General features: G+C 55.5%; 6 protein-coding genes across 23 annotated transcripts; 5 read left to right on the top strand and 1 right to left on the bottom strand.

The window, feature by feature from the left end:
• Window positions 1–66637: 66637 nt before the first annotated feature.
• Window positions 66638–162873, top strand: TCF3 (transcription factor 3). Of its 17 annotated transcripts, none has more exons than XM_071578372.1 (21): window positions 66638–66909; window positions 68860–68961; window positions 76169–76241; window positions 114736–114809; window positions 115806–115899; window positions 124517–124584; window positions 127787–127916; window positions 129575–129624; window positions 135639–135741; window positions 136290–136429; window positions 136571–136697; window positions 137565–137623; window positions 138326–138404; window positions 139266–139339; window positions 139952–140155; window positions 140464–140547; window positions 141242–141365; window positions 149392–149554; window positions 150397–150635; window positions 154513–154657; window positions 155552–162873. In XM_071578372.1, the coding sequence occupies exons 2-20, from the start codon at window positions 68887–68889 to the stop codon at window positions 154653–154655; spliced, it is 2103 nt and encodes a 700-aa protein (XP_071434473.1). In that variant the 5' UTR covers window positions 66638–66909; window positions 68860–68886; the 3' UTR covers window positions 154656–154657; window positions 155552–162873. The 17 variants fall into 17 exon arrangements, with proteins under 17 accessions (XP_071434473.1, XP_071434456.1, XP_071434461.1 ...); XM_071578355.1 differs by having other exon boundaries at window positions 149371–149554; XM_071578360.1 differs by having other exon boundaries at window positions 115803–115899.
• A 6022-nt stretch (window positions 162874–168895) lies between these two features.
• On the top strand, window positions 168896–171965 carry UQCR11 (ubiquinol-cytochrome c reductase, complex III subunit XI). Its single transcript, XM_071578023.1, has 3 exons — window positions 168896–169004; window positions 170004–170138; window positions 171731–171965. The coding sequence occupies exons 1-2, from the start codon at window positions 168955–168957 to the stop codon at window positions 170122–170124; spliced, it is 171 nt and encodes a 56-aa protein (XP_071434124.1). The 5' UTR covers window positions 168896–168954; the 3' UTR covers window positions 170125–170138; window positions 171731–171965.
• A 6186-nt stretch (window positions 171966–178151) lies between these two features.
• Window positions 178152–194651, top strand: MBD3 (methyl-CpG binding domain protein 3). 2 transcript variants are annotated; one of them, XM_071578171.1, is made up of 8 exons: window positions 178153–178359; window positions 182645–182701; window positions 184639–184798; window positions 186891–187028; window positions 189195–189285; window positions 190167–190344; window positions 191490–191687; window positions 192859–194651. In XM_071578171.1, exons 1-7 carry the CDS (start codon window positions 178346–178348, stop codon window positions 191680–191682), a joined length of 831 nt encoding a protein of 276 aa, XP_071434272.1. In that variant the 5' UTR covers window positions 178153–178345; the 3' UTR covers window positions 191683–191687; window positions 192859–194651. The 2 variants fall into 2 exon arrangements, with proteins under 2 accessions (XP_071434273.1, XP_071434272.1); XM_071578172.1 differs by lacking the exon at window positions 182645–182701 and having other exon boundaries at window positions 178152–178359.
• Window positions 194652–204009: 9358 nt separating this feature from the next.
• MEX3D (mex-3 RNA binding family member D) lies at window positions 204010–216540 on the top strand. The gene is made up of 2 exons (XM_071578233.1): window positions 204010–204557; window positions 214252–216540. The coding sequence occupies exons 1-2, from the start codon at window positions 204119–204121 to the stop codon at window positions 215508–215510; spliced, it is 1698 nt and encodes a 565-aa protein (XP_071434334.1). The 5' UTR covers window positions 204010–204118; the 3' UTR covers window positions 215511–216540.
• Window positions 216541–218100: 1560 nt separating this feature from the next.
• On the top strand, window positions 218101–233920 carry LOC139683085 (unconventional myosin-Vb-like). Its single transcript, XM_071577838.1, has 38 exons — window positions 218101–218244; window positions 219702–219812; window positions 220232–220394; window positions 220469–220613; window positions 220714–220870; window positions 221060–221200; window positions 221396–221477; window positions 221911–222018; window positions 222222–222334; window positions 222422–222687; window positions 222853–222934; window positions 223218–223358; window positions 223442–223561; window positions 223900–223983; window positions 224449–224460; window positions 224706–224843; window positions 224936–225033; window positions 225167–225253; window positions 225329–225440; window positions 225609–225820; window positions 226934–227090; window positions 227174–227413; window positions 228112–228330; window positions 228480–228561; window positions 229047–229192; window positions 229406–229522; window positions 229670–229864; window positions 229956–230053; window positions 230593–230779; window positions 230976–231069; window positions 231247–231387; window positions 231551–231702; window positions 231935–232024; window positions 232217–232367; window positions 232771–233041; window positions 233122–233296; window positions 233456–233536; window positions 233615–233920. The coding sequence occupies exons 1-38, from the start codon at window positions 218101–218103 to the stop codon at window positions 233771–233773; spliced, it is 5271 nt and encodes a 1756-aa protein (XP_071433939.1). The 3' UTR covers window positions 233774–233920.
• A 1966-nt stretch (window positions 233921–235886) lies between these two features.
• Window positions 235887–273476, bottom strand: UNC13A (unc-13 homolog A). The gene is made up of 42 exons (XM_071578052.1): window positions 273368–273476; window positions 268472–268501; window positions 268025–268124; window positions 267677–267794; window positions 267372–267495; window positions 267127–267200; window positions 266988–267042; window positions 266093–266128; window positions 265378–265588; window positions 264760–264885; window positions 262731–263357; window positions 261003–261096; window positions 259953–260002; window positions 258796–258874; window positions 257142–257213; window positions 256622–256841; window positions 255883–256110; window positions 255493–255634; window positions 254970–255139; window positions 254455–254570; window positions 254188–254351; window positions 253304–253454; window positions 251086–251154; window positions 250870–250959; window positions 250576–250710; window positions 250240–250373; window positions 249713–249798; window positions 249349–249475; window positions 249171–249267; window positions 248904–249047; window positions 248320–248403; window positions 247963–248040; window positions 247674–247762; window positions 247412–247564; window positions 247152–247275; window positions 241362–241418; window positions 241071–241151; window positions 240802–240949; window positions 239689–239745; window positions 238251–238343; window positions 238014–238173; window positions 235887–237753 (listed from the first exon to the last, which is right to left on the bottom strand). The coding sequence occupies exons 1-42, from the start codon at window positions 273387–273389 to the stop codon at window positions 237465–237467; spliced, it is 5304 nt and encodes a 1767-aa protein (XP_071434153.1). The 5' UTR covers window positions 273390–273476; the 3' UTR covers window positions 235887–237464.
• Between the last annotated feature and the right edge of the window lie 4888 nt (window positions 273477–278364).

Below are 278364 nucleotides of genomic sequence, written 5' to 3'. Positions count from 1 at the left end.
GCATCAGCTCCATTCAGGCAGCAATTCCATCCAGCCATCAGCTCCATCCAGCCACCAGTTCCATCCAGCCACCAATTCAATCCAGCATCAGCTCCATCCAGCCACCAATTCCATCCAGCATCAGCTCCATCCAGGCAGCAATGCCATCCAGCCCTCGGAACCAGCCACCCTCCTGTGCACCAACTCTCCTTCCTGTGCATCAACTCCTGGTGCAAGGTCTCAGCCCACCGAGCAGAGACAGCTGTAGATCAAGACAGGCCGCAACACATTTCAGCTAGACAAGGTTAAGAACTCTGCACTGTCCCTGAACAACAGTGTTCTAATTAAAGAGGAATATGGAAAGCAGGTTATTTCCCTGCCTAGACCAGCTGAAAATGAAAGCTTCCTCCCTCCCCACCCCGTTTTTGGGAGGACTAGTTTCCAGCCAAACCATTTATTCAAAGTGTCTCAAAGGCATAAATTCTAATGCCTTTCTGGAGGAAGGGGTGGCAACACGTGGCTTGGGACAGGAGGAAGACAACACTGTAAATTGGTGGCCTCAGTGCAGAGGAAGTTAAGCTGCTGTAGAGACACAGACTTGAACAGTTTCAAGCAGCTTTATTTCAGTTATTGTGGTTTTTTGGCTGTTTTTTGGCTTGAGCTGCTCAGACCTCCGAGGCAAACAAACAAAATCTCCTCCCTCTGCCCTGCACCCATCGGGCCCTGTCCATGCCCACCCACCCTGACACTGCCATGTGCCCACCTCCGCCTTGGCCGATACCCGGAGGATGTGTGGGCAGGACCCGCAAACCCACCCAAGCAACAAACAGAGAAAGAGATGCAAGGATGGAAAATTCCCCTTCATAATTAATAAATGAAGAATATTGTTGTTAATCGATGTAGCTGTGAAGAGAGTATCGATCCCAGCCTCATGCTATTTTTTGTGCGGCTTAGATTTTTACACTTCATTTAGAGGCAGGTCTCTCTGGGGACCTCTTAACACCAAAAGATATTTGCAAGAGTCCAAAATAGAAGGGAAGAAAAGGGGAGAAAAAGATTAATTATTACCAGAGCTGGAGAATTATGTGTGTGTCCCATTGTGGCCAACTGCAGTAGTGATTTGAATATTTGATTAATAGCAATTATGGCCGCAGTTGATAACTTATCTCCTTGCTGGATATTTAATAAACAAGTGGGAAGCATTACAAACATTTTTAATGCTAATCCCAGGAAATTATGGTTATAAAGGTAGTGACTAACCCTTTGCCTGCTGGGGCTGTGTGAGGATGTGAGGAGGACGCTCTATGCTCTTGCTTCATCCTGTCCTTTGGTGGTTAAAATCTCTCCATGCCTCAGCTTTCCTTTTCCAAGGTGATTACATCCAGAGTTGGAAGTGGCACTGATTAAGGCACTGAAAGACAAGCTCTGCTTGGCACCAAACCTTTAATGAACAGCCAAGGAGATAGTTGGGATAAGCTTTGGGAGCAGCTCAGAGAGACTACGTGAGGGAGGTTCTACAAGATCCCAGTGAAAGGGTGGGTTTGCTCCAGGAGGGATTTCATTCCAGTTGCTTCTTTGTGGCTCTGGAATGATGCAGAGCAGGAGCTGTGTGCCAAACTACGTGTGGTGGGGAAGATGGGCACAGCCTTTGGTGCACCTGAAGTGTTGAGAATAGGTTGAAGAGCTGCAGAGAGCGGTGGCACTCCTGACAACCATGGCAGAAACCACACAGAAGGCAGGAAGAATTCCTGGAATACAGTGAGTGGTTGCTGGTGGGGACATGATAGCTGTGGACCTTCTTGTCCTCGCTTCCAGGACATGCTCCTCCAGCAAATCATGCTGGGTGTGTGCAGCCCACCCACCTTGGCATCAGGGCACAGTTGGAGGGGCAGAGCTGGTATCCAGGGCCAGTCAGAGCACGGGATGTGCAGAGTGCTGGGAAATGAGAAAACAAGCCATGAAACTTCCATCGTGGAGTCAGCAGTCCCTCCCACTGCAGGGCTTCAGGAGAGAGCTGGGGAGAGGAGAAACTCATCCCTAAATAGGTGGGTGGTGCTGGATCCTACTCCATGTGGGTCCTGCTGGTGCCGTCCCCCAGGGAGGGCACAGAGGAGTTTGGGTTTGGGGGATGTTCAGGGCTATTTTGTGAATTTGGGTCAAATTTCAGCCAGGGAAGGAGGGAAAATTGTGTGTGAGAAAAAAAATAAAATTAGAAAACCCCAAAAGTTTGTTTTCCACTGTCACAAAACATGCACCAGAATAAACACAGGGAGAAATGTCTCCTAAAAAGGAAGGCTGAGCCTGCCTGAGGTGGATTAACCCTCATGTTTAGGCACAATGCAAAGGGGAAATCAGCAGGAAGAGTGGGATTCTCCTTCCCAAGACAAGGGGAGATCTTTAAGGTCCCTCCAAACCCAAACCATTGTATGATTCTATGAAAGCAGCAGTCCCAGGGCTGTTATGGGTGGGTACCTGTGCCCCACGGGGTTTGCTGGATGGGAGATGACAAAGGGTACCCTTGCTCCAAAAACCCTCCAAGATCCTGCATAGGAGATGGGGAAACCTGCCAGGGATGAAGGAATGTATGGAGGGGGTGGAAGGGGATGGGACAGGAGCCACCAGGATGTCCCACCCCTGCCAGGGAGCTCCCAAAATGACTCACTGCCACTGCCCCAGCCATGCTATGGGGACAGCTCTGTCACCTCTGTGTGGGAGCCCTGGGACAGGGGGCACCAGGACGAGCCATGGATGCCAGGCTGTGTGCCCAGGATGAGCCATGAATGCCAGGCTGTGTGCCCGGGCTGAGATGTGGATGCCAGGCTGTGTGCCCAGGATGAGCCGTGGATGCCAGGCTGTGTGCCCGGGCTGAGCCATGGATGCCAGGCTGTGTGCCCAGGATGTGCTGTGGATGCCAGGCTGTGTGCCTGGGATGAGCCATGGATGCCAGGCTGTGTGCCCAGGATGTGCTGTGGATGCCAGGCTGTGTGCCTGGGATGAGCCGTGGATGCCAGGCTGTGTGCCCAGGATGAGCCATGGATGCCAGGCTGTGTGCCCGGACTGAGCTGTGGATGCCAGGCTGTGTGCCCAGGATGTGCCATGGATGCCAGGCTGTGTGCCCGGACTGAGCTGTGGATGCCAGGCTGTGTGCCCAGGATGAGCCATGGATGCCAGGCTGTGTGCCCAGGATGTGCTGTGGATGCCAGGCTGTGTGCCCGGACTGAGTTGTGGATGCCAGGCTGTGTGCCCGGGATGAGCTGTGGATGCCAGGCTGTGTGCCCGGGATGTGCCATGGATGCCAGGCTGTGTGCCCGGGATGAGCTGTGGATGCCAGGCTGTGTGCCCGGGATGAGCTGTGGATGCCAGGCGGTGTGCCCGGGATGAGCTGTGGATGCCAGGCTGTGTGCCCAGGATGTGCCGTGGATGCCAGGCTGTGTGCCCGGGATGAGCTGTGGATGCCAGGCTGTGTGCCCAGGATCAGCTGTGGATGCCAGGCTGTGTGCCCGGGCTGAGCTCCCTCCTCCATACCTCGGCAGGGCTCTCGCATCCATCTCCCCGTTCGCCCATGATAGGCCCTGGTGCTGCAGATCCATGCAGATCAATGCAAAATTAATTAGAGTAATCAACTCAGCTGTACCACAGAGATCATACAGGCAGGGTTTTAGGTGACTAATTGGTGGAAGCTGACAGCCAGTGTCCCCGGTGTCTTAGAGGTATTAACACTTTTTTCTCTGTAGATTAATTACCTTTTTCCACCTTCCACTTGATGGGTCTGTCTGTGCCGTGCTCTTTGGGGGGAGCAGAGATGGAGCCCAGGCCTGAGGAGCATCGCATGGAATGCAGAGCCTGGATTTGGGGGCAGGCAAGCCCAAGGTTGCATTGGAGGGGACAGTTTTTACCCAGCAGGATGATTAGGGGCAGGATGGGTGTCCCTGCCCCTCTGCTGAGCCTCCAGCCCTGTGCCATGGCAAAGCCCCCCTCATGCACGTGAACAGCACAGGCCACTCTCCTTTGTGCTCTTCCCAGCTGATCCATGGACCCTCCAAGGCTGCATCCCCCCTTTTCTACCCGGGATCAGGGTTTGCCACTGCTGAACTATCTTTTGGCAAGGGCTGATGCCCACTCTGCCTGTCTGAGGCTGTTTCTGAGGTCCATGAGGACATTAAAAGGTGAGTTTGTTCAAACACCAACATAGGGACTCTGTGACAGAGACCTAATGAGGTCCTGGTGCTGCTGGAATCCAAGCTGGGAGCTGGGCAGGTGCTCTTAATAGCCAGGGTAATTAATCACCACCAGTTATCAACTGCTGGAGATGGGTCCTCCATCACCTGCACTCTAAGTTGCCACTGGGCATCTTCCTGCTGAGTGTCCCCTGGTTCAGACAGAAATTACAGAGAGAGAGAAAGGGACATACATTCAGCACTGGTGGAGCCCCACCTCTAATCCTGGGGTCAGTTCTGAGCCCCTCATGACCAGAAAGATGTTGAGGGGCTGGAGCATGTCCAGAGAAGGGAACGGAGCTGGGGAAGGGGCTGAAGCAGCAGGAGTGGCTGAGGAAGCTGGGGGGGCTCAGCCTGGAGAAAAGGAGGCTCAGGGGGCACCTTCCCCTCTGCAACTCCCTGCCAGGAGGGGGGAGTCGGGCTCTGCTTCCAGGGAACAGGGACAGGACAAGAGGAAAGAGCCTCAAATTGTGTCAGGGGAGGTTGAGTTTGGACATTGGGAAAATGTCTTCACTGGAAGTGTAGTCAGGCATTGGAACAGGCTGCCCAGGGCAATGGTGGAGTCACCACACCCCAGTAGGTGTGGCACTTTGTGATATGGTTTAGTGGGTATGGGAGTATTCGGTGGAAGTTTGGATTTAATGATTTGGAAGACTTTTCTGACCCAAATGATTCCATGATTCTCTGATTCTGACTATCACAAGGACCCCTGCACTGCCTCTCCCAAGATTAGGCCTTGCCACCATCCCTGCTCTGTTATTCAGGGAGGTGAATAATTTTCTTGCTAATTTCTCTCCTCTCTTGCTGGGAGGTTTCTCTGGAAGAGTTTTTGGGCAGTTTTCTGGGGGTTTGGGTGGTTGGAATCTGTATTATTAGGCTGGGCGACTTGGTGAAGGTGTTATTATTTCTTTTCACATTTGTATATATATGTGTTATATTCTGTTTCAAATTTTCTTTTTTTCTGTGTAAATATAAAAACCTTTCCATTTCAAAGTTCCCTTTCCAGTTTTTTTTTCTTCCCTCCCTTTCCCTTGGTGGTGGGGGGGGTCTGACAGGCAATTGAGCACTTGGCATTTTGCCAAGCTAAACCAAAACATAAACTTTGGTAGTGGTTTTTTGTAGTGGTTCCTTGTGATGGTCCAGGTGGCCTTCACACCACTGAGCCCGGGGAGCGATGGGGAATATGCCCTTGGTTTTGACAGAAGATGAGCCAAACCACAAGTGAGTAACCAAAGATTTCTGCTGCCTCAGTGAAACGTGTCAAAGGCATTGGTTGGACATGGAGGAAGGCAGCAGAGTCCTCTTGCTGTCCAGGACACTCATGGCTGAAACCCAAAGAGCTGAACCCTTGGGTGTCACTTGTCCCCTCAAATCATGGGAGTTGTGGTGAAGGGAACCTCCACTGGACCAAAGGAGCAGCTTTCCCACCCATCTTGGTCTTTGGCTGCCCAAAGGGAAGGTGTTAAATCCAGAGCAGTCACCATATTGAGGCCACCAAAGAAGGCTCTCCACCCTCAGAGAGCCATTTGTCCCCTCTGACGGCTGGTGTCCAATAGCCAGGATGAATTGTCCTCTCGAGGAGGGGCCCTCTCCAATCCAGCTGCCATGGCCACTGCACTCAGGTGATGGGAGATGGATCCTGCCATCATTGATCCAGGGCTCAATCTCTGGAGCAGCTTTTATTGACAGAGATAACAGAGAGGAGAGCAGGGAATGCAAGTCAGGGAAGCAAAAGCCTCCCAGCCCAGGCAGTTCATGGGCACAGCAAGACCAGTGCTGGTGAAATGGAGCTGCTTATTTGGGCAAACAGGTAAGCTGAGTCACCAGAAGGTGTTATTTCTTACAGGAACCTCCAGAGAGGAGGTTGTGCCCAAAGACAATCAGTACCTGCTCCAAGGAGCTCAGGAGCATGGACAAGCAATGGATTTAAACTGAAAGAAAATGGGGTTAGATTGGATATTGGGAAGGAATTCTTCTCTGTGAGGGTGGGCAGGGTCTGGAACAGGTTGCCTCGAGAAGCTGGGGCTGCCCCTGGATCCCTGGAAGTGTCCAAGGGCAGGCTGGACAGGGCTTGGAGCAACCTGGGACAGTGGAAGGTGTCCCTGCCCATGGCAGGGGGTGGCACTGGATGGGCTCTCAGGTCCCTTCCAGCCCAAATCATTCCATGATTTCATGATGGCAGATGGCCACTGGTGGTGATCTGTGGAGCCAGTGGCCAGTTAGTGACTCTGTGGTCGAGCTGGGACCCAACTCCAAATCTCAGCAGCATTGGACACACATCAAAACCTCAATATCCCTTTGTATTTACTTAAAAAAGCAAACCCCTGTATCTTTCCTACAAGGGAAAAGACAACTTTTCCAGGAAAAGTGTTTCTCTTTCGATGTGGTTTCAGGAAATCCTCTCCAAAATTCAAACTGTCAGGTGTTGTGGCATCACTGGGGATGGGTTAAGGGTGATGAGGGGTCATTCAGAGGGTGGCACTGCAAAGCTGTGTTCCACAGCATGATGCCTGGTCCCCTCAGCCTGGCAGGACGTGGTGGACACCACTGCCCCAAGATGGGGTGGGGAGAAGATGCTCGTGTCTGGTCGAGTTCCCTGTGTTGGTATCCAGTTCCTGGTGGCACCAGGTAAGTCACAGCACCCCACTGGGCTCAATACCTTTTGTTTCTGTGTGCAGTTTTGTTCCCCACAATATAAGGAAGATATTAAGCCATTAGAAAGAGTCCAAAGGAGGGCACAAAGATGGGGAAGGGCCTTGAGGGGAAGTGTGTGTGGAGCAGCTGAGGGCAATTGGTGTGTTCAGCTGGAGAAGAGGAGACTGAGGGGAGACCTCATTGACCTCTGGAGCAGGGCCAGAGAAGAGCAACGAGGCTGGAGAAGGGACTGGAGCACAAGTGCTGTGGGGAGAGGCTGAGGGAGCTGGGGGTGTTTAGCCTGGAGAAGAGGAGGCTCAGAGGTGACCTCAGCACTGTCTGGAACTCCCTGAAGGGAAGTTCTGGCCAGGTGGGGGTTGGTCTCTTCTCCCAGGCACTCAGCAATAGGACAAGGGGGCATGATGGGCTCAAGCTCTGCCGGGGGAAATTGAAGTTGGAGAGCAGAAAGAAATTCTTTTCAGAGAGAGTGCTCAGGCATTGGAATGGGCTGCCCAGAGAGGGGGTGGATTCCCCATCCCTGGAGGTTTTTAAACTGAGCTTGGCCGTGGCACTGAGTGCCATGATCTGGTAAAGGGACTGGAGTTGAACCAAAGGTTGGACTTGATGATCTCAGAGGTCTTTTGCAACTCAATCGATTCTATGATTCTATGCAGCTACAACTTCCTCAGCAGGGGCAGAGGAGGGGCAGACACTGACCTCTGCTCTGTGAGGACCAAGGGACAGGACTCAAGGAATGGCCTGAAGTGGTGTCAGGATAGGTTTATGTTGGATGTTAGAGAAAAGCTCTTCCCCCAGAGGGTGGTGGGCACTGTAGGCTCCCCAGGGCAGTGGGCACGGCCCCAAGGCTGCCAGAGCTCCAGGAGGGTTTGGACAATGGGACAGGGACATGGTGGAATTGCTGGAATGTCTGTGCAGGGCTGAGGGTTGGACTTGATGATCCTTGTGGTCCCTTCCAACTCAGTATATTCTGTGATTCTGTGAGAGGCACCGACCCACACCCCACACTGTCCCCAGCGCACCAAGGAGTGACAATTCCCTCCCGTGCCGCAACGCCTGGTGCGAACACGGTGACCCAACCGCCACCTCCCAGGCAGGCAGAGCCTGAAGCAGAGGGATTATTCAACACTCAGCTCCCCACACCAGAGCCAGCACTTTAGAGTGCTTTCATCCCTGAAAGCTTCGGCGGGGAAGGAAGGAGAATGGTCTGATCCCCAACAGCACCATAAGTGCTTTCTTTTTTTAACAAAGCATCAGCGAGGCAGGAGGGTGCGGGCGAGGGCTGAGCAGCTCCACAGCCCCTGAGCAGACCCTGCTCCAGCACAAGAGGCAGGAGGGTGCGGGCGAGGGCTGAGCAGCTCCACAGCCCCTGAGCAGACCCTGCTCCAGCACAAGAGGCAGGAGGGTGCGGGCGAGGGCTGAGCAGCTCCACAGCCCCTGAGCAGATCCTGCTCCAGCACAAGAGGCAGGAGGGTGTGATTGAGGGCTGAGCAGCTCCACAGCCCCTGAGCAGACCCTGCTCCAGCACAAGAGGCAGGAGGGTGTGATTGAGGGCTGAGCAGCTCCACAGCCCCTGAGCAGACCCTGCTCCAGCACAAGAGGCAGGAGGGTGTGATTGAGGGCTGAGCAGCTCCACAGCCCCTGAGCAGATCCTGCTCCAGCACAAGACATGACCCCTCCCACCATGGGTTATCAGGATTTGCCCAACCTTAAATATAAATCTTGCCCAGTTTCCTTTTCCAGGGCCTTTCAAGCTCTATCCCCCAGGTCCTCGTGGAAGGTAATGAACCTCCAACGCATGGCTCAGAGCGGCTTGAATTATTCATCAGGAATAATATTTGTTGCCCTTTTCTTCTGGTGGTGAATCAATGGAGAATTTATGGGTGATGATCCCCGTTATTGGGGGGCCATTGGTTGTGTGGGCAGCAGCATTTGCAAAAATGTAGGGCATTCACCATCCTCTACCTCTGGGCACAGAGATCCTCAGCCCAGGTACAGCTGCAGGAATTTCACTCATTGCTGGCTGAAGTCAAGGCTGGCCTTGCCTGGGGCAGGCACAGAAGCAGAACAGGAGGGTGGTCCATGTGGGAGGGATGACTTCAGATCCCCCCACAACACCAGAACAGCTGGGGGCAGCACCCTGTGCACAGGGGCATTACACACACATGTGCTCAGAGGTCACAGCTCCACGTTACCTGAGATGTTCCATGACATCCTCACTGCCTTATTGGGGAAGTTGGGGTTCCCAGCCTGAAGAAGGGACTTAATTTGGTGAAAAAGTTCTTCTGGAGGCATTTAAAGCAGAGTGATGCTCCCAGGGAAGCTCCATAGATGGTGCAGCTACTCTAGTGCTTTAGGGCACTGCTGAGCAGGAGTCCAAGGAAACCTCTAGGAGAAGACCTGGACTGTCTTCCCATTCCTATTGCTGGCTCTGAGTTCTCAGTTTATGTATCCTTCAGCCTGGAGCAGGGCAAGGGGAAATCTCATTTCTGCCTCTGTGTGGGTAGTTAGTGCTGCAATGATCTCTGCATCCCCTTGCCTTGCCTTCACATCCCCTCCCTTCCCTTCCCCTCCTCTCCCATCCCACCCCACCCATCCCATTCCAGCCCATCGCACCCCACCCCAGCCCAGCCCAGCCCACTCCATCCCATCCCACCCCATCCCACTCCATCCCACCCCAGTACAGCCCACTCCATCCTATCCCATCCCATCCCATCCCACCCCACCCCACCCGACCCCATCCCATCCCATCCCATCCCATCCCATCCCATCCCATCCCATCCCATTGCATCCCAGGAGCTGGAGACGTGTTTCTGAGAGCATCTTTTTGAGGGATTTGCAGTTTTAACCCAGGTGCCCACTGAGCTGAGCAGTTTTGCAGGAGTTCATCCCACCTTTCTGCTCTTCCCCCTGCCAAGGACAAGACTCCCACCAGCAGCTCTCTGGACCAACAGCAGAGCAGTGGGGTGAAAGCCCCAGGGACAGTTCTCCTTGCAGAGCCACTGAGAAGTTTTGGGCAGAGGCCCTTTCTCAGCCCCTTTTGGGATGGGAAGGAGCCTTACTTGGAACCAAGGAACCTCACAAGGCCATTGACTTTAGGTGGCTCAGAGCCAGAAACAACATCCTGGTTTTGGGTTTAAAGAAATGATCACAGATTCACAGAATAATCTGTGTTAGAAGAGACCTTAAAGCCCATCTCATTCCACCCCCTGTCATGGACAGAGACACTTTCCACCAGCCCAGGTTGCTCCCAGTCCCATCCAACCTGGCCTTGGACACCCAGGACTGGGGCAAGATCTCACAGTAGGCTCAGCCTCCTGCAAGCTACACTGAAGACAGGGGATTTCAGATAAGCTTTTCCTTCTGGAATGTTTCCTGACATGTAAAACTTTCCTTTTGGATCTGACATTTGGACCTGAATTGTCTCCATCCAAAATAAATCCAGGAGGGCTTCACAAACCTCCATCCCCCGAGCCCTGGTTCAGATCCCCAAACTCCCGACACTCAGCAGTGGTGGGGCCGGCCCTGGGGTCTCCTCCTTCATCACCCACCACCTTAAAGTGACAGCGAGGAGGTGGTTCTGGCTTGTCAAGGTGGCACAGTGTCATCCCAGCGCTGGCCCGGGGGAAGAAGAGCCCTAATGCAGTTTTGACCACGGGGCCATCAGTTAAGTGCTCCGTGAGGGTATTTTTCCTCTCTCTATTGTTTATTATTGGAAGTTACAAGTAGCTAAAGACCTCCCCAATTATCTGGGAGCCACTTAAGAGCAATTGAGCACCTGTCACCCAGTGAATGGGCTGCCTCGCCCTAATGACAGGAGAGGAGAAAAGATGCAGGTCAGCAGGGAGGGGGATGCCGCCAATTTACAGCCGCGCAGAGCAGCTCCCAGCGCCGGGAAGGGCGGAAAAAACTCCCCAGTCGCAACAGGACGAAAGGAGCCTGGAAGAGTTTCCCTCGTGGGATGGGTGGGAGACTCGATGGCCACAGCCTGAGGGTCATCACTTGGGCCACTGCAGCTCCCAGAATCCCAGGGGAGGTGCAGCAGCTCATGCCATTAACTGCTCAGTCCCGTGAATAGGGAAGAAAAAATCCAAGGAATCGTTCACTGACCGTCAGCCAGCATGAAAAAAAATCACCTGTGCTCTTCTCCCTGCTTGTGATGAATGGATGCACATCCCACAGCAGGGACTTTTTTTGGCTGCTGGAAGGGTTGGAGGTGTTAAAATACCCCAGTGCAGAGCCTGGACCTGCGGGATTGTGGTTGCATTTCCCACATAAGGACACTTGAGGCAGCTTCAGGTGTGGGATCATGAAAGCATTTGCTTTCAAGGCATAATTTTGATTAGATTAATTACAATTTCCGTGTAATATAAATGTATCAAGTGGGTCAAATGTATAGAACAGCATGAAAAAAAACCCCTACAGCCGAATACCAGCTAGACCTGAGGTGATGTATCCCCGTCATGGAGGCAAAAATGCAGGAGTAAAACATCCTAAAAATCATGTTGTAGGAGGTTTCACTCAGTTCTCTGATACAAGACTAGTTCCATTCCCAGGAAACCAAGCCTGAATCCACCCTCTTCCCTCCAGCTGTGCCTTGGGAGCAACTGGGAATGACTTTCCCAGGAAGAGCAGAGCTTTTCCTCCCAAGTGAAGAAACCTGTCCATGCACAAACACCATCTCCTGCAGACTGCTCTGGCTTTGAAGATGGCTTTTTGGAGCAAAGAATGTGAGAAGAGGCTGGTGGAGCCTCCAGCAGTGATTGCCCAAGCTGGGAATGTGCCCGGGAAGTGGGGGCTGGGAGGAGCGGGAGTGGGGGAGAAAGTGCCAACCTGGAAAAGTTCATCAATAGAAACATAAAATTAAAATAATTTGTGTCAATTCTGCTGAGTGGCTGTTAGGCCTAATTGTTATTGACTCATCACTGTAATTATTAAGGCTTAGGCAGAACTCGGCTGGCAAAGGAGGTGGGTTTGGGACCCCCCACACAACATGTCCCCCCACAGCCTGGACAGGGCTGGGAGGGGATGGAAGGGATTGTTACCTCCTTGGTTCTTGGAAACAGCCCTCAGGACGTCTCCAACAGAGCAAAGCAGGGAGTTTGGGCCGGTTTTGGTGAGCAGGAGCAAGAGGGAAGGCGGAGAAGGGATGAATGAGGGGGAAACTGAGGGCAGATGAGAGGAATGGGAATGGGAGGAATAAGGAGGCAGCTCCAGAGAGAGCCCATAGACGCTGCCAGTGCTGTTTGCTCGGTGTGGTGCTGGGTAATTTTCTCCCCTCCTTCCCCCAGCCTTTGTTTCTGCTGCCAGCACAGACCCCAAGCAGCACAGGAGGCTGATCAATAGGAACACGGTGTTTGCATGGATCATACATGCGAAGAGCACGTTCCCGGATCAATGCCGAGGGCTCGCAGAAGGAGAGGGAGGGAGGGGAAAAAACCCCACCGTGGCAGGATGCACAGCGCCACAGGATGGAGCGTTTCCATGGCGATGGGCTGCTCTCCCTGTCCTCTGCAGCCACGGGCACCCTGCTCAGCACCCCAAGGCGAGGATCCCACCGGGATCTCCACCTGCTGATGGGGGTCCTGCTGCCCTCAGGGGTCCCAACACCCCCAAGTCAGCCCTGCCCACAGACTGGGTGAGGCTCCTCACACGAAGTGAGGTGGGGTGTCACCATCCTGCGTCCAGCAGTGGAGGAGATCCTCGTCCTGTTTTCCTCCCTCCCACAGGTCGCAGCTGGAATCGCAGCTCCCAACCGCTGGTGAGCCCGTGCAGGATCCCTGACTCCACCTCCCTACCTTGCCTCCTTCCCCCGGGGGCTCCGAGGAATTAATTAGATCATGTCTTTAAAGCGCTCTGGAAATGAAAAGCACTTGAGAAAAGTGGTCAGAAACCTGAACGGAGCCAGAGGTTGGCCAGCCAAGGATGGACATCCCTGGTTTTGTTTCCATGCAAGGAAGGGCACCCTGAGCTACAAATCCCACCCAAGCCTCCCAGACCAATCCTCAAGGCTTGCCCAGCCCGTGGGCTCCTGGGGTTTTCTCGCCCACCTTCCAGGCTGGGCATCACCTGTGGCTGGACAGAGAGGAGGCAGGTTGGCTCTGCAGCAGAGCCGGCCAATAATTCCCAGCCAATAAAGTTTTCTAAGGGTGATCATTAAGCCCTCACGAGCAGTGCAGCTCATGTGGAGCTGGGGGAGACAGTGAGAGAGGCACTGCTGCACATGTCCTTGCAGAGAGTGGCTGACCTTGGCCAGGCAGAACCAGGCACTGGCTCCACACCTGTCCCAGTCTGGGGATGGAAGACAGGTCTCCTTTGCAAGGAGTCAAAAGGCTCGTGGTGGCAACCTTGGCCAAGTCCTGCTTCAAGCTGTCAGGGCCCTCCTGCAGCAAGGAAAGGGCACGGGGCAGGGGGAGCAGGACAGGGAGGAGCTGGGCTGGACTGGGACAGGCTGGAAGCACACGGGGTCATGACTGGACCTTTGAGAAGTGCTCCTATCCCTGAAGTTGGGCAGTTGTCATCCATGAGGACAAACTGTGGATGATTGGACATGCCCTGGCCATGTGCTCTGGCACCCAGAAACCCCCTGTGCCCTGGGCTGATCCCACAGCAGGGACAGCAGGGGAGGGGAAGGTTCTGCCCCTCTGCCCTGCTCAGGTGAGACCCCACCTGCACAGCTGCCTGCAGGAGAAGGTCATGGAGCTGTTGGAGTCAGTCCAGAGGAAGCCACAGAGATGCTCCCAGGGCTGGAGCCCCTCTGCTCTGGAGCCAGGCTGGGAGAGCTGGGGGTGTTCAGCTGGAGAAGGGAAGGCTCCAGGGAGACCTGAGAGCCCCTTCCAGTGCCTAAAGGGGCTCCAGGAGAGCTGGAGTGGGACTGGGGACAAGAGATGGAGGGACAGGACAAGGGGGAATGGCTTCCCACTGCCAGAGGGCAGGGTTAGATGGGATATTGGGAAGGATTGTTGGCTGTGAGGGTGGGCAGGCCCTGGCACAGGTTGTCCAGAGCAGCTGTGGCTGCCCCATCCCTGGGAGTGTCCAAGGCCAGGTTGGACAGGGCTTGGAGCAACCTGGGCTGGTGGAAGGTGTCCCTGCCCATGGCAGGGGATGGGATGGGATGGGGTGGGATGAGCTTTAAGGTCCCTTCCAACTGAAACCATTTCGTGAGTCTATGAAGCCCCATCCTTGGAACACCAGACCTGCCTCCCAATGCAGCTGCCCTGTGTGCTGCCAGCCTGTGGGCAGAGCTGCTTCCAAAGGGTCTCTGGCAGGGTCTATTTTTGCACTACCTTTGCCCCTGCTGTAGCATAAAACTTTACTTTAAACAGCCAGGAAGTAAATTAAAAAAGTTGGCTGTGCAGGAATTAGGCCTTTTGGCTGATAGTTTGGGAAGCATCTGTCTCCATTGGCTGCAAATTGGTCTTCCACAGGAGAGTAATCAGATGGTTAATGTGGTCACAAATGAAATCACCCATCATTAACTATCCAGACCAAGAGGTCTGTAAAGGATCAGCCCAATCCCCCCCCCCTCCCCCAGAGTGAGGGCAGGGGGAGCTGGGAAGGGGTTGGTGTCACCTCTTCAGTGTCATGAGATGGGTGGGGGCACTGGGACCACCTGAGAGCTGTGCTCTGAGGAGAAGGTTTCACCTGCCTGAAAAGCCTGTGGAGGGGCTGGATTTGATGAACCAAAGCTCAGCTGGTACATTTGGAGCAGAACCAGATACCTGTCAAAAAAATCCTGGTTTGGGAAGGATGACAGGTCAGTGAGGGCAGACCCAGAGCCTGCTGGTCCCTCAGGAACTGGCTTTCAGTTTGCTAAAGCAGCAACTCCTCAGCCCTTCAAATGCTGTGCCCCCTCACCTCAGTCTTGGCTAAGAGAATCACACCAACCAGGCAGCAACAACCTCCTCCTGCTCGTCCTCACAATCCCCTGCCCACCCAGCACCCTGTCCTGGAGCTCCAGGGTGGCCTCACTGCATCCACAGGCACAGGTGGGACAGGAGATGCCCTGGGATGTTCTAGGAGACACAGCCCCTGCAGTGACATCCCACCTGGTGTAGCAGGAGGATCACTGAGATTTGAAGTTTGGGTGACAGACTGGTGGTTTGGAGATGGGAAAAACAAGGCTCAAAGGGCCTTCTCTCTTATTTTGGTCCCTCTAAACTCCTGGCCTGTGAACTCATGGGAAAGAGGGGGGAAAGAGAAACCAAACTAAGCAGCAAACCCCTCAGCAGTCATAGGAAAGGGGAAGATGCAGATTTTGCCAGCTGTGCCCTACCTTGCCAGTGGCCCTGAGGAGACCCCTGCACCCACAGGTGCCTCTTCCACAGCACCTGTTTGGGCTGAAAGTTCATCACCATGATACAGAAAAATCAAAAAAGGGGAAATTCAGTCTCACAAACACACGACAAACAGGGGGAGTGAGGGAGACATTTACCTCTGTGAGAGGTCAGCACAGAGGTTATGAAGCATCTGAGCCCTGGGGAGCAGCCTCCATCCACGTGGCTGTGTTTTGCCCTTAAAGAGTAATCCCTGAAAGATGACTTTCTGCTGGAGAAGGGGAGGAGATGGAGGGAGTGTGAGAGTCTGCGTGCAGCAGGACTAAGTTCTTTGTTGCCTAGAGCTTGTTAAATCCATACATTGAGGAGAAGAATAAATAAAAAATCAAATCTCTACTTCTGAAAAACGTTTCTGTGGGGAGCTGCTTCCCTGAATCTTCCAGCCCCAGCCTGTGTCAATAAATCAATAGCTGATGCAGGTCGGCTGCAATCGGCTGCAGGAGAGCAGGCATGTGATGGATGGACAGGAGGGAGGCGAAGCTCTGAGATAGGGCAGAGGTGATGCTCACCTTGAGCTTTATTGTTTGCCACTGAAAGGCAAGGTAGTGTGGAGGCATTAACTGGAGTGGTGATGGCAGGAGCAGGAGCACAAACACCCCCTGCCCAAAGGCCACCTCTCCAGAACAGCCTCTCTGCAGCAGTGCCTCTCCTCTGGCTTTTATCCCAAGTCCTGTGGTCTTCCTTGCCACACAAATGGATAAACTGAGGTGATGAGAGAAGTTTAAGGATGCCCCAAATGGCTGGGAAAGGAGGGATGGCCTTCAGGTCCCTGCTCAGGTGTTCCTTGTGCATTTAACTCTTCAGTGTTGGCTGCAAGGGGACCTTGCTGTTCCTGCATGATGAGGAGGGGAGAATGGGAGAAAATGGAGGGGTTTCACAGCTGATTTCTGAGTGTTTCAGCTCAGCATCAGGAAGGGGACAACTACACCAGGGAAGGAGGGAGTAGATCTGGTTTAGAGGTTGCCTCAAGCAGCATAGAGCAAACCCAGCCCTGCTCCCAGCACAGACTGAGGTCAGCCTGGAGCAGTGATGGCCTTCCATGAGTCTGACACATGAGGGGACATTTGTCCTTCTGCCACTCCCTTCCTGCCCCACAGGTTTGCTTTTCCCTCCCTTGGATTCCAATAGACCTTTGGGACCCTCCCTGTCCCCTGGGACTGATGTTTGAGGAAAGCTGGTGAGAAATAAGGTGACATTTGTCATGCTAAACCCCTTCTCCTTCTCTTCAGCTTAATGAGTTGCTCAGCTGAGGCTGCACTGGCCACCTCCTGTAACTGCCTTCAAGGGGTCATTCCAGCCCCTTCACACACATTTACGCTTTGGGCCCAGACACAGGGAGTTCTAAACACAAGGCAATACAGAGGGAAGGAGGTTCTCTTTTGGTTTGGTCTGAGTCTTCTTATCAGAGAGATTTGGGAGTTTGAAAAGCTCTCAGTTCTGTTAGGAAAATAAGAAAATAACCATTTCCCCTCTTTTCCAGGCTGACCACAGTCTGGGGCTCCTCATATTCCCATGAGTGCCCCCACCAACCAATCCCACCTCTAGTGCCTCTCCTTGCTCAGCTCCCAAAGCAGGAGGGGACGGGATAATGAACATGGATTGACACAGGACTATAATGATGTTTTCTGATTTCTCCTCTGCTCTTCTCTTAATCATTGCTAACACCTGATTTGCCTTTTTGTCTGCAGCTGAACATTGAGCTGACATTTCCAGAGAACTCCCCACATTAACTTCAAGAGCTCTTCCCTGAGCAGCAACAGCTAATTTGGAGCCCATCACGGTATAGAGGTAGTTAAGGTTGTTTTCCTCATGTGCATGACTTTGCATTTATCAACATTATATTTTATCTGCCCTTTTATTGCCCAGTCCCCTCCAACCTTTAGATCCTGCTGCGAACTTTCCCAGTCACTTTGTGGCAACTTTCCTGAAAATTCCTGCCTCCCCACTAAGCCTTATTGCTGTATTTTCTGCTTTTCTCCCAGATTATTCAAAACCATGTGGATCTGAGGGGGTCTTAGCACTGATCCCTGTGAACCCCACATGGAAAGTCCTTCATGAGGGTCAGTCTCAGGCTGAGGGAATATTGTCCAGGCACCACCTGGTCACATTCCTGGCCCCAGGTTCTCCAGGAGAAGCAAACATGGAAGTGAGCAGCAACAGGTGCTGTAAGATAACCAGGAATGTTGAGGAAGGTCCTTCACCCAAGGAAGAGGCTTCTGTTCATGTAGATGTGTCTTCAAGCCCTTGTTGCAGTCCTGCGTGTGGTTGCCCATCCTGAGGTCTGTCTGGTCAGTCTGTCCATTCCCTGGGCTGGGATCCCACATGAAGCAATCCTGGTCTGGGAACCTGCAAAGCAGGATTTTCATGGAATCACAGAATGGTTTGGTTTGGAAGGGGCCTTAAGAGTCATCTGGTTCCAACCCCCTGTCACAGGTAGGGATGGCACCCACCAGACACCACCATTTCCTCCTGGGATATCTGCAGGATCCTGGGCATCTCCAGCAGCCTGTGAAGGCAACACAGCCCTGACCCCTGGCACCAGGAAAGGGAGAGAACAGGAGAGGGCACTGACCCCACGAAAGGCGCTCAGAGAAAGGCTGTCCTTGGGCAGGGGATGCAGAGCTGCCCTCTCCCCCAGACCTGCCCTGTCCTCCCTGGCACAAGCCTTTGAGCTCCCTGTTGTGTGGGCAGGGTGAAGCAGCCAGGCTGACAGCCCTGTTTGGGAGGGGAAGGCAAAACCCTTCCTAAACTCGGCAGTGTTTCCCCAGAGGGGGCTCCAGTTGCTCTCTCAGGGTCTGTATAAAGAGGATGGAACTGAGGTTTGGACCCTGCCCCATCCCATGAATAAAGGCAACCTGTTTCATGTCCATAAGGGAGGTTCAGAATATCAGGAAAAGGTTCTTCCCCCAGAGGGTGGTGGGCACTGGCCAGGCTCCCCAGGGCAGTGGGCACTGCCCCAAGGCTGCCAGAGCTCCAGGAACACTTGGACAATGGAACAGGGACAGGGTGGGATTGCTGGGGTGTCTGTGAAGGACCAGGGGTTGGACTGATGATCCCTGGTGGTCTCTGCCCACTCAGGATATTCAATGATTCTGTGACTCCCAACCAAGCCCTGGAGATGCTGCATCATCTCCCCCCATCATTCAGCCTCTCTGTGTCCCAAAAGTTGCAGCAGCCCCACAACCACTCCAGTTTGCCCAGTACCCTTTGCATTACACCTCCCTATGCACCTCTTGGCACAGGGAGAACCAGGGGAATCCAACTTTCCTTTGCTTCTCCCTCCAATTCATTCTTGGCTTCATTCAAAACAGCTTGGAAAATAATAGCCAAAAATAACCAGGCTGGCAGGGAGGGCTGGAGGGAGAGGACTGTGCACACTGCTATGGCAACTGTGTTCAATCCCTGCCCTGCTGTGGAGGCAGAGCTGCCCATTTGGCTTTATTTCTGTGCAGATTGGCTCAGCCCCAGCCCAAGGCATGCACCAAGCCAGCCTCTCCTTGGGTGGGCAGACTGGTATCTCACCCACCAGCAGAACAGCAAGCCCTGGGCACCACTGGCAGGGCAAGGGGGAGCCAGAAACAAGTCAGTCTGGGGGCTGGAAGTGTTTGGAGGTTGGTGGAAAGGAGCAGAGTTGTAGTTTCAGTGCTGGGTCAGCCCCTGCATCCATGCAAAGGGGACAACGAGACAGAGATGCTCAAAAATAAACCAGGCAAAGGCAGACATAGAGTGCTCTCAGGGCAAAGGAAGGGGTTGGATGTGAGAGGATGAGCTGTTTAAAGGGTTTGAAAGCAAACCTAAAGCCAGATCAAAAAGGCAGTCACTGCAAGGTGTTAAAACAGGCCAGGCTTCTCCAGATCACTTCAGACTCCTCAAGGAGCTTGTTGGTTGAGGTTGAAGTGGATGACATGGGTGAGGTTTCGTCTGCCCAGCCACCCCTCCTCACACACCCTTTGGGTGCTTGGCCAGCCCAGCCCCATCTCCTTCACACCCTGGGGGAGCCCAGACCTCACTCACAGAGCTGGATAGGGAGATTTTTTGGTGCTGTTTGTGGGGTTTGTGCTGTGGATGCCTCACCAGGGTCATCTCGATGTCTACCCAAACTCTTTCCCTTTGAGTGCATCTGAAATGCCCCTGCAAAGCAGCACCTGCACTTGAGGGCTCTGTTGGCTCTTTCCAACCTGCCATTCATTGCTGGAGACAGAATTTCAATACGTTTTAAAATCCACCCCAAGGTCTGCAGAGGGGCCACATTTTTGAGTCACACTTTGCTTTCGTTCAGGGTCCTTTGGAGCAGACAAGCCAAGTGCAACCCTTCTGTGAGGACCAGGGTCAGCAGGGCTGAGTGGGAGCAGTGAGCCTGCACTGGTCTGGCCCAGAGTCATGACAAAAATCATCTTCAGTCTTTACTTTTTTTTCTCTAAACAACAACTTGTCAACATCTCCCATGAAATAAAACCAGGGAAGATAAAATTCAATTAAAATCCAGTAACTTCTTCAGAAGCATTACAAGCACCTTAAACATGGAAATTAAGTACCATTTGAAACATTCTGCATTGGCAGGTCAAAGTATTTAATTTTGGCTTTTAAAGAGCATTTCCTTCTGCTGCTTTCTCTCACCCACCTCATTCAGCTGAAACCAACACTCTTCCTGGGGTTTGTGTGATGAAGGAGTTGTCACTGTACACGTTCCTGAGCCATTTCTGCTCATCTTCTCTTTGATTTCCACATCAGCTCTCCCCAAACTGAGCAGCCAAACTCCTGCCTCAGTTGCTGTTTAAAGCAGGAGGACCTGAGAGCCTGACACACATTCCCAGCTGGATCCCTCCCCTGCCCATCACCTGGGCCCTGGCACTGCCCAAGCACTGGGGCTCTAATTAAGAGCCAAGCAGGAGGACAGATGTTCCCAATTTGGGGACTGGGAGCTAATTCAGGACAACAGACTATTTCACCCCGAACTCTGTGGCCTCAGGAAGGGAGTGGGGCTGAACTGCAGAGCCAGGACTCAGAGATTCACACAATCCTCATGGAATCACAGAATCACTAAGGCTGGAGAATCCTCTGAGATCATCAGTTCCTACCTTTAACTATGATCACCACTAAACCATGTCCATAAGTACCCAATCACAAGTTTTTTGGACACTCCCTGGATAGTGACTCCAGCACAGCCCTGGGCAGCCTGTTCCTATGTCTGACCACCCTTTCCATGAAGAAATTTTTGACTAATATCCAGTCTAAACCTCCCCTGGGGCAACTTGCAGTCATTTCTTGTCTTCATGTCACTTGCCACCTGGGAGAAAAGATCCAAATCTTGATTCACAGAATGCTCCCTTTGCAGCCCCAAAGCAGCTCCAGGAGGTCTTTTCCAGCCTAAAGGATTCTGTGATTCTGCAGTCACTGAGTCCACCCAACAGCCCAACTCTGCCACATCCACCACTAAACCATGTCCCCAGGTGCTACATCAACACCTCTTTTAAATCCCTCTGGGGATGGAGGCTGACCTGGAACTGGGAATTGTGTCCTGGTGTCCCTCCATGGCCTTGTCTGGTGTCCAGTGCTGTCTGGAGACCCAGTTGTGTCTGAGAACCCACCAATAACTGGTTTGACTGGAGGAAGGGGATGACTTAAAGAATTTAAATGGCATCTGATTTCCTGCCTTGGGCAAAGACAACACACCTCACCTGGCACAGGTGGAGACAGGGAGATGTTTCCAACTGTGGCAAACTTGGAGCTGCAACATGAGGCTCATGGCAGGACTGACAGCCATGTGGGCACAGAACCATTAGGGTTGCAGAAGACCTTTAAGGTCATTGAGTCCAACCTGCATCTCTGCAGGCACCTCAGCACCAGCTGTCTTGGGCCTCGCAGGAGAAGGATCTCCCAAAGGATAACCCAGGGGGCGCTGGTGATGTCCCAGGCACGACTGTCCCATGTTGCTCAGCACCCCCAGGCCTGGGCAAGCCCATGTGCCACGGGATGGGCAGCCCTGGAATGCCAGCCAGGAGCAGGGAACACAGTTTATTCCTTGCAACTGCAATAGCAAAGCAGTGACAAGTAATTGAGGGGGAAGAATGGGCTTTTTTGTCCTCTTTTTATCCTTGTGTCGTTATACCCTGGGTCAAGACTGGCTCTTCCATGGGACCAACATAGTCCCAGTCCTCCAGAGCCGTGCCCTGGACCCAGATGAAGTGCCCAGCACAGTCTCCTCCTCGCAGCTGCCGCAGCAAACCCGCTGTGTCCCTGCTCTGGCCGGGCTCTGCCGCCCTCCCTGGCGCTCAGTACAGTATCTCCCGGCCCCCTCCCTGCTCCTTGGGCTTTGTCAAAGCACATTTCCCAATTAGAGGATAAAAATATTCCATTCCTGACTCGGCACACTATCGATTTTGCCTGTAGCTGTGGAGGGGCCGAGGGCGGCTGAGTGCGGGGTAGGGAGAGGTGAAGGGCTGTGGGCACCAAGAGCAGCTGCCTCCCCCCTACCCCTTTATTATTATTGTTATTATTCATGCCTGTGAAAAGCAGAGAGCAGGACTGGTTAGCTCAGCTGACCACTGATAGAGAACAGGGGATCGATACTTAATTGACACAGCCTGGGCAGCAGGAGCAGGGATTGGAGATGGGGGAAGGATTCTGAGAGGAGGGAGGGGAAAAGGAGAGAAGGAACAAAAGCCAGGGAAAGGAGGAGAGGCAGGGAGAGGGTGGGAGGAGCAGAGAAATAATGAAGGAAGAGGCAGAGAAGACGGAAGAGGAGGTGGGAGGACAAAGCCCCACGGAGCCCATCATGCCCTGTAGGAGCTCTGTGGTGGGTGCTGAGCCACACACAGGGTGTGATGGGACAGGAGAGGTGGTGGTGGGGCAGAGACCTCCTCCAGTGGGTATCTACAGCCTCTTTAGAGTGCAAGGTGTGGGCTCCCTCACTGCTGCAGGTGTGTGGGCAATCCCCAGCATACAGCAAGAGCAAAGTGCTCAGGGCCAGCACTGCCAACTGTCCCTCCTTCCCCACTGTGAGAAGTACTGAATGTTCCTCAAAAATAGCCCAGTGAGACCTGAACAGCTCACAGGAAATAACCTGCTGATCTCAGCTCTTCTCTTCCACCACCTCAGAGTGTAACTCTACCTCCTTCTGCAGGTGGAGCCGCCCCTCCCTCAGCAGCACAGCCTGTCCCAGGTGGCTGGTGGTGTATCTGCCCCTGGACATGGCCCAGACACCCCAAACCTCACTTTTCCTACCTCCAAATAATTCTGCCAGAGATGCTGGAAGACTAAGTTTGAGTGAAGATCATCTACCAAGGCTGATCCAGTGAGTGACATCCCTGGCCAAGGTGGGGATTGGAACAGGATGATCTTTAAGGTCCCTTCCAGCCCAAGGCAGTCTGGGATTTTATGATTCTATGACATGTTTTCTGTCACATTGGTCATCCAGGCCCTCTCTCTGCCCAGCAAAGTCCTGCCATGGAGCTGACAGCTCACAGAGTGGGGTCTCCCTGAGGTCTGATGTGTCACCTGATGGCCCTGGTCATTCCAGTCCCTTAAGAAGAGCTAAAACTGAGTGCCCAGTGGAGCCCACAATGTTCTGCTTTTTTTGGAAAATCCCTGAGCAGATTGGGGAGTGCACATGGACCAGGTGAGGCACCAGCCATGCTCTTGTTAGACTCGGCTTTGGTGAGGGTCCCTCTGGAGCCTCAGCTGGGCTGGGCACCAGATTTAGAAGGAAAATGTGGACAACCTGGAGAACCATGAAGGGAAGGAACAGGAGTAAGATGTTTGGAAGACGTGGCCTTTGACAAGAGTAGAAGGCAGTGGAGTTCATGTACTCCAGAAGGGAGAAGACACCAGCAGCAAGTGCAGTAGGACATGACACTGGGTGATTTCTTCTCCATCTCTGCTGAGGGGAGGACAGAAGAAGCCATGACAGGTTGAAGGTGGGCTTCCAGGCAGGAACCAGTTTCTCTCTGAGGATTTTGGCGGCCTACGGTGACACTGAACATGATTTTTACAGAGCTCTGGGGCAGAATGAGGTGGGCCTTCCTGCACAACTCCAAGAGACACTGCCTGTGGTATGGAGGTCTCCCAAGGGCACTTTGACCAGGTGCAGTGTACATTGCTGGACTTCTCTGGGACTGGGCTGCTCCAAAGCACTGGGCAGGACACGCTTGGGGCCTTTTGCTGGGCCAGGAAGGGAAAAGCTGAGATGTGCCTTGACCTTCAAAGTCCTTGAGCTGCCAACAGCATGGGCTGCTCTTCACTGTGAGCTCAGCTGGGCCCTCGCCACAACACAGAGAGGCAGCAGGACTCCTTCCTTGAGCAGAGAGCTCCCCACCCCTGTTTGTGGAATAAGAGGGATGACCTTTCCTAAGCCAGAAGGTGACTTTTCTTTCTCTTTCATTTTACTGTGGGCCCTCCCAGTTCTCCCACTCGACATCTTCAAGAAGACACCCACACAGAGAAAACCTTCAAGGCTCTGCCTTCTGCAGACCTTCACCATCACCTCCTGCCACACAACTCAGCCATCCAGGGAGAGGCCAGTTGGCCTTGACCAGAGCCCAGTGGAGCCTTTGGCTTCTTCCCAGTCAATGTGAAGAAGAAGGACCTTCCAGGCACCTTGTCCTGCTCCAGAGGTTTCAACCTACACAGAATGTACCAACCTGTAGACACGCACCTGGAGATGCCTGGATGGGAAACACTCAGACTCTATTCCCATCCACAAAACCCATTATTCATGGATGAGAAAGGTAGATATATTTAACTTTTCCTGGCACTAGCCAAAAAGAGCTTTGAAAAGAGGGATGGGGTGGTGGGAAAACAGCACTTCGATTTTAGTTGTTCTTTTTATGGACTCTTAGAGGCACAGGCTGGCAGTGGCTCCTTGTCAAGGCATGGGGCCCAACAGGCCATGGCAACCCCAACCCAGGGCCCATCTCGTCACTCTTGATCTATAATATGTCAGCCTTAAAAGGATCCTCTCCATCTCCTTAAACAATATATTGCCGCTGTCCGTGGCTCACATTAATGCATAAAAAATCATTAGGGATTTCTATGGAGACCCATGGCCATAAACAGCTTCCCAAATGCACTGCAGCATTAAGGGCCAAAGTCAACTGAGGGCGATTTCTGCGGTAAAACCCTCTCATCACATCCCCATCTCAGCCCTCCCCCGGCCCTCACTGTCTCTCTTCCCTCGATCAATTTTATGGTGCTTGCCTGGGGTTCATTAATGTTTCCGGAATCTCTCTCTGCCCTGTTTAAAAATTCTTAATTAAGCAAGGTTTTTTTGTTTACACTTGAACTAATTACACTTTTAAACCCGACAATAAAACATCAGCTCTGGGCCATTAGAGCCCGCCACGGCCAGGCAATTCAGGAACTGCCATGCTCTGCAAGGAGATAGGAAGGCTGGAGATGCAGCCACTCTGCCTGGTTTCAGTCAAGAGGACGCCACGATCTTCACCTGGGCCGTGGAGATGGGGGCCAAGGGTTCCAGCAGCCAGATGTCCCCTGCAGCTCTTCCTCGTTCCCTCCGGATGCACCTTCCCAGATAAGGCCTGGCAGAGAGGATTGATGGGGATGTGTCGTCTCCCGGGGCTCATCCTTGTTTGCCACGCTTGGGTTCTCCACACAACCACCCTGTTTATTCAGAGGCACATTTTGGAACGGCGGGGCCCAAGGGTGGTGGATGGTGGAGGAAATGGAGACCTGGAGAATGGGCCTCATGGAGGATGTAGGCCTGGGATGGTGGTGGTTGGGTTGTCTCCAACAGGCCAGGCTTGAGGTCTTGTCTGTACTGAAAGAGATGCTCTCCCAGGTGGCCAGTGAGTAGAAGGGATGGGGCAGAACCTCTGGGATGCATCTACATCCACAAAGGAATGTGTCTCAGCCAAGAGTGGGAGCACATCTCAGGAGCTTGGACTCAGCTTCTCACCATTGCAGGAAACTCTTCCTGTCCCCTTCGTGCCTTGGGCTTTGTGTGTCCATCTCTGGGGACAGGAGCTGAGTTGAGGTGCTGAGTTCTTGGGGTGGTGGCACCAGCCTGATGCTGGTGGAGTCCCTTTAAGCAGGAGATGGTGCAGCTGGTGGTGGGCACAGCATCACCCTGACAGGGAGCTGCCCACCACCACAATCATGTGACTGCTCAAAAATCCCCATGCGCAGAACAATACGGGCCACCCAGAAGCTGCTCTGCTCCATTCAGGACCAGCACATGCTGATCATTAGTTCATCTCCCACCATAGTGGTGGCTCTCCAGATACCAAGAACAAACTGGTATTTCCTGCTTTCTTTCTATCCCATCTAAAAATAACCTTCCTGACATCAGGAAAGTACATGGGGCATGATGCAGATGGGACACGATGAAGATGGGATGGGATGAGGATGGGATTTGGGCCAGGGTGGTTGGGAGCCTTTGGGTTGTGTCTGTGTTAGCGTGGAGGGGGAAAGGCAGGACAAGGCAAAGTGTTGGTACCTGCATGTTGGCAGCTCTTGGTGGCCTTGGGTTTCTGTGTGATGCTCTTGACACCCAACAGCAGAGTGGAGGCCACCTTCCATATCCCACCTAGCCAAACAGCCTCTCCCAGGTTCTCAAGGGTCCTACCAAGAGGAGAGAGGGGAAGCAGGTCCTGATGGCCCAGCCTTTGCTCAGATGCTTTCCTGAAATCCTCACCAGAGGGGAAAACCAAAGATCCAGGGCTCCCTCTGCAAAAGAGAACGTGGTCTTTGAGCCACTGAGACATTCTCCCAGCAGGGGAAATTTGGATACCAGGAAAAATTTCTTCAACTTCCCAGGGCAGTGGTGGAGCCTCTATCCCTGAAGTGTTCAAAAAATGTGTGGATGTGTCACATGGGGACATGGTTTAGTGCTGGGCTCAACAGTGCTGGGGTAATGGTTGGACTCAATTATCTTAGGGGTCTTTTCCACCATTAATGATTCCATGATTCTGTGACTTTCTCTTCTGCATCCACGTCTCACCCAGCCAGGAGCAGAGGAGGCTTTTGCAATGCAATGAGTACCCTGAGCAAGACCAAACGTTCCCATCCAGTCCTACAGCTCCTCCCCACACTGCTCCATCCCCAAAGCCTGCCCACCTCACCCTTTGGAAACCCCTTTCCCTGCCAATTATGAGCAAGGAGCTTGGGAAAAATATCTCTCCCTGTTGCTTCTTCTCTGCAGCCTCCCCTGGTCAATCAGAGCAGTGCCCAGGCCATCCCCAACACCCTTTGCCATCCCTTCCTCTCCAAGACAGGTGGGAGGTGGGGTGAGCTCCTCCCTGGAGCAGAGTTTGTGGGTAGAAATGTCTTTGTGCAGACCTGGGATGTGCTCAGACCTGCACATGTCTAAGGGGCAGCACCAGCATCAGGACCAGGGCACTGCCAGAACCCACACGACGATCCCTGCCAACCAACCTGCTTAATAAACTCCCTCACATGGTGAGAGATGAGGATAGAAATCCGATATTTTAATAGATAATTATTTTAATGTAAAAAAACCCCAACAAAAATATGCACAAACTCTTTGGGAGTCAAACTCCGAAAGATCCCAGTGGATTTTCTAGGAAAGGCAGGAAGAAGAGAGGACCGGAATTGTCTTCCAAACACACTGATCTTTCTTTTGTCCTCTCCTGTTTGGTGCAGAAAATTTCATATTTTGTGAGAAAACCTGAAGCAAAACCTGAGCAAAGAGTTGATTCCTTGAAGCCAAAACCCGAGCAAAGAGCTGCTTCCTTGCCCAGCCTGATGCTGCCCAGGTGAGTGCTCAGCCCTCCTCCTGCCCAGGAGCCGGAGCGAGGAGGCAGCAGTGAGTCAGTCACCACCCTGCCCATAAATCCCTCTGATTCCTGGGTTATTTTATTCATCCCGGGCTGGACCTGCCTGGTGCCAGCTGCTGTTTGGGGAGAACCTGCCTGGAGCTCCCTGAGCCACCCAGGCAGCCCCAGGGGAACTGAACTTCAGCTTCAGGAGGTTCCTGTGTGCCCCCCAACCAGGAATCCCTGAGGATTCTCCTGGAGGGATTTTATCTGCACAGCTTTGCCCCAAGGCAGGTTCTAAGGAAGGAGAGTGTGTTGTCCATAGGAGAAGCTGAGGTGCAGAGCAGGAGAGAAGCTCCCTGGGATTCCCAGGCCCTTGGCAGCCCTGGGGAGAAGGACTTAGGGGTGTTCCATGAGAAGCTGGACATGCCTGGCACACCCTGTGCCCTGGGCTGATCCCACAGCAGGGGCAGCAGGGGAGGGGGTCATTCTGCCCCTCTGCCCCTCTCAGGTGAGACCCCACCTGCAGAGCTGCCTCCAGCTCTGGGGAACAACAGCAGGAGGACATGGAGCTGCTGGAGAGAGTCCAGAGGAGGCCACGGAGATGCTCCCAGGGCTGGAGCCCCCTCTGCTCTGGAGCCAGGCCGGGAGAGCTGGGGGGGCTTACCTGGAGAAGAGAAGGCTCCAGGGACACCTGAGTCCCTTCCTGTGCCTAAGGATTCTCCAGAAGAGCTGGAGAGGGATGTGGGACAAGGGCTTGGAGGGATAGAACAAGGGGAAATGCTTTCCAACTGCCAGAGCGCAGGGTTAGATGGGATGTTGGGAAGAAATTCTTCCCTGGGAGGGTGGTGAGGGCTTGGGATGGAATTCCCAGAGAAGCTGTGACTGCCCCATCCCTGGAAGTGTCCAAGGCCAGGTTGGATGGGGCTTGGAGCAACCTGGGCTGGTGGGAGGTGTCCCTGTCCATGGCAGGGGGTGGAATGAGATGGGCTTTAAGGTCCCTCCCAACCCAAACCATCCTGGGATTCTGGGACTCTTCTGAAAACCAGGAAAGCCACAACACCCTGATCTGCAGCAGCACAAGAACAGGTGGCAGAGCTGGAAGATGCCAAGCCCCAGGGCACAGTGCCAGGTCCCACTCAGGGGCTGTTACACAAACTGTGTGTCTCTTAAAGGCCAGGAAGTTTTATGGTCTACAACAGCCCCTCAAAAACACAGGGAGAGGTCATGCTTTTACACCCCCACCAAATTCTCTTGACTTTCATCCCTGTTGGATGTTGTTTTTTGAACTCTGCTTGGAGCAACCTGGTCTAGTGGAAGGTGCCCCTGCCCATGGCAGGGGCTGGGACTGGATGAGCTTTAGGGTCCCTTCCAACTGAAACCATTCCATGAGTCTGTGATATGGCAGCACCCTGGGGGTGCACCCCACCCTCATCCCACCATCCCCCTGCACTCAGCAGCTGGAGCTCAGTCCTGGCAAACAATCCCTGCAACAGCAGCAAGAGGAGTCCCTGCTCTGTCCCACAGCCACAGCTGGTGGTGGAGCATGAAAACACCTCAGGTTGCTGCCAGTCCCAGTGGGAGGGACCAGGAGGGATCAGGAGCAGTGTGAGTCTGTGAAGGGAGGATGAGGAGGCAAAGGAGGAAGCAGCAGTGGGAGACAGGTATGGGTTTCCAGCAGGTTCCTCTCAGGGTGATTGACTCATGTTGCATCAATCCCAGTGTTAGTGGGACATGGTGTTTTCTGCACAGGGGAGGAGGAAAATATAAAGAAGAGAGGGAAATCCGGGGGTGGCAGTTTTCCTGTCCCTTCTGTTTCTCTAAGGAGAGGCAAAATAATGGGTCCCACTCACTCCTGGCAGACCCACCCCAGTCTGGAGTATCCCCAAAATGCCAACTGCAAGTCACAAGAAGGACCTGGTGCAAAGACCACTTCTGAGGGTTATCAGGCTCAGCTACAAGAGGGACACAGCTCCAAAATCTACCCCTGTTCATGTTCACATCCTCCCTCAGCACCTTCTCCTCCTCTTCTCAAGCCTTCCCTCACAGACCCTGTTGCAGAGGGCTCAAGCTGAGACCAGCAAACTCATCACACCCATAACACAGGGGCATGGTGGGGTCCAGGCAGTTTGGTTACTGCTCCATGAGGGGACAGAATAAATCATCAGGACACTCCATGTCCAGGGTTTGCTTTTCCTTGAGTGCCCATGGGAGTCTGCAGGGACTGGGGAGCCACAGGGAGGATGGAGAGGTGCTCACCTCCCCCTGCTCCCACCTGCCAACCTCCTGGGAGGGATCTTTGGGAGGGAAAATCTCCCTGTGTAACTGGGAGCAGAATTTGGGGGAGGATTTACAGCAGAGAAAGTGCCAAGAGGTGTGGAGAAGGAGAACAGCACAGGACTGTGGGGGGTTTGAAACTGGAGGAAGGAGATGAGGAAAGGGGATGAAGAAGCAAATCAGGACAGGGGAAGCACATGGGGACCATCATCCTTCACACCTCTCCTGGCATGAGGGGTCACCTCTGGGTGTCCTGACTGGGACAGAGGAGAGGGGACAAATATTTTTGGGGCACAGACGATCTGATGCCTCTGCACAAGCCCACCTGCCCCTCTTTATTTTTTCCCCCAATTCTTCCCATAAATATCTTTCCTCATCAAGGCCTGGAGGAAAACTGGGAAAACTGGAGCTCCTGGCAATTCTTGGGGGATGGAGGGAGGAGGGACAGGATGGAGCAAGAGGGGAGCAGGGATGAGCTGCTGCAGAGCTCACCTGCCCTGGGGACAATAAGGGGGGACGGTGCCTTCCCCATGTGTGTCCCCCAAAAATAGGTGAGGCCCCCTCTGCAGGGTTTGGGTGGGCCCCAGAGCTCTCCCCCTCATCAGCCCTGGGGTGTGTGGCTGAGTGGAGCTTGCACAGGACTGGGGGGCAGGGGTTTGCTGGGGTAACACCTCAAAACCCCTACAAGCACAGCTGTGTGTCCTCCCTTGTCCCTTGGACTCCACCCAGGACATCATTTGGTGCTTTCCTGCCCCATGGGCTGGGTCTACACCCCACAGCCCCTCCAGCACTGAATCCCAACCCTTGGCCAGCTCCCCAGGGTGGGCAGCTCCCCACATCCCTTTCCCCTTCCCATGGGCAGCGTGATGGCCAGAGCGGGGCCGGGCTGCCGCCTCCTCCTGTTCTCTGCCCTGTTTCCATTTGATGAGCTTTTTCTTGCTATAAATATGGTTTTGAGAGCCCATTTGTCAGGTCCTGCAGCTCTGGAGTCAGCCTGCCATGCTGCCCATGATAGGTCACCACTGACTCGTATGATATTAGAATTGCTTTTGATCCCTTCGGCTCCTGGCAGCCCCCCTGTCCTGGCAGCATCCTGCCCTGGCAGCCCCCCTGCCCTGGCAGCCCTCCTGTCCTGGCAGCATCCTGCCCTGGCAGCCCCCCTGCCCTGGCAGCCCTCCTGTCCGGACAACATGCTGCCTGGGCAGCCCCCCTGTCCTGGCAGGCCCCCTGTCCTGGCAGTCCCTGCCCCATCAGCCACTCTGCCCTGACAGCCTCCCTGCCCTGGCACCCTCTGCCCTGCCAGCCCCCCTGTCCTCCCAGCCCCCTGTCCTGCCAGGCCGCTGCCCCAGCAGCCCCCCCGCCTCGGCAGCCCCCCTGTCCTGGCAGCCCCCCTGCCTCCTGCCTGCTTGCATCCCTCTGTCCCTCCCTGTGCTGAGATGAGGTCCCTCTCTCCCCGTGTGCTGTACCCTTTGGGGACCCCACCCCCATGTGCTCCCAAGGGCTGTTTATCCCCCCCATTGCCTCCCCCCTCCTGCTTCCCGGGGAGATGCTGAGCAGGATGTGCCCCCGTAGCTGCTCTGTGGGTGGCACTGGGTGAAACCCAGAAGGAAATCCCACTCTGGTCTGGGTGACTTTCAAGGCTCTGAGTCCATTGCACAATGATTTGGGGGCTGAGATGGGTGTGGCACCCAAAAATGCCTTCAAAACCTCCACACCTCAGTTTCCCTGCCTGCAAAGGAAGCATCTTCCCCATCCTTTTCCTACAGGATTGTAGAATGGTGGCACTGGAGGCCACTGAAGGCTCAAGCAGCTCTGGGTGTTGCCTTTATCCAAACAAGCAAGTGCCACCACCAGTTCAAGCTGAATTAACCTTGTTTCTTCCATCCCTGTTTTCTGGGCAATCCATGCCTGTTCCTCCTCCACTAGAAGCTCTTCAGCAGCATCCTAAAATATGGTGATTTTCACCCTCAGGTTCCTTTGGCCTTCTATCAAACCTTCATCCTTCTTTTCCCTGTTCTCCCCTGGAGAAGGAGCCAAGGGAAAGACTACTTGCTGGTCCTTCTCATATAGGATGAAGGGCACCAAGGGAAAAGAGCAAGCAGTAGGATCCAACCATGCAGGAGAAGGTCCTTTTCCACTGAAAAGGCACCTGGAACAGCAAGATGCTGCAGGTACTGTGAGGGTGGTCAGGAACAAGGACCACTTTTCACAGGAGACAAACCATCCATGGCCATGTATGGCCAAGACAACAACATTGCCCCGGGGGGCCAAGGGAACAACTGGAGCTGCCTGTGTGGTCATGTGTGGTCATACCATCTCCACATGTGGTCATGTGTGGTTGTGTGTTGTCATGGATGGTGGCGAGTGGCCACGTGTCGTGGTCCACAGTTGTGCGTGGCAATATAGGGTTGTACATAGTCATGTGTGGTTGTGTGTGGTCATGGGTGGTGGTGAGTGGTCATGCATGGTCCTGTGGGGTTGTAGATGGTGGTGAGTGGTTGTGCAGGGTCATCCATGGTTGTGCGTGGTCCTACATTGTCCTGGGTGGTGGTGAGTGGTCATGCGTGGTTGTGTGTCATCAGGGGTGATGGTGAACGGTCATTTGTGGTCATCCATGGTTGTCCGTGGTCATGAGTGGTGGTGAGTGGTCATGTGTGGTCACACGTGGTAATATAGTGTTGAATGTGGTCATGTGTGGTCATGTGTGGCCATGCACAGTTCTCAATGGCAATACAGGATTGTACATGGTCATGTGTGGTCATGGATGGTGGTGAGTGGTCATGCGTGGCTGTACAGACTTGTGAATGGTAATACAGGGTTGTTTGTGGTCATGTGTGGTTCTTGTGGTCATGGGTGACGGTGAACGGTCATGTGTGTTCATCCATGATAACACAGGGCTGGATTTGGTCATGTGTGATTGTGTGTGGTCATGGGCAGTGGGGAATGCTTGTGAATGGTCCTCTGTGTGTGTGCATGGCCATACACTGTCCTGTGTGACACTGAATGCTCACACATGGCCATGCATGGCCATGGTGACATCCAGAGCCACGTCCCTGTGCCCACAGCCTGGAACAGGGCACAAGGATGGCACCAGCTCACCAGCCCCCGTGTGCAACTTCACGGATGCTGGAACATCAAACCCAGCTTTCCAAGGAGTTTATCTGGAGCCAGGACTGGCAATCAGTCAAGGGGAAACTCCACATCCTCCACAGCAACCCAGGATTAATTTATGTTTGTCTGAAGGACGCTAATTAAGCCTGTTTAAGAGAATGTTAACTTTAATACTGTGATCTAGTTGATATTAAGAAGCTGCCAAGGAGAGCTGGAAGCAGCTGATCCATTGTCTGGCCAGAGGCGCCATTTCAGGATCTGCTCAGCACAGCCCCAGAGCAGGACCTGCCTGCCCCAGGATGCTCCCTAGGACAGGCCATTCCCTGATCCTGCATCCCACCATCCCACCTGCTGCAGCACCCCAAGGGCACAGAGGAAGGACCAACTCTGACCCAACCTGGGCTTATCAAACAGGATCAAAAATATTTCCTTTTTTTTTTCTAGTTCATTGGCAATTTCCCACTCCCCACCAAAACAAAAAAAAAAGGTAATTTAATTTGAAATGAAAACCAGTTTGAAATCATTAACAAATTGAAAGTCAAGCAAAACCTGATTGTTCTGGGTCTGGCAGCACGTTTGGGTTTGATTTCAGGTTTGAGGCACAGCTTGAACATTTTAAGGTTAAACCAAGGCAAATTTCTCCAAAGTTTCTCTGATGGCAGAGCTGGATCTGGTTGGCCCTGGAGCTGCTCCAGTGTGAGAGGGCACAATGGGCTGTGCCACAGCCTGGCACCCCCTGGGGTGCTCCCACCACCCTGGGGACAGGGAGTGAGCCCCCCAGTTACACCAACAGCAGCTCCCCAGTCACACCCCTGGCAGCTCCCCAGTTACACCCCCAGGCTGTGGGAGAGGACCCAGTCCAGCAGTGGCTCCTCACTCCCACCCAGCCCCATCACCAGGGCACGGCGACACATCGAGTCAACAAAAAAATCTCCTGGCAGCTTCATCTCTTTTTTTTCCCCCCCTTAAAGCAAACATCTTCATTACAGCTCGGAGTTGTTTAAATAAATGAATTAATATTGACAAACCATCAACGAGGCTAATAAATGATTAGTTAAAGGCATACATACATCACATTACGGTTAGCATTAGCCGAAGCTTAATTACTTGTGGAGAGGATCCCATTAGAGTAGGTGCTATGGTGCCGTCACCCTCCACAGCCCTCTGATCCCCCAGGGCTCCCCCAGCCCTGCCAGGACCCCTGAGCCACCGTGGGGCCATGCCAGGGTGGGCAGCAGGACCTGCAGAGGAATCCCCACCCTGGCACTTGCTCCAGGCAGCAGGATGGTCTCAGCAGGCAGAGCTGGCAGTTCCTGGGCTGGGAGTGTTGAACCCTGGCCTGGCACAAGGTGATCAAACCCCCAGATCCATTCAGCCTTAGAAGAGGGACAGCGACAAATAAAATAGGCAATAAATAATAATAACAATATCATAAAATTTTCAAATTTATTGAAAACCGGTCCACTCGCCGAATATTGGATTTTTCTATTATTTACACAGCTGCTGATTTTTTGTAAATATTTAATGCCCCATGGATTTTTTTTTTTCAAAGTACAAATCTGAACAATTTCTAAATTTAAAATCCACTGCACGGTGCAACATGGAGAGGGCCCAGTCCTGCCACTCTCCTTTGCTGGGAACCAACCCTGGAGCTGGGGCAGGACCCAGAGTTGTCCATGGAAGCTCCTTCTGCTGGGTATGTTTTGGGTCATCCTCTCAGTCCTAAGATATAAGGGGACAGATGAGCAAAGCAAGCCCCCTAAAACCTTCTCATACCTTCCCAACACGTCCAGCACCCTATGCCATCCATCCCAGGGTCCCCTGTGCTGGTCACACACCTGGTGTCACTGGGATGTTTCTGCAGGGGCAAAAGCCAAACAGCCCAAAAGGTGAAAATTGAGATGAAAGGCAGAGAGCTCCAGGCTGACATCCATATGCATTCGGCTTCGAGAGGTTTGTTAAGGACTAAAGAGGCGCTTTCATCCCTTCCCAAGGTGTTGTAATGTATCCCCAGCTGGCTTTCATCTCCCCCTGATTGATACTCAGGGCTCTAATGAGCGTGACGGGAAAAGTGGCCAGGCTGGGGGAGGAGGGGGGACAGACCCCTTTGCAAAGGTTTCAAAACACTTTCCATGTTGCAGCTAATGAGGGGATCAGGGGAGCTGGAGCTGGAGCTGGTGCTGAGGAGTGTGATGGGAGGACGAGGCCCTCTGAAGGCTCACGGGGGGCAGGTCTGTGACCACCTTGGGGTCATCCAACCCCTGAGGCCGTGGGTGACCCCAGACGCATTTGAAGAAGGAATCAAACCCCATTTTGCTCTTGGTGCCCTGCCTGTTTTGTCCTCAAACTGCAGAGCAGCAGGAGAATAGCCCCAGTGCCCCTCTCCCCCGAGAGGGGAAGGTTTGTAACCCTTTCCCTGGGGTGGGTGAGTGAGGAAGAAGCCCCAGGACACAGTGCCCCCCTCCTGGGAGGGTCGGATGATCAGTAGGCATCACCTGTCTCCTCCCCCATCCTCCTCCTCGCTGCTGGGCTGCAAATCACAGAATCCCAGAATGGTTTGGGTTGGAAGGGATCTTGAAGACACCTTTCACTAAACCAGGTTGCTCAGAGCTCCATCCAGCCTGGCCTTGAACACTTCCAAGGATGGAAAAATCTGTACAAACACTGCTGGGACACCCCTGCACCCCCACAACACTGCCCTGCTCCTGCTCCCTTCCCATTCATGCCACCAAAATCAGCTCAGAGGCAGCATTGGCAGCAGGACTGTCACCTCCCTCCCGTGCTGGCACCTGGGGAACAGCCCTGCTGCCTCCTGCTGTGTGTCTCCAGCTGCCTCCCAGCACCAGCACCCCAGTGCCACCAGCTCTGGGTGCAGGGAAGGGCTGCCATGTCCCCATCGCTGCAGAAACAGCCTCAGTTCCAACCTCACCAGCCCAGAAGGGCCCCAGGCAGGGCCCACACTGGTCCTGGTGTGTCAGGAGCCCTCTAGGATGTGGGATGGATGGAGGCTGCTCTGCTGTGTTGGCACTGCTTTGTTTGAGAGCCAAGGGGGTGTCCTTGGAACCCCCCAGCACACAGCTCTGCTGCCAGGGGACAGATCCTGCCCTCCCTGTGGCAGCTCAGCCCCACAGCACCACCACAGGGATGCTCCTGCCTCTCCTTCCCCCTCCTCTTCCTCACCCCTCTCCTCCCACTAGGAGATTTCTCTTCCCGGGTCTAACAGGCTGTGAGGGATGAGCCTCATACCAATATGGATCTGACAGACACAGCCTGAGAAGGGCTTCTCCCTCTTCCCAACAGCCCATTTGTTTTCCCTAATGTCCAGCTGGGTCTGGAACTGTCATCTCCTTTCAACAAGGCCAGTGATTAAAAAAAAAGAGAAAAAGGAAAAAAAAAAGATTGGAAAGGAAAAAAATGAGAGGGAAAAAAAAAGAGGGAAGAGAAAAAAGGGGGGGAAAGTAAAAATGGGGGAAAAGGAAATAAGGGAAAGAGAAAAAAACAAAGAGAGGTGCAATGGCAGCTTCTCCAGAAGTGTCTAAATCTGGGTAGTTTCAGAGCCTCCTCATCTGCCTGTAGCCACTGCCCAGCTGGATCCAGAGCTGCCCTTAGACCACCATCCCTGGCATCCCTTAGGCCACCACATGAACTCCACCAGTGGCCAGTGAGGTCTGTGTGTGACTCTGTGCCCCCAGTTCAGACCTGGCTGTCCCCAGGCTCCTCTACCTTCCAGAAGACCCTCAGGCAGGATGAGTCCCAGGTCTTGCCCCCCTCTTCCACGGAGAGTGTCACCAGCAGGACCCCTCCTGTCCCTGCCAGTGAGTCCCATCAGCCAGAGTGAGTCCCCCCCTGCGCCCAGAGCTGTGACCACGGCATTGAGTGGGTGGACCCTCCACACCCACTGGGCACCCAAACAGGGGCACTCCCCTGTCCCAGTTCAGCAACTGGAGTTAAGGGAGGACATGGCTGTTGTCACTGGCCCAAGAGGGCCTGAGCAGAGGGCTCTTGGGGACATCAGGGAAAGGCTGGCACATTCCCACAGCAGGCCCAGGTGACCCTGGGGGGGTCCTTCCCTCCTGCTGGTTCCAAGAGGGAGAGGGAGGGGGAGAGGGAGGGGGAGGGGGAGGGTGAGGGAGGGGAAGGGGAAGGGGAAGGGGGAGGGGGAGGGAAGGGAAGGGAAGGGAAGGGAAGGGAAGGGAAGGGAAGGGAAGGGAAGGGAAGGGAAGGGAAGGGAAGGGAAGGGAAGGGAAGGGAAGGGAAGGGAAGGGAAGGGAAGGGAAGGGAAGGGAAGGGAAGGGAAGGGAAGGGAAGGGAAGGGAAGGGAGGAGGGGGGAGGGGAGGAGGGGGGAGGAGAGGGGAGGAGGGGGGAGGGGAGGGGTGGAGGGGGGGGAAGGGAAGGGGGGAAGGGAGGGAAAAGGGGAGGGGAGGGAAAAGGGGAGGGGAGGGAAGGGGAAGGGAACGGGGGAGGGGAGGGGAGGGAAAAGGGGAGGGGAATGAAAAGGGAAGGGGCGTGAAAAGGGAAGGGGAGGGAAAAGGGGGTTATAGCAGCTTCTCCCAGGCTGTCAGACTCCTTAAACAGATCTGATGGAGTCCTGGCCCGTGTGCTCCATTGATTGGCAAGTGCTCCAAGCTGTGTACTGGAGATGTGCTGGGGAGCCAAGTGCTGTCGCCTCCCTCCATCCATCACCCTCCTTCTTCTCCTCCATCCCAAGAGGTACCTGCTGCCTCCAGACAGGCTCAGACACTGCCAGCCCACTCCTGGCTCTGGGTGTCCTTTGCTGTGGCAACTCCAGCCAGGGAAGGGAAAACCAAAACAACAAAACCAAAAAACTCCAACCCAAACCACATACTGTTTCCCAGGACCTGCAAGTATTTGGGGCAGAGCATCCATGTGCACCCACAGCTGTGTCTGCATGTGGCCAGAATTACCCTTATTGAAGGGGAACAGAGATTGGCTTTTCTTACTGTTTTTTGTTTTCTATTTTCATGGGATCATGGAATGGTTTCAGTTGGAAAAGACCTTAAAGCTCGTCCACTCTCACGCCCTGCCAGGGGCAGGGACACTTTCCACTAGACCACATTGCTCCAAGCCCTGTCCAACCTGGCCTTGGACACTTCCAGGGATGGGGCAGTCACAGCTTCCCTGGGAAACCTGTGCCAGGGCCTGCCCACTCTCACAGGGAGGAATTCCTTCCCAATATCTCATCTAATCCTTCCCTCTGGCAGTGGGAAGCCATTCTCCCTTGTCCTGTCCCTTCAGGTCCTTGTCCAAAGTCCTTCCCCAGCTCTCTTGGAGCCCCTTTAGGCACTGGAAGGGGCTCTCAGGTCTCCCCAGAGCCTTCTCTTCTCCAGGTGAGCCCCCCCAGCTCTCCCAGCCTGGCTCCAGAGCAGAGGTGCAAGCATTTATTTTAAGTCTCTTCCAGCCCTCAAAGCCAGTGGGATGCAGGAACAAGAATTAACACAAGAGAAAGAATGGGGGACAAGCAGGGATCCCCACATTGCACAAGCATCTGGAGGTCAGAGAGACTTGCCCAGAGCCTCTGGAGCCAGCAGACCCATGAGGAGCTGGGAACTGGGGGTTTTGCACACCCAGCTGTGCTGTGGCTGTGGTAGCCAGGGCCTATCCCAGCTCACAAAACCCTTGGAGGGGCTTTTCCAGAGTTTCCAGCCCTTCATGCAACTACTTGGGCAGTGTCCTGTGCTTGGAAAAAACAGAAATGCACTTCAAACCCTCCCAAAATTCAGAGCCCGAGGCTTTAAAATCCAACCCCCAAGCTGGCCATAGGCAATCTATTTTCAAGCAACTTCAGCTCCCGAAGCAGCTCAGGACTCCCATGACCTCAGCCTGGAGCTCTAGCCCTGTGGCTGCTGGGCCAACACTCTGGCTCATGGCTCTGACCCAAAACCATCCCTGCCTGGCCACAGAGAGCTGCGAGATGCTGGTGGGCATCCCAGGTGGAGGTGAGGCAGGTGCTTCAGCCTCTGGCATGGACTGGATCCATCCCTCTCCCATCACATGCTCAGAGTACCCTGCTCAGGGATCGATACAATTTGCTGTTACACTGGGAGGAAGAAGATAAAAATAAAAGGGGAAGTGAGGGAGGAGAAGATGGGGGAGCAGACGGTGTGTTAAGCACTGGAACAGTCGCTGGTAAGTGCCTGGAGTGCAGCATCTTCAGCCCCAGGGGCTGCTGCTCACAGAGATCACGTCCCACCCCCGAATCTCCAACTGTGAGCACTGAGGCCTCTTGCAAAGGCAGTCCTACAAGATGCAACAAATAACCTTGTTTCTTCCCTCAAATTCCTTTGTCCTGTCTCCAGCCAGTCTCCCACTGCCCCACCACCGAGGGTTCCCTTTGCTCCCTGCCTCCAGTGCCTCCCAGTGACTGTCTGGGTTTTCTGGTCCTACCCCGGACAGGGCAATGTCTGTCACAGAGGGGATGGTTGGGGATCCCCCACACTGACAGGGTCCCTCGTGTGGCAGCTGCTCCCCTGGGCACAGGAGCACCAGGATCCGGGATGGCCCCGGGCTAAGGACAGCTGAGGGTGGAAATAGAGGGGAGCAGGGCACAGCTCCCACCCAAGAACCAAGGCTGTGGGGGACACCCCAAAACACATTCCGCCCTCACTCCGGCAGCTCCACAACCTTCCCTGGGCTGAGCCCTCCTTCCCTCAGCTCCTCCAGCAGCTGCCTCTCCCCACCACCTTCACCTCTTCCCCACTTGTAAATGACAGCGAAAGTCTCGCATTTTCCAAGCCCAGTTACTCCGGCACAATCTCCCTGGGCGCACTCCGAGTGCGTGGCACGCTCTGGTGCCTCCCTGGGTTGCTCCAGTGCCTCCCTTGGCTACTCCAGTACCTTCCCGGACTCATCCAGTACCTCCCCAGGCTGCTCCAGTGGCTCCCTGGGCTGCTCTGGTGCCTCCTCGGGCTGCTCCGGTACTTCCCCAGGTTGCTCCAGTACCTCTCCAGGCTGCCTCGGTACCACCCCAGGCTGGCCCGGTAGCTCCCCAGGCTCCTCTGGTACCTCCCCAGGCTCCTCTGGTACCTTCCTGGGCTGCCCCAGTACCTTCTCGGGCCCCTCCAGTACCTCTCCAGACTCCTCTGGTGCTTTCCGGGCTGTCCCAGTACCTCCCCGGGCTGCTCCAGTACTGCTCTGGGCTGCCCCACAGCTGCCGCAGCCAGCACTGAAACATTGGGATCCATAGAGAGCCTTCATCTCCCAGGTGTGTGTGAGGGTCCACACACCTCCAGACTCCTGGAGAGGACCATCCAGCAGGAGCAGGATGAGCCGTGTTCTATCCTACCAACTTGCTGGCAAGGGAATGGGCATGGAAAGTTTTGGCAGGGATTTGGGAGCTTTATCCACCTAAACAGGAGCTGCTGGTCATGATCAGCACCAGAAGGTGATGGCCAGAGTCTGGGATCCATATGGAGCCTTCATCTCCCATCCCTGTGCCAGGGCACACAAAGCTCTGGGTTCTCCTGGAGGGGAGCACCAGCAGGAGCAGGATGAGCCCTATCTTGTCCTATCAACTTGTCATTGAGGGAAAGGGCACAGAGGATTTTGACTGGGCTTTGGAAGCTTTAGCCACCCAAACAGGGGTTGCTCCCTCCTGGCACTCCTGGGAAGGGGTTTTGGTTAACTCCAGCTCCTCACTTTGTTCCTGGGGGTCTGTGCAAACGCAGGAGTGGGACTGGAAGGAGCCTCCCCTGCAATCCAGGAGCACACACAGAGCTGCAGAGCTGGGACCCACCAAGTGACCTGGCTCAGAGCAGCAGTTGGCTGGCAAAGCATTTTGGCAAACCTGTCCTGCTACAGTCCCCCTGCCCTCCCTGTGCCACAGCAATAGGGGAAAACTCTTTATCCAGCTCCAAAGGCAAAGCCTTGGCAGGTGGAGACACTGGAGAGAATCCAGACACTTCAACCTGCTCATTTCTTGGGACTGGGTCCTTCCCTGGGTGTTTCTTCTTTCCAAGGAAGACGGGAGGTGGGAGTCGCTCTGGCTGCTCTGGGAGCGAAGCATTGGCTGTGGCCTTTTGCCACTCGTGACCAATACCACAGGTATTCCCATATATCTGATAACACCCTCTTGAACCCCAACCCTTTGGCCCATCCCTTTGCCCCAGGAGTGGGCCCAGAGGGTGGATCCCACAGTCTCCCATGTGCACCGAGCGCTGCCCGTGCTCAGCTCTGGTGGAGCTGCCACGCCACAGACCCTGCTCAGCCCAAACCTCTGCGGGGAGCTGGTTTACAAGAAGAGGAGTGCCGGCTTCCCAAACAAGCCTCCCAGTCCACAACACATTTCCAGCCATACATAATCTAATATACGTTACCATAGCGCCAATCAATAACTCAGTAGGCCAGCTCCGAAATTATTCTCTTAAAGGGCCAGCACAGCTCTTCCTCCCCCTCCCCAGGTCTATCTGGCTCTGTTATGGCCCAGAGGACCTGTGTGCCCTCAGGTCTCACCTGCCAGGCACTGCCAGACAGGACACAACGCCGGGCTGGCAATGCCACCCTTCACGTGCCCTCCGTGACACGTCCCTGTGGCACAGTGTGATGGACACGTGGGTGTCCATGGCCAGGGCACTGCTTTGCCTTCACCTGCAGATTCCTCCCTGCTCAGCAGCTCCACCATGGACACAGCATCCCCTTCTCAGCATCCCTGGCACAGCCCCATGCTCCCTCATCCCATCTGCTCAACAGGATTTTCCAGGTTCTCCGGGAACTGCAGTGGGAGCAGAAGATCAGGCAGCACCTGAGGCCATTCCAGGCCCTGCCAGCAGCTCCCTACACCTGTCACCATGTGCTTGGGGACAGGGACAGCAGTGCCCAGCCAGCTCCAGAAAACCCCTGGGCTGCTGCCCCTCTGGTACCAAAGCTCCTGAGACAGCCTGGAACGTGTTTCCAGCCTGTCTTCCGAAGTTCCACTGGCAATAGCTTCTTCTTCTGCTTCAAATCCAAGAGGAAAAAAGCTCCAAAAGCCCCTGAAATGGTAATAGCCTCCCTGAGGCCCTCCCTGGATTTCATCCCTTCCCAGGAAATACCTCCTGCTCCTGCTCCACACTCCGGGCATCCCATACAGTCCCATCCTGCACCGCAGATTTCCAGCCCCAGTGCTGTGCCCTCAGGGCACCATCCTTTCCCTCGAATACTCACAGTCCCTGGCTGGGCAGGTTCAGATGGATCCTGAGCTCAGCTCACCTGCTTTAGTCCCCTTACAAAAGCCAAAAAGAAGTGGCAGGACCTGGAGCCACTTTCTGAGGTGGCTGTGGTGGCTCTCTGAGCCACTCAGTGTTGCCCAAGCAAAACAAGCCCCACAAGCCTTACCTGGGTCCTACTGGGGAGCTCTTCCATTCCACAAGTCCATTAACACTGAAACCTAATGATGCCAGGCAAGGCTGCCTCCTCTATTTCTCAATCCCAGCAAAGACAAGCAAGAAAGAGAAAGAGTAAATACAAAGAAGCCAGAAGAGGACTATTCAGTGACAGGACAAGTGGGAAATGGCTTCAAACTGAAAGATAATAGGTTTAGATTGGACACGGGGAGGAAATTGTTCTCTGTGAGGGTGGGCAGGCCCTGGCACAGGTTGCCCAGAGAAGCTCTGGCTGCCCCATCCCTGGAAATGTCCAAGGCCAGGTTGGACAGGGTTTGAAGCAACCTGGGCTGGTGGAAGGTGTCCCTTCCCATGGCAGGGGATGGAACGAGATGAGCGTTGAGGTCCCTTCCAACCCAAACCATTCCATGATTCTGTGAAATTAATAAGACTAATGATCTTCAGCAAGTGGCATGGGCTGCAAGGTGTCTCATTTTGGGTGGAGTTTGGGAGGTTTCTGCACTGACCACGTGCTCTGCAGGTGTTTCTGTTTGACTTGCACTGCCAGAATTTGGAATTGTCCATCTGCACTCAGGACTGAGCAGCAAATGGCCACAGCCTGGGAAAGAGGAATTCTGCTGGTGCTAGTGGCTGTCCCAGGCTGCTCCTGGCCCCTCAGCAATGTGGGAAAGGCTTCTAGGGGGATTTTCAAGGCTCTGCTTTTTTCCAGGCTCACCACAAAACGCTCTGCAAAGCCAAAAGAGATGTGGGAGCTCTGAGGCAGAAGTAGGCAGAGTCCTGGTGGCATCTGCTCCGCTGGGCACAGGGAAAGAGAAGCCAACAGATTTCAATAGAAAACTGGGGATTTTTCTCTCCTTTTATTGTAACACCTCCCCCAAAAGGTCTTCATGAAAATCCTGCCCAAACAGCCTCCCTGAGAGCCCCTTGAGAAAATATTCTTTAAACTCGACACGCCTGGGTGTGGGTACAGATGATCACTCCGAGCTGGGATCCCACAGTGGGATCCATGGGTACAACGGGCTGTCTCGGGAACCAAGGGATCCCAAGTCTCCTGTCTGGGAGAAGCTCTAGAGCCACAGGGTCCCTGTGTCCGCCCCCTGGGCCAGCGGCATCCCCCGGCCCCCGGGGCAGGGTTGGAGGGAGGGTCCCCGGGGAGCCCTCGCGGCATCGCCAGCTGCCTTCCAGCAGCCCCCGAAGGGCAGCGCGGCCCCGGCAGCGCTGTCAGCCAGGCTCTACGTCTTCCATTAATTCACTTCACACTGTCCATATTGATCGGCTGTGCTCTCTGCGCGGTGCCCCCCCGCGCTGCCCTCCCCCCCGCCGGCTGCTGCACCGCTGGGCAGCCCAGCCTGCACGCTGCATGATCCATACAAACTCACTTACTCAGGGAAATCAATGGGCTCGAAAGAGCACACGCAGCAAGGCGAGGAGTCTGTCTGGGGATCGACCGCCCAACAAGGAGACACAGAGAGCAGCAGCCCGTGCCCCGCCGCAGCCCGGCGCCCCGCGGGGGCACCGAGGGGGCCGGGGGGTCCTGCTGCCACCCTGCCACGGCCCCTCCGTGCCCCCGACCCCGAGGGGTCCCCCGGCCTGGAGGGCTTCCTCCTGCTCCTCCCGGGAAACGGATTTGCACCGAGGGCAGGTGGAGGGGAGGGTCCCCACAAAGACAAGCTGCCTCCCCCCAAATCTAGGAGGAAGCACATCCCCCTTTTATGCTCTCTCCAGCACAGGCTCCAGCATCCCCCCTTTGGTTCTCTTTGGCTCCAGACAAGTCACACTGCAGCCGTGCCTCAGTTTCCCAATGTTCAACCAGCAGGACAGATCGTAGTCCCAAAATGGTTTGGGTTGGAAAGGACTTTAAAGTCCATCTCATGCCACCCCCTGCCATGAGCAGGGACACCTTCCACCAGCCCAAGTCACTCCAAGCCCTGTCCAGCCTGGTCTTGGACACTCCCAAGGATGGGGCAGCCACAGCTGCTCTGGGCGACCTGTGCCAGGGCCTGCCCACCCTCACAGGGAAGAATTTCTTCCCAATATCCAATCTAATTCCACTCTCCTTCAGCATAAAATCTTTTCCCCTTGTCTTGTCACTGCACGTCCAAGGAAGCTGGAAGTAGTTTCCCCTTCCAGCCAGTTTCAGGTGAGGGAGAGGGTGTTCTACCAGGCTTGTCCATGGCAGCAATAACTGGTTCTGGACTGAGAAGCTAAAATTGAGGACTTTTTGCCCCTCTCAGGGGGTCTTATTTGCCCCGGGAAACAGTTGCCACTGCACAGACAGCACCGTGGTGATTAATAAATCCTGCCAGAAGAGCTGCTGCTGTGCTGAGTTTGCCCATCAAGGAAGGAAATCTTTATTTATATATATTCTATAAACTAATTTTTGCATCATTGCAATAAATCCATCTTCCAGCTGTCAGCTACAATCTGCCATCGGTGCCGCTCACGTGTGGCTCTGGTCGGGATGCTGAGGGGGGGAGGAGCAGGCACAGGAGCATCTTGGCACTGCTGACCCTCGGGGGTCCCCAGGGCCCCAAAATGGGAACCAGGAGCCAGGTCAGAGATGGTATGGAGCTGGCACCCAGCTCCGAAAGCTGGCACACAGCTCCCACCCTGTGGGTCCATCAGATGGATGGAGGGGTCCCCTGGAGCACTGAGGGACTGGGGTGTCACCACACTGAAAGACATGGGACCCCCAGCAGGGCCAGACTTGCTGCCTCCCTGGGGAGGAACTGGGGAAACTGGGGAGGCCCCAGGATGGTGCTGTTGGCCCAGTACCGGTAAATCCTGGCAACCCACTGCGCGGAGGGGGGAGCATTTTCCCAGCAGCCCCCCCTCCCCGAGGCCAATGTGGTTGTGAGCTGGAGACACCATGTCTGTGCTCCACAGGCTCCAGCCCCAGAGCAGAGCCAGGGCAGGCTGGGGAGGCACAGGGAGAAGCCACAGAGTTAAGGGCATGGCTGCTGCCGCCTCCTCAGACTACCCCCAGCGGTGGGGTGTCCCTTGAGGGTGCAGTCTGGGGGACAGGAGGTGACAGTGTGGGTCAGGACTGCCCTGAGAATCCTCTGCTGGGACCTGGTGGCCCTTTGGGCAGAAACATTGTCTGGGGGTGGCTGCACCCCAAGGCAGCTGCACCTTTCACCACAGAGCATCCCAGCATGGATGTTGCATGAGAAGTTGGGGTTTCCATCCCACTGACCTTCTGGACAGCCTGAGTAATGCCCTTCTCTGCCCTGCCAGGCTGGGGTGTTCCCCAGGAGCAGGATCCCTTTTGGGGGAAGATTTTGATGCCCCATCCCATGCCCTTGCCTGGGAGAGGGCTCTGCTGCTCGGCCTCATCCCAGCACAGCCCGGAGCCAAGTGGCAGGATTGAACCCAGCTGAGTGCCCAGCAGGGCAGGCAGGAGGGAAGGGCAGAGAGCCACTGGGTAGATGAGTCTGCTGGGCCTCAGCCAGGCCAGGAGACCCCACAGCCACAGTTCCCAACCCTGGAATGGATGAGGATGGCAGGAGGATGAGGAAGGCTCAGAGCAATGAGGGTGGAGGAAGGCTGCCATCAGCTTCCCTGCTTGGCAAGCAGAGCCCTCTGAGCCTTCCCCAGGGGGTTTCCCCATTTCTGGGGGGCACAGGGCTTCTTGACCCCCTCCCCCCCAGGATGTGGGTCAGGTGTAGCAAAGCCCTCAGTTCCCCCATCCCTTCCTGACACTGTCTGTCAGGATGCAGGAAGGATGGTGGGAGTGGGGGGTCACCTCCATGGGCAAGGGGGTTCAGGAACTAGAACCCTGAGCACCCAGACCCCCATCCTGCCCAGGAACACCCACCCTGGCACATCCATCTGCCCTGAGGGACCTATCTCAGGGGTCCCTGGAGGGGCTGGGGGACACTGGAACAGAGTTTGAAAACAGAAGTCTCTGAGTTGCTTTCCTGCCATTTCACCCCCATTTTGTTCCTTCCCCCCCCTTTCCTGTGCCTGCCAGCCCTGGCACTCGTTCTGGAGGTAACGAAGGGCCCTGTGCATAGCAATGAGATTGATTGACCCCGCTGACCCCAGCCAGGGCCAGGGCTCCCTCCAGGGCACCCAGGTCACCGGCTGCTGACCATCACCGGTTGCCACGGTGACACCAGTGGTCCCGAGGGATGGATGGGGGCTCTGGGATGCAGGGAGGTGCCGGGGCAGGTCAGAGTGTCAAGGCTGCTGTGTTAGTGGGATGCTACTGGTTTGGGGATGGCCAGGGATCAATTCCCAGCCAGGGACAGGTCCCTTCCAAAGGGAGCAGGGCCGGGGGTGCCAGGGAGTGCCAGATCACCAGTGAGGGTTGGTGTGGTGTGTTCCCTGGGAAAACTGAGGCACAGAGGGATGTCAGGGTGGCACAGCAGGAACCCAGGAGTGATGGGAGGCAGTGGGGAGTGGGAAGGAAGATGGGAGAAGTTGGGGGAAAGGGGGGAAGAAGAGGGGTGGGGAGAAGGGGGAAGGGTGCAGAGGTGTAGGTTGGAGGTTTGGGAGGTGAGGTGTGGGATGAGGGTGTGGGATGGGGGAGTGCAGGAGGAAGGGAGGAGGAGTGTAGGACAGGATGGATGGGGTTCTGCAGAAGGAAGGGTGTAGGGCTGCAGGGTGAGGGGTGATGGTGTACAGGGTGAAGGCTGAAGGCTGAAGGGTAATGGGGTGCAGGGTGAGGGGTGTGCAGTGAGGGGTGATGAGGGGCAGGGTGAGGGGTGATGAGGGGCAAGGTGAGGGGTGATGAGGTGCAGGGTGAGGGGTGATGGGGTACAGGATGAGGGGTGCACGGTGAGGGGTGATGAGGTGCGGGATGAGGGGTGCAGGATGCGAGTCCCTCCCGGGGACCCCAATTCTTGGGCTCCGGTGCCCTCTAGCGGGCAGGTTCGGCCTCTCCTGGTTCCGCTGCCCCCGCGCCCCGTCCCCCTGTCCTGGGGGTCCCGGAGCTGCCCCCGCCCCGTTTCCCGGAATCCACACGGGGCCATTGTCAGCCCTTGGGGGGACACGTCCCGGGGTGAAGAGGACGGTGAGGGAGCTGCGAGTAGGTCTGGGGTTAAAGCCGCCCAACCCACCTTTGGGGGATTCCCCGGGCGGGACCCACGAGCCACCGCTGGGGTTCCCACTGTCCCCCCGGGTGTCCCACCGCACCCTTCTGGTGCCACCGACCCCCGGCCCCGCCGACCTGCAGAGCCCCCGGCGGCCGCCGGGTGGCAACACGAGCCCTCCCGGGCCGCGGCTCGACCAGCGCCAACCGCGTCCCGGTCCCGTCCCTGTGTCTGTCCTGCCCCGTGACTGTCCTGTCCCCGTGTTTGTCCCGTCCCTGTATATGTCCTCTCTCTATGTTTGTCCTGTCCCTGTGTCTGCCCTGTCCCTGTGTCTGCCCTGTCCCTGTGTCTGTCGTCTGCCTGTGCCAGTCCTGTCCCTGTGCCCAGCCCCGACCTGTCTCTGTCCCTGTTTCTTTGTCTGCTTTCTGTGCCGATCCTGTTCCTGTGTCTGTCCTCTCCCTGTACTGTCCCTGTCCTGTCCCTGTCCCAGTCCTGTCCCTGTCCCGGTCCTGTCCCAGTTCCAGCCTCATCTCCAGCCCTGTCCCTGTGATGGTTTTGTCCCTCTGCCCAACCCTGACCCATCCCTGTCCTTGTCCTGCCCTGCACCTGTCCCTGTTCCCTATCCTTGTCCTGTTCCTGTCCCGGTCCTGCCCCTGTGCTCTGCCGTGTCCCTGCCCCTATCCCCAGCCCTTACCCGGTCCCTGTCCCTCTGCACTGCCTTGTCCCTGTGCCTATCCCTGTCCCTGTCCCTGTCCCTGTCCCTGTCCCTGTCCCTGTCCCTAGTCCTGTCCCCAGCCCTGTCCCCAGCTCCATTCCCAGGCCTGTTCTTGTCCCCAGCTCTGTCTTCAGCCCTGTGCCCAGTCCCCTTCTGCCCACCCCACCTCCTGGTCCTGGGCTGATGCTCAGCATCCCGCGGGCATGTCACAGCCCCAGGCTCTCCCTTGGTGGCACCTGGCAGGCTGAGTCACTTTGGGCAGCCCCGGGTGGGTGGCACCTGGGTCAGCCGACCATCGGGACATGCGGCCACACCACGGGCTTCTGCCGGGGACGGGAAACTCTTGGTTCTGCTTCTGCCCCTCTGACGTGGGGTGAGATGTGGGAAGGGAGCGGAGACCGAGCCCCACCAAGAGCTGGGGGCAGGGCACGTTCGGGGACCGGGCAGTGAGTCCTGCTGGGGCTCAGCTGAGTCCTGGCAGCCAGGATGGGACCCTAAACGCCACCCCAGGACAGTGGTGTGGGGGGATCTGGAGCAGGCACAGCACCCTCAGCGTGGGCAGTCAGGGAGTGCTCAGCCCAGCACCCGGCGGAGAGGCAGGAGAGGGCTCAGCATCCTCCCCATCCACTGGAGACTTCCACTTCCCATCAATTATTTCGGGAGCTGGCACCCCCATGTCCAGCCCGGTGCCCTGTCCCGGGGCACGGGGATGTTCAGGGCTGGAAAGTGAGGCTGGCGAGGAGCGGGGCGAGGCAAAGCCCTCACTCCTGCCCAGCCTGTTGCGGTTGGAGCCACGGAGTGGAAGTAACAGGCGGTGACACCGCTGCCCAAAACCCGCCACCAGAACAATAGTCGGGAGCGCAGAGGACGCAGGAGGCCACGCCGCCCCCAACGCTCGCCAAGGTGCAGGGAACATCCTGCGGACACCCCGCACGGGCACCTCGCCGGGGCATGCCACCCAAGGGACACCCCACGGGGGCTGTGTGGCCCAAGGGGTTGATGAAGGCACCACGTTAATGAGGAAGCGTTGGCATTTCTGAGGGTGGCACTGGGACAGAGCTGGGCCGGTGAAAGGAGGCACCCGCTGAGCCCGGGGCTGAACCGCCTCCGGCTCTAACGGGGAGAGAGGGAACAGAAAATGGCAGGAGAGACAACAGAGGAGCGGGGCTGCTTTGCCTTTAAAATAATGCAGCAAAATTAGCAGCTCTGCAGTCATTAATATGCAAGAATGCAAATGAGAAGGTAATTAAGCTGCAGTCCTCCGGAGGATATTTCCATCATAATGAATTCTATTGTCAGCGAAAGAGCAGCCAGGCGGATTTATGGTGCTCACATGAATAAAAAATATGAGTATCCAAGCGGTGTCCTTGCTGCCGGCTGCTGTCCCCTGCCCCAGCTGAGGAGGGCACAGGCCACAGTGTCCATGTCCCCGTCCCTTGTGCCATCCTGACTGACACTGCCCATCGTCCAGGTGCAGCAGCAGAAAGTGATTCAGGTACCTGCAACAGCAGGGAAGTGGCCACTCCCTTCCCTTCCCTCTGCACCACAGCCCCTGGCAAACCCCCCAGCCAACCAGCTCTGCATCAGTGCCCACCAGCACCGAGACCTGTGCCAGGGCCCCACCAGTTCTACAGGGGACACAGAGGGACTGGGGACACCCAAGCCAGGGGGTGTCTCTTCCCTGCAGAGTCCCATGTGCTGCGGTTCCCTCAGTGACACCCTGGCCTGGCCAGTGCCATGTCTCTGCAAGGATCTGGGGCCTGAACTCATGAGGGTCCTCCCAGCCGAACTCCTGGGAGAGCTGGACGCTCGATAACACTTGGACTGTCCATCTCTTCCCACCCCATGAGTCCTTTTGTGGGCCAGGACCTGAGTGAGGCTGGCCCTGGGGAGTACAGGGACTCTTGGACACCAGGATTGTGAGGACCCAAACTGGGAGAGAGACACATGGGTATGGCCAGGATTTGGGGTGGTGGCAGCCAGACCTCCAAGCCGTGCAGGTGATGCACCAGCCAAAGAGCCACCAGTCCTTGGGCACGGGGTCAGTGTCTGTCTTCCAGGTCAAATCCCTGCACTGAGCTGCCCTGGGTGCCCCCTCTGCAGTCCCCAAACCCGGCGAGCCAGGGTTGGGGCACAGTCTTCCCCTTTCATTCCCGCCAGCAGCGACCGCCACGGAAAACAAACCGAAACCCACCCAAAACGAAATAGTTGGCCGGGTGCCACCCTGCAGCTGCCGGCTCCGGCTCAGACTGGCATTTTTCAAATGTCAAGGCGAAAGGCGGTGGGGCCGCCCGGCTCGGGGGGCTCAGCACCGGGGCGGGGGACTGGGGACGGGAAGGGGCGCGGGGGGGGGGGGGGACACCCGCAAGCCTCGCAGCTGTCATTGTCACCGAGAGGTGAGGTGTAGCTGGCGTTGGCACAGGGAGCAACACGGGCTGGATGGGAGGGAACCGGCTCCATCTTAGCGTCAATGTGGTCGAAGCGAGAGAGTAAGATTTTTAAAAAAGGGAAAAAAGCAGGAAAGGAGATGGGCAAACAGGAGCAGCTGCTCCTGGAGACCCAGGGCTTTTTTTCCTTGCTTTCAAAGCTAAGAAAGTTGTTGCTCGCAGGTTCGGGACCCCCCCTCCCACAGCCCCCCATCCCATGCGGTGGTCGTGAGGGTGGCCAGAGGCTGGAGCTGTGCTGGCTGTCCGAGGGTCCAGGGAGCTGGAGGGGAGCTCATACTCATCCCAGAGCTCACCCGGAGGGAAAGGTCCTCCCTGCCCTGCACAGCGTGGGATTGGGGGCTGGTGGGGGACACAGGACAGGTGGAAAGAGAGAGACCTGCTGTCCCCAACAGGACCATCCTCAGCCTCGGCACAGCCCCAGGGTGGCAGCCGGTGCCTCGCAGCCAGGCTGAGCCCGCAGGCACAAGCCAGTGGTCCCCCGTGCCCCCCGCTCACTGTGTCCCCCCACCCGCCCCCACCCTCAGCCCCACCGCACACCTGCGAAGCCGGAAACCTTCATCTCCCCGGTGGAGACCAGAGCGGGGATACGGGGGGCAGGGAGGGGGGCAGGAGGGGGCAGAAGGGGGGTTACCTCCATTCCTCCTCCCCGTGCTCACCCTCTTGTCGTGGAGCATTGGGAAAACTCTGAGTTTTCCCAAGGGAAGGTCATAGCCCGGCTGCTCCATCCCTGGGGAGGTGGGCACCTCGTGGGTGCCTGCACAGGTGGGTGCTGTGGGTGCTCCATGGGTCCCTGAACAGGTGGGTGCTCCCTCCGTGTGACACCTCCACCAAGGAGCATCAGAGCTGTGGGACCACAGCGGGCACTGCCATACCCGGGGGTCCCCCTTCCCACCACCCTGCTGAGCCCCGCCAGGGTCCATGGGTGCCAGCAGGGCTCTGGGGATCAGCCGGGGTTGGAGGAATTTAGGAATAATGAACAGCTCCCTCCTTGCTGTGTCCCAGCCCCATATCTGGGGACCGCATAGCCCAGTGAGGTCAAGGGCCCTGGTTTTCCCAGCTTTCGGGGTTCTCGTGCCCCAGGTGGGCTGAGGGGAGATTTAGAGGGTTATATGTGGATGATAATTGAGCAAAAAGTGTTCATGGTGGTGATGGGCAATAAATTGATATCAAACTGACTCTTGAGAAGCCCAGAAACAGAGTGGACTGAGGGCAAACCCCTCAGTTTATCCACCCAGACCTGAGGACAGACTCACCCTTCTACTCCAGGAGCACAGGGGGCCACAAGTTCCCCAAACACTGTCCCAAAGCCACCAAATCAATCCACCCTCCAGAGGATGGCAGGGATCAAAGGGCTGAGCTGCTGTGCTGACCTGAGAGAAGGGGATACCCTCGTGCCACCACCTGGGAATGACCCCTGAAAGCATTTCCTTCAGTCACGGACCCAACACTGGCCTGCAAAGGGTTGTGTCCCCACTCCCTGAGGCCATTCCCTGTCCCCAGGAGGACACCAGAGCTGCCCAGCAAGGGGGGTTGGGCGAGGACCACTCGTGTTTACATTCGGTGCTTTGCAACTGCCCCCCCAGCCACCCCCCCCAGCATCCCAGCCCCCTCCCCCGCGGCGGCAGCTCCTCTTGAGGTTTGAGGTGACATCCTGCTTTCTGCATCTCGCTGTCACCCTGCCCCGGGGGGCCCTGGAGCAGGCAGGGGAACCGCAGAGGCAGAGCAGGCAGGGCTGGGGGGGGGCAGGTCCCCCTGACCAGCTCCTGTTGCCCCCAGAAAAGGCCAACTATCAAATCCAATGACCCACCCATCCTCCTTGCACAGCTTGTGGGGGGCACACCATGTGACAAAGAGTTCACAGATTCCTTTCCTGAGCTCCTCATCCCTGTCTCCTTCATCTAATTGGGGGGGAAATGTCAATATTTTGGTTTATAAACCACCAGACAAGGAAAACAGCAGGCTCTAAATCAGGGTGACATCCTGCCAAGCAGCAGGTTGGAGCAGGTGAAGCCTTTTGCATCAGTGCTTTATTTTGGAATATCCTGCATTCAGAGGCAGAATTAGGGATAAACACCAGGCTCTGCAAGGTCTGGGCGCCTCCCAGCCAAAAAATAGAGACATGGATGAAAACAGAGACAAGGATGATGCCAGGCATTTCAACCTCTCCTTCCTGGGATGCTGGGGGATGGAGGAGGGATGCTGGGGGATGGAGGAGGGATGCAGGGGGATGGAGGAGGGATGCAGGGATGGGAACACTCCCTGTTCTCCTGAATTAACTCAGGGGAAAGCTGCAGTGCCAGTTCCAAGTGCCGTGAGTGGAGCAGCTGCTCCCCCCTGTATGTCCCACCACTCTGCTGATGGGTGCCCAGGGCTGTGCCTGGTGATGTGGGTGCCCTGGATGGGCTGATGTGGGTGCCCTGGCAAGCAGGAGCAGGAAAAGCCGAGGCACTTGGCACTTGTTTCGCTGTGCACACAGCCCGATGCAGAGATAAGATAAGGTATCTGATGGCTGCCAAGGTAAACTGAGGTCACTGCACACCCAGACGGTGAATGTGTCCCCAGAGCCCCAGGTTACACACACACACAATCCCAGACTGGTTTGGGTTGGAAGGGACCTTAAAGCCCATCTCATTCCACACACCCTGCCATGGGCAGGGACACCTTCCACTATCCCAGGTTGCTTCAAGACCCATCCAACTTGGCCTTAGACACTCCCAGGCATGGGGCAGCCACAGCCTCTCTGGGCAATTTGTGTAACTCTGGGCCACATCCAGGTGTGTCTTTTCATTTCAGGCAGATTTGTGTCCTTCCACCCATCTCCTGTGTAATGAAACAGCTCCTTTTCCCACAGCACCAAGTGTCGAGTGGAGCTGATGGCAGAGCCAGGGGCTTCCAAGTCACTTTTTGCCTAATTTTTCACAAAATCTGGGTAAGAGGCTCTGTGGGAGAGGGGCAGCTTCTGGGGCAGCCAGGTTTTTGTATTTCACAGTTTGAGTGAGGGGCTGGGGGCTTCCCCTCGATGTGACCATGGGGCTGATGTGGGGCTCAGCTGTCAGGGCATCATCCTGCACCCCCAGCCTGCACCAGTTCCTCCACGCTCCAGCCAGTGCCACCTCCAGGGGCTGGCAGAGCTGGCACCCTGCTCCCCCTCACTGGCACTTCCTCGGGGGACTCCAGTGCTGCCAGTCACTGCAAGGTTTGGAAGCAGATTCCAAAGCCGGGGCATTGAGGAACTGTGGTGCCAGGGCTCTTTCCTCTCCCCTCTACAAAAGTAGTTTTTCCTCTTTTAAGCTCCTGATTTTGAACAAAACTATCATGAAACCCCCTGACTTCCTGACCTGAAGCTTTCCAGAGATCTCAAAAGAGGAGAAAGCTCCTGTGTGTCCAAAAGCTGGGTTGGAGAAGAGCTGGGAGCCCAGGCCAGGGGCTGCCTGTGGGAACAAGAGGCACATCCAAGGTTTAAGAAAGGTAAAAGCCCCTTTGCCACTCCAAGGTCTCCTCTCCCCCTCGGAGGATGGTCCCCACAGCCCCCCAGAGGATGGTCCCCACACCTCCCCCCCATGCGGGTGCAGGGAGCAGGGTGGGGAGGGGATGCGGGAGGTGGGGGAGGATCGCAGCCGGATTCGAATGGGAGACGCCTGACAGATGGGTCTGCCCTACATTTCACGACTGGCTGCCGTTAATCTGGCTTCCTGCACCCTCCCCCCAGCCCACCTCCCCTCCCTGCAGCTCAGGGCTCTCCTCTGCCACAGCAGGGGGGACACAGGGACAGGGGCACGGTGCAATGAGGTTTATCAGGTGCCCCCAGCCTTGGCAGGGCTGCTGGGAACCCACCAGCCCACGGTCAGAGTCACAGCACCTTTCTCTATCCTAAACAACCCCTGTCGCTCAGACACAGCCCAAACCCCAACCCTGAGGTGCCCGTGTCCCCTCCTGACCCCCTCAGTGACAAAGCCCTGGCCACAGCCAGAGGGAAATGGGCTTTGTTGCCGTGGCCCTTCACACACACAGGGCTGAGCATTTCTTGAACTTCCTCCTCATCCTCCTTCAGTGTCCCTTAACCCACCCCTGGATTTCACCCCATCTCCCCTCTGCGCCCCCCTGTCCCCCAAAACCCTGGGTGCAGGGGAGGGGGAGCACCCTGCAAAATGCCGGGGAGGGACCCGACAGTCCCAGCTGTGGAACAGGCCCCCGGGGCCGGGCTGCAGGAGTTTTGGCTTCTCCCCCATTGTCCTGTGCCATCCCCCAGCAGCAGCCTCATGCCCTGACTTACAGGGCACAGAGCGGGGAGGATGCTCCGCTTCCCCCCAGCTGCCCTTTGCTGTGTCCCAGCCCACTGCAGTGCGGCCCCTCCAGGTCTCCGCCAGCAGCTCAGCCCTCCCAGGAGTTCCTGGTTCTTCCTCTCCCCGCAGTGACGTGACTCCCGGGGTTGCCGGTGTTTATTTCAACGGGGTTAGTGCGGTTGGTTCCCCCCCACGCACCGTCTCAGTCCGGAGAAGCGAAAGAGAAGCGATGCCACAGCCAGACCAGGTGGGAGGACACGGCAGAGATGCACCTGCAGCCACGGCAAAGGATGGGAAAGAGCTGGCAGAACTATGGTATCACTGTGCCCAGCCCTTCCCGGGAGAGAGGGTTGGATTTGGGGGCTGTCACATGGCTCCAGACCCCAGCACCCTTTGGGATAAAATGATGTGGGGTTGTGTGTCCAGGGGAGGGACATCCAGACCTCAGCCCCTTGCTGGAAAGTTGAGCTTTCAATGTAGGTCACTCCGGGGTCACACCAGGGGAGTTTTCAGCACCAAAGGTTCTTCCCCCAGAGGATGGTGGGCACTGACCAGGCTCCCCAGGGCAGTGGGCACTGACCCAAGGCTGCCAGAGCTCCAAGATTGTTTGGACAATGCTCTGGGGGATAGGGTGGGACTTTTGGGGTGTCTGTGCAGGGCCAGGGGTTTAACTGATGATCCTTGGAGGTCCCTTCCAGTTCAGGATATCCTAAGATTCTATTATTCCATCTGTGCCAGAGTCACACACAGTGGGGAGGATGTGGTGCAGCGTGGGAGAGGACAGAGCCAAGCTGGATGTTCCCAACACCAGCAGAGCTGGACCCAGCAGTGGGAAGGTAGATGGGGACAGATGGTGCCCAAACCACCTCTGGGCTGAGACCACAAGAAAGGAGGATGGAAAATGGGGCTGAGATGGAAAACTGGGCTCCTCTTTGCTGGAGAGGAAGGTTGAGCCCTCTCCTGCTGCAGTGGGAGCTGTCACCAGGATCTGGCACAGGGATGCCATAGTTCTGCTCCATGGATTGGGGATGGAGCTTGGAGCAGGGACTCACCTCACTGTGTGGTTTCTATTACTCCTCAAATGATGCTGAAACTTGAGACTATATCATGAAACCCACTAAGGGAAGAAATCTGGGTAGGGAAGGGAAATCCCCCATTGGGTCCCAATGTGGCACCACCGTGTCCCCTCCTTCCCCTGTGCCACAAAAGCACAAAGGCCACCGTGGTCTTGGTGTCCCAGAGCTCAGACCAGCTCCACTTTGGAGCATGTTTGCAGACTGAAACTTCCCAAACCACCCTCACTGCAAGGATGGATTGACTGAGCTACTTAGCCTGAAGACTCAGGAAAGGTGCCCCAAGAACAGCACATTCACATCCTAATGATATTCAAACCTCCAGCTCAGCTGGGCAAAAACCTGCTGCCTCCCCTTCCTCACTGCAGGGCACCCAGCTCTCCTTTGGGGCTTTTCCAGCTGGCTGAGGGAATATTGGCAATCCTGGGTGTTGTCCCCTTCCTTGTCCATGGGGAATATTTACGCTCAGGTTTGACAGCTGCCCTCAGATCCTGCTGTTTTTACCTGTGAAGGTGTCAGATACCCCATCTGGCACCCCAGACAGCCCCTATGGGCAAGTTTCTGTCCCTGTCTCCTGCTATGTGTCTGCCTCCTATGACAACCATCTTATTCTCTCCACCTCTCCCTTTCCTTCTCTCTCCTTCCCTCCGCTCCTTCCCCCTGCCCCCAACCCCTCCCCCAGAGCCTCCTGCCTGTGCCTCTGTCCAGGAACCACCCCCCCTTCAGAGGGTTCTCTCAGCCCCCCCTTTAACCTTCTCCCAACCCGAGCTGTCTCAGGCAGCAGCACCTTCACCCCACACCCCGGTGGGGGAACACGGTCCCACCGCCCCCCCGGGGAGATCCCCCCGGGCCCCGGAGGAGGTGCTAAGATGGTTTCTGGGGGCGACAGTGCCTTTTCTTTCCATTCAGAGGAGATTCCCCGGGCCCCCGCCCCGGCGAGCACGTACCGAGGGTTTCCTGTTCGTGGGCGGATTCTATTCTTGGGCCGCGGCTGCAGCGGGGCTGGGGGACCCCACCTGGGGCCGGGGATGCCACGCTGCCTCCTCCGCCACACCATTCCCAGGGCACTCCTCGTGACCCCGCTCGGGTTTTGTCGACTTTAAGGCAGTTTTCCAAACCCCCAAAGGCAGGACTTCAGCCCCTGAGCAGACACAGCATCCCCAGGCTCAGCCATGCTGCGGGGACAGGGACAATATCCCACTGTCCAGAGGATGTGGAGCAGAAGGACCTGGTCCCCACCTGGGGCTCCCAGGGTGGGATTTCTGTACAACCAAACCATCTGAACATGACCTTGAGTGTTGTGTTCAGTTCTGAGCCCCTCAGTTCAGAAAAGAGATTGAGGGGCTGGAGCGGGGCCAGAGAAGAGCAACGAGGCTGGAGAAGGGACTGGAGCACAAGTGCTGTGGGGAGAGGCTGAGGGAGCTGGGGGTGTTCAGCCTGGAGAAGAGGAGGCTCAGAGGTGACCTCAGCACTGTCTGGAACTCCCTGAAGGGAAGTTCTGGCCAGGTGAGGGTTGGTCTCTTCTCCCAGGCACTCAGCAATAGGACAAGGGGGCATGATGGGCTCAAGCTCTGCCAGGGGAAATTGAAGTTGGATATTAGAAAAAAATTCTTTGCAGAGAGAGTGCTCAGGCACTGGAATGGGCTGCCCAGAGTGGGGGTGGATTCCCCATCCCTGGAGGTTTTTAACCTGAGCTTGGCTGTGGCACTGAGTGCCATGATCTGGTAAAGGGACTGGAGTTGGACCAAGGGTTGGACTTGATGATCTTGGAGGTCTTTTCCAACCCAATCCATTCTATGGATTCTATGACATTTTGGGGCCCGCTTTCTCCTGAGTCACGGGAGAGTCCGCAGGGCTGGGATGTGTTTCCCAGGGTCCTCGCAGCACCCAGCAGCCTGAGGATGAAGGGCTGGCTCCTGAGGGGTTACTCTGGGAGTGAGGAGCGGGAGCAGCACCGTGGTGGCCTCTGGAGGTGGCTGTGGGAAGGGTTTTGCCGTCTCCGAGGTGTTTCCATGCAGAGTTTTTGCATTTTTTCACAACTCACACGAAACGAGGGGTTTGCACACAGAATTCCCCGTGGAACTTTCCAGCAAGCTGCCCTGAAGCTTTTCGTTGTGTGGCTGAGAATTTTCCATCCCAGTTTTGCCCGCGCTGGGGACGGGCAGGGGTGGGTGAGGGGGCTGCGCTGCAGGGCTGGATCCCTCCTGCGGGTCCTGAGTCAGGGGGACCAGGCTCACTCCCCCCAGTGCCCCCCAGCATTGCTGCCTCCTCTCCATCCTGCTGGGATGTGCCCCTGCCTGGCAGGTGCGAGTGAAGACCCTCAATGCCACCCCAACACTGTTGAGGTCTGTGCTCCAGCAAAAAGCCACTGCCCTTTCCTGTGCCTCAGTTTCCTCACCTGCAAATGGGGCTGGGGGTGGCACAAACCCCCTGAGTGGGGCCTGGAGGAGTGAGGGGGCAGTTCAGTGCCCACCCCACGGGGCCGGGGGTACTCATGTGGCCCCAACACATGTGGCCCTGACCATGTGCAGCCACCAGTCACACTCAGCCAGGAGCTGAGGACGGTGGAGGGGGGGTGTCCTCCCCACAGTGCCAGTGACAGGGACCCCCGGAGTGGTGGCAGCAGGAGGTCAGAGCCACTGCTGTCCCTGCTCCACCCTGTGCCCAAAAGAGAGGGTGAAGGAAGAGAGGGAGAAGAGAGTCCCTGATGCCCCCACAGCAGGGAGGACAATGATGATGACAATGCTCTCAGTGTCACTTCTGTCCCCACAGCTGCAAGAAAAGGAGCAAAACAGGTTGGAGAGTGAGACCCATCCCTGCCATTGATGTGCTGAGGGGAGGACCCTGTGGGGCAGCACCAGCAGGCAGAGATGAAGGAGGATCTGTTGTGGGACTGCAGAGTGTCCCACGGGGGTCAGTGACTGTCACCGCTCACCTGGCATAGACAGAACTGTGTGCCAGGTGCTGCCAGGGCCATCACCACTGGCAAATGACACCTGAAGGGAGGATGGGGAGGGAAGCCAAGATGCTCCCAAGGAGCTGCCAGTGGCACGTGCTCACCCTTTGCTGGAGGAAGTGTCTTGGGGTTGCCAGGGGTCAGAGGATGCCCCAGCTCTGCTGTGGTGGCCAAGACAGAGGGGGCACCCTCGGGGGGGAGGGGGACAGTGTGGCCAAAGGGGCTGTAACCACTGGCCAAGCCAAATCCAAAGCTCAGCCCCACTGAGAGCCCATCCTTGGGGCTGCTGCCCCACCACACAGGCTGGGAGGGAGCTCAAACTCCTTGTAATGTGAGAGATGGGCAGGTTTTAAAAAGCATAAAAAAAGAGTTTTGAGGCCTTTCTTCTCTCTCCCTGTTGTTGTTGTTATCCATAAATAATAATTAAACCACCATTTCCAGCCCAGGCCACTTGTTTTAAATTTCCTGGCTAAAGTGATGTAACAGCTGTGTGTGATGCAACGCCATGTGGAATGCATCATCCAGGAAACCAAAAACAAAACTGCCTTTCTGTCCAAGCACTCAGCAGAGCTCCTTCCCCCAGCCCCCAGCACAGGGGTCCCACAGCCACCAGGTCCAGACTGGGAACCCTGATGCCCCCATAGAACCAGCTCTGGGTGCAGGGGGACAGCAAGGGGCAGTGGAGGGGCACAGGGGGGAGGCAGCTTCCCTGCTCTGAGCCAGCTGAGCTCCAGACTCTTTTTTAATTAAAAACTTTACAAATCAAGACCTGGTGCTTTGCTGAGGAAAAATAAACCTGGGCAAGCTTGACACATACCCTGCAGCAGAGGAGAGGTCTGATGAGCTTTTCCTTGGAGTTTGCCCAATTTTTCCCCCGTCCACCCAGTTTTGCCCTGCCCTGGGACCTTGCTGTGATTGCTGGGGTAGCCCAAATCTGCTGATGACTTCAGCAAAGCTCCTGTAGCCCCAGTGTGCCCCCACCTTTGGTGGAGGCTCCCTGGATCAACCCCCTCCACCTGGAAGGGTTTACCTCCTCCTTGGCCTCCCACAGCTACAGGGAAAAATCAACTCTGGAGGATGCCTGAGCCCACCCCCTGCCCCATCCCCACTGCCCTGTGCCTGGTGGCAACTCCACTGTCATGGGAACCTGACCTGCATCCGAAACAGGACTGTCCAGAAAGGACAGAGAAAGGGAAGACAAAGGGAGGGGGTGGGGGGAGAAAAAAAAAGAAAGAAAGAAAGAAAATAAAAACAACAACAACCAAAAAAACAACCCAAGGTTGCAGTGGGAAATCAGAAGTCAGAGCTGAGGCATTTCGGCAGCCGGGGCTGGAATGTCTGACTCACACTGTGACTAAATGCAAATATGAACTCAAAGTTGCTCCTTAAAGTCCTCAGGATCCAGCGAGGAGCCCTGAGATACCACCAGCCCCTCATCCTGTCACTCCTGGGAAGGTGGCCCAAGCCAGACACACACTGCCCACAGCCTGGTGGCTCCAGGGAGGGGCATCTGCCATGGGCAATGCTCTGCACATCCTGGTTTAACTCCCTGCAACTCTCTGGAAGGACAACCTGGGGCAGGATGGTGCCCCCAGACCTCGGCCCGGGGTAGGAGATGCTCACCTGGTCATGGCCCTGCCTGTGCCCTGCTGTCTTTGGGCTGCCCTGGTGTTTAGGGCAGGGGCCTTTGCACAAGGACTTTGTGCAGCCACTGGCCTGTCTGGGTGGTCCTGGCCCATCCATCCCCCCTGCACTGGACAGCAGGTGGGTGGCAACACACAGGACAAGAGTCTGGGTCCCAAATGGGGGCAGGTCTCAGCGAGCAGCTCCATACCCAAGGAGGAAAATCAGCCCTGCTCAAAGGAAATTCCAGGGAAATGGGACTTTTCTGCAGTATATGTGTAGTTTTTAAAGCCTATTTTGTTGCCCAGCACTGACCTGAATTTCATTCACTTTTGTTTTGTTAAGAGTGAGGTAGGAGGCTCTGAGGCTGGTGTTTTGCAGTCCCCACTGGGGCCAGAGCCTCCCCCAGGCAGTGCCACAATACACAGGTTGGACCAGCCCAGCACTCCCAAGCTTTCCTGCCCAAGGACTGCAGCAAGCCTTTCCTGGACCCTCCTGAACCACTGGAAGGTGACATGGGGACAGTGACAGGCCAGGGTGGGAGCTCAGAGGACAAACAACCTCCCCAAAAGCTGCCTTTGAGCAAGTCTCCATCCATCCATCCATCCTTCCATCCATCCATCCATCCATCCATCCATCCATCCATCCATCCATCCATCCATCTATCCATCCATCTTTCCTTCCTTCCATCCATCCATCTTTCCTTCCTTCCTTCCTTCCATCCATCCATCCATCCATCCATCCATCCATCCATCCATCCTTTCTTCCTTCCATCCATCCATCCATCCATCCATCCATCCATCCATCCATCCTTTCTTCCTTCCATCCATCCATCCATCCATCCATCCATCCATCCATCCATCCATCCATCCATCCATCCTTTCTTCCATCCATCCATCCTTCCATCCATCCATCCATCCATCCATCCATCCATCCATCCATCCTTTCTTCCATCCATCCATCCTTCCTTCCATCCATCCATCCATCCATCCATCCATCCATCCATCCATCCATCCATCCATCCATCCTGCCTTCCATCCATCCATCCTGCCTTCCATCCATACATCCATCTTTCCTGCTTCAGGTCTCAGCCTTTCCTTTTGCACCAGCAGGTCTTTTCCTGAAGACACCAATGGGTCCTGCACCTCCTCTGTGACCTCAGTGACCTCAGCTGGTTCTTGACTCTGGGAATGGGGCCAGGACACAAGGGCCTAGGTCAGGTAGGTTCCCCTGGGAGGTTTCCAACACAGGGCTTGCTCAGGGCCCTGCTGTGTCGGGATGCTGGAGTGGGCTCACATACCACTGCCACATTCCCAACACGCTCTTTCCATTTCCATGGGATTTGGTGGGATGATGGCAAACCCAGCATGGCTAGAGCTGGATGCCTGGAGAGAAACTGGGCTGCTCTGGATCCACCAGCAGTGCTGGGTTCACCACTGGTTTCCAGGGCTGTTCCTCCAAAGAGGGAGCATTTCATGGATTGGCTCTTCCCCTTCCAGCAAGGATTGGCCAGGAGCTGAATCACAGAATCCCACAATGATTTGGGCTGGGAAGAACCTTAAAGCTCACCCAGTCCCACACCCTGCCATGGGTAGGGGTCCCTTCCACTATTCCAGGTTATTCCAAGCCCTGTCTAATCTGGAGTCCTGGAGGAAAATCTGCCTGTGAGGGAAGGTCTCCATGCCCTCCTTCAGCCAGCACTGCCTTTGGAGCCTGTTTTCTACACTTTTCTCCCCTGGCATTGCCAGCTCTGAGCTTTGCAAGAGTCACTGTGAGACTGTTTTGTTTAAGCCACAGCTCCTGCTGTTACAGGACTTGGACACAATCTCAGTGTCATTTACTAATTTCTTAGCTGGGTGTCATCAGCACAACCAGTTGTGAAGATGATGAAAACTATTATCCAATCCCAAAGGCTCAGGGGATGGAAACAAGGAGAACTTGAGACATTCTTGGGGCTCTTGGGAGAATCTTAATGATTCTTGGGGCTGTCCTGTGCAGAGCCAGGAGCTGGATTTGATGGTCCTTGTGGGTCCCTTTCCACTCAGGAGATCCCAGGATACTGTGGTTCTGTGTTGCCCACACAATGCTGCTGTGTTTTATGCCTGTACCTCACAGGACCAAGTGCTCAGGAGATGCTGAGGTTGCTCCTGAACCTCCAGATTCCAGGACATATCCAGGTGGGGGATGTCACCAGAGCCCCTCTAGTGTCCTGGGTGGATGTGCCTGCACATTGTCACTGTGGTACCAACTTTGTGCATCCCTCCCATCCCTTCTGCTTCCTCTTGCTCTATCAAAATAGCTCTAAATAGGAAACTGAGGGGGCCACGCCATGAACTGGAAGGGGGAACTTCTCAGCTTCAAAAAAAAACAAACAAAAATCACGACGTCAAAAGAGTTTTAAGCCTTCCCAGTGACCCAGGAGCAGGTCTGGGGAAATGCTTCTTGCCATGACGGTGCCACCAGCATCATGGCAAGGAGATATTATTAATTATTGGTTGATTAATTATAGGCTTTAGAGCTGGGCAGAGAGAAACTTAATCATGTTCAACAAAGGTAAGTGAAGGGTCCTGAACCTGGGGAGGGACCACCCCCAGTACCAGCACAGGCTGGGGGTGACCTGCTGGAGAGCAGCTCTGCCAAAAGGACCTGGGGTGCTGTCCATGAGCCAGCCATGTGCCCTGGGGCCAGGAGGCCAAGAGTGTGGCCAGCAGGTCAGGGATGGGATCCTGCCCCTCTGCTCAGCCCTGGGGAGGCACATCTGGAGTGCCATGTCCAGGTCTGGGCTCCACAGGACAGGAGAGACCAGGAGCTGCTGGAGAGGGCCCAGTGGAGGCCACAGAGATGAGGAGAGACTGCAGGAGCTGGGCCTGGTTAGTGTGGAGGAGACTGAAAGGGGATCCCATCAATCCACCCAAATATCTCCCAGGGGTGTCAGAGGACGGCGCCAGACTGCCCAGTGGTGCCCAGAGACAGGACAAGGAGCAAAGCCCAAAAATTAAAACACAAGAAGTTCCACCTTAACTTGAGGAAGAACTTCTTTCCATGGAGGATGGCACTGGAACAGCTCACAGAGAGATTGTGAATTCCCCCTCTTTGGGAGGGAGACATTGCAAACCCACCTGGATGCGCTCCTGTGTCACCTGCTCCAGGTGACCCTGCCTTGGCAGGGGGGCTGAACTGGGTGATCTCCAGAGGTCCCTTCCAACCCCAACTATACTGTTGGATTCTGTGATTCTGTAAAATGCAAATTCTACTTTCAACATGGGTAAAGTGACCAAAACAGCTCGGAGCAGGAAAATGTCCCCACTGCTTTCATCCCACACTGTGCCAGTCATGGATTCCCAGGGAAAGCCAGCGAGGCTCATGCCAGATCCTGCCCATCTCAGCTCTCCATGGCTTGGCTTTGCCCAGCCACCAGCAGCAGGAGAGCGAGGCTCTGAGGTTTAATTACAATTGTTGACAGGGAAATTATGGCCACACACGCAAAACTAGAATATAATTGTGTTAGGGAAATGTTTCATCTTCCCCCTGTTATCCCCAGGAGCAGAACTCAGAGGGGGAGTGCAGGGACAAGGACAGTGCTGGTGGGAGCCCTCACAATGCAGGGGAACAGCCAGGCTCAGGGTGCTGTGGGGTGACACCAGTACCAGGAACCATTGGCACAGCAGTATAAAAGAGGAATGGCTTCTTTTCACAGAGTAGCAGCAACAAGGCAGAGCTTCCCTTCCTTCAGAACAGAAGGAGTGCACGACACAGCAGGGGGATGACATCGCTGTTGTGACATGAGCCCAGGGCTCAGCCTGGCTCTGATTCCCAAATGCAGCAGCACACAGTGGCCGTGCCATCCATGCTCTGCATCCCTTCCCACCCCAAGGCCAGGCTGCCCTTCCCCAGCCAGGCTCCGTTCATGGGTGGGATCCATGTGGGATGTGCCCTGGGCAGCTGTATCCCACCTCCCATGGGAGTATGATCCTCTCAGGGGGTGTGGATGGCTGTGTGTGGCATGGTGGACGGCAGGTCCTACCTCACGTACCTGAAGGGAACCTACAGGAAGGGTTGAGAGGCGCTTTGGCCATGGGCCTGGAGGGATAGGACAAGGGGGAATGGATTCCCACTGCCAGAGGGCACAGATAGATGGGATATGGGGAAGGAATTCTTGACTGTGAGGGTGGGCAGGCCCTGGCACAGGTTACCCAGAGCAGCTGTGGCTGCCCTATCCCTGGAAGTGTCCAAGGCCTGGTTGAACAGGGCTTAGAGGAGCCTGGTGTAGCAGAAGGAGTCCCTGCCAATGGCAGGGGGTGGAAAAAGAAGGGCTTAAAGGTGTCTTTGAGCCCAAATCGTTCCATGACTGTGATTCCACATGCCTTAGATTGGCACTTTCCTGCCATGCCCATCCCCATCCTCGCCCAACTGGGGCGGAGCCATCCTCATCCACGGGATGATCCATCCTGATGACAGGAGATGACTTTGGTCACTGATCCCATTTAAATGCAGGCAATTCTTTCCACTTTAAAACAAAGAAAATAAAAGCCAAATGGCCCGAAGGTGCAGGTGACAGCTGGCCCCGGCCTGGCTGTAGAGGGTCAGGCACAGGGAAAGCCAAGGCAGCTTCACTGACTGACAGCTTTGGAGCTGCCTGGGCAGGGCAGGAGCATCAGGCCTTGGCCAGGGAGGGCAGCCCAGCTCCTCTGTGATCCCCCCATCGGGATCCAGGGTGGATTCAGGGAGATGAGGTGAACCCCTGCCCACACCTCCAGCAGCCACTTCTGCCTCTGCTCCTGAACCAGCTGCACTGGGGGCAAAGCACCATCTCTCCCCCATGGGCTGGGGAGACCCTGGTTCCCAGTCCCAGCTCCTCCTCCCCACGTGGCATTTTAAAATCCTAGAGCATCAAGGAATGATCCTGCCAAGTGAGCACCAGGCTCCCTCACCCTGGGGAGCCATGCACACATTCCCCAGGGCACAGGGGCTGCCTGGCGGCACCTTTGATCCAAAGCACCTGCCAATTCCTCCTGTGGGCTGGCACCAGCTGCAACGGAAAACAGGGCAGGGAAAGGGGTGGGAAGGTGGGAAGGTCTGTCCGTGACATGGGCAGCTGGATCACTGCACACTCAGCAAGGTGCTGGTGGCACACCTGGTGTAGTCGTGCTGGAGGGAAGGGATGGCATCCACAAGGACCTGGACAGGCTGGAGAGGTTGGATTGTGCCAACCTCAGCAAGTTTAGCAAGGCAAAGTGTAAGGTCCTGTAAATGCGTCGGGGCAATCCCAATCACAAATACAGGTTGGATACAGAGAATGGATGGAGAACAGCCCTCAGGAGGACTTGGGGTGATGGTGGACGAGAAGCTTCACATGTCCCAGCCACAGCATGGGCACCAGGGAAGGGGGGAACTCTGCCTGTCTGCCCCCCTCAGCTGAGACCCCTCTGCAGAGCTGCCTCCAGCTCTGGGGAACAGCAGAAGCACATGAAGATGCTGGAGAGAGTCCAGAGGAGGCCATGGAGATGCTCCCAGGGCTGGATCCCTCTGCTCTGGAGCCACAGTGGGAGAGCTGGGGGTGTTCACCTGGAGAAGGAAAGGCTCTGGGGAGACCCGAGAGCCCTTCCAGAGTCTGCAGGAGAGCTGGAGAGGGACTTGGACAAGGGCCTGGAGGGACAGGAGGAAGAGGAATGGCTTCCCACTGCCAGAGCAGGGTTAGATGGAATATGGGAAGGAATTCTTGGCTGGGAGGGTGGGCAGGCCCTGCCACAGGTTGCCCAGAGCAGCTGTGGCTGCCCCATCCCTGGAAGTGTCCAAGGCCAGGTTGGACAGGGCTGGGAGAAACCTGGGCTGGTGGAAGGTGTCCCTGTCCATGGCAGGGGGTGGAACGAGATGGCTTTAAGGTCCTTCCAAACCAAACCGGTCAACGATGACTTCGGGACATAACACAGGGCCTCCCCATCCCCATCCCCATCCCCGCCGCCCCGCAGGCCCTTCCCGAGGCCGGGTCGCCGCCGCGCAGACCCGCCCAGGCCTCTCAGCGCTCCCGAGCGACCCCAGAACCCACAGCGGGGCTGCTCCGGCCCCACACGCCGGGGGGACTCGCCGGCCCCACCGCCGCGGAAGGTGCTCGGGGCCCCCGAGGGGGCGGTGGGGCCGGGGCGCGGCCGCCACGCAGGTGCCGCCGGGCCACTCCAGCCCCTCGAGGGGGCACCCGGGTGGTGGGGGCTGTACGGCAGCTGCTGGCAGGCAAGAGTTCCACGGCGAGACCCCCGGGGGACCCCGGCCCGGCCCGGCCGCCCCACCGGAGGCCCCGCCGGCGGCACCGGGACCCAGCGCCCGCCCCCGCCCCGCCTCCGCGCTCAGTGGGCGGTGCCAGCCAAAGGTCGCGCTCTAATTGGCTACGCTACCTGCCACTCAGAGCAGCGCGGCCTTCCCATTGGGCGGCGCCCCGCTGCTTTATCAGTCCATCGCGCGGAGCCCCCCGTGTCGTCAGAACCACCGCGCTCTGTTGGCCCGTTCCCCTCCGCTACGAAACATAGTCCCCCACCCGCCGCTGCCTCGCCGCGCCCCCCGCACGCCCCGCACGCCCATCCCGCCGCCGCCATTGCGGCAGCACCTGCGCTGGAGCCGCGGGGTGTGCGCGGGGGGGCAGGAACCAGCGCGGTTCTCCGCTGGATGTGCGCGAAGCGGAGGGATACGGCGGCGGGGGCGGGGCGAGAGGCCGCGACTCTGCCGGGCGGGGAGGGGGAGGTGGGCGGCAGAGGCGGGCGGGGGGCGCCGGGAGGGGGAGGCTGTGCCGCTGCCGCCGCCGCCGCCGCCGCCGCCGCTGCGGGGGGACCATGCGGGGGCCGCGGGGCGGGCGGGCGGGCCAGCGGCGGGAGGCGGAGCGGCGGCAGCAGCAGCACGGCGGGCGGCGGCGTTAGGGCCCGGTTGCGGGGCGGGGCCGCGGGGCGGTCCCGGGGCGCACGCGCCGCCCGGTGCGGGGCGATCGCGCCGCTTTTCTCGCTACATTGTATCCGCCGGCGGCGGAGAACAATAGAGGCGCCCCCGCCGCCGCCCCCCCCGGCCGGCCTGGGCGCCGCGGCCGCCCCCGCCCCGCCGCGACCCTTCATGCGCTTCCCCTGCCCCCGGGCGCGCCCGGCCTGGAACAGGTAAAAATAATAATAATAAAAATATATATAAAAATAATAAAATATTAACCGAACCCGGCCGCGCCGGCCCCCCCCTCCCCCCGGTGCTGCGCGGAGTGCGCGTCCCGGCGCTGCCTCCCGGTGTCGCGGTCCCCGCGCTCGGTCCTGCGCAGCGGGACGGGACGGGCTCGGCGCTATTGTCCCCTCGGCAAAGTTTGCCGGGCCGGAGGAAGGGGGGGCGGCAGCGGCGGGGCGGGCGGGGGGCCGTGCGGGGCGGCTGGAGGGGGGTCCGCGGGTCCCCGGCGTGCCGGGGGGTGCCCGTGCCCTGTCCCGCTGCGAAGTTCAGCCACAGCAGCCCCCTCGCCCCCGCGGGTCTCGGGGCTGCACAAGCCGCAGCACGGCTGTTTTGGGGTCTTTTTGCGGGTGGGGACAGCCCGCAGCCCCCGCGGCGGGCACGGGGCTCGTGGGGGCCGCTTCGCCCTCCGGTGCGAGGCGGGGGCTGCTCGCCGGGCCCCCCCTGCCCACGGCCCTGCCCAACTTCACCCACCCACCCCTCGGTGCGGGGCGGCCCGTGGGACCCCCGGGGCGGCCGAGCCTTTGTCCGGGCTGGGGAGGGACAGCTGCGGTGGGTCCCCGGCCCCGCACCCCCAGGGCTGGTTCGGGGTTAGAAAGTGTGCGTGGGGAATAAATAAAAATAGACCACTCCGGCCTGACTTTGGGTATTGTTCAAGTTGTCCCCGGGCGATCTGGGGGGGCTGCAAAGTGATGCCCTTCTCTGGGGTCTCGTCTCCCCCGGCCCCGCTCAAAGCACCGGGGCAGAAGGTTGGGAAAGTGGCTTTAAAAATACTGACCTGATGCGCTGATGGCACTTTAAAAAGGGCTTTGCAAAGGAAATTAAAAAAAAAAAAAAAGAAATCCCCTGGCTGTTTTTTTATAGTGGTGAAGGGTTTTTACACGCTGGGCTGATTTCAGCCTTTTTTTTATAAAACTTCGTTGAAATGTAGTGGCTGACTCTACAAATGCTTTGGATCACATGGAGTTTTCTTTTTTTTCACTTCTTTTTTTCTTTTAACCTTATGATTAATGAGTTAAATTTATTGGCCAGCTGCCCTTTGTAACCATGAATGAGTTCCTAAAAAAAAAATAGTCCCCCCAAAAAGGAATCTTTTATCTCATCCCAGGCCTCTCTTCCTCCCTCCCAAAGAAATATTTTTCTATCATAGCAAGCTGGCCAAAAAGATCAATCTCCCTTTTTGAAAAAAAAATAATCTGTAAAATTAGGAAGAATAATATTTACCTATCTTGCAAGGTTGCCTGGAGGGCTTTATTTTCGCAAAACACTCTGAAAACAAATTTTTTTTTTTGTTTCCAATCCCTTTTGGGAGCGGAGAGGTTCAGTTCTCACTGAGCACAGCCTGGCTGAGCATCCCCAAACACAGCCCCTGAAAAAGCAGCTGCAGGTGCTCGGCGACCCGAAGGAAAGAACTGTAACATCAGACTTTTTTTTTTTCTTTTTTTTTCCCCCTTCACTTTTTTTAAACAAAACTAGGCAAGGACAAGAGAGCCTCCTGCGGGGAGCGAGCGTGGGGGAAGGCGAGGGGGCGAGCGAGCCAGACAAGCGCCCAAGTGATAACTTGCCTGAACCCTTTGATAAATGAGTTGACTCTTTTTTTTTTTCCTCCTTCTCCCCCTTCATTCGCCACACGCCAGGAACAGAATTGGCCTGAACTAGTGGAATTGGCAGCAAAAAACTAACATACAAGTGTGTCTGGTCAATAGAGCGCTTGTTCGTGCCGCTGGGTGCTGTGAGAGGACTCCGACTGTGCTCTCCGAGGAGAGTTGGACGCTGGGGACGCGCAGGGGGGTTTTCTTTTCTCATCCCCTCGCTCTGTCTTTTTAAAATATTCATCAATGGGGTGGGTAGTTTGCTCTAGTCATTAAAATATCTCCCCTCCCCCTCGCTTTCGCCAGGACTGCCACTGTTGAGTCTGTGGGAATATGAATCAGCAGCAGCAGAGAATGGCTGCAGTTGGGACAGACAAAGAGCTCAGTGACCTGCTGGACTTCAGTATGGTGAGTGAGCGAGCGCGGCCGGGGGGCTCCGCAGCCCCCGGGGCTCTGCCGGGGCTGGAGCTGCACAGGGGAGGAAATGGGAGCCTGTAAATTGGACATGATGGCTTTCAGATGTGCCGTGTTTGTGTGCGTGCACATGTGCTGCAACTTGTTTATTTTCAAGTTAAAGCAAAGCCTCTGCCCCTCCTTTCACCCCCCTCTTCCCCTCAAATGTGTGTTGCTTCCTTGCAGGGAGTGCAGAGAGGTTTTTTCTGGATGGGAAATTTGGGGGGAATTAACAGAGTTGTGTGTTCTCTGTTTAAATGCTCACTGAGTGACTGTTTCTGCAGCCATGCAGAGATGTAACTTCAGTAGCTGATTAATCAAGCTTTTTTCCTCTCCCCAGATCCAGACTATTAAACTTTTGCTCCCACAGGTTATTTTGTCACAGTTTGAAATGTGTCCAAGCTCTCCAGCGCATCATTTTTGCAGGAGTTGGACACTTGTGTTCCCCATGCTCTGCTCTTCTATATCCTGGAAACCTTGAGCTGCATTTAGGAGCTGTTTATTTTCAAAGAAACAGGACCTAAAGAGTTCCCCCCAAAGGGTGTGCACAGCTCAGAGGGAGAAGTCCCCTTAGTCACAGCAGAGGGGGGTTTGTCTCTGGCACGTCCCGTGTTGTGCTGCCAGCGGTGCTGCCTCTCCTTGGCAGGTGACTCGTGGAAGGCAGAGCTGGTGTTCAAAAGCAAACAACTGTCTGTTGGGTTCCTCTGTTGTGTGCTGCACCCTCATGGCACTTGGATCATGTGTCTTGCTGTTTAGATAAGCAAACGTGCTGCAGAGATAGAAACAACAGTTCCAGGAGGAGGAATAGCCAGGAGTGTCACTACTGTGGCTCTGAGCTGGCCTGGGTCACCCCTCCCACAGCTCCACTGGGCTGGATTTCCTGCCCCTTGGAGGAGAAGGGAGAAAAAGAGGTGTCAGAACCAGGGTCACCTGCTGTCTCGGTACCTGTGACACCTGTGGATGTGCTGAAGCTCATCTGTTTTTCTTCATCCATTCCCTGAGGTTCAGCAATGGGACATAAACCCTTTTATGCAGCTGGGGTTTGTTCCTGTTCATACTGGTGGGGGGAGTCTCAGCCACCCTCAAGAGCAGTTCTCCTCCAGGAGAGGCCCAGTTCTCCCAGTTTCATCCTTCTGTTGGGGGGCTGGTTCTGTTAATTTACCAGTGATGGATTTTTGCAGTAGGATGTTTTCCAGAGACGTAGGGGCTGCAGCAACAGCATCCCTGTAAAACCAGGAATCAGCTCAGGGCTTGCTGGGAAGGAGTGTGTGGTTATTTGTCCCTCTCTCAGAGGTCCTGCTGATTGGCAGGAGCCCTGGGGCTTTCAATCTCCTGCAGTGGAGGTTTTGAACTGCACTTTAGGTCAGTAACCCAGAGTCTGCTCCTTGGCCAGAGCTGCAGCTGCTCCCACTTGTTTTTTCGCCCCCTTGGAAAAAAAATCAAATCCCACTCACCATTTAGAGCTTTAAAAAAACCCCAAGACCTTTCCAAATCTAACGAGCCATCCTCATTTGCATGCTCAGAGCTGTATGCCCTGGAGAGGTCTGACCTGTTCCCTCTGTCCACGAATGTTCCTGTCCTTGGAGAAGAATATACACCGAAGGGTTGGATTTGGGGTTGGGTTCAATGTTTTCACACTGGTGTAGACCTGGGAAGGACCAGAACTCGTCCTGTGTTGGTGCAGGGCTGTGCAGCAGAACCGGGGGCGGCTGCTCCAGCATCAGGGCCTGCAAATGTCATTTGCCAGCAAATGATTCGGAGACATTCCCTCCAGGATCAGTTGGCCGATGGGCTCCGACGCAGCCTGGATTGGAGCCAGCTCTGTTTCACAAGCCCTCATCTCCACACACCCTTCTCCTGAGTTTGCATAAAGGGAATATTAACATCTCTCCTCAAGGATGAGTAGGAGAAATGGAAAAGCTTCCTAGACCGTACATGGTAGGTCTGTCAAAGAGGCTGCTCCGTGGTTTGCTCTCCCTGTGTGCTTTTCAACCAAAAAACTCCCTCTTTCAAGTATATTTATATTTTAATTTGAATAAACAGGAGTGGAGCATCAGTTCAGCAATCCTCTCCAGGAGAGGAGATGGGAGGGAAATCTAGAGATATTCAGAGCAGCTGGAAGCATTTGCTTCAGACCAGGATTTGGACTGTGTTTTTTTAGGGAAAATGTGCTCAGCCCCAGTAGCCTGTGGTCCAGCCCTGAGTGGTGTTTTGCTGTGGGAATTTTAAGATTTGGCCATAATAGGTTTGTATAGTCTCCCATGAGTTCCTGGGGCCAGTAAATGGGGTAGGGTTGTGTGAGGTGCTGTAAATTGGGCTTACAGTCCCATGTTAATAAATAAAGCCATTGGGTAGATATTGAGCCACAAAGCACTCCCCCAAACCTTTGGCCAATGTAATTTGCCAATAAGGGCGAAAATCTAAGGAATGTGTAAGTGAGCTGAAACCAGAGGGCGAGCAGTGCAGCCTCATCACTTCCTTGGGGTGTGCATGGCAGCACACTTACCTCTACCCCTGAACAAATTGCCGTTTATAATTGCCCCAAAGTGCAGGTAATTTGTAGCTTACCTTCACCACTGCTGCCTGGCAGCCAGCCAGGATGGGCTGGCAAATCTGGAGAAGAGCTTTTGAGAAAGCATCCTGCATATAGTCCCGAGTGGGCAGCTCAACCCATTGATTAGGCTGGGCCTTGGTGGCTGCCAGGCTTTGCAGGTTGGTCTGAAGGGCACAGGCTGCAGATGGTGGGAGCTGCCCTTGGCCTGCACCATTGGGAGATGCTCAACTGCATGGACTTTGATCTCAGGGAAAGGTTCTTCCCCCAGAGGGTGGTGGGCGCTGAACAGCCTCCCCAGGGCAGTGGGCACGGCCCCAAGGCTGCCAGAGCTCCAGGTGTGTTTGGACAACGCTCTCAGTGACAGGGTGGGATTCTTGGAGTGTCCTGGGCATGGCCAAGAATTGGACTGGATGATCCTTGGGGGTCCCTCCCAACACAAGACATTCTGCTGTTCCTGTGACTTGTGGTTTCCCAGGCAGTGTCTCATCTGGGCCCGTGCTGGTGTGTTGTGGGAAGGTGTGGGCAGGTATCCTGGCTGGGCTGGGTTGCTCCAAGGACAGGGGCACCCCTGGGCACGGCAGAGCTGGAGCAGAGCAGCCCCCCGGGGGTCCATCCCTGCCGCCGAGTGCCTGCGGAGCCAGAGAGCGGCAGCGGCTCCGTGCCAGCCGGGGGCTCTGGCAGGAGCGAGATGCTGTTAACAGCCATGATTATTAGCAGAGTATTAACCATATGCTGCGGGGAGGCTGCTTATGGAGGGGGTTTCTGGCTCGCTGAGGCGGGGCAGGGTGGGCAGGGGCCTGAGCAGTCGCACAGAACCTGCCGGCTCATTTCTGCTCCCGCTGCGCTCCAGCCCTGGCGGCTCCAGCCGTGGCATCGGCCGCGGGAGCCGGGCTGGTGGCAGCAGGCAGGGCTGGAGCAGCTCCCTCTGCCCTGCTGGAGGATGCTGAAGCTCTGCCCTGCTCCAGCCAAGGCCAGGGCCTGCATTTCTGTGATAAACTTCTCATTTTTGTTGAGAGTGGAGCAGTTGCAAAGTTTGACTTCACGCCACAGTGGGCGTTTGGGGCCATAGTCAGGAAGGTCTGTCTTAAGTGAACACGTATAAAATGTCCTGCTGGCAGTGGTTTTTGAGTCGAATTCCCTCTTCTCCCCAGATTAACAGCTGGATACTTTCCACGCTGCAAAATAGATTTCAGGTCTGGAGTTCAGGCCTGAGGTTGGTTCAGCCTGGAGTTCATAAGGTGGGAGAGGGGAGAAAATGAAAACTGATTTAATTTGAAAAGCGATGCACAGTAAATGAAATGCTGCTTGATGTTCCTCGTGTCTGGCAAATTCTCTTTCTTGCTTATGAGTGTGCTGTTGAAAGTGTGGGGTCTCTTGGCTATAACCTCCCTGGGGGAGGATGCAGGGGATTGGATTTTCCCATGCACTGGGTTTGCCCTAGGAGAGGTGGATGGAGAATAAATTCTTTGCAAGGGGTGGAAACTGAGCTATGAGGGTCTGAAGAAGTTGTTGTCAGCTCTCAGAGAGGCTGGAGGTAGGACTTGAGAAACCAAATACAGTGATTTAAGATGGGAGATTTTACATAACCGTTTAAATCTACATTATTCAAATCTAACAAAGGCCAAGTAATGACCCAATTACAACCCTTGAGAGCTCATGTCTTGGTCACTCCTCAATGCCTGGGTCCCTCCATAGGTGCCAGCTCCGGTTCATCTCCTCCCTCCCCCCCAGTTTATTTTTAAAGCAGCATTTTAAAAGCAGAAAGGAAATTTGCAGTGGGTGGCTGAACTTTGCCTGTGAGCGACACACGCCAGCGAGGGCAGGCGGCACTTCACGTATGACTTGTGCCGGCTCCTCGGGGCTGCAGCCCACACCACAGTGGAAAAAGAAGCTGGGAGCAAGAAAAAACCCCAAAACGCTTCCTGGGGCTGCAAAGTGATGTGTGGAGGGGTAACCCGGGGTTCCTCCCTCTCCATCACCCTTTGGTTTTTTGGCTGGAGCTGTGCCAGGGGGTTGGGATGGATCTCAGGGAAAGGTCCTTCCCCCAGAGGGTGGTGGGCACTGACCAGGCTCCCCAGGGCACTGGGCACAGCCCGAAGGCTGCCAGAGCTCCAGGAGTGTTTGGGCAACACTCTGGGGGACAGGGTGGGATTGTTGGGGTGTCTGTGCAGGTCCTGGAGTTGGACTGGATGATACTTGTGGATGCTTCCAGCTCAGGAGATTCCATGATTCTGTGCTTGAGCATCCCTGCCTGCCCTGGTGCAGGAAGGGGTCGGTGACTCCTAAATCCCTTGGGGAGGGAGAGCAGGAAGGTGTTGCATCAGCCTCAAAACACCTCTGAAAGCAGGTGGAGGAGGGGAGGGCATCCCCGGGGCTCTGGAGGCGTTTTGGGGCCATGGGGGTTGCTGGGCATCACCAGGGGTGGCAGCACCCACGTCCTGTTCTGCAGAAGCAGCAGGCTCAGGGTGCACAGTGGAACAAGGCTGTTCATTTTCTCCACTCGTGTTTGCTGCTCAAACCTTGGGTTTTTCAGCCTCAACAAGTGCTGAGCAGAAATACTCATGAAAAAGAGCCAGCAGTGCCTTGCTTTTTATTTGTTGGGGGTTTTTTTATTTTTTTGGATGCCTCTTTACTGCTGGTTTCATCATGAATCCCTTCTCCCCCTGCTTGCACATGCAGACCTGCCCCTGGCCATTGGAAAGGGGGTTTCTAACCACTTAAGCCTCTTCCCTACCTTAAGTGCAGGGAGTGAGCGCAGGCCAGGTGGGATCAGCCCCATAAATTCCATTTTCAGTAGTTTTGGAGATCTTTGCAGAAGCCTCTCCCTGTGCTGCAAGGGAAGCCCTGCAGCAGCACAGAGCAAGGGTGGCTGCAGCCTTCGGTGTGTTGGGGTTTGTTTTTGTTTTCTAGCCCAACTTCCTGAGGAAACAAGTCTCATCTGATGAGTCTGCCAGGCCACCCCAAACACCCCTGGAGCCCCTCGGGTGGGCACATCCATGGTGGGGGTCTGTGGGCAGCCAGGTGTGTGCAGGTGTGGGCAGGTGCTGGCAGCAGTGCCAATGTGCTTAAACACTGTTTATACCTTTATTTAAATCCATGTAAAGAACATCTACACCCTGTGCATACATATATATGATCCCAAATTTGTGTTCTTTATGAATGGCAGTGGTTCCTTAACTGCTTTCTTTACATCTCTACCACATTTAACTGTTTTTTTCTTGTTTTTTTCTCCCCAGCCTTTGTGAAAACAAAGCTGGGCAGACGGCTCTGCACAAAGGAATGTTTCTGACCACAGCCAGACATCAGCTATGTCAGGGCATGAAACGCTGCATTTCTGTAGGCTCTTGTGCCATTACATTGTTTAATCTTCAAAGCATTAAACTTTTGAGTTACTCAGACATTACAAAGCTAAAAATAATAAAAATTCAAATGACTTGGTGGTGAAAGTATCTTGAGTAGAAAAAGGATATTAAAATGTTAATTCACTAAGCGTTTTTCCACCAGTTTTTTTATTGGCTGGAGCTCCATTTGTGTGTAGGAGAATTAGTTTTCTTTTCTACTGCACGCAGGTGCATGTAAATTATTAAATAACAGCTTCTGAAACTCCTCAACTTTTATTAAAAATATTTATACAGGTTAGGTGACGAGGTGTGCAGTATTTTTGAGGAAGCTCCTGGCAGGGATAGCTCAGTTGTGATACTGAAGCTGCAGCGATAGAGCAAACAAGTCCCCAGAGTGACTAAAGCTGTAAAATAGGTTAATTTTTTCAACTTTTGCACTTGGAGTAGCCTCTCCCCAGGACTGCAGGGCTGTGTCAGGTCCTGGTGCTGCTGGAGCCTCCAAAGCAGCGGGGTGAGAGCTGCCCTGTGAGAGCTCATCCCTCAGAGCTGGCACCGAGCTCAGGCACCACCAGATCGTGGGGCTGAGTCATCTCTGCCTGTGCCAGCCAGGCCCAGGGGCTGCCCACGTCCTCCCCAGGCACTGCTTGTGTCCACAGACAAGGGATGGGAGCTGGTTGATGGGGAGGGAGAAAATAAGCTTTTCAGGGTGCTGCAGTGTCGTTATCCCACTGAGTTTGTATGAAGGGAGTCAGCCCCGTGGAGGGAGGGCCTCAGTGAGCAAGTCAGGGAAGAAGCTGCTGGTTTTGGCCACAGCAGTGATGCTCCTTGGCTGGTCTTCAGTTGCACCCAAGGAGCCAGGCATGCTGTGTGCACAGGAGTTTCACAGAGGATGGAGTTGCAAGGGACTCACAAGGGTCATGGAGTCCAACCCTTAGCCCTGCAGAGGACCATCCCCAAGACTCACACCCTGTGCCTGGGATTGTCCAAACACTCCTTGAGCTCTGTCAGGCTTGGTGCAGTGACCAGTGCCCTGTGACCAGTTTGTGCACGTAGGGGGGTGTGTGTGTTAGTGCAGAGCTGCCCTCCTGCCCCTCGTGCAGCTGATTGATGGAGCAGGGACACGAGGAGAGGGAAGTTTTTTGCATCAATGAAGTGCTTCTCTTCCCCCTTTCCTCCCCCAACCTGACCCCTTTGCAACAGCACAGTAAAACTAACAGACTGAAATCTCTTTTCTCTTCCCTTCTCTCTCATCTTCTTGTTTTTCTAGATGTTTCCCCTGCCAGTGGCTAATGGAAAAAACAGACCCACGACCCTAGCGAGCACTCAGTTTGGAGGATCAGGTACTGTCATTTTTTTTTTGCTAATACCATAATGATTCTTGCAATAAATTTGTGTTTGGTTCCAGAGACACCAAAGGAGGGGGTTCTGTAGTTTTGTTATGTATTTTTCTGGTGGTGATCTCCTGCTATTTCTCTGGCTGATTTCCTTGTGGCTCTGGGTGGGCAAAGCTGCTCTTGCTGATCTGTCTTCAGTTAAGAAGTTGCTGCCTGAGCTGGAGATTGTTGTCCCTCTGCTCCAGGATCCTGGGAACAGACAGTCAGGGCTGTTCTCTAAGCTGCTTAGACATGTCTGCACTGCCTTGGAAGACTTTTGCTGTCCCTTCTTGAAGATGTGCTGGTGCTGGTTCATTCCTGGGGCTCTGCTGCAGTTTGGGTGTCTGCTCTTTGCAGTCCCTCCAGGAGCTCCCCGGGAGGGATCTTGGCATTCCCAAAGGGATCTTGTGAAGCCCTCCTGGCTGAGTGCTTCCAGGGTGCCAGGAGGGTGCCAGGGATGCTGACATCCAAGGGCTTTGGGAGCAGGGCAGCTCTGGGGATGGGGGTGTGATCCCAGACTCTGAAGGGTGTGTGGCCTCAGATGTGTGATGAGAAATGTGGTGCTGGTTGATGTGAGGCTGAAGTGGGGAATTCCTGGACAGTGCTGTGCCAGTGTTTTGATGCCTGGGGAAGCTGCTCTGTGCAGGGCTTGCACAGCCCCTCATATGTGGAAAGTTCAGTTCAGCTGTCCTTCTTGCTGAACACCTTGTGGATGGTTAAAACTTGACCTTCTCTACCCTGAGCTGCCTCCAGCTGTCCAGGGGATCCTGGTCTCTTGGGACAGCCATGCTGTGACATCCTGGAGACCGGACTGGGTTTTCTGGAGAGCAACTTTGCTGCCCCAGCGTGCTGTGGGGCCTTGGGGAACCTGCAACAGTGGGATGGGGGGCTGTGCCCTGCCCTACTCCTGCCCCCTTTGACCAGGGAAATGGGATGCTCTCAAACTGAGCTGTTTAGCTGCATGTCAAGATGGGTTTTGAGCAAACACTTTTACAGCAAAGGAAGCCGTTGAGTGGGTGCTGGAGGAAACTCAGAGGGGGGAAAACTCTGGGGTTAACCCAGATGGAAGCTGAACTCTCCAGTAAGGGTTTCTCCACAACTTGTGCTCTTAAAATAATCCACAAAAGACATTCCCCACACTGGGGGAGAAGAGCAGCAGAGCACTGACATCCCTGCTGGAGCCTGGCCTGGCTGCTGGGCCGTGGTGCTGCCCAGGAGCAGAGGCTGCAGGGCTGAACCCCCCCTGGCTCCACAGCCACTGGAACGACACAGAATCCCTGAGTGTCCCCCCCACTCTTTCTCTTCTTTCGGGTGACTGCAAGGTAATGTTGACACCACCCTTCCTCTGGGCTGCTGCTCTCTGAGCCTGGCTGGGAGCAGTTCATGAAAGCAGAGCACTGGTGTTATACAACTGTGCTGGAGGACGTTGCACAATCCCTGCTGTCCCAGTCTCAGACTCTGCGGAGGCTTCTTCATCCTGCCATGGCATCCTGGGTTGGGAATCATAGAATCATAGAATCGATTGGGTTGCAAAAGACCTCCGAGATCATCAAGTTCAACCCTTGGTCCAACTCCAGTCCCTTTACCAGATCATGGCACTCAGTGCCACGGCCAAGCTCAGTTTAAAAATCTCCAGGGATGGGGAATCCACCCCCTCTCTGGGCAGCCCATTCCAATCCCTGAGCACTCTCTCTGCAAAGAATTTCTTTCTGATATCCAACTTCAATTTCCCCCGGCAGAGCTTGAGCCCATCATGCCCCCTTGTCCTATGCTGAGTGCCTGGGAGAAGAGACCAACCCCCACCTGGCCAGAACTTCCCTTCAGGGAGTTCCAGACAGTGCTGAGGTCACCTCTGAGCCTCCTCTTCTCCCGGCTAAACACCCCCAGCTCCCTCAGCCTCTCCCCACAGCACTTGTGCTCCAGTCCCTTCTCCAGCCTCGTTGCTCTTCTCTGGCCCCGCTCCAGCCCTTCAATCTCTTTTCTGAACTGAGGGGCCCAGAACTGAACACAACACTCAAGGTGTGGCCTCCCCAAGGCAGAGTCCAGGGGAAGGGTCACTGCCCTGGGCCTGCTGGCCCCGCTATTTTTGATCCAGGCCAGGATCCCCTTGGCCTTCTTGGCCACCTGGGCACACTGTTGGCTCATGTTGAGCTTCCTGTCCCTCAGTCCCCCCAGGTCCCTCTGCCTGGCTGCTCTCCAGCCACTCTGTGCCCAGCCTGGAGCGCTGCAGGGGGTTGTTGTGGCCAAAGGGCAGGACCTGCACTTGGCCTTGTTGAAATTCATCCCATTGGAATCAGCCCATCTCTCAAGTCTCTCCAGATCCCTCTGCAGAGCCCTCCTGCCTTCCAGCAGGTCGACACTCCCTCCCAGCTTGGTGTCATCAGCAAATTTGCTGATGATGGACTCAATCCCCTCATCTAAACCATCAATAAAGATGTTAAACAGGACCTGACCCAACACAGACCCCTGGGGAACACCACTGGTGACCGGCCCCAGTTGGACACAGCCCCGTTCACCAGCACTCTCTGGGCCCGACCCTCCAGCCAGCTCCTGACCCAGCAGAGGGTACACCTGTCCAAGCCATGGGCTACCAGCTTTTCCAGGAGTATCTTATGGGAGACAGTGTCAAAGGCCTTGCTGAAGTCCAGATAGACACACCCACAGCCTTCCCCTCATCCACCAGGTGGGTCACCTGATCGTAAAAGGAGATCAGGTTGCTCAGACAGGACCTGCCCCTCCTAAGCCCCTGCTGGGTGGGTCTGATCCCTTGTCCACCCTGAAGGTGCTGTGTGATTGCACTCAGGATGATCTGCTCCATAATCCTGCCAGGCACCGAGGTCAGGCTGACAGGCCTGGAGTTGCCAGGGTCAGCCTTGCAGCCCTTTTTGTGGATTGGGGTGACATTCGCCAACCTCCAATCATCTGGGACCTCCCCAGAGAGCCAGGACTGTTGGAAGATGATGGAGAGTGGCTTGGCAAGCTCTTCTGCAGCTCCCTCATCACTCTGGGATGGATCCCGTCTGGTCCCATAGACTTGTGAGGATCCATCTGACTCAGTAAGTCAGTAACTATTTCCTCCTGGAATACAGGAGGACTATTCAGCTCCCTCTTCCTGTCTACCAGCTCCAGAGGCCAGTTGTCTTGAGGGCCACCTGTCTTACTGGAAAAAACTGAGGCAATGTAGGTGTTAAGTAGCTCAGCCTTCTCCTCATCTTTGTTAACTCTATTTCCCTCCAAGTCCAACAGAGAATGGAGGTTTCCTTGCCCCTCCTTTTGTTATTAATGTATTTATAGAAGGACTTTTTTTTTATCCCTAACTGAATTAGGCAAATTAACTTCAAATTGCACTTTTCTTTCCCTGATTTCTTTTCTGCATGACCCAGCTGTCTTTGTAAATTCTTCATAAGTAGCCAGCCCTTTTTTCCACAGTCTGTAAACTTCCTTTTTATCCCTAATTTCCTTCAGAATCTCCCTATTTAACCAAGCTGGTCATCTTCCCCTCTGGTTTGCCTTTCAGCACGCTGGGACAGCCTGTTGCTGTGCACTTAAAATTTCCTGCTTGCAACATGTCCATCCCTCCTGGACCCCCTTGTTTTTAAGGGTTGTTTCCCAGGGTATGCTCTGAATTAGTCTTTCGAATAGGCCAAACTCTGCCCTCCAGAAGTCCAGTGTAGAGGTTTTAATGATGGCTCTCCTTACATCCCTGAGTACTGAAAATGCTATTTCATGGTCACTCTGCCCCAGGCGGCCTCCAACCACTCCATCATCCACCAGCCCCTCTGTTTGTAAACAGTGGGTGGGGCCTTACCCCTGGTAGGCTCATTTACCAGTTGATGAAGGAAATTGTCCTCTATACACTCCAGGAACCTCCTAGACTGCCTCTTCTCTGCAGTTTGAAGCTCCCAGCAGATATGGCAGGTTAAAGTCACCCACAAGAACAAGGGCTGGAGATTTTGAGACATCTGCCAGCACGAGGCTTGGGGTAGGGGGTGAGTTTTGCTCCAGCAGCAGAGTTATCCCCTGGACAGCCATCCTTGGCCTCACCTCAGAGCAGGGAATACCTTTCATTTGTGTGTTGGCTTTCTGACTTCTCCCTGTTCCTGAGTCTTTGGCTTTTTGCTGGTGGGGTGAATAACTGCAGTAAGACATCAGTGAGATGTTCCATGCACAGGGGTGTGCTCTGCCTGTTAGAAGGATCCAGGGTGTCTAAATGAGGTCCTAGGTAGTGGTGAGTGATTGTTTTTGAAGTTTGTTGATGTTTTAGCTTTATTCACTAGTTGTCAGCAAGGTGCAATCAGGTACTAGTTGGAATCATAACATTATGGAATGGTGTGAGTTGGGAGAGATGTTAAAGTTCATCTCATTCCACCCCCTGCCATGGGCAGGGGCACCTTCCACTAGCCCAGGTTGCTCCAAGCCCTGTCCAGCCTGGCCCTGATCATTCCCAAAGTTTGTTCATCCCCAAAGACATACCCAGCCATCCAGGTCAAAATTTGATTGGAAGTCAAATCTTTGCTAACTCTGATGTGGTCAGAGGGTGAAAAGCAGAAGGTCCTTGGATTCAGGGACCTGGACTTGCTGAGGGAGACGAGTGTCTCACAGCCACGCCATAGTTTGGACCTGGAGATTAGCTCCCTAAGTCTTGCCTGCAGGAAGGCCAAGGCTTCACCTTTAGTGTTTCCAGCTCAGTCAGCACTCCTGCTCAGTCAGGCCCTGTACCACCGACGAAGGCAGAGCAGCATTTCCCATCCCCTGCTGTCTCTGCCTGGAAAGGAGAAGCAAACACCTATTTGTGTAAGTCTGAGCTCAGTGCTGTGCACCACAGTGCCAGAATCTCATCATTTGGGCTCAGTGTACTCACCCCAAGATAATAAACTGATGAAGTCTTACATGCTAAAAAAATTGGTGTTTCATCCTTCTGCCCACACAGGATGGGATCCCATCTTTGGGTTCGTGGCATTTGGGCTGGACATGAGAATTCATGGCCTCCCACTTTCCATCTCTCTTCTCCTAGTGGAAATCCTGGAGGAATGTGTAGCTTTTGGGGTTTTTTTCCACTCCAGAGGAGCTATTACACTGTCCCCAGGGGAGTGAGGAGTGAAGGGAGCAAGGCACTCAGCAATAGGACAAGGGGGCACAGGCTCAAGCTCTGCCAGGGGAAATTTAAGTTGGAGATCAGAAAAAAATTCTTTACAGAGGGAGTAATCAGTGTCTTGGGTTGAGCTGGCAAAATGCCAACTGCCCAAAGAACAGAGTTAGCCTCTGGCTGAGAAAAGGGAGAAGGGGGAAAAAAACTTTCAAACTAGGTTTATGCTGAAACTAACTATATGTATTTATACAGAAAAGAGAAAATCAGGAGAAAACTACAATGTAACACACACAAGTTATGTATAACAAGAAATAACTTCCCACTCCCCAGTTAATACAAGGTCTATTACTCTAGATTCATAAGCACTCTAAAAGACACCCAGCAAGAAGCAAAGTATAACAACAAAATGTTTCTACTTCCCTGAATTCAAACAAAATGCAAGTAGCACAAAATGCAAGTAGCACAAAATGCAAGTAGCGACAGCAGGAGCAGCAGGGCCTACTCCAAGACAGGAGCTGCACCACGTCTGGCTTGTACCTCGGCCAGGGTGGAACTGCCCAAACACCTTCCACTGCTGCACTCATATCTTAGGTTTGCGTCATCTGGTATGAAATATTTCCTTGGTTACCCAGTCAGGTGAGAGCTGTCTCCCAATCCACAGAGATTCTCTGAGCCTGCTAATTTGAGGCCCAGCTAAAACCACTACAATCAGGGATTGGAATGGGCTGCCCAGAGAGGGGGTGGATTCCCCATCCCTGGAGGTTTTTAAACTGAGATTGGATGTGGCACTGAGTGCCATGATCTGGTAAAGGGACTGGAGTTGAATCAAGGGTTGGACTTGATGCTCTCAGAGGTCTTTTCCAACCCAAACCATTCTATGATTCTATGAAGGCACTGACTGATCACTCCTATCCCAAATACCCCACTTACCAAGATGAAGTTCTTGCTTCCAAAGTCCAACTGCTCAGTAAGGGAGCACAGGCATTTGAAGCAGTGCTACTGGGGAATCCCAACTGTAAAGTCACCCCAAATTCAATCCCTTTTCAAATCCCAGATTTCTGTACCAGAAGGTTTGTTCATCATTGGCACAGCTGCCCAGGGCAGTGGTGGAGTAACTATCCCTGGAAGTGTTCAGACAACATGTAGATGTTGCATTTGTGGACACAGTTGAGTGATGAACATGGTGGGGTTGGACATGATGATCTTAAAAGTTTTCCAACCTTCACAACTCCATGATTGTGATAACTCCCCTGTCCAAGCTGCTGGTGCTTGTGCCAATGACCCCTTTGCCAAGGAGAACCTGTTTTCCTCTTCCAAGTCGGAAACATTCAAATTGCTAATGCAAACCCTCCCGTTTCAAGATCCCTTTGCTTTCCTATTTGTCTCCTGCTTTTATTTTAAGCTCTGCCACTGTTTCCCTCGTTTCTGTCCTTAAATGCTCCGGGGAGGAGCTGGTTTCGCTCCCGCGCCGCACGGACAATTCAGCACCTCCGCTCTGCCTTTTCTTGGCAGGGAGAAAGCCAACAATTGCCACGAGGATGGAGCTGACGTCACCCAGCCTGTGTCTGCAGCATTTATAGCACATACAGGTCACCACGGGAAGTTGGTCTTCCTGGGGCTTGGAGCTACAACCAGTGTTTTCCAGCCTGAGCCGTGGGTCATTTGCTGCTAGGCTTTTATTTTAGCCAGGACACTCAGCTCGTGCCTGTTGTCCAGGCCCTTAAAGGCAGTGGTTTCACCATCCCCTCCCCAAACTGTGTTGTTTGCAGTAGCAAAAACATTTCAAGCCATGTCCTCCCTCATGTCATAGTTCATAAATGACTAATCTGAGCGGCAACGAGCTCCCTCACAGCACTTCATTAAACCCTGCCTGGAGCAGGAAACCACTGGGGCTGAATTTCACATGGAAATGGCCATTTTAATTGACATTGAGACTGTAGGAGTGGCAGGAGGCAGAGAAGTTGGGCTGTGCTGGGACTGTCACCTCATGGCTGCTGAGTTCTTGGCAGGGTCAGCGTGTCCCAGCTGTGTCTTTGCTTCAGCAAAGGAGTTTGGGCTCAGTAGAGCAGGGAATAAACCCAACGTAAAGCATCTCCCGGCGCACCAGGAGTAAAAGCTACACATTCCTCAGGACTTCCACAAGGAGAAGAGAGATGAAAAGTGGGAGGCCGTGAATTCTCATGTCCAGCCCAAATGCCACAAACCCAAAGATGGCATCCCATCCTGTGTGGGCAGAAGGATGAAACACCAATTTTTCTGGCACCAATTTTTCATCTGTGGGTAATGGGAGAGTGTTCAGCCATCTCACTGTGCATCCCAAATGGTGTGGGGTGCCAGGATTGGGTCCTGTCAGAACAGGGTCATGGGGGTCTCCTGCTGACAGATGACAGATAAAACTTCTGCTATAAAAGAGCGTTTTTTGGTTTTAACTTTCTAAGAAAGCAAATTCACCATTAAATGCCTTTTCCTTCTTGCTTTCTGCCAAAGTGAGCTCCTTTCCTTGGGCTCTCCAGTGGGTTTGGAAGGGAGAGTCGCCTCCTGGCCTGTGCTGTGATTCCCACTCCCAAAATTTGTTGTGTCCTTTCTTGCTCGAGAGCTGAAGCTCCTTGTGAGGGAATTGCTTTGATCGGGGGAAGTTCATCGTGTACATTTGAAGCTGGCTAAGCAGGGAGTTTTTCAAAGGGTTACAAGCTGGTGCATGTAACAAATTTTAAGTTACAGTCTAGTGAACAAAGCAAAGGGATTCTCCCCGGAGGGAGGCGAGTCTGGATCCCCTTTGAAAGCCGCTTTAAACAATGCACAAACTTGGATACCTGTGGCAACAGCACTGAAAGTCATAAATTCTATGAAAGATGAGGTTGTCTTTTTAATTGGTGCTGTGGGGGAGCTGTTTGAAGGTTTCATTAGTTAGTGTGTGCAGGCAGCCCTGTGTTAGGAAGCTCTGAGTGGGACGGGGAGGATCTGCTGCCTGGTGGGAGCAGGATGGTGCTGAGCTCCACTCTACCCCTGGCGCTGGGTGGTCTGCAGGGAAACCATGGAATCTGGGGCTGGGAAGAGCCAAGCACAGTGTTCCTGTTGCTGTGCTGTCAGCAGTTGAGTCTCAGGCTGCAGAAACCCATTTGCAACTGTTTTCCATAGTGAGGAAAGCAGGAGCTTTTATTAGTAAGGCTGTATCACGTTTTCCTACAAACTGCCTCGAGTTCCCACATGTTTTGCTTATGCTGAAGTGAGAGTGCTGGGCTTCACTTGCTGTTTTGATGGATGATGAAAGGCACACATGAGGTGTGCAATATAGGACTTGATATTTTGAACTGGCACTTCCATTAAAGTCCAGGCTCCAGGCTGTGTGTTTATGTGGTGGGTGCGTGTGTGACTGTGCAAACTGTCACCAAACACAGAGCCACCACAACAAAAAAAGGCAAAGCAGAAAAATTCACTTGCCAGCCCATTGGTGTGACCATTTGTTTCAAAGTAAATGTTGCTGTCTAGCCTTTGTCAAAGAAAATCAAAGGAGAGCTGGGGCTGTTCAGACAGGAGCAGAGAAGGATCCAGGGAGATGTTAGAGCCTCTTCCAGGGCCTAAAGGGGCACCAAGAGAGCTGGAGAGGGACTTGGGACAAGGGCCTGAAGAGACAGACCAGGGGGGAATGGCTTCCTACTGCCAGAGGGCAGGGATAGGTGGGATATTTGAGAGAAATTCCTCCCTGTGAGGGTGGGCAGGCCCTGGCACGGGTTGCCCAGAGAAGCTGTGGCCGCCCCATCCCTGTCCAAGGCCAGGTTGGACAGGGCTTGGAGCAACCTGGGCTAGCAGAAGGTCTCCCTACCCAGGGGGTGGCACTGGATGAGCTTTAAGGTCCCTCCCAGTCCAAACCAGTCTGGGATTCTATGGAAAAGCCTTGCTATGCAAAGGTTAAGCGTGCAAAGCTGTGAGCTCTCATCAGCCTGGAAGGAGGCAGTCCCTGCAGCCCCCACTCCACTCTGGAGTGTTTCCATTCCTGCTGCTGGTAGAGCCCACTCCTGAGGTGGGGGAGGATGCTGCCAGGTATGGCAGGGAAACACTCAGGATGCTGCAGTCCTGACTTTTCCACTAACAAAGCCTGGAGGACTTTCAGTGGGGTCCATCTCCCACGTACTGGTCGGGCTTTCCGCCTTGTTTTTGCCCTTGGGAAGCTCCTGTTCTTCTCCCTCTCCCCTTTCTGCTCCCTATTTTTCCCATGGGGCACATCTCATTAAGCAAGATCCAGAAACCAAGGTCTGGAAGAAAAGACTTGGAGGTCTCAAAAGCTTGGGCAAGGAGTGTGTGTCTGCAGGAAACAGAAGGAGGAACAAATGGCGAGGGAAGGTCTTCACACCTATGTCCCCTAATGCAGCCTCACAGCCCAGTCCCATCTATGATCCCTGTGTCCTGGGGTGCATGTTCCTGCTCCCAGAGCTTCCCCACCTGGGCAGATGGTTCTCTGTGCCTTTGCAGTGAGGTTGAAACAGAATCACAAACTGGTTTGGGTTGGAAAGGACCTTAAAGTCCATCTCATTCCACCCCCTGCCATGGACAGGAACACCTTCTGCTAGACCAGGTTGCTCCAAGCCCTGTCCAACCTGGTCTTGAAATAAGAAGGTCTCTCCCTTCCTCACATTTAATTTTTCCCCCTTGAATTTTATTGCAACACTGCAAGTGAGAGTGACCTGTGCTGTCAGAGACATGAGTGGTTTCTAGTGGACACATGAGGAGTGAGATCAGGAGAAGGAACAGGGTGACTGACCATGCTGTGGGGATGCTCTGGCAGGAGCTTGGTGCTCCTCTGGCAGCTGAGGGGAGACAAAGAGAACCCAGTCCCTGTCCCGGTGTGTGTTTGACTTCAGAGGTTAAAGGGTGCATTTTTTTCAGGAGAAGTTTTTTTGGGGGTTCTTTTGGGTTTTTTCATTCATCTCCCACCCTGGAGAAGAGTCCTCCTGACTGGGTTTGAGATTCTGAACTAGGGAAGGGCACAGAGAATGCTGGGCTGCCAGAGCCGAAACTGTACTGAGAGAAGTGACAGCTTTTGTTTAGAAACTGCCAATTTGCTGCAGACCTTGTTTGAGCACAGTTCTAACTTTGCCAGAACTGCTGAGGCAGTGCAGTGCTCTCTTCCTGGCAGAGCTCTTTCCTTCCTTTGATGAGGCAATTCCTACCAGTGGAGCTGTGCCTGCTGGAGAGGCTGTGATGGGATCAGTATCTTATGTAAAAATCACGTGCCTGGTCTAAGGCTGAGGTGAAGCTGGGCTTGGTGTGCACCTTCTGTGTGTCAAGAGATCAGGAACAAGCTCCAGCACCTGCTTGTCTTTTAGTGAGAGGAGCTGTTGGGTAGTAACTAGTGGGTGAAGAGAGTAGGTTTAGATTTGATATTGGGAAGAAATTCTGCCCTGTGAAGATGATGAGACCCTGGCAGAGGTCGCCCAGAGCAGCTGTGGCTGCCCCATCCCTGGAAGTGTCCAGGTTGGACAGGGCTTGAAGCAACCTGGGCTGGTGGGAGGTGTCCCTGCCCATGGCAGGGGGTGGCACTGGATGAGCTTTAAGGTCCCTTCCAACGCAAACCATTCTGTGATTCTGTGAATTGCCTGCTGTCTCTGCCCTGTCCATCCTGCTCTCTTCTCCACTGGCAGGGTCTCAGCAGGGATGGTCTCCAGAGGGCAGGATGCTGGGATTTGGTGCTGGATGCAGCAGCTCTGCCTCAGCCCACCCCAAATCCTGCCCACCCAGCACTGCCCAAACGGCACATGTTGGCTCAGCATCCCAGCTCGAGGCCTCCACGCTTGTTGTGCCCTTTCCAAAGGAGAGAGATGGCTTTGGAAGAGGCCCAGCAGGTCTGGCAGGCATTTGTGCTGGCCCTCTCTGCTGCTAATTTCCAATCCTGCATGCCCTGTGGGGTGCCCTGCTCCAGCACGTGTCCCGCGTGTGACCAGTTCCTCAGCCCAGTGCATCTCCCTTGGGAGTGTTCACTTGCAGTGAGACTCAAATTGGAATTGTTATTGTTAATTTTTTTAGTTTGAGATAACAAATGAGTGTCTTAAGGGGATGGATTTAATGCAAAGTGCTATTTCGTTGCTGTGGAGAGCCTCCTGCCTCATCTGGCACTAAATTCCCCAGTGTTAGCACAGCTGAAGGATGTTGTAAATGCGTTTCTCAGCCCACTGGCACCCAAAATCACCAGTACAGGTGGGATTTTCAACAACAGCAGACTCTGAGCTTGACTGGATAACAATGTTATGGACAAGTTTCACAAGTAGGAAGGTGATGGTGACCAACCACTTTAGCTGGAAGGGGGAAGTGTTGGCACAGGCCTGTCTGTGGTCCTGGGACTACCCTGGATGTGCTCCAGGCACAGCAGGGAGGGATTCACCTGGTGCCATCACACGCAGGGAGGGCTGCCAGGTGGAAGCCAGGGCTGGACATGCAGCCAGTGCAGGTGTCTCAGTTTTGCTGGCATCAAGAAGGGTGTTGACCACTTGAAAAAAGCCTGGAGGAGGCCACAGAGATGCTCCCAGGGCTGGAACCCCCTCCGCTCTGGAGCCAGGCTGGGAGAGCTGGGGGCGTTCACCTGGAGAAGAGAAGGCTCCGGGGAGACCTGAGAGCCCCTTCCAGTGCCTAAAGGGGCTCCAGGGGAGTTGGAGAGGGACTTGAAACAAGGGATGGAGGGACAGGACAAAGAGGAATGGTTTCCCGCTGCCAGAGGACAGAGTTAGATGGGATATTGGGAAGTTATTTTTCCCTGTGAGGGTGGGCAGGCCTTGGCACAGGTTGCCCAGAGCAGCTGTGGCTGCCCCATCCCTGGAAGGTTGGACAGGGCTTGGAGCAACCCAGTCTAGTGGATCGTGTCCTTGCCCTTGGTAGGGGCTGGAATGAGATGGGCTTTAAGGTCCTTTCCAGCCCAAACCACTCCGAGGTTCTATCTGCCTATTGGATTCCCAGCTGTGTGGGCTGGGATTATCCTGTCTTCTCCCTGCACCTCCAAATAGCTGAGAGCACAGCAAGGGGGTGGAAACCCACACACACCGAGGAAGGCACTGATTCACCCACCTTATCCTGTGTGGTGAGGACAAGACCTGGACAGTGTCACGACTGGGTGCTGGTGTTTCCCTGGCACTTCCCCAGTTCACCAGCCCAGCTGGATCTGTGCAGGTGCCTCACTGGGATGAGCTCGGGAAGCAAAGATGGGTAGTGACCCACTTGATGTGCCTTTCTCCCAAGGGGAGGTGGAGGGGCAGGCACTGAGCTCTGCTCTGGGACCAGGGACAGGACCCAGGGAACAGCTGGAGCTGTGCCAGGGGGTTGGGATGGATCTCAGGGAAAGGTCCTTCCCCCAGAGGGTGGTGGGCACTGACCAGGCTCCCCAGGGCAGTGGGCACAGCCCCAAGGCTGCCAGAGCTCCAGGAGAGTTTGGACAACACTCTGCGGGACAGCGTGGGATTTTTGGGGTGTCTTTGCAGGGCCTGGGGTTGGGCCAATGATCCTTGTGGGTCCTCCCAACTCAGGATATTCCAGGATTATGTTATTCCCATCTAACAGGCAGCTCAGAGCCCCACAGATGCCTGAGATGACTGTTGGCCTGGCTGCAGGTGGTGGTGGTGCCTGGGGCTGTTGGAGGAGGGAATGCATTTTAGGAAAGTGGGGCTTTTCCACAGGCCGCTGTCACATGGTCTGTGGTCAGGGAGTTGATGCCACTGTCCCTTCCAAGCAGAGCCCAACCCGTGTGGAGCACATCTTGCTCGCTGATCCAGAGCCCCCTCTGCCAAGAGGTCCCCAAATACTTGGCAAGCCTTGATTAGCACATTAGCTTAAACAAATTGAGTTGTATATCCACGGAGGGAGAGAGGTGCTGCTCTCCTTCGGCAGTGACTTAAAGTTTAATTAATTTTGTTGCCAAATGAGGCATGAAGTACAGTGTGAAATACATTGTGGTGCTGAATGTGTAATTGTACAGGGGACTGGGAGCAGAGTGAGCACTGAGCATTGGGGATCACCTGAGGCAAGGCAGGCACGGAGCTCTCGTGGCCCTGGAACGTGTGTGTGGCAACAGAGAGCAGATTTGGGGGGACAGATGGGGGACAGACTCCCCAGCAGCTCTCCATGGGGGGGGCCAGGCCAACCTCCCCACCACAATGAAACAGCACCTGAAGACGGTTGGGTTTGTCAGTATTTTGGGTTTTTTTTTGCCAGAGAATCCGACCCCTGGGCATGAGAATCATGTAGGGTCCCCAGGGCTGTCCTCTCCAAGGGCAGCCACTGTGGCCATCATGTCTCTGTCATCCTAAAATCGATTTGCCCCAGGTTTGGGGTAGGATGAAGGGTGGTGGCTTTGCCATGTGGATGCAGAGATTCTGGTTTGTCTGTCCCAGGTGACCTTACAGAGTGGAAATACATATAAAGAAACATCAGAAAGGGAAAAGCTGAACTGTGAGGGAAGATTTCTCAATTCAGCATTTGAGAATTTCTGCAGTAGATATTTTGATGCTCTTCTCCCTGCCCTGATTAATGTTTCTGGAGGGAGGTTGCCTTCATAGTGCCTTGCTCCCCCAGTAAGGAAGGGAAAGAGGCAGCCCAGGACATCTGCCCCCATTTTTTAATCTTGAATTTTTCAATTAACTCACCGGGTAGCCCAGCTCCAAAGCCAGCAGGGAGAAAAAGCTAAAAAACACTGTCCATCTGCCTGTTAACCCTGGGAAGCACATCCCCACCTCCAAAGTGACCTCAGGCAACGTCTTCCTCTAAATTTAGCTGGGGATTGCGTCAGGAGTAAGAAGGAGGTGAAGTTAATGTGGCATAAGCTTTTTCTAGCAGGGGAGTTTGCATGATTAGGCAGGGACTGAAAATAAATAAATGGGCTTCATATCAGAGCATCTCGAGCATCTGGGGCCAGGGCTGGGAGGAAGGGCAGCCTCCAGCACTCTGGGACGTGTGGGGAGGTGGCTTTTTTTGGACCAAGTGAGGCAAAGGACAGTCATCTACAAATATGGCTTGTTCTAACCGAGAACCTTCCAGGAGAGCAGGTGATGCTCCCCATGTCCTCTCTGCAGGGCACTGGGCTTGGCCAGCGAGCTCTGGGGTCCTCTCTGGCAGCAGCATTTGACTCTTCTGGGGACTCATGGCAGCAGGTTTGTGGCAGCCAAAGCCTCTGGACACCACTCAAGGCAGAGCTGTTCCTCCCCTCCTCAGAGAGTTCTGAAGCATCTTCTGCCCATCCTTCATCCCTGGCCCTTGGGGACAAAGAATTGGCAAGTTCTTCCCTTTCCAAAAGCCCTCCTGGATCTCTGTTGCAGTCACAGGTGTGGTGGCATCCAGGAGTGCCCCAGGGGACAATCCATCATGGTCCTGACCTGCAAGAGGCTGCACTCCTTCAGGACAAGCCTTGGAGGGCACTTGTGTCGCCAATCCCCTCCTTACCTTTCTGCTTCATCCAGGGGACGAGTCTTAATTGTGACAAGGGACAAAACCCTTCCCTGTGGCAGTGAGTGCGTGACCTTCCCTGGGAGAGCAGCGGTGGCCTGGGCCCCTTCTGCTTTCTGGGACATTTTGTTGTAAAGTGATGTGGTCTCCCTTCCAAAGGCTCCTTAGTGCCCCATTAACATTGTTATACAAAGCAGCAGTGTGCCATTTAATTAGGAAAAATACCCACTAACCTCTACCATATGTTGCTCTTCTCCTCGTATTTGCATTTGAAAGTCCAGCTGAATTTCAATGTGAAACTGGATTTTATCCAAATGATGAATGGCCCCAGAAGCTGTGGGAAGGTGAATGTGCCTCTCCATTGCACATGGTTGGTTGGTTGAGTTTTTTACCTTTTCAAAGAAAAAAAAAATTAAAGCTGAGTTCCTTCATTTCTTGTCCAGTGGGATCAGACTGTTCACACCTTTCCTCTAAAACCTGCAGTGGACTTGTCTGGCTGGGTGGTCATTCCTGAGGGGCAGGAGCTCCAGCCCCCTGAGGGAAAGGGATTGGATTTACTCTTACGCAACTTGTTTTCAGTGGCAGTTCCACTCATGGCCATGTCCCGGGCTGATCCCACAGCAGGGGAGGAGGGATTCTGCCTCTCTCAGGTGAGACCCCACTTGCAGAGCTGCTGGAGAGTCCAGAGGAGGCCATGAAGATGCTCCCAGGGCTGGAGCCCCCTCTGCTCTGGAGCCAGGCTGGGAGAGCTGGGAGTGTTCACCTGGAGAAGAGAAGGCTCCAGGGAGACCTGAGAGCCCCTTCCAGTGCCTAAAGGGGCTCCAAGAGAGCTGGAGAGGCACTTTCGAGAAGGGATGGAGGGACAGGCCAAGAGGGAATGGCTTCCCACTGCCAGAGGGCAGGGTTAGATGGGATATTGGGAAGTAATTCTTCCCTGTGAGGGTGGGCAGGCCCTGGCACAGGGTGCCCAGAGCAGCTGTGGCTGCCCCACCTCTGGAAGTGTCCAAGGCCAGGTTGGACAGGGCTTGGAGCAGCCTGGGCTGGTGGAAGGTGTCCCTGCCCATGGCAGGGGGTGGCACTGGATGGGCTTTAAGGTCCCTTCCCAACCAAACCATTCCACGATTCACTTCATTTTCCCAGCCCACCACCAGGTGGGTTTGTGCCTGTGCCCCTTGGCTTGTTTCTTGGCACTCAGGGCTTTATGAAAGAGCACCAGCCTCAGCTCCTGAACTTCAGGGGCTGAAGTTTTTGGCTTTTCATTTTCAGTTGGAGCAGTGGCAGCTCCAGGCCCCTTCCCAAAGAGGGCCATGGTTTGGGGCAGAGTTCCCCAGCCCCCATAAAACAGGAGCAGAGGCATTGCTGCTGCTGGGACTGCTGGTTTAGGAGCCATGTGGTTGCTGAGTCCATGCAGCACATCCCCACATAGCTTAGAGTTGCCTGGACTTTTTTTTACCGGATTTTTCCTCTGATTTGAGGTATGTTTAAGCTGAGTTAAGCTCTATGACACACTCAGCATTACGTTGCTGAGCTGGGTGTGCTCACACAGCTCTCAGTGACCCTTTACCTCACCTACCTGGCAAAAAAACCCTTAACTATCACTTCATATCCTGATTGTTTCACATCCTCTGCGACTGTGTTGTCAGAGAGTGGCCTGAGTGCTGGGCTGGCCATGCTGCTCACAGGGAGAGCTGCTTGCTCCAGGTTTCTGACTTTTGTTCTCCTTTCTCTTCATCCCTCAGAGATCCATTCAATCTTTAAGACACTTTTTGTTGGGTTTTTTTGTTGTGTTAATGTGGCTGATCTAATATGATTACATTTCCAGATTTGGGTAATGGAATAACAAGTCAGGAAGCTCTTTTTTTTTTTTAATGAGAATTTATGTCACTTCCAAATTATCCAAGTCTCCAGTTTGGAAGCTCTTTCCTTTTCTCAGTTCCTCAGTTGTCCAGAGAGGTTGTGGACTCTCCATCCCTGGAAGTGTCCAAGGCCAGGTAGGACAGGACTTGGAGCAACTTGGCCTAATGGAAGGTGTTCTTGTCCATGGCAGGAGGTGGAATGAGATGGGATTTAAGGAAGGTTCCCTCCAGCCCAAACCATTCTATATTCCATTTTCTACTCCTGACACAACTCCTTGGAGCTGTGGCCATGCACAGACACCCCAGTCCTGGGTGCTGCACTTTGTTCTTGCTGTGGACAGGGAGCAGCCACAAGTTTGTTCTGGGTGCCCAAAGAGATGGGTCCTCCCTTTCCCCTGAGAGATGCCAGGGCAGAGGGGCCACGTACCTGCCCCAGGGCTGTGTTTGGGGCAGAGGCCCTTGCACATTGCCCTTCCTGGGGTAGTTTCACCAGCATCTTGAGACATGTTGGCTTTGCTCATCCCTGTGGTCACATTCTGATTCAGAGGAGGGATCTGGAAAACAGCTCAGCCGAACCATCTCACAGTGGCAACTTGCTTTCTAAAAAGAGAAGGATGTTGTGGAGTTGGTGGCTTCCCATTATTTTCCCCAATTTGGCTTTCTTGCCATTGGTCCTGCAGTGTCTGCAGTATCAGAAGGAGATAAAGCTGTTGGAGTGTCCAAAGGAGGGACCCAGAGATGGGGAAGGGTCTGAGGAGCAGCTGAGGGCACTGGGCTTGCTCAGCTGGGGCAGAGGACACTGAGGGGAGACTCCTTGGGGGCTGCAGCTCCTCCCGAGGGGAGGTGGAGGGGCAGGCCCTGAGCTCTGCTCTGGGACCAGGGACAGGACCCAGGGAACAGCTGGAGCTGTGCCAGGGGGTTGGGATGGATCTCAGGGAAAGGTTCTTCCCCCAGAGGGTGGTGGGCACTGACCAGGCTCCCCAGGGCAGTGGGCACGGCCCCCAAGGCTGCCAGAGCTCCAGGAGTGTTTGGACAATGCTCTGGGGGACAGGGTGAGGTTGTTGGGGTGTCTTTGCAGGGCCAGGGGTTGGACTGGATGATCCTTGGGGGTCCTTTCCATCTCAGGTTATTTCATGGTTCTGTGAATGTCTGGCTTTTGTTTTCAGCCTCACTGCTGCAGGAGCTCCCTGTGGCACAGGGCACTCGTGTCTCAGGACCTTCTGTCACAGAGCTCCCCCTGCCCTCCCAGGATGGGGGTCCCAACCAGCAGAGCCCCCACACTGGCACAGCCCTGGCAAGCAGGAGCAGGGCCGTGGGGTTTGGCCATTTGCAGAATGCTGTACGAAGGTAGTGACTCACTTTCCATGGAGCTGATAGTTACCCTGCTCCTGTCTTGGATTTGTGTTGTGTAGCCAGCAGGATTATTTATAACTTAGCCAGCATCCCGAGTCTATTGTTTCTGCAAAGAGCAGGAATGACTAGATGACTTCCTGAGATTTTTTTTTGCCACCCCCTCATTTTTTTTTATTTTTTTAAAAATCTGCTTTTCCTTCCAAGTATTATATTCACCAGTTGGATGCTTTCCCCCCACATCTTCCCCTCCTGATTGTGCATTTGTGCTGCTGACAATCCCACTACCGGTGTTGCTTTAACTCTAACATCTCTCCCCGGAAAACCCAGGGGCTGTGCCTGGGAAGGGCTGGGGCACCTTCTCATGGCACAGGGGGCTCTCTGGCCTCGCAGGTGCTGAGCACTGAGACATGAGGCTCCAGCAGGGCCATTAACAGGACACTCACTTCTGCACCTTGCTGGAGGTACCTTTCCCAGGGGATGTTTCAGGGTTCTCTGCACCCCAGGTACAGGGTTAGTCCTGTCAAGGATTGCACCATCAACCTCCAGACCAGCCCTGTTGTTGCTGCCCTTCTGAAGGTGTCACTTGGGGCAATGAAAGGGCCTCACTTGAGCCCAGGTCCTTTCCAGCTCAGGATATTCTGTTGCTGTGTTCCCTTTGTCCATCCACCTGCAGTTGATTCACTGTTAATACCACAAGGCCCAGGAGTCCTGATGGCTTTAATTAAGCACTTCCCTGGAAATCAGTGGGTAGTGAAGGTGAAGAATGGAGATAAGGGACAGGGTTTGGCCAACTCAGTCAATCCAAACCTTTGGTAGGGACCTGCAGGTTGAGTTTCCATGGGCAGCATCATGCAGTGCCCTGACAGCTGCCCTGCACATCTTCCCTTCACCCAAACAGCCCAGCTCCACCTTGGTTCTTTCTTGAACTTGGTGCCCAAGACTCCCACTTTGGGGTTGGTTGAGTGGAATTCTCCTTGTGGCCCAGTGAATGCTCCAAGGTGGAGCCTCAGCGGTGCCGGTCCCAGGTGTGTTCCCTTCATTAGCTGCTGCTTGGCCAGGAGGTAACAAGCTGCTTCTGAGGCTTCAGTGGCTGCAGAAGCAACCAGGGGTGAAACAGCTGAAGGGGAAGAAGCCTGAGCTGCCTTGTGGGCAGCAGAGACCCTGCTCAATCCTCTCAGTTTCCATCAGTTCAGAACTCAAAACTTAGCGCTCGTTTATTTTTAAGCTGCTGTTTCCAGCCGAGGTGCCTGCAGAGGCTTCTGCTCCTCCTCTCCCCATCAGTCAGTAAAAGCTGCCTCATGCCCAGCTCTGACCCTTCCCAAGCTGCAGTTGCTTGGCCCACCTCTGGTTCTCCCCACTGCCCAGGGCTTGTGGCATTGAGGTGTTGCTGTCCCTGTGCTGACTCTTCAGGAACTGCCTGGCTCCACAGAGCAGCGTGGAGTTGATCCAAGTGGAGTTCTGTCAGGCTGGAAATGCCACTCAGATGTGAGCAGCTTGGAGTGGAAAATGAGTCCTGAATTCTGTCCTGTGGGGTTTTTACACACTCTTCACAGAATCAGAGAATCAAGGAATGGTTTGGGTTGGAAAGGACCTTAAAGCCCATCTCATTCCACCCCCTGCCGTGGGCAGGGACACCTCCCACCAGCCCAGGTTGCTCCAAGCCCTGTCCAGCCTGGCCTTGGGCACTTTCAGGGATGGGGCAGCCACAGCTTCTCTGGGCAGGGCCTCACCACCCTCACAGGCAGGAATTTCTTCCCAATATCCACTTAACCCTGCCCTCCTTAAGCTTAAAGCCATTCCCCCTTGTCCCATCATTCCATGCCCTTTTCATAGGCAGTTTTGCTTTGCTGTGTTCCCTGTGGTGCAGAGCACTAAGTGTGGGTCAGAAACTGGAGGAGTGTCTGTCACAGGAGATCCCAAGCCTGGTCGAGAGACGATGCCCTGAGAAGGCCTCAGGAATTGAGGCATCTCAGGGAAGTGATGTCTGTAGTCATGAGCTCCCAGCAAACTTTGGGGTTCTCTCTCACTTGTTTGGCCAAAAGAACCTACAGTTCTTTTGGCCAGACACTTCATTTGCTTCCTGAGAGGGCTGGTCCAACACCTTCCCAGCCCCAGTGGAGCAGGTCTGTGCATCCCAGAGTATGCCTGTGCTGGTTGCTTCCCACTGCTGCTGGTCCTTGTTCCTGTGAGGTTTTCCAGCTGCTCTTCCCCATGCCAGTGCACCCTTGTGCTGCCTCTGACCCATCCCAGACACTCAGTTACTTTGGTTTTCTCCCCCACCTGGAGCCTGCAGGCAGTGAGTGAGCTCCCAAGTAAAGCGCTGGTATGGTTCTGTCCCACCCAGCTCATCCCACCCTGGAGTGGTGCAAAAAGCCATGCTGGATGGCACTGAATTCCCACTTCCTGCTGGTCCTCAGGTTCCTTTGAACTGGAATGCATGGAAAACAAAGCTAAGTGAAAAGATGGGGAGCTACAGCACTCCCCATGGTGAAACCATGGGAGCTTGGGACAGCAGGACCTGAGCCAGGCAGGAGCATCTCCTCCAGCTCACTGCCTCTCCCAGCCCTCCTGGGTCAGCTCAGAAATGGAGAACAGCCCTTCTCCCCCAGCCTGCTTTGTGTTTTTAAAATCATTGTCGGTTTTTGTTCTGTTTTCTTTAAATAATTTTCTAAAAAGTTGAAACTGTAGAACTGGGGTTTTTTTACCCAAAGAAGAAAACTGAAAGATGAGTGAGACATTGTGGTTTGGTGCACCAGTTGTAAATAAAGGTTTTTTGGGTGCTCCAGCATGCCAGGCTTTCCCACCTGAAAGGCACAAGTGCTTTTTCCAGAGGTGGATTAAGAGCTGGAGATGTGTTTGTCCATGCAGGTATTCCAGGGATAATCTGTGTACTGATATCTATGTGTGTGAATAGCTGCTGATATTTGTAGATACAGATATGAGATACATAAAGCTGAGCTGACTCAGCTCTGGGCTCTGTGGCATCCCCAGCTCTGCCCTCATTTTTGGGCAAGTCTCTCCATCTGTACAATGGCAGAAAGAGTTTTGCTCCCAGGAGAGGCTTTGAGGTTTAACATTTATAAAACGCTTTGAGATGTGCAGATAAAGAAGTTCAGACAATAACCAGTGCCCTGGGCTGTGCCACAGGAATCTCCTGGATAGCCATGGCAGAGCCAGGATTGAGTGGGGGTGGCTTTTGGGAGAGGGCAGACTGCTCCAACTGCTGCCCTGTTTGTAACCCAATGAGCAGGAGGGGTGCTGAGCTGGCCTTTAACAGGAGGAGATAACAATAGAATCATGTAATGGTTTGGGAGGTTTGGAAGGAATCTTAAAGCTCATAGAATCGTAGAATCGTAGAATCAGTTGGGTTGGAAAAGACCTCTGAGATCATCAAGTCCTACCCTTGGTCCAACTCCAGTCCCTTTACCAGATCATGACACTCAGTGCCATGTCCTGTCTCATCTTAAAAACCTCCAGGGATGGGGAATCCACCCCCTCTCTGGGCAGCCCATTCCAATCCCTGAGCACTCTCTCTGCACAGAATTTTTTTCTGATCTCCAACTTGAATTTCCCCTGGCAGAGCTTGAGCCCATCGTGCCCCCTTGTCCTATTGCTGAGTGCCTGGGAGAACTTCCCTTCAGGTAGTTCTAGACAGTGCTGAGGTCACCTCTGAGCCTCCTCTTCTCACCTCCTGCCATGGTTGCTCCAAACCCTGTCCAACCTGCCCTTGGACACTTCCAGGGATGGGGCAGCCACGGCTGCTCTGGGGACCCTGTGCCAGGGCCTCCCCACCCTCATCTGTGGCTCAGAGCAGGATTGAGCCACTTGGGTGTTTTTCCAGGGCTCCCTGGGAGCAATCCTGACCTGCAAGAGCTGCTGCCCAGTCGCTCTTTGGCTTCATAAAATCCCCTGGTAAACCTGATCCACTCCATAAACTTCATTAATTTTCCTTGCACTGCCTCTGCCTGCCCTTCAGCGAGCCCTCGGCAGTCCCCAGACAAAGGCAGGCAGTGTGGGCAGGACGAGGAGCTGGGGCTGCTCCTCCCCGAGCTCCGGACGGGAGGGAGGAGCGCGCCGGGCTCGGAGCGCTCGGCACGGAGTGCGGAGCTCCCGGGCTGCTCCATGGATATGGCATCCCAGAAGAAGCTGTTTGGGGGTAGGTGTTCCTGCCAGACATCTGGCAGTGCCAGGGTTTTTTGGCAGAGGGTGGGTGAGTGGAGTGCAAAGGAGTAGTTTGTAATGGATCGGTTGGGAATTGTGCTCCTGAGGAATGTGGAGGGGCTGGAAGTGTGCAGGGATCCTCCTCCCCATGCACTGAGTCCCTGCCTTTGGTGCTGTTGGGCAGGAACAGAGAGCGTGGAAGCTGCTTGAGGACACACGACCCTGTCTGGGGAGCAAGCTCAGCTCAGCTTTGCCACCTCTTGCCTCCCCCATAGCGTGTGCCCAGGTCCCCTAAAACCTGCCCCAGTGTCCTGAGGGCAGGGCAGGGAAGGACAAGGAGACACAGGAGGATCCCTGCCTGGCTCCAGCACACCCCCGAGGTTCGTTGCCAGCCGAGGGTGACCCCTGGTCCCTGTCACAGTTGGTGCTGTATGGGGTAGTGACACAGCCTAGTGGGGGTTCCCTTGCCCTACAGGGTTCTCATGGAATTGATGCACAGCTCTTGGAAATGGTCTGGCTTTGACTGGAGTGACTTGTGCACGTTGAGTTTTAACTTGAGAGAAACCAGTTTGCCCGAATTGCTCCAAGTAGTGTCTGCTTTGAACTGAGGGGGGTACAGGGGCTGCTGTGCTGGTGAGGAAACCTGCACCTCTTGTGTTTAAATGGCTTGTGTGTAGTTGAGGCAGCATCCTGTGTGCAGGATGTGCTCCCTCTGGAATGCCAGGAGCAGCTGAGGCTTTGGGATGCTGTGGGATAAGGGGGAATGTGCCGGATGGACAAAACTGTGCAGGAGGAGGTTCCCATGTGCACCCTGGGCTGGTGGAAGGTGTCCCTGCCCATGGCAGGGGGTGAAATAAGTTGAGCTTTAAGGTCCCTCCCAACCCAAACCATTCTGGGTACTCTATCAGAGAGTTAAAGCTCCATGCCCAAGGTCACCAGGGGTCAGTGTGTGCTCCTCATCCTGAGCAGAGCAGGAGCTGGATGGACAATCCCTCGAGTGCAATGGATCCTGGACTCCAGAGAGGTTTATATCAGCTTGTTCCCCCTTGATTCTGTGGTGGGATGAGGAGTCTGGTGGAGCAGCTGGGGCAGCTTGCACAGAGGTGGTGTCCCCCCCTGGCTGCTGACAGCAGAGATGGGGCTCTGAGAGGAGGGAGGTGTGGAGCTGTGGTTTTGCAGACCAGCTGCTGGCTGAGGTCTTCCTCTTCCTATCCATCCTGGCCTGCCCCATCTTGGGGGCTTCTGGGGCACATTGTGCTCCAAATGGGGAACTGATTTTCTTTGGGTTTCCTGCTGTCTTACATGTTCAGCAGCCCCTGGAAAGTCCAACGAGCCCCAGAACTCACTCAGGATAAATACAGGGTAAGAAGGGCCCTTTCCTTCCAGAGCAGCCAGTGCTGCCATGCCCTGAGCCACCTCATGAACCCAGCACAGTGAGAATCCAGAGGGAGTGATGATCCAGAGGGAGCATGGTCCACAGCCAGGGTGGCCCTGGGTCTCCCTGGAGCAGAGGTGGGAGCTGCCAGCAGAGCTTGTGCACTTGACTCAGTCGTTTGGAGATGACTTTGGCCCTTCTCATTTTCCTTGCTTCACTAGGCTAATAGTGGCTTCATTTTCCACCCCCTCCTCATTTTTGTACATATGTATAGATATTGTTTCCAAAGTTGCCTTTGAAAATTCAGCCACTTTTCTTCAGGACAGCAGCTTCTCATCTGAACACTGAGCTTGGCTCTCACCATCCCAGCAAACTGCAGCTCCAGGCTTTTAACTTGATGCAACTCTTTTGTTCATGGAGGAAAACATTCCTTTGAGCTTCTCATAGTTAAAAGAAAGCAGGTTTTGAGGAAAATATCAGAGAAGCTTGTTAATGGTCAATTTTCCTAGACAGTTGTATTGGGATTCCTGATAAGAAGTGTTAGTGCTTGGCTTGACAAAAGCACCAGAAATCGAACCATCATGTAGAGGAGACACAGACAAGATAATCTAATAGGTCTCTTTCTGTCTGCAGCTTGTTGCTGTGAGCAGCACAGCCTGATGTGTGAGCACTCAGAGGGCTGGGATGCAGCTGTGAGGCCAGGCTGGATGATGCCATGGGTTTGCTGGCCATGGAGCAGGGAGGGAAAACCTACTTCCATATTCTTGGTATCACCCAACAATGGTCTGTTCATGACCAACATAAGCTGGAAAATGCCAATAAAAATAATAAAACCTGCTTTCCTGAGACCCCCCATGGGGCTTCCAAGGGACTGGGCAGTGGGTTTTTTCAGGGCTTTTTGTGTTGTCCACCATGAGGGATCAGACCAAGGAGCACCAGCTCCTGCCAGGCACTGGTAAGTGATGCCAAAGTTGCATCTAGGAAATGGTTTGAAATGTGCAAGCAGGAAAAGTGTTGGTTAGTTCTGGCAAAGAGCGAGCCGTGAGGGAGGATCCGTGCCACACAGTGAGTGCCATCTGCTGGCACCTCACCCGTGCCACCGGCGCGTTATCTGGGGACAGGGAGGGACCAGGTGGGGCAGAGCTCAGAGCCCTGCCCGAAGGGATGACGAGAGTGGGCTCCCCTTGGCTCCTTCAGTGATGTCCTCCTTGCCCCTCCTTCTAGTCCCACGTGGTGCAAGGGGAGCCCAGCAGTGCCTGCTGAGGGTGGCACTTCCAGCCTGAGCTGGTACCTCCTGCGGCACCTCCGTGACCGATTTAACACGGCATTTACCCACACTGCTGTTGGCAGAAGCTGTGCCACCCTCCGTCCTGTCCTCCCCCTTGAACTGCCCCAGATACTTTTCTACATCTCAAACCAGACCAGGTGGCACAGGTAAATTTATAAAGCCCGCCCTCCCCACCAGTGTTTGGGCTAAGGCACTGCTGGGAGCTGGGGGGTGTGAGCTGGTTTTAGGGACAATGGGAACCAGGGCACAAGGGGCTGGAGCAACTTTTTGGTCACCCCTGACCAATGTATGATCAGAAGGAGGGTTCCAGAGATTGGCTGGCAGCCTAAACCTACGGTATGAAGCATCATGAATACCTACCAAGGTCAGGAGTCTGAGCCCTGGCCTGGTGGCCCTGCACTGTACACACCACAAACCTCTGTAGCCTTAAAGCTGATGATTTAGTTTGGGGGTTTTTTCAGGTAAGCTCTTCCTATGACTTGTCCTTTTGGCTTTAGGGTTACAAGGGGAACTTGGGACATGGGGTGTGGTTATACAAAGATGTGGATTCTTTCAGGGGAAGGGACAAATGAACATCTCAAAGTGTTTCTGTTTAAAAAGGGATGAAAAAAAGCGTTGTGGTGTGTGGACTTCGAAGTACCAAGTAGATTGAATTCAGCCCTTTTAAATGCAGTTTAAATAATCAGTGGTCTCTTCAATTACAGAAATATTTGGCAGAGCTCTAAATAGGTCACATCTGTCTTTACATTGTTCTTCAGGTAGATATCTCACTGTGTGGTGGCACATGGACCAGTTCTGTAAGTGCTGCTGTCTGGGAGTGAAAACTCCTTGGCAGTACAAGCAGTTATCCCCAAAACTCTGCACCTGCTGTACTCTGGCCCTTGGGTTTGCTTTAGGGGTGCCTTAGTAAGCCTGGTCCGTGCGTTTTGGGCATGTCCAGCTACTGGCGGTAACTGGGCATGGCTGGGGGCCTTGTTGGCAGCTCCTCAGTTGCCCTCAGGGGTCAGGGTGGCATCCTGATCCTGCTGTGCCCCATCAGTGTTCACCTTGGGAAAGGAGAGAGCAAAAAGTTTTGTTGTGGTGACCAGAATCTGGAGGTTATTTGCGAGCAAAAGCCAGGGCTGAGGGAGGGAGGCAGGTGGTGGTGAGAACACTTTGTTTGGGAAAGTTTCCCTCATTGTGTCCAGCAATTCTTCTTAGATGATCCTTCCTGTGGGCTGAATCATCGTCTCGGCGAACGCGTTGGCTCCGGAGCCGCATCCTGTGCCGGGGCATCCCAGGGAGCCCGGGGGAGCTGGGCTGTCCAGCACCCCGAGGATGGCAGAATAACCACCCCTGGGTGGCTTTCTCTCCCCTTTGGAATGGATTTTTTTCCAAGGAAGTTTGCAGGGATGGTGCAGTCTGTGGAGTGCACAAGTCGTTAACCACCATCCCTCTTCCCGCAAAGAGGAGACCCGCAAACAAACTCCCAAGGCCGCTGTGATGGTGTCTACGTGTGTTTGGCCATTTCCCAGTGTAATTTCCACATTTTTTGGAAGCAGTCCTTAATTTGTCTAATTTTTAACAGCCCCTGGCCTCCCTCCCTGCAGGTCTGTGGCAGTGGAGGGCTGGGAGGGCTCACGTAGGCAGGGCTGGCACCGTGCTCTGCCACCTGAGATTGAGCCCAGCTCTGTGATCTCAAATGCCTCTTTGGCAAACTTTTGGGGGTTTTTCAGTCAGTTATAAGTTAAAAGTAAACAAGTTTTTGTCCCCAGCTTTCTTGCTTGGTGAGTAATGGAAACCAAGTGGGAAAAGATTTCTCCTCCCCAGCAAAAAGCCGGTGTTCTGGTTGCATCTCTGCGGCCGTAATTTGATTTTACATTGCAAATGAAACAACACTTGGAAAGATGCAAATCAGAGCGGAAAGAGAGGGAGATGCTGCTGAGGGAGGGAGTGGGGGTGTTGCACCTACTCAGTGCCTCTGTGTGGGTGTGCAAAGTACACCACGGCCCGAGGGCATGAGAGGTCACCGGGGATGTCCCGGGGGACCCACCGGGTTTCATCCCTCGCTGCCTTCAGGCTGCTGAGTTCACTCATTCACTCAGCAAAAGGAATTCTCTGTCTCTGGACAACAATCCATGTGTGAGTGTGGAGTGGCTGCAGCTTTCATGAGTGTGCAACTTTGTGGTAGAATAAATGAGCTGGAAAAACCAGGATGTGGATTTGCTCATGCTCTTCTCCCTAAAGCTTTCTGTTTAATGGGATATAACCCCCGGGTCCGAATAACCCTGGACCTACTGAATTTAAATTGTTTTGTGGTAGCAAATGTGTTGATGTTGTTGAATGCATGTGAGGCAGAACATGAGTGAAGGTTCTCTACGGGGCTGTCTGAGCAGTTCAGTTCACTCATGGGAGAATGGGCTGAGTGAGAGCAGCCCTGGGGAGAAGGACTTGGGGGAGTTGGAGGATGAGAGACTGGACGTGCCCTGGCCCCGTGCCTGGCACTGAGAAACCCCCCTGTGCCTTGGGCTGATCCCACAGCAGGGACAGCAGGGGAGGAGGGATTCTGCCCCCCTGCCCCACTCAGGTGAGACCCCACTTGCAGAGCTGCCTCCAGCTCTGGGGAACAACAGCAGAAGGATGTGGAGCTGCTGGAGAGTCCAGAGGAGGCCACAGAGTTGCTCCCAGGGCTGGAGCCCCCTCTGCTCTGGAGCCAGGCTGGGGGAGCTGGGGGTGTTCACCTGGAGAAGAGAAGACTCTGGGAGACCTGAGAGCCCCTTCCAGTGCCTAAAGAGGTCCAGGAGAGCTGGAGAGGGACTTGGGACAAGGGATGGAGAGACAGGACAAGGAAGAATGGCTTCCCACTACCAGAGAGCAGTTAGATGGGATATTGGAAAGGAATTGTTGGCTGTGAGGGTGGGCAGGCCCTGGCACAGGTTGGGCAGAGCAGCTGTGGCTGTCCCATCCCTGGGACTGTCCAAGGCCAGGGTGAACAGCGTTTGGAGCAACCTGGGCTGGTGGAAGGTGTCCCTGCCTATGGCAGGGGGTGGAAGAAAGTGAGCTTTAAGGTCTCTTCCAAACCAGTCTGGGATTCCATGACTGCAGCTCCCAGGAGCCCTCAGAGGTCCTACGGACACACTTATGGGCTTCAAGCCAGGGGCCATGAGTGTGATGTTTCACACAAGGATGGAACTTCTTGCAGCTCCCTGGATTTTAGTATTTAGTGAGTAGAATGAGATGTTTTGAAGCTGCACACCTGGGAGCAGTGAGAACCCTCCTGCTGGCAGTGCTCAGTTACCTCGGGGTGCAGGGCTGGGGAGGTGACATGATGGCACTGCTGGTGTCCAGGACTACATTTCCCTGCACCAAGATTTATCATGGCCCTGAGTCAAAGCCTGGGATGTCCCACTTTGGGGAGGGCTGAGGTGCTGCCTGAAACATTCCTGGAAAGAGGGGACCATGGGGTTGGGTCTGAGCCACCTCCTTGCTCTTCTGCAGGGTTGGTTTCATCCCAAGCTGTTTCCAGCAGCTCATTGTCCCCTGGGTTTGGGGCCACTCCTCATGCTGTCCCACCCCCCGTGGTCCCTGTCACCTGCTGTGTCACAGTGCCGTGGGACCACAGGTCTGTCCAGCCACTGGCAGTGGGGCTCCCACTGTCACCCCACGCTGGCTGTTTCCATCTGTGAGGAGGGAGCAGAGCTGCTCCTCTAAAACATGAACTGACCTGAGGTATAGCAGAGGAAAAGGGCCTTCTCTGACACCTGTTACGAGTCTGACTCACCCCAGTGTTACTCTTGGTCCCCTCCCCTGCACTTTTGGCCCTCAGACCCTCCGTGACATCGGGCTCCTTACAGGGCTGTTGGGCCTGGGCGGAGGCTGGGGATGAGGGACATGGGGAGGTTTGTCCCAGGCAGGCTGAGCACAGGGGACACCGTTGGTTTGTCCCACAGGCTGGTGACCTTTAGGAAGCACCGACTGGTCGAGTCCTGTGTTATCCTCCATCCCCTTCTCATGCCGCTCCTTTGTGCTCGTGTTTGGTCATTGCTGGCCTTTGTTTTTACAGCTGGGGGAAGTGTTTTGAGCTTTAAAGTTTATTTTCTTCCCTCTGGTTGTCGTCACAGGTTTGTTTTCTTTCTCCCTGTGGCATCTTGCTGGCTTTCCTGGGGGCTGGGAGAGAGGACTGTCAGCTCTCCACGAATTTCTGCTGGAGGGACTGGGATCTTCCCTGCACTGGGGGGGGGGGGGGGGCAACGGCCTCGTTGCCTTCACTTGTTCCCACTGGCTTTGTGTTATCACAGAATTCCAGACTGGTTTGGGTTGGAAGGGACACTAAAACCCATCTCATCCCACCCCCTGCCATGGGCAGGGACACCTTCCACCAGCCCAGGCTGCTCCAAGCCCCATCCAACCTGGCCTTGGACACTTCCAGGGATGGGGCAGCCACAGCTGCTCTGGGCAAACTGTGCCAGGGCCTGCCCACCCTCAGAGGGAAAAATAACTTCCCAATATCCCATCTAACCCTGCCCTCTGGCAGTGGGAGGCCATTCCCCTTGTCCTGTCCCTCCATCCCTTGTCCCAAGTCCCTCTCCAGCTCTCCTGGAGCCCCTTTAGGCACTGGAAGGGGCTCTCAGGTCTCCCCAGAGCCTTCTCTTCTCCAGGTGAACACCCCCAGCTCTCCCAGCCTGGCTCCAGAGCAGAGGGGCTCCAGCCCTGGGAGCATCTCCATGGCCTCCTCTGGACTCTCTCCAGAAGCTCCATGTTCTCATATTGGGGACCCCAGAGCTGGAGGCAGCTCTGCAGGTGGGGTCTCACCTGAGTAGGGCAGAGGAGCAGAATCCCCCTCCCCTGCTGTGGGGTCAGCCCAGCACATGGGACGTCTCTGGGTGCCAGGGCATGTGGAGCTTCTCACCCAAAACCACCCCCAAGTCCTTTTCCCTAGGGCTGCTCTCAATCCATTCATCCCATTTTTTTAGTTTCATAAATCCTGTACAGTTTAACCCACCCTACAGGAAGGGAACAGACCAACAGTTCAGCCCTGGAATGAATCCTGGGGCTGTGGGTCTGGTCCTTGGCCACGCTGTGGACGAGAGGCTGGTGGCTTGCCCTGGTGCAGCCCTTTCCCACCACTGGCACCACATGCAGTCACTTTGCAGGGCCTTGGTGAGGCCTGGGCTGGCCCAGGTGATTTATTTCCTTAATGATGATTTTAAGCAGGCAGAGGTTTATTTTGATTACTGTAAAACCACTCCCAAAATGCAATGAGGACCTTCCTGTAGGTCTGCAGATAACACTTGTGTCTAAAGGCAGGGATGGTTGAATTTGCTTGTTGGCCTTTGTTGTGTTTTTCCAAATCTTCCTCATCCCTGTGCTGGGCATAGATTTGTACATTTATTATTGCACATAATTATTATTTTTTTATGGACATGATGGGATTGTTGGGGTGTCCTGTGCAGGGACAGGAGTCCAGACCAGGGACTGCCTTGGAGCCTGCCCTGTCCTTTGGGAGCAGTCTCAGTGATGTGGGAGCAGTTTCAGTGACATGGGAGCATCTTCTAAAGACCAGGAGTAACTAAAGTAGTTCTCTGATTCTTTTTTCCCCTTTTCTGGTTAATTTGGGTGTCCTGCATAGGGCCAGGAGTCGGACTTGATGATCCTGATGGGTCCCTCCCAACTAAGCATATTCCATGAGTCTATGATTTTGGTGTTGACTGTAGACTTAATTTCTCTCCATACTCATCCCATATCCAAAGCTGATGGGGAATGGATCATTTCTCCCCACTCTTTTCCTGGTTCTCTCCCATCTTTCCCCAGCCCCAAAGATTTCCTGAAACCCATCTCTGAGCGTGCAGAAACTGCTGAGCTGGAATACAGCTCAGGAGATGCCAGAGCAGATGCTAAATGATCACCCAAGTGGTGGCATCAGCTTTTTTTAAGTCAAAAATTATCTGAGTGTGTGTTTGGGGAGGGGGGAGGCAGCAGCAGGTGCTTCCCAGGACCAGGGGTGGGTGGGGGGTGGATGTGTCTGTCTTGGCTTTGAGTTCTCTGTTCATTCATCACCAGAGAGATAAATAGTCAGAATCTGCCCCCAAAATCATGCAAGGATTTGTGTTCATAGACTCTGGTGTGTTTAATGTGGGTACAGTTGTGTGTGTCCCCATTTGTGGTCCTTGGTCTGGGGGATGGAGTTGCTGCCCTTGGCTGTCCTGGTCCAGAGCATCTGCTTATGGAAACCCTGAGTGGGAAAAGACCCCCCCCAAGGACCCTCCAGTCCAACCCCTGGCCCTGCACAGACACCCCAACAATTCCACCCTGTCCCCCAGGGTTGTCCAAACACTCCTGGAGCTCTGGCAGCCTTGGGGCCGTGCCCACTGCCCTGGGGAGCCTGGTCAGTGCCCACCACCCTCTGGGGGAAGAACCTTTCCCTGAGATCCATCCCAACCCCCTGGCACAGCTCCAGCCGTTCCCTGGGTCCTGTCCTTGGTCACAGAGAGAAGTGCCACCTGCCATAGGCAGGGACACCTTCCACTATTCCAGGTTGCTCCAAGCCCTGTCCAGCCTGGCCTTGGACACTCCCATGGCAGCAGAGCAGCTGAGTCTCACTGTCCCAATCAGTTTTGGTCCAACCTCAAATTTCAAAGCAGTGGAAGGCATAAAACACCCCCCTGAGCAGCCCCATGAGCACCCCTCTGGGGTGGCATTATCAGGGACCCCGTGCTACCCTCCAGGTGTTCGAGGTGGGTTTTTTACCCCCCCTTTTTTTTCCTAATTGTTTTGTTGTGCGCCGGGAAAAGGAAGTGACCAAATTGTATAGTCCCGTCCACAATCGACGTCCTGTAAACAGCTCCACTCACAGCTGTTTTTTCCTATTGGGGGCAGACAGGCCTGGTAAATAAACAAGCAGGGCTGGGAGCTGCTTCCAGCACCCTGTTTTTCCTCACAGGGGTTCTGCTTGCACTCCTGAGCTTTTCCCTGGGGTGCCTGGGTGGGTTGCTCCTTGCTGAGTGGCAGTGGTGGCTCCAAGGAGCCAACTCTGGCCAGGAAAAACAACTTTACTGGTTTGCCTGGGACTAAAGCTAATTACTAGTCGACTAATTTTATTGATTTCCAATCCCTTTTAGCAGAGATTTTGCTGTGAGGCTGATCGCCAGAGCGATTAGGACACAAAGCTGCTTAATTTGGAAGTGTTTATCAAGCAGCCTTCTGTCACCTCTGTTTCAAATCAAATTACGGTGGCACCGCTGTCCCTGTCCGTGGTGGCTTGTGCTGTCCCCCCTCCCAGGGAGGCAGGTGGGGAACAGAGTTCCCCAGACTTCTCCTGGAGCTTGGAAAGGGACTTGGAAGGGGGTATGGCAAGGGGTTTGGAACTAGATGATCTTTAAGGTCCATCCAAACACAAACCATTCCCTGATTATTCTGAGTGTATTCCGTGAGCATTGTGGGCTGCTGGCTGTGGGGTTTTTACTCCAGCTGCCACCACATCCCTGTCCTGCTCCAGCCCACGGGCACCACTGCAGAGCTGGATTTGCCACCCGGCTCTCAAAGCCCCACTATGGGCACAGAGTGGTCTGTAGACCTTTGGAGATGGAAACTGCCACCTTCGTGGCAGCTGTGGTTGCTTCTGACCCTTCTCCAGCCATGCGAGGGATTTGGCCTAAATATTTTTAATAGAATTTAAAAAAAAAAAAGCCTGGTCTAGTGGTTTTGATGGAATCAGATTAGGGAGAGGGCTTGGACACTGGCAGATTGTGGGGGCAGGGGCTGCTGGGGGAGAGAGATGGTCAGCTTGGCTCAGCCCCAGCTCAAGCAGCACAGCAACCCCAGCAGTGTCCCCACTGCCACTTGTGGTGGTTCCATCACTGCATCCTTCTCCTGACAGTGAAAACGAGGTGCCTTTGGGTCATTTCGAGTCACAGGGCTTGGAGCAACCTGGGCTGGTGGAAGGTGTCCCTGCCCATGGCAGGGGTTGGAGTGAGATGAGCTTTCAGGTCCCTCACAACCCAAAGCATTCCATGATTCAAGCAGTCTGGACCAGGACCACACCTTTGCAGTAGTGTGTCCTCTCCTCAGAGTATCCCATGGGGCAGGATTTAAGAGCAGAAACTCTGGATCTTGCTGTACAATTGGTGTCTGAGAGGTGTCAGGAGCAAAATGTCCTGCTCTGCATTGCTGCGTGTCCTCTGGATCCACACTCCTTGAGCTTTGCTCACAAAGCAGTTATTGGGGATTGAGCTTGTTTTGAAAGACCTTTCACAGAATCTGCTTTGGAAGGGACCCATAAGGATCGAGTCCAACTCCTGACCTTATCCATCTCAGGACCTTGGCCTAAATACCAAAGCTGTACCTTGGGGAGCGCTTGGTCATCTCCTGGTGGTCAGAGCACAGTCTGACACAGAGCCACGCTCCCTCCCAAGCCCTGTCCTGCTGCTGTGCTCACATTGTGGGGTTCAGAGCTATTAAACACCTCAGGGCTCAGGCTGGCTCGAGGACCAGCACCTGTGCCGAGGTAGGTTTGGGTGCTCTGGTCACTGAATCCGGAGCAGCATCTCTTGGGGCAGCATTTTCAGCTCCAGGGACCCCATGGATGGCAGCTGGAAAACACTGAGAAGACAGGATGTGGGATGTGGGATAGATCACAAAACCCTACACCCTTGTAATGCCTTTTCACAGAATCCTGGAATGGTTTGGGTTGGAAGGGAACCTAAAGCCCATCTCATTCCACCCCCTGCCATGGGCAGGGACACCTCCCACTAGCCCAGGTTGCTCCAAGCCCCATCCAACCTGGCCTTGGACACTTCCAGGGATGGGGCAGCCACAGTTTCTCTGGCCAACCTGTGCACCCTGACAGGGAAGAATTTTTTCCTCACATCTAAACTAAATGTCTCCTCCTTTAGGTTAAAACAGTCCCCCTTGTCCTGTCACTCTCTACCCTTGTTTTGTTGTTTGTGTGACCACAGTGCTTCCGTTCCTCCTGGATGGGGAACAACTCCCAGTGCCCTGGGTCACCAGGCACTTGTCCATAGCCTGTTACTGTGGCTTGTTGCTGCAGGAAGGACTTTTTTCCTGAGCCTCAACATGGTTAAATTATTTTTATCCTTGCTGGAGCCTAGGACAGCTCTTGTCTATCAGCTTCTCTTGGCTGCAGCAGAAAAATCATAAGAAAAAAAATGACTGTCTGACAGCTACATCTTATTCTATTAGTATGTTTTAATTAGAACATGAGCAAGAAATGTGTTATGAATATTCATGCCCAGGGTTATTAAAATGCACAATTAATCTGTACGAGGTTTAATAACTGTATTAATGGCGAGAGGAGGTAGTGCCTATTTTTGTCTTTTCTCAATTGGAGAGTGTGCCTTGAGTAGTTGAGAAATGGGGTTATTTTAAAATCAAGTTGGCTCTTGCCAGCAGCATGGGCACGTGGGCATCTCCAAAACTCACCACCCCTGCACTAGGGAGAGCACCTGGAAGGGTGGCAATCCAACTGCTCCAGCACTGGGATGCGCTGGGCTGGAGCTCACTTGTGCAAACATAATTCAGTTTGGTGCCATGGGAGCTTTCAATCACTGAATCGTGGAATTGTGAAATGGTTTGGCTTGGAAGGGACCTTAAAGCTCTTCTTATTCCACCCCTGCCATGGGCAGGGACACCTTCCACCAGCCCAGGTTGCTCCCAGCCCTGTCCAACCTGGCCTTGGACACTTCCAGGGATGGGGCAGCCACAGCTGCTCTGGGCAACCTGTGCCAGGGCCTGCCCACCCTCACAGGGAAAAATAACTTCCCAATATCCCAATATCCCTGCTCTCTGTCAGCGGGAAGCCATTCTCCCTTGTTCTGTCCCTCCATCCCATGTCCAAAGTCCTTCCCCAGCTCTCCTGGAGCCCCTTTAGGCACTGGAAGGGGCTCTCAGGTCTCCCCAGAGCCTTCTCTTCTCCAGGTGAACACCCTCAGCTCTCCCAGCCTGGCTCCAGAGCAGAGGGTCTCCAGCCCTGGAAGTATCTCCATAGCCCTTTGGACTGGATATCACTTGGTGTCTTGGACTGATGATCTTTTTGGCCAGAGCTGTGTGTGTTTGACACAGATCTGTGCCCAAGGATGAGGCAGTTGAGGGCATGGGAGATGCCCGTGGGATCTTTGTCCCACCTGGGGTAGCACATGAGCAATGCCTGTAGGCAGGAAACATTGCCAGGCATCTCAAGGTGCTTCTGGCCCTTCCCTGTGTACCTGGGTCACCTCCAGAGCTGCTGGGACAGAGGGGTCTGGGTGGGCTGCCCATGGGGGAGCCCCAGAGGTGCCAGCACTGGGCTGCCTGAGCCATGTCCTTCCCACCACAGCTTCCCTCTCCTGGCCCTTCTTCTTCCTCTCCCTCCATCTGGGTGCAGCCTGGGTGCTCAGTGCCAGTTGTGCCTGGGCAGGGGGAGGTGTGGCAGCATTTGGATGTGACACCGTGTTTGGGGGTGACACCATGTTTGAGGGTGACACCGTGTTTGGGGGTGACACCATGTTGGGGGGTGACACCGTGTTTGGGGGTGACACCATGTTGGGGGGTGACACCGTGTTGGGGAGTGACACCATGTTGGGGGGCTCTGTGGTGCGAATGAGCAAACCCTGCCAATGGAAGCTTTTCCAGAGGCACCTGCCTTTAGCCAAGCCCTGGGATCTCACAGGGCATTTGCTGCCAAACTGCAGCTCCTTCCAGCCTGGAGAGAGGGGAGCGCAGGCTGGCAGCGACTGCAGCACAGATGCCAGACGTCGGACGCGGGCAGTCTGCTTTTTCCTGGCTTCAGCTCAGAAATCCTGAGTTCTTAAAACACCTGCAGGCTGAAAATGGGAAATTTTTGCCAGCACCTTTCACGCTGGCGGCTGCAGCCTGAGGAAGGTGCAAGACCTTGTTTTCCAGGAGAAGTCAGACAGAGAGCTGGCATGGGCACCTTCATAGGCAGCAGAGCCTGGGCTGCTTCCAGAGCCATGGGATGCTCTTTGCCACGTGGGTGGGAGAGTGATAACCTCACCTCATCTTGGCAGCCACTGGAACTCTCTGGAGGGTACAAGAGGCCTTTGGATCTTCCCTGGGGGTTACAGAATCCCAGAATCCTAGAATGGTTTGGCTTGGAAGGGACCTCAAATCTCATCTCATCCCACCCCTTGCCATGGACAGGGACACCTTCCACTAGACCAGTTTGCTGAGACCTGGCAGGGATTCTTTTTTTTTTCAGAAATTGTGACACAGAATCCCAGAATGGGTCAGGTTGGAAGGGACCACAGTGGGTCATCTGGTCCCACCTCCCTGCTCAAGCAGGATCATCCCAAAGCACATAGCACCAGATTGTGTCCAGGCTGTTTTGGAATATCTGAAGGGGATATCCGAAGATTCTTGGATATCTGAAGGGTTATTCAAATGAGGGAGAGTCCCCAACCTGGGCAAAACTTACCCTGGGCTTCCAGGCACCCCAGGGCGCTCCAGAGCCTGTCCCACTGAGGATCCTCTCCTGGCACATTCTGGCCTGGGAGGTGCTCTGGGGGTTGGGTTGGTGACAGGACCAGGGGCTCTGCGTGACATCAGGATGATCCAGGACCCACAACCCCCCATCCTGCATGGGGCAGGGCTGGCTGTGGGGATCAGGACCCCCATGGCTTGGCTGCCCCCATGGCTCTGAGGCTCCTGGGGTTCCTCCTGGGCACTGTGGTGCTGCAGTCCTTGTCCTTCCAGCGCAGAGGGACGAGCATTCCAAGGATGTCCGAGGCTGCAAATCCTGCTCGTGCCTTCGCCCTGACCCTTGGGGCGCTTTAAAACCACCCGTGACAGCAAAATGACTCGAAGGAGCGTCTCTGCCCTCTGCCTCGCTGGGGTTTGCAGGGATTGCAGATGAACTGCTTTGGAAAAACACATTAGCAAAGCAAAAGTTTATTCTAGGAAGTAGGAGGTGGGAGAATTTGCAGTAATTCTCCCCAGTATCCAAGGTATTATTAGAGGCTTATCCCTGCTCTGCACAGTAATCACATTGGAAATTTTTGATTAGAAAACAAAATCTAAATGAGAATTATGAATATTCATTAGGTGTGTAGATTAATATGCATAATTATGCAAATTAGACAGCAATTAAACACCAATTCTCTGGGGAAATGATTAACACAAAGGCACCGAAATAGAAGGATGTAATTTGAAAGAAGTTTCTGGTTAAATGAACAGTGAGGGGAGCAAAGGAGACAAATCCGTGGCATGTTTGCCATAATAATCAGCTTTGCTGAGCTGGAATGGGAGTGAGCCCTGTCCCCCTACCCCTGCCCCCTTGTCCTTGCTCCCACACACCCCCTGTCCCCACAAAGCATCCTGGGGCACCTGGAAGGGCCATCCCTGCTGGCACTGTGGCTGTTGGAAGAGCCAGCACAGGGAGAGCCCCTGGGCCCCCAGTGCTGTCTCAGGGTGCTCCTGGATGCTGCAGGAGGGTCACATGTCGCTCCATGGTGCATGTGGCCATGACCCCTGTGTGGGGCTGGGGTTCCCATGAGCTGGAGCAGAGAGCTGGCTCCAGCCAGAGCCGTCCATGCTGCACAGCCTCCTGCAGGGCTGGCATTTCTCCCTGTCTGCAGCATCTTCAGAGATGATGCTCCCACCCTGCCCAGCCCCCTTTGAGAATCCCTGGATTTAGTCCCACGAGCCTTTAAATGTGGGGATACTGACCCCTGGTCACCCACCAGAGTGGGAGATGGATCAGCACAGTCGGAAATCCTGTTGCCAAGTCAGGTTGAGGCTGTTTTGCAGGGAATGCTCATTCTGTGCAGTCTTGGAATCAGCTGGCCATGTGGGAGCTTTGCTCATGCAACACCCCAGGATTTTTGTGTCCTGGTGAGCATATGCATCTCCCTGAAGGGGATCTGGGATAGCTGAACAGGGACCAGGGGGAAGGGCTTCCCACTGCCAGAGGGCAGAGAGATGGCATATTAGGAAAAAATTCCTCCCTGTGAGAGTGGTGAGGCTCTGACAGGCTGCTCGGAGAAGCTGTGGCTGCCCCATCTCTGGAAGTGTCCAAGGCCACATTGGATGGGGCTTGGAGCAACCTGGGCTAGTGGAAGGTGTTTCCCACCCATGGCAGGGGGTGGAATGAGATGATCTTTAAGGTCCCTTCCCACCCAAGCCATTCCATGATTCTCTGGCTCTCCTGGGTGCCTCATGTGCCGACAGCCCCAGAGGTGCAGCCTGGGTGGACCTGGCAGGTGATGAAAAGAGCTGATTCCCACCACAGGCTGTGCAGGCACATTGCAAAATCCTCCTCGCTGGTCCTGTGCCATTTGGGTCCGTTCCCCTTTTTCCAGGGATGTGCTTGGAGGGCTAAAGCTGAGATGAACAGGAATGTGCTCTGATGGGCCCATGCTGACATCACACCTTCCTCCAGGTAACCATGGAGGGCTTAAAGAAAACCCCAGAATGGGTGTGACTGTGTAACATTGTACCCCCAGCCAGTCCCACGCGAGGATTTTGGCTCTGTGTGCTCTTTTATTCTGCTCAGGTGCAATGGAGAAGAGAGTTTGGTCCATGACCTTGTGGCACCATGGGCAAAAGTTGGGTTCTGCTGCAGCATCAGGATGGGTGCAAAGTGTTTTTGACTCACAGTCCTCTTCACCATCGGTCTCTGGGATGAAAGAGGTTGATGGGTGCTCTCTGGAATAAAGGAGTTAAAATACTTGTTTCTCCTCTTCCCACTGTCCCGTGTTTTGAAACATTTCCAGGCTGTGGTGGGATTTGCTTTGAAGTTTGTGGAATAAATCCCAGCGGGAGTGGGAGGGTGAGGAGGGAGAGGGGAGTCTCAGTCACGCCAAGTGGAAGTGGTTTATTAATGAAAATATTGTTTTGTTTGTAGAAGGAAGAGTTAATTTTACGAGAACACCTTTGAGGCTTTGCTGATAAAGCAAAGAGTAACCTTTGTTCTTCCTGTTTTTCGGTAGGCTTGGATGAAAGGCCGGGATCAGGTTCCTGGGGAACGGGAGATCAAAACAGCTCCGCATTTGACCAAGGAAGGGTAAGGACAAAGCACAAACCCTGAGCTCCAACCAAAACAAACTGGGGCTTTCCCAGGCCTTCCAGAGTGTTGGGTCTGACCCTGGAACAGCTTTTCTTGCCCCATTTTGGGTGTGGTGTGAACCTGAGGAGGTGACAGCAGGGAGAGGGGTCCCCTGTCCTCATCTGCCCAGGGTTTGCTGCCTTGAAGTTCCCTTGGAGAAGGTTTCTCTTCCAAAAATTCCCCCAGACTTGCACCAGGCTGGGCTCCCATGGCTGCTGAGGCATCTCCCCTCCCTGCACCCACTGTTGGTGTGGGAGAGGGGGGTCCTTGCTGGAGGGTGGGACAGGTCCCCAAATGGGGTCACGATTGAGTGGGCTGAGGGTTCTCACCTAGTGACAAAACTTTCTGGGCACTTCAGGAGCCAAGAACGAGATCCACCACATCATCCAGCCAAGGTGGCCTCAGTGGGGATGGAGGACAAGGAAGGGTTTAGCAGGGAGGGAGTTGAAGCTGCAACAGCTCATGACTCAGACCTGGGAAGGAGAAGAGAAAAAAGACATGAACTTAATGGAAACAGTGTTGTTTTGGCAGATGCTCATGTCGTGTGGGCTTGTGGGATTCATTTTTATAATGGCACCTTTCCGCCCTGGTCAGCAGTGGAGCTGGCACTGTCGTGTCAGCTCTCATTTGTATATTTAGAATTTATCCAGCCTTCTCCTTGCCTCTTGCCCCCCCTGGCTCAGGGAGGGGCTGCCTGGCTCTCACTTGGTGGGTGCCAAACTGCCTGAGAACTTTGAGCATGGGGCAAACCGTGCTGCCATATTCTCTCCCCACACCACATTCTCCTGGCTGCACTGCCCAGCTCTCCCTTGGCATGAGGATAAAAACCCTTTTTACAAAGAGCCTTTGGCTTTGCCCCTTCCTGGGAGAGGCTGGGCTCTGACAGCCTCATGTTTTGGGATTTGGCTCAGTATCCCCTCTCCCCAGTGTAACTCTCCGGTGTTGTCCCAGCAGAGCTATGGAGAAGGCCCCCACTATGGTGAGCACCGGGACATACCATCCCACAACAGCATCTCCTCGTCACCATTCCTGGGAGCAGGACTCGTGGGTAAGTGCCTTCCAGCTGCCTGGCAGGTCCCCAGAGCAGGGGACACATGGCACTGACTGGCCCATGGTGGTGGGAGCGTTTGCATGGAGCAGTGTTGCCATTCCCCATGTGGGACATGCTCCAGGTGTTCTCCAAGCTGAGTCCAGGGAGCTGTTATCCAGAGGGTTTCATCAGTGTCCAATGTGTGTGACAGCTGCCATGTTTTATGTGGGTGGTTATTTTTCCCTACTTTGCAGTAGCACCCAGAGGCAGCAGCAGAGATCAGTGTCTGCCATGCTGGCACAGGATGAGCTGAGTGTGCTCCTGGGAGCTTCTAATTGGGTGAGAGAGCACCAGGAATGAGGGAGAGAGAAGACATGCTCATTGTTAAGGATTTAGGACAACATTAAGAACTTAAAGGGATGACCTTGCTTGGGCAGAGAGGCTGGAACTGCTGACCCCACTGTGGTCCCTTCCAACCTAACCCACTCAGTGACTGTGATTTGCAAGGGGCTGGTGGCTGTGTTGCTTCCCAGCCTGGCAGCCCCTGCAGAGAGCTGGGATGCTCCCCTCACTGCAGTGGGGTTTGGAGGGGCCTCTTCCCATGACTCCCAAGGTTCCAGCAGCCTTGCCTGGCTCCTCCATCCCCAACTCCAGCTGGTCACTGTGAGGAGCTCACAGGGAGCAGCGAGTGCCAGGGGTGATGATCCTGCGTGACCGGATGCATGTGACCATTCACCCAGTTACCTCTCCCAGCTCAGGGGTGGGAGGAGAGATTAAGAGCAGAAAATACCCATCCTGAAGGGCTTAGAGAGCTGTAATGGCATTAGGTCAGGAATTGGGGTTAGTCCTCCCCACCTTTGCCCACACAGGGGTGATTCAAACCCTCCGGCATGTGTGGCAGGAGCAGTGCCATGGCTGGACTCGCTCGTGTTTCAAAGGAGGGATGAAAAGAGGGAGTTGTGTTTGACACAGAAAATCCCCCCCACGACAGGATGTTCCTCCTGCAGAGCTGATTGGAAAGGGGAAGAGCAGAGCAGGGTTGTGCTGGGAAAGGAGCAGCCATGTGTTGGCTCCTCCTGGTTCGTGTCAGAGTGAGGGGCCCACTGGCAGCTCTGCTGCCCCCTTTGGCCCCTCCTGCTGTTGGGGTGATGGTGTTTAGTTGCCCCTTGAGGGTCCTTTGCAGGCAGAGGAGCATTTCCAAGCAGCTCCCTCGTTCGTCTGCAAGGGCAGTTGTTCCTTCTCGTCTTCTGCCCCGGGAGGATGTCGTGAAGCAGAAGTTTCTTAGCAGGACGAGGGAGCCCTGATACAGCTCATCAGGGTTTGGGGGAATGTGCGTGGGGGGCCCAGCCCAGCCCATCCCACACCTGGGGCCAAGGCAGCCTTGAGAGTTTCCAGCCCAGAAGGAGCTGCCCAGGGAGGAACACGGAGGTTTCCCCTTTGATGTGTGCAGGGAAGACGCCTTTGGCTGCCTCTCAAAGCCGGGGCTCCGGGCCTTGGCAGGCGCCGCGGCTCTCCCAGCGCTCCCGGCGCGGCTGCCGGCCCGACCGGTCCCCAGCACGTGGAGCCGCAGCTTCCACGGCCCCTGCAGGTCATCTCCAGTGGCAGGCCCTGGAGCTGAGGGCCATCAGTGGCTGTGGGGCAGTAGCCACACTCTGTGTCCATGCTTCGAGTGCCATCCAGGGCTGTACCGCCCCAGGGTCCCAAACAGGGTTGTGGGTGCAGCACCAGGAGCTCCAATGCCTAACTGGGGAACAGCCAGAGGGGTAAAGAGGCTCCTCACATTTTAAAGTCCCCTTTTGTTCCTAAAATTGGGTGTGGTATAGTAGAAAGCATCAGTTCCTGGAGCAGGTTCCAAAATACATAAGTAAGTTTTCATAGTAAAATTTTGGAATGGTTTGGGGTAGGAGAGACCTCAAAGTCCATCTCATTCCACCTCCTGCCATGGACAGGGACACCTCCCACCAGCCCAGGTTGCTCCAAGCCCTGTCCAACCTGGCCTTGGACACTTCCAGGGATGGGGCAGCCACAGCTGCTCTGGGCACCCTGTGCCAGGGCCTGCCCACCCTCACAGGGAAGAATTTTCTTCCAATATCCAATCAAAACCTACAGTCTAATCTAAACATCCTTGTGTGCTGAGCAGGATGGACCCAAGGAAGACCATGGGAGGGAATTTCTCTTCCTCTTTTCTAAGCTGCTTCTGAAAATTTTTCAAGTGGCCACATGCTGAGGGATAGGGGAGAGGGAGAGGCAGGAAAATAAAATAGTGCTTTTGCATACAGTAGTGCTAAAGCAGTGGCAAAATAGCAGGGAGAGTTTTGGAGATGTGTCACTTTGGCTGCCAGTCCCTGATTGCCAGCAAAGTCCCCCTGGGCCAGGAAGCTCACTGGGAGTGGAAAATTGAGTGGAACAGGGAATTTTAAAATTTGAGAAGGTGGAGGGATCAGATGAGGATGGATGTGATGTGGCACTTGTTGAATGAAAGGTATGTGAGATACCTAAGCCCTTCTCCAAAATCAGTTGGTTGTATCTCTTTCCCACTTAACCTCTACTTCTTCAAGAAGGATCAGAAACTGCTGGAAGAATCATTTTGGGAGGAATATCTGTGTTGACACTGATGAGTTTTGCCAGCTAGAGAGGGAGGCTGAGCTGAAGAGGCCCCCCAAAGACAGTGTGGACATTGGCTTCCAGTGCTGCCACAGGCTCTGAGCATGGTTAGGGTGGTGCTGGTCTCCTCCTGGGACCCCTGGCCTCTGGATTTGGGGTTCCTGAAGTCAGTGCATGTCCCAGGGCCAGGCTGCAGCCCCCCATCCTCAGACAACAGGCTTTAGGGACAGTGAGCTCCTTCCCACAGCACAGTGACACTGCTGGCCAGGTGGCACTTGGAGAAATGGAGCTAAATGGTGATTTTTGGCTCTATTTTCCACATAGAAAAAGAGGCTCTGCTCTGACCAGCCTTTGGTGGGCTGAGGAGCTCCTGTCAGCCTGAACTTTAAAGCTGTGGTCACATCCTTTCCAGGGCAGAGACTTCACCTGCCACCACAGGCTGGTGGCATTTTGGGGCCATGGAGTGCCCAAGGGGAGGTCCCTGGTGCAGCTGGTGGTCCCCTTGCCACACAAGCCATATCATCACTCATAAACTGATCTGACACGAGCAGGGGCAAGGACAGAGGTTTGGAAGCTGAAGGGTGGTGTGGCCCTTTGGATAAAGGAGCAGTGGGACATGTGTGTTCATCCAGATTTCTTCCCAGTGTGTCCCTGTGCTGGGAGCTGGCTTTGCAAACTCCATGACCAGCAAACTCTGCAGGAAAGGCAGGGCTGGAGGGATTTGACTGGCCCAGGAGAGAAGGAAAGCAAGTCTGAGTTTGGCAGGAGCAGGGCACTGCCAGCACATCCCCAAAATCCCTGTGAGGCCGCAGCCCTGCCCCTTTTCCTCTCGTGGTCGGTCCCTTTGCCATCAGCCCATGCCCTCCTCCCCTGCCCAGGGTCCTCCTCCCAGAGCAGTGGGGAGGGAGCTGGGGAGCACAGAGCCCTGGTGCACAGGCCAGGCAGATTGGATCCCTGTTATTCCCTGCCATTCCCTGCAATCAGGCACCAGTCCTGGCAGCAGTCTCGGCATGGGAACAGCATCACTGGCAGCCAGAGGGATGGGCACTGCCTGCTCCTCACGGAAATCCCTGTGGATTGCAGGGTGCACACCTCATCCAAAGCCAGTTTAAAAGAAAGCACTGAAATCTCCTAAGCTGGGACACAGAGATGTTGGATTTGGCCTTAGGCGTGTTCTTTTGTTGAACAACCAGCGTCCTGCACAAGGGGATTTGCTTGGAGGCCCCTTCAGCACAGAGCAGGGAGGGCTACACTGACATGGGAGCTGCTCTCAGAGCTGACCTTCCCCTGCCCTCAGGGCTCCCCCAGAGCTGGGGGTGATGCCCCTTGTGCACTCATGAAGGGGATGGTCCAAGGGAAATGTTCAGTTGATTCCCTCCCTGCCTCAGCTTCAGCTCCCTGAGGCGATGGGGAAACCAGAGCTGTGTGCAGGACTGACTGGGCAGGAGCTCTGGGATACGTTGCATTGGATGGAATAACCTAAATGTAAAAAATAAGTAAATTAGAAAGTGTCCAAAGGAGGCCACAGAGATGGGGAAGGGTCTGGAGGAGAAGGGTCTGAGGAGTAGCTGAGGGCACTGGGCTTGCTCAGCTGGGGCAGAGGACACTGAGGGGAGACTCCTCGGGGGCTGCAGCTCCGTCCGAGGGGAGGTGGAGGGGCAGGCACTGAGCTCTGCTCTGGGACCAGGGACAGGACCCAGGGAATGGCTGGAGCTGTGCCAGGGGGTTGGGATGGATCTCAGGGAAAGGCTCTTCCCCCAGAGGGTGGTGGGCACTGACCAGGCTCCCCAGGGCAGTGGGCACAGCCCCAAGGCTGCCAGAGCTCCAGGAGAGTTTGGACAACGCTCTGGGGGACAGGGTGGAATTGTTGGGGTGTCTGTGCAGGGCGAGCACTTGGTGCTGCTCCTGGAGGACAAGGGACATCCTGGGAAGTTGTGAGCATCCCAGACCAGAGTGGGAAGAGGTGCCAGGAGGGGCCCTGGCTCTCCCAAGGTGGTGCCAGGACACAACGCAGTGACAAAAGGTCTCGGTCCAGAGGATGAGGAGGGTTTTTCTCTCTGAGATCACCAGTTTCACAATTTACTATTCATCTTCAGCAGGGACGGCGGGGAGGGGTTTGGTTAAACAGCAAGGAAACTGATAAGCCGTAACAGATTTCTTTCTAGTAATTATTTCTAGTAATTAGCTGCCTTTCAGAGCAGTGTTCCTAATCGGGTGGGTATTGTCAGCGCCTGTGGATTGGGGTCTTCCTGGACAATGGGTGTAATGGGGGGGGGTTGTTGGGGTTCCTGGGTTTTTAAATTCTTTTTTCCTCCCCCTTTCTAATCCTTGTCTGTGTTTTTCCTCCCCTTTTTCCCCAGGCTGGAAGTCTAAATGGTATTATCAGTGCAGGGCTGGGGGAGGCACGTGGTGGGTGGTGGGGGCTGTGCTGGGATGGGGTGGTGTGGGGGCACTGGTTTTGCCAGCAGGTAGGGGAAAAACTCACAGGCAGCACTTAAATTCCTTTTCTTGGGTTGTCTCTGCCGGGCCAGGAGCTGGACTTCGATGATCCTTATGGGTCCCTTCTAGCATGGGATATTCCCTGGTTCTGTTGTCTGCAAGTGGGGCTTGTCCTGGGGAGAGAAATAGCAAAGCCACAAGTTTATTTAAGCAGTTTGCTCTGGTGGAGATGAGATGCTGCCACAGTCCAGGTGCCAAAGTCAATCCCTGTCACTGCTTGAGCTGGTGGGAACCTCAGGAGCAGATGTGCCTTTGGGAGGAGCCAGCACAAACGGCGTGGGGGGTTTCTCTGAAAGCCCTGGGTGAAGGCAGGGCCTGGGGGAAGCTTCCCTGAGCCCAGCACAACCAGATCCTGCAAGAGGGAACATGCTGAGGAGAGGAGAGAGGCTGGGAAAGGGCCTGTTGAGCAGGGCTGGAGACAGCACGGGCAAGTGCAGGGGAGGGGAAGGAGCTGGCAGGGGCAAAAGGCAGGAGTGGGATGCCAGGACTCCCAGCAGGGGAGTGCCAGGAAGAGCTGGAAGTGCTGAATGCTTCCAGACAGTTTCTGGATGTACCTTGCTCCAGGTGCCTCCACTGTGCTTCACCTCAACATGTTAAAATTTGCAGAAGTAAATCCAGCAGAGAGGATTTCCAAAGGAAACCCCTTTCCTCTTCAAGAGATTTATTCCCAATGTCTTCTGATCCCCCTCCCACAAGATCCTTTAACACCTGTCTGCAGGATTTCAGTAATTCTGTCAGGAGCAAGATGGCATTTGGGGAGATTGCTGCTGGGTTTTTGCCAAGACCTGCCTCCATCCTTGTCCCTGCCTCCTTCCTGGGGCTTTGCCACCTTTCCTGGTCAGTGCCCTGAGCTGTGGCTGCCAAGGGGTGACTGGGGTGAGTCCAGGTTTGCTGCCTATGCTGGTGGCATCTTCCTGCCCGCAGAAACAGCTCCTTCTGCTGGCAAGTTCAGCCACTTCTTGCCCAACTTGTGGACTTCTTGAATTTCTATAGGCTGAGTTACCAATCTGGAAAAGTTTCTGATTCTTTCTTCTGACTTGTTTCCGTAGGAAATTAAATGTAGAATTTCTATGGCTGAGCTTTTTGCTGCATTTCCCCTTGTTATGGGGTGATGGAGGGCACAGGAGCTGGAGCTGGGTGGGGGCTGCCCTCCCTTTCCCAATCTGCCAAATCCCAAGAGGCTCCCACTGATCCAAACACGCAGGAGATGCTGGTACTGGTCACATGAACCAAACGAGGCATCAGAGACCACCCAGAGAAGGTTGTGGGTTTGGAGCAGTGCACTGCAGAGCTGGCAGCAGATTCACAGAATTCCTGAATATCCTGAGCTGGAAGGAACCCACAAGAATCATCCAGTCCAATCCCTGGCCCTGCACAGACACCCCAACAATCCCACCCTGTCCCCCAGAGCGTTGTCCAAACACTCCTGGAGCTCTGGCAGCCTTGGGGCTGTGCCCACTGCCCTGGGGAGCCTGGTCAGTGCCCACCACCCTCTGGGGGAAGAACCTTTCCCTGAGATCCATCCCAACCCCTGGCACAGCTCCAGCCATTCCCTGGGTCCTGTCCCTGGTCCCAGAGCAGAGCTCAGGGCCTGCCCCTCCACCTCCCCTCAGGAGGAGCTGCAGCCCCCGAGGAGTCTCCCCTCAGTGTCCTCTGCCCCAGCTGAGCAAACCCAGTGCCCTCAGCTGCTCCTCAGACCCTTCCCAATGTCTGTGTCCCTCCTTTGGACACTGGAATAGCTTCAGATCCTTCTGACATTGTGGCCCCCAAACTGCCCCAGCATTTGAGGTGATGCTGCCCCAGCTCAGAGCAGAGCAGGACAATCCCCTCCCTTGCCAGCCAGCCAGGACACAGTGATGGCCCTTTGGGCTGCCAGGACACTCTGCTGACTCATGTACAACTTGCCAGTGACCAGGACCCCCTTCCTGTGGTGCTGCTCTCCAGCCTCTCATCCCCCAGTCTGTCTGTGCATCCAGAGCTCCCCCATTCCAGGGGCAGGATCTGGCACTTACCCCTTGTTAAACATCACATGGCTGGGGTTTACCCAGTGTCCCTTCAGCTTCCCACACATGGCCAGGAGCCCTGTGCTTCAGTCCAGGTTCTCTGGTGACAGCAGAGGATGTTGGATGGGGTGTGGAGTGACCTGATCTAGTGGAAGGTGTCCCTGCCCATGGCATGGGTGTTGAAGAAAATGGGCTTCAAGGTCCCTTCCAACCCAAACCAGTCTGTGATTCTGTGATCCCTGATTCCAGCCAGGCATGGAAGCAGCAGTGTATTATCAGATGGGAGGCCTGGCTGCTGCTGTGCAGCCAAACCCACATGTCATTACCCTGGTTTTCCTCTGCTTTAGGAGTAATCGTGACCCACCTGGTGCCACAGCCTGCTGAGTGCCCCATGTCACGTGCCCAGCACTGCGGCAGATCCAGCGCTTAAGCTCTTTTAGAAATTAGGTCATTTAGGAGATCCATCCTCTGACATTCTGACCTTTGTTTACTTAACATTTAAGCCTCTGAGAGGAAAGGGCAGCAGCGCCCACTGGGCCCGGCTGGCACTGGAGGTGAGGGCTGGGGGTGCTGATGTGCCACGACCTTCCCATCGGGAATGGGGGCTTGGGTTCGGGGGTTGTAGTGGGGGAAGCTTCTCTGAAGTTTTTGCCTTGAGTTCAAGGCCTCCATGCTGAGGGTACAAAATGAGCAGCCTCTTCTCTCTTCCCATCTGGCACAGAGTGCCCAGAGAAGTTGTGGCTGCCCCATCCCTGGGAGTGTCCAAGGATGTGGATGTGGCTTGGAGGAACCTGGGCTGGTGGAAGGTGTCCCAGCCCATGGCAGGGGTGGGGTGAGATGGGCTTTAAGATCCCTTACAGTCCAAACCAGTCTGGGATTCTATAAAGTTCACATGGGCACCTCTGGCACAGGGCTGCTCCTGTGTGGATCCAGCTCCAGCTGCGAGGAACCCACAGGCCAGGAGGAGTCTGAACAGTGGGGGCTTGGCAAGGAAGGGAATGGTTTTCTCTTAATCCCTGCTCTTCAGATCTGGATGAGCTTTGGAAAGGTGAATCTCCACCAGGAAAGGGGGAGAAGGTGACCAGTGTGTTGTGCTGAGCAGGAGCTCAGCTCTCGTGCAGTGGGATTATATTTCCTGTTGTCTGGAAAGCGCCTGTGGAGTCTGGTCACTCATCCTGGTGCTTGGTTTGCTCCAGCCCTGCCTCTGCCAAGTCCAGCTGGCTGGATTGGAGGTGTCTACAGGGAGTTTTTTGGCTCTGGGCTGACACTGCCAGTTTCCATGGCCACGAGCACTTCCCTGCCCCGCTCAGCTCAGGGGTTTGGTGTTTATGGACCTGCTCTCCCTGAACTTAAAGCAGCTCCTGTTTTAGCACAGGGTTTTTCAGAGGCTGTCCCTTCCATGGAGGGAGGAGGGAGCTGCCTCACAGGAACAGGCCTTGCCCCTCAGCAGGGTCTGGGTGCTGAGGGCACACAAAACACCTCCCCTTCCCTCTGACCCAGACCCTGGTCTTTTCTCTTCTCCTCTGCAGGGAAGAGCAGTGACAGAGCCTCGTACTCCACGTTCGGAAGAGACACAGGGATGCCAGGACTGAACCAGGTAATGACAAAATGCAGTGAGATTTTTTTGCTTGATTTACTGGCTCCAAGGAGTGAGAGCTTGTGAATGAAATCCAGCCTGGGTTTGCATCTCATCTCTGTGTATGGGGTCCTGGAAAGCCTCTGCTCTGCTCTGAAACCTCTGTGGAGTGTCAGGGGTTCATACAGGCGTGTGTTGCTGGCTCAGAAGAGTTGTCAGAGGTTAGAAAATGTTGGTTGTAGCAGTTTCTCACTTCATTTCCAAACCTCTTCAGTCAGGCTCACTTGTTATTGTTAATCCTGGCTTGTATTTAATCAGCCATGACCCAGCCACGCTGTCTTGGTGGGGAGTTCGAGTGAGTCAGATTCAAGCAGCACCTTTCCCTGTGCCACAGTGGCCAAAGAAGGCATCTTCTCCCTCCTGCTGTCTGCGCTGGGGCTCTCCCTCTCTCTCTCCCAAACCCAAAAATTCACCCAGTACCCCGTGTTACAGTTTAGGGGAGAGAGATTCCATGAGGTGATTGCTGTGCTGTGTAGCATCATTTCAGTGACTGTCAGGCAGTGTTTTCTTTTATGGTGGGCTGTTGGTGTGGGACAACAGCAGAAGTTCTGTGTTCAACTCTGGGGCACCAAGACCAGGATGTGGAGCTCCTGGAACAAACCCAGAGGAGGCCATGGAGATGCTCCCAGGGCTGGAGCCCCTCTGCTCTGGAGCCAGGCTGGGAGAGCTGGGGGTGTTCACCTGGAGAAGAGAAGGCTCTGGGGAGACCTGAGAGCCCCTTCCAGTGCCTAAAGGGGCTCCAGGAGAGCTGGGGAGGGACCTGGGACAAGGAACTGAGGGATGGGACATAGGGAGTGGCTTTAAGCTGAAGGAGTTCAGGTTTAGGTGGGATATTGGTAATAAATCCTTCCCTGTGAGGGTGGGCAGGCCCTGGCACAGGTTGTCCAGAGCAGCTGTGGCTGCCCCATCCCTGGGAGTGTCCAAGGCCAGGTTGGATGGGGCTTGGAGCACCCTGGTGTAGTGGAAGGTGTCCCTGCCCATGGCAGGGAGCGTCACTGGATGGGCTTTAAGGTCCCTTTCAGCCTCAGCCATTCTGGAATTCCATGATCCCCACAATCCAGGAGGGACACAGCAGAGCCACTTCTTGCAGCCACAGCCCAGCCCCGTTGGGTCACCCCGTGTGACCCCCCGTGGCAGGACCAGGGCTGTGCTGAGGGGAAGGACTTGCTTCCTGTGGGGAATACCACAGGCCTAAATCCGAGCCCAGGAATGCAGACCAGCAGCCCCGAGATAATCTCCCCTGCTGCCACCAGCATCCAGAAATAGTTTTTCGGGAAGGAGTGAGCACCTCTGCTTTGATGTGTTGCTCCAAGTGCCCTGTCAGTGCCCACTGTGGCTCCAGGGAAACAGTCCCACCATTTGATCCAAGGGAGGAGCTTTTGGCCGGACAGCTTTTATTTTATCCCTGTACACACACGCACATATTACATGTTTTAATTTTACACAAATTTGTCATAATTTCCTCCTCTCTGAAGTAAGGATGTTTCCTTTGCTGGAGCAGCTGTGCTGGCTCTGCCAGAGTGGATTTCATTTACCACTGAAGCTGCTCAAACTAAACCGGGCCTGGTGCCAAGTGTTGCTTTTGGATGTGATGGTTTTGCTGGGCTCTTGTGGAGGAGGGGAGATATAAGGTGACAGAAATGGGGTGGGCAAATGGTGCTGCAGGCACAGGGCTGTGGATCGGGTGGCAGATCCCATTGGATGTGGGGGGAGACAAAACCCCCTTATGCAGGGTGGGGGGAGGAGAACGGGGCCGGCCGTGAGCCCCCAGAGCAGTTGTTGCTTCTGGCTCCAGTTTGGGGGAGTGAGGCGAGGGTTGACCTTTTTTCTATTTTTGAAAAGATGAAAAATTGTCTGGTGGAGATGCCCTGGCTGGCGGAGCAGGGTCTTTCCAAAACCACTCTGCTCCGAGGCAGAGCTGTTGCTTCCTCCTTGTTTAACCCTGAACCATCTCCAGAGGCATCCCCAGGGACAGGGAATGGGAAGAAAACCCCTTTCTCTGGAAAACAGCTTTAAAATCCCAGTGCCCCTGTGGAGATGCCCACAGGAGGAGCTGGGCAGAGCTCCTGGGATCCCTCTGGCTTCCTTTCCTTGGTGGAGCGGCTCCGGCGCGAAGGTAACCTGAGCACTGGAACAGATTGCAGGAATGTCACCAGCTGTGAACACGAAAGCTCCTCTTTCCCTCCCTGACCCCTTCCTGGAGGAGAGAGAGTTTGAAAGCAAAGGTTTTTCGTTCCAGTTTCTCAAAAGCCTGAAATCTTCCTGTATTTCCCTGTGTTGCCCTCAGAAGACAGGTCAAAGCTGAGCCTTTGGGACTTGAAGGCCCTTTGCCAGCCCGGTGCAATTCCATGTAAATACACAGAATTTCCTCCTGAAGGAATGGAGAAAAGGCAGGATTGTTCCATGCCAGGAGGGAGAGAGCACCCTGGGCTCCAGCTCCCCCAGCTCCATGCTGCTTCCCAGCGTGCCCAAGGTCAGCCAGGATAAACACAAGGCAGGACTTTCCTGATTTCAGAAAGAGGGATTTGGCTTTTCTCTGATAAAACACAAGAGAAAACCACCCCAAGCAGTGGTAGCTTGTTCCCAAGCAGGACTTCGCCATGTCTGGAGCTGCCTGGGAATAAGCCATTTTGCTTTTCCCGAAGGCTGAGTTCAGGTGTGAATTTAACCTTGGAGGAAAGACAAGCTCTAGTTCCCCAGAACTTGAGTTTCTCATCACAGCTCCCCCTGCACCCTCCAGAGTCACTTTCCTGCTGCTATTTTAGGCTTTCTCCAACAAATAGAATTGGCTCATCCTGCTCTCCTGGGCAGCCAGGTGAGCTTGGACCACAATGCTCCCACCTTGGCACCTGCAAGGTGAGCGTGGCACCACGATGCTCCCTGTGATGGCACCTGCTTGGTTCCTCCTTGGTTTGCAGTGGTTCCTTGCTGGGGTCCAGCAGGAAAACACAAGCTGAAAGACCCTCTTGTTACTCCCCACCTCTCCCCCCTCTTGCCCCCCCCATATTTACAGATTTGTTTTCCCTTCTGGCCCCTTGGCTTGTGTTTATTTTTCCCCTCAGCTGAATTGCTGTGGAGGTGGCTCAAAGCAGCTCTGTTCTCTCCCAGAGAGTCGTTTTCCAGCGTAACTCCATGGAAGGTTTTTCTCTCTCCTTGTTTGCAGGCTGGTTTCCTGCCCAGTGAAATGGGAATCACCAGTCCCAGCACACTTTCCCCCACTGGGGGCAAAGGGGGGTCCCAGTATTTCTCTTACCCCAACAATCCTCGCAGGAGAGGTGCTGAGAGCGGCATTGGTGAGTCCCCACATGGCACCTCCAGGTGCCACCACACCGGTTTGTGCCACAGCTCAGCCAGGGAACTGCAGGGCTGTCACCTGGGCAGGTGCTCCCAGGGGATCTGCCTTTGGGAATGAGGAATTGATGCTGGGAATGAGAACAGTGATGGTGGGAATGACAAACTGATGTTGCCATGTGTGTACCTGGCGTGAATTTGGAATTTGTGGTTTTGGGGAAGGGAAATGCGTATAAATATCTCTGTATGTCTATATAGAGGTATCTAACTTGGAAAAAAAGGCCTCAGTCAGGTAGAATTTCCTTCTTTCTGGAAAATGTCAGATGAGCTGAAAGCAGCAAATGGCTTGAGGTTCTTCTGGAAACACCTCCAGCCACACTGCACATCACTAGTCGTTCCTGCAAACCTTGGGCTGCCCTGGGGGCTGTTTTCATGGCCAGTGGTCCCCATTGGAGCCCAGGAACAGATTGTTACAAGGTGGGGTGAGGTCAGACCCTCTCCCAGGATGGGGTAGCTGTGCCCTGGGACACAGGGAATGTTCACTCCAGGACTTCTCCCTGCCCTCCTGCCTGTTCTGATGCTCCCAAGCAGGACCTGCCCATGTCTGGATCTACCTGGGAATGAGCTGTTTGGCTTTTACTGAAGGCTGAGATCAGATGTGAATTTAACTCCGAAGGGAAGACAAACTCCAATTCCCCAGAACTTGTGTTTCTCGTCACAGTTCCCCCTGCACCCTCCAGAGTCACTTTCCTGCTGCTATTTTGGGCTTTCCCCAAGAAATGAAACCAGAAGTGACCAGAAGTGACGGGTGGCTTTTCAGTGCTTTTCAGAAAAAGGCAGGCCCCACCCATTTGCAGCCTGGAAAATGGTTATTTCACATTTTATGAGATGATACATCCCAGCAGAGTCCCTGCCTTGGCAGATTGATGTGTTAGGACCCTTCAACCCCCAGCCAGGCCCTTCCTTAATCTTGAAAAATAATGACCTTAATTATGAAAAATAATTAAAAATATTTATGAAAAATAATAATTAGGAAAAACAGAAATTAAAATTCAAATTTTAACCAGTGCTTCCCCTTGAGTCACTCCTGGCTGTTTCCCCACCACCTGAATTTTCCCCTGCCCCCAGGACTCTGTGTCCCTCCAGAGCTGGACCTGGAGGGATGTGCTGGGAACTGGTTCTGGGAAGCACATGCCTGCCTCCTGCAGCAGTGAATCTTTTGCAAGTGTATCCCTGTGTAAGGAGAAATGGAAATTCAACCCAGCCCTGAATGTATTCCCTTTCTGCACCCTCTCTCCACAAACTCACTTCAAGTTAAATTGTTTCCCCCCCAAAAAACAACAATGTGTTATGACATTACATGTTATTATATTTATGGGCTCATTCTCTCCCAAGGGGCCTTTCCCTGAGGGATGACACCTCTTGCTGCCCTGGGATCTCTCTCTGTGGGTGAAACCTGCCCCCAGAGGGTGCAGATGAGGTTTGGAGAGGTTCATCCTCAGACATTTCCACTGTTGCTGCTTCCTTGGCTACAGGACATTTGGAATCCAAACCTGGTCTGTACCTGCAGCTTCCAGCCCTGGCGACTTTTGCTGTAGCTGTTTTTCCCTCCCACTAACTCCCTTTAAAACTTAGTCATCTCTTCTCTTCCCTATCCCAGATGGACAGCCTAAAAAGGTTCGGAAGGTGCCTCCTGGACTCCCCTCCTCGGTAAGTGGCAGCAGCATGTTCCTCCATCCCTTGGGAATTATCCCTGCTCATGGGAGTTACCAGGGTCTTGCCACCCCAAACATCGAGGGACTGGATTTTAGCGGGATGGGGAAGGATTTTCCCAGCTCCTGAGCAGAAGAATGGGGAAGTGATGCGAGGGAGGACTCCTTAGGGAAGGAGCCCCAGCGCTCCGGGTCCAGGGGCACCTCCCTAGCTGGAGCCCAGAGCCGTGGCCTCTGCCCCGCTGCCTCTGCTCTGCTTGACGTTGTCCCGAGTGAAATGCGATCCTGGAGGGCTCAGATTTCACTCCAGCAGGGAAAGCAGCCCAGTTGTAGCAGGACAGGCAGCTGAGTCTGCTCCAGGTGTGCGCTGCCCGGGCTGCTTTATCGGAAAGCTGAGCAGCCTGCAGGAATACCCTCTCCCTGCTCCCGCGGCTGTTCCAGGGGAATAAACTGAACAATGTCTTTGTGGCTACAAGTAATGGGATCTCCAGGAAAGCTAATTGCAACAGGCTGGAGGGTTCCTGCAGGAATACGGGAGCTGTCTGGCGGCTGAGGCTGCATTCCTGGCTGGAGCGTTTGCATGCTTAGAGGGGGACAGGATGGCTCTGTCCGCAGGGCTCTGTCCCCAGGGCTCTGTCCCCAGGGCTCTGTCTCCAGGCCTCTGTCTCCAGAATGGGCCTGTGCCCCTGCCCAAGTGTGTCCTGACACTCCCTGCCAAAGCTGGTGCTGTTCCCCAGGGAACATCCCCATCCACAGGGGAAATCCATGCTGTTGCATTCCTTGACTTCCAGTGCAGAGCTGTAACCTCCACCGCAGGCTCTGCCTTTGGAATTGCACCCTGAGATTTGGGAGGATGGAGGGAGAGGAAGGCACCGAGGGCTTGCCAGGCTGGGCTCACCGACTGGAGGATGTTGAAGGGTCCATGTGGATCCAGATGATGCAGAAACCAGCTCCAGTGAGCAGGGCTGACTTGCTCCGAGAGTCTGTGTTTTAACATGGAAAACCTGCTCAGAGCAGAATTTGTGTCGCTGCCTCAAGTTTCTGTGTGAAATTTGGAGCTTTTAAACCCCAGTCAACATGTGGGGAAAACATCACGACAAATGGCCTTTATTGGCCTCGGATTTCAAAGTGTGGGACTCGGCCTGTCCTGCTGGCACTGCCCTGGAGGGCCCCAATTCCCACAGGAAGAGCCACTAGGCATTTGCCAAACCCAGACCCTTCCCTGTGTCTGAGCCGACACCTGCACCTTTCATAGGAGCATGGAATGCTTTGGGTTAGACAGAACCTTTAAGTTCATCTTGTTCCACCCCCTGCCATGGGCAGGGACACCTCCCAGCAGCCCACGTTGCTCCAAGCCCTGTCCAGCCTAGTCTTGGACACTCCCAGGGAAGGGGCAGCCACAGCTGCTCTCGGCAACCTGTGCCAGGGTCTGCCCACCCTCACGGGGTAGAATTTCCTCCTCGTCTCTCACCTAAATCTCCCTCCTTGCCCTGCCAGTCCCCTCAGCTGCCCCTTGATGCCAAACTCTGATGTTTGGAGCACGGGCTGGTGCTGCCTCCTTCCCTCACCCTCCCTGTGCCGTGAGCTCAGGCTTCCTGGTTTGTTTTTGAACTTCCACACCTGGGGAGAGCAATCCGTGCCGAGGCGGCAGGAGAAGTGTGAAGCAGAAGGAGTGGCCTCAAAGGCAGCGGATCAAAGGCTCTTTCTTGTCTGACTCGCCTGTGCAGGAGCCCGCCCTGTGTTATCACTGGACCCCGTGCAAAATAAATAGGTTAATCAGCATCTTATTAAAATGAAGTGCTTTAATCTGTAATTCCCAAGCTGCTTTGAAAACTCGCCGAGGTCAGCGGCTGGAAGAGCTGGGGGTGGCTGGAGGGGGAGTGATGCTGCCAAAGGCACCGAGAGGCACCGGCAGCATGAGGTGATTCAGGGCGGATGTGATTGCTCCAGGAGCAGTGCCAGGCAGGGATGGGCACAGAGGGACCTGTGCTGGTATCCTACAGCCTTTGGGCTCTGTGCTTGTGTCCCAAGATGGCCATGGAGATGCTCCCAGGGCTGGATCCCTCTGCTCTGGAGCCACAGTGGGAGAGCTGGGGGTGTTCACCTGGAGAATGAAAGGCTCCAGCGAGACCTGAGGACCCCTTCCAGAGCCTAAAGGGGCTCCAGGAGAGCTGGAAAGGGACTTGGACAAGGGCCTGGAGGCACAGGACAAGGGGGAGTGGCTTCCCACTGCCAGAGGGAAGGGATAAGTGGGATATTGGAAAGGAATTCTTTGACGTGAGGGTGGAGAGACCCTGGCACAGGTTGCCCAGAGAAGCTGTGGCTGCCCCATCCCTGGAAGTGTCCAAGGCCAGGTTGGACAGGGCTTGGAGCACCTTGGGCTGGTGGAAGGTGTCCCTGCCCATGGCAGGGGTGGAACTGGATGATATTACAAGTCCCTTCCAACCCAACCATTTCCTGATTCCAGACAATAGGCACTGGACTGTGGTTACCTTCAGGGCATGGAGCCCCTTGGAACCTCCCTGCAGCACTGGAGCTCCTGGATGTGGCCTGGTATGTCCAGGCACAGGACCTGGGGCTGGATGGGGCCCCCCAGGCCCTGCCACACATCAGCTGAGCCAGAGGAACCCGGGGAGGGATTTTGTGCAAGTCAGTTCCTGCAGGATTTTGTTGCTGCAGCCAGTGCGGTAACTGGGAGCTGTTTCAGCCTGCAAGTTCCCCGTCTGGTCACTGCTCTGTTTAGCCTCAGTCTGCCCAAAGTCCCACCCCAGCTCCTGAGTTTAAGCAAGAAAAACAGGGAGTGGAAAACAACCCAGCAGCACAAAGCAGCTGCGAATCCCAGCACTGGGGCTTCTCGAGCGGCTCTCGCCGTGCTGGCAATTTTAACCAGAGGAAATGACCTCACCTGGAGGTCCCTGCTCAGGGCTGGGGCCACGGGCTGGGGAACAGGGACCTGGCCCTGATTTATAGTTTCCTGCAGTGCTTGGCCACTGGCTCGGCCCCGGCTCGGCCACCGTGCCCGTACAGAGGGGCTTGGTGCTCCTCACTGGACTGGGGCAGCCAAGGGTGGCTCCATCCATCCACAGTCCCCCATGTGCTGAGCAGCAAAACGAAAAACGTGGAGGGGTCAGGGCCAGGATTGTGGTGAAATTTGGCCCCCCAGGATCCAGCAGGAGATGAGGGGTGTCCGGGGGTGGTGGAGCAGCAAAGCGAACTCGGCTCTGCTCTGCCTGCCCCTGCTCTGCCTCCCCCTGCTCTGCACCCCCTGGTCCCTCCATCGCTGCGATTTCATTCTTCTCCTTTGCAGCGTGGTGTATGAAATGGCTGTTGGGCTGTGGCCCCCCTGCTGCCGCACAGCTGCCTCTGGCGCTGGCCAGGTGCCAGCCCCTGGCAGATGGCGCGGGGCTATTTAGTTGTGCTGCGCTCGGTTCCCCATCCCAGCTCCCACGATTTAATCAAATTATAGGAGAAGTCAATTTGCTGGATCCTCATTCCTCACAGCCTCCTGCACCCCAGCCCAGCCTGCTCCATTGCCCTGCTCTGCCCCGGCCGCACGCGCTGCCCACGCGCAGCTCCCTGTGCCCACCATGCCATCAAAGGCCAAGGAGCCTGGAATTCTCTTTTTTGAGTGAGGGATGAAGGGCAGCTGCCAGTGTCTGTCAGGATTTTCCCTCCCCCCTCTCTTTTTTTTTTTGTCGTCTTTAATTTATGTAGAATCACCAAATCGTTCAGGTTAGAAAAGCTCTCTGAGGTCATTGAGTCCAACCCCTCCCCCAGCACTGCCAAGGCCACCACTAACCCATGTCCCCAAGTGCCACATCCGTATGTGTGAACACTTCCAGGATTGGTGACTACACCACTGCCCTGGGCAGCCAGTGACAGGGCTTGACCACTCTTGCAGTGAAGAAATTTCCCCAAATATCCAACCTGAGCCTCCCCTGGCACAACTTGAGGCTGTTTCCTCTTGTCCTGGTCTCTGTCTGGGAGCAGAGCCTGAGCCCCACCAGTCTCCCCCCTCCTGTCAGGGCATTGCAGAGAGGGAGAAGGTCCCCCCTGAGTCTCCTTTTCTCCAGGCTGAGCCCCCCCCCCCCCCAGCTCCCTCAGCTGCTCCTGCAGCTCCAGATGCTCCCCCAGCTCTGTTGTCCCTTCACTCACTCTCCATCCATGGCATTGATGCCCACAAGGTGATTTCAGCCCCCTGTGGCTCCACAGGGTCTGGCCACACATGAGCTCACATGTGGGGAGGGACCAGCACTGCCCCTGGGGCTCTGAACGCCCCAGTTTTGGGAGAAGCTGCTCCAAGAAGTGGAACCTCAGCTGCCAGGGGAAAATGGAGCAATGTGGATATTTAAATGCAGCCACTTGTGCTTTTCAGAGGGGGTTGGTGGGATTTGGGAGATTTTTTGTTATTGTTTTTTGGGGTTTTTTTTTACAAGAAGAAGCTTGGCATGGGCTGCCCAGGACAGTGGTGGAGTCACCATCCCTGGAAGTGTTCAAAAAACATTTGGATGTGGTGGGTTAGTGGTGAACATGGTGGTGCTGCTGGGTTGATGGTTGGACTCAGTGATCTTGAGGGTCTTTCCCTTAAATGATTCTGTGATTCTGATTTTATTCCCTACCATCAATTCTGCCCCTTCTGGCTGGTGAGGGCCAGGTCTGGAAGGGAGCAGCTGGTTGTGGGGAAAGAGAAACTCAGGGTAGGTTTCCTTCCCAAAGAGAACTGTGTGTGCCATGCACAGCCCAGCCAGCCCCTGTCCCCGCCTCTGCTTTCGCCTGGATTTTTTAAAAAGTGATTATCAGTTTCAGAATGAATCAAAAGGGATGAAAATAAGCTATGACAAAAGTTCTCACATTATTTTGAGTGGAATTTCAGTTTCTTTGCGTATTGAATTTCTGCATTTTTTAGAAAAAAAAGATATGTTTTTGGCCTGGCACTAGCTGATTTTCAGTCAGGGCTTTCTAGGATGGGTTTGGGTAATTTAGAAAGGAAGAAAGAGCTTTTTCAGTTGCTTAATGTGCTGTTAAATCACGTAGCTGAGCAATGCTGCAGAACTCTGTCCCAGAGCTGTCCCCTCCCCTGTGACAACCCTTTTGAGGGGCTGCTCAGACCTCGGTGTCCCCAATGCCCCAGTTTCCCCTCAGTCTGGTTTCCAGGCAGGGTTTGGGCAGGGGCTGTGCTCAGGAGCCTGGCACACACCAGGGCTGGCACTGGGGGGTCCCGGGGCCACAGCAGCCCCCAGTGCCACCACCCAGCCTGTCCTCTGGCGCGGGGTCACCGCACAGCAATGGTGGCTTTTGTGGTTACCCAGAAAAAGTTATAACCATGGAAAACGGAACTGGAGCAGAGTTGAAACTTCTACTGGTGCTGGCGAGTTCTGCAGGAGAGGGCTGGGGCACTCCTGGAGGTATGGGAAGGCAGAGAGGCCATGTCCTCTGTCCCCTGTGCCATGTCCCCTGCCCACTGCCAACTGCCCACAGGGCTGCATCCTTCAGGAACTTCAGCTGAACCATTTCAGTACCCCCCAGATCTGCTGTGGGATGGATAAAAGTGGAGGTCATGGACTCAGGGAATTGTTTGGGATGGGCAGGATCTAAAAGCACATCTTGTTCCACTCCCTGCCATGGGCAGGGACACCTTCCACCAGCCCAGGTCGCTCCAAGCCCTGTCCAACCTGGCCTTGGACACTTCCAGGGAGGGGGCAGCCACAGCTTCTCTGGGCACCCTGTGACAGGGTCTCACCATCCTCACAGCCAAGAATTCCTTCCCAATATCCCATCTATCCCTTCCCTCTGGCAGTGGGAAGCCATTCCCCCTTGTCCTGTCCCTCCAAGCCCTTGAAAGGTCAGTTGAATGAAACACTTGCTGCTCTCTTGCCATGGGAGAGGCTGGTTAAACACTGCTGAAGTTTGAGCTTTGAAGTTTAAGCTCTTCAGGGTTGGGGGAACCACAGTGAGGACGCAGGGCCATGGAGTGGCCAAGCACTTCTCTTCAACCCCTTTCCTGCCCTACAGGTGTATCCATCCAACTCAGGTGATGACTACAGCAGGGATCCAGCTGGATATACTCCCTCGAAACCTCCCAGCACTGTGTATCCTGGAGCCTTTTATATGACAGGTGAGTTATTCACACCTTGGTGTCCCAGGCAGAGCAGAGACTGCCTGGACTGTTACAGACCATGGGAGGGATTGCACAGATGGGGGGAGCTCAGGGCAAGGATGCATGAGACACAAAGCAGCCCTGGAATCAAAAAGCATGGAATATCCTGATTTGGAAGACACAAAGATCATCCAGTCCAACCCCTGGCCCTGCACAGACACCCCAGCATTTCCTCCCTGTCCCTGAGAGCCTTGTCAGAACAGCTCTGGCAGCCTTGGGGCCATGCCCAATTGCCCTGGGGAGCCTGGTCAGTGCCCACGACCCTCTGAGGGGAGAACCTTTTCCTGAGATCCATCCCAACTCCTTTGCACAGCTCCAGCCATTCCCTCAGGTCCTGTCCCTGGCTCCAGAGAGATGTCCCAATTTGCTCAGCAGGTGATGCTCAGTGTAGGCAGGACATGATGGGGACAGTCCCAGCCCATCAGCCCAGGCTGACCTGCCCTCTTAGGGGGCCTGGGGGCTGCCTTTGCTGTCTCTGCCCTGCTCAGCTCCCCTTTTCCTTGCAGATGGACTCCATAACTCTGCAGACCTGTGGAGTTCCCCAGGTGCCATGAGCCAGTCAAGTTATGGTGCCATGCTGGGCAGCTCCTCCTCCCCACTCCCACAGTCCAGTGGCTTCAACAGTTTACACCAGCATGAACGAATGGTAAGGTGTCCTGGGGGGCTCTGACACCTCCACATCACCTCCTCCTGTGGCTGTCAGCTCGGGGGTCCTGGGTCCTGGCCCGATGGTGAAGCCCAACAGCTTTTCAAGGGCACCTCTCACTCCTCTCCCCCTCTCTGCCAGAACTACCAGCTGCATTCAGGAGAGGTGAATGGTGGACTCCCGTCCGTGTCCGGCTTCTCCTCGGCCTCCACACCCTACGGAGTGTCCAGTCACACGCCCCCCATCAGTGGGACAGACAATATGATGGGTATGTCCAGCCCCCAGTGGGACCCCCTTGCTCCGCTGCCACACACAGGCACACCTGGAAAACCAAAGTCTCAGGCAAACCTGATGCCTGAGGCATCCGATACCCCCGGACACCTCTTATCCCTCATGTGTCACCTGCACCTGGAGTCACTGCATGAGGCACAGTGAGGCTCCTGCTGCTGGATACCTGGAGTAGGGAGATGGATGTGGGAGCTTACAGCTCCTGTGGTGGGTCTGGGAGGAGCCCAGGAGCTCTGACACTGTCTCTTGGAAGTGTTGTGGCTTAAATGAGTTGCGGGAAGGATTTGCACCTGTGTGAAGCTGTTCCCTTAAATCCAGAATAGGAATGTTCATACTGCATTTAGATACCTTGTTAACCCCTGAGTGCTTTAATTGCTGACCCTGCTGAACCTGTTACCAAACCTCTTACTTAAATGAACTCATGGTCCTCAGAAAAGGAGGATTCTGACCTGGATTTGTAGAAAAACTCTTATTTTCCCGCAGGGAATCAAGTTTGGGATTCATAGAATGATAGAACCATTAAGGTTGGAAAAGAACTCCAAGACCATCCAGTCCATTGGTGATTGTAGGGATTTAAAATGCCCCATGGCAATGGGCTGTGCTGCAGCAGAGACATCTGATTGCTGTTGGTGGCACAACCCCTCCAACTCAGAGCTTAGAGAGACCTTTCTGCAGCTCCTGCAAGCTGCCAGGGGGTGTGTGTGCTCTGAGCCAGACAAACATCTCATTTTCAAGCAAAGCACTATAAGCACCTGAGAGCAGGTGACCCCAGAGAAGGTCTCAGAGAGTGCCATGTGCTTCTGGGTTCTGGTGCCCTGGCAGTGACACCTGTGTCCTCTTTTGGCAGGTAACAGAGGAACCAGCGCCGGGAGCTCCGGAGACGCGCTTGGGAAGGCACTGGCCTCGGTAAGAGCTGAGATCATCCTTGACTCGCTCCTGGTGCTGTTGCTGCCCTGGACCCCCTGTCCATAACAGGGAACATGGACACTTTGAGAAGTTTGGGTGAATGCACCCCAAATCCATGGCAGCCTCTGAGCGAGGGTTTTCCTTGCTCCATGTGCTGCCATCTCAGTCCTGGTACCTCTTGGCAGGAGAGGAAACTGAGGCACTGATGGAGAGACTGAGGCACTGCTTGTTGTGGGGCCCTATCACCCCATGACTGGCTCCACACCCCCACAGCCCAGTGCTCTCTGTCAGGACCACCCTAAACAGCCCCTGTGTCAGGACTTGCAGGCCCCAGTAGTGCTGGCCCTGCTTGTCCTGGTTCACACTGGAGGACACTGGTCTCACTGGGTTTTCAGAGCTGCCTTTGTCCCCGTCAGTGAGCTTTGCACAGTGGTAGGGGGTGCTGGCAGTGTCCCCTGCCACAGTTCCATAGGGCTCTCACTGCCTTCCAAGGTGGGACTGAAGGGCAGAGTCTGCACTCAGGGGTGGGGATAGTGGGGACAGAGAGACCCTGGGGTGATGGGGAAGCTGGGCTGGGCCTTCACACTGGGTTTGGGTTTGGGAAGGGAGGTCCCACTCGGACTCCCAGCGGGTGGTGAGTGCTGGTGGGTGGGAGCAGCAGATCAGGGTGGGCACTGCTCATGCCCACTTGTCTCTCTCCAGATTTACTCCCCTGATCACTCTAGCAATAACTTCTCCTCAAACCCTTCCACACCGGTCGGCTCCCCACAGGGGCTTGCAGGTGAGTGGCACACATTGTTCTGGGTAAAGGGGGTTTCATGTTTGCTTTCAGGACCTTCCCAGACCAGCCCCATACCCTCAGGACAGAGCCCAGAGGTGGCAGCAACCCCAGAACCTGCACCTGCCATTTCTGACCCATCCCTGGGCATCCTGTCTCAGAGGGGCTGTCCCTGGATTTATCTCCCTTGGGAGAAGCACAGTGGGAACTGGGAAGCGGCCAACTAGTTAAAACCCCTTTCCAGCACCTGGTGACAGCCAGTCCCTGCTCCCCTCAGGCAGGACAGGTCCCACTGTGCCCAGCAGAGCTGGTGCCCAGGTTCCCCATGCCCAAGGTGTGGCCTCAGGGTCACAGTGTGTCATTGAGACATTGGGGACATTTGGAAATCCTTTGAGGTCTGAAGGCCTGAGCTCAGTTTCCTGCTGAGCCAGAGCAGAGGCTGAGCCTGCAGTGCCATGTGGTGCCATGTGGTGCTGTGGTGGCCTGTGTGGTGCCACACAGTGCTGTGGTGGCCCGTGCAGTGCCTGTGGTGCCACCATGGCCTGTGCAATGCCCTGCATTGCCATAGCAGCCCATGTGGAGCCATGTGTTGCTGTAGTGGCCCGTGCCACTCTATGCAGTGCCAGAGTGGCCCATATGGTGCCTTGGTGGCCTCTGTGGTGCTGTGGTGGCCCATGTTGTGCCATGCAGTGCCATGATGGCCCATGTGGCCCATGCGGTGCCACGGTGACCTGTGTGGTGCTGTGCTGTCCCACGTGGTGCCATGCAGTGCCTGGTGATCCATGCAGTGCCATGCGATGGCCCAGCTTCCAGCCCCATCTAGTGGCAGCCGATGCCGATGCCCAGCTCTCTGTCTGTCCCCAGGCACGTCGCAGTGGCCGCGGGCGAGTGGAGCGGGTGCCTTATCCCCCAGCTATGAAGGGAGCCTCCACACTTTGGTAAGTGGCCCCCAAAGTTCTGGCTTCTCCTCTTCTCTCCCATCCCTTGGTGGTGAAGGATTTTTGGGTGAAGTCCCCTCCCCTGAGCACCTGGGGCCTGCAATCAGGTGGTTGGTGGAGGGATGGATGGTTGGTTGGCAGCAGCTCAGCAGAGCTGGGTGCTGTGTCCCTGGAGCCTCACTGGCACTGGGGCATCCTGGCACCCTCCCCTGTCCATGGCCCAGACCCACCACTAGGGTGGGCCCAGCTGAACGGATTCCTGGCAGATTTCTGCCTCCCTTCCCTGCACAGCTCCACTGGTGTGACTCCTTGTGCCTTTAGGGAACAGCACTGTCTGTGGGGTTGTTTCTGCCCATTCCTGCCCTGTGGTACTTCAGTTCAGGAGGCCACGGGCCATTCTGCAGTGCAGAGCTGCAGCAGGCTGCTGGCTTGATGAGACTGCAATCATGGAATCATGAAATAGTTGGGGTTGGCAGGGACCTTAAAGCCCGTTTGTTCCCTGGGCAGGGACACCTTCCACCAGCCCAGGTTGCTCCAAGCCCTGTCCAGCCTGGCCTTGAACACTTCCAGGGATGGGCAGTTAACACAACCTGTCTCTGTCCTGTCCTTCAGCAAAACAAAATGGAAGACAGGTTGGACGAAGCCATCCACGTGCTGAGGAATCACGCCGTGGGCCAGACCACTGCCATGCCCAGCAACCACGGGGACATGCACGGGCTCCTGGGCTCAGCACCACCCCACAGCGCCTCCGTGGGCAGCCTGGGCCAGGCCTTCCCTGCCTCGGTCATGGCCCTGGGCAACAGGCACCCGAGCCTGGTAAGTGTGGGAGCGTTGTGGCAGCTGAACTGTGGAATCACAAAATGGTTTGGGCTGGAAGAGGCCTTGAAGCCCATCCCATTCCACCCCCAGCTATGGGCAGGGACACCTTCCACTAGAGCAGGTTGCTCCAAGCCCTGTCCAACCTGGTCTTGGACACTTCCAGGGGTGGAGCTGCCACAGCTTCTCTGGGCACATCAAGTCCACCCTCTGCACAGATGTGGCCCTTGGCACAAGCTCTGTGTGCCCTTCGCTCATGCTCTTTCTCAGGGCAGGCAAAGGTGGTGAAAGCTCTTCTTCCCCTGCAGCATCCATGGAAATCTCTCAAAACTGCTTCAAGCCATCCCTGGAGTATGCAGGGAGAAGGAGAGGAGGGATCCAGTGGGTGTAAGGTATCACCAGGAATTCTCTGTTCTGAATGGTTTGGGCAGGCACCATGACCCACCCCTGCATGTGGGGAGTGCTCATTTTGGCTCCTGGGAATCTGACAGAGCATGTGGATGCTGAGGTGCCATGCTGGGTCAGCAGGGTCTCCCTTGTCCAGAGGTTGATGCCCAGAGCAGCATGTTTCTGGCAGAGCTGGTTGCCTGCTGGAGCAACCCATCTCCCATATCTGGAGAACCAGTGGTCATCCTCATCCAGGCTCCCTGGACTCTGTCCCTGAGCAAGGAATCAGACTTGATCATACATGTGTCCTGCCAGCTGGAAACCCAGCATGTGGGCAGCAGGGCTGGCTCTGTCCTGCCAGTCCCCAGCTGTGTGGCACAGCCTTGGGGCTGTGGGCTCACAAGGGCTGCCTGGCCCTCACCCTTTGCAGCCAAGTTCACATTGCTGGGATGTCCCTCACTCTGGTGGCACTGGGGAGGTGGCAGACACAGTTGTGCTTGATGGAGACAGGACACGTGTCCTCCCCAGTGTGCCAGCCTTGCATCCAGGCAGGGAGAGGCTTTTCCACAGCAGGGACAGAGCACTGATGGGGGCTTTGGGCTGGGCCCAGCTCATGTTCAGTTCTCAGGTGACTATCCCCCTGCCCTCTGGCTGTGACACATCCCCCCTTAAAGGCTTGCTCTGCTTGTTGTGCTGCAGGTGGGAGGAGGTCACCCCGAAGATGGCTTGTCCAGCAACCCCTCCTTGCTCCACAACCATGTCACACTTCCATCCCAGCCCAGCTCACTCCCTGACCTCAGCAGGCAGCAGGACACGTACAGCGGTAAGGCAGCTCTGCATGGCTGGGCTCACCTGTGCTGGGGACTCATCTCTGCTGGGGGCTCACCTGTGCTGGACCTCCCCTGTGCTGGGGACTCATCTCTGCTGGGGGCTCACCTGTGCTGGACCTCCCCTGTGCTGGGGACTTATCTCTGCTGGGGGCTCACCTGTGCTGGAGCTCACCTGTGCTGGAGCTCACCTGTGACAGGGCTCACCTGTGCTGGGGGCTCACCTGTGCTGGGGGCTCACCTGTGCTGGGGCTCACCTGTACTGGGAGCTCACCTGTGCCAGGGCTCACCTGTGCTGTGGCTCACCTGTGCTGGGGCTCACCTGTACTGGGAGCTCATCTGTGCTGGGGCTCACCTGTACTGGGGCACACCTGTGGTGGTGGGGTTGGGGTCACCTGTTAGGTCCTGCCCTGTGCACCAGTAGCCCAGTGGCAGGTGGATTCTCCTGCAGGGCTGGTGCTTTCCTTCCGTAATCCACAGGGCAGTTTTGACTTTGAGCCTTTTCCAGAGGTGTCATAGAATCCCTGAATGGTTTAGGCTGGAAGGGACCTTAAAGCCCATCCAGTGCCACCCCCTGCCATGGGCAGGGACACCTTCCACCAGCCCAGGTTGCTCCAAGCCCTGTCCAACCTGGCCTTGGACACTTCCAGGGAATGGGGCAGCCTCTGGGCAATCTGTGCTGGGACCCCATCAATCACCCTCACAGGGAGGAATTTTTTCCCAATATCCCATCTAACTCTGCTAGGTTTGACCTACATGTCCCTGTCCCTTCTGCCAGCTGTGGGCACAGTGCCCCAGACCCTGCTCTGCTGGGGAGGTTTGGCTCTTGTTTAGTAGGGCCTGGAAGATGAGGGGAGAACAGGGAACAATAGTGTGCTGGTTTGAAGGTGAACCAGCAGGGAAATGAACTCACCACGAGAGAGATTATAAGTCAGAGCTAAAATTTAATAATAATATTACAATAACAACACTGATACACAAGGGAAATTGCTTTCAACTCACAATACCCCAGCAGTATAACCCAGTGTCCTGGGGCACAAACCCAAGGGGGTTTGTTTGCCCTTCTGCTGAGACCCCTGTGGCTCCCCCAAGTCCAGAGCAAAAGGAAAAGAAAAAACCTGTTGGTGCAGGCGAGGGCTGTGGTCTGGGCGAGAGCGGGGATCTCCTGCTGTCGAGGTCCTGCTGCTGCTCTGGATCCGACGAGAAGGTTCCCGAGGTCTTCTTACCCACCACTCATGTACCCTCAGGGAGCACTCAGTCCCTCCCCCTGGGCGGGGACTCACACAATGGGTGATTAACTCTGGGAGCCAGGGGGTGTTGAGCTGTTGATGGCCCATTAGCAGCTCCGCCCCCCTCAGGCTGGGTGTGAAGTGATAATGGCTCCCTGGGCAGCTGCTGCTAATGGCCCATTGTCCTTGGGGAATGAATAGAGGGGGTGGAATACACAGGTTTGATCACCACCACACAGGGTTAGCTGGTCCCTCCAGCTGAACTAGGACATTATCCACCCCTTATTCCACTCCATCTAGTCATTCCCAAATTAACCCCCTTTTTACCTATACATATATATACACATATATACAATGAAACATTACAAACTCTTCTCGCTCAAAATTAGGTCCCCTTGTGGTACACAACGTGTTTCTCCATCTTTTTGCATTACCCACCAAGTGCAACCAGGTCCTTGAGCAAAGACAATCCCTCGGATGGGTTTGCCTTTGTTTGAGGTGGGACTCACCCAAACAGTCTTTCCTAACATACCTCTCATATGGACCACCGGGACTTTATCTCCATCTACAGTATTCAAGAGTTCTGATTGGGCAGGGCCAGCTCTATTGATGGAGCCCCGGGTGTTGACCAACCAGGTGGCCTTTGCCAAATGCAGCTCCCAGTGTTTGAAAGTTCCCCCACCCAACGCCTTCAAGGTTGTTTTCAGCAGTCCATTACATCGCTCAACTTTCCCGGCAGCTGGAGCATGGTAGGGGATATGATACACCCACTCAATGCCGTGCTCTCTGGCCCAGGTGTCTATGAGGCTGTTCTTGAAGTGGGTGCCGTTGTCAGACTCTATTCTCTCTGGGGTGCCGTGTCTCCACAGGACTTGTTTCTCAAGGCCCAGGATGGTATTCCGGGCAGTGGCGTGAGATACGGGGTATGTCTCCAGCCATCCAGTGGTTGCCTCTACCATGGTCAGCACGTAGCGCTTGCCTTGGCGTGTTTGGGGAAGTGTGATGTAGTCAACTTGCCAGGCTTCCCCATACCTGTATTTCGACCACCGTCCACCATACCATAGAGGCTTCACCCGCTTGGCCTGCTTGATGGCAGCACATGTGTCACAGTCATGGATAACCTGTGAGACACTGTCCATGGTTAGATCCACCCCTCGGTCACGAGCCCATCTGTATGTTGCATCTCTGCCTTGATGACCAGAGGCATCATGGGCCCATCTGGCTAGAAACAATTCACCTTTATGCTGCCAATCCAGATCTACCTGAGAGACTTCAATCTTGGCAGCTCGATCCACCTGCTCGTTGTTACGATGCTCCTCATTAGCCCGGCTCTTGGGTACATGAGCATCTACGTGACGGACCTTCACACTCAGCTTCTCTACCCGGGCAGCGATGTCCTGCCACATCTCAGCCGCCCAGATGGGTTTCCCTTTGCGCTGCCAGCCGGCCTTTCTCCAGCGTTCCAGCCATCCCCACAGAGCATTGGCCACCATCCACGAGTCAGTGTAAAGGTAGAGTCTTGGCCACTTCTCTCGTTCGGCGATATCCAAAGCCAGCTGAACAGCTTTCAGCTCTGCAACCTGACTTGATCCACCTTGTCCTTCAGTCGCTTCTGCAACTCGACGTGTAGGACTCCATACAGCTGCTTTCCATTTCCGGCTTGTCCCTACAATGCGGCAGGAGCCATCTGTGAAGAGAGCATATCGCTTCTCCTCTTCTGGTAGCTGGTTATATGGTGGGGCCTCCTCAGCTCGTGTCACCTGCTCCTCTTCTTCTTCAGAGGACAATCCGAAACTCTCACCTTCCGGCCAGTTGGTGATGATTTCCAAAATCCCAGGGCGATTAGGATTCCCTATCCGGGTTCGCTGCGTGATCAGAGCAATCCACTTACTCCATGTGGCATCAGTGGCGTGATGGGTAGAAGGAGCTTTTCCTTTGAACATCCAGCCCAACACTGGTAGTCGGGGTGCCAGGATGAGCTGTGCCTCAGTGCCAATCACTTCTGAGGCAGCTCGAACTCCTTCATACGCTGCCAGGATCTCTTTCTCAGTTGGGGTGTAGCTGGCCTCAGATCCTTTGTATCCCCGGCTCCAGAATCCCAGTGGTCGTCCTCGAGTCTCCCCAGGTACTTTCTGCCAGAGGCTCCAGGATGGGCCATTCTCCCCGGCTGCAGTGTAGAGCACATTCTTCACATCCTGTCCTGTCCTGACTGGCCCAAGGGCTACTGCATGGGTAATCTCCTGTTTAATCTGCTCAAAGGCTTGTTGTTGTTCAGGGCCCCACTGGAAATCATTTTTCTTCCGTGTCACAAGGTAGAGAGGCCTTACAATCTGACTGTACTCAGGGATATGCATCCTCCAAAAGCCCACGGCGCCTAGGAAAGCCTGAGTTTCCTTCTTGCTGGTCGGTGGGGACATAGCTGCTATTTTGTTGATCACCTCTGTTGGAATCTGACGACGCCCGTCTTGCCACTTCACTCCTAGGAACTGAATTTCCTGAGCAGGTCCCTTGACCTTACTTCGTTTAATGGCAAAACCAGCTCTTAGGAGAATCTGGATTATCTTCTTTCCTTTCTCATAAACCTCCCCTGCTGTGTTCCCCCATACAATGATGTCATCGATGTACTGTAGATGTTCTGGAGCCTCACCCTTTTCCAATGCAGTCTGGATCAGTCCATGGCAAATGGTGGGACTGTGTTTCCACCCCTGGGGCAGTCGATTCCAGGTGTACTGCACCCCCTTCCAGGTGAAAGCAAACTGCGGCCTGCACTCTGCTGCCAACGGAATGGAGAAAAAGGCATTGGCAATGTCGATGGTGGCATACCACTTGGCTGCCTTGGACTCCAGCTCATACTGAAGCTCCAGCATGTCCGGCACAGCGGCACTCAGGGGGGGTGTGACCTCATTGAGACCACGGTAATCCACCGTCAGCCTCCACTCTCCACTGGACTTTCGTACTGGCCATATGGGGCTATTAAAGGGTGAGTGAGTCTTGCTGACCACCCCTTGGCTCTCCAGCTCACGAATCATCTTGTGTGTGGGGGTCACGGAGTCTCGGTCAGTGCGGTATTGCCGACGGTGCACTGTGGCTGTGGCCAGCGGTACCAATTGTTCTTCAACTTTCAGCAGTCCTACAGCAGAAGGGTCCTCTGAGAGGCCAGGCAAGGTGCTCAGCTGTCTGATTTCCTCTGTCTCCACAGCAGCTATGCCAAAGGCCCAACGCAGTCCCTTTGGGTCTTTGAAATATCCATTCCTTAGGTAGTCTATGCCAAGGATACATGGGGCTTCTGGACCAGTCACAATGGGGTGTCTATGCCATTCCTTGCCAGTCAAGCTGACTTCAGCTTCCAGTACAGTCAGCTGTTGGGATCCCCCTGTTACCCCAGAAATAGAGATGGATTCTGCCCCGACGTATCCTGATGGCATCAACGTGCATTGTGCGCCAGTGTCCACTAAAGCTTTGTATTTCTGTGGGTCTGATGAGCCAGGCCACCGAATCCACACAGTCCAATAAACCCGATTGTCCCTCTCCTCTACCTGGCTAGAGGCAGGGCCCCCCTAGTTCTGGTCATGGTATTCACTGCGCTCTCCCTGTGAATATGACCGGGAGGTTCCTTCAAGAGGATCGGGCATAACATCATCATTCCTATACTGTCTGGAGCCTTGCCCACGAGAGACCGGAGCAGCCTTCAACCTTGAAGAATTCCCTGTGTTAGTTGTGCCTCTTTGCAATTCACGTACCCGAGCTGCTAAGGAAGAGGTGGGTTTCCCATCCCACTTCCTCATATCTTCTCCATGCTCATGGAGGTAAAACCACAGATTGCCGCGTGGAGTGTACCCTTTCTCCTTAGCTGGGAGACGCCTGCTTCTGATGGCGGAGACTCTTGTTTGTTCTGGAGAGATATGGAAGAGTCCTTCCTTAATCTTCTCTTCCAGTTCAGCCAGTTTTGTTTCCACAGCTGAGACATGGGCTCGTAATGGAGCAGTGACAGTGTCTTCATAAATCCTGAGTTTGCTGACCAGTGCACCCACCTTGTCTTCTCCCTCTCTCCACTGCAATGTTGCAAGGTAGCGAGAATACATTTCTGGCCCAAGTCGTGCAAATTTTAACCACATCTGGGATGTGCACTGGACACCATCTGGACTTTTAGGGAATCTCTCATCCTCTGAAAAGATTATCTCCAGTACGGCTAATTCCCTTAAGCACCGGATACCTTGTTCCATTGTGTTCCACTGTCCTTGCTGTACGTGGAGGTCCTCCTTACAAAGATATCTCTCCCTCACGCTTGACAACAGTCGCCGCCAGAGGCTGAGAGTTTCCTGTCTCTTTCCAATGCCCTGATCAATGACAACATCTCGAGACAGGGATCCCAGCTGCCTTGCCTCACTCCCATCTAGAATTGTATCATTGGCTGCAGCATCCCAGATTCGAAGTAGCCAGGTCAAGATGGACTCATTTGCCTGTCGTGTGAACTCTCTCCGGAGCTCACGCAGCTCTCCCAGGGATAGGGACCGGGTGATTATTTCTGGCTCCATTTCTTCTGCTTGAGATGAAGGTCCTGACTCTTCCTCGTCATGCACTATACGAACTGATTTGGTCTTTGATTTTCTTTTCTGGACAGGGGCAACTGCTATCGGTTTCTGTTGTCCTTCTGGCTCCTCCATGGTTTGCGTGGACATGGTGCTGGTTGATGTATCTCTCTTCCTCTCTGGCTCAGTCATGGTCTGGGTGGACATGGCGCTAGTTGATGTATCTCTCTTCCTCTCTGGCTCAGTCATGGTCTGGGTGGACATGGCGCTAGTTGATGTATCTCTCTTCCTCTCTGGCTCAGTCATGGTCTGGGTGGACATGGCGCTAGTTGATGTATCTCTCTTCCTCTCTGGCTCAGTCATGGTCTGGGTGGACATGGCGCTAGTTGATGTATCTCTCTTCCTCTCTGGCTCAGTCATGGTCTGGGTGGACATGGCGCTAGTTGATGTATCTCTCTTCCTCTCTGGCTCAGTCATGGTCTGGGTGGACATGGCGCTAGTTGATGTATCTCTCTTCCTCTCTGGCTCAGTCATGGTCTGGGTGGACATGGCGCTAGTTGATGTATCTCTCTTCCTCTCTGGCTCAGTCATGGTCTGGGTGGACATGGCGCTAGTTGATGTATCTCTCTTCCTCTCTGGCTCAGTCATGGTCTGGGTGGACATGGTGCTGGTGGGTTTGCTCCTTTTCTCCTCCTCCTGATGATGCTGTACCACACCAAGCAGTGTGCGGTAGGCAGTGGCCAGGGCCCAGCAGGTTGCTGTGAGCTGCACATCTCTGAGACTACCAGAGCATCTTCCTTTCACATAGCTTAGCATTTTGGCAGGGTCCTGCAGTTGTTCCGGGGTGAATTTCCAGATCATTTGAGGAGAGAAGGTCTCCAAATACTGGCCCATATCTTCCCACTTCCCGTGCCACTCAACATCATCCGCTCCCAGGGCAGGCCTCCAGCAAGTCTCCTTAGAGAGCCCAGTTCTGACCCTAAACATGGTGTATACAGTACAGAGGAGACAAAGCAACACTAACAGCAGGATTATGCTGTCCCTAACATCAAAAGGAAGCTCAATATTTTCAATGATTGTTGTAGCAGAGGTGAAAAGGTGGAAGTAACCATCTCCGCCTGTTTTCCCCACAGTCTGGGTGCTATTTTTAATGAGACCCCAGAGGTAACAACCCAAACCAGGACAGGCAGACCAGACTGAATATACATTCACAATGAAATTCATTGCTTCTGATGTTATGACAACATAAACATAGTATATTAATAAAGCAATTTTGATCCTTCTCCCTGGTATTAAAGAGAGCATCAAAACAGGCACATGGTTCCCCATGTGTCGAAATATGAACAGGCCCAGATACACCATCCACATGAATACATCAAGCAACATGGTAGTCAGGGAGTTTCTGTACCCAAATACACAAAATGAAATTGTAGTTCTGACTTCTCTCTCGTGCCCCACGTTGGGCGCCAAAAGATGTGCTGGTTTGAAGGTGAACCAGCAGGGAAATGAACTCACCACGAGAGAGATTATAAGTCAGAGCTAAAATTTAATAATAATATTACAATAACAACACTGATACACAAGGGAAATTGCTTTCAACTCACAATACCCCAGCAGTATAACCCAGTGTCCTGGGGCACAAACCCAAGGGGGTTTGTTTGCCCTTCTGCTGAGACCCCTGTGGCTCCCCCAAGTCCAGAGCAAAAGGAAAAGAAAAAACCTGTTGGTGCAGGCGAGGGCTGTGGTCTGGGCGAGAGCGGGGATCTCCTGCTGTCGAGGTCCTGCTGCTGCTCTGGATCCGACGAGAAGGTTCCCGAGGTCTTCTTACCCACCACTCATGTACCCTCAGGGAGCACTCAGTCCCTCCCCCTGGGCGGGGACTCACACAATGGGTGATTAACTCTGGGAGCCAGGGGTTGTTGAGCTGTTGATGGCCCATTAGCAGCTCCGCCCCCCTCAGGCTGGGTGTGAAGTGATAATGGCTCCCTGGGCAGCTGCTGCTAATGGCCCATTGTCCTTGGGGAATGAATAGAGGGGGTGGAATACACAGGTTTGATCACCACCACACAGGGTTAGCTGGTCCCTCCAGCTGAACTAGGACAAATAGCAGGGCAGAGCCAGCACCTCTCCATCTTTCCCTGCCTGTAGAGCAGCAGTGCAGGATGTTTTGGATGGCACAGCAGGAGCAGGGCCTGGGGACTCCCAGCCCCCTGTGTGGGGCAGGCCCCTGACCCCCTGCATAGGTGGCTCTGCTCTCTCCGCAGGTTTGTCCGGAGGGCTGGGACGGAGCAGCGTCTCCTCGGGAACGAGCGAAATAAAGAGGGAAGAGAAGGAGGACGAAGAGAACACATCGGTGGCAGATAACTCAGAGGAGGAGAAGAAGGAGCTGAAACCCTCTCGGAATAGAACAAGGTGCTCTTTGAACAGGTCTCTCCCTTCACTTACTCTGTTCCCAGGCTGGGGGTGTTTGGGCTGGGGTGTGGCTGCTGTGACCAGCCAGGTGCTGGGCTTGGCCCAGTGAGGGTGGCGCAGATCCCCAGCCCCTGCCCACCCCAGGAACCTGGTGTGGCCTCACACCCTCCTGCTGTTCCTCTCCCTGTGGCCTCAGGGCTTCCTCGTGCTCCTAAAGCAGAGGGATATCCCTTACCCACAGGAGCTGCACCTGCTTGCGTGTGTGGTGCATGGGAAGGAGCAAGTGCTCAGCCCCAGGCGGGAAAGGTTTGTCCTCTTCCCTGCCTTGGAGTGTCTCTACTGTCTGCTTTGGGCTCCTGTGTCTTCTGTCACATCCATCCAGAGAAGTGGCAGCAGGTCAGGTAGAGCCCTTCCAGCGTGCTGGCTGCTCTACAGCCTCACCACCAGTTCAGAGACCTCACCAGGGTGATGGTGCCCAGCTCACACCCTGCTCTGCTCTGGAGGCAGAGGGTTATGTCTTCCCAAATTCCAACTAGGGATTCCAGTGTTGGCCCTCACCTTCTCCAGACTCACCTGCACCCTTCCCAGCAACAAGCTTTATTCTCATTGTTGTTTCTTTCTTTCTTGTTTAAAATCAAAACAAAACAAAAAGAGGCAGAAGAAGAGCCTCAGTTGCTTCTCTCCAATGTCCCTGCGTGTTCCTGTGCTCGAGTGTGTGGCACAGGCCAGCACATCCCATCGGGCACCCGGGGCCACGCGGGGCTCGGCATCACCGTGTGTTTCTTGTCTGTGAGTTGACCAGTGCTGAGAGTGCACGCGAGGAATGTCCCTGTCTCGTTCTTATTTTAAACCATTAGTCAAGATGAGGATGAGGAGGACGATCTTCTTCCCCCAGAGCAAAAAGCCGAGAGAGAGAGAGAAAGGAGGGTCGCCAATAATGCCCGTGAGCGCCTGCGGGTCCGTGACATCAACGAGGCCTTTAAAGAGCTCGGACGCATGTGCCAACTGCACCTAAACAGCGAAAAACCGCAGACCAAACTGCTAATCCTACACCAGGCCGTTTCAGTCATACTGAACCTGGAGCAACAAGTTAGAGGTCAGTGAGGGTCCCGGAGTGGTGATATTTTACGTATCTGATCGGCACGGGGCTGTCTGTCTGTCTGTCTCCTGTGATGTGCTGTGGTGCCTCGCACTGTCTCTCTCCCCTGTGGCCTTGGAGACCAACCCAAGGCTGTTGATGTCCTTTTTATTTTTTTTTTTTTGCCTTCTTTGCATTCCTCCCTGCTGTTCTCTCCTTCGTTCCCCGCTGCCACTGTGTGTGCTGCATGCTGGTCCCCGCAGGAACTCTGCGCCATCGCTGCCCCGAGGCAGGGGGTGCTCAGTGCTTGGCCAGCTTGGAAAAACCCCAGCCAGCAGATCTCCCAGAGGGACCCAGTCCTGCCACCTCCAAGGGCTGCTTCTGAGCACAGAGCACATCCCTGTCTCTCCTTGTGCCCAAGGGGGCTCTGCACTCCTGTCCCACCAGTGTGGCACCTGACAAAGCCCTGGAATCACCGGAGCTGTGCGAGGGGCAGCGGGATGCCCCAGGCTGAGCAGCCCTCACTGCCTGCAGTGGCTGGTCCCAGGCAAAAGCTGGGAGCTCTGCACATTCTGAGCCAAGCGTGGAGCTGCCAGCAGGCGTGTGCAGGGTCTCCCCCTCACCAGGGCACCTTCACCTCCTTCCACACGGTGTGCACCCACCTCCTGTGTGCCCCCTCTGTGCACCCATCCCTGTGGGATGGGAGGCGGAGGGCTCGGTGTCTGCTCCGGAGGATGTGGCTGCTTTGTTCCCGCATCCCGCAGTGCATGTTCCGCTCCAGCCCGCGCTGCCGGGGCAGGATAACCCCTTTCTCTCTGCAGAGCCTGTCGTAACACGCGTCGGGGGCTGTGCCTGGCTGTGCTCCTCTCTGCTGGCCTTGCTGTGCCTTGATGTTGGAGTCCTTTGTGCCTCTCTTCAGTTTGTAATTTTTTGCCTTTCATAACATGTATATTTTTTCCTGTCTCTTTTTTAATTTCCCCTTCCTTTTGATTTTTTTTTTTACTTCGAGTTTTTATTTTTTGGTTCTGTTCTTTCCGATCTCCTACAGACAGTCCCCAGCCGTGACCCCTCGGTGGTCCCACTCTACCTTGTACTTGCTGCTCACAAATCCAAGGCAGGACCAAGGGCGGGGACAGGGGTTAGGCAGAGTTGGCACCGTATTCACTTTGGTCTCCCACGCTTGTCCCTTTTTAATCCCTTCCTGGAGGCAGCCAGGGAAGTGGCCAAGCCCTGTGGGCTGCCCTCAGGAGTGTTAGTGCAGGCAGCCAGTGTCCTCTCTCTGTGGGTTTCCAGGAGGGAATCCCACCCTGACAGCCCCTCTGGCAGTGCTGCTCTGGGAATGGGGCTGTCGGGTCCCCGTGTGCCCAGCCAGGGCTGTCAGGACCTGCTGCTGCCACAGCAGCTCCAGGACAGGAAAGGAGAAGGTTGAGGGCATAGGCAGACAGATAGGTGACTCCTTGGAGAGGGCCACAAGGCAGCCAGAGCATCCCATCCTTATAAACCCCTGCAAGCTGCCAGTGGCACGTGCTGGTGGCAGGGACACGGCTCTGTCCTGCCCAGGTGTGACTTCTAAGTTGTGACATCCAAGGAAAGCCACCAGCCTGGATTCAAGGCCACCAGCCTGAGCTGGGAGGAGTGAGATGGGGTCCTGCATAGGGATGGAGTGGTCCTATTCCCCTGCCTGCCCTGGGCTTGTGGAGAGACAGTGGCAGTGCCAGGTGAGGCAGTGAGGAGAGGACACGGACAGGGACAAGGCAGCAAGGAGAGTCTGCAGGCAGGGACAGTGGGCAACCCTCTGTTCCACACAAGCAAACACTTGCCTGGGGAGCCCTTGCTCCCCCTTCCTGCATCCATACACCATCTGGGGGCTCTCCAGCCCCCCAGGAAGGCTCTGACTCTGTGGCCCCGCTTCATTGAAGGCTTATCCCCATGTGGCTCCCCTGGAAGGCCACAGTCTGTCCCAGTGCCAGGGCTCACCCAAGGGCCCTTCTCAGATAGGTGTCTTCCTGCAAGAATTTTTGCTCTGGGGGAGAAGGTCGTCTGTGCATAAACTGGGGCTTTGGATGGGACTGGCTGTGGCAAGGCCATGGTTCAAGGTGCTGCCAGCATGACTCTGCCCTCCCCTCCTCCTGCCTGTTCAGGCATCCCTGGGGTGCTGTTGGCAGTAGAGGCTTTCCTAGAGCTTCTGACTGTGTCTGGAAAAGAAAATCGCCCTGTTCTGGTGGGATCCAGTGTCTGCATCCGAGTCTGATCCTCAGCAGCAGCCCAGGCACTTGGCTCCTGCCCCTGGTGCTGCCTCATCCCCCAAGAGGGTGCCAGGCCAGGCTGCTCCTGCTGCTGTGGCACTGCTGCCCAAAACACCTTCACTGGGAGCTGCAGGTGGAATTTGGGAAGGAAATCTTACAAAGAGGGATTCGCTTTCTGCCAAAAAGTCTTTTGGGGGGGACAGACCTGATGTTTTTGGCTGAGACCCTACCCCAGACTTCAAGTTTTCAGACAAAAAAACAGGAAGGCAAAATTTTGCAGAGAAGAGAAGGTATCAGTGTTGATGTCACATCACTGACCCTGCAGCACCCTGCAGCCCCCTGGGCACCCTCCAGCCCGGTGCTGGCAGCATCCTCCAGCTCTGTGGGCATCCTCCAGCCCCGTGGGCACCTGGCCCTGTGCTGGCAGCATCTTCCAGCTCTGTGGGCACCCTCCAGCCCCATGCTGGCAGCATCCTCCAGCTCTGTGGGCATCCTCCAGCCCCGTGGGCACCTGGCCCTGTGCTGGCAGCACCTTCACCTGGCTCACAGAGGTGACACAGCCCAGGTCACCCCTGGAAGCGCCCAGAGGAATTGGCTTTGCAAAGTGAGGCTGTTTGGGCCATTTGCAGTGGACACCAGGAGCACTCCCAGCATGGCAACATAAACCCCCCTCGGTACCACCCCCTGACTAATCCCTGTGGTGCTGTGAACCCAGCAGTACAGACGAGGCCTTGTCACTGGAGGACAAAGATCTGAGGGACCGGGAGAGGAGAATGGCCAATAACGCCAGGGAGAGGGTGCGTGTGCGGGACATTAACGAGGCCTTTAAGGAACTGGGACGCATGTGTCAGATGCACTTAAAAACGGACAAAGCACAGACCAAACTGATCATCCTGCAGCAAGCGGTGCAGGTCATTCTGGGCCTGGAGCAGCAAGTACGAGGTATGGTACCAGCTGGCAGGGGCATTTCGGGGCCTGTCTCTCCCCCCTGTCTCTGCATGTTCGTCCATCTCTGTCCTGACTCCTGCTTTCGGTGCAAGGTGTGTGTTCACAGTGCCAGCAGCACCCCTGGGGGCTGGCTGAGCTCTCCCCAGCCCTGGCCTGGGGTGGATTTAAGGCTGCTCTCTCCCTCTCCCCTCTTGCTTAATGGGAATTTGGCACCTGGATCCCATTAAGCAGCTTTGGAAAACTGAGTCCCCAACTCCAAGAGCTGGCTGAGGCACTTGGGGGTTCCTGTAACAAGCACATGGTGAGATACTGGCACAGGGTGCCCAGAGCAGCTGTGGCTGCCCCATCCCTAGAAGTGTCCAAGGCCAGGTTGGATGGGGCTTGGAGCCACCTGGACTAATGGAAGGAGTCCCTGCCCATGAAACTGGGTGATCTTTAAGGTCCCTTCCAACGCAAACCATTCTGGGATTCTATGTTTAAATTGGTGTGGGGGTCCAGCCAGGTCTGGGGTTCTGCTCAAACGGGTCCAGCCAAATTCCAGCAGGCACAGCAAGGAGCAGCTGCACGGGCGCGTCTGCCTGCATGGCCCCGTGGGGCTGCTCTGAGCCACTGTCCTCGCCCTCCCTCCTGGGTGCTGCTGCCATGTGTGATGTGTTGCCCACACTGAGGTTGCTCCCCCTCCCTTGCTGTCCCTGGCACAGAGCGCAACCTGAACCCTAAAGCTGCCTGCTTGAAGCGTCGGGAAGAGGAGAAAGTGTCTGGAGTGGTAGGAGACCCCCAGATGACACTTTCAGCTTCACATCCTGGTCTAGGAGATGGTCACAACCCTGTTGGACACATGTAAAGGTACTGCCCCCACCCGTGATCCCACACCCTGACCTTGTGCCAACAACACTGCTCTGCTCTGGCTGCTCAGCCCCGTTTTCTCTCAGCACCAGCCAAGTCCTGCTTCATTTACCTGAAATCAGTGACTTCATGTGTCCAGGGCACTGGCACAGGTTACCCAGAGAGGCTGTCGCTGCCCCATCCCTGGAAGTATCCAAGGCCAGGCTGGACAGGGCTTGGAGCAGCCTGAGCTGGTGGAAGGTGTCCCTGTCCATGGCAGGGGATTGGAAGGAGATGAGCTTTAAGGTCCCTTCCAACCCAAACCATTCCATGATTCTGTGCATGTCATGTGCCCTGTAGACACCCAAAGCCTCTGGTCCCCATAGCTGACATGGGGGCTCCTGAGTGAGCTCTGCATCTCCCAAACCTGCCCCAGTTGCCCACTGGAAGCCAGCAACTCCCTTTTCCTTGTGGCTCTATGGGAGGGAATGGCAGGTCCAGAAATGCCAGAGAGACACAGAAGGTGAAAATGGCAGGCAGAAACCCTGAGGGTCTGTCCCCATTTTTAGGGGGCTTGGCCAGGAGCAGCTGAGCCTGTTCATCCCCGTGGTGCAGAGATGTTGGCAAGGATTGAGCAGATCCAGGATCCCCCACCAGTGGGGTATGGAGTGCCTGGAGGGACCACAGTCCCTCAGTGTCCCCTGTCCCAGGGGGTGCCTGGGGGTGGCCTGACCAAAACTACGGCAAAGCTCATGTCCCAGCTCTGCTGCAGCCCCACTGACCCTCAGGGCAGCCTTGTGCATGGACAGACTGCAGCAGGAGCCTCGGGGCTGAGAGGAGAACACAGTTTTATTCTCATTTGGGTTTCCATCACTTCAGACTCTTTTTTTTATTATTATTTTATTTTATTTGCAGATCTTGTTTCTCTGGATACAAAGATCTGTAGGAAGAAAGCCCTGGGTGTGACCTGCAACCTTCTTGAACCATGAACTGTAGTACTGCTCATACTGACACACGCGGACGGATCCTGCTGTGACGTAAGGGGTGGAAAAACACTTTGTCAAAAACAAAATGAAAACAAAAATAATTGCCTTAAGTATAAAGTGCAGAACAGTCAATACATATCACTCAGTTAGGAGGGGGTGGCGTGTTCTCTTGGCTTGTTCACAAGCAGCCAGCAGCAAAATTGTGCCTAAGCTTGATATTTCTTTTTTAAAAAAAAAGAACATTAGTTATGAGATTTTTTTTATGTAGAACAAATAGCAATGCCTTTTGGTTTTTTTAGCTTCTTTTGCATATGTTTTGTAAGCGACAAAAGAATTTTTTTTTGTATAAAAACATGTCTTGTACCCTCCGCTTTTCTGCTGCTGTTTCTATAGTTAACGTTGCATCTTTAGGATCAACCAGAATATTAAAATTGTATTAAGAGAGACTGGATATAAAGAGAGGAATTCTCAGATTCGGCTCGGAAAGCCACTAAAAGCGAATGTAGCCACAGCAAGGGGATGTTCTTCCTTGCGGCTTGTACCTTCCATGATAAAAAACAAACAAACTCATGTGCTGAATTCACCATCTCTTTGCTTCGACCACTTCTGATTTGGGAAAAGGAAGTTAAACAGCAAGGCAAGTGGTGGCAGTGCTCCCACTCCTGCCAGGAGGTGACCGAGGTGCCCTGCAAGGATTCCTTTATTCCTGGAGGTCCTGAAGGCCCCACAGTCCAGTGTGGGAGAGGAGGCCCCACGGCTGTCCCAGAGCTGCTGGGACAGAGCAGGGATGGAGGAGATCCAAGAGACTGGGGCACTTCCAGGTGACGCGGAGCAAGAACACGGATACACAAGGAAAGCCCTGGGTGGAGGGAAGCATCTGTTCCCCACATGCCAGAGCTGTTGGAGGCACTTCCAGGAGCAGCACTGAACAAAGACCAACTGAACAAAGCTGGAACACTGGGAAGAGGCAGCAGGAAAATGGGCCAGGCAGCCAGAGCTGCAGGTGCTGGCGGCAGGAAGGGAGCAGTGACCTGGCACATGGGCTCGCTCCAGCCCTTGGCAAGCCGTGACCAGCATCAGGATCCCTTCTCCCAGCACTGGAGTCACCACTGGAAGTGGAAAACACTGCAGGCTCAGGAAGAGGGGCTTCACACCCTGCTGTCACCTCCTGTCACATTGCCAGAGTGTCCTTTGAGGCAAACTGAGCTTGGGATGGGCTTCCCATGGGAATGTGAGTGGCCACTTCACCTGCACGTGGGCTCCTCTCTCCGTGCTGGGAAGGAGGGAAGCAGGAGCACCTCTCCTGCATGATGTGCTCCAGCAGCCAAGCTGGGCCAGCCATCATTCACTCCCAGGGATTCCCAGTGTTGCTCCACACCACTCTGGTGTGCTCAGCAGGAGGAGGCTCCCCAGCAGCTCCACGGGGTGCCCTGGAGGTGTGAAGCAAAGGAAGGAGGTGCTGGGCAGTGCTGAGCTGCACCAGCCGTTCTGGAGATGGCCATGGAAAAATATCCACTGGGAATTTACTCTTGTTTCTTCTCTCTTCTTTCCCTTCTGAAACGTTTTGTGCCTGGTTCTTCCCAGCTCTGCAGGCAGACAGGGCAGTTCCCTGGGGAGTGTGTGTAACATCTGGAATGCTCTTGGACTGGGGCCACAGCTGCTCAGATGTGCCTGGCAGAGCTCAGTCAGACAGGACAGTGCATGGAACATGGGTACTGGCCTGGGGGCAACATGGGGACAAAGAGTATGGTAGGACATCCCCTCTCTCACACAGGGTCCATCTCTCCCCTCTGCTGCTCCAACCTGAGCTGGGGAAGCTGTGCTGCTTGGGCACAGGAAAAGGGAAGGACTGGCAAACAGGATTAGGTTCTGTAGCACTTCTCAGCAATCCTGGGCTGTGGCATAACCTCCTGGTGCTCCTCTGTGCTTGTGGCTGTGCTTTGTGCTCTGGCAAACCCTGCTGGAAGTGCTCAGAGCAGTGCTTGTCTCCCACCTCACCTGGGCACCATGGCCTCAGTTCCTGCAGCATCTCTGAGAGGAGCCACTCCAAGTGCCAGGACAGCACTGGAACTGTCCCTGCTGCCCCTGGCACTGCCCCAGGTCCCCAGCCTCCAACCATAGCTCTGAAACTTTTGGGTGCTCCTGGCTTTCCTCAGCTTGCTGTTCCCACCATTTCTTCTCCATGGTGAGAACTGAGACCACAGCAGCTCCTAACTGTCCCTGGGAAGGTCAGGAAAAGTCAGTGGTTCCAGCAGTCCAGATTCTTCTTGCCTGTCTCAAAAGGCAACTTTCAGCCTAATTAGCTCATCAGGTTAAGACACTTCCCTCCCTTGGGTTCTTCTGTGCTGAAGCACTGGGCAGTGAGATGGATGAGGTTTCTTTCCATGTGGGACAGCCTTGACTCCCATTCATGCTCTGGGGTGCAAATCTGGAGGGTTTTGCAGCTGTAAGAGGTGGCTTCTTTCCATGAGAATTCATGCTGCTTGAGTGGGGCAGTGTTGGGGCCACAGAGCTCTCACTGCCCAGGATTTTCAGCTGGCTCAGTGCCCCTGCCCAAGAACTGGGAGGGATAGAGCAGTGTCCCAACCCTGGCAAGCTTGAAACCCTATGAAAAAAATTTAAAAGTGCTTCCTAAACCCTTTGATTTTGCCACAAGAATTGGAGGTGGCAATCATGGACAACTGGATTTAAAGGGACTAGTCAAGAAAACTCTAGGAACTCAACAAAATTGGAAATTTGAGAAGATTTATGAGTTGGTCAAACTTCTGCTGAACTTCTTCATCCCCTCCAAGTCCTGCAGGCCAGGGGGGATTTCTGATGAGCCAGAGACTTTCCCTCCATCCCCAAACACCCAAGCATTGCAACAGAGATGAGGCTTTTTAACTGCATTTCAGGGGTTGAGATGCTGTTTTCTTGACAGCAAACCCAGCCAGCTTCCTTCCGTGGCAAGGCTTGGATGAAGATCCTTGAGGACAAACACATGGAACCAGGGTTTGAAGGAGATCTTGGTTCCTCCATCACGAAAGCACAATGTGGGGGTGGCAGTGCTGTGTCCAGAGCTGCCTCGACACCACAGCTTTGTGTGCCAGCCCAGTGTGGCCTCTGTGGCATTCTCTGCTTTCCAGGTGCTCAGGGAACAATCAGGAAGTGCACCAAGGAAAAATTGCCTTGACTTCCCAGTGTGTTTGGCTCGGTGTGAATGTGGTGCCTGTAACATGCCTGGGAAAGTGGCTTCTCTAAAAACAAGCACTGTCAGGGGCTGTCCCCAAAATACCACCAGGCCAGCCCTGAAATGTCACCCTGGAGCATTGAAACTCTTGTGTTTAGGTGTTGTGATCAGTGAGGGCCAGGTCTGTGCCACTTGGGATTCCACTTGGGATCTTACAGATCCCCAGACCTGCTTCTCTGCCTGTCTGCATGTTCCTCACACCCGTGGTGCTGCCAAGAGAGGTATTGCAGGTGGGTGTCAGGCTGTAGGGTGCCATTTATTCACTTTTCTGCTTCCTCTCTCAGCCTTGCATGCACAGGTGCTCCTGGGCCATGTGCCCATCCTTGTTGGGGGGCCACAGAACCCCCCCCAAAGCTTTCTTCATCAGCCAGGGAATCAAAGGGCTGCCTTCCCCTCTGTGCAGCTTCTAGTTCCTCTTTTCCCAGGCTGCATCCCAGTCAAGCAGGAGAACTGGGGTCCCATCTGCCTTGGGACACTTCTCCTGTGACAGAGACGGTCCTGGGGTGCAGTCATGGGGTCCTCAGCCCAAGGGGTCTCCTCTTTCCTCCCCCTCAGCCAGCCCCCTGCCTCCCTGCATGAGTTGTTCATGCCACAGTGCTGAAGAGTGTCTGGAATCCAGTTTATTAACAGTAAAATTGCAGATTTTTGTTCTTTCTCCCTTTTCACCTGCTTTTGCCTGAGAGCAAAGCAGCTGCAGCCTCCCTGAACCTGCACCTTCCTGGGCTAGTGCTGGGGCGGTGGTGGCAGCCTGTTCCTGTTCCTGCTCCTCCTCTGCTCCTGTTCCTGCTCCTGCTCCTCCTCTGCTCCTGTTCCTGTTCCTGCTCCTGCTCCACTCCTGTTCCTGTTCCTGCTCCTGCTCCTCCTCTGCTCCTGTTCCTGTTCCTGCTCCTGCTCCTGCTCCTGCTCCTATTCCTGCTCCTGCTCCTGTTCCTGTTCCTGCTCCTGCTCCTCCTCTGCTCCTGCTCCTATTCCTGCTCCTGCTCCTGCTCCTGCTCCTGCTCCTGCTCCTGTTCCTGCTCTGCTCCTGCTCCTGCTCTGCTCCTGCTCCTGCTCTGCTCCTGCTCCTGCTCCTGCTCCTGCTCCTGCTCCTGCTCCTGCTCTGCTCCTGCTCCTGCTCTTGCTCCTGCTCCTGCTCTGCTCCTGTTCCTGCTCCTGTTCCTGTTCCTGCTCCTGCTCCGCTCCTGTTCCTGCTCCTGTTCCTGCTCCTGCTCCTGCTCTGCTCCTGCTCCTGCTCCTGCTCCTGCTCTGCTCCTGCTCTGCTCCTGCTCCTGCTCCTGCTCCTGTTCCTGTTCCTGCTCCTGCTCCTGCTCCTGCTCCTGCTCTGCTCCTGTTCCTGCTCCTGCTCCTGCTCCTGCTCCTGCTCTGCTCCTGCTCCTGCTCCTGCTCCTGCTCTGCTCCTGCTCCTGCTCACAGCCCCAGGAGCAGAATTTCAGCTGTTTGGCAGCCACCCCCCAGCCCAGGACCCTCCCAGTCAGACCAACTCACAGCAAAGCAATTGCAATTCCAGGATCAGTGCAGAACCTGCTCTCAAAGGTCCTTTGTGTCCCCCCAGTGTCCTCACTGAAGCCAAAACAGCCTTTGGGCCCCGGGCCCTTGCTGGGGGATTCTGCACATCCTTCCTTCAGCAGACTGGAGGGGCTTGAGAAACAGGAGGCTTTGGAAACACCCAACTCTCTGCACCCCCTGCGCTTTGCTGCCAACATCGGGGCCAGTGGGGCTCAAGCTCCTCTTGCTCTGAGCTATACTGGGGACCCTGGGCCAGCTCCAGTCTCAGCAAGGCCCTGGCCTGGTCTTTAGGTGAGGCAAAGCTGGGGCTGGAGTTGGGCCAGGACAAGCCATCAGCCCTTCCTGCAGTGCTGGCTAATGCAGAGCAAGCCGTGGCCACTGCACGCCCCCGATCCTGCCTGACACCAGCAATAGCAAGGCCTGTTTTCTGTCCCCCAAGCTTGCACAAGGTCTTTGCCCTGTTAAATCCTATGCAACCCCCTCTCCTCTCATCAGGACTCTCCAGATCCTAACCCAGCCCATTCTCTGCTCTTGTCCCGTGACTGCTGAGTTCCTGCTCCCTGCTGCTCTCAGGGTCCAGCTTAATTTCTGGCATCTCCAAAAGCATTCCAAGTCCTGTACCCTGGAGCTGGGAGTGGGCAGAGGAGGGCTGAGACTGCAGGAACACCCCTTCCAACTTGTACTGCAGGAGCTGAGCACTGAATTGGAGGGGGCAAGGCCTGGTACTGGGGCTCCTCCACACACCCTTCACCCTCCTGTGCCTTCTGCTTGATTCTGGTGGCTCACTGCCATCCTTCATCCCCCAGTACCCTGGAGGCAGAAGTTACTTCCCACCTTATTGCTGCCTGGACTGTTCTCTTAACACCAGAGCCTCAGGTGTGGCTTGACTTCTCTTCCTTCAGCCATCCCAAGCCTGAAGGTGTGTTTCCTTGGCTCCTGTGCTACTCAATCTCCACAGCCAATCAGCTGGGTGGAGGCAAGAGGTGGGTGCTGCAGGTCAGTCCCAGGGCACAGCTGCCTCTCCCTGCCTTTGGGGCAGGTGTGGGGGCACCTGGTGCTCTGTACTTTGATTTTCAGGGCAATTCAGCCCTTCTTGGCCTGCAGGACTCACATAGTGGTGTGGGCTCTGCTTAGGAGGGTGGTGCAGGCTCCAATGTTCTGCCAAACCTTGTGTCCATCCTGCAGCCCAGCCCAGGGCAGGAGGTAGTCCTGCCATGGCTCTCCACACTGGTATTTTTGTTCCCCTGGTTTTGTCCACCTCCTGCTCTTCAGGGTTCTCACTTCCCACCTTGGCCCAGCCAAGCACCCGCCGTGATGGAGGGCGAGGGTGTAACACTCACCCCAGCCCATCTCAGCTCAGCTGCAGCACAGCACGGGAAAGCAAAGGGTTTTCTGCTTCCAAACAGGGTGTCCTGACCAAGGCCTTTTGCCAAAAAGCTTCCCTGTGCCCTGCACCACTGGGCTGTGCCCAGGGCAGCCATGGAGCTCCTCAAGGCAGCGAGCTGGGGACACTGTGGGTCCCCCTCCCCAGGGCCACGTCTTCCCAAATCACTTGAATCCACCAGCTTTGGAGCAAACCCTGTCACATGGGGCTTCTTGGGGAGGGAAGGAACCTTGCACCAGCCATGGTTAATGTGCCAGGAGAGGGGAGAGAGGCACCTGGTGAGGCAGGGCAGGGATGATCCCAACCCCAGGCTGGGAAATGACCCTCTGGGTGTGGAGGGCTCCAGCTCTTGGGAATAACCTGTTTTGTCTGGAAGGTTCCAGCTCTTGGGAATAACCCATTGTATCTGGAAGGTTCCAGCTCTTAGGTGTGACCCATTGGGTGTGGAGGGTTCCAGCTCTTGGGAATGACCCATTGGGTATGGAGGATTCCAGCTCTTCGGAATGACCCATTGGGTGTGGAGGATTCCAGCTCTTGGGAATGACCCTGTTGGGTGTGGAGGGCTCCAGCTCGCTGGGGAAACAAAGCATTCCTGGGATGCTCTTTCCCTATATTTTTGTAGGATGGGGGGTGGGAGAGCAGATGGGAGATGCCTGCAGAAGTTCTTTATTTTTAACCCTGTAGAAAGTTTTGGGTTGTCTTTGGTTTTTGGCCTTTAAAAAAAAAAATGGTCCTTGCTTTTGATGTTTATGCTGCCTACCTGTAAATCCAGATGTACTTAAGTGGCTGAAATCCTTGTTCTTAAATCAGATACACATTATAGTTTTGAACTATATATATAGTAAATATATATATATATGCCTAACCCAGCAAAAAAAAAAATAAATAAAGTATTTGGGGGTGGGAAATGCATTGCTCTTTGAAATGAATCACAATTGGGGGATGAAATTGTGTTTCTGAGTGCCTCAAGATATGAATTGTTTTCATTTTTTTAAATAATTTTATACAAGTGTCAAAACAGCTGGCTGGATTATTTGGAATTTTTAAATAATCCTAACTTTTTTAAAGTAGATTTTGAGAACTGTCCTGTATATAACAGTAATGTAGCAATAAATGTGACATTTTATAACAATATTATTTTCTTTTTCCTGTGTCTGTCTTTCAGATATTGTATTCCTAGGAATGAGAAGTTGGAATAAAGGTTTTACCTTGTACTAAAAAACAAAAAAAGAGAAAACAGCAGACAGGTTTTCAAACACTTGCTCTGGGCACAAGTCCTGCCCCCCTCCATCAGCTCTGGCCCAGCTGGAATGGTTGGGTTGGAAGGGACCTTAAAGTTCATCTTGTTCTAACCCCCTGCCATGGACAGGGACACCTTCCACTGCACTCATGGACTGGGATTGTGGCCTCTGGGGAGGGTTTCCAGCACTTCCCATCACTCTGGGATCCGGACACCTTCCCAAGCACCATTGGAAAGGCTTTGGAGGTGCTGGGGCCTCCCTGGGGCAGCACAACTTCTCCCATGGCTCTGCTGTGCTCCCGTGGCTCTGCTGTGTTCCTATGGCTCTGCTGAGCTCCCTGGGGCAGCACAGCTTCTCCCGTGGCTCTGCTGTGCTCCCTGGGGCAGCACAGCTTCTCCCGTGGCTCTGCTGTGCTCCCGTGGCTCTGCTGAGCTCCCTGGGGCAGCACAGCTTCTCCCGTGGCTCTGCTGTGCTCCCGTGGCTCTGCTGAGCTCCCTGGGGCAGCACAGCTTCTCCTGTGGCTCTGCTGTGTTCCTATGGCTCTGCTGAGCTCCCTGGGGCAGCACAGCTTCTCCCATGGCTCTGCTGAGCTCCCATGGCTCTGCTGAGCTCCCTGGGGCAGCACAGCTTCTCCCGTGGCTCTGCTGTGTTCCTATGGCTCTGCTGAGCTCCCTGGGGCAGCACAGCTTCTCCCGTGGCTCTGCTGTGCTCCACGGGCCCAGCCCTGCCCTGGAGAGAACCAGGGAAAGTGCATACCCAAAGGGTGCAAGTTGGAAATGGGGTCAAATGCCCCCAGTCCATCCCAGGAGCCCAGCACAGACTGGTGATGGTGATTCATGGAATCATAGAATTGTTCAGATCTTTTAAATCATCAAGTCCAACCATCAACCCAGTGCCATGTTCACCAATAACCCAGGTCCCCAAGTGCCACATCCACACGTTATTTGAACACTTCCAGAAATGGTGACTCCACTATTGCCCTGAGCAGTCTGTGCCAGGGCTTGACAACCTGGTTTGTGAAGAAATTCTTCCTAATAACCAACCTAAACCTCCCCTGGGGCAACCTGAGGTCGTTGCCTCTTGTCCTGTCACTCATTACCTGGGAGCAAAGCCCAGCCTGGCTGCACCCTCCTGTCAAGGAGCTGTAGAGAGTGATGGCAGTTGCAGAGAACATGGCAGGAGGTTTGGGAGGGCTCAAACCCTGCAAGAATGGGCTGCATCCTGTACTGGGAGATGGCCCAGCCTTGTATCTTCTCACTTTCCTGCGGGTAGACACAGTAGGTCGTGGCGGCCAAAAAGAGAGGGGACACAGGTTGCAGGTGTCACACCTGAGATAGTTTATTAAATCACTCCATGAAGAAAGAAAAAAGCAAAAATAGAAAAAGGCAAGTAAGGAAGATACACTCTAACTACAAGTTACATGATACATATTGTAAAATCCCACCCATAGCCAAGTTCTATAGATGGTATCAGAATGTCCATAAACTTTATTACAGCTTCTAATTGGCTGTTACTTTCTGCCCAGATGTTCTTTGTTGTGTGAAAAATTTAGCTCTTCAACATTCTTTTTTCTCATGCCTGCTTCTCTCAAAACCTGCTTATCTCATTTTGGTTTTGCTAGCCTGCTGGTTTTTCTCACAGGACTAATTAAGTTTCAGTGTTCTCAGCTCCGTTCCAAAAAGTACCAGCTACTGGGTCTCAGACACTGCCTGCAGCTCCAAAGGCCTTTCTTAACTCAAACACCCTTAATAATCCTCACACTCTCCCACCCCCATCCAAGGTGTAAGGCCATGCCCTGACCGGGCTGAATCGTGGGATCTCTGTCACCCTCTGCCAAGGGCCCAGCCCTGACCCCCTCACACCCCTCACTGTGCTGCCCTGCCCAGCTCTCCCTGGCCTCATCCTCTAGGCTCCTCCTACAGGTCCCTGAGGTTGCCCCTCCAGTCAGCAGGAATTTCCCCAGATCCTCATATCTCCCACCCGTGTGGGTTCAGTGGCTGGGGTAACCCTCCCCTGCCAGCTTGCTTGGCACGTTAGTGACTGGCTTTGGGAGAAATAGAGATGGGCAGCTGCACTCAGGAGCACTGAGCTCTGCAGGCCCTCTCTGAGACCCTGGTTCCAACAGGGAGATGCTGCCTGGAAGCAGAGCGTGAGGGAAGATCAGAGCTGCTGGCATTGCTGCTGGACACCAGGCACCATTCCTGTGGGTCTCCACAGGGAAGCCCAGGAGGCAGGTACCTGCAGCCCCAAGGCTTTGGCAATGCATCCACAAGCTTCAGGCAGATGAGCAAGTCAAGCTCTAATGCCAGTAAAGTAAACAATAAATACCGTGGAGGAAAAGGGGCACCACACACAGACCAATGTGATCAAGCGAATGCCATTTATTACACACTGCACATGGTTTATACGGGGTTAAGGCTGTGTTCAATTGGCTAAACTGAACCTCACACCAACTAACTGCAGATTCTAATCGGTTATAATCCATGTCTCACAAGTCCAATGTTTTGGTGGACTCATCCTGACTGTTTTCAGGAACATCTCTGGTATCCTGTGGGAAACCTGAGGAGTTCTCATGAGAAACTTCTGCTAAGTTGCTAAGAACTCCTAGGGAGTGATTTCTGTTTTACTGGACACCAGCAGCTGTGGCCTTGATTATTCTCAGCTGCTTTCAGTCTCACAAGGTCTATATAGATCTGAATTGCTCACCTTTGATTTTTCTGTACCAACACCCCAGGACTTTTGGAAAATCCCAGAATAGTTTGAGTTGGAAGGAACCTTAAAGCCCATCTCATTCCACTCCCTGCCATGGACAGGGACACCTTCCACTAGATCAGGTTGCTCCAAGCCCTGTCCAGCCTGTCTGTGAGCACTTCCAGGGATGGAGCAGCCACCTGGAAGCAGCCTCCACATTTGCTGCCTGTGTTTTTGTGTCGGGGTGACAGTGTGTGTGTGTCTCCTAAGGTCTGAGGTAACTGATGAATGCAGGTGCAGAGAACCACCCATAGAATGTGGGATACCTTGTAACCAGTAGGATCTTTCCATGTATGTAAGGTAAACTAACTAACCAATAGTGTCATGACATGGTGTGCCCAGGTGGCCAAGAAGGCCAATGGGATCCTGGACTGGATCAAAAATAGCGTGGCCAGCAGGCCCAGGGCAGTGACCCTTCCCCTGGACTCTGCCTTGGGGAGGCCACACCTTGAGTGTTGTGTTCAGTTCTGGGCCCCTCAGTTCAGGAAAGAGATTGAAGGGCTGGAGCGGGGCCAGAGAAGAGCAACGAGGCTGGAGAAGGGACTGGAGCACAAGTGCTGTGGGGAGAGGCTGAGGGAGCTGGGGGTGTTCAGCCTGGAGAAGAGGAGGCTCAGAGGTGACCTCAGCACTGTCTGGAACTGCCTGAAGGGAAGTTCTGGCCAGGTGGGGGTTGGTCTCTTCTCCCAGGCACTCAGCAATAGGACAAGGGGGCACGATGAGCTCAAGCTCTGCCAGGGGAAATTGAAGTTGGAGAGCAGGAAAAAATTCTTTGCAGAGAGAGTGCTCAGGGATTGGAATGGGCTGCCCAGAGAGGGAGTGGATTCCCCATCCCTGGAGGTTTTTAACCTGAGCTTGGCCGTGGCACTGAGTGCCATGATCTGGTAAAGGGACTGGAGTTGGACCAAGAGTTGGACTTGATGATCTCGGAGGTCTTTTCCAACCCAATCAATTCTATGATTCTATTCTATGATATTGGATACAAGAGTATATTAAAAGTGTAGCTGTAACTAAAAAAACCCTCTTAGCTGTAAGCATTCTGACCAAGCCTTCTGCTGCTGCTGTGCCTGAGCTCTTCTGACCGTCATTAACACCCCCCTTAACCTACAAAGTGTGACCCCAATATTTTTGCTGTGCTGCTCTGGCTCGGGGCTTGTCCACATAGGACAGGAAAACAGCCCAAATTAACTAGCAGTGGCTCTGGAAGGCATCAGTTAAACCTCCCTTAGCCCTGGCCACCCCTCTCTCGGCAGTGATCCAGCTCTGGGACAGCACTGCCCTTCCCAAGCTGCTCAGGGTGCAGGGAATGACAGTCCTTTCACACACTCAATCACAGAATCTGGAAAAGACCTTTAAGATCATCAAGTCCAACCATCAAACCAGCACCACTAAAACATGTCCCAAAATGCGACATCCACACGTTGTTGGGACACTTCCAGAGACTGTGACTCCACCACCTGACCACCTTCCACTAGCCCAGGTTATTCCAAGCCCTGTCCAACCCGGGCTGGAACTTTTTGTAGGGATTGGGTAGCCTTTTCCAGTGCTCTTCCTGCAGGTTCCCAAGGGGCTGAGCAGGCTCAGAGCAGAGCCTGGGGAATTATGGAATTGATGGTGAATTTAGGACCTTCTGCTGAAAAATCTGGCTGGAAACTCCCTCTGCTGTGGGGAGAGGCTGAGCAGCCGTGACAGGAGGCTTGGGAGGCACTGACAGGCACTGGGGAAGGGGCCACTATCTCTCAGGTGGGAGCAGCCCCAGCTCGCTGGGGGGATGGTGTGTTGCTCGAAAAGTCTGTAAAATAAAAACTCCAAGACAAATTTTGGTAGGAGATAACAGGGTAGTGACTTTAATGAGCACCCAGGCTCACCCAGGAATACATCGACACACGCGTGGGCAAGCTCTAAATTCCATGGCTTTTATAATATGATCCATCCAATCATTACTTTACACATCTCCAGTTCAACTTTTTCCCCCTCTGGTCCCACCCCTGTTCCACCCCCTCAGGATTTGAATCTGGGGTCGGTGAGACTCTTCATCAGCCTCCTCTTCCTCAGGCTTCTGGGTCACTCTGCCCTGTGTTCATGTCTCCTTTTGATATTCTTCAACCTTCTACCTTGAAAAAAAGACTAAACAGCAAAGGAATTTGAGCTCACTGTTCTGGGACAGGGGGAGCAATAGAAGGACATTAAACTCAAGCTGCTGGAAATATTAACACAGCAGATGTACTTTGCTACAGCTACTGAGTTCCTAAAATCTATAAAAATGTGAAAATCAAAAGCCCTTCCTGCATCAGTGCCACCCCTCTGGGCTCGTGTCCCCTTTCCACTGTGGGGCCAGACTGTTCCCTCAGGGCCGCTCCTGTCCCCTGTCCCCTGTCCCCAGCGAGGGGACAGCCCATCATCCCTTAGGGCTCCAGTCCCTTCAGGACTCGTTGTCCCCTCAGGGCTCGTGTCCCTTCTCCGGCGGGAGGACAGTCTGTCCCCTCACGGTTTGTGTCCCCTCAGGACTTGTGTTCCAGCCCGTGTCCCCTCTCCAGCGTGGGGACAGCCCTTCACCCCCTCAGGGATTGTGCCAGGGCTCGTGTCCCCTCAGTCCTTACGTCCCCTCCCCACCCCGCCGCTGCCCGCGGTCCTTCCTCTGCCACCCCCCCGCCGGCAGCGCCGAGCCCGCCCCGGGAGCGCCGAGCCCGCCCCGGCAATGCCGAGCCCGCCCCGGCAGCGCCGAGCCCGCCCCGGCAGCGCCGAGCCCGCCCCGGGAGCGCCGAGCCCGCCCCGGCAATGCCGAGCCCGCCCCGGGAGCGCCGAGCCCCCCCCCGGGAGCGCCGAGCCCGCCCCGGCAATGCCGAGCCCGCCCCGGGAGCGCCGAGCCCGCCCCGGCAATGCCGAGCCCGCCCCGGCAGCGCCGAGCCCGCCCCGGCAGCGCCGAGCCCGCCCCGGCAGCGCCGAGCCCGCCCCGGCAATGCCGAGCCCGCCCCGGGAGCGCCGAGCCCGCCCCGGGAGCGCCGAGCCCGCCCCGGCAATGCCAAACCCCCCCCGGGAGCGCCGAGCCCGCCCCGGCAATGCCGAGCCCGCCCCGGCAGCGCCGAGCCCGCCCCGGCAATGCCGAGCCCGCCCCGGCAGCGCCGAGCCCGCCCCGCCCGCCGCGCGTGCTCGGAGCGGCACCGCCGCCATCGCCATCGGCCCGGGCCGCGCATGCGCGCCGGGGGTCACTTTGAGACCGCGCCATGTTGAACCGGCTGGTGGGGCCGCGCTACGTCCAACTGCTGCAGAACTGGTGAGGGCGGCGGGGCCGGGCCGGGCCGGGCTGGGCCGGGCCGGGACGGGCTGGCCTGGGCTGGGCTGGGCTGTCAAGGCTGCCGAGGCTGCCGGGGCCGGGGCTGCCGGGCCGGGCTGTTGGGTCTGCCGGGCCGCGCTGCGGGCGGGAGGCGGGGGAGGACTCCGCGTCCAATTGGCGTTATCTGCATTCCATATATATTATTTATATATAAATATATAAAAATGTCGCGGTGCCCACAGGTGTCCTTGGCAGGGCTATGTGGTCAGTACGAAGTGGTCTGTGGGACAGGACAAGGGCATGTGGCTGTACCAGTGTGTCTTTTCTCTTAGTTGAGTAGTGGGCTTTGTTAAGTAAAAGCGCTTTACTCTTTTGCTGTCGGATATCTTGGCTAATGCTGCTCTGTGTGTGAGGCTGTTTCAGTATTTCTCTGTCCGGATTGGGCGCCACAGTGGGAGAAGGATCTAAAGCTGCTGGAGAGGGGCCACCGGAGGGACAGGGACATAGGGAAGGGTCTGAGGAGCAGCTGAGGGCACTGGGCTTGCTCAGCTGGGGCAGAGGACACTGAGGGGAGACTCCTCGGGGGCTGCAGCTCCTCCCGAGGGGAGGTGGAGGGGCAGGCACTGAGCTCTGCTCTGGGACCAGGGACAGGACCCAGGGAACGGCTGGAGCTGTGCCAGGGGGTTGGGATGGATCTCAGGGAAAGGTTCTTCCCCCAGAGGGTGGTGGGCACTGACCAGGCTCCCCAGGGCAGTGGGCACGGCCCCAAGAGCTCCAGGAGTGTTTGGACAATGGGACAGGGACAGAGTGGAATTGTTGGGGTGTCTGTGCAGGGCCAGGACTGATCATCCTTATGGGTCCTTTCCAGCTCAGAATATTCCAGGATTCCAAACTCTTTTCCTGATTGCAATGACTTCTCAAGTACCTTGGCCATGAGTATCTGTCCCTTTCACAGTGGAGAAGGACTGTTGGTCACCTATCTGTGTGTCTGTTCTTCAGGACTCCCACCCTTCTGACATGGGGTGGTGTGGCTGGTGTTGGGGTGATCTGGGCCACAGACTGGAAGCTGGTCCTGCAATATGTTCCCTATATTGGTGGCAAGTACAAAACTGAAGACTGAGCTTCCCTCTAATGGTGAGTTTTGTTTGTGCATCTCTTGGCTTAAGTAATATAATCATAAAATCACAGAATCCCAGACTGGTTTGGGTTGGGAGGGACCTTAAACCCCATCTCCTCCCACCCCCTGCCGTGGGCAGGGACACCTTCCACTATCTCAGGTGGTTGTTCCAAGCCCTGGCCAACCTGGCCTGGAACACTTGAACACAAGAACCCTGTGTTGGTGTGACAGTTGATGTTTCCTGTTTTAATGAGGTGCAGTCATATTGTTGCTCCCCAAAACTGCTCCATTTTTTTCAGAACCTTTTTTTTTTTAATGGGGCTTCACAGAGGACCAGAAGGATGAAATTCTAATAGGAATATGTTTCTCAGGTGATTATTTTGCAAGTCGTTGGTTTCCACAATGTAATGTGGTTCCTGAGAAGTTAAATCAAGTTTTCTCTGGTCTTTTGGGCCTTTTGTGTCACTTCTGTTCCTGGGAGCAAGGGCTACAGGCTCAGGACTAGTTTTGTGATCAGACAAATTCAGACTTTCTGCTTCTTGTAACTGTTACTGAAAGTAAATTGAATGGTCAGAGCTGGCTACTGTATCACACAAATTCCTTGGAAAATTGGCTTCTCAAGGTTTTGTTTCTTTAATTACATATCAAAAATGCTGTGCTGAATGTTCTGGAAGTCTGAACCTCCCTAGAGCTGGAGCAGCATTAGGCAGAGCTTCTGTTGGACCTCTCAGTATGTATTTGTTGCAGTAGGCAAGCTCAGGACTTTCTTATTCCTTGCTGCAGGTAGAAGGGAGTCAGGAACAGTTTCCCCTGGTGTTAAAGGAAAGGCTCCAGAGGAAACTGTACACTTTAATACTTGTTTCTTCTGGTCAGAATAACTACATTTAAATGTTGATTAATGAAAGAGAGCAACTTGCAGTCCAGCTGCACAGTATTTTGTAGGGAAAACAGCTCGTCTGGAAGGCACAGACAGCACTTTTAAGCCTCTTTTTCCAGCAATACTTACTGCAGTTTAAACAATTTACTGTGTCTTCCATGTTTGAAAACCTTGTATTGCACAGATCCTTCTGTAACCAAAGGAGGCAAGAGCCTTCTCATAAGTGTCAGCTGCACTGGAAGCACCCTGGGTGATCAGAGATGTTTACAGGGACCTTAAAGACCATCCAATTCCAACCCTGCCATGGATAGGGACACATTCCACCAAACCAGGTTGTTCCAAGCCCTGTCCAACCTGAATGGGGAAAAGTTCACAAGTGGGAAAGCTCTCAAGTTATGTAGAGGCAATTAAAGTACCTCATAAAGGGCTTTCTTTACTTCAAAATTGTCTCAAGCAGCAGTTGGAACACAGATCCATTCCTGAGCCAACAATGTGGGGTTTCTGATTTGAAGAAGGAACTTCATATGTCAATCCTCTGGAAAGAGGAACAGAGAAAGGGGATGTCTCTGTGATGGCCTGTGGTGCCTTCCAAAGGGACTCCAGGCTGGCACACCTGCATCTGCTGGGCCTGGATCAGCTCCTGGGTGCTGGAGGCTTTTGTAATCTGTTGTGTTGGCTGCTGTGGCCCTGGGCAGGGAGCTTTGCTTACCAACTCCTTTGTGTCTGTTGTAGGAAATGCAGTGCTGGAAGGAGTGTTTGGAGCCATCCATCCCCTGAGACCCTGCCTTGAGGTGCCCTCGAGATGCCCAGTGCAAATCCTGCTGCAGGTTGGGCTGTGTCTCTTCCATGAACAGCTGTGAGCACATCTGTCTTCACTGACCACTTCTGTGATGACTTTCCCAGCAGATCTTGCACTAAGGGGAGTAATTTGTAAGCCTGATGTACACAATAAACCAAGTGAAGGATATTTTGGGGCGTTTTGGGTTTTTTTTAGTGTTACCTTCATAAGACCAGACCCCTGGTTTGCTTTTGGTTTATGGAGTCACAGAATTACTTGGGTTGGAGGATCATCCAGTGTCACCTCCTGCCATGGGCAGGGACACCTCCCACCAGCCCAGGTTGCTCCAAGCCCTGTCCAACCTGGTCTTAGACACTCCCAGGGCTGGGGCAGCCACAGCTGCTCTGGGCAGCCTGTTATGTCTTCAGCTTGTTTGACTGTGTCCTAAGGCAAGCCTGCCACGTGTTTGCCTCTTTTCCTGTGCAGGTTCCTTGGGAATCAGTCAGTGGCAGTTGGGTTTGATGATTTATCTGTATCAGTTACAGTTCTTGTGCTACTCTTAGCGATGTGTTGATTTTAAGCTCCTTATTCCTCAGTAACTGTGGCCTCGTTCATGCAGTTAACTTTTCATAGCCAATATTCCAGCATTTCCTGGTAACAGATTCCTGACATGTAGTTTACAGGAAGGTTTTGGGGTTTTAACATCAATTTATGGGCCACTTCAACTGCCTGATAGGGCACACACTGATTTGAGCTATTTTGGCTTACTCTGGGGGCTCAAGGAAGGCAGTCCCCAAACCCTGGGAGCCTTCCTGTGTACCAGGGTGAAACCCAGAGCTTCAGAGAGCTGCTCTGGTCCTCCTTAATGTGTGGTTTGAATAGAAGAATCTGTATCCTTGCTTCATAGGACTGTTTGTCAGTGTAAATTGGTGAGGAAACAACCCCCTGCCACAGCCCTTGAGATGACTAAGATTTTAGCTGTTAGAAAAAGGAAGAACAGACATTATTCTTTCTCTGGTCTCTGCAACTCAGCCAGAGTAATGACTCAGACTCAGAGAGGAAAAGTTCATCCCTTTTCACAAAGACCAGAATTTGCAAACAAAACTTTTGTCTGTCCGAGAACAGGGTCACCCTGCTTAGTGTCCAATTTCACCTTAGTATAATTTTTTGGCTGTAGTGCAGTGTTTGAAACTCTTCAGGAGGAAATCCTAGTTGTAGCTGTGCTGTGTCGCTGTCAGGGGTGGAGGCTTCTGAGGGATGTTTTATGGACAACTGTTGGAAAACCTGCCCAAACAGTGGCACTTGAACCACTTACTTAACACAATCATTGTTTAGTGTTGCTTCAGGACCATCATTGTTAATTAATAGGGAGTTGAGGAGTACAATTTTCTCATGCAGAATTCACTTTGCTGCCCTGCTCTGTCTAACGGAATAGAATCAGAGAATTCTGGGATATCCAGAGTGAGGAGAAACCCACAAGGATCGACTCCTGGCCCTGCACTGGACACCCCAACAATCCCACCCTGTGCCTGAGAGCATTGTCCAAGCACTCTTTGGCAGCCTTGAGGCAGCTTCCCTGGGAGCCTGATGAAACTGAAGCTTATGGAATAATGGGGTAACTGTGCTGTTTCCTCACTCTGTCCCATTCCCTTTCCAGCAATGCTCCTGACTGACTTCCAGAAGGCCAAAGCCTCACCTTGACATTGGAGTGCTGAAAGTGTAGCTTTGACAACAGCAGCCTGTTCTTTATGTAGGAGTGTTGGCACTGACCCATTTCCATCCAAATTATGCCTGGAAAGTGGACAGTCTGTCAGCCTATCCTCACATGGCAGCAGGACTGCAAGCTCAGATAGAGCAGGGACTCTCAACTGTTCACACTTCCCTGTCAACACACCTGGACAGGATGGGCATAATCTGCTGCTTCAGAATGTCCCTGGGTTTGCCTGGTTTCCATGGGCAGGCAGAGCTGTTCCCACAGCTCAGAGGGCTTTGGGAAGCCTGGAGCTGGGGGTCTGTGTGTGGTGCCCACCCCTCTGAGGCCCTGAGCTCCCCTGGCTGGCAGTCCTTGGTAAGAGTTCCTTTTGCAAAGCCTCAGGGACTGCATTGTGCCCAGCAGGCACATTAGGAGATACTTAAAGGAGAAAAACTTACAATCTCAAATCTCTGCACAGGCAGCTCTGCAAGGAGTGTGCAAACCTGGGATTTGTTTGGGGATTATTCAGCTGTATGTTTTCTTGCAGCATTTCCAGTGATGGTTTTATTGCTAATTAACACTAGAATTACTGTATAACTGATTTAATTGCTGTATTTCACCTGCCACAAGGGCAGGAAATACTCTGCTAGAAATACCTTCTGCATTCCTGGGCAAGTTTCTGTTAAAATTCGGATACTTACTGTTCAAGTGGCATGGGTGAGCTTTGTAATTTTTAATATTCCAGCATTGCCTCTTTTCTAATAGTTAATTATTTTCATAATGAGCTACCGAGTATCACATACTTTAGAGGAACAAATTAAAAGACAGTGGTCTGATAGAGAGGGAAAAGCTTCTCCTTCCAGACCTGGAGAGGGCACAGAGATGGCCAAACTCCTGGGGCTTTGGATTTACAGACATAAAGCAAATTCTGGGTTGATGATGTAACTTCAAACCTGCCTCTTAGAAGAGAGAGGAGGGCTTTGCATTCCTGCCTCCCTTTTCCAGACAGTCCATACTGGTGCCTCCACTTCACTTCTATCATGGAAGATGTAAATGGAGAAGGGCCAGGGAGTTGTTACTGCAAACACCTCAGCACTGTCAGCCTGTGACATTCAGCCCTTGGTGGTCTCTTCTCGTGGACCCTTCAGGTTCTGCCAGAGGGGCTCCCTGGTTGGGAACTCCATGGCCAGTCCTGCTCTGCAATAAGCTCCTCTGTAGCCTTTGGGATATTCGAGTGTGGAGTAGGGAGCTTCAAACCAGAGTTATCTGCAGGGCTAAATGAAGAGTTTTTCTGTCAGGATACCATGTCACTTCCTTCCATGACTGGCAACAACCGATTTGAGTGATTTTTTAGATTATCTTCTCATCCTGGAGCAACATGAACTGCTGAATCCCCTTTCAGCTGCTGGCAATACCTAGAAATACCTCACCTTCACTACCTTCGCAGTGTTCCCAAAGGAATACTGGAATATTTTCCCTTGGGTCAAGAGTTCATTTCTACCCAAACATTTCACAGACTGTCACAGAATATTCTGAGTTGGAAGGAGTCCACAGGGATCGTCGAGTCCAACACCTAATTGATCCCCTATGGGGATCAAACCCACGACCTTGATATTATTAGCACCGGGCTCTAACCACACCCAGTCCTAGGAAAAGTTTCCCCTCCACAAGCTGGTGTCTTGGTGCCAGAGTAAACTGATTTTCTACCTCCTGGTACCGTGAGCTCGAGGCCCAAAGGGTATTTTAGGGATGCCCTTCCCCATCTGCACCCACAGCCCCAGCTCTGCGAGTTCATTCTTCAAAATGCCACTGAAGGAGATTTCACAGCTCTTCAGTTTCCTGCACTCTTTCACACTTTAATTTCCAATCAAGAGGCTGTATTTCAGTACAAGTTTTTGGTTAGAACAATGCGAGTTGAGCTGGGATGTGAGGTTTTGGGGTGGTTTTCAAAAAAAAAAAGATATATTATAGAAAACTATGGGTTTGATCAATACTGGGAATTGGGACTTTTCTGATCTGTTTGTGCAAGATTGCAGGAAACAACAACAGCAGAGCGAGGTATTTCTTAAGTGTGAGCCCAGAGGAGACCATGTGAAAGTACCAAGCCCCAAACCAATCCCTGGGGAGCTGGAATGCCTTGAGGGCAAAGGAAAGCATTAAAGTCAACACCTCCACACTCCTGGATCTTAAGTCTTCCTGAACAAAACAAATGTAACCCAGCACCTACAGGCACACCCAGCTCTTGGAAGCTCTTTTCAGTTTCTACCCCTCAGTCTGGACAACTTGAACTCCATTATGGGGGTCTTGTGTTGGGGGAAATTTGAACTTAGAAGCTTTTGTGCACAACCCAGCCCATGGAAAGGGAAACGAGGCCCCTGTATCCTTGAGCCTGCTTCAGGAAGAGCAGTAAACAATAAAGAACGCGGCAGCCGTTGGGAGAAGCAGGTAAACACATTGATACAGAAGGGCATAGTTTTGAGAAAAGCACCAATCCAGCTGCGTGGTAAAGCAAGTGCACCCCAGCCATTAACCAGTAACATTCCTCTACTATTCGTGGACTCAGAAAGCACACGATATGTGTGTGTGTAATGTAAACAATAGAGCAGAGCACTGACTATACGTCTATGAGGGTTGTGTCTTTGCGCAGAAACCTGGGGAGCTCAAAACAACCCGACATTTCTTACTTCAGTCTTGGGGTTCCCTCTCATCTGCCACACGTGTCTCACATCCTTCCACTGCTGCTGCTTTACAATGAGGGAGTTTGAAACAAATGAGTGAGCCCTGAATTAAAAAGGAAAAAAGGTAACACGTAATAACCAACCATAGGAAGTTTAACACGGCTCAGTGCCGGATCCTGCTCCTGGGCTGGAGCATCCCGGAATGCACAAACAGACTGGGAAATGAGAGGCTGGAGAGCAGCACCACAGCAAGGGGCCTGGGCGTCCTGGTCCCAAGCTGGGTATCAGTCAGCAGTGTCCTGGCAGCCCAAAGGGCCACCGTGTCCTGGGGGCATCAGGCCCAGCATCACTGGCTGGGTGAGGGAGGGAATTGTTCGCTATGGGGTGGCATCCCCTCAAGTGTCCAAAGGAGGGACCCAGAGATGGGGAAGGGTCTGGAGAGGAAGGGTCTGAGGAGCAGCTGAGGGCACTGGGCTTGTGCAGCTGGGGTAGAAGACACTGAGGGGAGACTCCTCGGGGGCTGCAGCTCCTCCCGAGGGGAGGTGGAGCGGCAGGCACTGAGCTCTGCTCTGGGACCAGGGACAGGACCCAGGGAACGGCTGGAGCTGTGCCAGGGGGTTGGGATGGATCTCAGGGAAAGGTTCTTCCCCCAGAGGGTGGTGGGCACTGACCAGGCTCCCCAGGGCAGTGGGCACAGCCCCCAAGGCAGCCAGAGCTCCAGGAGTGTTTGGACAACGCTCTGGGGGACAGGGTGGGATTGTTGGGGTGTCTGTGCAGGGCCTGGAGTTGGACTGATGGTCCTGGTGGGTCCTTTCCAGCTCAGGAGATTCTGTGACTCCAACTTAAACTCCCACCAGCTGTGGACTGGAGGAAGCACTGGCAGTTCACACAGCCCGAGTTCGGTCCCACCCGGAGCGTGGCTGGTCTGGACTCACCGCACTCAGCCCGGCACGATCCAGACGCGCTCCCACTGCTCCAAAGTCTGACATTGATCCCTTCCCGACTGCCGCTGCCAGCAGGATTCTTAACAAAAATCTTAGCCATCATCCACTCACTGAAGGCAAATTGATCCTCTCACTTGCCGTGGGAAGGAGGCTGCTTTGTGGCGCTTGGTGTTTCCCAGCATGTGGATGCTGGAATGGCGGGGAACACGCGCCGCGGGGATTGGGGTGCTGGGCGGTCCCTCCTTCCCAAAGCGGGGGTTCCAGCCGGGTATTCCCGGCAGCGGGGTCAGACACCGCTCCCGGGGTTACCACAGCGGCCGGTTCAGCCCCGCTGCAGGAGGGGCTGGTTTACACTTTTTCCTGAAAAACTTTTCATTGCTTTGTCTTCACTCCAGCCTCTCCTGAGCACATTTTCCCCTTTTTGGGAGGGGTTTAAGGCTTTTCAGTACGGCTCTCTCTTCAGCCCCTGTTCTGCAGCAGGGCTTGCTGCTGCTGCTGCACAGAACGACCCCCCGAACGCCCCCCGAGTGCCGGGTCCCCCGGGTGGTCGCGGGTCCTCCGGGGTGCCGGTGGGTGCTGGGGGTCCCGACAGGTCCTTGTCCCGAGGGGTGCCAAGGGGTCCGTGTCCCGGGGGGGATGCCGGGGGTCCCGGCGGGTCCGTGTCCCCGGGGCGCGGACGGGGGGCGCGTTCCGGCACGTCCGTGCCCGCGGGGCGCGGGCGGGGCGGGGGGCGCGGGGCGGGGCCGGGGCTGCGGGGGGCGCGGGCGGGGGGCGCGGGGCCGCCAGTGCGGCCGGAGCGGGCGCGGGGGGAAGATGCCCAAAGCGGCTGTGCGGGGACAGCGCGGGGGCCCGCGGCGCCGGGCGCTGGGGTGAGCCCGGGACCGGGGGGTGCCCGAGGGGAGCGCGACTGGGGGGGTCCACGGGGGGCGGCGGGGGGCAGGGACTATATCCGGGCGGAGGGATCCGTGCGTGGCGGCCGTGGGTGGAAGGGGCGGGCGCGGAGCGCGGGGGCGGGCGGAGGGAGCGGCGCCAGGGCCGGGTGGGCGCCCGCGGGATCAGGGTTGGGATCGGGATCGGGATCGGGATCGGGATCGGGATCGGGATCGGGATCGGGAGGAGCCGGGGCCGCGGCGCCGCCTCCCGGGGGCAGCGGGAGCGCGGAACAGCCGACGGCGGCGGGAGGAGAGCGCGGCGAACGGGAAGAGCCGGCGGGAGGCGGCGGCGCCAGGCGGGAGCGGGCCGGGAAGAGCCACCATGGAGCGGAAGAGGTGGGAGCGCTCGGCGGGGCCGCCCCGGGCGCGGGCGGGGGGGCTCGGGCCGCGCTGCCCCGCGGGGGGAGCCCGGGGAGGCCGGGCCGGGGCTGCAGCCACAGGTGGGGGGGCTGGGACCGGCCCTGGGGGAGCCGCCGTGGGTGCTCAGCCCCCCACCTCGGGGTGCTCAGCCCCTTATCCCGCAGTGTTCCCGGGGTGCTCAGCCCCCCACCCCGGGGTGCTCAGCCCCTTATCCGCAGTGTTCCCGGGGTGCTCAGCCCCCCACCCCGGGGTGCTCAGCCCCTTATCCCGCAGTGTTCCCGGGGTGCTCAGCCCCCCACCTCGGGGTGCTCAGCCCCTTATCCCGCAGTGTTCCCGGGGTGCTCAGCCCCCCACCTCGGGGTGCTCAGCCCCTTATCCCGCAGTGTTCCCGGGGTGCTCAGCCCCCCACCCCGGGGTGCTCAGCCCCTTATCCCGCAGTGTTCCCGGGGTGCTCAGCCCCCCACCCCGGGGTGCTCAGCCCCGTATCCCGCAGCGCTGTCCGTGAGCGGGGGCAGCCCCCGCGTCCCTTCGGGCCAAATCCCTGCAGCCCCTGCTCTGTTTGGGTTTTTTATTCTCCAATGAACACGGTGTTTGCGACCGGCCGGCGTGGCGTTCCTTGCTCTGCTGCTCTTTGGGTCCGGTGGGGGGTTCTGGGGAGGGCCAGGAGGAGCCCCTCGGGATGCGCCTTCCCGAGAGCGGCCGTGGGGAGGGAGCACATGGCCCGGAGCGGGGGGGTTGCTATTTTTATCCCCCCTCCGGTGGCTCATCTGGCTGTAGGTGGCCCATATGGATCTGCTCGGCACACCCGCAGGCTGAGCTGCGAAACTTGGGTCCTTCGGGAGCTGCCGAGCACACGGGAGTTATCCCTGTGTCCTCACCTGGCCCTGCTAGTCGGGAAAATACATTCCATCAACTTGTGCATCTGTCATGGAATCATCAGCAAATGTTTTGGGTTGGGAAGAGCTTTATAGCCCATCCTGTTCCACCCCCTGCCATGGGCAGGGCCACCTTCCACCAGCCCAGGTTGCTCCAAGCCCCGTCCAGCCTGGCCTTGGACACTTCCAGGGATGGGGCAGCCACAGCTTTAGGTTTCATTTTTAGAATCAGGTTGTGAGAAAAGCGTGAGTGAACCAGAAAATACCATCCTCGAGAGCAGAGGGCTGGAGGTGCCGTCCCTGCTGCTGCAGCTCAGAAGGCAAGGGGGGGACAAGACCACCAGCAGTAGCTGAAAACTTCACAGATCCCTCTCTTTCCCAGAGCTTGTACAGTTGCAGTATAGGAGCTAAACTTTTAAAACAGAGAGGATAAGTGGCATGTTTTTATTCCCAGATTATAATGGGTTGTCCCTTTCTATCAGTTTGGGCAGAGATCAAAGGTAGAATGGGGCTTTGTTGCACTAAGTTTTGGTTACATTTTGCGTTACCTCAGAGTGGCAAATGCAGGTGTGGTGGTTCTTTAAAACCTCTACTGGTTCTTCTTGTTGCTTGGCTGGGTGATTTTTCTGTCCAGCTGCCCTGGATGCAGTGAGGGTTTGTGGAAAATTCCCTGTGAGATGTGTGTGTGAGCCAGTCTCTGGCAGGAAATTAAACCATCCTCAAGGTGTAAATACCTTGCAAGTTTTTAAAACCAATCCCCAAACCTCAGGGTTGAGGCTGACATGGTGGGGCTTGTGGGCCAGATTTGGAGTGAGCAGGAAGGGTGCAGGGATGCAGGATTTCAGGAAGGGAGGTGTCAGGGATTTTGGGAAAGTGGCAGGTTGTCTTTGAGGGAGTTTTAGCCACAAAGGCTCTCTTCAAAGTCGGGGTTCTCACCGAGGGGAAGGAGAACTTAGCCCTGCTTTTTGGACCTTTTCATCAGAGTATGTTTCTGCTGAAGGTTTGATGACCAAGTGTTAGAAATTCGGGGTCTCTGCTTGTCTCTTCTTCAAGTTGTGCTAGGAAACTTCACAGACCTCTTGTGTGAAACATATTTTGTTGAGAATTTCTTGCCTTTGCAGCACTAATGTGAAAAGTTGGAAGAAAACATTTTTGACACTCTCTCAAGGATATTTTGATCAGTATACTTTTTTCCCCAAAAAACTATGAAGGAGAGTGCTTTAACTGAGTCTGTGCTTTGCTTTTCCTCTGTTCTGGTTTGCTCACAGGAAAGTTCTCACGATTGCTCTGCTGAGAGGGAAACAGCCTCAAGTTGCACCAGAGGAGGTTTAGATCAGATATTAGGGATTTTTTTTGTGGAAGAGATTGTAAAGCATTGGCACTGGCTGCTCAGGGCAGTAGTGGAGTCACCATCTCTGGAAGTGTTCAAAAAACATGTGGATGTGGCACCTGAGGATGTGGTTTAGTGATGAACATGGTAGTGGCGCTGGGTTGATGATCTTAAAGGCCTTTTCCATCCTTAACAATTCCATGATTCCATCATGCTTGAGTTGAGCCCTATAAAAACATCTGTTTCTGGTTGTGCTCATTCCTGTGCTGTGGAGCCGCCACTTGGGCTCTTGTTTGGGGGTGTGTTGCTTCTGGAAATTTGGGAGATTTTGTGTATCAAAATTCTTAGTTTTGGGGGTTTCATGTGGTTGGAGCTCAAGTTACTGAACAAAGACATCCCATTGCCCTGCAGGGAGGGAGCACCATCCCTTCCCTGCTGCTGTACCAGTGTGGGGACAGCCCTGGTGGGACAGCTCAGGTCCCCAGGGTGGTGGGAGATGCCTCTGTGTGTGTGAAGGTGTGGGGTGGCTTTTGGCAGCTGGAGGAGTCGCCCAGCTTGGCCTGGCTTGTTCCCAGCAGTGTTTGTGTCTGTGCCAGCCCATGCCAGCAGGACCCAGCTGGAGTGTGGGACCAGCAGGCAGGACTGGGTGGGGATGCTCATCCAGGGGATGCTGCCAGAGGCACTGCCAGTGCCAGGATGTGCAGGGTCCCGGGATTCCCATGTCCCTGGGGCAGAGCTGGGGGTCCTGCAGCCCCCGGGGGTCCCTGGAGCAGAGCTGGGGGGAGAAGTGAGAGGAGGAAGCACGATGGAAAAGGAGAAGGAAAATCATTTTGTGTTCTCCCCCTCTGCAAGGGAAGGAGGCTCTGGGTGTGTGCTGTGGGTCCCGTTTTCCCCGCCTGATTCCATCTCCATTCCTTCCACAGGGCTGCCTTTGCTCGGGCTTTTTTTGTCTTTTGTCCCTCGCTTCCCAAGTTGTGCAGATCCTGTGCAGGCTAAATGGGAGAGCAGAGGGGAGGAGACTCGTGTGAGGAGGGAGGAGGGAGAGGGCCTGGGCTGCCAGCGCTCCCTCCTTAAGGATATAAGGCAGGAAACAAAGGCTGAGCGGCACATGGAGCGCAGGGGCACCTGCCAGGCCTGGTCCTGCCGGGGGCTGCCCCAGGGCGGCTCAATCCGCGGGCACAGACCGGGAATGAGGGCTGGGAATGAGGGCTGGGGGCTCGGGATGGGTCCCAGCACCCAGCTCTGCTTGGTGGGGACAGCCAGGAGCGGATAAAGCAGATAAAGCCCCCACGTTTTACATGGACAAGCATGTAAAATCCTTTGCAGCTTTGCTTGTCCTGGCCTTTCACCCTTAGGGAGGTGGGATAGCCCCCAGTTTGGGAGCCCAGCATTGGTTCAGCCTCGCAGCTGTGCTCCCTGCAGAGTTTGTGCCTCAGAGAGTTGGGGGTTTGCAGCTTTGTACCAAAATTTGGTTAAAACTTGTTTGTAACAATGCCAAGGTCATGGGTTCAATCCCCTGTGTGAGCCATTGACTGAAGAGTTGGACTCGATGATCCTTGTGGGTCCCTTCCAACTCAGAATAGTCTGTGATTCTGTGTGTGAAAATGTCTCCTTTCTGGGCCTCTGTGAAGTCTTTGTGCCTCCAAACCAGGAGTGCAGGGCAAAGCCTTTGCTGCGGGGTGGGAGGAGGTAAATTCTGTGTTTTGTGACATTTAAAGGCCACAGAGGCACTTCCAGCAGTTCTCAGAGTTCTGAAGTGTTGGGGTGCAGCTCCTGGGTGTTGTGGGGAGCAGAGGGCAGTGCTGCTGCTCGAGGTTGGGGTTCTTTGGGCTCCTCTGACCCTCTCAGGTGTGTGGAGGTGCCCCCAGTGTCCTGCATGTCCCTGCCAGAGGGTCCCCAGGAGCCCCAGAGCACCCCAGACCCTCCTTTCTGGGTTCACTGTCACCTTTGGGTTGTAGCTTTGCTCCTGATCTGCCATTGTCTCAGACAAGTTTGGGGTGATCCTGCCTTCTGCAAGACCTAATCAGAATAAAAGTTTTTCTTCTGACCATTTCAGTGCTTTTCCTTTGGGCCAAGCTTCCCCAGGAAGAGACAGGACTCTCAGTCATTTCAGGTGGGTTTTTTGAGATGTTTGTGGACTTTGAGCAGCTTTGCAGTTCCATTGCAAAATAACCACAGCACAAGCACAAAAAGCTGAAGGGAATTTAAAATCTTGTCTCTGGGTTTATCTGACTGTTGTCCTGGAAGTTACTCTGCACTTTAGTTCATTATTTTTAAAATTACAAAGACACTAAGCCCTAAATTGGAGCAGCAGATCTTGGAGGAGGAAACAGTGCCATGTTCTTCATACAGCAGGAGTTTCTCTTCCTGGCTTCACTGTCAGCTCTGCCCTAAAGCTGCTGGAGTTCGTTGTTCCTCTCTCTGGATTGAGGCAAATAACTCCCTTTATAGTTAAAAAGTGGTTGACAAATCTGAGGCTGGACCCAGACTCTGTTCCTGGCTGCCTGTCCCTGCTCTGTGTTGCCTTCAGCTCCACAGTGAGCTGGTCCAGCTGAGGAATAACCAGTGATGGAGTGTTTCCTCCTCCTCTCCCCACCCTCCAAAGATGGATTATTTTCCCCAGCTGGCTCCTTTGCATGGACACGTTGGTGTTTGAGCAGTGCTGGTGGCAGGGAGCAGATCCAGGCAGGATAAGGAGCTTTGGAGCACTCAGAGCCAGGAGCTTCCCAAGCAGATGCTGTGTGGGATGACCACAATCTTTAAGTTTTAACTCCTTTGAGAGATTATTTCAGTATAATTCATTTTAACTTTGCCTCAGATTTTGGAGAGCTTTTACTACTTTGGTTCTTTGTGGTTTTGTTTATTTTAATCTATTTTTTTCATGTACAACCTGACTTGGACTAATTGCTTTGTCACTGTCCCATACCAGAAATTCTCTGCTTATGCTGTTTTTCCCCTAATAAAAGCTTCAGGGCAGCAGATAATGGGTGAGAATAGACTTTTCCTTTAATGTTTTGTTGTTGAGAAGACCCTGGTGAGGTTGTCAGTATCTCACCAGTGGGAGGTAAGGTGGTAACTGGCATTTTTGATCTTAAAATGCCTTTCACCCCATTGACCTGTGATAATAAAATGAATTTACATGGGATGAGCTTCTCCTGAATGGATACTGGGATTGAATATGCAAGTTGCAAGATAGAGAAAGCCAGAAGTGAGTGAAATTAAGGGAATAAAGTGGGTTTTGCTGCTCAGTGATGTGAAGAATACTTTGTGCTTATTGTCTGTAGAGTTCTACACTGCAGACATAACATACTGACTTATTTTTGCTTATGCATAAAATAAGAGCTTATAATGTTATATGATTTAAAAAGCAACCCCAAGCTGTTTGTGCCAACTCTCCAAGTTGAGTCTTTCATGGGAATCCAGGTATTTAAAAGGAATATCTTTTCTCCTTTGCCATTCGTGGAAAATTTACCAAGGTTTTGACCTCTCTCTTTGCATCACTTAAGCTTTATAATTCTTTGTTCTGCAGCTTGTCTACAATTAACTTCTATTTTTCTCTTTGCTTCTGAGTAATCCTGAGGTGTTTAGGATGCAAACAAAGCCTGAATGTGCTGCTCAGGGGGCAGGGAGAGGAAATGAGGAGACTTTTGTGGTGCTGGTCAAATGCAACACCCCTGGGAGAAGAAACTATACTTGAAAATGGGCATTTGCTGTGTGAGACAACTGGGTGAGAAGTTCACCTGTGCCCACGTCTGCAATGTTGGTGATTGTGTGAATTGTGCCACGTTGTTTATTTGATCTGAATCTTCCTCTTAACATATAAAAGCATTTTAACATGGTCTACACTTAATTTGCCTCTTCCACATGAGGAGTTAATATAAAAGCAAACCCACCCATTTAGAGTTTCCCGTGATCTTCATGCTGGGAAAATCAACACAGGTTTTTCAGGCAGGAAAGAGGAATTGCCTCTCCTGAGCTGCAGTGAGTGCAGGGATTGAAATCCAGAGGATTTAAATTTGCTTCTGTGCTTCTCTGCCGTGTCTGTTGCAGCCCAAGTGGGAAGAAGTTCCGCAGCAAACCGCAGCTGGCGCGGTACCTGGGCAGCTCCATGGACCTGGGCACCTTCGACTTCCGCACGGGCAAGATGCTGATGAACAAGATGAACAAGAACAGGCAGAGGATGCGCTATGACTGCTCCAACCAAGCCAAAGTGAGAGCAGAGGCAGTGCCACTTCCCCCCCGCCTGCTGTTGTGCTGCCAGAGCAGTGTCTGTGATCTCTCAGTGGCTGTGGTGGAGTGAGAATGAAGTGTTCTGTGCTTGGAGTGTGAATTTGGAGTTGTGTGAGAACATCTCTGTTGTGGGGGGTTGGACAAATGCAATTCCCTGCTGCTCCCAGGGGGTTGGGGCCATGGAGAATGTTGTGATACTGCTCTATATCTCTACAGAAGAGCAGGAAGAGCCTCTGTCATTTTTGTCTCTTCCCCAATGCAAGAAAGACATGGACCCATCAGAGTCCAGAAGGGGCCACGGAGATGCTCCAGAGCTGGAGCCAGACTGGGAGAGCTGGGTGTGTTCACCTGGAGAAGAGAAGGCTCTGGGGAGACCTGAGAGCCCCTTCCAGTGCCTAAAGGGGCTTTGAGAGAGCTGGAGAGAGACTTGGGACAAGGGATGGAGGGACAGGACAAGGGAGAATGGCTTCCCACTGCCAAAGGGTTAGATGGGATATTGGGAAGGAATTCTTCCCTGTGAAGGTGGGCAGGCCCTGGCACAGGTTGCCCAGGGCAGCTGTGGCTGCCCCATCCCTGGAAGTGCCCAAGGCCAGGTTGGACGGGGCTTGGAGCAACCTGGGATGGTGGGAGGTGTCCCTGCCCATGGCAGGGGGTGGAGTGAGATGAACTTTAAGGTCCCTTCTAGCTGAAAGCATTCCATGATTTTATGATGCCCCTCACTGCAGTGTGGACTCGCCTTCTCCAATGCAATCTTCTCCAGAGCCCCACATCTCCAGGTGGCTCCTGGGGCTGTGCAGCAGCTCTTCCCTGCCCTGGCTTTTGCTCTGGGAGGAGAGGAGGGATGTGGGGTGAGGAGATGGTGCACCCTCCTGCCAGTGACTCACTGGAGCTCTCCCAGGCCATGCCAGTGTCCCAGCTTTGGAACTGATCAAAGGGGAGGAGGCATCTGGGGCAAAAAGCTGAACAGGCAAGAGGATGGTGATGCCTATTTTTAGAAGAAAATAAGAGTCTGTGTTTGGTAATTTGGATCATTGAGGTTTAGTCAGGGTGACAGTGATGTTGGAGGGGCTGCCTATCTGGATTGATCCACCCAGGTCATTCCTAAGGATCTTCAGTGGGTGCTAAAAGTTTTCTCAGAACCCAAAAACTGATGTCTGTGCACATTAAATAACATGGAACAGGCACAATACTTGTGTTTTAAATCCCTCAGCCAGTGCAGAACCATCACCAGGCAGTGAGGGAAGGTTTCCTCACAGCCCTGGGTGCTGCTGTGATATTTTGAGACCTGCCCTGAGGCAGAGACCAGCAGCTCACACACCTCTCAGGCTAAAAATTCTGCCCAAACCTCTCAATAAATGTACAAATCGTTCCCGTTGGCTTCTGAATGGGTGAGCACCCAGATGGTTCAGAATTATATTTGTCCTGAATACATCTTTTCTACATCTCATGAATAAATCTGTGAAGCAGATGCAGTGTTTGCATCCTCAGGAACAAAGTGTGTCCTAGAGCCATTCCAAGAGTTACATGTTAGGTTTTGGGCACAAGGAACAGTCTTCCTCTGCTTCCACTAACAGAAAATGCAGTCATGTAGTGCAAAATTAATTAAGAGCTTCACTGAAAAGCTGAGTTTTGTTCAGAACTGAAGGTAAAAAAAGGGATCCAGATTCCAGCCGTGTTGGTTTGTTTATTGGTCTCAGCTGGATTTAAATGGAGTGGTTTAGAATAGTTTCTGACTACCAATACTGTGTTGTGATCTCCTGGTTTAGTGATCTGGAGGTGGCTTGGCCAAGCCTTCTGCCAGCTAAATTCTGTCAAAAGGGGGGTAAAACTGATGTATATAAACTAGAATGGGTGGAGGCTTGTATGTTAAGCAGAGTGAGTGGAAAACTTTGATTTTGATGGGTCTGAGGCAAGTTTTGAACCTGGTTATGCAATTTTAGCAGTCTAACTTGTACAACTTGAGATCAGACAAGATTCCTGTTTGCTGCTGCACATCTTTGTTGCTGGAGTAGCATTTTAGCAAATTGAAACCATTTCTGGGGGGGCTTTTCCTCTGCTTTTGTTTAAAACAGGGCAAGCCTGACTTGAACACAGCCCTGCCTGTGAGACAAACAGCCTCCATCTTCAAACAGCCTGTCACAAAGATCACAAACCACCCCAGCAACAAGGTGAAGAGTGACCCCCAGAAAGCTGTGGACCAGCCCCGGCAGGTGAGGCTGCAGCTGCTCCTCCAAAAACCTCAGAAACTCCTGGATTGGCTGCTGGGAGGCTCCCAAAATAAAGCCCTTTAATTTTGGGATGCTGAGCAAATGCTCCCTGGTGCTTCCTGTTCTCTGGTGTTTCTGAATTCAGAAGAATGTGGTGTTTCAGCAGCATTGCCTTGCAGTGCTCCCAGCTTTTCCAATCAGATCAAACCCCATTCCTAATCCATAGTTCAGGCTGTGTGCACTGGGATTTATAACTGAGCTGCAGCCTTTGGTTGGATCACAATTCTGGGGTAGTTAAACCCTAAATTCCTTAATGATGATGGTAAGTATTATCTAAAAATTTAGTCAAACCTTGTAATCACTTCAGGGGACATTCAGGATTAGAATCACTGTCAAACGTTCCAATTGTGTAAGAATTGTGTGTTTGAAATCCATGTTCCTGCACAGACCACGTCCAGTGGGGTGTTTGATGTAGAGTGAGGGATTGAATATCAGTAGTAGTTAACTCTGCCAGTGTGAGTTCATAAATTCATTTAGAATGTCATTATTGATACAAAATCAAAGTGGTTTTCTTATCAAACTGTGTATTTGCAAATGAGAGAATACACCAAAATCAAGGGAAATCTTTCATCTGCTGAAAGGAAGGAAAAAGTGTAGGGCAAGTAAAGGCCCTGGTAAAATAAGCTGTACCTGTTGGGAGCAATGGTGAGTACAGTTTAACTTCGTATTGGTTTAGTGGAATTAAAATTCATTTCAAGAGGGAAAGTGATTTTAATAAAATCTAAAAATGTCCTTATAAACTCCCCACCTCTCCCACTGGAAACCTGTTCTGCAAACTTCAAAACTGCATTTTGAAGGCAGTTCACATGAACCTCATTCAACTAGACCTTCAGATGTGAGATAGAACCTATCTGGAGTTGGGTGGTTTGTTTTGATGGTTGGGTGGATTTTTTTGTGTTTTTTATACACATTGGCAGAGTTTTACCCTGGTTTCCTGAGAAAGTAGAACCTGTGTGTTCACAGTGTTGTTACTATTCCTGAAGCTTTGATAGTAGAGGCAATAGAAGAACCCTAAAGATATGACACTGATCTCCAAATTCTAAGCTGGACAGAGATCTGTGTCCCTGTTTAAAATATTTTATCAGACTGCAGAATATTTGAACTTTTGGTCACAGACTCCAGATGTTTCTGCAAAATTTGAAAGCAGTGCTGAGGCACTGCCTTAAAATTCACAGAATCCCAGAATGGTTTGGACTGGGAGGGACCTTGAAGCTCCTCCAGTCCCACCCCCTGCCATGGGCAAGGACACCTCCCACCAGCCCAGGTTGCCCCAAGCCCTGTCCAACCTGGCCCTGGACACTTCCAGGGATGGGGCAGTCACAGCTGCTCTGGCAACAAAATAACTCCCCTATTTGAAAGTTAGGGGCTGGAAATCATCCAGCTAATGTGTGTTGGCTGTGACTGCCCTTGTTCCCCTTGCTAGAAAAGCCATGTAGGTTCTGTTGTTCTTGGGTTTTGATAGACAGGAATGTTTCAGTAAATTCTTGATTTCTCAAAACCTGGACAAAAGTGGTTTTTTGAAATATATCTGATTATCCAGCTCTTTATTGATAATCTTCATGAACCCAGATGGAGAGTTGTAGGTGTATTAGGTGTTGTGTCTGACTTTCCACCAAACCAGACATTCAGGTGTTCTTGAAGAGAATCTGTGGCTCAGAATCTGGTGAAGGACCAGACATGGTTGTCCTCATAAGAAACTTCTGGAGAGAAAGAAAATAATACTTGACTTGGATACAGTTCTTGCATTCCTCAACTTTCTCTGGGTCATCTGAGAAAGCAGGAGAGGAATGGAGTGTAAAAAGGGCTGCCCCAAACTCTGGGGTTGTAGTTGAAAGTCAGCAAGCCTGGCCTTGCTGCTCCAGCTCAGAGCAGTGAAAATACCAGGCCCTGGAAGAACAGAAAGTCCCTTTCAAGGCAGCAGGTTGGGACAGAGGAGCTGTGGGGCTGATGGGCAGTGAGGATTGTCCTTGCTGGCAGGTCCCTCCTGCACTTCATCCACATGAAACTGTTCCCAGCAGAGCTTTTCCCTCTCTGCACAGGAAACAGATGCTTTGTGGAGTTGTGAATTCCATTTCTCTGTGTGCCAATAACCACTTTCTTTAATTTCAGCTCTTCTGGGAGAAGAAATTAAGTGGACTCAATGCCTTTGACATTGCAGAGGAGCTGGTGAAAACAATGGACCTTCCCAAAGGTTTGCAAGGTAATAAAAGTGTGCCCTTCACTCAGGGCTGGCATTTTGGTGCCTGGCAGCAGTGAGTGCAGGTGTGCTGTGTGCCCTCCTTGTTCTCCAGAGCCTGGTGGTGCCATGGCCATTCCTGCTGCAGCAGGAGCTGTCAGTGCTCTCTGGGGGTCTCAGTGCCCTTTGGCCTGAGGAAACACTGAAGCAAAACTCCCTGACATTTTTGGGGTCCATTTTCCACATGCATCACACAATCAGACTGGTTTGGGTTGGAAGGACCATAAAGATCACGCAGTGCCACCCCCTGCCATGGGCAGGGACACCTTCCACCAGCCCAGGGTGCTCCAAGCCCTGTCCAACCTGGCCTTGGGCATTCCCAGGGATGGGGCAGCCACAGCTGCTCTGGGCAACCTGTGCCAGGGCCTGCCCACCCTTACAGAGAAGAATTCCTTCCCAATATCCCATCTAGCCCTGCCCTCTGGCAGTGGGAAGCCATTCCTCTTGTCCTGTCCCTCCATCCCATGTCCCAAGTCCCTCTCCAGCATTCCTGGAGCCCCTTTAGGTCCTTCAAGGGGCTCCAAGGTCTCCCTGGAGCCTTCTGTTCTCCAGGTGAACACCCCCAGCTCTCTTATATTTCCATTCAAACAGAATGGAAGCAGCTTCTGTTCCCAGTTTAGGTTTTCTTTATTGTTGTTTTTGTGTAACAGAAGGAGGAATTGCCCTAAGTCTGAATCCCCCTGGAGAGCTGCACAGGTGCTGTTGAAATATTTAGGTCTGAGCTTTACATCCTTTTCCCTTTCAAACAGCAGCATGTGCTCTGCCACTGCAGGCTAATTCCTGCTGTCCTGGTTTGCTGCTCTGTGCCTTGTGCTCTCTTGTGATGGCTTTTCCTCCCCCTGCAGGGGTGGGCCCTGGGTGCACAGATGAGACTCTGCTCTCTGCCATTGCCAGTGCCCTGCACACCAGCACCATGCCCATCACAGGGCAGCTCTCTGCAGCTGTGGAGAAGAACCCTGGGGTTTGGCTCAACACCTCCCAGCCCCTCTGCAAAGCCTTCATGGTGACAGATGAAGATATCAGGTACTAACTAGAAATATTCCTTATGAGAAGACAGTACATCTCTCTTTTTGTCAGTGTGTGATGGAGCACTGTGGCTTGGGAATTAATTTGAGTGGCTCTTTAGTAGCAGAGTAGACAAAAATTGTCACACAAAGCTGCTCTCATGCTCAGATCCATTAGTGTTTATTTTGGCCATACTCTGAAGTTTCAGGTTTGTTTTTGGATTTCGTGTCAAAGTTTCCTTTTATTGACAAAAGTGTCTGAATTGGGGTAACCTTGATTGGAGAAATCCTGAGCAGTGGGATTGGATTCTCTTCACCTTCCTCTGTGTCAGTAAATAAATAAAATGTATGAATTGACTAGGTCAGAGTCCTGCCTGCTGTGGTGGCAGGGAACAAGGTTACAGTTTATTTAGCTACCTATAGGTTGCTTTAGTAATGACTTATATTGCTGAGTCAGGGCTAGTCAAACTCAGCTTGTAAACACCTGGAAGAGAATTAAAGATATCAGACATCAACCTGCAAGTGCTGTTTGCAGCCACTAAATGTTTCAAGGTAATCCTTCCTGGGACTGCTTGATTAGTCTTTTGGAATTACAGGATGACTTTTTTGTGCTTGTTTTGTACCAGAATGACCAGAAAAAGTGGTCAATTCATAACTTAGATTTCCCATGGCTGAACTGAAGCAGGAGACCTGTGAGCTGCTAATTAGTGATCTCTTCTTTACTGTGACTTGGATAGCAAAGGAGGTGTAAAATTTAAGATTTGAACTTGGAAGGGGAAAAAGCAAAAAGAAATGGTCTGAAACTTAATTTTAATCCAGTCTGATTTTTGGAAATCTGAGCAAGGTAGGCTGAGTTTTTCTTGTTTAATATTAGTACTAGGGGTTAAAAAGAAAACAGTCCTGAGTCAGCTGCTAGATTGGTCAAATTTGAGCCAGAATTCAGCAGGTACAGGACTTGTAATAGAAAATATTGGACAAGTTTTTAAAAGTGTTTTTCATCTTCACCACCAATATAATGCCAAGGGTTTTTTTACAGTGCAATTGTTAGAGGGCTTTTCCAATTCATTCTTGTCTGCCCAGCCTCATGTTGGAGGGATTTGAGATTCCTTTCCCTTGGAAGGGCCAGTCCTGGAGGCTGATGTTGGTGTTCCTTGCTCTGGGCAGGAAGCAGGAGGAGCTGGTGCAGCAGGTGAGGAAGAGGCTGGAGGAGGCCCTGATGGCAGACATGCTGGCCCACGTGGAGGAGATTGCCAGGGATGGGGAACCTCCCTCAGAGAAAGAGGGAAGGGAGGAAGAAGGAGAAGAGGAAGAGGAGGAGGAGGAGCAGGACCATGACCAGGAGATGGAGAATGTATAGTCCAGGTAATGTACCAGAGTTACTTCTCCCCTTAAACTGGACTTCATTGGAGGCAGGAAGGTTTTCAGGAGGAATCTTAAATAAGGACAATTTTTTTTAGCATGCACTTTTAAAGGTGTGGTGGTTGAGCATCAGGTGAGATCCCACCTGCAGAGCTGCCTCCAGCTCTGGGGAACAACAGCAGAAGGATGTGGAGCTGCTGGAGCAAGTCCAGAGGAGGCCACAGAGATGATCCCAGGGCTGGAGCCCCCTCTGCTCTGGAGCCAGGCCGGGAGAGCTGGGGGTGTTCACCTGGAGAAGAGAAGGCTCTGGGGAGACCTGAGAGCCCCTTCCAGTGCCTAAAGGGGCTCCAGGAGAGCTGGGGAGGGACCTGGGACAAGGAACTGAGGGATGGGACAAGGGGAATGGCTTCCCACTGTCAGAGGGCAGGGTTAGTTGGGATATTGGGAAGGAATTCTTGGCTGGGAGGGTGGGCAGGCCCTGGCACAGGTTTCCCAGAGCAGCTGTGGCTGCCCCATCCCTGGAAGTGTCCAAGGCCAGGCTGGACGGGGCTGCAGAAGGGGCTGGAGCAAAAATCTGACAAGGAGTGGCCAAGGGAGCTGGGAGGGCCCAGCCTGGAGAAAAGGAGGCCCAGGGGGAACACCCTCAGCTCTCCCAGCCTGTCTTCAAAGCAGAGGGGCTGCAGCCCTGTGATCAACTCAGTGACCTCCTCTGGAGCCTGTGAGGCAGGAATCAAGAATGTGGAGGGGGGAAAAAGGAACTTTTTAGGATGAGTGGCAGAAGAAAAACCCTTTGGAGCAAATGACACCTGGATTTCAGGTAGAAGAAGGAAGAGTGATTTTTATGTTAAACAATCCTTCAAGCTGGATGATTATTATTATAATATGAAGTCTGCTTGACCTTTGGGAGATCCCATCTTTTATCTGGGCTCTCTTTTTTCCCATTTTCCCATGTCACTAACTAGCTCTATTTGGACAGTGAATATCTTGAATTCCTTTCTGCTGCAAAGGACTGGCAGCAGGCAAGAACCAGAACAAACTGTCTGCTGCAGGTGAAACCCAGGAGATAAAGACATGGATATGTTGTGGCAGTGGGAATTCTTCTTTTAAGAACTCAACTTGCCTATAAAGATATAAAAAGTTCTTCTGACTTACAAGGTCTTTTTTTCTCTTCCAGGGAGTTCCATCTCAGAATTTCCAGACTAAACCCAATCAGCAGGGTCAGCACAACCATTTACAGAGCCAAGAGTGCACCACCAGTCCAGCTTCCCTTGGAGCATTTGGGTGTTCTTCAGGAAACATGGAAGCTGGTGGTTCATTAACTGCTGGGGAGTTTGGCAGATGGAACTTGACTAAACTCTACTCCCCCTCCTTTCTTTCAAGGGCTGGGGTGATTGGGAATGCAAAAGTGGGAGGGGATAAAGGAATATCACATGGTGGGAGGGAAAATACTAGAAACCAAATTGGTTGTCTCTTTTTTTGATTTTTTTTTGGTGGGTCAGTGCGAGGTGATACATTTTTAAGCTTTTTTATCAAAATACCTTTAATGACCCATAGAAACAATTTTCTCTCTAACCTAAGGAAGATGCTGTTTCACTCCTTGGCTACTCTGCTGTGGGTTCCCTGTTTGTACCTGGTTGTGGGGAGGTCATTTCATGTTGTGGGTTGTCATTCCATGTGTGAATTCCAGTCACTGAATTGCCATTTCCTCTCAAGACCACATTGGTCTTGGCAGTGCAGTCTCAGAGCTGAACTGCCAGTGCCTGTCCCACCTGAGGGTTGATGAGGAGGGGGAATTACACTCGAGGAATTGGGCTGCCAGCTCTGGAAATTGGGGTTTGGGTTTAGTTCCACACCACACTGAGAGCACTCCCGAGCACAGTTTGGGCTCTGTATGTCCAAACATTCTGAATAGAGTTCTGGAGATAAATATACCCAACCTGAGGTATATTTTTGTTTTGGTTCAAGTCCAGTCAGAAGGACTTTCTCAACTGGGAATGGAAGGATGACTCTTTTGTGACTGACAATGAGGAAAACTTCCTCCATTTTCTCTTCTGGTGCCAAGAACCTGCCCTCTGTTCTTCTGTGTGGAGGGAAGGGGATCCATTCCAACAGGTGTGGCTACACACCTGCTTTCATGTGCAGTAATGTTCTGACCTCTTAAAAAAAAAAGGAAAAAGGTTGATTTTTCTATAATTGATACCTAAAAAGGAATTTAAAGCTTTTTATTAAGTATTAAATCTTTTCTTATTTGCATGTGCAGTGAAGTGACCAGCATTTTGTGTTGAAAATTGAACTGATGTGAAACCTGCCTTAATGTGTTTATAAGTATTTGGCTTCACCATGGGTACCTTGATTGATTCCTCAGTCTCTTCCAGTACATCTGTGGCCATATTGGGGTAACTTGTGGCTAAAAATTGATTTCTCTGGGAAGGGGGACAGGGAGAGGGGAAGAAGATGAGAGTTTATAGCTTGGAGAATGTGTTGACTGGGTTGTAAAAGTTATTTTAGTCTCAGCTGAGAGAACAGTATAAAGTGGTGGATTAAATATTATGCCACTGACCAATTGTACAAGTTGTTGGTAACCCAAAACTTGGGAAGAAAGTAGCTCCCAGAGCCTTTATTGTGTGAGAATTATTAGCAGGGACAGCAAGGGACCAGGGAATTGCCTTTGGGAATGGTTCAGCTTAGTGATCCCTGAAAAATATCCCATGCCAAAGTGATTGATCCTGTATTCACCCTTTTCTTAAAGGTTTGAAAGTACAAAATCCTTTGATATTGCTCATTTGAGTACTGCCAGGAGGCTGAACTGTGCCCTGCTGCTCTGCCAGGTGTTGCTTTGGGGAGCTCTACCTGGCACTGCAGGCAGTGGCCATTCTTTTCCTTTCTGAACAGTCTGTTACAGTTATTACTCTGTAAATCTGTCCTCTTGTAAGTCATGGTGTTGAATTAAATGTTTCTCACAAAGAAGAGGTTCCTCTAGTCTGCCTTGAGGCGTTACCTGGAGTTCTGTGCTCTGCCCTTCCCAGTTATCCCAGAGATGCTCTGGGGGGTTTGTTGTGGGCTCCACTCTGAGGTTTGGTCTTGATATTTGGGGGAATATAGAGGGAAACGTGGGGAAAACAGTCCATCCTTGTGCAGAGTTCTCTCCTGTGTCCTCATAGAGTGAGAGGCTGCCAGGATGTCCCATCTCATGGGCAGGTTGCTTATACAGAATCATGGAATTGGTTGGAAAAGACCTTTAAGATCATCGAGTCCAACTGTCAACCCAGCACCATGTTCACCACTAACCATGTCCCTGAGTGCCACATCCACACATTGTCTGAACACTTCCAGGACTGGTGACTGCACCACTGCCCTGGGCAGCTGTGCCAGGACTGGACAGCCCTTTCTGTGGGAAAAACCCTCCCTAATCTCCAACCTAAACCTCCCCTGGCTCAACTAGAGGCCATTTCCATGTGGTCCTTTGAATCTTGGCACCAGGGGTTGATGACCCACACCAGAGGTGTCCTTGTGACCACAGCAATCATGTTCTGACACTATTGTAAAGCCTGTTTAATATCTAATGATGTCTTTATTTACTTCTACTTGAATCTAAACATAACCATAAGCACCTGTAGAACCATGACATAGAGGATTGAGGTGTTGATACTCATTATTTTGATGCATTGAATATTAAGTTCAAATTGCTGCCAACTCTCTTGTTTTCCCCAATGTGTTTTTCCTGTCCAGCTCTCCTTCCTTCAGAGATTTGTAAAGTTTATTCATATTTGTATTCCTGTGGAGAAGTTGGTTGTGCAAAGTGTCAAAAGGGGGCCCAGGACTCCTCTCACAGCCAAAGAAACTGCAATAACTTTATCTGCTTATCAAGACAGGTAAGTAAGCTAAATATTTTTTTTTCACTGACCATGATGTCTTTCTCATGTTGTTGCAATAACTAGATTGCTTTGTCTTATCACAGCCTTGGATGTGAATGATGGGGATAAAATGTCTGCCATCATCATATATATCCTCAGGGTGGAGAAAGAGGCTTGTTCGAGGTATAACTTGTTAAGCAGATGATTAGTAAAGAATATATTTAAAGGCAGTTTAGTAGAATTGGGGCAAAACTTGTATTTAATTAATTAATATTCTCTGCACTGTGTGTTGGAGCTGCTTCAGTAAGATGGCTCCAGATTTTTTCCTCTCCTCTTTGTTTTCCAAAACTTACAATTTTAAAGGGAATGTCATTATCTCCTTGTTTGGATTCCCAGTGTTACTTTTATTGAATCCTAGTTGGATGAAATTTTGTGCAGGCCAAAGAATGAGTTACCATGGATGTGGGACAGTCTGGATTTGGCCTGCACAGCTTTTGGAGGAAAAATTGGCTCCGTTCACATCTGAAGTTGAACTTGCTTAACTGGCTGTTGAGCAAGGATAGGGAGGGGTTTTCTTGCTTGTAAACTGAGCACATCAGGAAGGGAAAACAGTCAGGAATGACATGGCTGGACTCTGGGAATGCAGACATGTTAAACTGTGCCTGTGGAGGCTCTGTCATAGCTCAGAGTGACAGTCATGGAACAGTTTGGGTTGGAAAGGACCTTAAAGCTCATTCAGTCCCACCCCCTGCCATGGGCAGGGACACCTCCCACCAGCCCAGGTTGCTCCAAGCCTTGTCCAACCTGGCCTTGGAAACTTCCAGGGATGGGGGAGCCACAGCTTCTCTGCCCAACCTGTGCCAGGGCCTGCCCACCCTCACAGCCAAGAATTCCTTCCCAATATCCCATCACTCTGCAGGATGCAGATGAAGTAGAACACCTGGAAGGAAAGCTGGTCTTTCAGCACTCCTGAGTCATGTCCTTTTGTCTTGCCTTAAGGAGAGACCATTCTGTCTGCCCTGATACTCCTGGTCCTCAGAAAGAGGGTGGTGTGATGTGTTAAAGCTGGGGGAGGCAGGGGAATGTTCTTATGGACATAATCCCAAATAACTCGGATTATCTAAGTGCGGAGTTAATCCCGAAAAACTTACTTTTCTTCATTAAACAAACAATTTCCAAGAGCTCAGGTGCCCATGCAAATATTTGGATTATGCCACTTACTCCCTATCAAATAAAATGCATATTCTTATGTGTTGTCACTCTGAACAGGAATTTCTGCATCCACTGGAATTGCTTCAGAACAGACTTCGGGGTCGGCCGAGGTTCCCAGTGCTGCATATTTTAGCTCCCTGCATTAATGAGGCACAGAGAGGCATGAGAAGGTGGTGTCCTAATTCTGCAGCACAGAAAATAATGTCCTGCATAGGCTGTGGGGAGCTAAAAACTTGGATTTGTTCTCAGATTAGCAGGGATCAACTTGAACTAATGAGGGAAAACCATTCCCCCCCAGTCTGACCCTGTGAGTAGCTGAGTGTAGGAGAGAACAGCACAGAACAGCGTGTGCTAAATGGTATTTACAGTGACAGAGCATTTGGAAGGGTGAGGAGAAAAAAAACATGTTGAACCTCAGAATGACCCACCAAATTCATTCAAATTGTCAGGGCACTGGTTAGAAATCTGATTTAGTATTGCTAATTTCTTCCCAATATCCATAAATAACTACTACTACCAACTGATAACAGTAACTACTATAAGTAACATTTACCAAGCATGGGAAACTGTTTAATCAATTCATTAAATAAATCTCTTAACTTTCAGTGTGTTTTTCTTACATTGCAGAGTCACAAATGAGAATGGTTTGAGACTGTACAAAGCTGGAATATTGTGACAATTAATGATTAGTCCAGTGGCAAAATTCAGAAATGTTTGGCTGTAGGAATCTGGTTTAATTTGCATATACAAGTTACAGGTTTTCTGATAAAGAGGATCCCAGAATGGTTTGGGTGAGAAGGAACCTTAAAGCTCATCCAGTGCCACCCCCTGCCATGGGCAGGGACACCTTCCACTACACCAGGGTGCTCCAAGCCCTGTCCAGCCTGGCCTTGGAGAGTCCCAGGGATGGGGCAGCCACAGCTGCTCTGCCCAACCTGTGCCAGAGTCTCCCCACCCTCACAGCCAAGAATTCCTTCCAAATATCTCATCTAGCCCTGCCCTCTGGCAGAGGAAGTCATTCCCTGTGTCCTGTCCCTCCATCCCTTGTCCCAAGTCCCTCTCCAGCTCTCCTGGAGCCCTTTAGGCACTGGAAGGGACTGAAAGGTCTCCCAGAGCCTTCTCTTCTCCAGGGGAACACCCCCAGCTCTCCCAGCCTGGCTCCAGAGCAGAGGGGGCTCCAGCCCTGGGATCATCTCTGTGGCCTCCTCTGGACTCAGTCCCACAGGTTGGGTCCCCAGAGCTGGACATGGTGCTCCAGGTGTGGTACAGACCCCCAGGGTTGAGCTTTTGGAAGGAGGTGAATACTGAAAAGTTAATATATGGTTATGTTTGTCATATGAGCCCATTTCCATGTTCTGTATTAGCTTACTGGGCACATTCCATGGGGTTCAGTGATCTGAAGGGCTGTAAAACCTGAAAAAGTGGTAGACTGTCTTTTATTTTTCATGCTTTTGTCTGATCTGCAATTAATTCTTAGCTTTCCATCAAGTGGCTGCTCCACAACTCCAAAATCCTTACCTGACAGCTCCATTCTTCATCTAATGCATGAGAAAGAGCCATTTGCTAATGGCTTCCCCCAAGGTGCCTCTTTCATGTCCTACTGTAGTGAGTAAATCTCTGAAGAAAATGATGAAGAAATCACTGTGGTGGTGATGCCAAGGGGTGACAGAGAAAAGGCTGCTCGGCCTGTTGGTGCTGAGGGATCACAGAGGCCCATGGTTTGAGTTCTCTCAGGGTTGGTCAGTTGTAGCTTGTGCCTCTAATGCAGTTTTGGCACATAATGGTGACATTTGAGTCGCTGTCACCTCGAGCTGTCCCTGTGCTGTTCCCTCTGTCAGCGACTTTGTGGGATGATTGATCCTGGACTGAGGTCATCTCTCAAGTTCCAGATCTTGTCAATCCGTCTGGCTCCACCCACAGGCAGTGATTCAGCTCCTGATGTGCTGAAATATTCCCTTCCCACACAGAGTAAGGGCTTTTTTGTACTTCTGCTCCAAGCTGCAGCACCTCTTCTGTGCTGTGCTCCAACCCTGGGGTTTTTTGCATGGTATTTGCATGTGCTTGAAGAGCTGCAGAAAGAGTCTGAGCTCCTGAAGAGTGAGAGGAGCAGCCACTGTAATTGTGTGCAGTGCTGTGATTTAGGCAAATGAATGAAATGCTGAGAGCAGCCCTGGGGAGGACTTGGCCGTGTTGGTGGATGAAAAGCTGGACACGTCCCAGCCACATTTGCTGGCACCCAGAAACCCCCCATGCCCTGGGCTGATCCCACAGCTGGGACAGCAGGGGAGGGGAAGGTTCTGCCCCTCTGCCCTGCTCAGGTGAGACCCCACCTGCAGAGCTGCCTCCAGCTCTGGGGAACAACAGCAGAAGGATGTGGAGCTGCTGGAGAGTCCAGAGGAGGCCATGGAGATGCTCCCAGTGCTGGAGCCCCCTCTGCTCTGGAGCCAGGCTGGGGGAGCTGGGGGTGTTCACCTGGAGAAGAGAAGGCTCTGGGAGACCTGAGAGCCCCTTCCAGTGCCTAAAGAGGCTCCAAGAGAGCTGGAGAGGGACTTGGGACAAGGGATGGAGAGACAGGACAAGGGGAATGGCTTCCTCTGCCAGAGGGCAGGGTTATTTGGGATATTGGGAAGAAATTCTTGACTATGAGGGCAGTGAGGCCCTGGCACAGGTTGGGCAGAGCAGCTGCAGCTGCCCCATCCCTGGGACTGTCCAAGGCCAGGTTGGACAGGGCTTGGAGCATCCTGGTCTTGTGAAAGGTGTCCCTGCCCATGGTGGGGGATGGAACAAGATTGTGTTTAAGGTCCTTTTGTAACCCAAACCATTCTGGGGATGATTCTGTTACAACTGTGGGGATTTTGGGTTGGAGGGGCAGGGGGGTTCCCTGCTCTGTGTTCAGGAATCTCATCTTTAGGGGTTGATCTACAAAGGTTGATGTGCTTTATAACAGAACAAATATTCTAGCTCAGATATTGCCACTTCTGCCATTGCACAGTTGACCTGGAATAAGTGGCTGTTGCTGGGTTGTTCCCAGGGGAGTTGGGCTTATGGAGCTGTAGCTGCACTAACACCGTTGTAGTTCTGTTGCTTTGTTTCTCCCTGTAGAAAACACCTTAATGAGCTGTTTGTTCCACCTCTGCTGTGCTTCAGTCCAGTGTTCTGTGATTCCCTGTGCACTCCCAAGGTTTTGCACTGGTCACTGTGGGGGACATCTTTATTCTGTAGATCACAGAATCCCAGAATGGTTTGTCTTGGAAGGGACCTTAAATCTCATCCCGTCCCACCCCTTGCCATGGGCAGGGACACCTTCCACCAGGTTGCTCCAAGCTCTGTCCAGCCTGGCCTTGGACACTTCAGGGATGGAACAACCACAGCTTCAGTGGTCAGAGACCAAATGATTAGAGGCAGCACCAACAGTTGGGAATGAGCCCTGCTGGGAAATGGGAAAAGCACTTGGAGGGATGGGCTTGGAAGCAGCAATCAAGTGTGTTCTCTTTTCTCTGTTTAATGAATTTGGTTCTTCTGCATGGTCGTGTTTTGGTAAAGAAATGGAGTTGTGCTGAACAGCTTCTCTAGTTTGCAGAATCATTTGCTCAGTTAATGGGAGACGAGTCTCTTTAAGAGCTGTTAATTGCTCAGGTTAAAAAAACCCCAAAGGCCACTGAGTGTGTCATGAGTGGAATTAAGACTCTGAAGAAAGCGTGAGCTAGTTCTGCTGAAAATGGAACAGATCAGAGGCACAACATCTACAAACCAGGTTTGCCAAAGCACTTAAAATAACAACTGGCAGTTTCCCTGTGTGTTGTTGGACTTGATGTAGAAATTTCCCAGAAGGACTGAGAGAGCACAGAGAGGCAAAAATGGCAGTGTTGGGAGTGCAGTTCCTGAGGGGATTTTGAAAGCCCATGTACAGCACTTCTCAGGGGCCTCAGAGATGGTGACGTGGTGGCTTGTGGTGGTCATGAGTGTGTTAGTGTTGGAATTACAGCAAGGATATACCTAAGGAGCCACTCAGGCAGGTTTGGGTACAGGTGTAGTCCTCTGTGTGGGTGAAGGTTGCCCAGGGAGGTCACCAGATGTGGTGTTGGGTCGTTCATGAGTTTTCTCCATTTTCTGGAAACAGAAGAAGCTCAGACAGGAGGGATTGTACCCTTTTGTCTCAAGTTATGGAAACCCCACTATTTTTAGTAGTTTAGTGGGGTATTCCCACTTAACTAAATTAAATATTTTGGGAAATAAGCGTGAAGAGATCTCACAGCCAGTTTGTGAGGCTCAGACCTGGATTGGCTGTGTCTGTCCCTGGAGAAGGATTCTGTCCTCAGTGGGTGCAAACTGAGCTGTTGTCAGTGGGTTTGGGGATGGATCTCAGGGAAAGGTTCTTCCCCCAGAGGGTGGTGGGCACTGACCAGGCTCCCCAGGGCAGTGGGCACAGCCCCAAGGCTGCCAGAGCTCCAGGAGGGTTTGGAGAATGGAACAGGGACAGGCTGGGATTGTTGGGGTGTCTGTGCAGGGACAGGGGTTGGACTGATGATGCATGTGGGTCCATTCCAGCTCAGGATATTCAGAATGCTCTGATTCTCTGTAATAATCCTGGAGTTGCTAACTCTGAGCAGCTCCTGGCATGGAGAAGGCGAATCTGGAGTGGGAGGATTCCCAGAGCTGTGCTGATGCTGCTGGATCTGTGTAAGCACAGAGGAATTGGGATGGATGTGAACACATCTCCATGAAATTGAGCTGTTTGTGGCAACTTCTGTTTTCCCCCCAATCTTCCTCTGCAGCAGCCAGACAGAAGGGAAGGGCTGGTGGGAGCTCACAACTGAGTCCTCTGGAGGTAAAGCAGCAGAGGAAGGAGAGAAGGTAAAGCAGGAGGGGAGAAAGCTCCTTACCTGTTTTCATTAAACTTAGCAGCTGGAAGACACTGGGTTTAGTTGACAGGTGAGAGGAGTGGAAAGAATTAAGGATACAGTTCCTAGTGGCTGTTACCTTTTTGGGAGGATCCTACAGAAGTTTCAGGTGTCCCTTTCAGAGTATCAGAAGGTGAAAGCCTCTCCATAGAGTCATCACCAGCTGAAGTGCAAAGCCTGGAATGAGGACCAGCCTATGTGGCTCGTGTTTGTGCCATGGAACAGCAGGAGTTAAAGTTTCTCAGGATCTGGGAAATGGGAACAGAGTGGGTGTATTAGAGGGGGGGTTTCTAGCCCAGACACTGATGGTTCTTGCAATTAAAAACAATCCCAAGCCAAATGGTTGAATTAATCCCAAAGACCATGATTGGGAAAGACAGTTTTGTGAAAATAGAGTATGGGAGCTGTGGAATGGGAGCATCTGGGCATTTAGGGTTGTGGATGAGCTGGGAGTTGGTCTTAATGTTGTTCTAGTAAATGTTTGCTGTGCCAGCACTTCCACAAGGGTTCCTAAAGCTCTGGCTGTGTAAAGCCACAGCCCAGCTGGGACAGTGTTTGGAGGCAAGTGTTGAGCAGTGAGCCAGGCTGGGGGCACAGTCCATGGCAGCAGGGACCTGCTGTGGGGGTGTTCTGGGAAGGGAAGCTTGAGGAGGTGATTGGGGTCGCTGTGGTGTTTGGGTGTCCAGGCTGCTGAGGTGGCTGTGGCTCTGTCAGGCACGTCCCGGTGCCGCTGCTGCGGCTGCTGACCATGAACAGCAAAACCGGGGCGGTGGGACGGGGTGGGCTTTAAGGTCCCTTCCACTCCGAACTGCTCTGGCGTTCTGTGGAATAACCCTGTGAAACAGAAACTAAAGATCGGAGGGGAAAAGGCAAAGATTTCTAAGGCGAGGAGAATGGTGGGATGCAGCGCTGCCCGGCCCCGGTCCCTGCTGTGCCGAGCGGTGCTGACGGACGGTGGCAGTGGTGGCACCGCGTGGCAGGACAGAGCTGGGCTGTCCCCTTCGCCCCGGTCCCCTCCCACCTCCCTCGGTTTCGGCGGAGTTTCTGCGGCAGCTCCGGGATGGGAACCGCCGGTGTTGGAGCTGCGGGGGTGGGAGGGTGGCGGGGCCGTGCCCCGGGAATGCTCGTGACCCCTCCGGTACGCCGGGACCCTCCGCGACCCTCGGAGTCCTCCGGAGAGGCTCGAGTCCCCTCTGGGCTGGTCGGAACTGCCCAGAATGCTCGGACGGCTCGACAACACCCCCCACCGCGGTGCTCAGGGCCGCCCTCGTATGTTCAGAACCTCCCGGGATGCTCGGACCCTCCCAGCGATGCTCAGAACCCGCGGGGGTGCCGGAGCCCCCCCCGGGACGTTCGGCGTCCTCGCGATGCTCCCACCGCCCCGGGATGTTCGGAGCCCCCCCACCCCGGGTTGCTCGAATCCCCGCGATGCTCAAGAACCCTCCAGCGAGGCTCGGACTTCTGCCCCCGCCTCCCCAAAGCCCCCCTTCCCCCCGCGATGATAGAGGCCCCTGGGGCTGCCCAGAGCCACCGAGATGCTCGAGCCCACTACCCCCGGGGTGCTCGGAGTCCTCTTGGGATGCTCGGGGGTCCTTCCCGGGCTGTTCGACCCCTCCTCTTCCCCCAGCGATACTCAGAGCCCCCGGGTTGCTCGGACCCTCTAGGACGCTCGACAACCCCCGCCGTCCCCGTGATGCTCGGAGACCCTCAGTGCGCTCAAAGCACCCCCGGGATGCTCGGGGGCGCCTCCCCGGGATGTTCGACCCCTCCACTTCCCCCGAGATACTCGGACCCCGCGACACGCTCGACCGCCTCGCTATGCGTAGAGCCCCCGGGGGGTGCTCGGACCCCCCGTGCTGCTCCGATCCTCCCGGATGTCCCGATCCCTCCCCAGATGTCCCGATCCCCCCGGAGGTCCCGATCCCCCCCAGATATCCCGATCCCCCCGGATGTCCCGATCCCCCCCAGATGTCCCGATCCCCCCGGATGTCCCGATCCCCCCCGGATGTCCCGATCCCCCCCGGATGTCCCGATCCCCCCCAGATGTCCCGATCCCCCCCCGGAGACCCCGATCCCCCCGGATGTCCCCATCCCCCCCGGAGACCCCGATCCCCCCGGATGTCCCGATCCCCCCCAGATGTCCCGATCCCCCCGGATGTCCCGATCCCCCCCCCAGATGTCCCGATCCCCCCGGATGTCCCGATCCTCCCGGGCTGTGCCGGGCGGGGGTCGCGGCTCCCCCGGGGTGGGCGTGGCCTCTCGGGCGCGGCCGGGGTGGGGGCGGTGGGCGTGTCCCCGCTCGGTGGGCGGGGCTCTCCCGCGCCTGCGCGCGGCGGGCGCGGCCCGGCCCATCGCCGGGCGGGGCGGGGGGCGCAGGAGGCGGCGGCGGCGGCGGCGGCCCCGGGAGCGGCACCGCCCCGGCCCCGGCCCCGGCCCCGGCCCGCTCGCTGCGCGCCCGCTCCGCGCCATGCCCGGCTCCCTGTACCAGCCCGAGCCCGGGCAGCCGGCACGCGGCCCGCCGCGCTGCCTCACCCTGCTCAGCCCGCCGCCGCCGCCCGCCGGGCAGGACCCGCCGCCGCCGGAGCCCGAGCCCGGCCGGGAGCGGGAGGGGCCGCCGGCGCAGGGCGAGGCGGCCGCGCTGAGGTTCGCGCTGGACCAGATGTCGCTGCTGGGGCTGGAGGGCGCGGAGGAGCCGGCGGCCGGCGCGGGGCCGGGCGGCCTACGGGATCGGGAGCGCGGCGGGTCCCCGGGTCCGGCCCCGGCCGCCTTCGGCAGCCTGGCCCCGCCGCTCGGGCCGCCCGCGCTGCTCGCAGAGCCGCCCGCCGGCAGGAAGAAGAGCGTGAACATGACCGCGTGCGTCCCCGTGCCCAGCTCCGAGCACGTCGCCGAGATCGTGGGCCGGCAAGGTAAGGGGGCTCGGCAGGGACCCCCTCGGGCTGGGGCGGCTCCGGCGCTTTTGTCTCCGCGCGGAGGCGGAAACTTCGCGGCGGCGACGGAGGATCCAGCGGCGGCCCCGAAACTCGGCCGCGGGTCCCGGAGCTGCGCCCCGCGCCGGTCCCGCCGCGCTGCCCGTAAATAGCGATTAAACTCCGCCGTGCGGGAGAACGGCCCGCGTGGGATGGCCCCGGGTGCCCGCAGAAAGTTCCCGGGAGCCTCGCGGGGCCGGAGGAGCTGCCAGGACGCCGAGCTTTCACTGCTTTTATTGCTTTCATTGTAGTTGTGCTTCTGCCCCCTCCCCTCCAGGCTCCGTATCTCAGCGCCAGTGTGTGAACGGTGCCGCTTGTCTCCGGCTTCATTTGTAAAGCCTGGTGATAAATCCGGTATAAATGGCCTAAATTAACCCGCCCGTTCGTGGTGTCCGGAGCTCCCCGCGGGCCGCCGGGGCGCGGAGCCCCCCGCACCCAGCTGTCACCAAAGGACCGGGTGGGTGTGCCTGCAGAGGGGCTTTGTCTCCAGGAAATGCCAAATAAACCGAAGTCTCACCTTTGGAAATCGAAAGGAAAAGACCCCAAGGCGAAGGATTTAAGGAAAGAAAGGAAAAGGAAGGGAGCTGGTGCCCGCAGGGATCCCGGCAGGAATCCTCTCGCAGGGAGTGTGGCCTCCGGGGTGTTTTGGCCATGTGGGCTCTGGCACCCCAGCCCTGCCCTAGCCCCGCGACGCCCACCCCTCCCTGGCCGGGGGGCTGCGGGCCGAGGGGCTTTTTTTCCCGGGGGGAAGCGGGGAGCTGGGCAGGCTCATTGTTCTCTTTGTTAGCCAGAGCCATGCTGTGATGAGCGCGGTGACATCATGCTCTGCGCTTCCCATTGGCCTGCGCTGCCTCCCAGCCGGCCCCGCTTCCCGGCCTCCCAACTTTCCAGGCACCCCTCTCGGTCCCACCGGCCCGGCCCCGGGTCCCCCCGACCTGCCCACCCGACCGGGGCGGCCCGGCAGAGCCACAGGAGAGCAGCGGGCACCGCGCCCTGCTCCGAGGATCCTCCTGCTCCCGTGGCTGCACGGAGACCTGGATTTGGTGGCTTCTCCAGCGGGCTCTGCAGAGCCCTGGGGTCCCACAACTTGGTACCAAACCTGTGCCAGGGAACCGGCTGGTTCTGCCAGGTGAAGGAGGACGGAGGAGCAGCTGCGTTCGGGCTCGGAGCTGCCGGTTGGCACCTTCCCCTGGGTGTTTTGTTGTGTTGAGACCTCGGTGCTGCACTTCCAGCACCACCAACGGGTTCAATGGGCAACCAGGTACCTGCCTCAGCACCCTGGGTGGAGTTTGGGTCCTCGCTAAGCTCCGAGGGCTCATGGAAAAAGTGTTGCCGAAGAAATTATTGCACCAGCTTGATGAGGGGTGCTGGTTGTGTCCCACTGGTGGGCTTGGAGGGGACCTGAGCCCAGCCATGGGCTGTAGGTACCAGCTGCTGCCTGGCCCATGGGCAGGAACAGCTCTCCCCAGGGGTTTTCCCACGTGTCTTCTGCCCCTCTCCCGGTCTCATCCTGTTGAAATGCCGTGCAGGGGCCTCATGCTGGGTTTTGGGTGTGGAGGGCAGCGTGGTTGGGCAGCACTGGAGGGGACAGGGCTGGCAGCACAGTGTCTTTGTGCTCCGCCGCTCTCTGGTGCCGCCAGCAGCTGGATTATAAACCAAGGCTATGTGAGGCCCGTGTAGGCTGAGCAGGGGCAATACCGAGGTCGTTTCCCAGGGCTCACACCAAGCAGAGGCTCACTCATTCTCCCTGTGCTTTTCCCCTGGGTCTTTGTGGTCCCCAGATCCCCCCATGTGGATCTCCCTCGGTTTTGGCAGTGCCGGGGCAGTGAAGTTGGGCTGCAGAGCTGAGCCTTGGGGTGCTTAGCTGGGCCTGGCATTGTTGCAGTGACAAGATGTGCTACAGGTGACATTGGAAGGCAGGGTCGGGTCACCCAGACAGTGTCCTTGTCACTCTTGTCTTTCCTGCACGCCCAGCCTGGCCGTGATACAGGAGCAAATACTTGTGGTGCCGCCGTGCTTGGAACACAGGTAGGGATGAAGATGTGGAAGGAGATGGAGTTGGGGCAAGGCTCAGATTCCCTCCTCATGCACCATGTGCTGAGGAGCAGCTCTTGGGGCACTTTGGGACCCGTCCTGCTGTCCTCAGACCTGGCAGCCCCTCACTGCGATGATGAATGGGGACGAGAGAGGCCCTGGCAGCCAGGACCAACATGTGGGTGTCCTGTGCCATCTGAGGTGGGACAGAGCCAATCGAACACTATTTCTCCTTTTTCTTCAATTTCTGTCCTCCAGATCCCCGAATTTAAACCTTTCCCCCAGGAGCAGCAGCAGCCCAGCAGATAAATCTTTGTTCTGTAATGCAAATCACTGTTTCCTTGCCTGAGCTGGAGGAGCAATTGCCATGGCCGGTGTCTGGATTGGCATCAGTGATGGCACTGAGTGGAGTCTGCCAGCTGGGATCTGCAGCCTTTCCCTGCCCACATGGAATCGACAGGCAGCGTGGCCAGGCGGGATTCTGTGGCCATGCCCTTGCCTGCAAGCCTGTTCATGACTCCTGCCATGGGAGGGACCATCTCCAAAAAGTGCTGTGGGCACTGATTGCAACGGTGTGGGCTCCTCTTGCCATCCAGCAAAGAGCCGTGGTGATGCTGGGAGTCACTGGGGAGGTGTTGGAGCTGCCGTGACTCTTGCTCCTCAGTGCTGTGCCAGTGTGGGTTCCTGCTGTCCTGCCTTTGGAGGGGCATTTCCAGCAGCCTCTGCCCCAGCTCTGCTCTCCCCTCCCACGCCGTGTGCCTCCTGTGGGATGGAGCCGGGACTCTGCTCCCCATCTGTGACACACAAGGACTGTCACAGCTCTACAAAAGCGTAGTTGCCATTTATAGAAAACACTGGGATGCTCAAAGGGGACATCCAGGGAAGGATGGAACAGCACAGCCAACATTCCAGTGCTTGGAGGATGCACGGGGAGATCACCTGGGCCTCCCTGGGCCACCCCGAGCACCTGTAACCTTGCCATGGATCACAGGAGTGTGGTGAATCCTCTCATTCTGGAGCCCTGGGCTCCTGCTCTCCTGCTGCTGTCTCCTGCCTGTCATGCTACCTGGCACATCCTCCTGGCTGCCTCCTCCCACTCCCTGGGTCATAGCAGAGACAGGAGCTCCTGAGGCTGGTCACACAGATGGATCTGGTTACTGAAGGATCTGCCTGTGCATCTCTGCTCTGGTGCTGGCTACACTCTGTGTCCCAAGGGGACAGGCCCATCCTCCTGCCTCGCTCTCCTGGTGCCTGGAGAAGAAGCCAAGGTGTGATGTGCTTGCCTCCTGCTGCAGAATGAATTCATTACTGTGTGCAGAGGTGGGAAGAAGTGCTTGGGAAGAGGGCGATGAACTCCAATGGAGTGCAGCATGTTCTCCATGGCTGGACTCAGGCCTGGCCCATCCTGTGCCCATCACCAGTTGTAAAGGGGACCAGTCGCTTTGGAATCGAGCTGGATCAGAGGCCAAGAGATGCTACAGAGCTGGAGAAGAGGAAGACAGTGGGTAACATGGTCCAGAGGCCCAGGCACAAGGTGTCAGCAGGCTCCAGAGGCTGTGACAGGCATCATCCTCCTGGGTGATGCCATCAGAGGCTCCTCCAGTAAAGCTCTGTTGGACCTTTCTTGGGTTTTCCTAGCTTGGAGCTGAGCATGGCCAGCAGAGAACTCCTTGGGCAATAGGAGCTGTGATCTGGGCAAGGCCATGGACTGGCTCTGTCCTTTTGTGTGTGTGGGAGGCACCTGATGGCAGAGCAGACGCTGCCGGGGCCGTGCTGGGGATCGGCGCGTGGATGAGCTGCGGTGGCTCCCTCGTCTCCGCTGTGGGTGTCTGCAGGAGCACAGAGGATGGAGAGGCCCTTCCCACCTTGCTGCCCCAGTGTTGTGCTGGTTTTCATGGGCCCTTGCAGTGGGCACAGCCCTGGCCAGACTGGAGTTCCTCACAGGGGCCTAGGTTCTCTTTGGTGATGCTGAGGGAGGACGTTCAGGGACAGCACAGCCGTTCCTGGGGTGCTGCTCCTGTCACTGCGTCATCCTGGGCAGAATCCCTTGGGATTCTGTTTCTTGTCTGAAACTAGTCTTTTCCCAGCCTGAGACAGGTCCAGCCAGGACAGTTGTGTGGAGTGTGGCAGGAACCATGTGGAATGGGTAGAGGGCAGAAGAGAAGGATGTGGAGTGTGGAGATGGGGCAGGGTTGTGTCCAGCTCACTCCCTCCCTCCATAGGTGCCATCCGTGTGGGCAGAACTGGGTGTGGTGGAATAGGCGGCTGTGACTGGGCTGAACACCTCTGGAATGTGGGTGTTTGCTGTCAGCTGAGAATGGCCATGAGATGTCAGGATGAGTTTGGGCCTGCAGGGACTCTGTGCTCTGGCAAGACCCAGGCTCTGGTGTTGAGAAGGGGCTTCTGGGGGCTGAAGCATCCCTGAGTCTGTCCCCTCATCCTACCCCAGATTTTTGGGTGTTCACATTTGGATGTGAGCAGTGCCATTATAGCCACGTTGGTTAGAGACTTGGAGCAAAGTCTGGCACCTTGTTCTACTGCTCTGTGGCCATTGGTGCTGCACTGGCCCTTGGCAAGGGGCATGTGGGGATGCCAGCTGGTGCTGCTGGGCTGAGGTCTGGCATTGCCTGTGAGGGGGCTCACCTGCTCTGCTGGGCAGCTCCAGGTCCTCTGCACAGCCCTCTCCACCACGGCCCTGTTCCTGCAGCAGCTTCCCAGGGTTGTGACTGTCCAGGGTGGTGTCACAGTGTGCTGGGGTGGGGGCTTGCAGGGAAACATCTCATATTGGTCTGCATCATTCCAAGCACAAGAAAGACATGAAGCTGCTGGAACGAGTCCAGAGGAGGCCACAGAGATGATCCCAGAGCTGGAGCCCTTCTGTCCTGGAGCCAGGCTGGGAGAGCTGGGGGGGCTCACCTGGAGAAGAGAAGGCTCTGGGGAGACCTTTCAGCCCCTTCCAGTGCCTAAAGGGGCTCCAAGAGAGCTGGAGAGGGACTTGGGACAAGGGATGGAGAGATGGGAAAAGGGGGAGTGGCTTCCACTGCCAGAGGGCAGGGCTAGGTGGGATATTTGGGAAGAAATTGTTCCTTCTGAGGGTGGGCAAACCCTGGCATAGGTTGGGCAGAGCAGCTGTGACTGCCCCATCCCTCGAAGTGTCCAAAGCCAAGTTGGATGGGGCTTGGAGCAACCTGGGCTGGTGGAAGGTGTCCCAGGGGTCAATGGCAGGGGATAGCACTGGATGAGCTTTAAGGTCCTTTTCAATCAAAAATATTCCATTATTCCCCCAGCTGATGTTGCTGGTTAAACCACCAGTCTGTGGTTTGAGTCCATCTGGCTCTCAGGGGGCTCTGTGGGGCTCAGCCATGGGGAGTCCCTGCAGCCAAGGGGTGTCTCAAGGGGAGTTTGGGATTGGGGACAGGGCAGGACAGGTTGGGCCCTGGGCGTGGCCATGGTGCTGTCCTGATCCTGCTCCCTCCTTGTTTCTGGGAGTGCCCTCCGGTGTGCCCAGTGACGGAGGCTCCTCACAGGCACAGTTCCTGGTGCTGGTGCCAGCATGTGGCCTCGGGCAGTGCCTTTCCTGGCCTATGCCTCCTTCCTCACAGTGTTCCCCAGTGTGGCTCTGTGGGCACACAGGGGGATGAGCCCCCACCCTGCCACCCCAGATGTGCCACCATCCCTGTTTATACATCAACTGGGAAAACCAGCTCCCACCCCCTGGCTGCATTTGGTGCCATCAGTGGCCCTGGCAGCGTCCAGCAGCTGCAGACTGGGACCATTTTTCCTGTCCTGTTTCTTTGAGGAGAGTGGAACTGGTCAAGCCAGGCACCCCTTTAATTTTTATCCCAGGCTTTGTCCCAAGGAAAGGCTCACAGGAGCTGTTGGGAAAACTCTTCTCTCTTTTGTGCTGCCGTGGCATCAGTTGGGTCCCACTGATGCCACCAGTGTGATGGAGCAGGATGAGTATGAGCCTCCCTGTGCCGTGTCCCCTGTGGGATGTTGGCTCCTGAGCAGCCTCTGTGGGAGCTGCCAATTCCTTTGGGTCTTGAAACTGCCACTTCATGAGAGAGAGGAAGGTTTAGGTTGGATATTAGGAAAAGGTTCTTCCCCCAGGGCAGTGGGCACGGCCCCAGGGCTGCCAGAGCTCAAGGAGTGTTTGGACAACGCTCTGGGGGACAGGGTGGCATTGTTGGGATGTCTGTGCAGGGCCAGGAGTTGGACTGGATGATCCTGGAGGGTTCCTTACAGCTCAGGACACTCCAAGTTTCTATGATGTTGCAAAGGGCAAATTTAGGACTTTGGCAGGCACATGGTACCCATGGGAGGCACCAACGGTGCTTCTTTCCACTGCCCTGGACTTGTCCTGGTTTGCCAAGCAGCAGATCAGTGGCAGAGCTTAGAGCAGGTACAAGGATAAATCTGGGAGGGGAACTGGGACGTTGCAGGCACTTCTCCCTGAACATCACTTTGGATGGTTCAGCCCTGACCCAGTCCCTGGGGTGTTGCTTTCTCTACACTGTGCCCCAGCCATAAGCTCACCTGCCAGAGGTTAGAGCTGCCAGAGAGCTGGGCTGGGACACCCAGGGCAGCTGCGACAGTTTTTTTACTTGTTGTCATCCCTGATGTTTAATACCCTGGGAAGTGCAGCAGGATTGCACAGCTCCTGTTCTCCCTCTGCTCTCTGGCTGCTGGGGAGCCTGAGTTGATTTACCTGCTTGGGACAGACCTGACTGAAGGTCTTGTGCCATCCCAGCCCGACTGAGTCACAGAATCCCAGAGGGGTTTGGGTTGGAAGAGGCATTAAAGCCCATCTCATCCCACCCCCCGCCAAGGTCAGGGACACCTCCCACCAGCCCAGGTTGCTCCAAGCCTTGTCCAGCCTGGCCTTGAAGACTTCAGAGACAGGGCAGCCACAGCTGCTCTGGGCAACCTGTGCCAGGGCCTCACTGTAGTGGATTGGCTCTCCCTGGATGCCAAGTGCCCACCAAAGGTGCTCCATCACTCCTCTCAACAAGTGGGCAGGGGAGAGAAAATACAGTGAAGGTTCACAGGTTGAGATAAGGACAAGGAGATGCCCCTCACTGATCACCATCCCAGGCAAAACAGACTCAACCTGGGGATATTAATTGAATATATTACTAACAAAGTCAGAGCAGGACAGTGAAAAGTAAAATAAATCTTATGAACACCTTTCCCCCACCCCTCCCTCCTTCCCAGGCTCTCCCTCCTCCCCAGCAGTGGTGCAGGGAGACGGAATGGGGGTCACAGTCAGTTCATCCCAGGTTGGTTTTACTGCTGCTCAGAGAGAGGAGTTTGAGTCCTTGCTCTGCTTCCCGTGGGGTCCCTCCCATGGGAGACAGTTTTCCATGCACTGCTCCAACGTGGGTCACTTTTCCACTGGGTCAGTCCTTCAGGCACAGCTCCAGGGTGGGTTCCCCACAGAGTCAAAGTCCTTCCAGCAAACCTGCTCCAGTGTGGGCTCCTCTCTCCACAGGGCAGCAGGTCTCTGCCAGGACCCTGCCCCAGCACTGATTTCCCACGGGGTCACATCCTCCCTTCAGGCATCCCCCTGCTCCAGTATGGGCTCCTCCATGTGCTGCAGGTGGATCTGCACCCCTGTGGCCCCCCATGTGCTGCAGGGGCACAGCTGCCCCCCCATGGGCTCCAGAGGATTCTCAGCTCGTGCCTGCAGCACCTCCTGCCCCTCCTGCACTGCCCTGTGGCTCTGCAGAGCTGTTCTTCTCCCATATTCTCAATCCACTCTTCTCTGCACCCAGTTACATCTGCACAATAATTTCTTTTTCCTTCTTAAGTACATTATCCCAGAGGTGTTACCACCATCTCTGCTGGGCTCAGCCTTGGCCAGCAGCGAGTCTGTCTTGGAACAGCTGGAATTGGCTCTGCTAGACATGGGGGAAGGTTCTGGCAGCTTCTCACAGAAAACACCAAGTCATGGCCATGCAAACCCAATACACTCACCACCCTCACCAGGGGAAGAATTTCATCCCAGTATCCCGACTAACCCTGCCCTCTGGCAGTGGAAAGCCATTCCCTGTGTCCTGTCCCTCCATCCCTTGTCCCAAGTCCCTCTCCAGCTCTTCTGGAGCCCCTTTAGGCACTGGAAGGGGCTGAAAGGTCTCCCTGGAGCCTTCTCTTCTCCAGGTGAACACCCCCAGCTCTCCCAGCCTGGCTCCAGAGCAGAGGGGCTCCAGCACTGGGAGCATCTCTGTGGCCTCCTCTGAAGGAGCTTCAGCAGGTCAACGTTTTTCCTATGCTGAGGCCCTTCAGCCTCCCAGGGCTCTCCCTTCTCCAGCCTCGAAGCTGGAAGAGCAGCCCTGCCCTTCCCTAGGGAGTGTCTGGGAAGGAGGAGGAGGAGGAGGGGAGCCCCAAGCGAGCTGTTTGCAGAGGAGCCAGTCGGGCACTTGCAGCCGCCTGGCTGCCTGGAGGACTTGTCTGTTTATCCGTGTGGATCCATGGCAGCGTTTGCGATGCACAGGGACAGTCTCGGGGCTCTGCCCTCCATCCCTGCAGGCTCCTGGCTTTGCACTGGGTGCCCTGCAGAGCTCAGGGGTGTCTTGAGGGTGGGAGACACACTCCTGTGTGCTGGGGCCGAGCTGAGCTGAGCTCTGGCTGTGCTGTACCAGGCTCATGGGGATTTAATTAAGAGCGGATGCAATTAGGACTGGGCATGCAGGCGGCTCCTCAGTGGAACACTGAAAAGTGGTCCTGGAAGAGAGTTGGAGCCTTTTGCAGTCCTGGAGGAGAGCAGGAGCCTTTGGCTGAACTGATGCTGCCAGGACCCCCAGCCAGACCCCATCTCAGCCGCAGAAGGGAAGGGGCAGGGATGTGCCCCAGGGCTGTGTGAGGCACGGGCAGAGTTGGCAGCACAGTCCTGGGCTCCGTGTCCCGACTGGGCTCTGCTGAATCACGTTCCCATGCAGGGGAAGCAGGTCTTTCCAGAACAGGGAGCCCTGGGAGCACCTCTGCCCCAGCCTCGGTGCTGGGGATCCCTCCGTTGGGGCAGGGAGGGGAGGGGGTGCCTGTAGCCCCTGCCATGGGGAGCCCCAGCTCCCCCAGCCCTTCGGGACCATCTCTGTCCCCGCTGGAGCGTGGCCAGGGTTGTTCCTGATGTCCAGCTGCTGGCTGGGAGGGGTCAAAGGACCTGCAGGATCCAAACAAGCCTTTTTTTTCTCTTTGGTCTTGGTGTCATTTTTCACCTTGTACCTCCTTAAACACCTTTTGAATGAGTTCAGCTTCCCAACCCCTCAGCAGCCCTGACTATGCCCCTGTGGCTGCCTGCCCCAGCCCCTCTCAGCCCATGCCTTTGGGAGCGGGGCTGCAGGCTGCAATCTGCTGCTCCTCGATCCCAGAGGGTCAGGCCAGTGCCAGGAGCCTGGCGTGTCCTGGAAGCCAGTGCAGCCCCCCAGGCACTGAACTGTGAGCCTTTGTCTGCAGGAGAGACCCCCCTGTCCAAGGGTGTCTGTGCTGCAGCTGCAGAACCAGAGGGTCCTGCTGGTCCTGCATGTCCGTGTCCTGGGAGAGCAGGGGGACCCTGGGGGGTCTCAGTGCTGGCGCCTCATTTCTCCCCCTTCTTGCTCTGCAGGCTGCAAAATCAAAGCCCTGCGTGCCAAGACCAACACATACATCAAGACGCCGGTGAGGGGCGAGGAGCCCGTGTTCATCGTCACGGGGAGGAAGGAGGACGTGGAGATGGCGAAGCGGGAGATCCTCTCGGCCGCCGAGCACTTCTCCATGATCCGGGCCACGCGCAACAAAGTGAACGGGCTGACGGGAGCCATGCAGGGGCCCCCCAACCTGCCGGGACAGACCACAATCCAGGTGAGGGTCCCGTACCGGGTGGTGGGGCTGGTGGTGGGGCCCAAGGGAGCCACCATCAAGCGGATCCAGCAGCAGACACACACCTACATCGTGACACCCAGCCGGGACAAGGAGCCCGTGTTCGAGGTGACGGGCATGCCCGAGAACGTGGACCGTGCCCGCGAGGAGATCGAGGCGCACATCACCATGAGGACAGGCTCCTTCATCGACATCAACGCCGACAACGACTTCCACTCCAACGGCACCGACGTCTGCCTCGACCTGCAGGGCAGCGCGGGCGGCCCGTGGGCCAAGGCCCCCCACCCTGCCCACCCTGCCCACCGCTCCTCGGCCGCCCTGCGCAACGACAGCCTCAGCTCCCTGGGCAGTGCCTCCACCGAGTCCTACTACAGCGGTCGGGTGGCAGCTGCCAGCCCCACCAGCCCCTACAGCACCTTCAGCGAGCCCCCGGCCCCGCTGGGCTCCGAGGAGTGCGACTTCGGCTTTGACTTCTTGGCCCTCGACCTCACGACGCCCACCACCACCATCTGGTCGCCCTTCGAGCGCTCGGGCAACCCCCTGCAGGCCTTCAGCAGCTGCTCCTCCATCAACAGCTCGCAGAGACGCAACAGTGGCCCGGCCACGCCGCGCCACTCACCCACCCTGCCCGAGGGCGGGGCGGGGCTGGAGCACCCCTCTGCCCGCCGCATCCCCAGCGACCCCGCCGGCGCCCTGGCCTGGCTGCCCGCCCAGGGCTCACTCTCCTCCTTCTCCAACAGCACCGGCTACTCCTCCTCTTCCTCGCTGCCCGGCAGCATCTCCGCCGCCTCGGGCTCGCCCACCGACTCCAGCAGCTCCGACGGGCACCGCAAGAGCTCCCGGGAGTGCATGGTGTGCCTGGAGAGCGAGGTGATGGCCGCCCTCGTGCCCTGCGGCCACAACCTCTTCTGCATGGAGTGTGCCCTGCGCATCTGCGGCCGGGCGCAGCCGCAGTGCCCCGCGTGCCACGCGCCCGCCACCCAAGCCATCCACATCTTCTCCTAGCCCGGGGGCTCGCCGGGCAGCCGCCCCCCACCTCCTCCACCCCAACACGGCGTTTTAAGGACTTTCAACTGTTTAAATCAAGCTTTTTATTTAATAATGGATCCGAAGGGCGCACGGGGTGGGAGGGGGGAGAGGCTGCTGAAAGCTGGAGAGGCGCAGAGGGCGTGGCGGGCGGGGGGGTGGCCAAATCCGGGCGGTTGGGAGGGTGGGGACAAAGGGGCCGAAGATGACAAGGATGAGGATGAGGAGAAGGGGGCGTGAATTCCGTGAGGAGGAAACTCCGATGTTTACAGAATAGCTTTAACTCTTCACCTGGCTGTGGGGCTGGGGAGGGAGCCCGGCTGTTCTCCACCAGTCCTTCCCAAATATACCAGTATTCTGTTTGCAAACTGAAATAACCAGAAAGAAAAGGTCCGGTTGCACTTTTTATTTTAGGACACGCAAGGGTTGTCTTTTATTTTTTTAAAATCATTCTATTATTATTATGATAATTTTTTTTGTGGTTCTTTTTGTATGTAGTTATTTTTTTGGATGATTCTCAATGGTTCTATAAATACTATTTTTTTTTTGTAATGCAGGTCTATCTTGTATTTTGCCAATGTGAAAACTGCCCAAAAATGTGTGATGTGAAGTTGGGAGGTCATGGGATGGAGGGGGCACAGCTAACACACCATGTCACAAAAAACAAATTTCTATCTCCATTTTATTTTATGGTTGGTTTGGGGGTCTTTTTTTTGTTTTGTTTTTGGTTTTCATTGTTTTGTTTCTTTCTCTTTTAGTTTTATTTTTTTATTTTTTACCTCTTTATGTATATGTAGGGAATTTATAGGAAAATATGTACTTTATTGAATAAATTTTAAGAACTAAAATATATTTTATTTTAAAAAGAAAATAACGGACCTTTAACCTTACATGGCTAAAGTACTGATTATATATTTGCTGAGCTGACTTGACAGTTATGAAATTGTATCAAGAGTTTTATTTTTTGACTTCAAAGCCTTCTTAATAAAGACTTTTTACTATATATGAATTCTTGTGCTACCCACGGTGTCTCCCTGTCTGGAGCCTCTTGGCACCCGTTCAGCACCTCAGGACCAGCCCCCCTGCTCTGCTTTGGGGGGCTGTGCTGGGGGGCTGCACATCCCAGTGCCACAGCTCTCCTGGCCCTGCTGGGGCTGCCACGGTAGTGGCTGTTGGGAAGTGCTCCAGCACCAGAAGGTCATGGAGCTGCTGGAGCTCCTCCAGAGGAGGCCACAGAGATGCTCCCAGGGCTGGAGGCCCCTCTGCTCTGGAGCCAGGTTGGGAGAGCTGGGGGTGTTTACCTGGAGAAGAGAAGGCTCTGGGGAGACCTTTCAGCCCCTTCCAGTGCCTAAAGGGGCTCCAGGAGAGCTGGAGAGGGACTTGGGACAAGGAATGGAGGGACAGGACACAGGGAATGGCTTCCCACTGACAGAGAGCAGGGTTAGATGGGATATTGGGAAGGAATTCTTCCCTGTGAGGGTGGGGAGGCCCTGGCACAGGTTGCCCAGAGCAGCTGTGGCTGCCCCATCTCTGGAAGCGTCCAAGGCCATGCTGGATCAAAGGAGCAACCTAGGATAGTGGAAGGTGTCCTTGCCCATGGCAGGGGGTGAAGCTGGATGAGCTTTAAGGTCCCTCCCAGCCCAAACCATTCTGTGACCCTCCTCACCATCTTCCACCCCTGCCTGGGCATCTCTTTGTCACTCTTTGTCCCTCTGTGCACCCACCCAGCACATGGCACCCGGTCACCAGGGCCTCACCCTGGCCCTGCAGGGCTGGTTGGGACACTTAGGCATGTGGGGACAGCAGGGACCTGCTGCCAGCAGCACCCACGGGCAGGGGTGACCCTTGGGTGGATGGTTTGGGGCCATGGAAAATAGGGATCTACAGACAGTGGCACCCCTGGAGAGGGGCACTCGTGACCAGTGGGGTGCCAGGCAGTGGCACCTGGGGGCAGTGGGGACCCACAGTAGCCCCCGGGGGCAGCAGCACCCACGGGTGTCAGGGCACCACCAGTGCCATCGGTTTCCATTGTCATTGGAGTCTCTGTAACAAGGGGAGTGGGGCCTGTGCTGTGGGGCTGCAGTGGCATCTGGGTCCTTGGGGTGCCATGGATGAGAGACCTGGGGTGGCCCTTGGTGCCCTTGGATGAGAGCAGTTTTGGGGTAGCCTGGATAGGAGAGGTCCTTGAGTGCCCTCCGTGGCCTCTTGGGGTGTCCCAGGTAGGACGGGAATTTGAGGTGTCCTGGGTGGTGTGGGGGTGTCCCTGGTAAAGCCTTTCAGCGTGTCCGAGGTGGGGTCTTGGGGTGCTCCTTTTGGAGACTCTTGGCGTGTTTCCAGTGGGGGTCTCGAGGTGTCCTGCGCAGGGATCTGGGGGTGCCACAGCGCGGGGACGACCCTTTCCAACACCCGCGGCAGCTCCTCGGGACAGGGGAGGGGGTGGGGGGCGGACCGGGGGGCGGAGAGGGGCGGGGACAGTAACAAGCCCCACTCCAATTAGTGCCAATTAACGGCATAAAGGACTGCAGGCAGGTGAGGCAGAGGGTTGGCAGCAGAGGCGGGGGGCTCTGCCATGGCGTCGGGGGGCCCCTACGTGCAGGTGAGGGCTCCGGGGGTCTCACCCGCCGTGCAGCCGGGGGGGCTGCGGGGCTTCACCCCCTGCTGTGGGTTTGGGGGGCTCATTGTGGACCTGGGGGGCTCAGCACCCTGGGAAGCTGTAGGTGCTGTGGCTTAGGTGTCCCCAGGGTCACCACTGTGCTGCACCTCGTGGGGTGCAGGTGCCTGGTGGTGGGTCCAGCTGTGGGCTACCAGCCCCGTGCGGGTGCTGCTGGGGGTGAGGCTGCTCAGAGGGCTCCCTGACCCACCCTGGCCTGGCCAGGGCAGCACCTCACAGAGTGCTTACCACAGGTTTGGTACCACCTGGGCACTGTCTTGCTGCTTGGCAGACTCACCTGGCTGCTCTCATCCCCTGGACCCTGCCATCCATCCTCCTCCCTCTGAGCGGGCCCAGCTCTGCCCATCGAGGACCCTTCTGCTGTGAGCAGGCAGCAGGATGGGCTCTGGCTGCTCCTTTGTGCTGCTGTACATCAAAAATGATCACATAGGGCAGCCCCAAAAACGGTCCTTTCTCTCTCAAGGACCCACCTGTGGAGGGTGCTGGAATTTCTGCTCCATTCATGGTCATGTTTCCCCATCCCTGGAAGCATCCAAGGCCAGGTTGGACAGGGCTTGGAGCAACCTGGGCTGGTGGAAGGTGTCCCTGCCCATGGCAGAGGGTGGAGTGAGATGAGCTTTAAGGTCCCTTTCAGCCCAAACCATTCCGGGATTCTGTGAGGATTCCTTGAATGCGAACCCATGTGAGCCCTCCCTTCTGCCTCCCCAGCCTGTTTAGTGCTCAGTTCACTGACTAATGGTGCATTAGCACACATGCTTTGCAAGCTGCAGACCTTGGAACGTTTGCTGCAGCCAAGTTCCCTGAATCTGCAGAATCAGCAAACCAGGATGACTTTTCAGGCCCTGGAGGGGCAGGCACTGAGCTCTGCTCTGTGACCAGGGACAGGACCCAGGGAACGGCTGGAGCTGTGCCAGGGGGTTGGGATGGATCTCAGGGAAAGGTTCTTCCCCCTGAGGGTGGTGGGCACTGACCAGGCTCCCCAGGGCAGTGGGCACGGCCCCAAGGCTGCCAGAGCTCCAGGAACATTTGGACAACACTCTCAGTCACAAGGTGGAACTGTGGGCACCTGTGCCAGGAGCAGGGGTAGCAGAGCCAGGTTCCCTGTCCCCACAGCACAGATGACCCTGTGCCGGCCTGGGGCTGGATGTTCACTCTCTTGCCACTTAACAGGGTCTGTATGAGAGGTTTCAGGTTTTTTGCTTCAGTTCTCACCTCTTTCCCTTTGCTTGTCCTGAGCATGGGATCCTGCTCCCTGTGGGGTGGCTCCAAAGAGGATTGTTCCAGGTGATGTTAAGTCCCTCAGGGTTTGGGGGACACGTCCCAGGTTGCTGGTGCCACGGCTTGCCCAGCCATGGTGATGTGAGCACTGGGCTGACTGTCCCAACTGAGAGCTGTGGCAAGGGCTGTGGCTCTTGGCCTGGGGGTTGGTGAGCAGATGCTTTCCCTGGCTCTTGGACATTGCTCCCTGCAGACATCCCCTCCCTCCTGTGTCCCCACAGGGTGCTCGGGTGTGGATCCCTGACCATGCTGAAGTCTGGAGGGTGGCAGAAATAACCACAAGCTACAAGGAAGGAGACACTGTTCTCCATCTCCGCCTGGGCGATGGATCGGTAAGACTGGTACAGAGCAGGCTGGTGGGTCCCTCCTGTGCTCACCACATAGTTGGGTATTCCCAGGTGGGAGATGATAGCTCATTCTGCACCCACAGACTAGCCTGGGCTCCTCAGCAGGGCATGGGAGGCTCCCACATTCCTTGGATGTGTCCTGTGTGGTGCCTGAGCAGATGCATGGAGTGCTGCAGTGTGTCTGGCTTGGGGTGTCCCATGTCCCCTGGCTGCCTGGGCAGCTGGTCCTCACTCCTGACCTCCCAAAAGGCCTCTGGCTTGGCTGATATGCTGACTGAAGTGCGATTGCTGGTGATCAACAGCCCAAGCATGGCCTGCACACAGCACCCTTCTGGCTGTGCTGCCCCCACAGCCCCATCCTGCCTCCTCTCAGCTCTCCTTCTGCTCCCTCTCCATCCTGGCAGGCACTGGCCTATCCCATCGAGCTCCAGCTGCCACCACTCTGCAACCCTGACTGCCTCTCAGGTGCCAATGACCTGGTGGCCCTGAGCCACCTGCATGAGCCGGCCGTGCTGCACTCGCTGCGCCGGCGCTTCCTGGAGGCCAATGCTGTCTACACCTACTGCGGTGAGCCCTGTGCCCTCTCCTGCTCCCCTCCCTGTGCCCCCCCTTCTGCCCCTGGCACAGCCTTCTTCCTACAGGAATCATCCTCATCGCCATCAACCCCTACAAGCCACTGCCCATCTACGAGGAGGAGGTGATTTACGCCTACAGCGGCCGCGAGCTGGGGGACATGGACCCCCACATCTTTGCTCTGGCTGAGGAGGCCTACAAGCAGATGGTGAGGTGAGAGCAGCCCCTGGGAGCATCCCTGGGGAAGGAGTGAAGCCCCTCTGGAAGGTGGGGTGTCTGTGGAGAGCTGCCCTCAGCTTTTCTTCTGCGGCAGGTTTGGGAAGAACCAGTCCCTCATCATCAGTGGGGAGTCGGGAGCAGGGAAAACTGTGTCGGCCAAGTACGCCATGAGGTTCTTCACCACGGTCGGGGGCTGCCTGTGCGACTCCAGCGTGGAGGAGAAGGTCCTGGCCTCCAGCCCTGTCATGGAGGTGGGTGCTCCCACTCCCCAGACTGTGTGGGGATAGCTGGGTGTCCCTGCAGCCTCTCCCTGTGCTCCTCATGGCGTGGATCCCTGCTGTGAAGTATTCTGTCCTCCTCCATAAAATGGGTGGCAGGGACTGAACTTCCCCCTGGAGATCTGGGGCCAGCTCAGACCTTCTGCCCTCCCTGCTTGCCAGGCCTTTGGGAATGCAAAGACAGCCAGGAACGACAACAGCAGCCGCTTTGGGAAGTACACAGAGATTGGATTCATCCAAGAGAATGTCACAGGGGCCAGCATCAAAACGTACCTGCTGGAGAAGTCCCGTGTCACCTTCCAGGTGGGTTCCCGGACTGGCACAGGCAAAGAGCTGAATGGGAAACCCTTGGAACAGGAGGGTGCTCTTCCTGAGCATCCCCGGGGGCAGTGACCCCAGGGCAGCAGAATGAGCTGGGAGAGGGGAAAGTGTCCCTTGTCCCCAAATCTGGCCCAAGGTGATGTGGTTTCTTGTGGTGAATTTCTTGTTCATTCACAGGTGAAAGGAGAGAGGAACTACCACATCTTCTACCAGCTCTGTGCCTCAGCCACTCTGCCCGAGCTCCAGGGCCTGGGTCTCTGTGAGTGCCCCCACATCCCCCTGAACCCCCAGGACTGCCAGCCTGTCCCATGCTGGGAAGTGCCAACCCTTCCTGCCCTCCCAGCTGCTGGATGTGTGCTCTGCTGCTGTTGGAATCATAGAATCACAGGATGGTTTGGGTTAAAGCTCATTTTTTCCATCCTCTGCCGTGGGCAGGGACACCTTCCACCAGCCCAGGTCGCTCCAAGCCCTGTCCAACCTGGCCTTGGACACTTCCAGGGATGGGGCAGCCAGAGCTTCTCTGGGCAACCTGTCCCGGGGTCTCACCTCCCTCCCAGGGAAGGATTTTTTTCCCCAGTATCCCACCTAACCCTGCCCTCTTTCTGATGGACACCCTGGGGTGGGACAGAAGTGGTTGGCAGCCCCAATGGGGCAGTTTGTGCTGGGTCATGCCTGACATGTGTCCCCCACAGGTGGTGCAGACTCCTTCCACTACACCTGCCAGGGCCAGAGCTCTGCTGCCCAGAGCACCAGGGACATGGATGACTTGGAGAGCACCCGCCACGCCCTGGCACTCCTGGGTAATGTCCTGGCTGGGGAGGGGTGGGCAGGGCTGTCCCTTGGGCTGGCTGTCCCCCTGCCCTCACCCCGACACTGAGGTAGGAGTGCTGGGACCAGACATGCCTGTGCTGGGCAGCTTGGCTGCCTGCTGGCTGTTCCCATCTCTGGTTTCTGGGGTGCAGGAGGAGCCTGAGGGTCCCTCATGCCCATGCTGTGCCTGCAGGTGTCCCCCAGTCCGAGCAGCTGGAGCTGTTCAGCATCTTGGCTGCCATCCTGCACCTGGGCAACATCGTGCTCAGAGGCCAGGACCGGCGTGGGGATGTCTGTGTCGTGGAGGTGGGTGAGGACTTGCTGCCAGCACCCAAAACTGTCCCCAAGGCACAGCTGGGCAGTGCCTTGGTGACCAGGACTGTCCCTCTGCAGCCGGGCAGCAAGGCCCTGGAGCTGTTCTGTGCACTGCTGGGCATCGAGGTGGCACAGGTGACATGCTGGCTCTGCCACCGTAAGCTGGTCACCGCTGGAGAGACCTTCCTGAAGCCCCTCTCCAGGCAGCAGGCACTGGACTCCAGAGATGCCCTGGCCAAGCACATGTATGGGCAGGTCTTCAGCTGGATGGTGAGGAGGATCAACCGTGCCCTGCGATCACTGCAGGGTCACCACACCTCCATTGGCATCCTGGACATCTATGGGTAAGAGCAGCTCCCCACTCCTGGACTGCCTGGAAGAGCAGGATCCTGGTCCTGCTCCAGCTGGAATACGAGGCAGAGCCTGTCCCTGCAGTGGGGACAGCTGGGTGACTGTGCTGGGCTGACTCTGCCTGGCAGGTGCCTCAGGCTGGTCTCTGCTGCCCACAGGTTTGAGATGTTTGAGCTCAACAGCTTTGAGCAGTTCTGCATCAACTATGCCAACGAGAAGCTCCAACAGCTCTTTAACCTGGTGAGCGTTACCCTGGTGTGTCTCCTTGCTGAGGCTGGGCCTCCCCTGTCCCTGCTCCACTGCTGGGTTTAGTGCTCTCTCTCTCCAGTGTGGCTGATGCTTCTGTCCCTGCAAACCTGGGATCCTGCTGGAGATCAGCACAGTCCTCACCTGTCTCCCAAAGTGCTCCTGCTCCAGGAGAAAGGCTGCCCAGGTGTCTCATGGAAACCAAACGACTGCCTGGGGACTGATGGCCTTTGTGTCCTCCTGGCTCACTTCTGATTTTTCTCTCCCTGCCCTGCAGCACATCTTCAAGCTGGATCAGGAGGAGTATGTGACTGAGGGGATCCCTTGGGTGTTTGTCGACTTTTATGACAACCAGCCATGCCTTGAGCTCATTGAGGGCCGGCTTGGCATCCTAGACCTGCTGAACGAGGAGTGTAAGGTGGGCAAGGGCAGCTGGGAGCAGGTTGCCATGGCTGCCCAAAGACCCCCCCTAGTGCTCTTTCTGACTCATTTACCTTTCAGATGCCCCAAGGTAGTGATGCGAGCTGGGCCCAGAAGCTTTACCAGACCCATCTCAGCAGCTCACGCTTTCAGAAGCCCAAGAGGATGGATGCTTTTGTTGTCTGTCACTTTGCTGGCAAGGTAGGGAGTGCTGTGGATGGGGAGGGCTGGGCAGGGGCTCTGCAGCAGTGGCCCCCAATCTACCCTGTCTGGAGCTGGTGGTGGCAACTTCTGCACCCTCCCAGGCCAGGAAGTGAATCCTGCTGGACTGATACCCCTTACTGAGGGTGAAAATACGGAAACAATCTGATGGTTCCCATTAGCAGCCTCACAGCAGGGCAAGAGAAGGAAGTGTGGCCACTGCCAGTTGTGACTCCTGCATGGACCCTTTCCTAAATCCTTGGACTGTGTCCAAGCACAGCCCTGCACCAAAGCATTCTGAGAAGCTGGAGGCTGATGCTGATCTTGTCTCCTGCCAGGTGGAATACCAGTGTGATGGGTTTGTGGAGAAGAACAGGGACACTGTTCCTGAGGAACTGATGGGGCTGCTGCGAGCCAGCAAGGTGAGAGCCACCCCGAGCAGGTGCTGAGTGGGGCAGAGCCTGGCTGGCCTGGGACTGGAAGGGACTTCAGTGCTGCCCATGATCAGGGTGCTCTGAGATCACAGAATCCTTGAATCTCCTGAGCTGGAAAGGGACCCACAGGGATCATCAGTCCAACCTCTGGCCCTGCACAGACACCCCAACAATCCCAGACTGTCCCCCAGAGCGTTGTCCAAACACTCCTGGAGCTCTGGCAGCCTTGGGGCCGTGCTCTCTGCCCTGGGGAGCCTGGTCAGTGCCCACCACCCTCTGGGGGAAGAACCTTTTCCTGAGATCCATCCCAGCCCCCCTGACACAGCTCCATGCTCAGTGTGCCATGAGATGTGGGTGCTCCCCACTCTTTTACCCTGCCTTGGGCTTCCCCAGTTTGAGGGACACCTTGGCCATGTCCCTGCTGAGAGTCCTGGAGGGTCCTGCACCTTCCAGGTCTGTAATGCTGTTGCTTCTCCTTTCCACCCTCTGTGATCCTGGCAGAAGGTAAGGAGCACCTTGGAAGGCTCTTGAGCACAACTGGGAAGGTACCTGTGACTTGCACATGGCTTTTCTGGGGAGAAGCAGCTTGGGGGGCACAGCTGGGCTCACCAGGGCACAGCGGGGTGGCTCCGGTGGACTCTGGGGCTGTGTCTCCTGCTGGTGGTGGCTCTACAGGGGCTGCTTGGCTCTCATAGCTCTGTCCTGTGCAGTCTGCCCTCCTGGCCGAGCTCTTCCTGGAGGAGGGGGATGGCCCCGTGTCCCGCAGGTCCGGCGGGGGCCGTGTGGGTCGCTCTGGCCGCAGGTCACTGCCCAGGACCCAGAAAAGCAAGAAATGCATCTCCAGCCAGGTACGAGGAGGGGGGAGTGTGTGCCTGGGGACCTGCCCCGAGCCCCTGGGTGTCTCTGCTGGCCCTGACCATCTAAGCTTTGTCTTCTGCAGTTCAAAGCCTCCCTGAACCGGCTGATGGAGGTACTGGGCAGCACCTCCCCCCACTACATCCGCTGCATCAAACCTAACGACAGGAAAGAGCCCTTTGTGTGAGTGCCTGGCTGGAGGGGATGGGGACACTGGGGCACTGCTGTCCCTTCAGTCCACCCCTCTGGCTCTGCATGGCTTGGGGTGTGCCAAGTGGCCTGAGACCCATTGTGGATCAGTCCCTCTCTGCCCCAGGTTTGACTCCAGGAGAGCAGTGGAGCAGCTTCGAGCCTGTGGGGTCCTGGAGACCATCCAGATCAGTGCCTCGGGCTACCCCTCCAGGTATGCCCCTGCCTCAGCCGGGGTGCTCCCCTCTGTCCAGCCACGGCACCTCTGATCGCCCTGTGCCCCTCACAGGTGGACATACCAGGAGTTCTTAGAGAGGTACAGGCCTCTGGTGAGCAGAGAGGAGCTGATGGGCACTGACATGAAGCAGATCTGCAGCCTTGCCCTTGGGAGACTGCTCCAAGTAAGGGATTCTGCTTTGGGGATGCAGCTGTGGCAGCAGAGTATCCCTTCCAGGTGCTGGTACCCAGTGGGGTACAGGAATGGGTGAGCTGAGGAGGAACTCAGCTTGCAGGGAGGAGCCTGGCTGGGGCTCTGCTCTGTCCTACCACTGACTCCCCCTTTGCTGCAGGACCCCAGCAAGTACCAGTGTGGGAGGACCAAGGTGTTTTTCCGGGCTGGCCAAGTGGCAGCCCTGGAGGAGCTGCGGTACCAGCGTGTGAGGGCAGCCTGCACTCTGCTCCAGAGGCACCTGCGGGGCTGGTTGGCCCGGCGGAGCTTCGGCCGGGCACGGGCGGCAGTGCTGTGTCTGCAGCGGTATGCCCGGGGCCTGCTGGCCCGCAGGTGAGCAGGGACGGTGTCTCGGTTTGAGGGGAAAAAAACCCAAAATGTTTTACCCACAAGCAGGGGAGGGGCCTCCTCCACGATAATCACACCACTCTTTATCAAATTTAAGAAAAGGAATTTTAATACAAGAAGGATAACTGATATATATATATATATATATATATATGTAAACAGACTAGTGCAACCCACTTCCCCAGCACCACAAGAGAAAAAAAAAACCAAAACAACAACAAAACCCAGCAGGTTTTCCTCCGGGAGAAAAGGTTATACTTAAGTGTCCTTGTCACAACCCGGCTGGCTGCAGAGTGAGTTTCAGTCCCTCTCCAGCAAGACAGACGAGCAGTGAGCTTTCAGATGGACTCAGTCTCTTCCCCCTGTGTTCCCCGTCCAAGAAGCAGAAAGGTACGAGCAACCAGCAGCAAATCCAAGGCAGGCAGCAGCAGCAGCGCGGCACGAAAAGTAGTCCGAAGTAGGCAGGGCAAGACAGCCAGGAAAACCCCAGCAGTAACCAGCAGGGCAGCTGCCTCCTTGGAGCCCCCACTCCCCCGTTCCGCCGAGCCAAGACTGGGGAGAATATCCAAAAAAAAAAAACCAAAAGAGACAAACCTGCCCCCACCCCAGCGATCAACAGTTAACTGCTTCTTTTGTTAACCGCTGGCCTGGGCAGTTAAGTGGCAGGGGAGAGAATTTACATAATAATCCCAAACTACAACAGACGGGCTGGGGGAGAGGGCCTGAGCCCTGAGGAGGGAGCAGAGTTTGCCTCTGGGATGGGCTTTAACCTGGGTGTCCCTGTGGGCTAGGCTGGGTGTGGGCTTTGCCACCCCATGCCCAGCACTCTGCCTCTCCTTTAGGGTTTTCCCCCCATGGCCCAGCTCTTGGCCCTCCTCCCAGGCCTTCCTACCCCCTGCCCAGCTCTCTGCCATCCCTCTGGGCTTTGCTACCCCCTGCCCAGCTCTCTGCCATCCCTCTGGGCTTTGCTACCCCCTGCCCAGCTCTCTGCCATCCCTCTGGGCTTTGCTACCCCCTGCCCAGCTCTCTGCCATCCCTCTGGGCTTTGCTACCCCCTGCCCAGCTCTATGTCCCCCTTTGGCTCTGCCTTCCCTGCAGGTTTGTGAGGGTGCTGCGGAGGACCAGGGCTGCTGTGGTGCTGCAGAAGACACTGAGGATGGTGCTGGCCCGGCGCTCCTACCTCCAGCTGCGCCAGGCTGCCATCACCATCCAAGCCTTTGCCCGAGGCATGTTTGCCCGGCGCCTTCACCGACAGGTGGGAGCCTGGCAGGGCAGGGGGTGCCCCAGTCCCCCCCGGAGGTGCTGGTGGTGCCACTTGCCCTGTCCCTGCCCCCACAGATGGTGTGGCACCGCAAGGCTGTGGTGATCCAGGCTGCAGTGAGGGGCTGGCTGGCACGTACCCGCTATGCCCGCCTGCGCAGGGCCGTGGTGCTCCTGCAGTGCTGTGCCCGCCGGGCGCGGGCGCGCCGGGAGCTGCAGCGGCTGAGGATCGAGGCACGCTCGGTGGAGCACTACAAACAGCTGCACAGGGGCATGGAGATCAAGGTGATCCAGCTGCAGTGTAGGCTGGATGAGCAGGTGGGTGCTGGGTGTGGGAACAGCTGCTTTGTGCTGGCCACCTCTCACCTGCCCCTGGGCAGCCAAAGCTGCCCTTGTGCCTGCCCTCTCCTGGGCCTGGGGCAGGAGCTGGCCCTGTGTGAGGTGTTCCCGGGCAGGAGTGATGCTTCTGGGGTTTTAGTGCTTCCTCTGGGGATGAGGACGGTGGTCCTGGGATAGGTTGGGCACCTCCCTGGGTGCAGCCTCACAGCAGTGTCATGTGCCAGGGCCAGTTCTGGTGTGACATGTTCCACGGTGGAACATGCTCTACTGCTGGCACTGTCTATTGTCCCCATCTGGGTGAGAGTCACTGCTCCAGTTCTGAGGATGTCCCTGGAGGAGGAGGGAGGGCTCTGCGGCATGATCCTGCCTCTGGAGTTTGGAGGAAGCAGGGCTGGAATATCCCACTGTGGGGACTGGCCAGGATTTGGGGAATTGACCCACCCATGAGCTTTGCTATGGCTTTAGAGCCTGTGTGGGTGATGTGTCACGGAGAGCTGCTCTTCCAGGCCTGAACTCTGTGGGGGGGCATCTTGAGGTTCGGGACTCCAAAGACATGGTGGAAAATGCGGTCTCATTGCAGAGGCCCAGCTCGAGTGTGCCGGCAGGTTTTGGTGATGTGGCACGTGGGGATGTGCTGCTGTTCCTGGCCTTGTCTGACACCCTGCCTGTTGCCCCAGACCCAGGAGAAGCAGCAGCTGGTGGAGCAGCTCTTGGGGCTGCAGGAGCAGCTCTCAGGACTCACAGCTGCCCACACTGAGGAGGTGCAGCACCTGCAGGCTGAGCTGCGGCGGCTGCGGGAGGACACGGCCCGGGAGGCTCAGGAGCAGCATCTGGCTGAGCTGGAGACGCACAGCATGGAGAGCTGCCTGGGCAGGGAGGTCGAGGAGATCAGGCAGGTCTGTTGGGGGATGATTCTGCTCTTCTGGGGCTACACAGGGCTCTCCAGCGACCTGGAAACATGTGGTGGTTCCTGGAGGCGACCACTGTCAGCCAGGGCTGCCCTGGGCAGGGCTCGGGCTGTACCTGCCCTTGTGCCTTCCCACAGCACTTGGTGGAGGTGGAGGCTGTGAAGCTGCAGCTGGAGGAGGAGAGGGATGCTCTGATGCAGCGCATGCGGGACCTGGAAGGTAAAAGGGGTGCTCTGACCCCCTCATCCCATTCCCCTGGGTTAGGGGTAGGTCCTGCAGGCTTGCTGTGTCTCTGCCTGTGCCCTCTCCCGGCCCTGCCTGTGCCCTCTCCCGGCCCTGCCTGTGCCCTCTCCCGGCCCTGCCTGTGCCCTCTCCCGGCCCTGCCTGTGCCCTCTCCCGGCCCTGCCTGTGCCCTCTCCCGGCCCTGCCTGTGCCCTCTCCCGGCCCTGCCTGTGCCCTCTCCCGGCCCTGCCTGTGCCCTCTCCCGGCCCTGCCTGTGCCCTCTCCCGGCCCTGCCTGTGCCCTCTCCCGGCCCTGCCTGTGCCCTCTCCCGGCCCTGCCTGTGCCCTCTCCCGGCCCTGCCTGTGCCCTCTCCCGGCCCTGCCTGTGCCCTCTCCCGGCCCTGCCTGTGCCCTCTCCCGGCCCTGCCTGTGCCCTCTCCCGGCCCTGCCTGTGCCCTCTCCCGGCCCTGCCTGTGCCCACAGAGCAGCACCAGCGGGTGGCACAGGAGAGCCAGGGGCTGCTGCGGGAGCTGCAGGAGGAGCGGGAGCACTATCGGAGCCTGGAGCAGGAATACGCTCGGCTGGAGCAGGACTACGAGAACCTGCGGGATGAGGTGGCCTTCCACAGGGTGAGGAACTGGCAGGGAAACAGGAAGATGAGGGGCAGCCCCTTCCTTGGCTCCTTGTGGGGAGTGGGCAGTGCTGGTTGATGTCTTGTTTGGGAGAAGTGGGCTCCCCAGTTCATCTGCAGGGGCTCCCCAAGCCAAGGTGTCCCAAGGCTGTCACTGCTTCAGGTGTGATGTGACAGCAGAAGAACAACCTTCTTCTCTTTCCCACCTTAGCAAAGCACCTTGAGACGATCCCCTTCATCTGAGAGCTTCCTGGGCTCTGAGAACAGCTGCCTGTCCTCCTCCATGTCCACAGCTTCCTCCCGAGACAGTTCTGACCAGCAGGCTGAGGCAAGTAGGACAGGGGAGTGGGGAATGAGTGGACTGTCTCTTCCCCTGGATTTGGGCACAGCTGTCCCTGGGGACTCCTGACCCCTTGGGAGGGGTGTCTGCAGGAGTTTGCTGGCCACTGGTGACAAACCCTGTCTCTGCACCCAGGGGCTGGAAGAGTATTGGCAGGCAGGGTCAGAGGGGCCACAGCCCGGTGATGAGACACTGCTGAAGGGCCAGAACCCCTTGGAGAAGGTGTGTGCTCTCCCCAGTGAGGAGCTCAGGACACAGGAAGAGCTGAGGAGATCCAAGGGCCCCATGAAGCTGGAGGAGAAGAACCCCTTGCAATTCCTGAAGTGCAGGGTGAGCTGCTGCCCATCTGCTGTGAGCAGGGCTGGGTCTGGGCTGGGTCCAGGCTGGCAGGGATGGCCTCACCCTGCTCTCCTCCTCCCAGAACACAGCAGAGATGCTGGGGCTGAGCAGGAGCCTGGAGCCAGCGCCGGTGGGTGAAGATCTGAAACACGCCTATGACGCACTGCAGGTTGCCAACAGGTGAGTGTGGTTCCCTAGAGGGAGGTCTCAGCTGAGGCTGATTCCCCCATGCTGCTGATGGGGCTTTTCCTGGTGTTTAAGCAGCCATGCTTTGGGTGTGGCTGCCTGTGGTGCTGGACAGTTGCAAATCCTCTTTGGAGCAGCCACCTCCTCCCTAGTGAGGGGCATCACAGCCCTGGGTGGGCTGGGAGAGCCCCAGTGCAGCCTGTTCCTTACTGCCCAGCTGGGTGGGGATCCCACTGGCTCACCCTTGCTTCTCTCCAGTGTTCTCAGATGTGTTTTCCTGGCCAGGGCTGGAGCATCCCACTGTGTTTAGAACATAGACATGCCTCAGTGTGAGCAGACAGGATGTCCTGGGCTCAACAGGGGCCTCTGAGGGCTGCTGGAGCCTGTTCCATGGCTGTGCTCAGACAGGGATACTGGGGCTGTGCTGCCCCAGAGTGCCTGGGCAGGAGGAGATACCCCCTTAGCACCCTCCCCTAAGGGCTGGGGAGCCACTGCAGAAGGCTTGTGCCTCAGTTTCCCTGTGCTGTGTGCAGGTTGTTGGTGACCCAGCTGCAGGAGGAGAAGCAGCACCATGAGGAGGAGGTCCAAAGGCTTCGCCGAGACATCTGCTCCCTGAAAGAGCTGAGCCAGAAGCAGGCAGCCCTCATCCAGGACCTGCAGAGCCAGCAGGGCCAGAAGGGGCTGCAGTACCATGTCCTGCAGGTCAAGGAGGAGAACTGGGTAATGGGAGCACAGGACTGGGTTTGGGGCTGACACCCCCCCTGCCACCACCACCACCTTTCCCCTGCAATGAGCTGCAGAGTCTCCTTAGGGAGCAGTATGGGATCTCTGCTGCACCCTCCATCTGGGGGGCTGGTGGGGGTGTCCAGCTGAGGGAGGTGAGTGGCTTAGGCCCCCTGGGGCTGTCCCTACCCAGGAGCTGGCCCAAAAGCTGGAGAAGCAGGAGAGGACCACCCTGAAGCTCCAGAAGCAGCTGAGATCCTATGCTAAGCAGATGCAGGAGCTAGCAGGTAAGTTCCTGTGTGGGAGGGAGGGATGGGGTGGGGTTGGTTGCAGGTCCCCAGCCTGGTTTGGGGTCTGGGGCATCACCCAACCTCACCATGGGGAGCAGAGCCTCTCCAAAACAGCTGCTGGGGAACATCTACTTGGACTGAGCTGAGGGGACGTGACCTGTGTTTCTCTCCCAGCAAAGAGAGAGGCTCCTGGGCCAACACGAGGGTCAGCAGTGCCTGCTGTGGTCCCATCCCAGTACCCTGCAGTCTCATCCCTGGCTATGCTGGCATGGAGGAAGGAGGATGAGGGGCGCATCATCAAAGCCATCATCATAGGTACTGCTGTGTGGAGAGATGGGGTCTCATCCAAGCTTCGTCTCTGATGGGGTTTCTTGATGCCCTTCCTTTGAGTTCATCCTTCCAGTGCTGCTGGGGCAGCACATCCAGCCTGGCTCAGGACCCATAGCTGCATCCTATCTATGCTGCGTTTTCCCTGCAGACTACAAACCCCAGAGTGGTCCTGGGGTGCTCCCAGACCTGCCAGCCTACATCCTGTTCCTGTGTTTCCGGCATGCAGATCAGTGCCACGACGAGCCACGGGCCCTCTCGCTTCTGGACTCAGCCATCAATGCCATCAAAAGGGTCATGAAGGTGCTGGGCTGGGGGCTGAGCTGAGGAGCAGAAGCTTCTCTGGCTTTGGAGGGGTGGCACTGGGGCAGCAGCCCAGTCCACAGGGCTGCAGTGTGTGCCTGCCTGGGGTGGGGGTGCCCCTGGATACTGCCAGGCTCCTGGAGGGTCTCACAGCCCCCCATCAGGCTCTGTGTGGCTCATGGAGCCGGCATGGGGGTTGCTGCTGACCCCAGTGCTCTGTCCCCTCCTGCAGAAGCACAGCAGTGACTTTGACACCGTGGCACTGTGGCTCTCCAACACCTGCCGGCTCCAGAACTGCCTGCGCCAGTATGGCCAGGATAAGGTAGGGTGGGCTGGGCTGCGTGAGGTCTGTCACCCCCCCGGGAAGGGTAGGGGCTTGGTGGGGTTTGTCCCCACCAGGAGCTGCTTTATCTTTGTCCCCATGCAGCGAAGCTGGGCTGACACTGCCCCATGCTTGCCTGAGGACCCTGCTGTGTCCCCTGGTGCTGTGACCCTGACCCAGCTGTCCCCACAGAGCTGCTGGCAGGGGAACACAGCACGGCAGAATGAGCATCGCCTGAGGAACGTGGACCCCTGGAGCTGCTGCCGTAGCCTGGGGGTCCTGGCGGTGCAGCTCTACCAGCAGCTCATCCGCACAGCTGAGAAGGGCCTCAAACCCATGATCGGTATGGCTGGGCCTCAGGGGGCTTTTGGGGTGCTCAGGAGGGGGTGATTTGGAAGGAGGGGGGCTGTGTTCAGCTGTGACCTGCCTGCCTGGTGACAGAGGCTGTACCTGGGGAAGGAAGGTGGGTTCTGACTTGGTGGCCCCCTTCTATGCTCCTTGAGCATCCTGGCTTGGAGGGGATGGCTGGAGAGCTAAAGTGGGCTCAGCACCTTGGGGAGCTTGGAATGTATCCATGTGGAGCTCTGTTCCCTATGGAGCAGGGTCAGCCCCTGGCTGGCCTGGGCCAGCTCTCCTGGCAGTGTCATCAGCCTCTGCTTTCCCACCTGGAACACAGAACCCCAGAGCTCCTTGAGAACCCACACAGGGTCTGTGTCTCATTATGATGAGCCTTTTCTACCCTGCAGTTGCTGCGATGCTGGAGAGTGAGCCCATCCAGGGTTTGTCCTCCTCCTGCTCCCCTGGTCACCGCCGCTCCTCCTCAGCCCCTGCCCACACTCTACCTGAGCTGCTGCAGCATCTGCACTCCCTCCGTGCCTCCCTGGACCACCACGGGCTGGCCCCCAGCGTGGGCCACCAGCTCCTGAGGCAGCTCCTCTTCCTTGTCAGTAGCACCACCCTCAACTACCTGCTGCTGAGGAAGGACACGTGCTCCTGGAGCTGTGGCATCCAGCTCAGGTCAGTCCCCATGCAGGGCAGGTGTTCCTGGGTGAGGTGGGAGATGGCCTATGCCTTCCCTGACCTGGTACCCCTGACAGGTACAATATCAGCCAGGTGGAGCAGTGGCTGCGGGCAGAGGGGCTGCAGCAGAGTGGGGCCCGTGAGGTGCTGGAGCCCCTGGTCCAGGCTGCCCAGCTGCTGCAGGTGAAGAAGGTGACAGAGGAGGATGCTGGAGCTCTCTGCAGCCTGTGCACTGTGCTGACACCTCAGCAGGTACTGGCAGGGCTGGGGCTTGGTGCCCGCTGGGCACTCACCTATCCTGGGGCTCCTTGGCCTCCCTGGGTGCACTAGGGCTACCCTGGGGTGGGGATCCAGAAGGGTGGATGTGCCCAGTCCTTCCCTGTTCACGGTCCCACCCCCGCTCTGCTCCAGGTTGTGAAGATCCTCCGGGCTTACACCCCGGCTGTGGGGCTGGAGGAGCGTGTCAGCCCCCACTTCATCAGCATCGTGGAGGTGAGTGTAGGGGCAGGGAGGCTGTCCTGCATGGATCCCCTCTCTGGGGCAGTCCTGATGTGGCCTCTGTCCTCACAGAGGCAGCTGCAGGACCAGTATGGAGAGGGACCTGGACAGCTCCTGGTGAACACCAGCCACCTCCTCCCTGTGCACCTGCCCTTCACGGCCTCTCCTCTGCACCTGGATGAGCTCCACATCCCTGACACCCTAAATCTGCCCTTCCTTGTCCGCCTCTGAGCTCAGTCTGTCCCTGTGTCACTGTCAATGTCTCACTGAGGGGTTTCTGAACCCTCTGAAGTTTGGGAAGGCTGGGAACATGGTCATGGGCAGCACTTTTCATGTGTCAAGTTCTGTGATTTATTTATTGAAATTTGGATGTCTTGTTTGTGGTACAATCACGACCCTGGACACTCCTGCACGGGGGGGGGGGGGTTGGCCACTTTTTAATCCTTTGAAGTTAATAAAGGTCTTTGCAGGTAACTTTGGTGCTGAGGCTGTTTGCAGAGTGGTGGGAGAGAGAGAAAGGAGGGAGGCAGGCAGAGGTGAGGGAGCTCTTCAGTCCCTAAAGAAGGGTGGCCAGGAAGCTTTGAACAGAAGTACCTGCTTTTTGTGGAGACTTTTTAAATCATTTTTAAATGATCTGCCTTAGCTCAGAACACAGACTTTAAGATTTCTTACCCTTCTAGGGTTAGGAGTGCTGGCATGAGTAATGTCACTGACTGAGAACAAGAGCATTTCTAGAAGGGAGCTTTAGTCAGGTTGGGCTATTCTTGAGGAGGAGTCCATAGTTGCATGCTCGTCCCTGAAGTACCTATGCAGTTCCAGTTAGACCCTGTCTCACATATCCTCTCTCAAGCCCTGAGGAATTGCAATATTAACTGCAGTCTCCCCCTTTCCTTTTTCAAGGGCAGCAGGACACTGCCCAGGCCCTGGGAAAGACCCGGAAAAGCCCTCAGGCACTTCTGTCTGGAAGTAGGAGCTGGGGCTCTTTGGAGGGCAGTGGGGCTGTGACCCCAAAATAAGAGTTTTAGATGAGATATTGGGAAGGAATTCTTCCCAATGAGGGTGGTGAAGCCCTGGCACAGGTTGACCAGAGGATCTGTGGCTGCCCCTGGGACACTTTCAGGGATCAAGCAGGTTGGGTGGGGCTTGGAGCCACCTGGTCCTGTGGAAATGTTCCTGCCCATGTAAAAGGGTGAAATGAGACGGGCTTTAAGGTGCCTTCCACTCCACACCAGTCTGCGATTCTGTAGCTCAAGCCCCCAGTTCCCATGACCCAGCCCTAAGGCCAAACTTCTGGAATATTAGAATAACCTTTGTAGACCAGGAGAGGTTAATGATGGATATTCTGTCTCTTCATATGGACACACAAACCCCAGTACTGATGGCTAAAACTAATTAATCCAGAAGGCCTGAAGAAAGGGTGTATCTGTAAAAGGACAAGAGCCCAGGATAGGGTTGGACTTAGTGAGCTTTAGAGGTCCTTTCCAACCCAAACCATTCCCTGATTCTTGCAAAGCCCCATTACTGAGGGGAGAAGCAGGAAAAGCCCTAGGTGCCTCTGTACATCATCAGGGCCCCACATCCATCAAATCTACATTGGTGTTTTGAGGGGGTGTGGCAAAAGCCTCTCAGAAGTCCAGGTGATTCACAGCCCCAGCTCATCCCTTGTCCAGTGCTGGGGTCACTCTATTGTCAAAGGCCACAACACCAGTGAGGGATGGTTTTGCTCTTGGTGAGGTTGTACTATCTGATTGTCTCCAGTCATCCCATGCCTGGGAATTAGCAGCACAGTGATTGGGAATAGAGTGTCACCTCCCAGGAAAGGTCTGTCCCAGCTCTGCAGCTCCTCCCGAGGGGAGGTGGAGGGGCAGGCACTGAGCTCTGCTCTGGGACCAGGGACAGGACCCAGGGAATGGCTGGAGCTGTGCCAGGGGGTTGGGATGGATCTCAGGGAAAGGTTCTTCCCCCAGAGGGTGGTGGGCACTGACCAGGCTCCCCAGGGCAGTGGGCACGGCCCCAAGGCTGCCAGAGCTCCAGGAGAGTTTGGACAATGTTCTGGGGTGTCTGTGCAGGGCCAGGGGTTGGACTGCTGATGCTTGTGGGTCCTTTTCAGTTGAGGATATTCTGGGATTCTATGATTCCATGCAACCTGTGTCCTGATGCTCTTGGTTTTGCAAAGTGTGGGTGCACTGCTGAGCACCCTCAGGGATGCTGAGAGGGGACAGGGTTGCTGCAGCATCCCTGGGCTGTTGATCCTTGGAGCTGGCTATTCTTGGGATTGGATATCCTTGGGATAGGGGCTGGAAACCCACACGTGGCTGCCCCCCACATCCCACTGGAGCCACAGTGAAGGGTGTGCTTTTTAATGTCAGTTATAATAAAATATTTTTACAGAGCCCAAAAAATTCAAAATAGTGCAAAACATCTCACTGTCATGCATCCATGGCAGCCGCCGCTGCCGGCGGGACAGACACACAGGCATCGGTGACACTGTGCTACAGGAGCAGAATTGGTCAGTTCAATCACATGCCAACAGGACAGTCTGGGGAGGGGGCACAGGGCCAGGGCCACCACAGTTGGGGGTGCAGGGCTGAGCCCCAGCCTGGCTGTGCAGGAGCAGCTGTAGAAAAAGGGTGTAAACACTGAACAGAAACGAGAGAGGAAAGCGAAACCCTTTGGTCCCAGGCAAAGCCTCTAGAAAAAGGAGTGTGGGGGGTCAGTCGGGGTACCCTGTTTGGGGGTGGGAGGGGACTGAGAGAGCTGTATTGACTTGTGGGGTTGTTAGGCCTTTGTCTGCCTCAGTATGCGGGGCAAACTGGTCAGCTGGGGTGGCCACCCCAACACCACACACCCTGACCTCCCAGACACTCGCACAAGACATGCACACACCACTTACCACACAGAAATGGTGCTTACTGGGGAACTGGGGCGGGACAGAACTGGTGTTTAATGGGCAACTGCAGGGAGGGGTCCTTTGGGCTGTGGTGAGAAGGGTCTTGCTTGTGCCAAGGAGGTCCCATGGGCTGTACTGCACAGGGACACTGGTCCCCACTGGCCAGAGTAAAGGGGGGTAGGTCCCTCTGCTCTGGTGCCCCCAGCCCTTGCTCCCCCAAGCTCTGGCACTTTGTAAGGGGCAATGGGGCAGCCCACGGTGGCAGCAAGGCAAGGAAGACAGGATATGGGCCGAGGGCTGCTCCCTGCTGCTCCTGGCCCGGTGATGCCACTGCCAGCCAGGGAGGGGACCCTGTGCAGGGCATGTGGGGGCTGCACCCACCAATCCAACAGCCCCAATAGCCCTTCCGGGTGCAGGACACAGCCTGGCCGCCTGCCCTATATGTACAGGTATTTACATATGTACAGGTGCTCAGGGGTGGGCCCTGCCCCTCAGGGCACACCACAATGCTCAGGGATGGGCATAAAGGGCCATCACGCTGTGCCAGCCATTCACCAACACCCTCAGGTGGAAGGAGACACACACACAACACACACAAACACAGAGGCCCTCACACCCCCACACACACCCAACACCTCCCACAGCCCTTTCCTTGTGTCACTCAGTGAGGTTTGGGGCTGGGTGTGACACTGGAGGTTCAGGGATGGGCCACTGGCGTTCCTCCATCTCAGACATGCTGGGAAGGGCAGATTGGTCCCATCACCCATTCTGGGGTCCAGCCCTCCCCTGCAGCCCCCCAGCCCCAGCACCTTCCTGCAGGGTAGGATGGGGGCTTGGCTGTGCTCAGCACTGCTGCCACCCAGCCACTGCGGCCAGGGAGGGAAGAGAGGGTCTGTCACCACAGCCACACCACCCCCTTCCCAGGGCCAGGATGGCAACTGCTCTGTGGCCACTCTTATGGCTTATTCATGGCTGGAGGACACTCTGAGGGGGGCGGGAGTGGGGGCAAGGGTTGGCAGGGACAAGAGGGGTTTAACTGCTGCCCTCCTCAGCCGAGCGCGTGTCCGACTTGAGCTTGACGAACTCCTTGGCCACGTCGTCGTTGTTGCGCTGGGACAGGATGCGGAGCACGGTGAGGCCGGTGTCATCCATGTGGATGCGGCGGCCCAGGGGCAGCCAGCAGGCACAGCCGGGGCGCTGCAGGATGTCCCGCAGCTGCAGCACCGCGATGCCCACCGTCCGGTCCTCCCGGGCGAAGCAGTAATCCTTCACACACACCTGCAGCTCGTAGCACTCAGGTCCTGTCTCTGTCCCCAGTGTGCTGGAGCGGGGGCAAGGGATGGGCAGGGTTGGCACTGGGGTCGCATTTCCAACCTTGTCCGGCTCTGCTGCCTCCCCACTGCCCCTGTAAAAGCCTTTTCCTTTTTAACTCTTCCCCCTCCCTGCTTCTACCAATGAGAAAACCCCTAAAACACCCCGTGGGCGATGAGCAAACTCACTAGCAAATCCCAGGAGGTCCCCACATGCTGGGGACACATCCCACAGCCTGTCCCCACGTTCCCAGCTAAAGCTGCCACTCACAACTGGAAGCTCTCGTTGTACTTGGGGGCCCAGCTGTTGTTCTTGGATTTGGTGGCAAATTTCCTCTTCTTGTCACTGAGGTGGGGCCCGATGATGTTGACCTCGATGAAGGGCCGGAAGATGCCCGATGTCTGCCACTTGAGGTCGTTTGCAGCCACCACTGCAGGGAGGGGACAGGTGAGGCTCATGGGGCACTGTCACCTGCTGTCCCCTGCCACCCCGGCCAGCAGAACCCACCTTTGACAGTGACTTTGTGCTCGCCAGTGCCAGGGTGGGTTAAGAGCTCCACGTGGATCGACACCTCCCCAACCGGGTCATCCACGCCAGAGCCTGCATGACAGAGAGAGGGGATGTGAGTGCTCATGTCCCTGCTGTCCCTGCTGTCCCCTGCCCACCACCCACCCCACTGGAGGAGGCAGGTCACCCACCACGGGGCGGCAAGGGGTGGGCACTGGGCTTTGTCCCAAAGTGGCTTCTGCCAAAGGGTCATGGGCACAGCAATGTGGCTGCAACTGCTGTCCATGGACATGGCACGACATCCCCAGCACCAGGTGGACTCTGTCATCCCACCCCATGTCCCCATGGTCCAGAGAACACCCCTTGCCCAGGCAGGGCTGAGGGTCCTGGCTGGGATGGGGGAGAGGACAGTGGTCCAGCTCCCCCTGCTCTGGCCACAGAGGGGTGACAGTGTTATGGGGACAGCACTGGGCAGGAGGGACCCAACCAGGGCAGCCATGGCACTACCAGGCTCTTAAGGCTGTCCTGCCCCCTCATACTCTTCCATCCCAAAGACCATGTCAAGCCCTGGGGTCCCCCAGCCTGGGTAACTGGGGTGACCTGCGACCAACAGCTCAGCCCACCCCGTCCCCCCCAAGAGCTGTGCATGCACCCATGGGCGAAGGAGGGGGTGCAAGGCAGAGGGAAAGGCTCTGTGGGTCCATTGGAGCCACAGAGATCAAACAGGGCTCAGCAGAAAGCTCCCAAGGTGGGAATACCAGTGGAAGCAGGACACGTTCCCACGTGTCACTGAGGGTGCCAGGTCACTGAGGGTGGAGGCTGGTGATGGCACATTCCTCCCACCCCCCAGCACCCGGAGCCACATGCTGAGCTGGAATGGAGGTGATGGATGGCAGGGAGGGGGTGTCTGGGCATGGGAGGCCAAGCAGGGGGTGCAGTCCCGGCCCCCCCGGCAGGTTGTGATGGAGGACAAGCGGGGCCCGCGGGATTGGGCTCATTCAGCACACGGAGTGCGCCGGAGCAAGGCTAGTAATGGTCCCTCTGGCAGCAGGGTGGGCAGGAGAGGGACACAGATGGGGCACGGCACCCCCAGGGGAGGTCAGGGTGGGTGTCCACCCACTCCCAGGCAGCAACCGCACTGGGGACAATGTGGAGAGCCCAGAGTGTGCAGACAGACACCCCTATTCCCATGGGGCAGCCCCCAACCCACTTTGGGGGAGCTCAATATGGCTGAACACAGTTCCTCCAAATTCACCCCAAAGCAGCCCTGGGAGTGGCAGTCTGGGGGCAGGGGGCTCCAGCTCTGCCCACACTGGGGGTCCCCAAAGCCAGGGATGCTGGGATGGGGCTCCAGATCACCCCAGCCCGCGGTGCTGGGACTGTTACTAGCCCAGGCTGGCAGCAGGCAGGGGCAGGGGTGGGCGAGTAGCACACATACCCTTCTCAGGATAAATCTCTTCACTAAGGGTAAACCTAATCCCTTTCCCACCATGAACTAGTGGGAAGGAGAGAAAAAGAGACAGAGACACAGCACAGAGTACACAAAAGAGGAAGAAGGAGATGAAAACAGAGAGAGGAGGAAGGAGATAAAAAAGAAGAGAGGAGGGAGGAGATGAAGAAGAGAGGAGGGAGATGATGTGTGTGGGGAACAGAAACAGTGAGGGAGAGGGGAGAAAACAAAGAGAGAGAAAGAGAGATCAGATCTCGCAGACAGATGGACGGCCAAGCACCTGGACAACACTGCAGCAACACAAGAGTGCCAGGCAGCCCTCAGCTCTGAGTGCAGGGCTCCTGGGGCCAGGTTACACCCAGGGGTGCTGGCACCCACCAGACCCAAACCCACACCCCCGACATGGCTGGTACAGGAGGCACAGACAGGACAAACGTCCTTTGTGGAGACTCACGGACAGCAAACGCACGTCCCACTCCCCGAGGACGCAGACAAGCCTGGCTGGGGCGTTCTGTGGTGGCCCGTGACCACCAGCGAGCATCTCAGGCCCCTTCTCAAGCAGCCAAGGGACAAAATAAAGGGCAGTGTTTAGAGCTGAGGGGTGATTCTGCCCTGGAGGGTGCCCAGCACCCTGGACTGCATAGGACAGGGACGGGGGCAGCATATGAGATACACACACGGCACCCCAAATCCCAAATCAGGGTGTGTGCGGGCAGCCAGAGTGCCCAGGACTGGCCCTGCACAGCATCTGGATCCTGTGCTGGATGACAGGGGCCATCCAAAGGGGAGAAACACTGTGACAGCTGGCCAGAGGGTGACCTTCCCCCGCCCACAAGCCCCACTTCTGTGCCTGCCCAGGCATGCCCTGGCACTGGGGACACACTCTTTTTGCTGGTGGGGACAGGGGACTGCCAGGCTGCCACTGGGTATCCATGGCTCCAGTTCACCTGCAAACCACGGGAGGAAAAGCCCTTCCCCTCCCCACCCATCCTTCCCCACACTGTAAGCCTGGCTGAGACCCTCACTGGGACAGAGGCAAGGGCAGCCAAGCCCCTGTAGGGGGACAGGGGCCCAGGGTGGAGACAGGGCAGTGTGTCCTACCCTGCGATGACTGGGTCTGCACAAAGGTTTTGATGAGCAGGTCCGTGGCCTGGGTGTAGAGGGACAGGGCGTAGCGCAGCGACTGCAGGTCTGGGCTCTTCTCCAGGAATGTCTTCTTCAGCCCCACGCCGCCAGCATGGAAGTATTGCTGGAGGGGGAGACGGCCTCAGGATGCTCAGTGGTACTGCTGGGGTGCCCCTGGTGCTCCCCATGTCTGTGCCTCAGGGTCAGAGCCCTGAGGGCACCCTGAGCCACACAAGGGTCCTCACCTTGATGGTGTCCAGTGCTAGCTCCACCACGGCACACTGCTTCGGGGTCAGGCTCTTGGCTTCCTCCCGCACCATGTGGTCCTGGGGGGCACCAATCCTGCTCTCAGCATGGGGCCAGGAGCCCTCTCCCTTTACCCCAGACATATCAGCAAGTAGGCACTGGTGGTGTCCTTGCAGGAGTGGCAGTGCCAGCCTGCACCGTGCCACCCACCCTAGCACAGAGAGGAACCCAGCCCTGCAACCCTCACGTTCAGCTCAGTGCCCACCCAGACCATACCCCCAAACCCTCACCTTCAGCTTGGAGAGCTGCCCCAGCTCCTTGGCTGCATTGAAAATCATCTGTGTGCCCTGCGGAGAGCAAAGAGACAGGGACGGCCCTGGTGAGCAGCCGTGCATGGGGTGCCATGGCCAGGGTGGGCACGTCGAGTCAGAAGCTTCTTGAAACTCTGGGGGCTGCCCCAGGCTCCAGGGGACCAGACAGTGCTCCTTGAAGAGCCCCAGGTGCCACCACCCAGGCCAGGAAGGTGACACAGGTGCGGGACTGGCAGCTCTGTCTCAGCCCCTGAATTCTCAGCACAGGCTGGGCGCTTGGGGACCCCAGGTAGGGACGTCACTCTGGCATCAGGGTCCTCATGCTCTGCTTGGCACAAGCAGCTTGGCCCAAGGGTTCCATCCTGCTCCCTGTGCTCCAAGCACCTGCTTCTGCATCCAGCAGAGCCTGGCAGGGCATGGCACTGACCGACCGTAGGAACACTGGACACGGCAGGAGCAGAGAGCAAGTGCAGGAGACAGCAGGCATGGGAAGGGCACAGCCTGTACCCTACAGTGCTGGCAGCCACCACACACCTCCCTGCCACCTGCACACCTGCCCAGTCCTAGGGAGGCACCCCAGGGAACTCAGGGAACAAGGCTGCCTTTGCCTGCCCTGTGCCCCCACCACAGCAGGGGCCAGGAAGTCATTCCGCAGGACCCACTGGAACAGCAGTCCCACGGCACAGGCAGATCCCCCTCACCTCCCTGGGCTGGCATCCCTTACCAGGCTGAGCACAAGCTCCCCTTCTCAGCTCCTCCAGGGTGCAAATGCAACTGGTTAAACTGAAGCCCAGAGGTTCCCACCGCCTTCCCTCTCCCAGCACCAGTAGCTCCAGTCCTTCCGAACAAAAAAATCCCACCATCTCTCCCACTAACCAGTACCTTCTGCAGGAGCCAGCCCCATCCATGCCCTCATCTTGTATACCCCCCATGAACCCTTTGTGCCCACTCTCCTGCCCACCCAGTTCTATCCCATTAATCCCACTCTTGATGCCCCCATCTCCCCCAGCTGGTGGACAGGCTGGGAGTTGGGGACGCTGCTGTCCCCGAAACAGAGCATGACAGGATGGTGTACTGAGCTGGGACCCCCCAGGCCAGAGTACAAGGGCACAAGGGAAGGGGAGGAGGCAAGAGGAGGGAGCAGTGCCAAGTGGGGAGCAGAAGAGCCATGTCCTTACTTCAGTGTGACTGGGCAGCTTCACCCTGCTCTGCAAGAGAACAGCAAGGGACAGTTACTGGTGGCCCCAGCAGTGTTCAGCCACAGCTCCGGGTCCCCCACATCCCCTGGCCCTGGGGCTCTGGCCCTGGGTTCTCCTCTGGCTGTGCCCAGTTCTCCACTGGTGCCATTGGTTTGGGACCAGCTCACACCTGCAAAGGCTCAGCCCCGTGCTGGTGAACTGTGAGGAGTGTGCCAGGTCTCTTCTGAGGTGGGGTAGGTTTGCTCCCTACCTCGTTTGAGGCTGAGGAATCAGAGGGAATCAGCTCTTCAAGCACACTCAACAAACTGGGCAGATGCCAGAGTGTGTCCCCCAAGAGAGGAGGCAGAGCAGGGGGTGTTGTAGGTACTGCCCAGACCAATGTTGGCATGGCTCTTCACAAGACCCAGGATTTGGGGAGCAGGTAGTCTGAGGGACAGTGCTGGGCCCCCACCCCGTGGTGAGGAGCCTCCAGACAGGGCCAGAGCACATGTGCTGGAGAAAACCCTTCGGGCAAGGCTGGGGACTCAGCAAGCCCCGCTGAGCCTTCCTCAGCAGGAGGGGGGAGCAAGTTCAGAGATCCAGGGATCTCAGAAGCCTCAGGCCCCCAGTGAGCCCACCATGGGGGTCTCCTCTTCCTGAGCCCCTGCCATGGCACGGGGTTGTGCATAGGGTCTTCCCATGCTGGGAGCCCCATTCCCTCACTGTCGCAGCCAGGCAGCTAAAGGGTGCTGAGGACTGTGGGGGAGTGTCCCCCACAGGAATGGGTGACACCCCATGTGAATCCCATGGGGATGGTTTACACCCCATGTCCCCATCACAGGGATGGGTGACACTCCATGGCCCCATCACAGGAATGGGTGACACCCCATGTCCCCATCACAGGGATGGGTGACATCCCATGTGTACCCCCATGGGGGTGGGTGACACCCCATGTCCCCGTCACAGGGATGGGTGACACCCCATGTCCCTGTCACAGGGCTGGGTGACACTCCACGTACCCACCATGGGGCAAACACCACACAGCACCCGCTCCCTACCCTGGGTGACACAGAAGAGGTGACTGTCCCCCACCTGCACACAACACAGCACACCCCACCACAACACCACATCCAGACAGCACGACAGAGGAAGCACAGACAAGCCTGGACCTCCACAACAGGCAGGTGTGAGGCCACGAGTGTGGCCCCAGGCCAATGACACACACGGAGCCCACAGCTATTTACCTTCTCTGTCCCCTTGCCATGTTTTCTCAAGAGCGTGCCCTGTAGAAGCAACGTCAGAGGTTGAGTGGAGGGTGGGGGAACAGAATGGGACAGGACATGGGGGGGACAGGGCAAGGCTGGGCACAGAGGGTGGCCACAAACTGGTGGCAGAGACATTTCAAGCTTCTAAAGGACAGCCAGAGGGGGATTGGGCCCTGCTGGGACCCACTGATGTACTCTGTTAGTGGGGGACTGGTCCCCACTGCGATACTCAGTGAGGGACTAGTATCATCAGGATGCTGGACCAACTGGAATACAGGATGTTGCTCAGATGGAGAACTGGTCCCCACACTGTGGAACTGGTCCCCACTGGGATACAGGGATGCTGAGCCCGTGAGGGATGGTCTTTGCTGAGATACAGGGAGGCAGGAGCCAGCTGTGTGTGGGCAGGCTCTGATGCCCCCACATCCTGCTCCAGCTCTGGCAGGTGCTCCCAGCATTGGGCAAGGAACACAGAGGGGGCAGGTGGGTTTGTGTTTGGCACACACAGCTCTGGTCTGTGCAGGGCTGGGCCCAGTGACAAGACCACACTGGCCCAGGCAAGAAAAATGGTGTGAAATCAGGTAGGCAGTGCCATGGCGGGGGGGGGTCTCAGAGGGCCAGGACATGTTGGAATCAGGAGAGGGAGCAGGGAGTCAGCTGGCTGGGAAGCCTCAGGAGGGACAAGCAGCAGAGGCAGGGCCAAGCAGGGCTGCCAGGAGGGACTCTGGCCTTGGCACAGGGTCATGGGTGAACAAGAGGAGCTTTTACAGAGCTGCCACTGTCCTGTCCCCTACAGCCTCAGCAAAGCTGGGACACTGGGTCCCAATGAGGTCCCCATGAGGTTTGAGGGGAGGCTCAGTTCCAGGCTGCTCCAGGGCTTCTCCCAATGCTGCTGTTGGACACAAAAGGTATTGGGGGACAGCAGAGAGGTGTTTGACCCCTCAGGAATTGGCACCAGCACCCACCCACTGTCTGCCACCCTGCTGCTCTTCCTTGTGTACAGGTACAGGTACACAAGTTACAGTAGGGATGGGGGCAGGATTTGCAATGAAATTGCCCTTCCCTTGCCTCGTGGGGTGGGAGCAGGACTGGGGATGAAATCACCCTTCCCTTGTCCCATGGGGCATAAGCCCATGGCCACAGACTGGTCAGAAGAGTACAGAAGGAAACTGCTCAGTCAAAGCCATGCAAGGACCCAGCAGCAATGCCAAGAAGGGAACCAGGAGTCCAGGCTTCCAGGGTCATATCCTGACCAGGGAAGGAGTCTCACAACTCATGACAGCAGCCTGTCCCACCACTGAGCACCCTGGGCAGGGACTGCCATGACCCACCAACATTCCCCTCTACCCTCACCCCACCATAGCCAGACTCCAGCCAGAGCCTCAAGGGGAAACTGAGGCACAAGGGGAAGGAAGAGCAGCCCTGACTCCAGGCACACACCGCTCCCTTGTGTCTCTAGCGGCCTTTCTGCCCTGAGCATGGAGCAAGACCTGCTGTCCCTGACTATGTGGCACTGCCCATCACCATCTCCTACCACCCCAGCACTACCTCCTGTGCCTCCCCATATCCCAGCACTGCAAATACGTCCAAGACCTTTCCTCGCGCCGAGCCCCGAAGGGGCTGCTGGCATGTGCCAGCCAGGAGACAGTGCCAGGTGGGGGTGGAGACCACAGAGCTGGACCAGGTCAGGAGCCAAAGGAGGGTGTGGGCAGGGCAAGGGCAGCCACACAAGACAAAAACTGGCGAGGCCAGGACCGACACAGAGCAGACAGACAGACAGACAGACAGGGAGCTGCCGTACTTACAATCATCTGCCATTGAGAGGCGAGAGGAGCAATTGGAGAGAACAACCGTGATGTGAGTGTCGGTCCCTCCTTCTCCACCCTCCCCAGTCCCTGCTGCCCCACAGCGAGGTGACAGCCCTGGGTGACCCCACCCCAACCAGAGCCAGGGATGTCCCCATTTTGAGGTGTCACAGCACTTGGTGTCACTGCCCTGCCACCACATCACAGGTCTCCACAGCCCCAAAAGGAGCCTCATGCCCACCTGCCCAGTCCCTCCTGACTGAGGTGGGAGGGGCTTTGCCCCAGGGGGGCTCAGCTCAACATTAGGCTCCGACATGTACCCCCAAACAACCATTTACCCCCAGCCATGCAGGCTGGCCCCCAGGGCTACCTGGGCAGGCTGCCCCTGCCTGAGGGACCAGCCCCAGCACAGCTTCCTCCAAGGCTTCCTGACATCCCTCAGGAAGGTCACTCAACAGAGCCACGTGTCCATGCCCCTCCTCTGCCCTCAGCACAGGGCCCGCTGCCTCCAGAGTATAGATGGGAAGGGACAAGGACAGGGACCGGGATGGGGACTGGCACCAGCACTCCTGTGAGATTTGGTCACCTTTGGCCATGGGTGTGTGGGCTCAGCCAAGAGCAATGTGGGGCTGACCTGAGACAGGGTCTGGGCTGTGATAAGGTGCCAGTGAGGTGACACAACTGAGGGCTGACAGGTCATCATTGTGCTGTCCCATACACATAGCACAGGAACCCCACAGCCCAGAAAGGTGACACAAAGGCTGGTGGCTCCAGAAACTCCAAGGAAAAGTCTGAGCCCAGCTTTGTAACAGTGAAAAAAGCCACCAAAGAGTGACAGGGAAGGTATGTGGCTGGCTCAGAGCCCTTGGTGTCACCCCTCCCTGTCTGACCCTGAGGGAACCACCCCAGGAAAGTTCAAGATGCAAGGTGGGGCAGACAAACAGCAATGTGATAGGAGCCTCAGAGTCTGTAGGAACCTCCCTCTGAGGAGGGACCATTCCCTGGGTTTGCTCTGCTCCCCTAGAGCCCCCAGGGGCAAGAAAGAGTTCAGCCCTGCTGAGGGACATGCTTCCCATTCCCGCAGAAACTCCAGCCCCATGAAATCCCCAGCCCCACAGCAAGGCCAACAGAAGTGGCTCCTCATGCTCCAGGAGCCTCTGGATTCACCTCCTGGCACAGGGACCATCCCCACAGCCAGTGCTGATGGGATGCTGCCCCAGTTCTGAGGAAAGGATGGAGAGGAAAGGGCCAGTGTTCCCCCTTGGTGCCACAAGTGGTGGCAGGAAAGCCCTTTGACAAAGCCAGCCAAGAGGGTGCTGGGCTGCACTGGCACCTGGGGGAAGGATGACCTTTCTCTGTTCCATCCCTTCCCTGGCCGGGAACTGGGGACAAGTCTGGGGATGCCAATGAAGTGCCTGCCCCCTCAGTAGCCAGTGAGGGCACCTGGCCAGCAATGTCCCGCACTGGCCCCTGTCAGTCACCTGTGGCTCAGGGTCCCTGGTCCCCCTCCCCATCACTCACCGTCTGGTCCGTGAGTGGGGGCAGGACGATGGTCTTCTCCATTGTGTTCATCACCAGCTTCCAGAGCTCCTTCAGCACTCGCTTCAGCACCGTCTTCTCACAGATCTTGGCAAAGAGCGTCAGGCTGTGGAGAGCAGACAGGGTTGGAGGACCCCACAGCACTCGATGTCACCCTGACCCTACAGGTCCCCCACACTCCTGGAGGAGGTCAGGAGGGGTACAGGGGAGAGTGGGGGGTCTCTGTAGCCCTCCACACTCACTTGCTGTCCAGGAGGTCCATGATGGGCTGTAGGACATTGTCGGCATCCTGCGCGACGCTGCTGCAGGTGCTGGCAGGGACGTTGCCAGTGCCTTTCACCTGGCCCAGAATGTCACCCATCTGCTTCACACACTCCTCGATGTGTGGCTGGAAACTGGGGGCCACAACACACAGGCTCAGCATCCCCACAGAGCCCCCAAACACAGCTCCTGGACCCCCACACCTCTTTGTGTCCCACCACCTGTGCCCTCTCCCAAGTGTACCTCGTGGCAAAGATTCGGCTCAGATCATCCAGGACGTTGTTAAGTTTCACCTGCAGTTCCTTGAGGATATCGCTGGCTTCTGTGTCCAGCTGAAGGAGGCACAGGTTAGAGAAGTTGAGGACTCTGCACCCCACATCTGGCCCTGGGCAGGGTGAAGCCCATCCCAGTCCCACATGGTGGGAGAGCAGGGTGTCATGGGGTGGGATAACAGAATCCCACACAGGAGTGAGGAACTGGGGTCTGCTCCCACCACTGGGAAGCCAGGGCAAGGGCTGCCTTCAACACACACCTCCTTTCCACCCATGGCTTCAAACATTTTCTCCAGCTGGACACGGAGCTGCTGAATGTTGTTCATCAGAATGCAGGGCTGGAGGGGTGGGATGAGAGGGAAATCAGCATCAAGAAATATGGCTGGGACAGCTGCCCATGGCCCAAGGACCCTCCCACCTTGCACTGGGGCACACAAAGACATGATGGCACAGAGCCTGTGCTGGCAGCGTGTCAGGAACTGCCAGGAAGGGACCAAAGGCAGGACCCACATCAGGGGGACCCAATCTGGGGCTGAGGGGACAGCTGGGGTCACCGTGTGGGGACAACCCTGTCCAGCAGCACCAGGCAGGTAACAAGCAGAGGGGAGATACATCACCACTTTCTCCTTCTCCTTGGAGCAGTACGAGGCAAAATCCTTGGAGATGATCTCAGCATACTGGAGCAGCACATTGCTAATGGTCTGCAGCCAAACAGGGCAGCAACAGAGGCACCCAGACAGCAGCAGCAATGGGGAAAGAGGGACAGAAGGAAACTGTGAGTCCCACAGCAGTGAAACAACCTGGAGAAAACCCTGGGACCTCCAGGCCCTCTGACCCCAGACACTGGAAGCCAGATCCAGCACATCTGGTCTCCATGGCAGCTTCATCACCAGCATAGCTGGAAAGGCATCAGCCACTAGGTCTGCATGCAACGCCCTCCTACATTGCAGTGAGCCAGTTTTAACTAATCTATATTAATTAACCAAGTAACTCATTAATTAGCTCTCAATTAATTAATCTCCTTTGCTAACAAAGCTGGGAGTGTTCCAGGGTATGCTGGTGGCATGTTGGCTGTCAGAGGGAGTGCATTCTGTGCCCTGTGACCTTGCCCACAGCTGGAGGTGGCACAGAGTCCAGGAGCCCCAGGCAGGGCTGGGACCGGGGTCCCAGGGGTGCTGATGAGCCCCACCAAGGCACCCACCTTGGCAAACCTCCGCATGTAGTGCCCAACAATTTGGGGGTCAGGGCACTCCAGCTTCTTGATGATCTCAAAGCTCTGGTTGAGCTGAGAGAAGACATCCACCACGGAGCAGGAGAACAGTGCATGCTCCGACGTCTGCTGGAACTGTGGGAGTGAGAGGTGGTGTCAGCAGGAGGCAAGGAGGAGTTTTTGGCCCCATGAAGACACACTTGGCATCAAAGAACAGGCCCCTCGCCCCCACAGCTGCAGCTCCACCCCTGGTCCTACCCCATCCTTCTTGTCCCGCTCCAGCGCTCCGTGCAGGAAATCCCGTGACACCTCTTCATTCTCATCCAGCCACTGGATAACAAAGGGCTCGAACCAGCTGGAAAAGAGACCCATCTGTGGTGAGGCCACCAGTCCCAGGGGTGCCAGCCCCCCTCCCTGCCCCCAGGGCTGCACTCACGCAGGGTACTCGGGCACACGGCTCTTGAAGGAGGGCAGCTCAGTGACGTACTCGTTGTACAGCCACTTCACCTTGAAGTGCAGGTTCATGTAGTCCGCGCTCTTGCACAGCCGGTGCTTGTCGTGCTCTGCACAAGAAAGGGTGTGGGGGTCACTCTGAGTCCCAAACAGGGCAGGTGGCTCCCCAGGGGCAGCTCCAGGGATGGTGGGTTAATGAGTGAAGGTGGAAGTGGTTCCTGGATGGGATTTAAGCTGGGCATGGTAAGGAGGAGGTGAAATAGGTTTGCCCAGGGAACAGATGAGGTGGGAGCAGAGGGCAGCTCCTGTTTTGTTCCTTGGGCTCGGAGTAGTGTGTGGGGACTCACCCTCCATTGCATACTTCATGTCCTGAGCAAAGAGGTTCCACATCACCTCAGCACTGATCTTCCCCACATTCAGTTCCTGGGGGAACCTGGGGTGAGGGGAGAGTGTGAATCACAAAATCATTTTGTTTGGACTAGACCTCCAAGATCATCGAGTCCAACCTTTGACCAATCACCACCTTGTCAACTAGACCATGGCACTAAAAGTGCCACATACAGTTTTTCCTTGAACACTTCCAGGGATGACTCCACCACCTCCCTGGGCAGGCCCTTCCAATGCTTAACAACCCTTTCCATAAAGTTCAACTTGAACCTCCCTGGCAGAACTTGAGGCCATGAACACAAGGTGGATCAGACCTCCACACAGAGAGACATCCCCCACACACTTCCCACACACTTCCCACCTGTCTCAACTTTCCCATCTGTAGAATGGGTGTTACACCCACTTCCAAAGGCCTCAGGTTCCCATTGCTTCCATGAGAGCATCCCCCGTGGGCACAACAGGATGCCCTTTCCCTGCATCTACTCACTGGTTCAGGCAGGGTGTGTAGGAGTTCTTGTCTTCCTCAATAATGGAGACAATCAGGGTGATGAGCTTGGACCAGAAATCCAGGTTTTTGATGCTGGGGCCCTGCTCCTCAGGTGGCACCTCTCCTTTCTTAGTCTGGAGGGATGAGGACACAGAGTATACGCCGGTCACCCCATCTGCAGGGCTCAATTATATGCAGCAGTGGGCCTTAAGCCCTGCCCAAGGCTTGGGGCTCATTCTGCAGGGGGCTGAGTGCTCTGGAGAGGGAGCAGGAGCACAGCAAAAGGAGTGGGGGATGGGGAAGGCCAGTGCCCAGAATCCCCCCTGCCTCACCCACCGGGTCCGTCTGGTACTCGCGGCTGTAGAGCTCATGGCAGTTGTTGAAGATGTACTCATAGGTGGAGTTAAGACAGGCCTTCACACAGTCCTTCACCACCTGGCTGGCTCGTGGGGGGCTCTGCAGCTCCTGGACCTGAAAGGCAGGGAGGAAGTGGCACTGGGGGCAGACCCAAGCCTCCAGTCACTCACCCGGGGGTACCACAGGCCAGAGCAACCCCAACCCCCAAAGAACTAGCGCCAGTGAGAGTCAGGTCTCCCCCGAGGGATGGGGCAAGTGGGGCCCCAGAGGTACCTTCATCCGAAAGAAGGTGATGCTGGTCAGCAAATCCACCGTGGACTTGAGATCCTGCAGCCGCTCGGGACTGCTGGCAGGGAAGTTGTTCTGGGAAGAAGAGAGGGCAAGTTGCCCACAAAACTCACAGGGGCAAGTGAGGGGGAGCAAACAGCCACCTGTTGGTTCAGACTTTACCAGCCAGGTGGGGAAACTGAGGCATGGCAGGCACCTTACCCGGTACATGGAGAGGTCGATGCGCAGGGAGTTGTGCAGCTGGTCCAGGAGTTTGACGAAGCGTTCCTTCTGCGGAGAAATGCCCCGGGGCAGGTAAACGTGGGAAAGGCGACAGGGACCGACCCCCTCCCCCAGCCCCTGGCTCTTTCTGTTCCCAGCCCAGCCCCCACTGCTCCAGGCTCATCTCTCTGCCTCCTGATGTCCTACTGCCCTTCCTTCCCTCCTTCCTCCATCAGAGCTCTGCAGGGCAGGGGATGCCTGCAGAGAAGAGCCCGTCCTTGCTGGTGGTCGGGGCTCACTCACAGCCCTCGGTGGCTCCTGGGGTACACATGGTCCTGCCAGATGTGGTGTAGGACAGAGAAGTGACACTGTGTGTCCCCTGTGCTGGCAGTCATTGCTGGGGGGTGACATGCTGCTCTGTCTTCCCCAAGCACTGGAACACCTCTGAGACTGGACTCAAGGCAAGAGCTGGGAGGGGGGTGCAGGATCTGTAGCCCTTGGACCGAGGCTTTCCAAGAGCTCAAGAAAAAGGGCAGGGAAACAGCTTGCAGTGGTTGTCCAGCTTCAGGGTGGTCCCCAGGAGTGGGACACCTCCATGGGCTCCTCACTTGCCCTACTGGACTGCATCAAGGGATGTGGGCGGGGAACCACTCAGGTGGGTGGTCTCCATTGTGGCTGAGGAGCTTTAGTTCAGCACAGCCCAGTTCCCACTCAGGGAGTGCAGGGCAGGGGGATGCAAACTCCACCCTGGCTTGCAGATCAGATTGGGGGTCAGAGCTGAGGGCACAGCAGCAAATCATAGAATTACAGACTGGTTTGGGCTGGGAGGGACGTTAAACACCATTTCATTCCATACCTGCCAGGGGCAGGGATACTTTCCACTAGATCAGGTTGCTCAGGGCCCCATCCAGCCTGACCTTGAACACTTTCAGAGAAGCAACCCTGGAAGTCACAACCTCTCTGGGCAACCTGTGCCCGTTCCTCACCATCCTGACAGGGAAGAATTTCTTCCCAATAACTGCCGCAAACTACTGTCAGGGGGCATTTCCCTTTGCATCCTACCGGGGGGAGGCTTTGCACAACCCTGTGGGCCTCCCACGAGAGCCCTGGGTTGCCCCCCCAGCACCGGCTGTACCAGCCTAGCTGACCCGCAGGGCTCGGCAGAGCCCGGGGCAGCGCTCTGGATGCTGGGAGAGAGGACCCGGGCACGGGCCGGGGCAGCGAGTCCCGCGCCCGCTCAGCTGCAGCTCAGCCGTGCCCGCAGCCTGCGCTGGCCACCGCAAACCTTCGGCACTCGCCCGCCGGGACAGCCCAGCCAGGCCCGGGGCGGACCGTGCGTCCCCGACACCCAAGGAACGGCTGCAGCACTAACACTGGACACGACGGGTACTCAGGGTTAAAGCGACACGGCCGGGCACTTTAGGACCCAACCTTAGGCTCTCTAAAAAAAGAGAAAGAGACAAGTTTTTAAAACCCTCCATATTAGAGAAAAGGCGGTTTTTTTGGTACAGTTTCCTCCTCCTTCGTGACCCGGAGGCACAGCTCGCTCGGCTCCAGCTACTCCCTGCACCGGGAACGGGGAGGTGAGCCAAAAGCTGCCGGGAGCTGTGCTCGGCCCTGGCTGTGTCCCTGGCTACCCAGCTCCTTGCTGCATCCCAGGCTGGGCACTGACCCTGGCTCGACCCGTGTGCACCCAGAGAGACAGGTTGCTGCCTCTGGCATGGCACGGGGGGAGCCGAGGGGAGAGCTCAGCCCCTGCTTGCCCATGTCCCCATGGGACACATGGCCCTGCCACAAACTCACCCTGAAAGGCACCTTGTGGGTGCTGGAACAGCTGGATGAGTTTCTAGCTGGCCCAGGGTCACCCAAAGTGCACAAGACCATGCAAAACTCCCCACGAGCTGCAGGGGTGGCTCATTTTGCCACTAAGGTGTTCCCCTCCTGCCACACTGCCACCCAACATCCCAGTCTGCTCAGGCTCCCACAATAATTCCGGGAGCAAATTTAGCCCTTCTCCCAGGCATTTGGTGGCTCTTTTCTTTCCTGAAAAACGGGAGTGGGATGAAATCTGGGACAAGCAGGGGCTGACCCCACTGCTGCCTTGGCTGCAGGTTGGAGTGGGGTGTTTTGCACGGCTTGTGTTGCACCCCGAGCCCCCCACCCCCTCCCAAAGAAGAGAGAGAAGAAGGAAGGAGTGTTTACGCACCATCGGACTTACCCCGAAATTGGAGGCGGCAAAGCGGTCGGAGGCAGAGACGTTGGTGGAGGCCGTGGTGTGGGCATAGTAGGCGTTGATGTTGGCGAGCAGGGTGCTCATCACCGCTGGCACCCCTGGGCACATGTACTTGGAGGAGAGGCAGGCAAAATGCCTGTGGAGAGATGGGGAAGGTGAGGGTGTAGCGCCACGGGAGGGAATGCAGGGTTTGGGGTGCATGAATCATTGAATCCTAGAGTATCCTGAGAGGGAAGGGACCCACAAGGATCATCAGTCCAACACCTGGCCCTGCATAGACAACCCAACAATCCCACCTAGTCCCTCAGAGCATTGTCTAAACACTCCTGGAGCTCTGGCAGCCTTGGGGCCATGACTGTTGCCCTGGGGAGCCTGTTCAGTGCCCACCACCCTCTGGGGAAAGAACCTTTTCCTAATATTCATCCCAACTCCCCTGGCACAGCTCCAGCTGTTCCTTGGGTCCTGACCCTGGTCCCAGAGCAGAGCTCAACACCTGCCCTTCCACCACCCATCAGAAGGAGCTGCAGACCCCGAGGAATCTCCCCTCAGTCTTCTCTGCCCCAATGGGACAAGGCAAGTGCCTTCAGCTGCTCCTTATGCCATTCTCCTCCAAACCCTTCCTCATCTCCGTGTCCCTCCTTTGGACACTCCCCAACAGCTTTAGATCCACCTCAAGGATCCCCCAGGACTCGAGGTGGGGCTGTGCCAGAGTGCATTGAGAAGGGGAGGGATAGGTGCACAGGTGTGACCCATGGCAGGGAGGTGGGTGCCAATGGCAGCAGGGGAGGATGATGAAGACAGTAATCCCAGTGATCCCCTCCCAGGGCTGGTGCAGCCCTTCTGAGCCAGGTGGGGGGCAGGTGACTCACGTCATGGCCTGGTAGATGGACTCCACTCCATAGCGCATGGCAAACTCGTCCACGATCTCCTGTGCTGTCTCATCAAAGTACACCTTCCAGGCATCGTCCCCCTTGGCATCAGGGATCTTCACCACCCCGTTGTTTTGCAAATCCGTCACAAAGTGGAACAGGTTCTAGAGGTAAAAGTGATTCCCATCAGGTCCCCAGGGCCGCTGGTGTCAGGGTGGCATCATTGGGCTGGGGGCCGTGCCCTCCATGCCTTCCTGGGCTGCTCACCTCGTGCAGGCAGGTGTACTGGACATGGTAGGGAGCCACCTTCTCCTCGCCTTTGATCTCCACGCTGATGTGCAGCCGGATGGCCCCTGACACTGCTGACTTGTCTGTCCGTTTGTCTGTGGGGTACAGGGACGAGGTGTGAGGCAGAGCAACTCTGCTCACTCCTGGCCCCCAGGGAGGGGCAGAATTCTTTGGCACACAGGGTCTCTGAGGGCCAGAGCTGGAGGGACATCCAGCACCATGTGCAGCCAGGCCAGGGTCCAAAGCCACCAAGGCACTGCAGAGACGGACACTAGAGACATGGCCTCTCTGTGCCTCAGTGTCCCCTGTGCAGAGGACCGATGCTCTAGACCTCCTCACCTAAACATTCTGCAAATGACCCAGGGAAAACACTTGATCCCAATGGCTTTTGATATAAAGTGTTTTCAAGACCAGATCCTCCTGCAATAGCCTTCAGGCCAGGGCAGCTAGCATGTCCCTCTGGAGCCCAGAGCTGGGGGGCCCAGGCTGTTTACCAAGGTTGTACCAGACGTCCATCTCCCCGCTCAGGGTCCGGACCTCGATGATGGTCTGGCCCAGGAAGTCATCAGATTCCCTCTTGAAGCGCTGCTTGACACGGGATTTGATGTCATCGTCTTCGTCCCACACACGGACCTTGATGCGGTCGGAGGAGTTATGGCACTCGCTGGGGAGGTGACAAGGGGCAAGCCCTGGGATGAGCAGGGAAACCTTTCCAGCTTCTCCCCATCCTCTGTTTCCCTAAACAAGAGGGACCATCCCAACACAGGGCAGAAACCACGGAAAAGATGTGAGGGCACCTACCCTCCCCAGTGGGCTCTGCACAGCCCCAACACAGCCTGGATGCCAAACCCTCTATGGCACAAAACTAGCATCCCCAAGGGACCCCAGCATCCCCTTCCACCTCAGTGGGGACAGGATGAGGCCCAGCTGGCTCCCCCACCCCACAGGGACATGAAGACAGCCAGCCCAGCCCAGCATAGCAATGGAGGGGGCTGGGGAGACTGGGGGGGAACTTACAAATGGAAATTCTCCTCCCAGACTGGGTTGAGATTGCCGTAGATAGTTTTAGTCCTTTTTTTCGTCTTTCCAACCTGGACAGTGACATAGGGGTCACTGGAACCCGTCTTATCCTTTGCTTGCAGACCCTGGGCACAAACCACTGCAGCACAGCACAGCACGGGATGCACATCCATCCACACATGGCACAACCATGGCACACACGGCAGAGAGAACAGACAGAGAGAGAAATCAGTGCCACAGCCACACCACAACCCCCAAAACAGGCACCTGCATCCCCCACAGAGCCCCAGGGGCTGAAGCTGCTCTGCAGGATAAGGGGTTGGGCCATGCAGTATCCTTTTGCTGGGGACAGCTTTGTCCCCATGGCCAAACAGCACAGGTGCCCACCTGTGATGCTGATCTTGGCTGACCATTTGGAGGTACCATCCAGGACGCTCTGTTTCACTGCCTTCATCTGCTGTGTGTGTGTGGTTTTGGTGACCCCAAACACCTCCTGGATCAGCTCAAATATCTCTGGCTTGTTGCGCTCCCGGATCTTCATGCGGTCCTTGAGCACCATGATGATGTTCTGGGTCCGGTCCTCTGCTCCATGCTTGGAGCTCTTCTCTGCTGCCCCTGGGAGAAGACAGACACAGGTGAGATGTGGTGGAGAGGCAGGTGGTATCCAGGAGAGAGCAGAGAGCTCTTCCAGGTGGGTATGATGATCCTGGGAATAGGACACGAGGAAATGGCAGGTTGGATATTAGGAAAAAGTTTCTTCATGGAAAGGGTTGTCAGGCACTGGCACAGGCTGCCCAGGGCAGTGGTGGAGTCACCATCCCTGGAAGTGTTCAAAAAATGTGTGGATGTGGAATTTGAGGACATGGTTTAGTGGTGATTACGATGGTGCTGGATTGATGGTTGGACTTGTTGATCTTAAAGGTCTTTTCCAACCTTAACAATTCCATGATTCAATGATTCTATGCATGAATTAATTCAAACTCAGAGGGATCTACCCCCTTCACAGCACAGATCTGCCCTTCCCACCGTTTCCCCCATGCTCACGGCAGGAGCCCAGCTCTCCTGGGCTGCTCTGTCCCTGCTCTCCAAGGGCAGAAGGGATGAGGCTGTGGAGCCAGGTCCTTACTCTGCAGGCAGTCGGCGTTGAGCAGGTCCTGGCACTTCTCATGGCACTTGACACCGCACTCGGCGCAGCGCATGCCCTGCCGGGCGATGCCCCACAGGAGCCCCTCACACTCGTAGCAGTAGGTGGGGGTGGTGGCTGTCCACACCTCGAAGTTGTGGGGCGTCGTGCAGGAGATGGGGTACACTAAGGCTTGCAGGGTCTTCTTGTAAACATGGTTTTTCTGTGCAGGGAAAGGAGAGAGATAAATGCTCAAGCAGGGCAGAGGGTGGCACTTGATGATATGGTTTAATGGTCATGCTGCTGGGTTAATGTTTGGACTTGATGATCTTAAAGGTCTCTTCCAACATTAACAATTCCAGGAACATATCCCCGGGTGCAGCCATGAGCATCCCGGCTGCTCTGACAGCACTGGAGGACACTGGTGTGGCACAGACCCTGCACCTGCACTGCTGGCCCAGCCCCCAGGGATCAGCCCCTCGCCTCCACAGCCACCCCCACCCCAGCCCACCCCAGAACCTACCAGCTCCTCATTGTTCAAGGTGCTCGAGGCCAGTGCGGATGTGATTCCCGCTTTCCTGGACTGGACCAGAGACTGTGGGAAAGCAATAACAGTTCACAGATCCAGCAGAGCATGAGGATACCCTTTTGCACTCCTTTGGAGTAAAACACCCAGGACAGACCCCAGCCCCAGACAGGGAAGGGTCTTGGTTGTATATGGGGCCAGAGAACACAGCTCAGCTCCCAGTGATGGCACTGCTGTGCAGTGGGACTGGAACGAGTTCAGCATTCCCAGTTCAGCCCCAGTGGGGCAGAGCCTCTCAACACGTCTGAGACACCCAGGAAGATGGGGTGGGAGGGTACTTACCATGGCCTGTGGGCAGCCAGGGCCAGCGAGGGGGGGGAATAAAAGGCCATTAGTGCAAACACTGCCCAGGAGAGCCCCTTTCCCACCAGAACCAGTAGGAATGGGGGCAACATCCTCCTTCACCCAGCACTGGCCAGTCTCTGGTAGAGGGGACTGTATCCCCAAGCCACAGCACTGGCTGCAGCCTGCAAACCCCAGCAGGGTAAGGCAGCAGCCCCCTCAAACCCTCACGCTGCCCACCCCATCACCACCCACTTCCCTGTCCCAAAAACACCAACACAGCACAGTGCAGAAGCATCAGCGGCTGCCCAAGTGGGCTGGGGGTGGGGTACACTGGGTTGGGGGCAGCAAGGTGGGGCAGGGTGATAGGGGGGAGAGACAGGTTGGGGACAGGAAGGTGGCACCCTGAGGAGGGCACACAGTTGAGCTGGCAAGGTGTAAAGAGACAGAGAAGGAGGGGAAGGCCAACTAATTCTGTGGGGGCAAAGGGTGTCTGGTTTCCAAAATTGCTGTCTTTTGTCACCAGGGAGGGGACAGTGGAGTGATCCTGTGCATTAGAGCCCAGGGGCTGGAAGGGACCCCAGCATGGGGGGTCCACACATGGGGATCCCCAGCATGACACACTGGGCTGGACAGCACAGCAGGACAGTGGGGACAGGAGCAGAGGGGCTGAGCAGCTTGGAAAACTACTGCCACCCCTCCCCTGGTACTTGGGTCCATCTGTCCAGCACCAGCATGGTCCAAGCTGCAGGGACCTACAGCAGGTGGGACAGGGAGGGACCACGGACACAGCAACAATAAAAAGTGGGAAACCAGAAGCAGTCTCGGGAAGCCTCAGGCTGATGCTTGGTGTAGGGACCGGAGCTTCGTTAAAGAGAAGCACCCTCAGGTAGGGAGAGCCCAGCTGTGCCATCCTCACAGCTCCCCACTGCAAGGAGGGCCAGGAGCCCCCCAAACCAGCCTGGGACACCCCCGCCCCCCTTTGGCAGGGTTGGGGGAGCTGAGGGCTGGCTGGCAGCACCCAAGGGCGCTCTCTCTTTAACCCCTCGGACCGCGCTCACCAGATCGCTGACTAGAGGGAGAGATTTGCGTCCAGGCTTAATGTCGGGCATGCTGTTAATGCAGCGCAGAAACCTTACAGCCGCCCCCCTGCCGCGGGGAAGGCCCAGCCAGGACACAGGAAAGAAAACAGAGAACACAAGCCAAGTTAGAGGCAGCTGGGGAGCAGGGCACGGGCGGCGCAGTCTGGTGGGGCACAGCGGGAGCGAAGCCGGCAGCTGTGGGGGTGGTGCCTTAGGAGGAACCTCACCAAATCGCTAACTAGGGGGATGGGTTTTCGCTTGCGAATGTCCGGCATGCTGTCTATAATGATCAGCCCACCACCAGGCCTGCAAGAGAGAGGAGAGTCAGCAGGGAAGGGGACACTGAGGCAGGAAGGGGCCCCCTGTTATTGCCCCATGGGCACTCGGGATTTCATACAATCATAGACTGGTGTGACTTGGAAAGGACCTGAAAGCTCATCCAGTTCCACCCCCTGCCATGGGCAGGGACACCTTCCACTAGCCCAGGTTGCTTCAAGCCTTGTCCAACCCAGCCTTGAACACTACTTCGGGTGGGTCAGCCACAGCTGCTCTTGCTAACTGTGCCAGTCCTTCACCACCCTCTCAGAGAAGAACTTTTTCCTAATATCTAGGATTTGGCAGAGAGAATTGCAAAGCAATCCCTTTGTGGCTGGGACCTATCCATGGGACCCCTATCCCCACCACCACCCCAAGTGGGGCAGGGATCACTGGATTAAAAGCTGAGGGGGAAGGGGATTTGGGCAGAAAACAGATTTTCCCCATGTAAAGTGTGACAGTGAAACTCAGGAGAAAAACAGGCCATTTGGCTTAGTCAGCTTTGGCTTTACAGCTTGGGGCTGGAGATCTGGGGGTTCCCTCTGGGACCCCAAAGGAAAGCACGGAGCAGCCGAGCCTCAAGTTCCACTGCAAGAGAAACTGAGGCAGAAATGTTGCTTTGCAGTCCTGTCTGCGAGAAATCCCTGGTGTGATCTGGGAATTCTCAGGGAAAACTGTGACATTCTGCCTGGGTTCATAGCAGAGCCGCTTGCAAGGGCAAAACAGGACCAAGATCCCCAGCCCATCAAGGTGACAGGCTCAGGATTCCCCATGGCATCACTCCATGAGGGAAGCAGGAGTTGCCACCCCAACTCAGTCCCATCACAACTCACCTCTTGCTCTCCCCCTTGGCAGTGGCTCTGGGGACACAAGCAGTGTCATCTCTGCTGGCTCCTCCAAAAGCAGCAGGCACTGACCAGCATTCAGCTCCAAAATCTGCCCCCCTGGATGCCCACAGCTCAGCAAGCCTTCCCCACATAGGCCCACTGTTGAGCTCATGAATCACATCCTAATGAGGAGGTGGCTGAGATCCTGGGGGCAGAGTGTTCCAGCTTCCTCTTGTACTCACCCGCCTTTGAACCACAGGGATTTGGCTTCTCCATCACCTTCCCCGCGGGCCTGGAAAAGATGGGACAGTGTCAGGGGCACAGGGAGATTCACCAGCATGGGGCACAACCCCCCAGGGCAGTGAGCACCCCACCGTGCACCCAGCACTGGGGGAGCACGGGAGGATGGGCAGGGTGGGCAGAAAATGTGTTTCAAAACCAATGGGGCTCTTCCCAGAAAAGAGCTGGCTCTGGGAATAAATATCTTCAGGAGGCTGAGCTGGGTGAGCGGTGGGTGGGCTTCAGCAGAAGGGCTCGGGCAGGCAAAGCAGGGGGGATGACTACACTGTGCTAAAATTTGGGGGTTGGGGGAGTGGAGAAGCATTAGGCTCAGCAGGTCCTCAGGGACCCACAGCAGTTGGAGAGAAGAGCAGGGAAAAGCCAGAGCACGTGGAAATCGGGGTATGTGCAGGGATGGTCCAGCAGTGCCACCTTCCCTGCTGGGAGGGGATTATTTTAGGGGAGGAGGAAGGAGAGAGACCATTATCCCTCCCTCATGAGGCAATCCCTGCACACACAAACACAAACACACACACTGACAGGGAAGGCACACGCGTGGCTGGGAGGTTCTAGGTGGACATGCTTACCTGCAGGCAGGCTACACTCCCTCCCTGCAGGGAGGGGAGACGCGGGTGCAAGGGCCATGGTGGTGGACAACTGAAAAGAGAAGCAGTGGGAAGGGGGATCGAAACCCCAGGGAGCGAATCCAGAGCCAAAACAAAAAGAAAAGATGGAGGATGGAGTCTAAAAACAAAACAAAATATTGTCAACTCAACAGAGGAGAGAGAGTGGAGGGCTCGCACCGGCACACACATGCAGCACACACAGGGGGGTCCTCAGCACTCCCGGCCCCTCCAGGGGTCCCACCTGGCAGGAAAGGGGTTGTAGGGCCACCACCTTTGGGGTGGCCCAGATCCGGATGGGTCTGTGGGGAGGGGATGCCCCTGGAAGCTGCCCAGGTGTGGGAAGCAGCCGTGTCCCCAGCCCAGCAGCAGTGGCCAGGGGCTCCTCACCTCCTGTAGCTGCATGCAGACCTTGTTGAAGGCTCTCAGCCAGTTGGCTTTGGCTCGTGCTTTGGGGTCCTGCACCTCCTCTTCCACCTGCTCCCTGCAAGCACACACAGCCCTTGTCACCTCCCAGCATGGCATCAGGGATGAGGAATCAGCCCCCACACCCTGGGCAGGACTGAGGCTGTGATATGGGGATCCTGATGGGCCCAGAGCCAGCACGGCCATGGCAAAACCCCCTCTAGCTACCAGAAAGCACATGAAAATGCAAAGGACAGCACTGTCAGGGCAGAGCACTGGGGAGAGGCCAGAAGCTGCCTCTCTCTCGGGAGACCCTGCCCTGGGCACCCAAATGACATGTGTCAGTGACACAAGCATATGAATTAAACTTCCTTTGCCCCCATTAGGATGTTCTCTGGCCTCTTCCCACCACAACATCCCAGGGTGAAGAGCCCCCAACACTGCCATGGTTCCAAGCCCAGAGAAAACTATCCACTTGGATATGCTGGGTGTTGTGGCTTCTTTTATCCTCTCCTGAAAAATCAAGACATGGAGAAAAAGAAAATAAACTGTCTAAACATACCAGCCTTGTGGAGAGCCTGGTGTGATGTGACACTGGAGAGGGGCCCAGAACCAGGCTGGGATGAGGCCATGGGTAGCTCAGGAGATGAACCTGCCCAAAACAGCCCTCAGCGGCTTTGCTTGTGCTAATCCAGGGTCTACAGTGTTAACCTGGGGCTGTCAGCATTAACCTGTGGTCCCCAGCACTAATCCATGGCCCCCCATGCTAATCTGAGATTCTCAGTGATAATCTGGGCTCATCAACATTAATCTGTGGTCCTGGGCACTAATATGGGGTCCTCAGCACAATCCAAGGTCCCCAGTGCTAATGTGAGATCCCTAGCACTAACCCATGGTCCTCAATTCCCTGCATGGGACTCCCCAAGCCTCCTGCCCAGTGGGCACCACAGGCAGCCATGACCTGAGGCCACCTGTGCCCAGGCTCTCACCAGCCTTTGGGTCTAAATATGTATTTTTCTAAAAAGAGCTCATTGCATATTCTTTTAAATTAGTGATTCCACAGCTCTTATGTATAATTTAAATCAAATAAAAGACTGAAAAAGCCCATCTTGGTTCCTCTCTGCAGGGAGGGGTGAAGCTCACCAGAAATGGAAATGGTCAATAGTATTTCAATAATCCGTCCCTGAGATATGAATTATTCACATGCTGCACCAGGAACCTGGCCACCAACTACCTGACAGCATAGAAGGCCATGGAGTGGCCTAGGGAGAGGATTGACTCCTGTGGATGGAAATTGCCTCATCTCACTGAGCTCCACAGTGCCTCCTCCATCCAGGAAGCCAAGAACCTGAGCCAGAGGAGAGCAATTGCAGCCTTAAGCCACCACTTCTCCCAGCCCTAGGTTTGTTCCAGGTTATAAACCTGCAGGCCCATAGCCCTGGCAGGTTCTTGAACACCTTGAGCTCTGCTCAGCATGGGGAGTGGCTGGGCCAGTGTGGTGTGCCCCAGGGGGCTGGCCCTTGGCCGGAGGGCACAAGTTGGGCTTCCCTCATCTCAATGCCTTAGGCACCTGGAAGAGCTCCAAACACTGCACAAGGTGCCTGGTCCTGCCCCATGGCACCAGCCCCAGCCCTGAGATACCCCCAGAGAACACTCAGTGCCATCAGGCATGGTGCCATCCCAAGGACACAACAGGTCAGTTCCCCCTCCTACCTCTCAGACAGTTTTGGGGGCTCAGACTCTGGGGCTGCCTCTTGCACAGGAGTTTCCTCCACTCCCTTCTGGGCCTGGAGGGCCTCAGGGGCTTCCTGGGGAGCAGAGATGTCCTTCTCCTCCTTCCTCTCCTCTTTTCTCTCCTCCTTCCTCTCCTGCTGCTGTGGCTTCAGCTGTGGGACCAGCTGAGGTGGTTGCTGCTGCTGTTGCTGCTGTTGCTGCTGTTGCTGCTGCTGCTGCTGTGGCACCTGCTGTTGCTGCTGCTGTACAGGGGGTTTTTGTGGTGGGGGGTATGTTTCATCCTCGGGGGGTTCATAAGTGTCCTGCTCCCGCAGCTCCTCCTCCTCCTCCTCCAGCTCCTCCTCCTTGGGGTAGCCTTCCTCAGTCTCACTGTAGTCCTCAATGAACTCTTCCTCCTCCTCCTCCAGGTAGAGATCATCATCGTCCTCCTCCCAGCGCGGTGAGTCCTTGCGGTAGCTGACAGAGCTGTGGCAGGAGTGGTAGGAGTCGCCGTCCCTCTCGTCCAGCTCTGAGTCCCGCAGGCTCTCGTTCTCGAAGTCCTCGCTCAGCTGGGAGCTGCCCTGGCTCAGCTCGGCCGACGAGGCGTAGCGGCTGCTCCCTGTGGGGCTGAGGGGTGAGGGGACACAAGGTCAGTGGTCTTGTGGGTCCGTGTCACCCCAGAGAGCGCCCTGGAGTCCCTGCACCAGGGGCGGGAGGATGTGCAGCTCCCACTGGAGCACTGGGCTCCTCATCCTGGGAGTTGAAGGCACAGACTCAGGAGACTCCATGGGCTGGGACTGGCCCCCCCAGGCTGGGGCAGTCTGGGGGTCTGACCTTCCTGCCCGTGCCTAGACTGAGTGTGGGGTTAGGGGGCACAGTGTTAGTCCCTTTGGCTCACCCCAGCCAGGGGTGAGGGCAGAGCACAGCACCCCCAGCCAGATCCTGCCTCCTGCTGCTGCCAGACACACTGTCCTGCCCCTGACTCACAGAGCTGTCACCCAAGCTCTGCCCTGACACCCCAGTGCTCCTCGTAGCCCTCCCAGGCACCCCTGCCCCAGGACACCCGCTCAACCCCCTCACTCCCCTTAACATCATCCCTACCTTGAAGTCCCCTCTCCATTCCTGCTGCCCAGCCAGATCCCTTCCCCCCACCCCATCTGCCTCCTCAGCCCTTCCAGCCCCCTTCTCTCAGCTGCCTGCACTGCAGGGGCTCCTGTGCCCCTTCAGGCTGCCAGGGACGGGGCAGCCCCCGGGTTCCATGGGGACAGGCTGACAGAAGCAGACATGCAGACAGGACAGGGACACGCCGAGGAAGAGGCCGACACCACATCTCCAGCCAGGGCAAGGGGGATGGGAGAGGGGGACAGGGGATGGGGACAAGGGGATGGGATGGGCAGAGCCTGGAGTGGCTGGGCCAGTCAGTGGGATGCCAGGGGACACCGCAGGGAAGAGGGTGCTGGGGGATGCCCAAGTTGGTCCCAGCTGGGACGTGTACTGGCATCATCCAGGTACCTTGGAAAGGGGCACAGGGGTGCAGGAGATATAGCTCATGCCTGGAAACCCCACACCTTCCCATCCTGACCCTGGCCAGAGCTGGGAGAGGGGCCCTTGGCACATCACAAGGATCCCAAATCACTGCACGAGGCTTTTGCCAAGCCAGACACTCCCTCAGAGGTGACCAGGAACAGGGGGTGGCATTTGAGTCCCCAAAGCCCCACTTCCATAGCCGCTGTCATGACAAAGAACAGGCAGCTGTGCTGCCAGATGGTCACAGTGTCAACAAGTGGGACCAGGATGCTGGAACATAATCCCATGAACTGAGGTGCAGCAGCAAGAAGGGACATCACAGGGAGCACCTGGAGCACCCCAATGCTGCCCCTCAGCAAGGCTGGTCCAGGATGGGGAGTGGGGACCCTGCGGTGGCACGAGGCCGCCCTTGCCAGGACTGGTGTTGGCCTCACCATGGCTGCAAGGACCGACCACAGCACTCTGCGACGGCACACGGCACACAGCACAGGTAGAGACCCACCTATCCGATAGGTCTAGGGACCGCCTGCTCTCAAGGGAAGGCTGGCGGCTGGTCCGCCTGCTCGACTCAGAACCGGACTCAGCGTCGCTGCGTCCGTTTGCGGCAGAGTCTACGCTACCATAGCGTCTGCCAGGGAGGAGAGGAACATGGTCAGCGAGGTCCCAGTGCCACACCACCGCCACCCGCCATGTCCCGGCATCCCCTGCCACCGTGGGGACACCAGCAAGGAGGCTCTCTCCACCTAGATGGGCTTGGCACGTTGGGCTGGGCTATGCTGCGACTGCAGGGGTGAAGTGCCGGGCAAATGTCCCTGCCACCTCTGTGTGAGCCCAGCCAGCCCACACCCCACTGCCCAGCTCCCAGCGTGGCGTTAGGGTCCCCAAAAACCCAGCAAGTACAGAGAGAGTGACCCAAAAGAGCTTGAAAACTTCCCAGCAAGAAGGAAAGGCTTAGATGAAGCCAGCACCATCCCCCTTTTCCTCACCTCAGCATCCACCTCTGTTACCCACCGCCCTGGGAGCGCCATCCGTGGCATCACCTCAGGGACTTGCTGGCTCCTGTGACCTGGGGGTGAGGTTGGGACAAGGAATCCCAGTGGGGAGCTGTACCCTACACTACCTGATGGGAGCCTGGTCTGAGTAGTCCATCTCGTAGCTCTGCATGGAGTCGGTGTAGGAGTCACGGGAGCTCTGCTGCTGGTGCCTCATGGGGTACTGGTGCACGGAGGCGTTGGGCTGGGACGTGGTGTAGTAAGGGGGTGGGATGCTGTTGCTGGTCTCACTGCGGTAATCGCTGTCCCGGTCATCCACGGTACTGTCTGGGTCATCATCTGCAAGGGGACACAGTGAGCGGAACAGGGGATGACCCAAAGCTGCCCCACACCCTGCACAGGCCTGTTAGTGCCACCACTGTGTCCCCAGTGCTGTGGGACCATGCTGGGTAGATGGTTCTCAGGCAGCGTGAGGGGCAGGTTGCAAGTGTTCTCAGTGCAGGAAGGGTTTGGGGGGGATGAGGGGGAGGCAGAGGGGAAAGAGGACAGGGTGTGGGGACCCTCCCTCTGCCCCACTGAAGTCCCACCACAGAGGCAAAGCCTGAGCTGCTCATTGTTACCAGGGCACCCTGAGGGCACTCCCCCATGCTGTTTCCCCACCAGCCCATGGGGACAGCCCTTCCCAGGACAGGACACTTGGTGACACTGTCCTCATCCAGCAGAGTCACAGCATGAGGCCACAGGCTGGACCCCATCTCCAGGTCCCTTGAGACTCGGGCCAGGCAAAGGGGGACATGCTGGGGACCTCCAGGCTGGGAGGAGAGGAGGGGGCAGGATACTTACTCTGCTGTTCTCCCCAGCCAAAATAATTCCAGTTGCCTACAAAGAAAGAGGCAGAGACAACAAGGACTGAGGCAGTTGGTTGGGAGGAACCAGCATCTCCCAGATGGCACAATGGCACTGTGTTGGGCTGGGGACAGTGCCCTGAAATGGGGCACATTCAGGTGGGACACATTTGCATTGAGCCATGCTGGGGACAGGGACTCGGCAGTGCAGTACCAAGATGGGACAGGGAAGGGGCCTAGGGATGAGCACAGTGGCACTAAGTGTACTGGGGACACTGCCTGGGCCTGAGCCATGGTGACACCAAACTGGGTGACACCAAGTCCCAGCACCTGGGGCTGAGCATGGTGACACTGACCCAGGATGGAGACAGTGCTATGGATAGGCACGGTGGCACTAAAAGGGGACATTCTGGCAACATTCTGGGCTGGGCACAGACACACTGAGCTGGACTTGTGCATGGCCCTGGGGTGGTTACAGAAGGGCAAACAGGCACAGGTTGGGACAAACTGAGGTGCCACCCCAAATGCCCCAGACATCTCTGCCAGAGCTCCCACCCAAAAGCCATCTCATCAGCCTTGCTGCCCTTTGCCCAGGCTCCCCAGGGGACCATCCTCACCAGCCCCACTGCCCCTATGCCCTGCTCCCCTCAGCCCACGGGAAGGCTCACCCACTGTGGAGGAGGGAGACGGCAAAAAAACACCAGCAAACATGGGAGGGAGGATGGGAATGCGTATGGGGACAGGGTGTGGGGTGAAGTTGAGCCCCACTTGGTTGGGATCCAATGTTCCAAAGCAGACACAGAGCCCAACTTTGAGAATCCCCAGTGCAGGGAGCAGGGAGCAAGGGTGGGTGTGGGGGTCCCATGGTGGGGGAGGGACAGGGCAGCACTTACAGCACTGGGAGCCATGCACGGGCAGAGGCTTTTCCTGCTCCTCGTGGAAGGCATACTGGGGAGACAGGGGCTAGTGAGGGCTCCTGCTGGCACCACTGCTGCCCCCAAGCCCCCTCACCCCGGGTTTGGCTGCACCTACATCATCCTGGTCCCGCATCGCATTGAGCTGCTCCAGCTTCTTGGCCCAGTACCTGGCCTCCTCCTCAGGGATATCTGCAAGAGCAAAGACCCAAGTTGGTGGACAGATCCCCCCCAAAACAGCCCTCAAGCTTTTGAGGCCACAGGGTCAAACACTCAGCCCTGACTCCAAGGCTCCTAAGCATTCCTGGGGCCAGGGCCAGGAAGGATGCACTCGAGTCCTGAGGGGCTGGAGATGGTACCCACCCAACGGCAGCTCAAAGCGGGTGTCAAGGAGGATGCGGTGGAATGTCGGGTCCTTGGTGCCCGAAATCTCGTTGTCAGTCATGATGACCTGGGAGTCGAGTGTGAGCCACTCCCCAGGGCCCTCCTGCAGGGTGGAAATGGAGTGAAAATTCCCAGGAACCCCTCTTTCTCGGCCCCACAACCCCAGCACACAGGGTCTGGTCCCAGGCAGGATGGGGAAGGCACTCTCTGCATCAAAGGACAGCTGGGGGTGTGTCGAGTCCCTTGGGGTCCCACAGGGAGGGTGGACATTCCTGGCTCCCTACCTCATTGGACTGCCGGATGGTCCGGAGAGGGATCCACACTGTCCCCACCATGGTGTCCCAGATGAGCCCCTTGTTCCACACCTCCACCGTCAGGCCCAGGTCAAGCCGGTTGATCTCACTGTGGACAGGAAATGGATCAGGTTACCTCTCCTCAGGTCACCCCCAGTCAGCAGGCCCCGGGCCCACCCCAGTCTCTACCTGCCCCCTCAGCTCCAGGACTCAGGTGACCCCCAGGACTTGGGTCAGGGGGAGCTGGCAGGAGGGGACATCCCCCTGTTTAGGGGGATGAGGGGGCATGAGGGGGAGCAGCAGGAATGGGGGACCACGGGTGACCTGCTGGACACTCACAACATGAAGTCCTGCTCCCAGGAGGGCAGGTTGCCCCTCACCGCGATGGTCGTGCTCTTGACATTTTGCACCTTCAGGGTCACGTAGGTGTTAAATTTCTCTGTGGGAGCAAGAGGAGGGTGAAGTGACCCCCAGTGTGCCCCCACCTCCTGACATCACCCACTGCCACCTGCCCGTGAGGACCCCCAGACTTGGCACCCCAGCCCTGGGATGGATCCCACCTCTGCCAGGGGCAGTAGAATGTGAGCCCCCCCAGTCCTGTCCAGGGCACCCCCATCTCTGTGTGTGCTCCTCCCCACCCCCAGCTTTTCAAACGATGCCTCCAGAGTCAAGGATTAGCCTGGGGTCCCTTCACCCCCCTCCCAGCCCTTCCTCTGACCCTACCACATCCCACCAGCCCAAGAGCCCCTCACCCTCCCCACTCAGGTGGGAAGGCAGGTCACTTACCTTGGGGCCCATCATACTTGGCCTTTTTAACTGTCAGGACAGAAGGAGGGAAAGAATCAGGTTGTGAGCCTCGAGGGGGCTGGGGACCCCTACCCAGGGTGCCAAGGGGGAGGGAGGACCCCAGTCCTGGCTGCCTCCCCACTCTCCCCTCCAGGTGCCAGGTGGGAAAAGTGTTGGGATCCCTGATGCCAGGTGAAGGTGTGAGATCAGACATCAGCTGGAGGTGGGCACAAGAGGAGAGCAAAGAGTCCCCCAAAAAAACTTGCGACTCTGGCACAGTTTGCAACCCCAAATGACCCGCCTTCATCTACTGATGGGGTGTTATCCTCCTGATTCACCCACTTCTGAACTGGAATCCATTTGAGGAAACAGATGATGTTACCATCCATATCCCAAGGGAAAAGGTGGAGTCTGGGGAGCCACCCTAGTCCTGTTGGAGTGCACCAGCCCAGCAGCACCAGGGGTAAGTCTCTCCCAAATCACCGAGTCAGATTTCCCACAGGGAAACCCGGGGGGGGGGGGGGCTTCCTTCCCCTTAAGGGTGCAACACCACAGGCTGTAACTGTCCTGTCCAAAAACAGGGATGGTGGAGATACAGCACCAAAAACACCCCCACTGCACCCCAGCCCTGTTCCTGAAGGGACTGAAGCGCTGGTTCCCATCCTGCCCATCGGGGGGCTGTGCATGGGTGGGCTCAGATCCTGCTCAGCACCACGGGAAGCACAGCCCTGACTCCGGCTGATTCCGCCCTCAGCTTTCCCCAGTGCACGGAGTGGGGTCGGTCCCCAGGTTTCGGCTGCAATGAGGGGGCAGACAGAGCCGAGCACAGCCAGACACCAACGCTGCCAATGCCGGGGGGTGGCGGGGGTGAGGGGTGTCCTCGGGGCTCCCGGGAGGGGATCAGGTGGGGAGGGAATGACACAGCACCCGGAGAACGGTTAAATGACGCGGGTGCCAGCGGGTGCAGGACCAACGTGACTGAGCAGAGATGAAAATAGCCCTGGCGACATCAAAGGTAATTTGATTTCGGAGACGTGCCACTCGCCAGCCGCTTATCACCCGCCACCAGCGCCGGAGGGGACGCGGGGCTGCCGCCGGCGCCACGTGCCTGGCAGGGCTCAGGGCTCGGAGGAGCCCACGTGGCACCAGCCCCGGGGAAACTGAGGCAGGGGGGAATCAGCGCCTCGGAAAACAACAGGGGACCCACGCAGGGTGGCTCTTTGCCACCAGGAAGGTCACCGGCCGCGTCACTGGCAGACATGTTCCAGGGAATCACAGGACTCCGGGAGCTGCAGCTTCACTCCCGGATGGCGAGGTTCAAGCTCGGGGGGAGGCACAAAGCTCCGGGATCCTAAAGATCCCTGAGCTGTCATCGTGTTGGGAGCCCGGGGGCTGACTGGGGACAGCTGACATCACCGTGTGTAATAATTCTATATATAATGTATTTTTAATATATATTTATATTATTCTATTCTAATACAGTATTTGGTACCAAGACCTGCCTGTGGCTGACAGGGATCCCTGACATAGGGGCTCCCCCTTGTCCTAGACCCAGGGGCACCCACTGCTCTCCACCAGCTGCTGCCTCCGAAACAGAATGAGAGAGCAGAGGAAGGAAAAGCTCCAAAAATACCCGAACTGACAGGAACAAACAATTATCCAGGGAACACGTGGCTCTTCTGGCTGTCATCTCCTGCCAAGGAGAAGTCCTGCTGCCACCATCTGTGGGCTGTGCTGCCCTCCCTCACATCAAAGGGTCCTCAAAGCTGACTCAGGGACGGCGAGTCCCGGGGTGCCACCTTTGTGCTAAATTAACCCCCAGGCTGGAAGCTGGGGACAGCAGGACCCCAACATGAGCTGGGTAACCCCCCCCAACAAGCTGGAAGGGCCAAAGGGCTTCCCAAGGTAGAATGATCAAGCTCCTCTTGTGGGGATCTTGGCCAGCTGTGGAAACTGAGGCAGGAGGCAGCTGGCAGGGATCAGAATGGCAATGGTGTGAAAACCAGGCTTGGCTCTTGGCATCCCACAACAGGCCTGTCTGTCTGTCCACCCCTCTGCCCATACACACATTACTCTGTCCATCCATCCATCCATCCATCCATCCATCCATCCATCCATCCATCCATCCATCCATCCATCCCTGCCTCTATCCATTCCTCTGCCCATCCACCCACCCCTCTGTCTGTCCATCTCTCTGTGTATTTACCTTCTCTCCACTCACCCATTCTTCTGCTCATCCATCCATTCATCTGTCTGTCCATCCCCTGTGTGTCCACCCCTCTGTCCATCCATTCCTCTGTCCATCCATTCACCTATCTGCCCCTCCACCAATCCCTCTGTCCATTTACCTGTGTCTCCACCCACCCTTCTGTACATCCCTCTGTCTAATCTATTCATGGATGTGCCTGTCCATCTATGCATCTTTGTCTGTCCATCCTTTGACCATCCATTCACATACTTGTCCCTCCACCCACCCCATCCCTCCACCTGTCTGTCCATCCACTCTGCCTCTCCTTCCATACATCCTTCTGTCCATCCCTCTGTCCTTCATCCATCCCTCTGTCCATCCATCCCTCTCTCTGTCCTTCATCCATCCTTCTGTCCATCCTTCCATCTATGCCTCTGTTCACCCTCTTCCTCTGTCCCTCCACCCCTCTGTCTGTCCACCTACCCACCCCTCTGTCTCCGTGCTCACGTCTCCCGTCCCCCATCCCCTTCATCCATCTGTCCCTCCGCCTCTCCATCTGCCTCTCCGGATGCCCGTCCGCCCGCTGTCCATCTGTCCGTCTGCCTCACACCACTCCAGACACCTCCTCCTGTTCCTGCTCACCCCACACCTCCCGGGTCACTCCCCGTCACTCAGGGTCACCCCCTGGCACAAAGGCCCCAGGGGCTGAGTGTGGCCCCAGCCCCGCAGGAGGGGCAGGGACAGGCTGGGGGAGGCTCTGGGGTGGCACCTCCACCACCAGAACCTCAGAAATAGGGTGACAAAACCAGCTGTCCCCAGCAAGTGGTGACAGGGCAGTGGGGGAAGCCCGAACCCACTGGGAGCTGATTCTCACCAGCCACCCACAGCATCACTGGGGCTGTCACTGCATGTGACAGTCCTTTAAATGATGGGAGCAAAGAGGTGTCCCCTCCCACCCCCACCAGAGGAGGGGACCCCATATCTGGGGCTGGCTGGGGGGCATGTAGGGGCACCCTGGCTTTGGCACACCCTGTGTGCTGCTCTGGCACTGCCACAGGAGAGGGGGCTGTGACAGCACCTAAAGGACACTTCAGGGGGGTGGGAAAGGGCACTGAGCTCAGGCCACACTGGGGGAGCCTCCATTTTCCTCCGGATTTCACCTGGAGTGGGGGAATCCCAGACACCCTATGCCCCAACGGGTCCCCAGCTGCCACTCTGACACCTCCAGCCCATGACCCCAGAACTCACAAGTGCCACCCTTTCCCCATCAGGGTATCACAGGGCCTAGGGAGGGGGATGAAAAGACCCCCCCCCGACTTCTGCCCCCCCCCAGACTGAGCACTCAATCCAGGGTAACTGCCAGCAAGGCTGAGGCCAAGCCCGCAGGACTCATCTGTGCACCAAGCTGGGCAGTGTGATGGTTGTGGGGATCCCCTACCTGTGTGCTGCCCCCAGTCCCTCCCATTACAGGGTGACCAACACCCTTAACCAGGCCCACAGCAGCACCAGACCCCCAGGATCCTGCCCTGACCACCCCCAGCATCACCATGCCTTGGTGAGGCAACACCTGCAGGAGAACAGGTTGCTGCAGGAGGTGGGGCCAGGGCTCTGGGCATTTGAGGGGGTATTTAGGGGTTGGCAGATTGGGGGATTTGGGGTGCATGGAGTCTGTTGGTGTGGGGGTGAGAATGAAGAGCTGCTTGGGAATGGGTGATGTTCGGGAGTGTGGGGTGTTTGGATTGGGGGGTGGAAATCAAGAGAGCTGGGGAAAGGTGTGGGGTTTTTGGGGCACACATGGGGCATGTTTCAGGTGAGGGGGTGTTTGGGAATGCAGGGAGCTGTGTCTGCAGGGTGGGGGTGCCTGGGGACAGCCATGATGGGTGGGGGCCTGGGTGGAGCTGGGTAGGGGGGTATTTGAGGAGAGATAGGAGGGTGAGGCTGGATGGGTGGGGATGTTCAGGGCGTGGGAATTTGGGGGTCTGCGTCTGAGGAGGGGTGAGAAGAGATGCGGGGTGGGGGAAGGAGGGAAGGAAAAAAGGGGCTCCGTGGAGGTGGGAAGGCAGAGAGGGGTGCAAGGGAGAGGCTGGGGTGGGAGATGTGGGGGGAGCCCCCTCCCTCCCTCCCTCCCCGGTGGTCCGCACGGCGGGCGAGGGTTACGGGGGGAGCCCAGGGAGGGGGCATGGGGGAAGCTCCCTCCCCACGGCGAATCACAAAGAGGGAGGGGGGCCGGGAGGGGTTGCTGGGGAGCTCTGTCCCCGGTGGTCTCCCCGGAGGGGAAGGGTGTCCGGGGGCAGCTCGGAGAGGGTCCCGGGGGGAGCCCCCTCCTCAGGGCGGACTGAAAGGTGGGAGGGGAGCGGGGGGAGTTACTGGGGGGCCAGCTCCCCGGTGGTATCCCTGGGGATGGGGGTCCCGGGGGGGTCCCTGTGCGGGGCAAGGCGCGGCCCCCCCCCCCCTCCCTCCCCCCCCCCGGGGTTCCCGCGCCGCGCGCGCCCCCGCCGGTTCATTCATAAAATCCACCACGCGCCGGTTCCTCGTGAATGGAGCCGTTCCCACGACCACCCCCCATCCACCCCCACCTCCCCCTCCCCCACACACACATCCCTCAGCCCCGCCATCCCCGCTCCCCGCTGAGGGGAGGCGGGACGTGCCCTCCCGCGCCCTGTCCCAACGTGCCCCCCCCCGCGTTCTCCCTCTGTGTCCCGCGGTACCTCCGACGCAGAGCAGCGACATGGTGGCGGTGGCGGCGGCGGCGGCGGCGGGGGGCGCGGGGGGCGCGGGGGGCGCGGCCGCCGCCCGGCTCTAGCGCGCCGCCATCTTCCTTCCCTCAGCACCGCGGACAGCGCCTGACGTCACCACCGCCCCCGCCCGCCGGGGCCGCCCCCCCGCCCGACCCCCCGCGCCGCGACGGGCGGGGCTGAGACGGGGCCGGGAGGGGGCCGGGGGGACCGGGGGAAGGGGCAGGGGGATGTGCCGGGGGTGTGCTGGGGGGGGGTGGGGGATGTGCCGGGGGTGTGCTGGGGGGGGGTGGGGGATGTACCGGGGGTGTGCTGGGGGGGGTGTGGGATGTACCGGGGGTGTGCTGGCGGGGGATGTGCTGGGGGGTGTACGGGGGAAGCTGTGCGGGGGGGCGAGGATGTACCGGGCTGGGGGGGGGTGGGGGATGTACCGGGGGGCTGTGCTGGGGGAGGATGTACCGGGGGGATGGACCGGGGGGCTGTGCTGGGGGAGGATGTACCGGGGGGATGGACCGGGGGGCTGTGCTGGGGGAGGATGGACCGGGGGGATGGACCGGGGGGCTGTGCTGGGGGAGGATGTACCGGGGGGGGGGGGGGGTGTACCGGGGGGTTGTACGGGGGGTCCACCGGGGGGCTGTACCGGGGAGTGTGCTGGGGGCGATGGACCGGGGGGATGTACTGGGGAGGATCTACCGGAGAGGATGTACTGGGGGGGCTGTACCGGGGGGTGTGCTGGGGGGGTGTGCCGGAGGGGAAGATGGACCGGGGGGATGCACCAGCGGGGTGTGCTGGGGGGGATGGACAGGGAGGATGTACTGAGGGGGATCTACCGGAGAGGATGTACGGGGGGGTGGTGTACTGGGGGGGATGTACCGTGTGGGGGAAGTGGGGGGGAATGTACTGGGGGGCTTTGCTGGGGTGGGGATGTACTGAGGGAGGGGATGTACCGGGGGGATCTACGGGGGTAAATTACCGGGGGTTGTGCTGGGGGGCATGGACCGGGGGAGGATGTACCGGGGGGATCTACGGGGGGCTGTGCTGGGGGAGATGTGCCGGGCGGGATGTACTGGGGGGGTGTACCGGGGGGCTGTGATGGGGGGGAAGTGCCGGGGGGGGGGGGTGTGTGCTGGGGGGATGTGCCGGGAGGGTGTGCTGGGAAGGTGGACCGGGTGGGTGTACCGGGGGTCTGTACCGAGGGGGATGTACCGGGAGGGCTGTGCTGGGGGGATTGTACCGGGGGGGGATGCACCGGGGAGGATGCACCGGGAGGCTGTGCTGGGGGGGGCTGTGCCGCTGTCCTGGGGGTATGGACCGTGCAGGGTCAACATACGGGCTGTCACAGCCGCCCGGCCCCGCGGGGAGGGGCGTAGGGGCTCCCGCCCAAATGGTCCCCCCCAAATGGGGGGTGTCTGAGTGGGGGGTGGGATGTGTCCTGCCCGCCCTGCACCGCGGGATGTGGGTTGTACAGCCTTGCCCCTTGCCCCTGGGAGGGGAGTGTCATCTGGCTTGTACAGCCTTGGGAGGTCTCTGTCCTGCCTGCACAGCCTTGGAAGGGGAGATGGTATCAGCCTACAGCATTTACCTCATCCCCTGCCAGGCACAGAGGGGGCTTGCAGCCCCCGGGGGGGCTGTGCCTGTTCAGAGATGGGCCTGAGAGGGGGGGACACATTGTGGTTGTCACTCCCCAGAACAGTCCCCTCTTTCTTCTTGGAACACACCTGTGGGACACACACACACACACACACACACACACGTCTCTGCTTGTGCACACACATGTACAGTGCACACACACACATATCTTTGCTTGTGCACACACATGTACAGTGCACACACACACACGTCTCTGCCTGTGCACACACCTGTACAGTGCACACACATGTCTCTGCCTGTGCACACACATGTACAGTGCACACACACACACGTCTCTGTGCACACACATGTACAGTGCACACACACACACACATATCTTTGCTTGTGCACACGCATGTGCAGTGCACACACACACATGCACATCTCTGCCTGTGCACACACATGTACAGTGCACACACACATGTCTCTGTGCACACACATGTACAATGCACACACACACACCTCTCTGTGCACACACATGTACAGTGCACACACACATGTCTCTGTGCACACACATGTACAATGCACACACACATCTCTGTGTGCGCACACACACACACCTCTCTGTGCACACACATGTACAGTGCACACACACACACACACACACACGTCTCTGCCTGTGCCCGCACATGTACAGTGCACACACACACTCACATTATCACACATTGCTTCAAAACCACCCTTTCCAAGCCAAACAACTATTCTGGAAGATTGCAGTTAGGAAGATTCATGTCGTTCAGCTCAATCCATCTGACCCCCACTTCACCGAGGGGCCTGCACTCAGTGCTGCCTGATGCCACTCTCCAGTGCCCACACCCCAAAGCATCTCCCCGCTGCCCTGGCACTCAACACTGACCTGCTCCCACAGCTCAGCTTTGGGTTTATTTTATGCCCAAACTTTTGTTTAGATGGAAAATAGTCTTATTGGAAGGAGAAATGTTCATGAGAAGCTCCAGTGTTCTTTCCTGAAAAAAGGCCTGGCTTTTGATCAAAAAAAAGCTTAAAAAATCAGGAAGCAATCTCCATGCCTTGAAATTAGTTATTTCCAGGAGCTGAATTGCTGCAACTTGTCCCTTGTGCTGCTTCCCTTCCCACACAGCCATTTCACCCATCTCCAAATCCTTCAGCACTGGTCCATGGTGGTGCCCAAGCCCCCAGGCAGCAGATTCCATTTTGCAAAAGCTTCTTGTCTATATATCCTCAAATGTCACCAAATCTCCAGCTCAGCATAAAACCAGCGTCTCCTATGACTCCTTGGCCTTGAAAGCCAAAATAGAACCACCAAACCTCCTCAAAAACTTCCTCAAACTCCCAGCAAAGCTCTGGCAAACCTGCAGGCAGTGGACAGGAAGGCAGACAAGGGGCACAGGGCAGGGCACCCAGCAGGCACCAGTTTGTCCCAGTGGGCAACCCCAGGAAGGATCTGACTGTCCCTGATGTGAGAAATGTAGGCCTGATTCATGTCAAAAATATAATAAAGTACACTGTATGGCTTGCCAAATCATTCAGTGGGATTCTGGAAGCACTGAATCGGTGTTGCAGAATATGCTGTAAAGATTTAGCAACAGAGCAAGGATAAGCCAGAAATGAACTTAGTTTAACATACAATAAGGGAGTAAAAGAAGAAAACCAAAGTTAATGACTAAGGAGACTTTTGATATAAAATAGAAACAATGTAAAGAAAGATAATCCAAGAATACCTAAATACAACGGAGAAGTAAACCCAATCAAGATAAGGAAGAAACACCTCAAAACAACAGATAAGGCTTAACTAACAAGATTGTTTCTAGTTAAATTTTAAGTTAAGAATCACACCAAAGAAGAACCCAGCCCCCACGACCACGGAGAAGCAACAGAAAGAATCAAATGAAAGGATCTCGAAAAGGAGAAAGAAGAAAATCATTTATTGGAACTGGTTAAAAATAAACCTGTTTTGACTGTATAAAATGGAGTCTGCGAGCTCAAATGGGTGTCACTGATGGAGCAAAGACTCCCAGTGCACCCAGTGCCGCGCTGTTTACTCTGTAGCTTTCATTATTTATAAAATTAAACTACCCTTTATACCAAAACAATTGGTTATTTGGGTGATCGTTTATAACAATTTGGTGACCCCGACGTGATGTAGATTAATAGAGCAGGACTCTGTCCCTTGGGAGGTGCCCCAAATTCTGTGGCCCCGAGAGGAGAAGATGCCCCGAGCTATCAACTACAACCCGAACTATGAAAGCTAGAGAGTAAAAAACTGAGCTCCCCAGGAAAACTGCAGTTCTTACCCATAATTCTTGTGCACGAAGACTCAGACAAGAAATCGGGCTGTGAGTATTGTTCGGTTGGGTGGAGGGGTCAGTGTGTGTGTGAATGAGACGCAACAGGGGTTGTGAAGTGAGTGCAGAGTTCCAATCTCCCGTGAGGGAATTGGCCACTGAAGGAGGGACACGAGTGTGAACTGTGGGAGAGAAAATTCGCACCTGACAAAAACTATGGGACAGAAAAAGAGTGAGGTTTCTGACCCAGAAAGGTGCCCATAGAGAGGTCCCAGGAATACAGGAAGTGACTCAAGGAGGAGCCCATGGAGAGGTTCCGAGGATAAGGGGCCCGTAGAGAGGTCTCGGGAATAAGGGAAGCGACTCAAGGAGGAGCCCACAGAGAGGTTCCAAGGATAAGGGGAGCGATTTACCAGATATACCCAGAGACAGCCCACTGGGTATAATGAGAAAACATCAGAAAGACTAGCCCTCCCAAAAAAGGGAAGAGGAAAGAGAAAATAGTACATTATTGTATAGAAGTTGGGCTGTAAAGAATTTAGACCCAATCCCTTATACTGGCTCATGTTTAGGGTCATTTGATGACTGGGTTTGTCAGGCATTAAAAACTGTATGTGAAAAAGGCCCTTTAGTCAGAAAGAAAGCAATTATGCCAGTTTATAGAAAGGGTCATCGGCAGGAATTTTACTTTTCTCTTTAAGAGGAAAGAAAAAAAGACGAGGAGAAATGGGACCCCTCAGACCATCTCCCGCCACTCTATAATGACCCAGGAAGGGGGGGAAGAAACCGTGGGAAGGAGGAGAGGTCCTACCGCCCCCCCCCACATTCAACTGCTGCGAGTAGGACTCGGAGTAAAACTCGAGGACAAGACAGGGAGCAGGAGGAAGATGTAAACACACTATTCCCCTTAAGGGAAGTTCCCTAAGAGGGAATGCGGGAGGTATAAGATTTGTGTCGGCACCTCTTAACACCAACGATATGAGAAATTGAAAAAAAATTAGAAAAGCTATGATTAACTAATAAAAAAAATGATTAATTGTTTACTGCTTCTGATCTAGATAAAGAGAAAATGCCATT

This window comes from Pithys albifrons, chromosome 27 (genome assembly GCF_047495875.1).
Source record: "Pithys albifrons albifrons isolate INPA30051 chromosome 27, PitAlb_v1, whole genome shotgun sequence".
Lineage (NCBI taxonomy): Eukaryota > Metazoa > Chordata > Aves > Passeriformes > Thamnophilidae > Pithys > Pithys albifrons.
Note: the sequence above shows the minus strand (reverse complement) of the source record. Positions and strands in the feature narration are given on the sequence as shown.

Coding starts and splice junctions, on each gene's coding strand:
- TCF3 (XM_071578354.1), top strand. CDS start 68,887: ATGAATCAGCAGCAGCAGAGAATGGCTGCAGTTGGGACAGACAAAGAG. Junction 129,625..135,638: donor CTCCTGGACTCCCCTCCTCG/GTAAGTGGCAGC, acceptor CCTGCCCTACAG/GTGTATCCATCCAACTCAGG. Junction 149,555..150,396: donor ACAAGGTGCTCTTTGAACAG/GTCTCTCCCTTC, acceptor TTAAACCATTAG/TCAAGATGAGGATGAGGAGG.
- UQCR11 (XM_071578023.1), top strand. CDS start 168,955: ATGTTGAACCGGCTGGTGGGGCCGCGCTACGTCCAACTGCTGCAGAAC. Junction 169,005..170,003: donor GTCCAACTGCTGCAGAACTG/GTGAGGGCGGCG, acceptor TCTGTTCTTCAG/GACTCCCACCCTTCTGACAT.
- MBD3 (XM_071578171.1), top strand. Junction 184,799..186,890: donor ACTGCTCCAACCAAGCCAAA/GTGAGAGCAGAG, acceptor TGTTTAAAACAG/GGCAAGCCTGACTTGAACAC. Junction 187,029..189,194: donor CTGTGGACCAGCCCCGGCAG/GTGAGGCTGCAG, acceptor CTTTAATTTCAG/CTCTTCTGGGAGAAGAAATT.
- MEX3D (XM_071578233.1), top strand. CDS start 204,119: ATGCCCGGCTCCCTGTACCAGCCCGAGCCCGGGCAGCCGGCACGCGGC. Junction 204,558..214,251: donor CGAGATCGTGGGCCGGCAAG/GTAAGGGGGCTC, acceptor CTTGCTCTGCAG/GCTGCAAAATCAAAGCCCTG.
- LOC139683085 (XM_071577838.1), top strand. CDS start 218,101: ATGGCGTCGGGGGGCCCCTACGTGCAGGTGAGGGCTCCGGGGGTCTCA. Junction 222,335..222,421: donor GGGATGTCTGTGTCGTGGAG/GTGGGTGAGGAC, acceptor GTCCCTCTGCAG/CCGGGCAGCAAGGCCCTGGA. Junction 222,935..223,217: donor TCCAACAGCTCTTTAACCTG/GTGAGCGTTACC, acceptor CCTGCCCTGCAG/CACATCTTCAAGCTGGATCA.
- UNC13A (XM_071578052.1), bottom strand. CDS start 273,389: ATGTCGCTGCTCTGCGTCGGAG. Junction 249,799..250,239: donor TACACACCCTGCCTGAACCA/GTGAGTAGATGC, acceptor CCCTCACCCCAG/GTTCCCCCAGGAACTGAATG. Junction 238,174..238,250: donor GCACAAAGTCACTGTCAAAG/GTGGGTTCTGCT, acceptor CCCTCCCTGCAG/TGGTGGCTGCAAACGACCTC.